This window comes from Micrasema longulum, unplaced genomic scaffold (assembly GCF_059751315.1).
Source record: "Micrasema longulum isolate JH-2025_06_02 unplaced genomic scaffold, ASM5975131v1 h1tg000322l, whole genome shotgun sequence".
NCBI classification, from domain to species: Eukaryota; Metazoa; Arthropoda; class Insecta; order Trichoptera; family Brachycentridae; genus Micrasema; species Micrasema longulum.
In genome coordinates this window covers 759,421-1,047,778 of record NW_028277526.1, presented here as the reverse complement: position 1 = coordinate 1,047,778, position 288,358 = coordinate 759,421, and the positions used below count along the sequence as shown (strand labels likewise).

The following is a 288,358-nucleotide window of genomic DNA, read 5'->3' as shown; positions in this document are numbered from 1 at the left end:
AATTAAAATCTACTAAGATTTATTAAAGTTTTAGTGGTTAGCGATATTTTATTTGGTTATACGGAAAATCGTTTGATATCTCACCTGGCACCGCATACTGGAACTCTACCAAAGTAAATAATTTTTTATCAAACAAACATTTTCTGTAATCAATGTTTATTCAGCGCCGAATCTCCCGGTAGCTTTATAAATACACTATGAGTTCTCAGTGTAAATTGTTAGTTTTTTAGTCATAAGACACAGCTTTTATATTCCTTTTCTTTATATTTATTTATATAAACAATATATCGAAAATACCGATATAAAAAATTGTTTCACTTTTACGGAATTTACTGGGATGGAGAATATCTTAAATAAGGGAATATGGAAGTCTAGGCATTTACAGGGCTTATGTCCTGTCATTGACTGGTTTAAGTGGCCACTTTACACACCACACACATAAACATCCATATTTCTTCAATTCTTCCATTTCTTGATGTTAGTGAAGTTAAAAAGTTGAAACCTGTATTGTTGTGAAGAATTGAAGAAATATGGATGTTTAAACATAGACAAAATGGTGAATGTTACACAGTGTCTTAAAATGGTCACTTACACCAGCCAATGACAGGTTATAAGCCCTGTAGATGCTCAGACTTCCATATTATCTTATTTAAGGTATTCTCCATCCCTGTTGTAATTTGTTAATCTTAATGACTTCCGAGGGGATGAAACCCAGTCTTTTGTCTACGAACATTTGGACAAACTCAAATATTGTAGAGATACATTTACAAGACAAAATTGACTGGTTGTCACATATATTGTGATGCTTTTAAAAACGGGAACGTATAAAATAAATTCAGATCCGGACTATTGAATATATTTTAAATTAAACACTATGTTATTTATAGACCACACACGAGTTTAATTTTATAGCACAACTAGTATTAGGTATTCTGATAACCCATCATCAGGCGTAACTATTATCTAAACCAAAGTACAGAATACAGAATAGTAATTAGGTACTGATAGGGTTCGTTGGAGGGGGTAAGGCAAAATGGGGTGAAGAGAGCGAGGCAGGGTGTTTTTATTTTTTTTGGAAATATTGAAAGCAGGGGCAAAGAATTTTGGAAATCAATATTATTAATCAAAGTTTTGTTGATTTTTTTTTCTTATTTGTGTCTAATTATTTATTACTCTGATATTATTTGTTTTGAAATATGATGCAAAAGTTGGATTTTATGTGAATGAATAAAATGATCGATATCTATAATATAATTTGCGAATGCAGAGAAACTATTGCTAGTAAGTCCACGGCGGTGTTCATTAACTCTAATTTTGTATTTCGCATAGTTACATAAAATAGTTGATATTAAAATCTGCATATTTAATTTTTTACACACAGCCTTTTTCTAAAATACTGATTTTTGATATTAAGTTATCAAATATTTTTCCTAAATGTTTATTTGCATAGCGTTTGCGTGTTGGATATTGGGGGTTAGAGTTTACGAAATAATGAACCGGTAAATTGTATTTTTCCAGATTTTAATTTCAGTATTTATTTTTTTGCAAGCTGAATAAAAGCATTTTTTGATGAGCTTATTTTTATTATGGAACATTTTTTTGATTAACGCGCTATTGTGTTCTATATTTTTAGCGATTTATTTAAAATATTCAACTGGTGGCTATAATTGCCTTTACTAAAGTTAATATCAATAATATGCTAAAAATCTTATAAAAACTTCTAAAAATAAATTGCGTAAAAAGTCAATCAGTTTTGTAATAAAGAATAATTAGATGGGGATGTGCAAATGACAAATTGATCAAACAAATAATATTTGCACAAAAAAAAAACATTGATAAAAATTATCTTAAGAGTCTCAATCAGAACTAGCTCCCTCGGTTTATTCGCAAATCTTAATGTAACATCTTTAAAACCACTTTTAAAAAAGATCTGTTACTATACGCAAACAAACATTATTCTCTTCCTTCCATAACTTTTTCCGTAAATACAAGGGTTACTAGATACTCCACCCTGATGCTGCAAAAACAATAAAAAATTCATACAACTTTCGGTCAAAGAGGATTGGCCTACTACTCGATTAAAGAGTACAATTTACTTCCATTATCCATAAGGACAATTAATAAGTACTCACAATATAAAATTGCTATTAAGAAATGTATAGTGGAAGTGGGTTGCGCACGGATCGATGAGTGGATCAAGCCAAATAGGTAAAGATTTGTGTTAAAATAAAAAATGAAATTAGGTCTACCGGTCTATATAAATTGGTTATGTTTTTAATGATTATTTTAGTTTATATTGCTAATTATGTTAATGATACTTAAGTTAATTATATAAATTAGGTTTTTATTTTATTATTATGTTTACTTCGTTAAATAATTAATTTAAGGCATGTTTTACTAATTGTAAAATGTTTTCTTTGGCACGGGACTTCCCAGTGAGGGAACATTATTATGTATAAAAAAAGAATACACACATTGTACAAGTATAAAAAAAATAAAAAAAAGATACTTATACATAGGCAGAATAGTGAATGTTACACAGTCTGTAAAGTGGCCACTTAAACCAAAAAATGACAGAGTATAAGCTCTGCGAATGCCTAGACTTCCATATTCCATTCGCAAAAGAGTATTCTTTCTATGTTGCAACAAATTTAAACCTAACAAACCGTTCATAAAAGTTAAAATTTGTTTTTGCAATGTTCCTGTGTTTAAAATTGTTTATCAGCTAAAACCCTAAAACCCAAAAACCTTGACCCTAAAACTAAGGATTTGTTAACTGAGGTTCTATTTACATATCTTGACGAGTCATAAATTGACACAGCATACATTGAAGGAAATATGTTTTCCAGACATCCTGTATGTATAATTTGCTGCCGCAAATAGTCTTGGATTATTACACACGGTAATACATGCATATAATATTTCCTCAATCTGCCTGCTCTTAAAGGTAAAGTAAATATTCATTTGCTGTTTAGACCAAACGCCTTGTATCTTACACCAAAAAGCCTTTGGGTTTTTTTTTTTTATCTACAATATAACCTTAATATGGCACGTATATTTGTTACTTTAATAGTATTGATCTTTAAATTAAATTTGTTGCGGCAAAGAGGAAAATCATTTTTAAAAAGGGAATGTAGAAGTCAAAGCATGTACAGGGCTTATAACGTGATGATGATCCAGCCTGTCTGCAAACATTTGGACATATTCAAAACATTGCTGTATTGTTATTTTGTGTTTTGCGGGTGACAACATAATAAACGGTCTTGAAACCATGTCTTTCACTGCCAGAAGTTTTCACAAAATTATGTGCACTCAGCGGTCTATGGAAAGGGTCGGGTTGTGGTCCCGTGGCTAGTGTCTCGGACTCACGGACCAAAGGTCCGTGGTTCGAATCCCACTCTACCCCAACTTGATTCCATTTTCTAATAGTGAGTTATTTACAACTCGTTGAAAATGGCCTTCAAAATTAAATATTTGGGTAAATCATAAGAACGCAAATATTTATTTAAAAAAAAAAAAAAAAAAATGTTGGGCGTCTCCTTAAGTTTATTTAGTTCAGTATATTTATTACATAGGATTCATTGAATCACTTATAAACTTAAATCAATTATAACTTCATAATACAATTCCAAAATTAGTAAATCAAGCCTTACAGACGAATAAATTTAAATCAACAACACAATTTAAATCAAAAAACTAAAATCAATAAAAACGAATCTAATGCAAAGCTGTTATGTCTTGCAAAAATTCTTCAACTCTATAGTACCTCTTTCCAAACAGCCAGTGCTCGACAAAATCTTTGAAAAAAAAATTTGGCAACGCCTGAATTTCAAGAAGTACTTTGTTGTAGAATCGTATGCAGCTTGAGGCAAAAGAATTATTATATTTTTGCATTCCAGTAGGGGGGCACAACTAGCATATTTTTATTTCTCGTGTTAAACCTATAGATATTTCAGTTTCTCTTAAAGTCATTAATGTTTTTATGTACATGGATAAAATTTTCACAAATATATTGATATTTGACTATCAATATATTGATATTTTTAATTGAATCGGCATTCACTTCGTAACACTAAGATTGCAAAAAAAATATAAATTTTGGGAAGGATCAGAAGATTTATTGATAAGGACTCCTGCAAAACTATTTACAAAGCAATTATTGAACCACACGTTAACTACTGTAGTAGCATTTTATTTTTATCAAACAAAGAAAACATAGATAAACTAATTGTATTACAAAATAAAGCCTTTAGAATCATTTTGAAAAAAAACAGATATACGAGGGTAAAGTCGATGGTAAATGAAATGAAATTATTAACATATAAACAAAGAATATTTTACAATACAATGATATTTGTTCATAAAATTATAAACTTTAATAAAAAAACAGAATTTTGGAAAAAAATTGATCGGAACAAGCATGAACACGATCACAATACTAGAGAAAAGAACAAAATTAGACTTCCATTTAGGAAAAAGGCAAAGTCACAAAACTCAATTTTATTTAAAGCAATTAAAAAGTATTACGAAATGGAAAAAAATATTTATGAAGAAAAAAACATATCAAAATTTAAAATAATGGTCAAGACATATGTGATAAACAATTTATAAATTAAATATATTTGCAATGTTATTATTAGAACACACATAACAATATGTATGATATGTGTGCCCTACTTTAAGATTTAAATTTAAATTTAAAATTGAACACTTCATTATAAATTATTATGAAAATAAAACTTTGTTATCAGTGTTTTATTCTTTTACAAGAACACAACTATAGTTTCGGGAGAGCACTCCTCCCATCGACGGGTGATATAAAACTAAGTTTTATATCACCCGTCGATGGGAAAATAAAATTGTGTAACACTGATAACAAAGTTTTATTTTCATAACAATCAATATATTGATTTATTTAAAATTATCTCTAAGCGGTTTTCTGGGATTCATATTGAAAATTGCTCGAACAGCTCTCTTCTGCAGGAAAATAACAAAATCAATACCTGCAGCACCTCCCCACAGCAGTATACCGCACATACATAACGTCGTGGAAGTAACTGAAACAGAATAACCAATGCTGTTTCTACATCAGTAAGATGTTGAATCTTTTTGACAGCGTAGGCTGCAGAATTAAATTTGTTCGGTAAACCAGCTATATGAGGACCCCTTGACGCTTACAATCTAACTTTTTGTCCAAAAATACAGTAGTATCCATAAGATCCTGTTCTTTGTCTTTAAGTTTTACACTGAACAAAGTTTGTTTGACGTTACGTAAGGATTACATAAGAAATGAAAAGTGGTGTAGTGGTCAAGATGCTCGACTCACAGACGGAAGGTTCCGGGTTCGATTCCCGGTGAGAACACAAAAAATTAAAATGTGATTTTTCTCAAGCCTGGGTGTTCTGTGATGTATTTTACCACTGTAATTGGGCCTCCTGGCCTGTTGTGGTGCAAAAAAAAAAATAATAATAAATAAGATGCCGTACAAAGGTGACCGATATCGCAAAAAGACTAATACCGGTATGCAGAGACAAAACTTAAGGTGAGGAAAGTACATTCTATTGTCTTCACCTTCGGGTTATTTTCCGCATTTGAGATTAGAATGTACTTTTCTCACCTTAAGTTTTGTCTCTGCATACGGGTATAAGAGAACAAAAATGGAAGTGAGCGGGTCATGTAGCTAGACAAAATGTTGATAGGTGGACTCCCAGAATACTGAATTGAAGACCTTAAGAAAATAAAAGGAAAGTAGGGAGACCACAGAGGGGATGGACTGACGACATCGTAGAACTCGTGGGACATGGGTGGAAACAGAGTGCCCAGGACAGAAAAATATGAAAACATTTGGATGACGCCCATATCCAGCAGTAAGACGAAACGAGCTGATAATATGAGGTTATTTATTACTTTGAAATAATGCAGTGTTATGTCCTGTGAGATCTACAAATTAATACACTTACACTTTAATAGCCAACATAACACGTTTGTTTTACGTTCCGGATGTTCAGTCATAAAAACAAAAGTCATAAAAACATAGGTCATAATTATAAAGACATTAAATATTCCTTATTTGCCTATGTAGAAAAAACATACAGAGACGCAATAAAAGGATTATCCAAAATATGAGTCAAATAATCGAATTAATGTAGGGTACAGACATTTTGATTAAGATTAAAACAAGAACGAAGGTAGGTATAATCAATTTCATGTTTCCAATAATTTGATACCGGTTTCAACAATATTACGCATTCAGGAGTTGATTCACGAAAATAAATATTTTGTAAAAATTAATTGTCGTTTCGTTCTAACCGATCATAAAAAATATAAGATTTTTAAAGTTGTCGGACGAGTTTTTAAATTTGAATTTAGAAATTACTTCAGTCTTTTAAAACTCCTGAAAACTAGACGTTTACCATAACATTATTATGTAGTACTTCTTCTTTGTAAACTTGCATCTTTTTTCTTATTTTTTTTCCACATCCGCTTTTAAGTGAACTATGTGGACATTACCAGATGCTTCTAGGAGACTTTATCGCTAACTATATATAACTCTGATAGGGGTACAAATGTCGAGATCCGTGAAATGTGTAAGGCTGAGATATGCATTATCGACATAATCATGAAAGGGGTGCTGCGTTGGTTTGGACATGTAAAGCGAATGGACAGGGAAAAAACAGCTAAAAAGATCTACGAGGCGAATGTCGATGGATGCAGAAAACGAGGAAGACCAAGAAAGACATGGCACGATCAAGTCCATCAAATACTTGAAGATGGACATGTCAAAAGTAGGAATAATTGGCGTGCGTGCATGAGAAGATGTATGAATGTAAAGGAAGCGAGGTTTGTATGCAAACATAGCGTGATATGGCGTTCTTTCCTCTCTGCCCACCGGTTTGTTTGTGTAAATACAAGTTATTAATTAAATATATTTGGTAGTCTAAAGTCTGAAGTAAAGTCTGAAGATGCCCATTAACGCACGAAAACGCTAATTGGTAAAACAAATAAGTGGAAGTGTACCAAGTATTTTTAATTAATAACTTATTTGTAAATACGAGTATAAGTGACATAGCAAACATGATTGATGAAAAAACCTCTTCTTAGAAAGCGAGATACATAGTCGGCTGTGGACAGCGGTGACTGTCGACATCCCTCGAAATAGTTTCAGGTTATTATTCACCCCCGAAAAGTTTTTGAGTGCTAAGAAAATAATATTCAGTTTTTCGGTTTTTTTGATTCATTCTTTTTTCAAAACAGGAGACATATTTTAATTTCCGATGTATCATTCCGTTTTATGGAACTCACGCACTACGGTGGGATCATAATGTCAAACGAAGAACTTTGAGAATGTTTTATGGACAAGAATGTACAGTCCATTCAAAACAGGCGGCCTCAGTGGTGTAGTGGTTAAGGCACTTGGCTCACACAAGGTTCTGTGTTCGATTCCCGGTGAGATCACAAAAATGAACTCTGATTTTTCTCAAGCCTGGGTGTACTGTGCTATAATTAATCACTGTAATTGGGCCAAATGCTTGTTGCAGTGCAAAAAAAGAAATGTATGTGTAACATATAGTTTTCATACAAATCATTCAAATTTGCGTGCTTACGTAAAAATTGAATCTAATTGTATCAGACGCTGTCAGCCCTTTTTGCGTTTATTCAAATCATGTTTCAAATAAAAATATTTATGAAAATTCATCCTGATTTCTTGTCGTCATCATCATCATTCCCTTCCGCACCTACTGGTGCACAGGGCACTGCATTAGTACACCAATCGCAGCGTATGTATATTGATCATTTTTTGTTACATTAAGGTAAGATAATCAGTCTTGCATATAAATAACTCAAACACGTGTCAAATTCGGCAAACATGGTTTATCAAACATTGGATTTTAAGGAGAAATACTTAACATTTGCCATGATAACTGAAAATTAAAATGAAATTACCAGATAATTAGAAAAAAATAAAAATGATGTCGTAGTAGTGAGGTTATCACTATATTAATCGAGTAATGTATTATTTATGTATTTATAAATATAAAATTTTTATAAATACATATGCAGGGTGGCTGGAGAAGTGACGTCCAAAAGGAAAATAAAAGTGCCTCATATTAAGGGGTATCTGAATCACCCCTATGTATGTTCCGCGGTTTTGCGTAGTCTTCGAGTAATGATTTTTTTACGACTTTTTGCACATTTTCGACCGGATCGGATTTTTATTATTTTTTTTATTTCTGGAAGGTTTTTTGAGAATTTTAAGAACACTTAACAGAAAGAAACATCTTCAGAGAATCGGTGTCAAAGTTGGCGAGAGCCAGCTCGCGGATAGTAGGGGTCTTTATTTGATGCGCTCACTTCCGAAGAAGAAATGGGAATGAAATCATTTTTATAAATTCATTAAATTTGTAGTTTTGAAAAGTACGAACATATTAGGGGTGTTGGAATAAAAACAAATTCCTAATTTTTTAAATATTTATTTTTGCCGTATAGGGGGGTTTAAACAATCACTTCTTATCCGACGTTAAGCTTTGTTTTGTTTATAAAAAAAACAACAGCAATACAGAAAAAATATAAACAACATTATAAAAAAAATTATAAAATAAAGCCAATTAAGTTTTCCACATAAATACAATTATTAAAATCCAGTTCAGTTAGATATGAATAAAGATGTGCATGTTTGCGAGCTTTTGAGTGTAAATATGCGTTGGTAAGGGAGTGGAGTGTGGCTTTGGTATGTACGTGAATATGTAGGTAAGGGTTTGTGAGTGTCCATCGAAAACCCTGCCAGTTCGAAGAAAAAATAAACATACATTTCTCTATAAAACACACAGTTTTCCCTGAAGATGGCTCCTGCAATGGTAGCCGAAACGTCGGATCAAATCCAACATACACGGTATCTCCCAAAAAAGATACATAGAATGATTATGTTTGTGAAAACAAATTATTCTACCAAATCCCAAAAAAAACACTCTCACATTACCAGAAGTCAAACTAAATGATGGGTCATGGGGTCTACCACAAACTCTGAATTCGGGCAAAGAAGTTTTAGTTTTCTGGGGCCCAAAATATTCAATATTTACCAAACATTTCAAAACCATGACCCGAATTCACTAAAATAATTTGCAAAAAAATGGTTACTGGATTTAAATAGAGAAAAATCGGAAAACTTATTCAAAAACATTCTAAAATAATAAATGGTATATTTGAATATTGTCTAACTCCATAATAAATTAATTAGTAGGTAGTCATGTTATTGTTTATTTTTGCTTAAAAATGTCTGCCTTAAAACAGGTTGTACCTAGTTAGGCAGACTAGACATAATCCAGAGAAATCTATTACGTTAGTATCTATGTATGTAGTAGATAAAGAAATTGTAATTTTTTGTTTACAAACAAAAAAATATATATTTGATAGATACTTATTTTCAAGTTTGACAGCTGTTTGCTGTGAGTTAAATTTCAAATTTAATATTTAAAACACAATAAAACAAAACATTAAGGTGTTAAAATTACTATTAAGGAATCGATTTATCTGGTCCTGTGTTAAACAGTTTATTTTTGAAATGTACATCTAACTATATTTATATATATAGTGAGCTACAACACTGTGGTTCGGAGCAAACAATCTCAAATAGAACTGAGGTAGTTCTGTAGTTCTCGCTAAACGCCTCACCTCGCCTCGTTAAGATATATTTTTAGCTAAAATTTTAACCAGCGTAGTTTGAATCCACATGTATACAAACTTTATTATAATGAAGCGTTATTAATCTGCAATGTTTCTCATCTCATTACACTACATCGTAAACTCATTTGATTTTACAAGATACAAGAACATTTCTCCGTTGATTTCGAAAGAGCAGATTTTATCTTTATCTATATAATTCCTCTGTACGTGTGATGTCTCCGTCCTCCTCCTAAACGACTTAACCGATTTACGTGCGGTTTCAGCGAAATATAGATCTTTGCACTGTGCGTGTTCGTAGATATTAAAATCTTCAATCGAATATGTAAAAAAGAAGTTAGGAGCATAAATGTTCAATTCATCGATCTACCAGGGTTGCATTCGAGAAGAATGAATTTGCAAAAAAATGGAAAGATGTTGTTTTTTGTGTTTAAAAAAATTTGTTTTTAAATGTTTACACACAACATGTGTTTTTATGAAGAGATAGTCCATGTTGTGATAGAGGTTGGATGAGCTTTCTCTGATATACAGGCAACGGGAGGATTATTCAAAATATTGTGAAAAAGTGATAGAATCTAAATGTTTCATCTATGCCTGATACTGAGTCAGTGTAGTTGCGTGAGGTATTCGGTTACGTGGTCAAATTTGCAAAGGTTAACGATATAACGTATACAAGCATTCTGCAAAAAGTTCAGAATTAGCATCTGGGTAACATACATCTGCATAATCAAGAAGTGGGAGAAGTAAGCTCTGGACTAATGTTCGCTTAACATTAATTGGCAATATATTCTGCAATCTTTTAGGTGACTGCAAACTGCTATAAAGTTTACGACTAAGTTCGCCAACCTGATTTTCCACCCTAAATGCTTATGTTCGATAAAACATACGTATTTCGAGTGGTTAAGTTTATGACGGAAATCATGAAAGGAATTTCTGTGCCATTTATTTCTAAAAGGGAGAGTGTAGAAACATCCACTTAAGAACACATTTTTTTACTACCAACAGGTATCATTTGGGTTTTTGTTAGATTTATGAGAACGCGCCGGTGTGCCACAAGGGGGGTACAAAGTTAGTGGAAATCCAAGCTTTATCGGAGGTACACGTAATTCTTGAAGATTTTATTTTACAGACAAAATTCTCTTTCTATTTTGTACTTATGTAATTGAGTTTTAAAAAAAAAAACCGTTTGAATTTGATAGATAATAGTATGTACTTTATTTAAATACATATTTTCCTTAATTTTCTGCTGATTAAGTATACTTACAATCTACGTTCACAAAGTTCTATTTGGATATTAAATTTGACTGATGGAACACCTTATAAAAATTAGAATAGATTGGTTCACCATAATCGTTATTCCAAATTCTAGATTGGTTTTTGTAAAGGAGAAGGAACTAAAGTCAGTCTATTTATCTTTACAACTGACCTAAAACTGAAAGTTTGGTTGATACCGATGGAGCCTTCGATAATGTACCTATACTTCTTGATAAATTAATTAAATTTAACGTTCCACAAAATTAACTAATTTGATTTAAAATATGTTTTCCAAGAGGATTATACACGCGTTTCTTCAAAATTCAATAATTAAAAGCATGATTAAATATAATAAGGTATGGTGATGATTATAGTTTAAGATTTTATGATTTGACACAATCATATAATTTATAATTCACTAAGTATCTACACTTTTTTCAATTAGTATTATTTGACAACGTATGGCCAAATGTTCGAAGACAAAGCATGGGTTCTTTTCTGTAGGAAGTCATCAAGATTAATATTACGTATTACTACGGAAAAAAATAAGTAGATTGGAATTTGGGATTCAAGGCATTTACTTAGCTTGTGACATGTCATTAGAAGGTTTAAGTGTTCACTTTACTGTGTAACATTCATAGATCATTTAACCTGTAAATGTCCAGACTTCCATGTTTTTTCTCAAAAATTAATGCTTTTCATCTCATACAAAATCTATTATGTTAATTGGTATTTAAATAACAACTTTTGTAACATTTTATTTAGATGGTTTGATTTATAAATAAATACGTTATTTAAAATTGTTAATTAATGAATTAAATTGGCATTTAGCTACAAAGGTACTTTTATTATATACATTCATTCTTTTTTAACAAATACAAAAGTCTGGCACTTATATTTCTTTTTAACAAATTAGGTGATATAAAATGAATAATAGATTAAATTCTCATTGTCGAGTGTCAGCAACAGATGTGTCACTTAAATTTTGGCCAATGTAATATTTTTAAGGATTCAATTTACTAAAATTCATAATGTTAAATCATCGTGAATATGATTTTAGACCACAGGTTCTCAACCTTGTTTTGCCCACTGCACACTTTGAGAAGATTTTTTTCTAGAGCGCTTCCTTAATTTTTTAAAAATTACCATCAGTCGCGAATCTGAAACAGCTATTACCACGATTATATTTTAACGTGTTATTTCACATATGATATGATACCTATCCTATTTCTCAGTTTTAAGAAGAATGTTTCAATGAGAACAATAAAAACGCGTATTTAATTATATTGAGATTATTAATCTTCAAAATATATTAAATGTATAACTTATCTAATGAAAAGGTTGAATTTGATGCATTTAAAGGAGATTGTCAATGTCAGGCTCGATTTTGCTTAAAAAAAACCTTAAGTCACCGCGTTAGCTATCGAGGACACACATACATTGCCTTTTTTATCAGTAGCGAGCACTGAAATCTTTCCAGACTGAATTTATCATTTTTTTTTAAATAATGTTTTTTTTGTTGTGATTTCTTAATAGCTTTTCAGTCAAAATTATTAAACAAAACTGTTCAAAGATGCTATACAAAAAAAATACGTATTTAGTGACTATTTAAAAAAAAAAAAATTACGGTTAATTTGTAGATTTTCGATTTTTCCGCACAAAAATTAAAAATGGTCATATAATTTTTAAAAAACACATATTTATTTAAAATAAAACTACATGGGTACATAACACTAATAATTATCAAAAACCAACAAAATCAGTACTTTGTTGTTCCTCCTTTTTTTATAACTGCTTCACTACGTTTTGGCATGGATTTCACAAAATTTTGTATGTAGTCTTAAGAAAGGATTTCAAACCAAACTTTTTCGATGATGTTTTTAAAGTTTTCCTTTGACAAAGCCTTCAGTATATTTATTTCGATTGCCATTTTATGCCACGGGTTCAGGTCAAGACAATCTCCGGGCCAATCTAGTGTTGGAATTCCATGAATTTTTATATATTCTTTGACCTTGAATGATTTTATTAGAGTTATATTTTTAAAATAAATATTTTTGAACATTATAAATCACAGTGTCAGAAAAAATAATATTTACAGTTTTTGCTCGGTGACACGGTGCAGAGTCATCTTGAAAAATGCACTCAGAAATATAGGAATAGTTTAATTTAATAGTTTTAATTTTTTGAAAAAAAGTCAAAAAAAATTTTTTGTAGGGAAACATTTCCGTAAGCTGATTTTTATCTGGAAATACTCGTATATATAATTTAAATATGCTGAAAAAGATCAGCTTGCATGTTCCCAATAATCATACTAGAGCGAGATCCCTCGCACTGTTTAACGTATCCAGAAGCCGTTCAAAGGCAAGTCAACAATTTAATAAATAGTAAAAAACTGCTCTCCGATGAAAGAAACGAGGTCTACAGGAGAGACAGAATCCACTGTATAAAAAAACAAAGGGAGTGCTTTGCGCTAATGATAAAAAAATTAATCTCGTAGAATGGTAACCTGTATTGGGAACTTGTGGGCTTTATGCCTGTTTTCCAGAACATGCAGGAAAAAGAAATCAGAATTTACCCATTAAAAGAACATATCTATCTATTTTTCTGTACATATTGGCAATTCGGCAGCCTTCGGCTTTCAATTCATTAATTTCTAATTTCTATTTACAGTCAGCATTTCGTGATGGGTTAACAGCCCATGAAGTAATGCAGAAAATAAAACATGTTTTAGAACTTGGGATGAGTGAAGTTAATTCATCCACATTGACAGAAATCTTGAAAAGATTTCAGGATAAAAATAATATACATTATATACCTGGGTAACAATTTCAGTATTACCTGATATTAATTTAATGTTACTAATTTTATATTTTTAGCCCGAAATAATTTTAAAATATTTTTTTATATTATATTATCTTGCTTATCTCGCTATCATTATTGTTTCCTTTAGGTGCCTCGACTCAACTCGACTTGTTTTTATCGAGTGTAAGGAGTTCGGCAAACACAGTCGTTATTTGCTTAGTAATTACAGCCCCCTTCCTAACCACCACAACCGGTCGAGATGCCCTCCAATAGAAGATATGTATTTGTATTGATGAATAGTTGTGTACATTAAAAAAAACAATACAAACAAAGTATCTGATAGTTCGATTGAAACGAATCGTCCAAAAGGAGAAACATCATCAGGTAAAAGCTATAAATATTTTTTAAATAAAAAAATCGCTTAAAAAACCTGCGATAATTGACGTTGTATTATGACAGCAGAACATTAAAATACGTATATATGCGTGTACATACACACATTTACACAGAAGTGTAGGTATACATAAATAATACGTAATACTTTTATCAAGTGAAATACTGCAGAATAAACCAAGAGGATTTAAAAAAAAAATCTGTATACTATGCTTGTTCATCATGAATATCACAAAACAATGAATTGAAAATTACCGACCGTTTTTTCGACTGAGCCATTTGTGCTGTCAAATTAATTTTGTTTGCATTACTTCAACATTCCTGGCGGAGAGTGCATTATATTTAATTTGGGAGCTATTTCGGAATTGTTGTAATTATTATTATTTATTTTGTTACTAACACAGCCATCTTAAATGGGAATTCCACATTATTTTGACCACCAAAAAACTTCGAAAATTGATACACGAGTTTTAATCATCGAAAGTTGTTTTAGATTACATAGCGATTGAATCAGTATATTTTGTACTGTTTTAATCGGTCGCATCATATGAAATAATTAAATAGGATGGTTGTTTAGAGTCAATTTTAGGGCAATTGGCAAATCTCCAAAAAACTTTTTTTTTTCTTTTAAAAAGAGATATTTGCGTTCTTATGATTTATTTTATTTTATTAATTTTTTTTATTTTATTAACATAAACGGCAAATCTGCCTTTAACAAATATTTATAATATTACCATTTTTTTTTCCAAAACATGAATATAAAAAACAAGATTTATAAAATAAAAAAATAAAAAATCACACCAAAAATTATACAAGATTTATATTTAAAAAATAACCAAAAATTATACAGCATATTCAGTAGAAAGTTTAAATAATAAAACATTCTATAGTAAAACAACCAGAAAATCATAAGTACTGTTTCACACAGCTAGGCAAAGTGAACAAAAAGTTGTATATGAAATGCATGAATAAATAAATATAATTACCATTCACCATCTTTGAAAAAGTTCAAAAAGTTTGTTCTATAGGAACAATACCCTACACTTAATATATCAGATACGTGGGAATAACTATTGCCGAGTTCATGAAGTCTATTTAATACTGCATTACAAGTATACACTGTCCGTGAATTGTTGCTACAAAACGGTGGCACCTGTCTAGTCATTCTTCCAGGCACCCTGAAGTTGATGAGAGATAACAGTTCAGAGCAATCCCATATTGAATTTACAATTTTGAATAAATTTATAAGGTCTATAATTTTTTTTCTATCGTTAAGGTTTAACAAATTCAATGTTTTTAGTAAAAAATCGTAATTTAAAAATTTATATACCGTAAGAATTTTTTTGGACTCTTTCAAGAAAATTTACCTAATTATTTAATTTTTGAGGGCCACTTTCAACGAGTTGTAAATAACTCACTATTAGAAAATGGAATCGAGTTGGGGTAGAGTGGGATTCGAACCACGGACGACACTAGCCTCAGGACCACAACCCGACTTTACTGAAAATAATGCTGAAACTGCCACTTGCTGTGATGCAGAAATTAGAAGTGAACCACCCACCTAAGGTTTTTCATCCACCGGTCAGATAAATCAGGTCAGTCACAAGAAACAAAACCAAACTTCGACCAAACATACTCTCTCACCGCATGTGAAATTGCGCATAAGACCAAATTTCAAATGAAAGGAGCTTTTTTGATTAAAATTAATTTAATAATAAAGGCAACTTTTATTAAATTGCAGATATATTTAAACCTTCTCAGAAGACATTAAAATAATTCGCAATATGTTAATTTAAATAGTAAATATAAAAAAGTATCTAATCCAAATAAATTTTAAGATACGAAGCAAATATCTTAGTAACAGATATAATGTAATATCTGATGCAAATATGGTGTTAAACATTAAGTTGAAAATTCAAATTTATAATAGATAAAAGAAAATGTTGTAAAGTAACTGTTTTTGAAATATAAAAATTAACCATAATCACTTTGCAGAGTCTAAATTAAAAAAAAAGAGTGAAGCCAATTATCATTATCAATTTAAAACGTCTGCATAAATTGACTTTATGCAGACGTTTGGTTCAAAATACGTTGTGTATTTGCTCAAGCATAATGGATTTTGAATTTAGACATCGATACAAAGTGTGAAATAAATGAAATGATTTTGTTGTAAAAATGTCCTAAATCATAATTTTGCAGCTCGCTTGAATGTAATTGAGTCCCCCGCGGGGTACATCAACTTGAGATAAAATAAGTGGATTTTGTATTTCACATAACGTTATTATTGAGATTACCCATATTTTTTAGTCAGCAAATTATTTGGTATAAACCACGATCAAATGGTGCCAGCGTCGACATATTTGAGCTATTGTGTTTTACATCTTTGCCAGGCTAAAAAGTAATGAAATTGTCATCATGTTCGACCAGGATTAAATTAATTGAAAATGGAAATTTTGCGGTGTTTTTATATCAGAAATAGCATTATTGATCGCCTCCCACGTTGTGTCAGAACATTTAATAATACATATTATTGAGGTAAAAAAATAAACTGGTTATGAACACAAATCTAATAAGCGTTATATCACAACGACGTTCAATAGTTGAGATATTAATTTAAATAAACTCACCCTTAATCGTGTCTCATAATCTATAGGTTTCGGGATAACCTCCGAGAGATTGCCTCCTTATTTATCCAGTTTCAACCACACCCAGCAACGTATCCCTTGCCTGTTCTCTTATCCAAATCAGAGACCAAAAAAGATGGTTCGTTATGACAAATAGATTTAACATCGGACCGTAGAAAAACGGCGAATGTAGTATGTTCAAATAACCGTGTGACGAAGCACGTACTTAAATTTATTCGTTACACCATCTACCCATCTCATACTAAATTTGGATAAACTAATTATCTCACTGTCAAACAGCTTTATTATAGGATTTTAACAAACTTCCGGTCTTCAATAAAAGTATTGAACCCAGCAAAATATGGAAACGAGATGTGCAACTAGCATAAACTTTAGAATACCTCAAAGCAGAACTGACCTTTTACAGTATTGGGCCCCGGGGTTTAACATGTTGGACCCCGACACAAAGACGTCCGTCAGTGGCAATGTAAATAAATAGAAAAATGGTAAGCAATTGGATAAAAACAGACCATTTTAAATCCCGTAAATTATTTGAATGAATAAAAATTGTGTTTGTTTTAATTTTTAAATAAATTCTAGTTTTTCTAATATTGTTTGTTTTGGAACTCGCTTCAATTTTAATTACTCTTAGAAATTTTTATGTTTATTTTAATAATGTTGTTATATTTCGTAATTCGTATTTATGCTTTAATTTTTATGATTATTCGTATGTTTTCTAATTTATAAATCACTTTTATTTTTTGGCGTTATTATTGTTAATATGAATTGTTTAAGCAACGTCTAGTAAAACATTTTTTTCTTGTTTTCAATTTTTATTATATTTTATCCAGGAAAACATACTGTGCAACTATTAAATACTTGTAGAGAATACAAAATTCACTTTATTCAAATGGACCAGTGAAGTTTGAGTAGTTACATATATTACATGCAAAGGTCATCGATTAACCATATCTGTTATTTTTTTATAATAATAAAACAAACTGAAAAAAAAAAACTACGCTAAAAGTGATTTTGACGAAAAAAAATATGTGCAAAAAAATTATGAAATGGTGTGCCAATGAAGTGCCCTATCGACCATTAGGTGCGGAAAGGTTATGATGATGATGACAATTCATATAATTAGAAAATTAATATCTATCATAAGAAAGTATTACGTTAGTACCTTCTAAGATACTATCTGTGTTAGGTGGATTATTTCATCAACGGTATAACTTTGCTACCGCCTGCGCCTGCTTAAATGGGATCCACTCTCTTAGACCCTCATTTACATCTCGTGGATCCACACTGCCATGGACCCCCTACAGGTTGAGGTAGACCCCTAGGGTCGATATATACCACTCTGGGAAGGGCTGGGTTAAACCTTCCCGCTTTTCGTAGATCACAAACAATGTGAGGTGAAAAAGAATTGGCATGAATTTTCGAGTAAGTAAAATACGAGTATTTATGTTGATCGTATTCTTGAATATATTGCAAACTTTTTGTTATTACTCTTTTTATTATTTTTTATTTTATTTTATTTGGGAAACCAACAGTTCTACATACATATTTATAGTAAACAAACAGAAATAGTGAATAAACTCAGAACTAATAACAGATTTCCACAAAGTGAGTAAAGAAAATAAATTACATATTGAATAAACACATATAAAATTGTGATTTTCATGTACTCGTCAATATTTTTCAATAATCTATCTTTTTATTTTTTTAAGAACAGTAAGTTATTGTAAATTGTGCGAGATTAGGACAAGGATGCTTGAAGAGAGGATAAGGAGGGGAAGGGAGATGTACATATTTATTATTATAATGTCAACCAAGTTACATAATGCATTTTTAGTGTAAATTTTAAATATGACAGAGTGACGTTTGTGTAATCTATATATTTGAATTTTGTATTGTACACTGAAAAAGTCCTTCGAAAAAAAGCATTTTTAACATACGATGTTTTACTTATTGGTACACGAAACAGGTGGTTTAAAGGAATTACCCGCTAAGCCTCTATTTTGAGGATTGTCAGCAGGTGGGATAGAGGGGATATGGAAGGAGGCAGTGAAAAATACACCACAACACCCAGACCAATAGAGAAAAAAATCTTTCTTGGATTTTTTTCTTGCAACTGGCGGAAATCGAACGTGCTACGCTAGTATCACAGTTGGCCGTCTTACCAACTGCGCCACGGCGCCTGTCATTATATTGAATATATTATATGGTTTTATTTTCTTTTTGTTCAGTTTCTTGTATATTGTTTCCGCCTACGAGTGCTGTAATTGCCTTAGGCCATATATTAGATAAATTCATAAATAAAACAACAAATCTTCATCAGCCAGTGAAACATGAGGCACTTTAGTAGCACTTCAACTGCAGCGAATCTCAAAAATTTGATATGTGAAGGTGAGACCATCAGTCTCACGCTTTCAATCCAGCCCCGTTAGTCATTACTGTAAAACACATCAAAAATCAACATTACATGTTGATTCTATCGGTATTTGAACCCGAAACCTCAAACTTGAAATGCGAATTCTCAAATCAGTAATCAATACCCTTCGACACATTATAAGAATTTTAGTCTGAAGAAAGTCAGCGAGTCGCAAATCGTGATCACTTGTGGTTCTATTTCAAAATGTATCCTTCTTTCCACCCGGACTCAGGGGGAAAAAAAAGGTACTCGAAGTTTATCCATGAACGAGTGTGAGTAAGCTGTTGTTTTGTTTTTGTTTCAGATTATGGACTTCCAAAATATTAGTACGCTCACGAACGACACGACGGCTGTGGAACATTTAACAGATTTCTACTTCAACACTCCTTTGGTCAACCGCACTCCCATCCACATTGACTGGAGCCAGGAATATAGTGAGCTATATATAGTTTATTATTAAAAATAAAATTATGATCACATTTATGGGAATGAGAAATTTCCTTTATTATATTTGGTCACGCGTGAATGTTTACTGCCATTTGTACATTTTGGTTGTCGGCTTTACTTTGAGAGGTAGGAACCTGAGCAGCCTGGAAGTACCAACCGCATTGCAACAATTTATAAATTCAATCAAACTGACAGCTATATTTTTACTTAAAAACAAAAGAATATTTCTTCTGTGATCCGCTTGATAAACTGAAAGCAAAATAACATGCCTACAGCCATAGAATTAAGAATAGTCCAGAAGGAGCGTAGAATCATATTTGAATACATCGGACTGTGTTCAAAATTTCCCCCACTATGCCCCACTTTCGCCGCGCGCATTCGTGATGTCGTGGTGTAAGGTAAAAAAAGGCAATCTGTTAGCTTCTCTTAAATTTTATTGTGCCCGCGGAAATATTGATTGACACAACAGAGTAGATAAGTAAAGGGTCATTTAATAGAAGTTATTGAATTAATGAACTTTAAACTTAAAATATAAAACAAATTTTATTTTACATAAAACTGATATTTTTATATCATGTTAAATAATATTTGAGGTTTAAAAGATAATGTCCGTCAAATGTCTACCACAGAGTCGTTTAATCCGAGGCCGAATTTTCATTTTTTCTCTTATTAGATGAGCAAAATAGGGTCGAAAAGTTTATTACCCTGGCAACAATAATGAAATTTCCATTTTGTTTCTTCAACAATCTGACAGATAGAAAAATTACACATGAAATGTGATACCATCCTGTTTCTTTTACATTTTAGCAGTATTTCTACACTTTAAAAGGACACAACACGGCATAGTTGAATTCAAATCAGGAGTTGCGTACTGTGCGACGTCTACAAATAAACTAATGGGTCAAAACGTAAACCTACTCATTTATAAGTAGTTTAGTCGGTTTCTGTTTAATGTGCATATGCGGTTTCTGGACTATTCTTAATTTTATGCCTACAGCTGTCTTCAGATAGTTACCGTTATAAAAAATCAATAGCATTTTTATCATCACCGCATCACCTGATACACAAAGCCGAATTGAGAAAGAACTTAATATCCGCATCATTCCCGCATATAATATCTAGTCTAGCGAGGGGGAACACTTCAAACAGGTGAGTTGATTTCCATTTTATATTAGGTGGCAGTAAACGTCCCTAATAACTTGTGTGTTGGCTGACCTTGTTAGACCATCTTGGATTAGTTTATGCGCTCCCTAGCTATCGAAGAAATTACTTTAGCGCCTCTCTCTCGCATCACCAATATTCCTTTATTATCTTATTGTTATAATCCCCGGCTTTATGAATTTTGTAGGTTTAATATTTTTATTTTTTGTTGGTTTTGATTTTTTTAAACGTATTTACATAATTTTTACAGAAACGAGTTGAAACTCGAATTTTGATGAATTCATTTTACAAAATTCCATATAAATTATACCCTTAAAAAATCAACCTAATCGGATTTAAGCTTTAGGCATCCATCCAGGGACTATGATACTTTGTTTTGAAAAGCAACAAACTTAATATTTTCCTTTTTCACGGTTTATACCTGGGAGTTAACCTTTCGTCTAGGGTTCTGTTTGTATTTTACACTCAGATCTGTATTTTCATTATCATAAGCTTACTATAACTTTGTCAAATAATGATATAGTGGAGTCTTTGCTTTGTATATTTTACTCCTTAATAATAATAATCCACGTCAAACACCTTTTTAAGTATATTTGACGGTGCCGATTTTTAGAGTTCTTGTCAGTTCGATCCGATGAAAATATTAATTTATGGGTAATCGCTTCGGACTCAAATTATTAGGCCATTAAAAATACATTGGCCGTATTCTGTGATTAATTCGTTTTGAAAATTCATTCGTATAGTATTAGAATGAACGAAAGCGAAATCGAGGTGGACATATGGCGAACGACCGAACTTTCGAAACGAAATTGTGACAGAGTAAGCCTGCAGTTCTGTACATGAAATGGAACCAGAACCCTGGACACGTAATTTCGACTCAATGGCTACTCTTAGATAAAATTCTTGAAAAAGAAAATCGAGTGAAGATAAGCTTGTCTCGCAGTGTAGCGGTTGGCGTATTCGCCTACCATGCTCGAGGTCATAGGTTCGATTCCCGGTAGGGAAATCTTTGTTTTAAATGTGTTTTATACTGCAATATTTCCCTGTTCTTGGACTAGCACCTGAAGAGTTAGATGTATTGCATTACCTTGCACCTTCATGTAACAGATGACCGAAATACTCTGCACCTGATGTACAAATGCACAGCCAAATGCACCATCGTTTAGGGCTAAAAGGTATGATGATGATAATTAGGCGCAAATGTGCATTTTGAGGGGAAGAAACCAATAATATACTTTTAGCAAGAGATAAAAACAATAATGCAAACACATAAGTAAAATCATAATTATACCCATTTTAACAATATTTCTTTGGAATACAGTATGGGAGTTTAGGCTAGGAATGTCACTACCGAGTTGATCATCAAAAGTAATGATTTTCAACAAAATACCATAGTCACCGTTCTAACCATGATTAATATGACTTTTTTTGGACAACTATTATACTAGCAGACCTGATAGACGCGACGTGACGCAACGATTGGAGATTTTAGAGATCTACAAACATGCGTATCGCCAAGTTGATTGATATGCAAAAAACCGCACGTAAATCGGTTAAACCATTTAGGAGGAGTTTAGTGACATCACAGGTACAATACAATTATTTATTTATTTTGGTGAGGTTCATTCGATTTATTTTATTACTGGTTTTTTTTTAAAAACTTTTTTGAACCGGGTAATTTCATTTAACGTTTTTATATCAATATTGGCTTTAATTATATATATCTTATATATATCTTGTTTATATTTTGTTTGTCTGTGCTCTATATTAATTTGTCAACTATTATAATATATTAAAATGTAATTGCCTAGCTTGGAACGGGGTGTGTACCTTTGATAGCTGGGCAAAGTAAACATGGAATTGTATTTTGATAAAGAGTGCAAATAAATAAATAAATAAATTATTATGTTAGAGACAACTTAGTAGAGATGAAGAAAATTTTGTGAGAGAAAAATGGAAGAGTAGAATTAACTGTAAAGAAACTGACTGTAAGGAATTTCGATGTATGTATTATCTTTTCGAAGACGTGTCTATAATTGACTTTTTTCGTAGTACAATTTTAAAAGAATCTTCATTAAAATTTTTCTCTACATTTACCTTAGTAACTTATAATTTGTAATAAAAACTTGTGCCATTTTAAGAATTTCTTATTTTTCATTATAACTACAACTTCAGATTTCATTGTGTATTTTTCAATGTAAATTGGTACATGTTTTCTTATACCCATATGTAAAAGCCGTATAGACGTTATAAAAAAGTAATTAAATACTAAATCTTAAAAAATCTTCATGTAACCAAATTTCGTTCAAGGAAGTTCGAAAAACAACATCTGGAAAATATTACCCATTACCAATTTAATAAACTGCCCTTTGAACTAAAAAACGAAAAGTAAAATGTCGAATTTTAGTGTATGAAAAAAATAATTTTTATCGCTTCCTATACTTTATTTATAAAAAATCAATATCATTTTCTTAATAATTACATACATTAAAAACTTTAGACAACACTTTTGTACGCAGTAATTTGGAGTTTGCATCCGTTGTGTGGAGCCCACAATACATAACAAACATAGAAAGGATTGAAAATGTTCAACGAAATTTTTATAATACCTTGATTATAAAAACAATAAAACACTTGTACTTACAGCCAATCTACCAAACAAAATGGATTTTTACCCTTGAAAATAGACGCACTGTATCTGAATTATGCTATTTACATAAATGATCAAATAATAATTTAGACTTTTTTAACCTACTCTCCAAAATTCATCCTAATGTCCCCTTTCGTGTGACAAGAAATAAGTATTTATTCCATCTGCCAGTCTGTAGCACTTACTATGCACAACACTCTTTCCTCTATCGTTCTCGCTCTATATCTAACTATAATGCTTTTTTCTCATCTATTGATATATTTCGCATGCCCCTTAATTTATTTAAAAATAAATTAAGACTCATTATTTCTGGCTGTGATACGATCCCACTAACTATTTAATGATGCTCACACTTTTATTTATTTAACTTTTTGTACATAATGTTATTTGTACATTGGCGGGCTTATTGCCAAATGGCAATTTCTTCCAACCAACCAATAAAATAAAAGTTTTATTTTTATAATTCAAGTTACAGAACATATTCAATAGAAAAAAAAAAGATTAAAAAGTTAAAAATATATAAAAATAGAAATAAACGTATTTGTTTATAAATTACCTTAAATCAAAACTATTACTCAATGGGAAAAAGGAAAAAAGAGGAAAGAGGAAAAAGGAAAGGAGGAGAGATTAAGGAAGAGAAAGGAGATGTTTCTTCAGACGTGATTTAAACAGAGATAATGTAGTAACATTTTTGATGGTGGATGGGAGATGATTCCACTTACACACACCTGAACATTTACTCCTACACTAATACACATAAACACACATCTACACTTACTCTCATATACATAAACACACCCTTTTGTTCTAACACAATTTAATAATATGTATGATTCTTATTTAGAAACTTCGCTGGTCTGTCTTTAAACTGTATTTTTTTAAATGTTACTATATCATTGTCGACTGTTTGTTTCTTAAAAATAAATAAATAATTAGTAACCCGCCACATTTCAACTAGTGTTTTCTCTACCAGGTGGTTTGTACGAAGTACCGCTCGGATTGGTGGTGCTGCTGGCGTTCTGCTATGGAACTATTTCGGTACTCGCAGTCATTGGCAACCTTCTCATCATATGGATAGTTGTGACATCTAAAAGAATGCAAAATGTCACCAACTTCTTCATTTCGAACCTGGCTCTGGCAGATATTGTCATTGGCCTATTTGCTATTCCGTTTCAGGTGAGCTTCTTTAAGTGATTATTATTTCAGGAATAATAGTGGCACAAATAAAAAAATGCAAAAATAATGACACAACTTAAAGTTTTCAATGCTTTCAGAAATGACAAAAGCAATGAGGAACTTCATCCCTACGAGGAATTTGATGCAATAAGTGTTTTCTTGCACGCGGTAAAAATTGGAGCATAAAATTGTACGGCAAAGTTTCCTGAAAATGTACGAAAAAATAATAAGAAATTTCTAATAAAAACATACTTCTTTGAATGACGTCACTGGTTCATATGAATCAACCTATCATATGAGAGCTATGGAAAATTTCCGGTTTGCTTGCCATGAATGGACCGATGGGATGAATTGTATAAGAATAAGCGGAAACGAACCGCTGACGTCACACGCGGAGTGATTTCAGAAATACAAAAAAGCGCTTATAATACGATTTATGAAATGAAAAAAAAGTTTTTGGTCTTAGTTTAATAGTCTATTAAGAAATAAAAAAACAGCAAAAAAATCCACTGAACTTCCTCATTATGCTATTCAATCATTAGATCGTTGTGCCAATATTATTTCTTGATTTTTATTTTTAAAAATGTAGTAGTGAAAAAATATCAAACCTACATTCAAGTTTGTAAGTAAAAATTCTATGTAATATGTAATCTTAGCACAATTATTGGTGTAAAGTAATTAAAAGAAGTACGAGTGTTCCCTCAAATAAAATTTTCTGAAAAATAAACTTCGATAGTCCTGATATTATTCTTGTTGGCTGGGTACCCCCCGGGCAAAAAGGATTAGGAATCACAATCGTAACAAGAGTAAGAACCGTGACTGCTGTGTGGGGTGCACGATTTGTAAACACTATCTTTACACTGACTAAATTAAATTCAATCCTCTGTTTTAGTTCTATATAAAAAAATTGCCATCTTCATAAATTATGCAAATGTTTTCTGGTTATTTTTAATGATTGTGCGTTTTGTATTGGTAAAGGCAAGAACATTTTTTGCAGCGTTTATTGCAGTTTTTTTATACGATAAACTTCTTCAACATTGCGGGAAAAACTGAAGAAACGACAAAATTAAATTTAAAAAAATAATGTAAGTCCTAATATTTTTATTACAAAATACGATAAAAATATTTTTAAAACAGCAGTAAAATTATCTTAATTTCACTGAATCGGTAAAACATTTTACTGACAAAAATAGTCAAAATAATTTTTTATTCACAACACTAGCTGGCGACATTAAAGTTACTAATCTATTATTGAAAAATACGAAAAATTATATTTTTTTAAAAACAATTAATATTTGCTCATAATATTGTGAAGTCATATTGCCTAAAGTTTATCAAATTTAACTTATTAATCTTCAAACACTCAAAAACAACATTCTCCTCATACTAGTTTATTTAATTAAACGTATTTATCATAAATAAAAAATAATAAAAGAGGAAAGGAATAAATATGTTGGGTTAAAACGCGAGAGGCTCTACCTCCTCGGTGCGACTTCTCTAAGAAATTCAGTTGATCCTCATAGACACAATCCGTAGCTCAAAATTGTTCACTCTTAGCGGCAACCAGCCGGCAGAGCAGATGAAGGACTATGTTTAATCTCGGTGGGAGGGTACGAAGCTTTGGACTCGTGACACTCGTTCCGATGGTATTTCATTTGGTAACTCAATCGAGTATATGTGTATGGGTATAACCTTGTAAACGAAAAGGGACTAGTCTACGAGTAACTTAAAGAAGGGTTATGATGTGACTAGAAAAACATACATGCACGTAAAATTAAATCAAAATTCACACCACCTACAGATGTGCAATGGACAAAGAAGGAATAACCTTTACATTAGCCTAAAACAAGAAGTCGTTAGTACAACTTTGACTCAAATAAACCAAGGCGATTACAGCGGGTTAAGTTTAAGTTAAGTTTGTAAATTCTACATGCGACGTTTTATCGCCTCACCATATCAAAGTTCTAACAGGAATAAATGGTAACAACGGTAGACAGAAAAAACAATCATCATTATCATTATTTCCTTTCCGCACTTAATGGTGCAAAGAGCACTGCATTGGTACACCAATCGCAGCGTATCTTGATCATTTCTGTTTCAAAGGTAAGAAAATCATTCTTACGTTTCAGTTACCAGTTCATGGGCTATGAAATATTCATAAAAAACACCCTTTAAAATATGTGTTTCATATCAACCATGTCAGGAATCGAATCCGAGACCTTTTGTATGGTAGGCAAACGCGCTGACCATTACACCACGAGGGCGACGAAGAAACAAACTGACGCTTGTCTGGTTAAAGATTCCTTTTGTGCGCGCTGCCGTTGACAAGGCCGGAACTCTTGAGAAAAGCACCTCTAGGACGCTTCAAGGATGACAACGGGTGTGGATTATGACACTTATTTCCTTCCCTAGGACCTCGGGCAGGCATAGTGCAGGCCAACAATATTCGCGGCAGGCAGGGTTAAAAAAAATGTCCTTTGCAACGCGACGGCGAAGGTGCGCTAGATACGGTTTTATCAGAAATTTCGAAACTGTTTCCAGAGCACTTAGAAATTAAATGCAACAGGAATGCTGTGGATTTATAGTCAATTATTTTAACTGTTTATTGAGCACGATGAGAAAAAAACTGAACTACTGTCAGTTGTTGTGTCGGGCGGCTTTTTGCAATGTATGAACATTACACTATGAGGTGCGTGTTTTAAAGATTGTTTTGCTTAAAAACTGGAGGTTCCCGATTAAGATAGTATTGGAACTTGGCGCACAATTACGATAAGATCACTTTACTGTACTTGAGTGAACTCTAGTGGGAAACGTGGGTCCAAGTTGCAACGAAAGGCATCGTTCTTCTACGCGGCTGGTGAATCCACTTACGCGATGCTGTAAATTTCGTTTAGTTGAACCAAGGTTTGACTTGTTTCAAAATGTGCCTAGGACTGCCCGGGCTTGTGAGGCAAGCTGGCGCCTGTATCGGAACGCACAGGACGTGCCCGTGCGCAGCCAGATCTTCATTGGTCAGCATTCAACGCATTATGCAGGGCTGTCACAAAGTTAATCCAACATTTCAGGGTGTCCACAGTTTACAAAGGAATGGCGAGAATTATTTCTTGACACAACACACAAAAATAGGTTCAACTACTAATTTATATTGTTAAACGTATTTTACTTCAACCGACACACAAAAACAGGTTATATTTTTACACATTGATTGATTTGGTGTTTATTTTGTAGAACTTCATATTTAAACTTAAAATATTAGAATTCAAAAGCTGATTTGAGTCTACTGAATACTTTATTTTATTTTTACAAATATAAAAACAAAAATTTCGTGACAATTGTTTCGCCTTGTTAGGGAATTTTCAAACAAATGTGAAGATTAGATGGATTGAATGTCCTTATGAAGTTATATAATTTAAGGTACTTAAGAAGAAAATAAAAATAATATTTTAAACTATAACATGTACATTAATCATAATTGAGGGAAAAACCAATAAGTTAAGGGCAAGGCTGAGTGTTCAATAGATAATGGGGAATTAAGGTATTTATATTTGAATTTCAGAAAAAAAATAAAAAAGTAAGTATTTATTGACATACAAGTATGTTTTGTGAGATAATCAATAAAGCTTTATAGTTTTAAACTTTAGATAATTGCGGTCAAAAATATATCTGTAATATTTTAATAGGTTGCTGTTTTTTTCAATTTTAAAACATGATTGAAATATTATGAAGAAATTTATATAAACATAAATGTATTATTTTACAATATTTCTATTTTTAAGAATTTCTTATCAAAATATATAAATAAAATTGTAACATGATTCATCTATTAATTACGCGTTATATAAGCGTGTACATAAAGGGACAAAGTGAAGAAAAAGAGTCTATTTAAATATGTTTAATAGTGGTGAAGATATTAGGTTGGTTTATTCATGTATTATTTTAAAATTAGGGTTATTTAGATATTTATTAATTTTCATTTGTTCGAGTATATTAAGTTTACGCCCTTTGCTTTCAACATGTAATGGAATTGGTTTATTTGAGACATGAATTTTATGATTATTTTCAATTAAGTGATTGGCAAATTGAGAATCTTTTTTTTTTATTTTTAAAGGATCTTATGTGTTCTGAATATGTAGTTAAAAATAACTAATTGAAACTTTTGGTTTTTATATATATATCTATTTTAATAATAACTATTGTTTTTTCCTTCAATTATGATTAATATACATGCTCTGGTTCATAAGATTATTTTTATTTTCTACTTAAAAACCCTTAATTATATATATGCTATATAAGGACATTCTATCCATCTAATCTTTACATTCGTTTGAAAATGCCGTAACAAGGCGAAATAATTGTGACGAAATTTGTTTTTATATTTTTTATGTTTGTGAAAATAAAATAAAGTGTTCAGTAGACTCAAATCAATGTTTGATTTCTAATATTTTAAGTTTATATTATTCAAATTCTCTCAAAAGGGCTGGGTACGATATATAGTTCTTCTCTCCAACTTTAGTTTTAAATTCAAAAGTATGTGTTCAATTGTCAAAAACATTGAGTTAATATTTACAAGTCACCAATGTGTAGATAAAAGAGTGAAAAAAAAGACAATATTCATTTAAAGCATTGTTTTAAACATGTCATTATATTGAACCACAACTTCGTGATTTTATAACTGTGCTTCTGCTAAAACTGTTTAAAATGTGTTTAATTGAGACAATGAAGTGTTACAGGAAATCGTTACAGAAAAAAGGAATATGATCTAGGAAAAATAAAATAAACCCTGTACACCTAAATCACCCTCCCTTAGGTTATCGGTCACCACTTTCCTCATATTGTTACCCATAAAAAAGTGAAAAGGAATTATGTATTTGTTCAGTTTTTTACCGTTTAGTTTTTGTACTGTTGCATGTTCACTAAACTTGCCAAACTTATTAGTTCTTAGCTCGATGTATAATTACTGTATTTTTTTGGCGAAAACTTTTTAAAATGTCATATGTGTCAAAAAGTATCAAAAAGATCTACCTACAGTTTCTGTGAACAGTTATTGTAAGTTGTTTTAACCTACTGTGTTTTCCACTGTATTTCTGTTTAACTTAAATCATTTGATGCATCACTGCGCACAGTTTCTAAGTGAGTGTTACCTTATCAAATCCTTCTCTAATACCAAAGAAAACTAAAGAAATTAAAAAACAAATACAAATTTACTTGATTTCATTTATGTAATAAAAAAGTGATTGTGTGTCAAACATTCTATGAGCAAGTAAATATACATATCTTATTGAAGAAATTATTAAGTTTAATTATCGATAAAAAGTCTGATGACATTTATATAAGCTAAAAAGATTCTCATGTGATATGTAATATAATTTTGTTGATTGCGGCCATATTTTTTAATAAGTGCTCTGTATATTGCCTACTTCAGGCGCAATTGCAATAACTCTTATAAAATAAATATAGAATCAAATGTCAGCTGATGAATTTTTTCGAATCGATAATGCCGTTGATTACATCAACAGTATATCAAAAATTCATAGTGTACTGGCCGTTCTCACTTAGCCGTCTTGTCGAGCTACAAAAGACCAACAAGTTCGAATACAGACCGATTTAATTGAAGTTCTGACTGTTACGAATCAGATGCCACTTGAAATGAGCAAACTGGAAGGCTCTATTGAAGCGCTGAAATCAAATAGGTTATCTAGACCTACATGGAGCTCTATCGTATCAACGAACTTACAATCAAATAAAAAATATGCTCTTCTGCTATATTTGTTTTTCTGGAAGATAAATCTACATATTATACATCAGAATCTACTGTAAAAAAATGAAGAGCACATTAAATCCCACTGAAATAGGTGTTAAAATAACAGGAGTGAAGCAAATTAAAAATAAAAAAAAATTATTTCATCCAAGTTCTCACGGAGAAGCTTTAACGCTTGCTAATAACCCTGAAATATCTGGTACTGGATTAAAAGCAACAGTGATTGGAACAAAACTCCTGACTCAATGACATAAATGCAGTACATCTGCAGACTCATGATGAGACAGGTATACTGCTTGAGGATCTGAAGAAACAAGTCAAAATGTCTCATAAATCTGGCCCTTGAATGGGGACGTGTACATTTATATTAAGAGTTCCTCCCTCTATGCGTCACTCCATAATTTCTTTCTTAAAGTTGGCTATAGACTGGGAATTACACAAAGTCAGAGACTGGGTCAATTACTTGAGATGTGGTCATTGCCAACTTTATGGCCACAAAGCATCTCGATGCACTGCTGACTCACGTACTTGTTTTCACTGTGCTAAACTCGGACATAATCGTGATGCCTTCCCCAGCTCTGACAAGTCTCCAATTTTCGCTACATCCAAATTATTTAAGACATACGCCACCAACGTAACGAGATCTAAACACTGCCCTGTGCGACAATCTGCCGAAACAAAAGAATTGTTATGGATTGTTTTTTTAGTCCAAAACTAAAACGTCGGAATCTCGAACGTAGTCAGCAGATTGATATTCTCTTTACTATTTTTTACCATAATTTTTTATATTTAAATTACATACGTTGGAATTAAGAGATCCATTGCTCACATTTATTAATTCTTTTCTTACTGGTGGGAAACAAAATGTTCAGATAGATAACTATTTGTCAACCAGTGTTGATGTAACATCGGGTGGTCCTCAGGGAGCCCATTTGGTACCCCTGCTTTTCAATTTGTTTATTAATAATGTTACTTAATCATCTTTAACTCTCGCTATTGGCTTTTCGCGGACGATAATATAATTTTTAAATAATTCAAACTTTACAAGACTGTTTTCTTCTTCAATCAGACATGAACTATTTTAACCAATGGTGTTAAGTCAACAGATTAGAACTAAATATAAAAAATAATGCCATTTTATAAAACAAAACAACCGATTTCCTTCGAGTACCTAATAGAAAACTCAAAAATGGATGAAGTTTCGTCCATCAAAGATTTAAGAGTTGTTTTGGACTATAAACTGACATACAATGAGCATATATATAATATCGTAAACGAGCTGAACCCGGCAATGCTTTGCTACTGCTATATGTGTGTACATACTCGTTTATATATAAAATGAATACGACCGAAAGTTTGAAATCAGTTATTGTGTTAAGTCTAAATTAAATATGTACATTTACATTATTATTTTTGTTTTTTGGTTAACATAAGTTGTGGGATAGAGAAAATGGATAAAAAGGTATTCGAGCATTGTTTTCCTGTCACTGTCTTGCAGATGCCTCCCCGATACTACGCGAAAAAGACAACTGCATGTCAGACCTTTTGTTAAAATAGACAAAATCGACGTTTCGTTGTCCCGTTTTCCGCACCACATAACTGAACCTATTTTGTTATTTTTTAGACAGATTGTCATAGTAAAATTGTCTGTATCGGTAGGTTTTGCGTTTTTCAAAATAATTATATTTGTATACCGTGCGTCCGAAGACAACAGATAAAACTGATAAGATGATCAGTCTTACGCTTAAGGTGCCAGTCTAGGCTTCTCAAATAAATATTTCATATTGAAAATGTAGGAAAACCAACCAGACACCACTTGCATGGTAGGCAAACATTTATTAGAAAACGTTCTGTCCCGTACACATAGGTGAAATTTATCAAATATTCGAATGAACTGTACCAATAGTTGAAAATACAACAATTTAAGCCTCAAATATCACTTTTAGACAAGTTAGAACAGATTTTTTTTGTTCGACTTTTGTTTACCATACTACAAAATACAATTGATTATTCAAAATACGACAAAATAGCAAAAGAACAAACAATGCCATTTCAGAATTATTTATAAAACGACGAAATGGAGCTCAGTACAGGTGAAACTAAGCCAGATTCAACAACGTAGGTTGGAAAACTTTGTAGATCTATTTTTAAGGAGTTGGGCCGTACTTGTAACTCAAAAATGACGATTTTAATCTTACGAAAAGATAGAACTGGGATGACGATAACTCATTTCTATTTCGTCTACGAAATTTGCGAGTCATATATTTTGTCTGAAACAGACATTGGACGTCGGAGTATTCCACAGCTTTGTTTTAAATAGGTATCTACATAAAAAATAATAAAAAGACTTATCTGTATCGGAGAATTTATTGAAGATAGTCATCTAAATATTATGCTATCCCATTGAATCATATATAAATTTATTGTATTTTCGCATGTGCATATATATTGTGTATGAATGTGTGTATATATATGTAAATGTATGTATATGTGTGTATATATGTATGTATGTGTATATGTATGTACGAAGTATGTGTGCTTTATATTTATGTATTTAATTGTATTTTTACATTTAATGTAAACATTATTTTTTTTTTCTTTTCTTCTCTTTTGGGCTATAACTGTTTTTTTTTTTATTTCTTCAATATTGTTTTTTATTTATGGGAAAAATATTCGTAAACCATATTTGCCGCAACAAATCGGTTTCTTAGAACAGGCATTTGCCCATATAGGAACCGATTGCAACATTAGGCGTATTAATATTTCTGGCTTGCCGACCCTTCATATACTGAGCCTACTCCTAGTACTAGCAGAATTTGCCAGAGTGTTTTTTGTGCCATTTTGTAACATTGTATGTATAAACTAATAAATGAAATGAAATGAAGTGAAAATGTATAAAGGGTCAAAAAAAATTTTAACGACTTTCAATTTTTGATTAACTGTGTTGCATAATTATCTTTTTAGCGTAACGGGATTAAATAATTATGAAGATAATCGGCAAATAAACATAAAACTGGAAGATACTGGAAGAAAACATGCAAAAAGTAGACCATTTGTTTAATTTGTGTGATGCGAAAACAGGAAACAAATTCAATCAAATCATTGAAAAACTAATAAAATAATTATGTAGTACAAATTTTATAACTTCGTATGGATATCGTAAGTACATTAAACGATACATCTGTCAAAAACCATGCACGTTTGGGATATTTTTTTCTGCAGGTGCTAACGTATGGTTTGTCCTTAAAACAGTTTTTCCCAAAACTCCTCGGGAATATGAAATAAATGATGAATTACATATTTTAAAGCTTCGTACGGATATCATAGGTACATTAAAACGATAAATCTGTCCAGAACCATGCATGTTAGGGTTATTTTTCCTGTGAGTATTCACCAAGTTCAAGTTTATAACATCAGAGGAGAGTAAATAGTCGCAAAGCGAACCACGTGTTCGTTGTAATGCTTCATTGGTAAATAAATGATGTGCGATTTTTCCTGTTATGTTGACAGTTCCAAGCAGCCCTTCTGCAGCGGTGGAACCTACCCCACTTCATGTGCGCGTTTTGCCCCTTCGTGCAAGTGTTAAGCGTGAATGTGTCCGTGTTGACACTGACCGCCATAGCTGTAGACCGACACAGGGCCGTACTCCATCCATTAAGGTGAGACATGTAGGTATTGTAAAATCAGAATTCTATGAGACGCCAACGTGAATGTTGTTCTCAAAACTGTACACTAGAAATACGTTGAAAATATTTTGGACAAAAAGAGAAAGGCATTAGTGTATCGGACATAATTTTACTCTTTAATAACATTTTTTATGATGAATAATTTTTTTACAATTTATTTATTCATTAATATACACGGCACGCAGTGCCTTTTACCTAAAAAAGATACATATTTAAAATAGTATAAACACTTCAATGTAATGTGAAAAACTCAAAAATTAAATTTAAAAGTACTATGTTACATAAATACTATATTTAAAACAGTAGTATTGTATAAAGAACATATTTAGATATTAAAAAAATATTAAACAATGTGTGCAGATAAAGTTTTAAAATGAAAAGAACTAACAAATTACAACAGGGATGGAGAATACCTTAAATAAGGGAATATGGAAGTCAAGGCATTTACAGGGCTTATGACCTGTGATTGGCTGGTTTAAGTGGCCACTTTGCACACTGCGTAACATTCACCATTTTGCCTACGTTTGAATATCCATATTTCTTCAATTCTTCTATTTGTTGATTTAAGTGAAATTAAAGAGCTGAAACCTTTATTGTTGTGAAGAGATTCATCTGACTGAAGTCATTTGTCTACGAACATTTGGACAAACTCAAATATTGTAAGAAGAAGAACTTTTATATTAAATACAATAAAAATGTTTTTAAAAAATAATCGAAAAAATAATAATAATAAAAACAATTTAAAAAATAAGTATACACGTAAATATGGTACACAGTAGTACCCATATTTTTCGATTTTTAATGTTAATATTTGACTTTTAAATTTCGGTGCATTCCAATTCTAATATATTGAAAAGAAATTCAAAAACCTCGGTGGACATGTTAATGCACTGAGCGTTACCAAAGATGAGAAATATACAATAATATACAAACACCGAATTTTACCCACCATTGGAATGTTTTCTGGCCGGCTAGTTGTCAGAGCAGGTAACCTTTTAGGACCTCAGAAGGTGAGGTTAGGAGGCCGTAGTCTTGTGAATTCTCTCCTAATTCTCTTTCTGATGATACTATATGTATTTACTCGTTAAGTATATATTTAACTGAAAACGGCGGGGACTACTACGATTTAAAGATATGAATATTGGGCTACACATTTATTGCATCACAGAGAATGCATGTAAAATTGAGCAAGAATAAACCAAACCGGGATAAGATCTACAAACCCGATTTACAATGGTCAGTGCAAAAACCAAGTTTTTTTTTTCTTTTCATTTCTTTTGGTTTTTTATTAAATGTCAAGCTCGCGTCAAAACCTCGCTGGCGGTAAAAGAATGACTTAATTCACGTTGAACAAGAGTTGAGTGTCATAACTTTAGAGGGTTCAAGGTAAAACGCAGCCTGACTTTTCTTTATTGAAACATATTTCCGCATTTTCTCCCGTGATTATGGCACGAAGTAGTGATTTTTGCACTATTTTGATTTAAGCACGACGAGGACATGAGAAGATAAAACGAAAAAACTAACCCTTTTAACAAATATGTAAATAGCTCAATTAAGGCAAAAATAAATAACGTGTGTTCTTATTTTTTCACTAATCTGGTTATACTATAATATGATATATAATTCTTCTGTTCGCGTGTATGTCATTAAGCACCTCCTAAATGGCTGAACCGATTTTCATGAAACTTTTTGTGTGTGTTTGAATGGGTTTCTGGATGGTTTAGATTGACAATTGGACTCGGTAGGTGGCGCTGCAATCTCAATGTCAAATGTCACCTAGTATATAGTTTATCGAAAATTCGAATTTTCGATTCGAGAATTTGCGATTGCTGAACCAGCTGATAGCAGTCAAGCAAACGTTCGAGCAGGACGGCATCTGTCGGGTCCGTTGGGATAATGTATATTTTTTTAATCAATATTTCTTTTTTTTTTTCGCACTTTATAAGAATTGTGCGAATACTGACTCAAAAAAACAACCCATTAAAATTGAAATGAAAGACGTTTGAATATTGTTCATTGAGGTCATTTTACTATCCAAATACGATACGATCCATATCTGCCTCTTTAAACGTATGTTAAGGCAATTTATTATTGTTATTAAACACTCAATTATCCAAATAAGTTACCATGATTTGTGAGTGAAACGAATAATACTTAATATTACATTATAAAAGTTGATGAGACCAGAATTTTAATTTATCCATCACCAAAATAGATCAATCGAATAAATTCATTGAGAAGGTTTACCATTATATGTTTAAGAACGGTTTAATAGGTCATTCATCTTCTCTTTTATTTGTTTAAAGTTTATACTGGAAACTTTCAAGGTGGGTAGTATGTTGTGGCTAGCAGTTTAATTTAAGTGATGATTTTCCCTGTCCGGAAAGAATAAATTAAATAGACTCATTTTCATTAATTGCATTTGTTAATTAATGTGAAGTTGAATGTCATGCCGATAGATGGCGGGATCGTTTTTTGAACGATTGGCAATGTCGTATAATTTGCGGCAGACGAAATTTCCAGCGACAGTTTTTTTGGCTCGCGCTCTGACTTGCGTTTTTCAGGACAGACTTTTTATTTCTCCCTTCAATCCGTACCCTATGTCTGAGGATGGCGATCACGCCTGACTCCAGGCATTGCTCATCTGCGGACTATCTTCCTCCATCTGGAACGGTCTTGTGCTCTTCTGTAGGCATCCGTCAGTGATACCTCTGATAATTCAGTGACTAAGCCGTTCCACTTTTCTCAATTTTGTTGGTTGACTTCGACACATCCCAGGAGGATAGTTTACAAATACGTGTTTCAAACACCACGCATGCAGACTCTACGCTTGGAAATCTCCGTGAGCTAAAGGAACCTAGGAACCAGATTGATTTCATGTTAGTAGATTCAAGATGGAGATCGTCAATAACTAATATCAAAACATAGCCTGGGCAGATTGCAGTTCTGACCAACGGCTTTTAATAGCCGATATAAAAATTAAACTTTGCAATGCCAAGGATAGGATAAAACCACGCAAATGTAAACGCAAAATAAACAAGCTCTATCAAAGTACAAATATTCGACTAGAGAGAAGATACATATACGAGTATACTAAAAATGTTTGTCCCAGTGCTTCTTTTCATTTATTATTTTTTATGCAGCTACTTTAGCAACCTCAGGTTTTTATGTTTTTTTTTTGCATGAATGATTATTAAACAAATTTATCAAACAATTATTGTTTTACGTTTTTATTTCATTGTGTTATCATTTATTTTCCTTGTAATTGAAATAACAAATTAAAGACTTTTTTTATTAAATTTTTCCGAATGAAGCGATGTTTTCTTATTTTCGTTTTGTTCCCGCAAATGTGTTAAATCCATCCATTTTAATTGTTGTGTCTTTTCTTGAAATCGGTGACCGTCGTCCACTTTATACTTTTGTATATTATAAAATATAATAAATTGCATAAATACCCTTTTACAAAAAGTGGTTTTTCGGGATTTTATTTCTAGTAAAAATTGAAATGTTAACACTGTAAAAATGTATAATATTGAAAAATATGCAAAATACAAAAAATGCATTGTCATTTAAACATCTCTATTTGCTTAAACAGAAATATCATGTTAAATTAGAATATCATAGTAGAAAATCATTTTTTTAATATTTCTCGAAACTGTCAATGAAGGAAAATTAAAAAATATTGTATCTTTAACTTAACCTTCACATGATTTTATTTTTTAAAATACGTATTTTTTAAAATAGTAAATGTGTACATTGAAAACAATTATTTATACATATAAAAGACAATGTTCGAATGTTTATCCTCGATGGACTGAATAACTACTGGACCGATTTGCATGCGGTTTTCAGATAAATGTACATCTTTGCCACAAAAAGGTTTAAAGCTCATAAAATCTTCAATGTACTCGTATTAAGTACAAAATAAGTTAGGAGCATAAATGTTTTTTTTATCCATCACTAGGGTTGCATTTACCGAAAATGCCTTTTCTAAAAACATGAATGGGTGTTATTTTTTTGTTTAGAAAAAAGTTTGTTTTTAAATGTGTACAAAAAATTTTCGATTTTTTATGGATCCTAATCAGATTATTTCATTGAATTTCTTATAATTTTTACGCATTTAGTGCTTTTTACTGGATTTTTAATTATACTAAAATAACTGACATTCGATACATTTTTAAAAATCGCATTCTTAACTTAAGTGCACCCCTGAGCAGAGTTTGTCATTTGCAAAAATAATTATTTATATTAAAATGAATAATTTAATGTTTTACAATTCAACCATAAACAAGTACCTAGGTACCTACTTAAATTCAGTATTTGAAAATGAATTATTTCATGTTCTGGAATTCAATCATAAACAAGTACCTGCTTACCAATGAAACTCAATCCGAACGGTTTTAACTAAAGATTTTTAACAATAGTTTTGTAAGTATACTTAATTATGTTTAATCCTAAAAAGAAACGCGGTCCGATTTTTCTTCATACAAACCTTTTCACGTATTTTCTCTCTGAATTATGGCGCTAGAGAAATGGTTTTTTCACAGTGACAACAACAACAAACGATCACGATACTTTGTTTAAAAAACAAACAAAATCTGTTCAGTTTTGAGGTGCGGAAAACGGTACAGCGAATCGTCGATTTTGTCTATTCTAACGAAAGGTTTGACATGCAGTTGTCTTTTTCGCACATTATCGGGGAGGCATCTGCAAGAAAGTGACAGGAAAACAATGCTCAAACACCCATTTATCAAAATTCTCTGTCCCCACAATTTATCCAAACCGAAACACAAAAATAATCACGTATAAGTACATATCTAATTTGAACTAAATACAATTATTGATGTCAAACTTTCGATTGTGTTCATTTAATCTATTTAGCAATAACTCAATTCAAGCAATAGCAAAGCATTGCCGGGTTCAGCTCGTAATGTATAAATTTGTAGTCGATGTAGAACGATCAAAGCAATTGAATTTAGGGGGTATAAGAAGTGTGTGAATTATTAGGATATACCAATGTCATTCCGAGTTTGAAATAATTATTTTCCCGGTAAATATATGTGCGCCCCTAAGTACGACGTGAATATGTGAGCGCTCAAAAATTGCAAATGAATGCATTAGTAGTCTGGTACCATTTTGACGGAATTTATTTTCCCGCGTCCGGACAACTTATTTACCTTTTGATGATGTTTTTTTTTACTGATTTAGAAATAACCAAAACGTCATTTTAATTTGAAAAAATATTTTGTAAATTATCATAATGTACATTTTGTAAAAACGAAATTGTGTAAGCTTAATGCGAATTTAAAAATGCTTTTAAAATAGAAAAATCACTCAACATATAATGGAGCTGCAACGACAATAATTCATTCTAGAATTCTACGGAAAGAAAAACATTGATAAATTATAAGTTTAAAAAGCATCTAATAAGAACACAAATAAACACAAATTACTCAAAAACATCAAATATCCATATATTGACCATTCAAGTATTCTTATTTTCATTCTTAGTGGTGGGGGTCAGTGCTATGCAAGAGCCTAAAGTTACTGCGACCTGTGAATATTTATTGTGACGGGTCCCCGCGGATAGTTCTCGCCCTTCATGCCCCGGTCTATAAAAAGCCTGGCTACTGAGTGGAAGGCGAGAGTTTATATTTTGCTAAATCTCCCCCTCCAAGCCCAGATCCGTATAGTATCAGGTAGGGGGCGAGCTCTTTAACATCCTCTAACATATTGTCGAGTAACTAATTGAAGAAGTTTTCAAGAGTTGTACTTTGAGATTCAGAAGTTTTTTTTGCCTTTCTAAGCAGATAATTACACGGACCGGGCAATGTTATTCGGAAATTTTCTGTTAAACTTTGTTTTAAAAAAAGTTCTATTTTTATTTTTTCTTTTTATTTTATTTTATTAATTTCGAATACAAACAGATGTACAGGTTAAGTGAATATTTAAAAAAATAAAATATATAAAATGTATACATAGTAGAGCCTGCCATCCAATTATATGTGTTCACTAAATAATACTGTAATAAAGCGACGACGGCTTGAAGTTTAAACTATATAAATAATAAATATACTATATATTAAAATAAGAGAAATATGGACAAAACAAGGAGATAGTGGAAAGGAAAAGAAGGAAATTGAATAAGGAGTGGTAAAGGATGATTGAAGGAAAGTGAGAGTGGAAAATTGCATTTGATTTAATGATTAAACGAATTATAGATGAAGAGCATGAATCAAGCCCATTAATTATCTTCTGTACATATTGTATGGAGTGTTAAATATATCAAGACTATTAAATTTTTTGTTAAATGTTTATATATATAAACGTAATGAGTGTTTTACATTGCGCATATTTATTACATTTCGTATTATTAACGTAAATACAAAATATGAATTCATTTAATGCGTGGCAAGTCATTGTTAATAGTTTTATGTGAATTTGTTGCAGCGTTCGTCCATCAAAAAGAATTGCAAAGATCGTAATTACCAGTATTTGGCTTTTGTCTTTTTCGATGGCTATCCCGATGGCTATTGCTCTAAGGGTAGAAATGGTGGAGGACAGAGATTACGGTGAGAAACTATTATTATAATTTTTATAGATGTTTTGCTTTTTTACATCATTTTCATTTGAAAATGTTTAACGCACTCTATAATTTTAATGATGTTGACGTAATACGAGTATTTAGGTGGAAATTATAAAACAATTTTATTTTATCAATATTCTTTGATGTTGGAACGAAAAAGCTTAGGCAACAAATTGAAGTTTATTAAAACTGCGAACAGAGTTTTGTATGCAGTACAATTACAACCATTTTTGTCAATAGCATATTATATGAGGGTATGAGAAGCAAATTCACATAAGTTTATTGTGCATTATTTAAGACATAAGTCCAAACGCAATGAGACTAAAAGTCCTGTGTTGAGATGGGATGAACAATTACTTGACACAGACAAATGAGTATATCACCACAAATTTAGGATCATAAACATTTTTTTTTTAAAACGTGTATATCGTGGGCATACAAGAGAAATTGACCAAGTGACCAAATCAATAATGTTCAGTGGAGCCATTTTAGTGTTTTTCTAGAATTCAATTACTTCTCAAAGATCACAACACAAAGTGTTTGTTTGGTAATTATACATTATATGTACGGTACTTTAAGTTTTAACGAAGAGTATAAAAATATTCAAAAAACATTTTCACTTTTATATAAAAAAAATAAATTGAAAAACTTGGTCATTTTTTATTTTACCTGTAAAATTTGTCATGAAATTTGGCAGATAATCATTTTTGTTTCGTTCATTGAAGGAGGTAGTATTTTATTTTATAACAATAAATTATGTTTTTGGGATTCTTTATTTCGATAATCCATTTTTTTATATTTATGAAGGTTAAATAAACACAGAAATACAAAATAAATTAAAAAGAACAAATAATTAAGAAATGTTACGTAATAATATAAAGAATCAATTTTATTAATTAACTTTTTATAAAAAAAAACCGTAACTAACTCTTCACTGGTGACATCACTTGGTCGATTCTTGGATCTTAAATTTACTAATAAAAGTGACTATGTGTGTTGGTCAGTTTAACTTCTCAAAAATCTGTGAGCTTTTATTGAATGGTCACATATTTTACAAATTAAATTCTTTTTTGAGAGTCGGATCGACTTGGCATTTTTACCAGTCAAGCATTATGCTAATACGATGTCAAAAAGTCAATAATCTCAATTTCGTCATTTTTGCAAATGGTCACTTTTACTTGTATAACCACGATATGGCACATCAATATGGTAAACAGTAAACTCAAAAATTCGGAAAATCATCAAGGAGTTTACTACTCAAATCTCTACCACTAAGGAAAATCCATTTCTTAGCTCCTTTCTTGAATATAGTTTTTGCCCTGAGACCTTAATACGCTTCTCCAAAATATTGAACACTCTCGCTGAGATAAATGAGAGATGTCTCTTAGCAAATTCGTACGGGTTTTGGGTATGACATAATTCATGCTCTGGGAAAACCTCATACGGACATTTTGCTGAAACCTCTCCTTATTGTTCGACTAGAAGTGCGTAAATGCTTCTTTTTGGTCCAGTTGTCTCATATCCAGCACCTTCGTGTATTGGAACAACTGTTCTGACGGGTATGTTGGAGGGCGCCGGAATGTTATTCTCAATAATAATTTCCGTAAAATTATAAGAGGCTTTAAAATAATTGCCGCACAACTCCCCCAGCCAGCTATTCCATAGGTTACAGTGGATTGAAACATATCAATGTACACACTTCTGAGAGTGCCAATATCCAGAATGTCTCTAAGAGAGCAGAGTAGATGGCACAGCTTTGGCACAGTGACTATACCTGAGCCTCCCATTGAAAATTTCTATCATCGCATATCAATAAAGTTACCTCCAAAGCATTGAGCATGTTAGGTTTCATAATTCGAATGAGTAAACACTTTGATAATCCAAAGGCCCTTATTTCATTATATTATACATTTGTCAGAAGCCATTTGGAACACGCTTCTCAGATATGGAATCCCCAGTATGCCATATATATAAGTAGAATAGAAAATATTCAAAACAAATTTATTAAGTACCTTAAATACAAAACCGGTATTTCTTATGTATCTACTCTCACTGCCTCCACCTTCCATGGAATCATTTGCCTACAATACCGCAGAGTGTGTGCGGACCAACTACTGCTTTACAAAATTATGACAGGAATGGTTAACTGTACTGAGCTGCTTGGTTTAATAACAATACATGTGCCAGCCAGGATTTGTAGACGGTACCACCTGTTTCATGTACCAATAAGTAAAACATCGTATGTTAAAAATGCTTTTTTTCGTAGGACTTTTTCAATGTACAATACAAAATTTAAAAATATAGATTACACAAACATTACTCTGTCAGATTTAAAATTTACACTAAAAATGAATTATGTAACTTAGTATACATTATAAAAATAAATATGTACATCTCCCCTCCCCTCCTTATCCTCTCTTCAAGCATTTTTGTCCTTATCCCGCCCAATTTACAGTAACTTAATGTTCTTAAAATTAATATTTAAAAAATCTTTGATTATTGAGTACATGAAAATAACATTTTTATATGTATAAATTGAATGTATTTATTTGATATGTAATATATTTTCTTCACTAACTTTGTATACTATGTGGAAATCTGTTATTAGTTCTGAGTTTATACACTATATCTGTTTGTTTACTAAAAATATGTATGTAGAACTGTTGATTTCCCTAATAAAATAAAATAAAATGTGTTTTATGTATTATAAAAAAAACTCGATATTTTATAGGCATTGATTACACTTGGTGTTTTAAAATTATTATTCTGAATGAGATTTACAGTCAATTCCGAAAATATGTTTTAGTCAAAAACCGACGATATAATTTGTATCAGCATTAACTTGTAAACACTTAGCTTTGTTAATTGCGTAGGTAGATACATGACGCGTCTTTATTTTGACTATTTTATTTATGAAATAGAATTAGACTAGGTTGGAATTTAACAAACATGATGTTTATTTCTGCAGCTACCCGTACTGTGTACACCAAGCCCTTTTGTATTCCTATCAACATGAGTGAGCGGTCCATGGTCATCTACAGAACTATCTTGTTTTTTTTACAAGTAAGTATGTTTTGTTTGCAACTTTTATGAAATTATACGATGGTTTTTATCAAAGTAAAGAATATAAATAGAAAAGGTTCGAAGCTTGAAAAAAACGATTCGGTTTATGCTGAAAAATTCTAAATTCTGGAAAGCGGTGAAAAATTCCCGAAACAGTAATGAAAGTGGATGTATGACAGCTATAAAAGGAAAAGATGGGAAAATGGTGACAAATGATAGTGGAATAAAAACAAGATGGAAGGAATACTTTGAGGAGGTGTATGAAACACATACAGGAAATATAAGCACTGCAGCACCTCCTCAGGTAAGTTTAAATGCATATGATGGTACGACAGAGATAAGAATGGAAGAAATAAGAATTGCTGCCAAATATATGAAGAATGGAAAAGCGCAAGGTTTTGATAATGTTGCTACAGAATTTATAAAGGCGGGCGGTGAAATAATTTTTGTATGGCTGCACAAACTTTTCAACCGATGTTTAGAGGAGGAATACACTCCTCCAGACTGGAGAAGGGCTGTTGTTATGCCTCTATACAAGGGAAAAGGTTCAAGAGTAGAATGCGGAAATTATAGAGCAATCAGCCTTTTGAGCGCTGTTGGCAAAATGTATGGAAGAATACTGATTGATAGAGTAAGAAAAGTTACAAAGGATAGAGTGTGGGATATTCAGAGCGGTTTTATGAATGGAAGAGGATGTATGGATCAAATATTTGCTTTACGAAACATGACAGAAAAATTTCTTGCTAAAAACCAAAAGCTTTTCTGCGCATTTGTCGATCTGCAAAAAGCGTTTGATAGAGTTGACAGAGAAAAATTATGGAAGGTGTTATCGGAGTACGGAGTAAGCGGAAATCTAACACGTGCTATTGCTTCTCTGTATAAAGACAGCACAGCATGTGTTAGGGTAAATGGATCATACACATCGTGGTTTGACATTCATAAAGGAGTGAAGCAGGGATGTGTTATGTCACCATGGCTGTTCAACGTGTATATCGATAACTGCATGAAAGAACTGAAAGGCTTAAGAATGGGAGCAAAAATGGGTGATTTAAAAGTCAATTGTCTTTTGTATGCTGACGATGCTGTACTCCTTGCTAATAACAAAGAGGAACTGCAATTCTTGGTAACAAAGGTCTACGATGTATGCAAGAGAAGCGATTTGCTGATGAATGTCGATAAATCGAATGTGATGGTTTTTGAAAGAAATGAAAGTATGACTAAATGTGAAATCACTGTGAATGGAGTTATACTAAAACAAGTAGAGGAATTTGTGTATCTGGGAAGTATGTTCACTAGGGATGGAATGACTGAGAAAGATATTGAAAGGAGGGTGAGTGCCGGGAACAGAGTGAACGGTGCACTTAAATCGACCTTGGCAAATAAATGGTTGTCACAAGAGGCAAAATTGGCAGTTCACAACGGAGTCCTGGTCCCATCCCTGATGTATGGGAGCGAAGTATGGACTTGGAAAAACAGGGATGAAAGTAAGCTGAATGCTGTCGAAATGCGATCTCTCAGGCGAATGTGTGGTAAAACTATGTACGATAGATGCACAAATGTTGAGATCCGTACATTATGTAAGGCTGAGACAAGCATTATCGACAAAATCAAGAAAGGAGCTCTGCGCTGGTTTGGACATGTAGAACGAATGGACAGCGAGAGAACGGCTAAGAATATTTACAATGCGAATGTTGATGGATGCAGAAATAGAGGAAGACCGAGAAAGACATGGCATGACCAAATCCAACAAATACTTAAAGATGGACATGTCAAAAGTCGGAATAATCGGCGCGCGTGCATGAGAAGATGTATGAATGTAGAGGAAGCGAGATCTGTATGCAAAGATAGAGTGTTGTGGCGTTCTATCCTCTCTGCCTACCCTTACGGGGAAACGGCGTGATGGTTTGTTTGTTTGTTTGTTTATTTTAATCCGCTTACTTCGTTGAATTATTTTTTCGCCACGATCGAGATTAAAAAAAAAGACAGAAGAGTAATTAAATTTAACATTGAAAAACTCCGCGTAAAAATAATGTTGGCTTAACTTTGTTTTTGAGGTTCTTAGAAAAAATCAAAAGAAAATCTTTTAAAATAATATTTACGTTCGAAAATTTTTCTGTGATTGTAAAAACGTTGTAGCTCACCAAGCTTCTGATTAAAATAAGTTAATTAAAAAATAGTGTAGAAATTAAAGTTCAATGAAATCATCGTAACACTTTCTAGCAACATCATTCAACGGTAGTTCTTTATTCAATTATTACTTATCCGGATAACAGTCTCAAATTTGATCAATTCATCTTTTAATCAATTTTATTTTTAACTAACTAACAAACTAAACCTACATCCTAGAAAAAAATCGTTTTAGAATAATGATGTTATCATTTTTTTAACTGTTTCATAACAAATGAAAAAAATTCAACGAAGACGAATTTTCAATTTGACTATTACTTGTTTCTGCCACCTAATCGTTGGATATTTGTTAATTGAGAGAATTTCTTTCAGTATCTGATTCCATTGGGCGTGATCAGCTTCGTATATGCAAGAATGGCATTCCGCTTGTGGGGTTCAAGAGCGCCAGGAAACGCCCAGGATTCCAGAGACGCTAACCTTATGAAGAATAAGAAAAGGGTAAAAACTTTACCAAAGTTTTCCTAATGTTGATATAAGTATGTTAACTTACTCACGTAGAGTTCCGTGATTAATTACCGATATGAAAAATGTAATATTCATTGGCAATTGCTTCAATTATTTATTGTTGAAATCAAAAATGATAATATTTTAATTCTAATTACTAAAAACATGAAAAAATTATTAGCTCATGCACTCAACGCGTGCAAAAGAACCGCCTCTGATGAAAGTTGGGTAGCTACTTACGGGCGTCTTGGAAATATACTAGAAGCTGTGCTTTTCGCGCGTGTGACGCGTGAAATTGTCTCTGTTTTTTCCAAATATACCTGTATTATGAAGAGTGAGACGTAATGAGTGTGTGAGATAATTATATGTTGTGATTACTCGTTTACTTCGTACGCAACATGCGACACATTGGTAAACATTCTATAATATTGGTAATTTATCTCCGATTTTCGATAAAATGCTTTCTCGGTTCCCAATAACTATGAATTATTAGATTACGCAAATGTATAATAAAGGAATGCCGAAAATTTCAACCCATAATTTATTATATTTATGGAGATATTGAAGTTATAAGATGCAATATGTAGTAGCTACATATCGTCGGGAAGGGATATTAAATTTGGTTTCATGCTGTATTTAATTACCATTGTGATTGCCCCCCCTGGCCTATTGTGGTGCAAAAAAAAAACATTACACAGATCATCACATTTTAGACGAATGTTTAAATCCACACTGCATGATGAAAAACATCATCATCAACATCGCCATACTCTTTCCGCATCTAATGGTGCATGGGGCACTGTATTGATATACAAATCGCAGCGTATCTTGACCATTTTTGTTACATGAAGATAAGATTAGTCTTACGTTTCAGGTGGCCAGTACAGGGATTAAGAAATATTCAAGTGTAAACAACAACTTTTAAAATAAATATTTTATGTCAATCATGTCGGAAATCGAACCCGAGATCTCTCGCAAGGTAGGCAAATGCGTTGACCACTACGCCACGAGCTTTAACATAGGGTGGATTATTTTTTGTTGTAATATAATATTTGTCATTAATTAATTGACAAATAGACGCAATAACCAGCACACCATTATAATTAGACCGACGCTTCTCTACTCGATTACCATCTTTGTGGGATTTTCACCAGAGAGTAGCTGCTGAATATACTTATACTAATACACCCTCTCATTTCTGTTCATTGTTCTTCGCAGTCAATGCTTATCAAGTCATCGTTTACCTCTTCGTTCTTATTGACAGAGCACCCTCTCAATTCCCATCCACAAGATTACATCCTTGGAACCCCACTGTGGAATCATCTCCTAGTCTCTACCAAAAAAAATTCTACATTATATCTGTTTAAACTACGTCTTTGGAAATATCTCTTCTCATTTCCTTTATCTCTCCTCTTTTCCTCTCCCTTAATTAATAAATTATTCGCATTAAAGACTATAATCGATATTAATTTACTAGCGGACCCAACAGATGTTGTCCTGCCCGAACGTTGGCTTGCCTGCAATTAGCTGGTTAAACAAACGTTTTTTCGTAAATAAAGACATGCGTTATTTATTTTAGACTTTTTGAGCTAATTATACACTCGTAAGAAGGGTTAGTTTTTCATTTTATCTCCTTATGTGATTGACTGAGAGTCATTGTCGTGCTCAAATCATAATTGTGCAAAAACCACTGCTCTACTGCCATAATCCAGGGAAAATACGTGTTAATGAAGAAAAATCAGACCGCGTTTTACCCCAAACCTTCTAAAATTATGGCACTCAACTCATGTCCTACGCGAATTTAGTCATTTTTTAACTGTCAGCCGCGTTTTGACGTGACTTGACATTTAATTCGAAACCAATATAAATGAAAAGAAAAATGCCCGATTGTGTCGTGAAAGCATACAAAAACTGTCCGGATAAAAGAAAAAGGCTATACATTGATAAGTAGGTACCTGGGTACTTGTTTATGGTTAAATTACATAACTAAAAATTATTGATATTAAAATATTGAATTTAAGTAGGTACCTAGGTACTTGTTCATGGTTAAATTTTAAAATTGTTAATAATTATTTTCAAATACAGAATTCTTTTTGCAAATGTCAAATTCTGTTCTACTTGCCAACAGTGGTGCATTTTGTGTGAGAAAACGTTTTTCAAAAATGTATAGAATGTCAGTTAAACTTATTAAAGCATTACTAAAAATCCGTCGAAAATAAGTCTATATGTAGTAATTAAGAAATAGTAAAAAAAAATCAATTTAGGATCCATTAAAAACAATTTCCGCTTATAAACGTTAAAATACAAACTTTCTTAATGTATAAAAAAGGAATATATTCCGAATTTTTCCCCTGAAAAAGAAGTTATAAAAGCATATCCGTGTTTTTCATAAAAACCCTAGATTTTGATGAAAAACACGTATTTGCTTGTAACTTCTTTTTCACTCAATATATTGAAGATGTTATTATTTATAAACCTCTAGGACGTAAATTAGAAAATTTTGCAAAAAACCGCACGTAAATCTGTCATTTTCGAGTTTTTGCGTATATTTATTATTTGCGCATTTATATATATAGATAAACACGTATCGCTAGTTCTATTTCATTTGTTTTAAAATTTTATTTTTCACATACACGTTTTAAAACTAAAATTAGATAAATAAAACCTTTGTAAATTTTTTTTTAATGGAAGATATTTCGATTTGACAGTGAGCCCGCTAATGAACGAATACGTTTTGTCAAGGTACAAAAATGTGATGTTACGTAATAAGAGTTATCTAGAATAAATAAATACTTGAAAATCATACATACTTAGGTACTTCTGTAATTTAAAATTAAAATGCGATTTAATTCTGATGTTTGAATGTTTTTAAGAACCAATTACATCAAAAAAAGAAGTGAAGTTAAGTTTGAATGAAATAATTATTACACTTTAGTCAGAATTATCGTATTTCTTTTCATGCAACCTTTTTAGTCCATTTTGACCAAAACGTAACAACGAGGAAGTTTTGCTCTGCGGAAATTTGAATATAAAAAATGTTTCCTTACGCGCGGTATAAATTAGGGCATTATATTTTATGGCAAAGTTTCTTGAAAATGTATGAAAAAAATAGTAAAAAATATTTGAATAAAAGCGAACTACTTTGAATGACGTCACTAGTTTATATGAATAAACCAATGATAAGAAAGTCTGGAAGGTCTTCCGGTTTACGATACTTCAATGGACCAAACGGCAGAACTGACCGAGTAGAGGCGGAAAAGAACTTGAGACGTCACACGCGGAGTAATTTCAGAAAGACAAAAGTTTAAAAATCATAGCGCTGGTAATACGATATATATAAATAAAAATAAACAAAATTGGCTTAGTTTAATGAATAAAAACAACCACTAAACTTTTTTAATTAGTTAATTAAATTACTCAACTCTTTTGGTGCAACTTGGTCTGAAATGATATATTAATAATAATAAAAATAACTTTGCTTACCATAATATACGGTTGGCTAAGCCATATACTGCGGATGTTTTCTGAGAGCCTTAACTACGCTTGCCTACTTTACAAGGCATCAGGTTCCCGACGTCCTGTACGTCCACTGCTGACAGTTCACCGGTAGTTTATGTCAGAACTTCGGGACGAGAACCTGACTCGGGAGGACGCAATGGAGTTGGTGGCTGACAGAGATGCATGGAGGCTCTTTGTGGATACCATATGCTCCAGCTAGGGAGCGGACGTGGAATGATGATGAACCATAATATAAGTATACAATGTGATAAATACAGAAAATGAAACAAAGGTATACACGGTTAAATAGCGGACTTATTGCCACTAGCAATTTCTTACAACCTGACTAATAATCAATAAAAAATACATGACATCTTTGGATAGACTTCAAAAATAAATATATAAAGAGTTCAGTAAACACAAATAGTCAAAACATTATTTTAGTTATGGTATTTATTGCTTACATTATTTACATTTAAGCAATTCATTTTAATTCATCAATTGCATCTTTCAAATATTCATTTATACTATAAGAGAAGAAAAATTTATTTATTAGAATTACTTTTAACACTCTCGCAATTTTTTAAATACAATTTATTTAGTTAACTTTTTTGGGAAGCTAATTATAAATGTTTGCTGCCGTGCATGATTTAAGTGTTTTTTTTTTTACAGGTTATCAAAATGTTCGTGGTAGTTGTTGCCCTGTTTGGTTTATGTTGGCTTCCATTGCAGGCCTATCAAGTTCTTCAGACACGCTTTCCCGTCATTAACGAGTAAGTCTTTATCTCTACTTCATCTGACTGTAATTAACTTTTCAATTTCACTGTATGTTGTTGCGATCTATTTTCTTTATTAAACGTTCATGTTTTTGGTACAATCACATAAAAAAACATATGCACAGATATACCACTGAACAGAGGATAAATTAACATACCATGCCTCTTTGTAAGGTTACATTGACAAAATGATAATGAAAAATTACTTAAGAGTAAGAGTGAGGGACGAATTAGAAACGTGATGTTTAGAAAACTTAAATAAATAAATAATAATTAACATATGCGCACGTTTGGGAAAAATGTAATAAAGTAATACAAAATCTGTTTTAAAAGTTTAAGTCACAACATTAATAATTTTGTGACGTGAACACTTTGCCGATCACACATCACTCAATATGTTCGAAGAATGACTTATAAAACAACGACAACTTTTAGGCAACATTCGACTTTATTCATCAACATTGTCTCCTTCAAGAGTCATACATTCATTCCAACGCTTCTCTCACATTTCGATGCCCTTTTCGTCGAACGATTTATCTTTAGTTTCAAAATAAGCTTCGTTTTCGGCAATCGCTTCTTCATTGGGGCCAAATCTCTTTCCCTGGAACATTTTTTGAGATCTTCGAAAATCCAATAGTCACTGGAGGCCAAATCTAGAGAAAACGGTGGATGCGGAAGTGATTCGAAGTTAGCTTCACACAATTTTGGCCATCGTCACCGCCAACATGTGACACGGTGCGTTGTTTTGGTGAAAAAGCACTTTGTTCTTCTTTGTTTGAGGGCGTTTTTCCGCAAAATCTTCCATCAAACGCTCTAATAACGCTATATAATATTCGCTTTTCATAGTTCTTCCTTTCTCAAGGTAATCGATTAATAAAACAGCATTAGGGTGTCACTTATTTTTCGAGCTTTTTTAAAAATGCACAGGGGCTTATTTTTTGCATTTTACCTTAAAACACTCACTCTATAGATTTCAACTCATTTTGAGCACTTTATTTTGTCTCGACTTGCACCGAAACATTTTCTATACAAGTTGCACGAGAGGAGCGGCGCACATTTGCTTTGTTTAATGCAATCTATCGCACTCATCAACACGTAGTGAATTTTTTTTCGAAAATATCAGTGGTTTAAGCAAGTTATAAAAACGAATATTCTTAGTCGGAAAGGTAAACACCAAATTACACAATCCAATCGTCAAGCTCTCAAAGTTTTCTTGGTCATTCGTAAAGATTAATTTACTGTTGGTGGATGCGCAATTCTTTTAGTATTTACCTAAATATATGATTGTGACTTAATAAAAAAAATGTTGAAGAACAAAAATAAAAATAAATTTATCGAATTCTGCAAATAAAAATATAAAATCTGATAAAAAATCTTGGAAGAAAATTCTATTTACTATTTTAATATCTTTAAATATTAATAAATTCTAACCCCCCAGTATCCAATTCGCGTTTTATACAAACAAAAATTTAGGAAAAATATTTGATGACTCCAAATCGAAAATAGAACTTTTAGAAGAAAAGCGGTGTGGTGTATATAAAATTACATGTGGGTATTGTAATAGTAAATATATCGTCCAAACTACGAGAAATTAAAAAAATGGAATTGACGAACACCGCCGTGGACTATCTGGCACAAGTTTTTCTGAATATGCAAACCATATTATGGATATAAACCATTCTTTACATTTCTATAAAATTTAACTTTTACATTCTGTCACAAATAAGGGTATTCTAATGAATAATTTAGAAAATATTGAAATACAAAAAAAAAATCAGCGAAAACTATAGAAATTTTTTATAAATTAGAATCTTCAAACGATGACAGACTGGAGAATGTACAGCAGCGTAAAAAGTGATCCCTTAGACGGCCTATGGCGGGTCATAACTTCTATATTAGTTTCTCAAAAAGGATCTCTATCCCGGTTTTTTAACTTATTCACCATATTGTGCTTATTAATATTTAGACAAAAGAAGTCATTAAAAAATAAAAGTATGTGGATATTAAACAAAATAATTTTTAATTTGTTTTGACAAACTTTATTAACTTCTCCGAAAAATGAATCATAAATCTGACTATCGTATTTCTTAATCTACAAAATCACGTTTCTTAAGCAAGATTTAAAAATATTTTCACGAATTCGTTAACTAAGTTCTGGCGTTTTTATTGTAACTTTATTTTAAATAGATAATTAACTCGCAAAGGCCATTAATATAATACGGGCCGCTTAATACCTTAAAAGTAAGAAATAGAACGGAAGGAATTAAGGTTTTGAAGCAAAAAGAAACTTTGGTTTAAGAAACTTAATATCATTTGACGTCGTAAATCTAATCACTAAGTCTCGTCCTCCAAATAAATTATTTAAGATATCCTGAAATCATCGGACTTACTAGAAAACATGTCAAATGATTTAAGTTGTTTGCAAATCAAAATTTTTACCGGTTTAATAAAAAAAATACGATAACCAAACTTCAGGATTCGCGATGGAAAGTCCAACAAGCCCTTTGGTTGCAGATATATTTTTTAACACATAACAACAGACATGAACTTTTTACAGAAAGGAAAATCGAAGTGTAGGCATCCACAGGGCCTATGATCTGTCATTGGCTGGTTTAAGTGGCTACTGTACAAACTGAGTTCCTTTTTGTAAAATGTTCTTCATGTCTGTTGTAATATGTTAATATTAACAGCTCCCTAGGGGGTTGAATTGAGTCCTCTCCAAAAATTTGGACAAACTCAGAACATTGTTGATAAATCTATCCGGTCCAAGAAGAAGTATAACTATTGAAAAATATTTCCAGGCATTGCCTAGCATGTAGGTGACATAATTCAATCAAATGAACCTCACCCGCAACAAAGGTTTCAGGACTTCACAAACGTCAACAGATAGAAGAGTCGAAGGAATGAAAATGTTTAAATATAGGCAGAACGGTGAATGTTACGCAGTGCGTAAAGTGGCCACTTAAACCAGCCAATGACAGGTCATAAGCCCTGTGGATCCCTAGACTTCTATATTACCTTCTGTAAAATGTTATTTATTTTATTGTTATGGTATTTTTATTGTGTACAAATGTTATTGTTTATATTAACAGCTCCCTAGGGTGTTGAATCCAGCCTTTGTCTAAAAAAATTTGGACGAGCTCAAAACATTGCTGATATTTTTTTATATAACATTGAGGTTAAAATATTAAAGTCTGATTATATTTTAATGAAACTCTTGTAATGTCTTCTTATGGAAACAATACATCAATGATGTTTTTTTCATTTATTTGAACTGGAACTGAAAGTCAATCAACTTGATTTCTTAATTTTATAAGTACTTTTGATGACAAAGTTACATTCACCTGAAAAGTTTAAAAATACAATTTATTTAATTGTCTATATTTGACATTTATTAACCAACATCAATAATCAAACAGAATGAAAAATTCTGAAAATCAACTCACACGGGTATTCGTCATTGATAAATCACCCAACCACCCTACTTCCCAAAAACATTCCGCCTTCCATTTAATGTTGCATCGTTTAATAAACATTTATATTGCTAAACTTAACTTTAAAAGTGAGTCAAATTTAATCTAACGAATTGCGATTAACGGGTACAAAAATAATTTTAAAAATACTCTTTTAAATAGAAAATTAAAGAAAAATCAAGAATCATCCGTTTTTTATATCCTGTTAACCGTAATCACAATAACAATATTAATGATAATAAATGAAGAAGAATCCATTACGTAAATACTACATTCATAAACGTATCAAATTTTTTACTAAATAATGACTTACCTGCCTATTGTACAAATAACAATATTGGTAAACTATTACTTTTCATCTTTATCTTGATTGTTTTCAATTTAAATGCTATTCTTGTCCTTCAATTTACGTTGGAAGAACATCAAGAAATGTTGGTATTCGTGTTAAAGAAGACATGAGGTGTCTTTACAGTTTTTACGAATTCACTAATCACCTAATCAATTTTAATCATAACTTTATAAAGATTTTTTGCTTACTTTTATATTATTTCCGCTTATGTAAATACTAACTATAAACTTTAAAATAACTTTTTAACAATTTTTTAATTTTTAGACTTCTTATATTATATGTTATTGTTAATAGTTAGTAGTTATAGTCAGTAAATTGTGAGTTAATTGATAACCTTAGATATAAGACAATATAAAATGCAAACTTCACTGGTATATTAGAGTTAGGTCTAACTGTGTATACTATAAATCTATGTAATTGTTGATACGGTATGTTTACTGAATAAAAGATAAAAAGAAAAAAATGAAAAAAAAAGATACGAAAGTTAAAATCTTATTTATAAATAATAAAGGATTGAAGTAAAGTAATATGGAAACATTTCATACTACGAAAGCTATAAAAAATAATGTCCCTTGTATCAATATTCGATCAACCTTTCAATTAAGCCCATTAAACGATGTTCCATTGTTATAATCACCCTATACATATTAAATTTACGACCCTCCCTTTACTCCCTCACTCTTTTTCCAAGTGTTACTCGCACAGTATCAAACATTTTCATGAACTATAATCAGTGCATGTAAGGAATGCTTACTAAAAGCGTGTGGTTTCAAATCGGTATGTCGGTTTTATGTTTTTGTGGTACAATAACCGAGTTGTAGTCCCGCGGTAGTATCGTGGACTCACGGGCCAAAGGTCCGAGGTTCAAATCCCGCTTTACCACAACTCGATTTCCATTTTTCAATCACAAGTTATTTTAACGACTTTTAGAAAATGGTCTGAAAATTTAAGTATGCTATATGAGTAAATGTTAATGTCCCCTTTCGCGTGACAAGAAATAAGTATTTATTCCATCTGCCAGTCGGTAGCACTAACTATGCACAACACTTTTTCCTCTATCGTTCTTGCTCTCACTATAATGCTATTTTTTTCATCTATTGATATATTTGCATGTCCCTTAATTTATAAAAAAATAAGTTAAGACTTATTATTTCTGGCTGCGATACAATCCCACTTAATATTTAATGATGCTCAGACTTACACACACCTGAATATTTACTCCCACACTTATGCACATAAACACACATCTACACTTACTCTCATTCACATAAACACACCCTTTTGTTGTAACATAATTTAATAATATGAATGATTCTTATTTGGAAACTTCGCTGGACTGTCTTTGAATCGGATTTTAAAATGTTATTATTTCATTGTCATCTGTTTGTTTCTTTAAAATAAATAAATAAATAGTAAAAACTCAAGTTTCCAGCCAAAAAATTATCGCAAATCCATAATATGAAGACTTAGGTATTCGGTTGGGTTAATTAACTAAAATTTCGTTTCAATTTCAGTAGTCGGGACAAAAAAGAATAGCTCCATATAAAATTTTTGTTTATTCTCGCTTAAATTTTGAAAAAAAATATGCAACTCACGTTACAATATTATTTGTGTTCTTTTAGCGATAGCCGTAAATAATATGAATCCATAATAAAATATGTATCTGAAACAGATGTTTTAACATTTATTTAAATAAATATTGTTAATACATTAAAAATCATAAATAAAAAATAATTGCCATACAAATTATACGTTTCACATTACTTTCACCCCCCCCCCCCACTCAACAGGGATGTAGTTTGGTACGCAATAATTTATTTAATATAAAAATGTTTTTTCGGTCACATCTTTTTATTCGAAATCGTAATTACTGTTTTTTTTTTTCCCTAGAATTTGAATCATTGTTTGTTATTCAAATGAACCTTTCAGCCGTTTAAAAATAATTGGAAATTGAAATACCTTAATGCAAAAACGAATAAATGTTTTGGTCAATTGGATATTTTTTGTCACTTAAATATCTTTGTAAATATTGGTTTTCACGTAAAAATATTATTTGACATTTCGTAAAATAAGTTCTTCAACAAAATATTGATAATTAATATGCAAAGCACTTTTGTGAATCGAGAAATTTACAAATGAAAAATGATAGAAAACGAATATTTTTTTTATTAGTCTATCAGATCATTGTATTTTTTTCAGTGAAATTTGACTATTTTATTTCAAATATATTATTTAGATTAGAAAAATCTTCTCCCTCTAGGAACGTCAATTTCTATTTACTTCAGCCGAACAGCGTATTTCGAGAATACATTTTAAGAGGTTTTCATTTTTGTCTTGGTAAAATCGTCTTTAGAAAAAATGATTTATTTGTACGTTACATTTTTATGGCTGCCATTTCCTCATCCGCCTCAAACACGACGGTCGCTTTCTTGCGCCCGTTGCCATGACTATAATATAATTTCTGCTTGTACAACTCCCGTACGCTGCCCGCTTGAATGTAATTTAATATTAAATAACGTACTTACGATATTTAAACTTGAATTATTTATTCAATTTCCAAATTGAAATCGGATGAGAATTGTTTATTCCACATGACATAATTGAAAGGTTAAAATAGCACTATACATCGTAGAAATCAATGATGTGGATTAGATATTTTTCGAAAATTGCGAGTAAACTTTGATGTAAAACTTTGTTTGTTTGTAATATTTTCGTTTGAAAATTATGAATGACTAAATTTAAAAGTATTTCAATGTTTGTACATACTCGTATAACGTACCTACATGGAAGGTATTGCTTTTAGCAAGAAATTTGTTAAATTACACATATTTTTGTACTTAAATTTTAACAAAAATAAATAAGAGTGATTAATATATACAGAATCATGCATGTGAATGAACATAGTTATTTCTTTTGAAGTATTTAATAAAAAAATACAACCCTAAAATACTAAAATAAAAAATACAGTCAGAAAGTGAATCACATATTAGTTTTGATGATTGGTTAATAAACGATATGTAATTTGTTTTGTAGTATCCAGTCCACTTACAAAATTCAATCTGAAAAGATAATCTAGTTAGAAAGTGAACAACGTATGTGTTTTGATGCTTAATAGTAAATGAACGATGTGCAATTTGTTCTGTAGTATCCTGTCTACTCGTGGTGTAATGATCAGAGTGTGATTCAACCAAGCAAGAGGTCTCGGGTTCGATTCCTACAGGGTCGATATGAAATATTCATTTGAAAGGGTTCCTTCACACCAGAATATGTCCTTGGACTGGTAGTTGAAGCGTAAGACCGATCATCTTATCTTCATGCATAAATAAAAATATCAAGATACGCTGCGATTGGTGTACCAATGCAGTGCTTTATGCACCATTTGGTGCGGAAAGGGAATGATGATGATTCTGTCCACTTACAAAGTTCAATCCTAAAATATTTGATTAGAGAATCCAGTCAAAAAGTGAACCACGTAGTTATTTTGATGCTTTATTGGTAAATATAAACGATGTGCGATTTTTCGTAACTCTGTGGCAATGTTATCATAACCTTGCGTTTTCCTATTCTTCATATACTTAGCAGCATTTTTAATTTCTTCCATACTTATCTCTTTCGCATCGTCGTTTGCATTTATGTTAACTTGAGAAGGTGGTGCGCTGGCTATATTTCCTGTGTGCGTTTCGTACACATCCTCAAAATATTCCTTCCATCTCGTTTTAATTCCACTATCATTCGTCACAATTTTTCCACCGTTTCCTATTACCGCTGTCATACATCCACTATCCTTACTTTTTTAGGAATTTTTAACTGCTTTCCAGAATATTTTTATATTTTCTTGGAAATTTTTTGTCATTTTTATTCCCTCACTTTCTTTAAGTAATTATTTTCTTTCACACACACCTTGTTTTACTCTTTTCTTACATTCAACATATACACTTTTTAATGCGGCATACTTACTGGTATCTGTTTGACTGACTGTTAACAAGTTTAACCATGCTTTCTTCTTTACGAGTGTTAATAAAGTTTGCAAATCGTCCCTTTGCTATTAACACTGAGTTAGTCATTTTTGTCCTCTTTACAGGACGACGAAAAAACGACTTATTTTATTGAATTGAAGAAGAATATTTAACGCAAGTTTTTAATAGGCTACATTTTATGAATAAACTTATCATTTTAATACAGTTGAAGGCCGTAATTTAGTTGAGATTTCGATAAAATAAGCACTTCATCGTCCTGTAAAAGGAATAAAAAATTAGTATTGTTAGCTAAACCTATACTAGGTGCTTCTCTAGCTAAGCAACTGCTACGGAACAAATCGAAAATGCCAAGGTGACTAAGAATTAAACTGAATCTCCCAATAAATCAGAGAAACAAATTATCCAACCTAAAGAGCAAATTAGAATCAAGAATTAAGAGTGGGGAAGATAAGTTAACCATTAAATATATTAACGCTGTACCCAAAAGTATATCTACAATCCCAAAAAACTTAAATCGTAATCAAAAATTAAATTCTTCTAAAAAATTTATGAGGTATGTGGTACGAAACTACGGGAGTATTGAAAAATCGCACCCACATTATTGCTCTATGTTTTAGTCTTCACGGAAACTTGGCTTCATCTTGACATCGAAACTGCAGAACTCGGACTATTTAACCACAAGGTGTATCGCTTCGATAGAAATAATGACATCTGTTTCAAAACAAAAGGAGGTGGTGCGTTGACGGCTACCAATAAGAGTTTAATATCCAAAAAACTCAAGACTGTGCATAATAAAGTGAAACGTCTTTATGTACTACTAAATTTAAACAAGTTGAAAATAGTGATTGGTTGTTCCACCGTTATCTTACCCGAATGTATACCAAAATCATAATAAAGAAGCTGAACTTCTGAAATTTTTCTATTCTGATGCTAAATGTTTAATAATTTGTGACTATAATCTTCCAAATATAATGTAGGACACAAGATATACTAAAATACATATGTAAATAATAATAACATAACAGATGTTAAAAAATAAATCATTTACATGCCTTAGTATCTAAGTTTCAAACAGTTAAATTATGTAAAAAATTAAAAACAATCGTACATTAAGACCAGTATTTTGTAGCGATGCATCTACATCTGTATGTGAATCACTAGATATTGATTTTGCACCTGATGGACATCGTCCTGCTCTAGATATAAGTATGTATAGTTTTGGTACAAAAATCTTGAGCCGGTAAAGTCTATCCGTGATTTTAACAAAGCAAACTATCTGACAATATGTGATTCCCTTTCAAATGCTAATTGGTTATTTTTAAAACACACAATTACAGAATAATTTAAATAATGTTGTTGATACGTTTTATTACACCTTATATACATCAATTGATACGCATGTTCCAATGGAACAAATTTTTATTTCCATTATGGTTTAGCAAAGAATCGATTGATCTTATTTACATGAAAAAAAAAGCACATAAAATCTTTAAAATGTCTGGAAAACGGTCTGATTAAAGTATTTTTAAGAAGTTTAGATACGAATGTACAAAGTTTTCTCTCAGTTGCCATAATAAATATATAAACAGTTTTGAAAATTCGGTAAGAAGCGATGTCAAAAAATTATTTAATTCTTCGAAAACTCTTAAAAACGACAACACTTCTTTTCCATATGTTATGCACTATTCCTTAAAAACTGTAATTTTTTTTTGAGGTTTTTTCAATAGTGTGTACAAACAAAATTATCAGCAAGCCAATAAAACAGTGATCAAAAATAATGCAAATTTACAGCTTTCCTGCCTTTACATTGAGTTGTCGAATATAGAAAGAAGCATTTAAATATTGAAATCTAAATGTAGTTATGAACCCGACAAAATACCATCCATATTTATAAAAAAATGCATCGACAGAGGGATATTTTCCTGAATTGCAGAAATCAAGCTTTTTAACCCCGATATTTAAGAGTGGAGATAGGAATGACATCACAAATTACATATCAATATGCATACAATCCGCTATTCCAAAACTTTTTGATTAAAATATTTTGAGTAAAATATGGACATCATGGATTTATGTCATTTATCTCAACTCTTACTAACCTTATTTTATTCAAAAATATTATTTCAGAAACTTTTAAGAAACAAAAACAGATTGATTCAATCTATACTGATTTTAGCAAGACTTTTGATAAAGTATGTCTAAAAATTCTTGTGCATAAACTATCTACACCCCCAGTAACATAAATAGCTGAATGACTGATTAAATACAAAAATTCCTGTTTGGTGTTTAAAATAATTGAACCTAGGTTTGAGTCATGGGTTATCACTTATAGGAACAATTAATAGCTACTTACAAACCTAGAAAGTCCTAAATTTCTTCAGTTGTACACCTAATTTGGCAGTGATTAGTCGTTTTCTTGGAGTGTCCCTATTTTTTTAAAGCTAAATAACTACGAGACTTCAACTTTCGTTGGGGAAAAAATCTGTTATTGTTGCATTATCTAAAAAATACATTTCTAATTGTGATATAGAAAATCAAATACAATACAATGAATCAACTGTGAAAAGATTTCTGTAAAAAATTCAAGAAAGTGAGACACTAAACCGAAAAGTGGGCACATGATTAAAACGCTGGGCTTCTAAACGTGATGATCGTGTTCTTAAAAAAATATCGTTGAGAAATTGGTTCGCATCAGCTTTAAACTACCGGCTCTACGACTACAGGAAACTACCGGTGTCAGTGTTAGTGTACCTGCAAAAAAAACCTCTATTGAATCAGAAAATGAAAAAAAAAACCGTTTGGAATGGGCGAAAGAAAAATAAAATTTGACAGAGAATGATTAGGAAAGAGTTTTTTTTTCTGATGAATCAAAATTTAATTTGATTGGTCCAGATGGTTTGCAGACAGTTCGTCGCCAAGCCGGAGAACGATATAGTGACGATGTCTTGCACCCACAGTTAAACATTCGCTTTATATCATGGTGTGGGGATGCATCACAAAAATGTGTTTTGGTAATTTAATAATTATAGAAGGGTCAGCGAATGCTGAAAAATATGATGAAATAATTTTTGAGGGTGTTGTGCCAACAATGATTGAAAACGTATCTGAAGGAAAATGATGACCCTGTATTTCAGGATGATTCTGCGTCTTACCATCGGACTCGTTCTGTGAGTGAATTTTTTTTAAATGCGTATTGATGGTATACCTTATTGAATTTAACATTATTGAGACTAACTTTGGTGTTTTTCTTCGTAAGGTATTGCAGCTTAAAGAATCATTGGGAATTAATTCGCTTTTATTGCCAGGAAATAGCCTAGATTTTAACGTAGAAAATTTATGGACCGTAATGGGAAAAAGATTTAGGAAGAAATCTCCGAAACCGGTGCAGGAGTTAAAAAGTGTAATTGAACAAGTATAGTATGAAGATTTTTTGAGTAAGCTGTTGAAATCCATATTTTATTGTTATAATTAAATAATAAATATTTTTTAAAGATTCTTTAGGGTGTTTTATTTACTTAATAAATTGTGAAGAATAAATCTAGACAGTCTAAACCACGGAACCACAACCGACTCAACACTACGTTACTAACAACGTAGTATTATTTGTAACCGCACATGTCCACGCAACTTGTTCATAAATGTATGCTGAAATGTGGCAGAGTCAAAAAATAAACTATGGAATAAGCTTAGTATAGTTATACTAGTTCGTAATTTTTTTATTAGTTACCTTTTTACTATACCGGGTGTAAATGGTTACATCGGGTGAAGTTTTCCGTTGGTACAAGTTTGATATAAGGAAATCTAACAAGTAAAGCCCTTTATTTATAATTATAAAAACGTTCAATCGTATTTAAGATTTTTTAAATACTTGTTTGTTTGTTTCAGGTATCGCTACATCAACATAATCTTTTTTTGTTTCGATTGGTTGGCCATGAGTAATTCTTGCTACAATCCATTTATTTACGGAATTTATAATGTAAGTTCTTTCACTGTTTACATAAAAAAATACAACTCATCAGTGAGCGGGTATGTATATTGTGGGTGAACTTACTTACCCCAAAGCCTTGTGCTTTAGCTTAGATTAATATTTGATACAGTTCAGAAAGTTCTCCGAACGGTGGGTGGGAACCAGTACCAACTTATATTTTTAATTTGTTTGTATTTATTTATATTCGAAATAAATAAAACAGCATTGTTGAAATTAGCTGTAATGAATTTTACATTCAACTTTGATTATACATTTCGATTTTGGTGTATTTCAACACTAAAACATATATTTCAATCCTTTTTTTCTCTAACAAGCTTCTGTATTTTTATATTAGAGTTTTAAATATTGTATTTGTTGCAATAGTGAAATTTTTAATTCGATTTATTTGTATTTTATTTATTTCAAGAACACTAACTTAAATACAAAGCAAAAAAATGCTATGTTTTCTAATTTCTGAAATCTTCACCCCTTTCCAGAGTAAATCATTTCATTAGAAGAACATGTATATCGAGTCGTCAAACATCAAACTACATGATAATAAAACTATTTTGAATGTTTTATTATATGATACTTGAATAAGTTAATAAAGATAGACCAATATCTCATTGGACTAATTATACCAGACTAAAAGTATAACTGCAAAAGTGCAAATTTTCGGGAAAGCAATGAACCCAATTATTTAGCTACAGAACTCATATTTTGCTAAATGGGTTATTATTTACAGATACCTCCATTTGTGTAACACCATTCAAGTAATTTTTACAAATAACAGAAATATTCCAGATATACTTCTTGAACCATTAAAAATAGGACAGCAATGTGTCTACTTATACTACTAGAACCAACTAATACTATTTGTACAACTCGATGAATTTTATTTATTTATTTATTTAATGCACAAAATACACAATTTTACATAGATACAATTATATGTTTTTTATGTCCCGACTTGTTAGAAAATTCCATGGTAAGTCGGGACTCTTCGATATATAAATCAAAAATATTTATTTACATATTAAAACAATATACAAGCATTCAAAACAATATGCAAAATAATCAAAACAATATACAAAATAATAATAGAAAAATATAAATAATAAAAATTTATACATGTCGAAAAATGGAACGTAGAAAAGTTATATAATAAAACGTATGACAGTGATGATAAACACATACATATATATATTTGGATAATAATGAAAAGAGCAGCGGTGTTATATATTTATTCCCAAAGCAATCTCATACAGTGGTCTGTACCCCTCGATACAATCCAATTATGGATCTTCATCTTAAATAAAGACGTTGTTTTGGAGAACTTAATATGTTCATCCAAGACGTTGAACACTCTCGGAGCTATCTATGAAAAGTGTCTCCGACCAAACATTGTACGCGTCCTCGGTATTAAGATGTTTCGGTTACGCGAAAACCTCATACGGGCATTCTGTTGGGACCTCCTTCCGTAGTCGCCTGACTAATGACAGAAATGAGTCTATTTTTATTACTGAGACCATCTTGTACTATTCGCGCTACTGAAAATATGACGCAAATGTGCATACTTATTTATTAAAACCAAAGTTTAATGAGTATAAAGTTAACAAATTACAAGAGGGATGGAGAATACCTTAAATAAGGGAACGTGGAAGTCAAGGCATTTACAGGGCGTATGACTTGTCATTGGCTGGTTAATAACCCCCGAGGGGGTGAAATCCAGTCTTTTGTCTATGAACATTTGGAAAAACTCAAATATTGAGTATAAAGTTGTTTATTTATGTTTTGAGTAGTCACAGCAGTGTACTGTTAATACCACTGATGCAAGAATGTACAAGGAACATTTTTGCATATAAATCACAAAATCAACACAAATGCATTTACACTTTTATGTCCGCCTACCAAAGAAATAATAGCAAAAATAACAATTAAAAATGAAACATAAACACATGTTGCAATAAACATCTGGACACAACACGGACTATCTCTTCGTTTTAGTAACGAGAGAACTCTTTTAATACGCTTTGATCGCTCTAATTTTCTTGCCTCCCCTTTCATAGTAGTAGCTGCTCGATTATGGAATAATCTACCCACCAATGTTATAGACGCCCCTTCTTCATTTATATTTAAGTCAAGATTGAAATGTCACTCTCTAAGTATTTAAGTCGTTCCTTTATCCTTTTTATTTCCTTCCCATCCCCTTTCCTCTCTTCATAGTATAGTGTTAATTTTTAGTATGCATTTTTATTTTCTTAATATTTGTTATTAATTTATATATAAAATTGTAAGATTCAATATGTCCATGTACTTGTAATTTTCTCAAACTGAACGGTTTGGGTAGGTAGAAATAAATTGCCTTAAGGCAATATGCCCGCCCTTATATGTTTATAGAGTGTAAAATAAACTAAGGAGTTAAAGTTCCATCTTGAATCTGCTGTTGCTTTTGCAATTCATTAAGATATTTGATGAACATGTTATTATAATATTTTTCGTTTGTTCGTAATTGAAATAAATTAATATAATGATGTCATTGACAGGAAAAGTTCAAGAAAGAGTTCAAGCAACGCTTCTCGTGTTTGAAGTGTGGGCGGAAGCGGCCAACTTCATCGAGTTCTGATAACACGGTAACTATTTTAATATGGTAAATGTTACACAGCGTGTCAAGTGTTCAATTTAACCGGCAAATGACAGATCCTGTAAATAGGTCCTGTATAATGCCTAAACTTCCATATTTCCCATTTAAAAATGTTTTTTTATCTCTCTTGCAATAAATTTAGATCTTAATAACTCTCAGGAAGTGAAATCCCGCCAGTCTACAAACATTTTGACATAAAACATTGTTGGTTAAACTAACTGTTCTTTACATTTAAAAATTAATACCTTAATGTACTGCGATTTTGTAAGCAATATCAGGTAGGTAACAATCGTGTTTTAGTTGATGTGTTTGTTTTAATCTTAAACAAATTAATATGTCAACAATGTTTTTAGTATGTCAAAATGCTTGCAGACTGGCTGGATTTTTTCCCTAGAGAGTTGTTCATATTTAAATTTGTTGCAACAGAGATGGAAAATATTTTTGAGAAGGGAATATGGGAGTCTAGACATTTACAGGGCATATGACGTGTCATTGGCTGGTTTAAGATACCACTTTATAACCTTCATTATTCTGCTTATGTCATCATTTATACACTGTGTAACATTCATCATTCTGCCTGGACACCCATATTCCCTTCTCAAAAATATTTTCTCTCTCTGTGGCACCAAATTTAAATATGAACAACTCCCTAGTTAGAAAATCCAGCCAGGCTACAAGCATTTGGACATACTCAAAACATCGTTGAATTAACTACCTGGTAGAAGAAGAAGTATACAAAATTGAAAAATTGTTTTCTGGCGTTGCCTAGTAGGTGAATTGGTTCAGTCGGATGAATCTCACCCACACGATAAAGGTTTCAGCTCTTTCACTTCACTAAAGCCAACAGATGGAAGAGTTGAGGAAATGTGCATGTTCAAACATAGGCAGAATAGTGAATGTTGCACAGTGTATTAAGTGGCCACTTACACCAGCCAATGACAGGTCATACTCCCTGTAAATGCCTAGACTCCCATATTATCTTATCGAAAATGTTTTCCCTCTCAGTTGCAACAAATTGAAAAATTAATATGTTATTCTGACATACTGAATAGCCAGTAGGTTGTTTATTCGGTACATTTTTGGATTTTCTTAGATTTTTGTCGAATAAATGAGCATAATTTTATTAGGATAAGAACGACTCTCTGCCGAACACGGACGTCTCGTTCGTGCGCTCGGCCAGCAGCGCACGCGTTTCTCACAGAGGGAAGAGGGGTGTCGCCACTGCCGCCTCCATGCAGCTTCGTAGCCCCCTCGTGCGCTCCCAGAACACCGACTCCCTCCGCTCCGAGCCGAGCGCGTCGCTTCGGCGCGAAGAAGAGGATTCGCCCGTCGAAAGATTGTGCCTCCACAGACGAGAGACCCAAGAAGAATCGCTTCCCATGACTGAAATCATAGTGGAGCTCAGCGACAAAACGTCGAATGAAAATTGAATAGGTATTATTTTTTTTAATGCCATTCCAAATCCGAATTTTTAAGTGATTCGCTACAAAAGCGTGTATTAGTCAATTTTCGTGCTCAATTTTTCTCTTTCTGTGCCAAATACATCCGCACGTTACTGTGATGTGTAGTCATTACACATGCGAAAAATTAGGTATTTGAAATATGGGATATTCATAGGCAATTGCTTCAATTGTTTATAGCCTAAGTCTAAAGTAACAATATTTTAAAACTCTTGCTAAAAACATGAAAAAACCATTAGCTCGTATTCGCAACACGAATGAAAGAACCACCCTTGACGAAATTCTACTAAGCTACTAATTGGCGTCTGGCAGTACTACCGGGAATTTTTCTCTTAGAACGTGTACCGCGTGAAATTGTCTCTCTCGCTCCAAAATATGTCTGTGGTATCGAGAGTGAGACGTAAAGAACGTGTGGGTTAATTGTGTAGTCGATTCTTTTTCATGTCATACGCCGCGACATGGGACACATGGGTAAACTTTTTATTATATTCGTGATTTATCCTCGAATTCTGGTAACATTTATAAAATATATATTCAAGTAATTAGATGCAATGTGTACTTGCTACAAAGCGCCGGGAAGGGAGAGTAAATAATAACGTCGAGTGTTTAATTATTCCAAGAGCTTAAATCGGTAAGTAAAGTAAAAATAATATATCATAGATGAAATCGATAGGTAATCTAAGAAAAAATAATAAAACCAAAAATTAGGTTGGTATAGGAGTTGGGTAAGTATGCATATTAACGACATGTTTTCGAAACACAGTTCTAAAAATATGCTATCCCATAAGTACGAGTAGTCAATATATTAGGTAACTTCAATAACTTCCGTTTTATTATCATAATGCGGACAAAGGGAAATTATTTTTACAACTAAAATACGATATCTTTATTTTGCAACTATTGTTGAGAGCTGTCCTCTAATATACAAAGAAAATAACAGAAAAATTCTTTGTTTCATTGAATTATATTTATCAAAAAAGGGTAGCCGACTATTCCATTATAATAAAAGACGTTTTTTTTATATTTTATAATCATTTTTGTATCATAACCGTGTTTCAGAGAGAAAACCACAATATTCATAATATTGTACTGCAGATTGCTTCGCTAGTAAATATCTATTGTTAACAAATGGATTATAATGCAAAACTTTTCTCTCCATATTCAAGTTTTCAATCGGGTCATGGTCCAGTGGCTTGTGTCCCGAACTAACGGCTCAAAGGTCTGTGGTTCGAATCCCACTCTACCCCAACTCGATTCCCATTTTCTAATAGTGAGTAATTTACAACTAGTTGGAAATGGCCCTCAAAATTAATTATTTGGGTAAATCATAAGAACGCAAATATTTATTTTCCTTTTAAAAAAAATAGTTCAAGTCCTGATGTACGCAAATATAGGTATATTTTTTTTTAAGTAATTTTTCTTTTTTACTGCCGCACATTGCTGCATATCGAACGTTATTCATTTTTAACAATTGTCAGTACAATTAATTATGTCACTGGTTGATTACATAATAAATTTCCCTCGTTGTGCTAAGATTAGATTATTTGTGTTTAATGTGTCTTACAAAATACATTAAAACAGAATAAAGGAAAACACGCTTCTTGTTAAGTACTATTAATAAGATATTTAATTGAAATTATAAATAAAAAATATTCTACCATCATATATAATGATTTGTCTTACTAAAATATATTGAACTTGAGCATTTTTTTTGTACGGCTCCAAAAAAAGTTGAGGAAATAATCAGTTCCTCAAGATGTACAATATGTTGAGAATTATTATCAGTTACTCATAATGAATATATTATATAAAGTTTATATTTGAAGCACTAACTTTGTGGTTATTCATTATAATAAAATAAGTATATAATGAATAACCAAATAAACAATACTTCTTTTAGTCCTCTCCTGTCTTACTTTGAAAATAATGATATCAAATTACTACTCGTGTAAGAAAAAACCACTTGATTTATTGGGTCCACGTGTAGTATTAAGTGAACATGGTAAAAATAAAATAAAAAGGAATCAATTCAATCATTAGTTACGTAAACCTCGACAAAGAAGCTTGTTTGCTTTGAAACCGGTAGGTGAAAAATAAAAATTAGTGGTTAAAAACAAAGTTGTTTTATTTATTTTATTATATATCTCATATAAAGTTTATATTTGAAGCACCAACTTTGTGGTTATTCATTATAATAAAATAAATAAAATAACTTTGTTTTTAACCACTAATTTAACATTAAACCGGCTTTCTTAACATAACTAATATATAGGAACATTGTTAAAAAATCACACAGTCCATAAATATATTAAATCAGGGATATACCAATTAAAGTGTAATGATTGCGATTCAATCTACATTGGAAAAACTAAAAGAAACTTTTATATTAGAGTAAAAAAAACATTTAAGATCCTTAAGTCTTAATAATTTTTCTGAATTCGTAAATCATCTGATAGAAAATAATCATAACTTCATTAAAGACACTGGATTAAAAGTACTTCATGTTGAAAATAAAACATTAAAATTAGACAACTTAGAAATTAAAAAAAGCGATTCATGATAAGAAAACAATAATTAATAACCAAATAAACAATATTTATTTTAGTCCTCTCCTGTCTTACTTCGAAAATAGTGATATCAAATTACCACCCGCGTAAGGAACAAACGACTTGATTTATTGGGTCCACGTGTAGTATTTAGTGAACACATTTAAGGTTTATATCTTTTTAATTTATGAAAACTTAATTGGTCTTTTTATGTTAAAAAATTGTCGTTTTTAATACTTATTTTGTATGACTGTGTGTTTTCTAAATAAAATAAAATAAAATAAAAAATAAATGATAAAAATAAAAAAGGAATCAATTCATTTGTTACGTAAACCTTGACGAAGAAGTTTGTTTGCTTTGAAACCGGTCGGTGGAAAATAAAAATTAGTGGTTAAAAACAAATTTATTTTATTTATTTGAATATATTATAAAGTCAGTTTCTCATAATGTATGTTGTTAATTGTAGCCCGATTTTCATTTAATAGTAATTATTTATAAATAAATCATTAAATTAGAAGTATGGATTTCATTTGAATAAAGATGGAATAATGGTAGAGTGTGAAATGCGGCCACTTAAACCAGTCAATGACAGGTCATAAACCCTGTAAATACATAGCCTTCTCTAATAATGTTCTCAATCTCTGTTTTAATATGTTAATATTTGTAATTTTTTTATGTTTTCTTTTAATGAATACTGGTTATCAAACTGATAATAAAACCACAAAGTTCACGAAACAAATGTTTTTATCTTATAATATAATATGTTTGTATCTTAAAATATAATATGTTTTTATCCAACGATATATAATGTTTTTATCCTTAAATATAATATGTTTTTTCAGAAAAATAAGCTTTATTTTATTGAAATATATTTGAATTATTTACACACATGTCCACCCTTATTTTTTTTATTTTTTTTTATTTTGTCTTTAAATAGTACAAACATAATAAATAAATGTCCTAATATTAACTTATATCTAATTATTATTAAAACCTATACTAATAATCAACATTTTTCAAACAATATACGTACACTTAAAAATAAAATTTCTATAAAGCTAACACGAATAAGATTACTTTTTAAGACTTATCTGCTAAACACCCAATATTACACCCACTCACCCACCCTCTCACACACTTACATTTACACAAACATACAAGTATGTATTGTACGTGTTTTTAATGTGTTTCTGTAAATATCTGTCATTGGTTTTATTCTCTGTATATTTATTGTTGTTGATATCCCCAATAAATAAAGTTTTTAAAAAATAAAGCGTCGTTGAAGACGCGACCATTTTGCTAGTGCGTTCGAATCCATGTAACTTTTGTAGTTGCGACTTCTGAAGGGTTAAACTAGTGTTTAAATAATATAAATGAGAATTTGCATCTTCCCAGTACTGGGACCATAAAATATGGCAGTGAAAAAACACCTATTATCTGAGCATGTCACCTCAAACTTGCCGTGAATCGAACCCAGGACCTCAGGCATGGTAGGAAAGTACACTTTCTACTAGACCACGAGGCGGAATTATCTCTACTCGGCTTCCTTCTGTATGGTTTTTACTTATGTGTAGCCACAAGGGGAACGCACTCGTCTGGTCCTGGTTATATTTTACTCTCAGAATTGCATTTCTTAGTTCACCCGGATACAGGAATAATAATGGAGTAAAGTTTTTGGGATGCTAAAATTATTTATCGAATGCAGAAATACGAGGATTGTGTAAAAAATAAGGCTCTCATTTTTTTTTCAGGTTTAAGGCATTTTTTATTTGAACTAAAAAATACATCATTGAAAAGCTTAATTCCTTAACTATTTTTCAACATAATCACCAGATTTTTCAACGCATTTTTCTTGACGACTAAACCACTTTTGGAATCCAGCTTCAAAAAAGTCCGCCGCCAGTCCGTGGAGGAATTTGGTGACCGCTTCCTGCACTCTTTCATCAGTCTCGAAACGTTGTCCACCCACGTGTTGCTTTAATTTTGGAAACAAGTGGAAGTCACTCGGTGCAAGATCAGGGCTGTAGGGAGCCTGTTCAACGAGATCCCAGCCAAAATTTTCGATTAAATCCTTGGTTTGGCGAGAGACGTGTGGGCGCGCATTGTCGTGGTGCAGTCTAACTAACGCCTTTCGTCAGTCTTCCTCTCCGGCGATTTTTTTGGCTCTTCTGAGTTTTTTCAAGGTCTCGCAATAATTTTTCGAATTTATTGTGGTCCCTCGAGTCATAAACTCAACAAGCAGGACATTCATCAAATTCCTCCACGGACTGGCGGCGGACTTCTTTGAAGCTGGATTCTAAAAGTGGATTAGTCGTCAACAAAAATGCGTTGAAAAATCTGGTGATTATATTGAAAAATAGTTAAGAAATTAAGCTTTTCTATGATGTATTTTTCAGTTTCAATAAAAAATGCCTTCAACCCTCGTATAAACTAATAAACTCTCTTTGTGATAATAATTCTGCATTCAGAATGCTGGTGATCCTCGTCATGTCATCATTTTCTGCATGTATTACGTTGCACTTGATTAATAATACATATATCGCGGCGATCTGCCATCAAAGCACCTCTGCATAATAAAAAATGGAAAAACCTAACTGAAGTTTCTGCTCTGTAACAACGGGTCCACTAAAGATCGAGAGATTTCTAAGAACTGAGGATGGGTGTGATGACCTCGGCGCCAAATTTATGCACCACAGGAGGACGAGTTACGTCCGACATTCCTGCCTGGAGAAATGATACGAAGAAGGTTCCATTTACTCAATAAATAACACAGGAGTAATTACTTCTTTAATTTTTTATCTCCGCCTTCGTGCCGAATTCACGATCCTTTACAATCTACCTTCATTTTTCAGCTGATCTCAAATGTCATATAATTTATGGACTGTCCGATTTGAAAAATTTACTGCTTCAAACCTTTTTGTAATGAAACTTATAAATGTTTAAAGAAAAAACTCAATATCTTGCGTGTGGATGGCGAACATGAGTTCGCACTCTCAATACGTGATAATAACATATTGTATTATGTCTAATATGTTATGTTAAGATTTCTTGATATAATATTATTTATTAAGTTTCTACACACAAAAAAAAGATATATTGTGCACAAAAAGTTTAATATGTTCACCGTAATAAGTCATTTGTTCGTCGTCATAACATAACTTTATTATAAATTATCGATTTTTTGTACAAATTATATTTAAGTTAGTAGTGATTGTTATTATACAACTATGTAATGTTATCATATGTTTTAATGTAAAGGATCCTTACCGACAAACCGTATTAATTTGCTTCGTGAGTCCTGTAAAAAAAAAAAAAAATATATGTTTAAAAAAAAAAAAAAATTAATATTTTATGTAAATAATAAATATAAATAATAAAAAAATATAAAAAAATTCATCATCAATCTCATTCCCTTTCCGCACCAAATGGTGTATATTGCACGGCATTGGTACACCAACCGCAGCGTTTCTTTATAATTGTTTGCTACATTAAGGTAAGATGATCAGTCTTACGCTTCAGGCACCAGTCCAGGGACTATGAAATATTCTGGTGTGAAACCACCCTTTACAACAAATATTTCATATCAACCATGTCGGGAATCGAACCCGAGACCTCTCGCATGGTAAGCAAACGCGCTGACCATTTCACTACCAGGCTGACTCGTACAAATTAATAAACAATACAATTGATTGTTCTAATCTTCTTGAAAGACTTCTATTCCGTGTGCCATCTAGACTGAAAATACAAAATCTTCGGTTTTACACAGACAACGCGTCAACGAACTATTCAAAACATTATGTACCTAGAATTTTTCTTCTTCCTCTTCGTTTAGATATGTCGATCTGTTATGGCAGAACGCTGCCACTTCTACCCCCCAGACCATCGCTTCGCTCCAGGAATACGGACCAGCACCTTCTACTGACCTATACAGTGGCATAGAACTTTAAGATTCATAGGCATTATACGGGAGTAACGATCCCGAGAGCGACGACGGCAGCGAGACACGGCCAACACCATGCACCCTTGCTTCTGTGGATTGTAGAATACAGTCTGAATTGTGGATCTACCACAATCAATATATGCTCCCGATTCAAGGCGCAACTTAATAACTTGAATTTGTTTTATAAATTTCATTTTTAAATGCAGTTTAAAGTGCATTATTAATGTCGATATGATTAAATTGATGATTACACATATTGCAGTTTCAGTTTTCTAATTAGTTTTGACACGATTTTGTGGAACAATTAATTAAAAAAAAATTAAGTTTGGTTTCTGGTCTACACTACTAAGAATCTACTGGGAAATTGATAAGTGATAGAATCTTAAGACAATCTACAGTATCTGAAAATCTTTTACTTGTCAGTTTAAAAAAAATTGAATTACATAACAAATGTAAATATCACGAACTTATATTTAATATGACCTCCTTTGGCCTCAAACAAAGATATTACTCTTTTTGGCGTCAATTCTATGAGGATTTGGAAGGTGGACGCCATTTGTCTCGAAACCATACCTGAATTATTGACAAAAAAAGTTTCTCCATCGTAGTGCAATCAATTTTGGAGAGCCGATTATTACAGATTGCCCACAGATTTTCAATCATATTTATGTCTGGCGAATTTTTCGGCCAGTCCAATATAGTTAATTGGTTTTCTGTGAAGAATTTCATCATTTTTTTCGATGTGTGGCAGAGAACTAAATCCTGCTGAAATATTCCATCACCATTTGACCATCGCTTTTGCGTCTCTGGTAGCATCTTTTCCAGTATAATTGGCTAATACTTCTCGGTATTCATCATTTCAGTTACTGAAACAAGCGGCCCTGGTCTATAATACGAGAAACACCCCCAAAACATTTTTTTAAACGGGTGTTTGGTGTTTTAAATAATGTAAAAAGAGTTAGGCTTATCGTTTCCTTTACGAAAGAAGCGGAATTTCTGGCTTTGTACGATAAAATGGCTCTCGTCAGAAAACAAGACTTTCTTCCAATCTTCAATCATCCAATGCACATACAGCATTTAAATAAATTAATTGAATTGAATGCAACTTAAAATTATCCCAGAAAAAAACGGCAAACAAGCCTCAGATCCCAAGGTGTACCGCCATCACTCTCTTGCCTGCCTTTGGGAAGGTACTAGAAAAACTATCAGAAATAGGATAGAGAAATAGCTTTCGTCCCCGGGTGGGAGACAATTTGGTTTATCCAAAGCTCGATCCACAGAAGATGTCATCTACTTGGTTTGTAACTGGGGCAAAGATGCTCTGGTGACATATGCATATGTGATATTTTAGACATTTTTAAGGCCTTTGATAACGCCTGGTAGCCAACTGCATCGCATACGCGGATGATACTCTTTTCCTTCTGTCAGTTGACGGTAAAATTACTAAAAAAGGGTGAGATGGTGGATTATTTTGACACAATTTTACAGTTCTGTGAGGAAAACTTTTGATACAATGAATCAAGATGAGGACGATAGAGGTCTGCAGAATAGAAAAAATCGGGCAATCACGGGAAGGTGGACATAACTGTCTTCCCCGGTCATCTCGATGAGATTAAGGTGGGTACGTTGCTTCAGGATTCAGATGTTATTAAGACACGGCAAGTTTCAGGCATTTTTTAAATTTATTTGGGACTAGTACATTGTGCAGTGTGTGTTTGCGGTCGAAAAACGTCCGTCAAACATCGTCCCATATTCTGTAGGACTGCCCACTTCTGGAAACAGAGAGGGACACGATGGTCTGTAGTCTGAACAATGTACCGTGACCTGTTTGGTGAACCGAGTTGGTGGCAAATGGAAGCAGCTTGAGGGCATTTTCTGCATTTTTGGAGGTGTGGGTTGAAAGATGAGACTTGTTGGGGGGCTTTCAATCTCTACCGATGTAACCATCTGATCTCCTGTTTCTGTAAATAACAGACATACGCGAGTAATGAATTCATGGTCGAGGTGCGGGATTTATGTAGGTGACATTTTTGTCCCTGTCTAAGAGATTTAGAGATTGTGGAAGTAATAATCCTTTACTAAACGGGAGTCACCAGGCGTGTCTGGGACGTAAGGTTTTTGCTCGCAGGTCCCTCTGTCAGTGGAAATCTTTTGCTGAAGACTTCCCTGAGCACGGAATATACATCTCCTTTATCGTTTTTGCTTGATGAGGAAAAATTCTTAAAAAATCACAGTTCAAGTAGATATGGGTGATGGCAAGTGTTGGTTTGCAACCAAGTCTTCAGGAAAGTTTGCTAAATTTTGGTGCGCCGCCAGTGATCAGCCTTGAGGGTCACCTGGGGGCGTTTTGGTGCTCCAGAGAGTAGATACTAACATTTTCTATCACCATCGAAATAAAAGGGTAAAGTGTGATGGATTCATTAATTGATTTTATTTATACCTCCCCTTGATAAGAAGGGTTTTAGAACAACAGTAAAAGGGACATTGAAAGTTGGAAATGTAAACATTTGTTAGCGGTTTCCCTTACGTAATTCGTATTGAAAAAAAATTTTTTTTCTTTTATGACTGAATCCGAAGAAAGACATGGATGCTTTCAATGGTTGACAATTGCAAAGTGTTTTTTGATTGAAACCCTTGATCATCTCACAACATACAACGTTTTTAAATTTTAATCTAATGCTACTTAGAAAAATGCAGTAATATTTTTTTGCTCCCCTGAAAAAATTTACAACTCGTTTATGTGCTGTTTTTAATATCAACTCTTTGATTGTATCAATTGCTCAGCTCAAATACAATTCGGTATCTTCTCTAATTATGCGTCGAATACAAGTATCATCATTTTTCATTTCCTTTCTTTTGGTATGGTTTTATAAGGTTTTTATTTGCTTTGGTTTGCCAAACCAAACTTGTTTGTGAAGAAGGTAATGACCCTCGCTGCTACGAATTTAGGCACGCGTCGTTAAGTTGTAAGTTTATGGTAATCCGAACAAAATGTAGCGTTATCATAATATTATATATTTATCACATTCAATGGAGATTTTTGTTAGTTTTATCTTTTGATGATTTGAAATTCCCTTAATTAATACCCTACCCATGTTTAGTTTGATAATATCTTTTGGTAGATCAAAAAGTATCAGAGTATTATTAAACGTTCATTAAAAAAAACAATCTTATTATACAGACGTGATTTGAAAACTCAATAAAGATTCGAGCATCTCTGGATACACGTACTCGTACGTGTATTTCTGGTTTTTTGTTTGTTTTTAATTCGCCATGATTATTGAACGACACATGTGATTTTCTTCAACTTTTTATGAGAGCGGTTTAAATTATTTTTTTGACACTTTATGCCACAACTTGACAAGTACAATACACAATTATTTAATACTTGGGCTAGTTGTATACATATATTAAATTTTTTCCAAACCGTTAAATAACCCTTTCAAGATCAAATATAAAAGAATGTCAATGTCGCATTTTTCGCACATCCGTCGTTTTTCTACGACCACGACAAATTGTAAAAACAGTTGTTTATACACTGGCAAAACTTTTAAACAATTCTTTAGTGTATTATTTTACAGCAAAGGCAGCACAGCATTACTTCGGCAGATTTTAGTGGTGATGATAAAAAATCATAGAATGTAAATGACTTAAAACACAATAAATTACTAGGCGCTTATAAGGGCCGTCGTTTGAGCAATCAAGGCGGTAAGTCGATTTTTCAAATAAAGTTATTGCTTGTTATTTTACTATTGTAAAAATATTAACCAATAATTTATTTATTTTATTATAATTGGGATTTTTACAGCCATTAGTTAAAAAAAAGTAGAAATATATCAACAATACTAGAGCTAATTAAAAAATCCACTGTAAATCTAATAATACATAATATATAAGAAAAGAGTTTACGTAATTGTATGTGTGTAGCGTTTGTATTGATGTGAGTGTATGTGAATGTGTGTATGCGTGAATGAATGAGGGAGAGGGAGCATGAGCGTGTGGGAATAAATGAGGGGAGGGTGCGTATGTGTGGGTGCGTTAGTATGAAAAAATAAATCATTTAAAACTTGTGATTATATTGAAAAGGATACAGGAAAGAACTTAGTAAGAAGTATAGTTAATTGAAAAAAAATAGTTTATACCTATTTTCGAAACCTTTTTGTTAAAATTTAATTCAAGAAATGTTATAAATTATATTTATTAAAAGTATAGTAAATTTTCAAACCTAATTCTGAAAAAAAAGCATTTTATTTTAATACTAAATTGATACACACTGAATAAATAATGTGCAACAAGTCCTATACAATAATCCCTTAAACCCAGTTTTTTTCTAAATTTATTTTACAAGGCGCAGAGCGATAATCAAAAACTACTTGTCGAGTTGTCCGGGCGTTTATTTTCCAAAACAGCGTACGTTTGATTGAATTCTTTAAAATACTGAAAACAAAAAAATTATTTTGGCCTTAATTAAGCCCAGAGGTATTTTCTTTACAAAACAGTGTTTTTTCAACGGTTGGTTTTTAAATTTTATTTATAATAAATACTTAAATATTCACATTAATTTTTTTTTCAATGATATTGAAACACTAAACAGTGAACTAAATCATTTAATGGATTATATAAATATTCTACAGATCTTGTAACAATGCGAAATCCCATAGAACACAAGAGAAGTCATAATGAGACGACAACTTTTTAACGAAGGTTTTATACTTGCACCTACATAAAAACATACCTACTTAAAGAAAATAAAAACACCTGACTTAGGGGAGGCTTTTCAAGTACTCTTGACTTCAAATAAAATCTAATAAGAACTGAATTTAAGCACAGCAAATTGTTACTCTATGTTTTGAGTATTCAGTAGGAAACGTTACCAACTGTATTAACTTGGAAATCAATTATTCATTAAAATTTACATGCAGTGAATCCACTTGCCTTGTAAATAAATACCGTAATAATGCTAATCGAATTAGGCTTTTTATGACAAGTTTGAGCGGAGCCTTTCTCAGGACGCTCAGCCCAAATACAAAAACGAGTGATTTATTATGCCTCTGTATTTGGCTTGACTTTGAGAAAATGCATTTCAATGACCCAGAGGTCCTTGGTCTTGGGAATTACCATGACGTAACAATCGTGTAACCACTAGCCCCAGTTCGTGAGATATCCCGAAACACGAGCCGAAGCTCGCCGCAAATTTAAGCGTTCTTATTGTCACCGAAAATCCTCATGTAATAAAATTAAATCTTTATTTGATAATATTTCATTACCAATAGACTGCTTAGCGAGAATCTTAAGTGGTAGTAAATATATTTAAATTGTAATACAATGATGCACTCTAAAATGAAAACGATTTTTAAATGAACAGTGTTTTGAGTATGTGCAAATATTACAATATTTTTAGTTTGTCCAAATGTTTGTAGACAGAAGACTAGATTAACAAACTACAACAGAGATGGAGATTATTTTATAGCAGGGAATATGGCTGTCTAGGCATTTGCGGGGCTTATGACCTGTCATTGGCTGGTTTAAGTGGCCACTTTACACACTGTGTAACATTCACCATTTTGCTTCCATATTTCTTCGATTCTTCAATCTATGTTTTCTAATTTACCGTAAGTTACATTGTTTATAATAAAATAATGAGGAGGTAGACAACGAGTAAGCCCTTTATATCCTGCAAATTATTTGCATGAGTAAAAATTGTATCGGTTTTAATAAAAAAAAAAAAAAAATTTTTTTTTTACGTTCTGTAATTTACATTTGTTTTAATTTTGTTATTATAATGAGTATTCACATTTAAGTTCAATTTTCATTTTTATCGGTATGTTTTCTAATTTATATTCATTTTTCATTTTTTAATTATTATTATTGTTGATTTGATTTGATTTGTTTACGTATCATTCAATGAAAAAACACATGTAAAAAAGAAGGTTCTTCCTAAATACAGGAATTTTTTAGCTAGTCGGGATCTGAAACGAAGAACCTCTGTACGTTATAAAACTGTTAAGAAAAAAAAAATTAGGATGTAACTATTTTCTAAGGAACATTAAACGTGAAAGAAAATAAAAATTGTATGTTATGTTACAGTGAAAGGTCCGAATAAAAATATCCCCTGGTGAGAGTGGTACTTCCTTTACCCATAAAGTTACCTTTTAGAGCAGTTTGCATAGAACATAAGACGTCTTCAAGGGAGGGGGGGAGCTCTTTTGCTTGACGTTCGTGTCCATGGATTTCTTCTGTATTTGTCGCTGAAAGCGTAGGGAATCAAATTTACTGACAAAACAGCCTTCGGATAGTTTACAGAAGTTGCATGTTACAACAGTTAATTCTCACAAACAGGCTGGCATAAAAATACACATATCTATAAAGTTATATGGAGGACATTCATGGCCCAGGATTACTTTATTAATATACCATTTCACCTGACCATGACAAGGTTGAATCTTGTACACATAACCTATGCCAGAACGAATTTCATACTAAAAATGGTTTTACAATACAAGGACATTATACCGTTTATTTTATTACTTACCAATATAGGATGTATAACCTGATAATCCGAGGCTGGCCTCGTACTTAAAAATGTTCCAGGATTTTACGACATTTATCGGTATGTATAAATTTACATGCCTGGACTTTACATGTGCAATAAATCAAACTCAAGGCTTATTAACTAATTCAAACCAAGCTGACGAGTGGCGATATTAACCAGCTTTCAACTATACGACATACGAAAGGGGTTGTAATGCTCTTATCTGTTAGGGGCTTCCTCGCACCGAGATGAACAGCTCCGGAGGAAGCGAGCGATGTCCAGATCCGAAGGCAGGACGACGCTTCTCCGCGGCGCTGCTCTGGGCTCAAGGAACAGATGCTCCAGGCGGACGCTGGCGGTTCAGAGGGGGAGTGTCCGAGTGGCGGGCTATCCACGATGAACATCGAGTGCGAGGAGGGCGTCCTGGAGATGTGGTTAGACTAGGAGTGGTGCCGGGTCGTAACGTAACGTAAAGCAAGGTAATGTAAAGTGATGCGACGTACGTAAAGCGACGTATGTAAAGCGCCGTACGTAAAGCCATATAAAAATGCGTTATCGGTTAGAATCTACAAGGAGCTAGAAGCTCAGGCTCAAGGCTCAGTTCACACAATGCACGTACCTGAATACGGACCCAACTTTCTAATAAAGCGGTACCTGGGAGACTGCAGGACACTCGCTCGTATTCCAAGCCGAATAATGTTTCGAAAAGACGGGGTTTTCTTGTGTCGGTCGGCTCGCGCTGGTACTTCTGCTTCTATCTGACGTTCATCCGTTTTTGTTTTCTTTTTTTTTATTATTTTCTTATTTTCTATTTTTTCTTTTTACAGTGATCCGTGTGTTGCAGAGCCCTCCGTTTTGCTAATTAAGTGTAGTGCCGTGTGTTTTTACTGCGACGCGAATTACTATTGGATAAGATAAAACAGCTGATTTCACCCGAATGTGAGAAACAGAGTTAAACAACTGCAAAGATCCAGGGCACACGCAACCTGTGTTTTTTAAAAACATAAATTCGAGGATTTATTTTTTAATAAATGGTTCTATTTCATCAGAGTTAAAAAAAAAATTGGGAAAGTAATAAATAAATCTATGAATTTAAATGGCTTATAGCTTGTCTACATAAGTAGAAAATTACTCAAAATACTTTTAAAAAAAACATATTTTTTTATAGTTTTATCATAATAAAGCTACGTGTAAAAAATGAAACTAACTAAAATAAAAAAAAAACTTCCGCACGTGGAAAAGTAGAAAAGAGAGAAGGTAAAGAAATGAAAAATTAATTTGACTTGTCCGTCTTCAAATATTTGATGGATTTGGTCATGACATGTCTTTCTCGGTCTTCCTCTATTTCTACATCCATCGACATTCGCATTATAAATATTCTTAGCCGCTCTTTTGCTGTTCATTCGCTCTACATGTCCAAAACAGCGCAGAGCTTCCTTCTTGATTTTATCGATAATGCCTATCTCAGCCTTACATAATGTACGGATCTCGACATTTGTGCATCTATCGTACATAGTTTTTCCACACATTCGCCTGAGATATCCCATTTCAACAGCATTCAGCCTACTTTCAACACTGTTTTTCCAAGTCCATACTCCGCTCCCATACAACAGGGTCTGGACCAGGACTCCATTGTGAATTGGTAATTTTGCCTCTTGCGACAAACATTTATTTGCAAAGGTTGATTTAAGTGCACCGTGCACTTTGTTCCCGGCACTCACCCTCATTTTAATATCTCTCTAAGTCATTCTATCCCTAGTAAACATACTTCCCAAATATAATAATTCCTCTCTTGTTTCAGTATAATCCCATTCACAGTGATTTCACATTTGGTCATTCTTTCATTTTTTTTTTAAAAACCATCACATTCGATTTATCGAAATTCTTCAGCAAATCGCTTCCCTTGCATACATCGTAGACTTTTGGTACGAAGAGTTGTAGTTCCTCTTTGTTGTTAGCAAGAAGCACGGTATCATCAGCATACAAAAGAGAATTTACATTTAGATCACCCACTTTTGCTCCCATTGTTAAGCCTTTCAGTTCTTTCATACAGTTATCGATATATGCGTTGAACGGCCATGGTGACATGACACATCCCTGTTATTTATGTAAAATTCTAAAAATACCACAATTACCCGAAAATATAAACAGAATTTCTGTTTTCATTTCAAAATAAAATTAAAATAATTTTTTTTTTTAATAAATGAAAATTAAAATTAAAATGATTCTTTCAAACGAAAATTCAGATAGTCAAAATGATTTAGCCTGATAATAAAATATTTATTATGTTAAAATAATGCTAATGCCTTTGCCAGAAATCCGTTGGTTCTCTGAAGGATAAGAATAAGTCTTTTGAAAGAAAAACATTAGAATTTTAAAAAGTATCATGAAAATTACTGTGAAACAATGAATGCGACAAAACATGCTGTCTTGTCTTCTAAATAAGGAGGGAAAGCCCTTTTGTACTTCCTGAAGTAATAAATGAAAGTGCTTTATTTCAGTCACAGTAAGCATCCTGCAACTTAACCTTTCTTGCGGCTAACACATAAACGGGTATGAGTTTACCTTCGTAAGAAAGCTCAGATGTAGTACGGTCTACAACTCCGTAAAAAAATATTGCAAATGTTTTGGAAGTACATATATAGTCCATTTCAGACGAATCACGCTTCAATGTCAAATGTCAAATCGGTTCTTTGATACGATTAAGAATATTGATACGGAGAAATGGAGTCAATGATAAGAATTATAAGTCTACAAAAACATAGAAGTAACATTGGCTCTATATTTACGTTTAATTTACTAAATGACTTCATTTATGTATGTACCATCGTTTCTGGAACAAGTGGCGTTCAATGTTCCGACCCGCCGGTTGAGAAATAATAATGTGCTGTTCCTTGATCAACACAGTCAAAACTACGGCTTGGATGCACCAATGTCCCGATTTTGTCGCATTGTAAACTCGAGACAAGATCTGGACTTTTTTGGTGCAAGTCTTTCTAGATTTAAACAATCAATAAGATCGACCGGATCTTGTCTTGAGGTAGTAATTATTTAATAATTATTTAATTTTTTGTCTTGTATGCATTATTAAGATTTGTGTTTTCCATTTTTTGAATAGACTAAGTCCGTTAATAAATAAATAATTATAAAAATAATAACGAATAATAATAATGTCACCCAGTATAATGAGTAATGACTGCTCCCTAATGGGTTCAATTTAGTTTTTGTCTATGAAAATTTGAACAAACTCAAAACATTGTTGATAAATTCACCTGGTTCAAAAAAAGTAAAATAATAATAATATATAAAAGTAATAACCAATGAAGGTTTAAGCGATTTAACTTCGTAAACATCAACACCGTGTTACCGTGTAAATGTATAATATATGGATAAATACTACCGCACATTCACGGAGACTGGACCGCTGGCGTTGTGCACGTGCAAACCACGGGCCCACTGCGTGATATCCCATGATTGAACCATTTCACACCACGGCAAAAATCTACTCAGCATGATAAAATACAACACGGTAGATTGAAATTTATTTTTTTACAATTTTTTAATCATTTATTTCCTGGCAAATGCTATAACCAGTACACCATAAAACCGACAAATCTCCCGTCAATTTCCTTTTGCAGGATTTTAACCTGAGAGTATTCGCTCTGGTCCCGTGGCTAGTGTTGCGGACTCACGGATCAGAGGTCCGAGGCTCGAACTCCACTCCACCCCAACTTGATTTCCATTTTCTTTTAGTCGGCCTCGTGGTGTAGTGGTCAGCGCGTTTGCCAACTATGCAAGTCTCGGGTTCGATTCCCGACATGGTTGACATGAAATATTAAGTAAAAGGGTTGTTTTTACACTACTGTTCTTACATTTTATTTTTAAACTGTTTAAAATCGAACGTCTTTACCGCACAGTTAGGAGTTTTGAAAAAATACTAATCGATTTAGCCTAATGTACACGATGAAGTTGCTGTTCCATACGTATTTTACTGTAGGTAAGTGTGTAACGAGCGTAAATAGTTTACAGTGCGGTGAAAGGTTAATAATTTGAATACTAAAAAAGGCAAAGGGTATTGCAATATATTGTTTTTAATGAATTTATAATAAACTGTAAAAAAAATATTATCTCCATACGGAAGTTGTAGAACAAACAAAACAATGAAGCTTTTAAACATGTACTCGTATATTATTTTCAAACTTTTAATGGGCCTCGTGGTGAAGTGGTCTCTGGTCCGATTCCCGACATGGTTCATATAAAATATTTATTTAAAACGGTGTTTTAACATAGGAACATTCCATAGTCCCTGGACTGGTGCCTGAAGCGTAAGACTGATAACCTTCCCTTCGTGTAACACAATTGATCAATATACGCCGCGTTGGTGTACTAATGCAGTGCCCTATGAACCATTAGGTGTGGAAAGGGAATGATGATGATGATGATTATCATTATTTTAAAAATAATAAATGATATGAGACGTCATTTTGAAAGGACGTCTCGTTTATTACTTCGAATTTATCAATAAATTTGATATATTAAAAGAAAGACTTAAATTTGCATTTAAAAGAAGATCTGATTTATTCTTTTTTTAAATTTACGATGTTATTAGATTAATGTGCCCTATGCACCATTAGGTGCAGAAAGGGACTGATGATGATGACGATTTAAAAAAAAATGATATTGGACGTCATCTTGGAAGGTCATCTCGTTTATTATTTCTATAATAAATTGCATCGAATTTATCAACAAATTTGATCGATTAAAAGAAAGACTTAAATTCGCATTTAAAAGAAGATCTGATTTATCCCGACCCTTTTAAAAAAGATTACGAAGTTATTAGATTAATGTTTGATGATCAATTTCATAATGCAGTGAAAAGATTCATTAGGATTCCCACACAAACAAAAGTCCACAAACATTTCAAGAAGGAAGGTCGCTCAACTCTCTCATCAACCTTGCCCACGCAAAAAGTGAATTATTATTGCATCCCAAAACACCCGCCCCCCTCGCGCGGTTGCCGCGCCCGCCCACGCCCGCGCCCCCTGAATACTAAATCCGCTACCCACTGCATTCTCATGTTCCACACGAATCCAATAACAGTAGTGCATAATAACACTCGCCGCATTTTCAATGTGATTAACGAATTTCGAGTCACTATCCGCATTATTTTTTACTGGTTTCGTAATACTCGGGAGGATATGCAAAATTCTGTCTTGTATAAATTCAAGTGCGCAGAAATTACGATCCTTCCTTGAATCGATTTTCGATTTAAGACTGAAGTCTTTTTTTTGTATTTATTTTTATTTAAGAAGGTACACATGAACAGAAAAATATAAAAGGAAAAATAATGAAACCCACTAAACCGCAAAACCGGCTTGTCAGCAGGTTTCTTATTTTTCCTTTACAAAGAAAAACTTTAGAGAAATTATGTAAATTCAATGCCGTAAGATCAATCCCTTTTGATATATTACGACAAAATTTCAATAACTTGGAGAACATATTGATATATTTCTTTTGACAAGAATTTTGTTGTATCTCAAATAACATATATTGTTTTCATTATTATTATAGATAACTTATATGGCAACATATTACAACAGAGATGAAGAATATTTAATACAAGGTAATATAAAAGTCTAGGCATCTACAGGGCTTATGACCTGTCAATGGCTGGTTTAAGTGGCCACTTTACACACTGTGTAACATTCACCATTCTGCCCATATTGGAACATCTATATTCCTTCAATTCTTTCATCTTTTGATGTTTGTGAAGTTAAAGATCTGAAACCTTTATTTATGCGGGTGAGATTCATATAATTGAATTATTTCACCTACATACTAGGCAACGCTTAAAAATGTTATTTTTTCAATTTCTATACTTCTTCATGGACCAGGTAATTTATCAACAATTTTCTTAAATGTTCTTCATCTCTGTTGTAATATGTTAATATAAACAGCTCCCCAGGGAGTTGAATCCAGTCCGTGTCTACAAAAATTTGGACAAACTCAAAATATTGTTAACTTATATAGCGTCAAGATTCAGAAATACTGATTTTTATTCGTATCATGGGTAACTAAGATAGTGCACCTGAAACGAAATGGTACATAAATGCATTTATTTTAAAATATTTCATATTAAAAATACGTCATATTTTACAAAAGTATTAGGTAGATTACTAGGATCTTCCGCTCAGTATTTTTTTTTTAAAACAATTTTTTTTTGTTACGTTTGCAAGACGTAAATCAACTAAAATAAGTGTTTTTTACAAGGTCAAGGGCCCGATCAGCAATTTATAAGGCCATGAGGACAGCTTTATTAGGGCCCGCGGGGCCGATTTAATACGCCCCGGAGGGCCAAATTTAATGGCATGTGACAGTTGGCGACAGTAGTTATTATTTTTAATTTTAGTTTCTCCGCTACTAAATTTCAATCGCTTATCTACCCAACCTTTTCATGAAGATATTTCATATATTTATTTTATATATATTGCATTTTAATATAACAGTGGCCAATTTAATAAGACCAAGAGGACAGATTCACATTCAAATTGGGCCTGAAGGGCCGAAAGTATCCGCATGTAACAGTCGGTCACAGCTTAATGTTACCTAAATTTTCTATCATTTTATTTTCAATTTTAATCTCTTACATATATTTTAAAGGTATAAAATTAATATTACCGCAAATTTCGTGCAGTTTTTGTAGTGTTATTTTATATAAAGAGATAATTCTTTATTACATTTAGATTACTCTGAACAACAAAAAAAGGTGAAACCCAAAGGGACGATATTTCTAGGTGATCGCGATCCTAAACAACCAAGCCGCGAAGATTACACAATAGAGGCCCGAAGGAGCCAATCTTAAAATGTATAGGTAACTCAATTCTAGTTGAGGCCATCCAATACATTAAAATAGCCGAGTATTGGTGTGTCTCCACTGGCTTCTGAAGGATACAATAATGTGTGTTAATTAAACACGTAGGCCCAATTTCCGTGAACCGTCCAAATCCACGCGGCACGGTAAAACTAGGGTGGATTGACATTTAGTATTTTATTTTGTATTTATTTAAAATGTATTGTAATGTATACAGGGACTACTTTTAGATGAAAATTCTGCAAAAGGAAATCAAGCGGAGATTAGTCACCTTATTGCGTTTGCTTGGCTTTAAATAAATAAATGTAATTATAATACTATGAATAATATCAACCCACCCTAGATTATATTATTGTGCTGTGTGAATTTTTACCGCTGCCGCTGTGTAAACTGCGCCGTATTTCCTAGTATGATTTGCGACTGGAGTAAAGGTACCCCTAACGCAGGTAAAGGAAGATATTTTAACTAATTATTTAATACTTTTTATTTTCTTATTTTTTTCGTTTATTTACTGATAGATAGAGTGACATAAAATATAATGATTAGCGAACGGTTATGTTGCGGTAGCAATACCAATGAATTCGGGTCAATCTAGTTTAATCTCGGTGCCGGTAAATAATAAACTGAGTATTTAGGTGTATGCATTTAAAACATAATATCAAAAATAAAAAACATGGTTAAAAAAGACAAAATAATAATTTAAACTAAATGTTATCGCCATTATGATGGTTATATAGGTATATATTTATTTATAAATGGGCCGTCTCGCAATCGTCACGCATTTGTCGGAAAGTTCTAGTATGTTATACGCAACTACTATGGGGAGCAGGATATCAAAATGACATAAACAGACTACAAAGACAACAAAATAAAATATTAAAGTTACCATATGACCTTCCCTATTTAACTGCAACTAGAGAAGTTTTTAAACAAACTAAGCAATTAAATATAACTGAACTCTTTCAACTAGAATCATTAAAATTTATCCATAAATTAGCCACTAATGTAATTGTAGACGAAGAACTAAAACTTGTAAAAAAATGTAGTCAACATGGACATAATACGAACATATCAGACAAATACCATTTACAACTTTCTAAAACAAGACAAGGACAATCAAGACTAATGAACCAGGGACTGAAATTATACGATAAACTACCAGACAAAACTAAACAAAAGACTCAGACAAACTTTTCAAAAGATGTAAAAAATATTATTTTGAACAACAGAGTATTAATGAAAAATGTATATATTATTTTATGTAAAATGAATATAATAATCCGTAAGGGTTTATAAATAAACTTTCAAATAAAAAAATAAATAAAAAAAAGTGCTTTCGTTCACCAATTTTTAACCTTCAATTTATAAGAAGTTTTTTATATTCAAATTTTGAATATAAATTATTCAATACTGTTTTGGAAATGTGGCTTTAAATATTTTATAAATAATTTAATATTATTCATCCACCAAATGTAAAATCTGGATAATTTGATTTCTACTTGTTTACCCGGTTTGCAACAAGAACATATTAGGCCACTGAGGTACTAAAATCAATAAGGTACCGGATGCACTAAAAAAACTTATACCGAAAATATTAGTATATTTCAATTATACAATATGTTTTTATACCGACAGCACGAAAAGAAATGAAAAACGATTAATTCAAGTTCCAATTCATATAAAAAAAGTAGGCAACGATTTTATGAAAACATTTCTTTAAACATAAAATTATTTTATTTAACAAAATATTTTACAAATCCCCTTCGCGTATTGCCTGTTTATTATTAACCTTAGTAATGCCCAGAGGATAGAAATTGCTTTGTAGAGGTGCTGACCGAATAAAAAAAAACGTTTATGTCAAATATTTTTTTTCTGTCACCGAAATAATTTGCAGATAATTATACTCGTAGTTGTAATGAGTCTTTATTGTATTTTCTTCCAATTTTAAATATAAATTCATACCGAGAAAATTTTGTCTCAAAAGTAGCACAGGTAGTGAATTTTATTTTTTTCTGTTACTTTGTTACTCCGCATTTAATTTCGTATCACGTCGAGTTATTCTTGATATTTTAACCGCTGAGTTATTCTTGATATTTTAGTAAATTTTTTTAAAAGAGTACGGACGTTTATATACATAAATATAGATGTTCAAACATAGGCAACATTGTGAATGTTACACAGTGTATAAAGTGGTCACATAAATCTGCCAGTGACAGGTCAAAAGCCCTGTGAATGCCGAGGGTTCCGTATTCCCTCCTCACAAATGTTTTCCGTCTCTGCTGCAGTAAATTTCTACGAGTGAAGTTTAGCCTTGTCTACAACCGTTTGTGACATGCTCAAAATATTGAAGAATAATGTTTGTGATGTAAATATTATATACTGTTGCCAAATGCGTATCCTGTTTGCGTGTTGTTTATAATATCAATGTAAGTAGGTGAATGTGGATGGTTTACAAACGTCGGGCCATTAGTGAGCCATCGGGTTTGGTCGAATTAGCCGCAAGAAATGCGTGCCAAGCAACGAGCCGTAAACAAAACAATACATTTAGTAATAGTCAGGTTCTTGTAATTCCTCTTCTCCTCTCCTAATGGAGCCTTAATGCTTCACTTTACTGCTTGAGAACAATACTATTGATGCAAAACAAATTTACACTTAGCGCCAGATTATTCATACCCAGCGGCAAATCTTACAAGGATTCTATCGAGTTTGTTCAAAGCGTCAAAGTCAAATCGAAATAGAATGAAAAAAACTTCACCAGCGAGTAATATGCCATCACTTTCTTTTCTCGATGCCCCAGAAAAAATATTTTTGAGTTCGTTCAAATTACCCTTGAGAGTTATTAAGACGAGTTATTATTAAAAAGTTATAAACACGATAAACCTAAGACTTCGAACTAAACCGTGCCAATCCATCTTCATCCCACAGTGTTTAAGTGGCAAAGAGATCTACGAAAAGCCGGAAGATCTATACCAAAGAATTTATAGGTTGTGTGACGAATTGACTAATCTACATATTCTGGACATTGGAACATGAAAAAAAAAGTAATTAAATTAATGTTTAAAAACATGTATATTTAATTAAATATTTAAACTATCTTTGTCGGTAACTATTGAACATTGTAGGTAATATGGTATATGGGCCTCGATCACAACGGAAATTTAACAGAATTATTTCCGACTGTATAATGAAAAACCGATATCGGTGTACAAAAATGAGTATATTTGCATGAACGTATAAAGCATTTTTGAACATTTTAAGAAGAAAAAAATGTATGCATATTCTGTTTTTCATTCAAAAAGTTGTAATCGGGGCCCTAATTACAATGTTAGTCGGCCTCGTGGTGTAATGGTCAGCGCATTTGCCTATCATGCAAGAGATCTCAGATTCGATTCCCGGAATGGTTGATATAAAATAATATTTGAAAGGATGTTTTTACACTAGAATTTTTCATATTCCCTAGACTGTTTCTTAAGTGGCTAAAGAAGCAATGAACCGTTTGGAGAAGATTTGGCGATATCGAGGTATATCAATAAACACAAAAAAGCGGTTGATGGAAGCCCTGGTATTCTCCGTTTTCCTATATTGGGCTGAAACGTGGACAATGCGTGCCTACGAGAGGAAGAGGATCGATGCATTCGAGAAGAGGTGTTGGAGAAGGCTGCTGCGAGTGCCTTGGACAGCCAGAAGGACGAATGCATCGATACTGGAAGAGCTCCATATTACAACTCGTCTATCAGTGGTGTGTTTGAGAAGGATACTGTCTTTCTTTGGACATATTGCTAGACGTGAGCCAGACAATCAAGAAAAGATAATAATGTATGGCCGAGTTGAAGTTAGGAGAAGCCGGGGTAGAATCCCATATAGATGGACTGACCAAATAAAAGTGGCTACGAGGCTAAAATTTTAAGAGTCAGTTCGTCGGGCTGAGGGCAGACTGGAGTAGAACAGACTAATCAGAAGTGTTCATGGTGATCACGGTCCTCAGCATTGAGGGACCGACTTGGAAGACGAAGAATAAGACTGGTACCTGAAGCGTAAGACTGATCACCTTACTTTCCTGTAAGAAAAATGATCAATATACGGAATGGAAAAAGTACATAAGAGATCCCCGAAAAGATAGCTAAATATAAATTTTGATGGATATGAATTTAAATGTTAAAATAATTTGAATGAATTTGAATGTCCTTGGTTCCTCTTTCTCTCTCCTTCCAAACACGCTATCTGATCCCATATTCCTCATTATTTAACATGTTTTACATAATGTACTTTTTTATTTTTTAAAGCTAATATGTGAAAGCCTTTTTCCAATTATAAAACAGCTGTTATTTTTCATTAATTATGTTTTTATTTTATTTTACGTACGTACCTATCTTTTGGTAAAAAAAAATTTTTTTTCACCAATCTGTTTTTTGGTCGATTGAAAGATATTGCTTTAAGCAATAAGTCCGCCAAAGTACTCATTTTTTGAACTTGAAGTTATAAATAAATAAATATTATTAATATTTAAAGCATTAACTTTGTGGTCAAACATTTTACCAAATGTTATTCAATATTCAATGTCTGCCGGTTTTGAGATGTACTCGTCTCTTCGTCAGGATACCAATTATTGCATTGTATGCATGCATTGGTTTTGCATGTTGGTTTGATTGGTGTCCTGACGAAGAGACAAATACGTCTCGAAACGGGTAGACATAGAAAAGTCGGTAAGTGGTTATTTACAAATATTTTATAACATTTAGTAAATAAATAAATGATCGATGGGCTCTGAAAAATAGGAATTTTAGTTTACAAGTCTAGTTCTAGTGTCAGTGATATTTTTATTTTTATACATTTACACGGCACACTGCGTCTTTTACTATGCAAAAAATACATAGTGTGTAGTTAAAAACACTTAAAATAATATACAGCAGATAAACAAAAATAAAAATAATACATGTACATATTATTACTGTTCTTTTTAACGCTTATATACAGGATGCGATTGACGACTTGAGAGAGACGATGAGTCACAGAGAAGATGTAAAGATACACGGGCAAAAGGTGGATATGATAAGGTTTGCTGACGATATTGCTATGGTTGCTGAAAGTGAAGAAGAACTGCAAGAGCCCTTACAACTATGGAAAGCATTCTTCAAAATAACTACAGTATGAAAATAAATAAAGATAAAACAAAGCTACTGACTGTAGGCCGAATGCAACACCAGATGAGAGTAGTGATGTCGGGAATACCACTAAAGAACACCAAGGAGTTTGTCTACCTCGGGAGCAAAATAACGTGGGACGGTCTAAGAGCGAGGTCGACAGCCGTATATATCAAGCTAGACTTGCATATTTAATAAAAGGTCGAAAATAATAGAATCAAATAATATAGACCTAAAACTAAGAATACTCCTAATCAAGACCTATGTATGGAGTATCTTGATGTATGGCTGCGAGGCATGGTGCCTATCCAAAAGAGATAAACGGAGACTAGAGGCTTTTGAGATGTGGTCCTATAGAAGACTACTAGGAATTTCCTGGAGAGACAACATTACAAATGAGGAGGTTCTCCAAAGAATCAAAGGTGGAAGGCACCTGCTCAGGACCTTGTCCGAAAGGCGAGCGAGATGTATCGGCCATGTAATACGTCAAGAAGGCCTCTTGCATGTCGTAATGGAGGGGATGACCGAGGGGACAAAGTTTAGGGGACGCCCACGCCAAGAGTACCTGGAGGACCTATTAGAGGACGTGCGCTGCTCATCATATGTTGACTTTAAAAGAGCCGCACAAGACAGGGAGGAATGGAGGAGAAGGATGAAAGTAATTGCTGCCAGCCAATCCCAGGATTGAGACCAGAGAAGAAGATTATACACAGTAGTTTTATACAATGAACACGCTAACGTACTGTGTAAAAAATAAATCATTAAATGGTAAATAAAAATTAAAAAGTTAAAAAAAAAATTTTTTTTTCTTTTAAATAAAAAAAGAACAGGTAAAATACAAAAGAAAAATTGAATACAAAAAAATACATAAGAAACGAATGTTCTTTGTGACTTTTTTTCACCATATAGTGTTTACACAAAATGCCAAAAAAAAAATCAGATTTCCCTGACACATCATTAAGCTATCTAGAACAAAGACGTCAAAACATGATATGTTTGATATTTGACATTTGGCCATACAGACAGACATAACATACCATTTTTTTAAAAAGAGCAATGGTTGACAAAACGAGGTATGTTTGACATATCATATTTTGCCATTCAAAACAATGACGGCGATACAGGGCAAAACATTTCTTAAAATGGTATGTCACGTCTGTTGTCATTTCATGTTTGTTGTTAAAATATAAACATTTCAATATAATGTGAAAACTTAAATTTAAATACAAAAGTATTATTTTACATAAATACTATATATATAACAAAGCAGTTTTGTATAAAGAACATATTTAGATATGAAAAAAATAATTAAACGATGTGTGAAAATAAAATTTTAAAAGGAAAAGAATTTATATTTATTTTTCTTTATAAGGTACAAAATATAAGTATATTAAATACAATAAAATTCTTTTGGCTCAAAAAAAAATTAAAATTATTTAAAAAATAATAATAATTACAATTAAAGTAATTAAAAAAAAAAGTATAAACGTAAATATGGTGGTACACAATAGTACCCATACGAAAATAAACATAGAAAGCACTATAATCTAAAAAATGTATATTACCTTTCATCATCTTTGAAATGATTAAATAGAGTTGATTTATTTGCCATCTTTGTAAATCGAATAGACACATATTAAAAAGTGACACGGCTTATATTCTCCAACCATATTAAAAGAAGACAAACCATATTTTTCCAGATTGTATATTTCATCGAGACGAATCCGGTGATACATATTACTCAATATTCCTAAAAAGTAAATGTATCATACTGTTTACTTAGCTATCTTTCCACTGAAATACACTTCTTTATTTGAATATTCTAACTTTGAGTCAGTTTCATTGTTTTGTTTTATTTGAGGAACCTTTTTCTGAGAGCTTACACGGCGTTGAAAACAGGATTGTCCAGTTGGTGATGGAATCGTTTGTTTTTATTCCTTTTCCCTGCATTGCTGTTACGGGGTTTATTTATTTATTTAACTTTTGTACATAATGTTATTTGTACATTGGCAGGCTCATGGTTAAATTGCCATTTCTTCCAACCAACCAATAAAATAATAGCTTTATTTTTATAATTCAAGTTACAAAACATATTCAATAGAAAATTAAGATTAAAAAGCTAAATACATATAAAATAATATAAATTGTCGTATTTGTTAATAAATTATTTTAAATCAATACTTTTACTCAATGGGAAAAAGGAAAAAGGAGGAAAGAAGAAAGGAGGAGAGATATAGAAGAGACAAGAGATGTTTCTTCAGACGTGATTTAAACAAAGATACTCTATTATCATCTTTGATGGTGGATGTGAGATGATTCCACAGGCGACCCGCATGGACATTATACGAGTTAGAGAAGAAAGAGGAATTGTGTATGGGTATTAAGAGAGTGCCTTGAGAATTAGAAAGAAGAGGTAAGCCATAAACTGGTAAGCGTTGATATTTTTCACGCAGGTATATCTGAGCCTTAGGACTATGAAGTACATAAACATAAGTGAGAGGGAGTGATAGTCTCTCCGCTGTCTAATTTTGAGCCATTTCAGTTGCCTACGATAATCAGAAATGTGGTCATATTTCCTTAAACCAAAATTGTACCTTATGCATGTATTCTGAAGTCGTTCAAGTTTATCGTTTATGATATAAATACTAACAGTAGTGCCACGATATTCAAATTTTCTAAACAGGTGACTGCTTTCAAGGAATTAGATACAGAGATGGATACAGATAATCTTGGGACGAAATATACTATCAAAGTTCAAAGATCTTTTTTTTCGGTTTAATGTATTCCCTTTCTCAAACTTGGCATCATGATAGACTTAGACTGCGTTATCTTTGTGTACCAGCTATGAAAATTTCGGACGTATAATCTTCAACTAAAAATATTTGTCTTACCTCTGGGCCAGCAATAGGCACCCCTATCCAAAAAATCGAGCGTTATGTTATTGTGTCAGTTTTGAAATTAAAATGTTTTCTTAACGACTGAACCTTTCGTCGCGACAAATGATTAAAATTTTTAGGTTTCTCCAGCTTCTTTAATTTTTATACAATCATATTCGATAATCTAAATTTACTTGGCAGAAATCATCTTTTTTAGGATGAAACGCCAAAAAAAATATAAAACATTGGTAGCTAGTACCTATTACTAGTTCTATGTTTGTGTATCTATTATGTTTTTTTTTCTTCTATCAAAGTATAAAACGGCGTTTGTTGGCAAAAAAAGTAAATTCTTGCATTACAAAATATAAAAAAATTGCAAGAAAATATTCCTAGCGGCTTCAGCGGATACAAAAATAACCTGTTCCAAAGTTACATACATATATCATATGGTTGTATATGATATTTACGAGTGATGCAACAGACCTCTGCTTCTGCTTCAGCAACTGCGGAAGTTCTGCTAATGTTAATGTTTTTCGACATTCGTTTCTGTTTCTGTTTCTGTTTCCGCCACTTTAATAACCAAATTTCGAACGGAACTTTAGGTGCGGGAGGGGTGTTCCAGGCGTTCCAGCCAACCACAAGCGAGCCGAGCGCGTGCTTTCGGCACTTATCGCGACGTGTTTGTTTACATACTTTTTTTACATCACTATAAGCCGTGACGTGAGCGGAAGCTCTTAAGATTTTCTGTTCTTGTTTGTTTTAGTAATTAATTTGTGTCGTGTGTGTAACTTCAGTGCAATTGTGATACTAAAAACAAGTCTTGTTTGGAACTGTTTTGTTGAAATTAACGATCTAATAGCCAGATGTAATAAACTATGTGACAAAATATACTTGCAAAAAGGCCGCACAACTACCGCTTTAAAAAGTCACAGTAAAGAGATACACGCCGAGGAGTTTGCAGAGTTTAAGAAGTTAGATGAAGCTGTTAAACTTTAATCGGAGACTAAAAAACAAAACATCAGTTCAAAAATTTAATATCTTTTTGTATATAAATAATTGTTTGATAAATTAGGCAACAGTACTGCACAGTAGCACGAGTTAATTTGATGTAATGAATCGATTTAGGTTTGGCGTGTACTGTACCTATCTTATTTCATATTATTGTAGGTTCATTCAACTTCAGCTGAAACTGCTAAAAAACAATTCACACTACAGCAAAGTATTCTCCTCTTATGAGGTGGAAATTAAATTTATACAAATATATTAATCTTTTGGCATTAGTGCGTCAACATTTATCAGCTCTTCCCAGCAGCGTCGCCAATAAGCAATTATCTAGCGGAGCTGGTCTTATATACGAAGAACACTAGGACAGATTTTTAGGTGTAATAACGACCAAACTGGTTTTCATAAAATTTGATTTACTATTAATTTCATTAAAAACTGTATTTGTAAAAAAAAAACTTCTTTTTTCATAGTATTTACTCTTCCGCGTCCGTTTTCGCTTTGTTTCCGCTAAAATTAATTTTTTACATCTGTTTTCGTCTCTGCTTGCATTATGACACTTCCTTTGCGTCACTAATATAAATATGGACAAGGTGCGCCATATTTTATGTCGGTATGAGAATATTGAATAGCTTTTTAAAAAACAATCGTATATGACTAGTTTCTACAATTTATTTGAACTAATTTTTTATGACATCAATTAAGTGGCCGTCTTTATTTGTCAAAGCAAAATGTGCCTTTTTGCTGCGCTTTCCATATTTTTTTGAGTATCTCGGGCGGTAAAGCTACGATTTTGGTACGAATGTTTGCCTTGAGCTCGTCAATAGGCTGAGGCTTGCTGACGTGAACTGTGTTTGTCAAATAATCCCACAAAAAGAAGTCCGGAGATGTCAAATCTGAAGATCTGGGCGGCCAGTCAATGTCGCCTTTTTTGACATCACACGTCCAGGTAATTTTCGCTGCAAAAACTGCATTGTTTGATTCGCAGTGTGGCATGGCGTACCATTTCATTAAAACCAGTAACCGCCCAAACCTTTTACACACATTTGTGGGCAGGCATAATGAGCCAGCATACAGCGGTATCGATTCCCATCGACTGTTTCGCCTTCTCTGGAGATAAATAGCCCAATGATGGTTTTGGCTCAGACGGCGGCGCCGGCCCAAACAGTTACTTTTCGGCTATGCAATGGTGTTTCAAGGATCTCATGTCGATTTTCATTCTCTAAATGCGGCTATTTTGCTTGTTAACGGCGCCTGAGAGTGTGAAATGGGCCTCGTCAGAGATCAAAATTAGCATTCTAAAAATCAGGTTCAGTGTCAGCCATTTGAGCGATTGTTTGGCCGTATTCCAAGCGACGTGGACGGTGTGTTGGCAATATTCTTCGAGTCAATTGTACTTAATACGGAAAAAAATGCAAATTATCCTTTAAAATGTGCCGCAAAGTGATTCCTCTGACGCCAAAATACTGAGCGCAGTGACGATACGACACATGTGCGTTTTTGGCAACACTCTCTTTTACCGTTTTAACCAGTTCATTCGAACGTCTTGAGCGATGATGAACTGCATATGGACAATCTTCCACTGTCCCGCGCTGAAGAAAATTCCACGCCAAACGACGAAAAGTGTTGTCAGACGATGCTTCTTGGTCTCGAAATTTTTAACGATATGCTGGTTGAGTTAAAACAACTGAACGACCATTTTCAAAGAACAGATTCACTATTTCGGCGCGTTGTTTCGATGTGAAGAGATTCATGGTTAAAATTGTACTGAATTGACGTTTCAAAAACATGTTTACTCAAGTTAATCGGTTGATAAATGTCAAAGTTATTTGATGTTTACACATCGACATAAAATATTGAGCCTTGTACATATACATTTATATATATCACAAATATATGTATATAACTATTATAAGAATATATTATGATGATATGGATATTGCTATATTCGATTAAAAATGAATAAATTAGAAAAATAAAATACTTAAAAGAATTATGATAAAATAACAAAAAAATTGAAAAAATAGCAAATTAAATTAATTGGATAATGCCAAATAATATATTTTTTAAATACGAAACTAGCATTCTGAATTCTAAAAAATAAAAAAGGAAAATTAGAGCTTATACAAAAAAAAAAATTAAATAACCACTTTTTAATAAATGTTATTAAATATTTGTATATAACCACTTACCGATTTTTCTATGTCTACCGGTTTCGAGACGTACCCGTTTCTTTGTCAGGACACTTTTTATTTGATTGGTTTGTTGGGGGAAATCGCCATTGGCAATAGGCTCGCCAATGTACAAATATGTGAATATAAAAAATTAAATAAACCAATAAAAAGAAGGCATTTGAATGCTGAGCCTTGAAAATGCAGTTACTCGATAAAGGTTACGTAGAATATTTAAACAAGTAATCGTTGTAATGCAATAAGAATTTCAAAAACAAATAATACGTCATTTCACAATCTCGGAATACATTTATTTAAAACGAGTTAATAAATGTAAACATTAGAGACACACAATGATATTGTTAACACACGCTTTTTATTAAAACGACATTGAAACAAAATATCAGGATTTATACCATAACAACATATTATGTTTTTTTAATGATTATGTTCGTGAAGGACCGCTGTCGTCAAATTTCTTCAGAGAGCGGTCATAAAACATTCTGGTTTATTTAATTGGCTGACTGAAAAATAACGTACATATTTGACAATCCACAGTAGGTAATTAGCATTTAACCATCATTCGCTTTAAATTATCGATTAGGCGCCTCCGCGGTGTAGTCGTCAAGACGCTTGACTCACACGCGGAAGGTTCCGGGTTTGATTCTCGGTGAGAACACAAAAATTTAATATTATTTTCTCAAGCCTGGGTGTTCTGCGACGTAATTCACCAATTGGGCTTCCTGGCCTGTTGTGGTGCAAAAAAATATATACATATTAAATTGTAACCACGATGTGAATGTTTTTAGTCTACAATTTCCGTAAGATTAGCTTATGGGTAGAACAGAAAATAAATACAAACAAATAAAAAACAAAACAAACCATCGCACCATTTTTCCGTAGGGCAGCAGAGGGGATAGAAAGCCATATCACTCTGTCTTTGCTTACAGACCTCGATTCATCTACATATATACATCTTCTCATGCACGCACACCGATTATTCCTACTCGTGACATGTCTATCTTCAAGTATTTGATGGACTTGATCGTGCCAAGTCTATCTCGTTTTCTGCATCCATCAACATTTGCATCGTAGATCCTTTTAGCCGTTCTTTCGCTGTCCATTCGCTTTACATGTCCGAACCAACGCAGCACCCCTTTCTTGATTATGTCGATAATACATGTCTAAGCCTTACACAGTTCACGGATCTCGACATTTGTACACCTATCATACATCGTTTTACCACGTATCCGCCTGAGCGATCGCATTTCGACAGCATTTAACCTACTTTCATCATCATTTTTCCAATTCCATACTTCGCTCCCATACATTAGAGCTGGCACTAGAACTCCATTGTGAACTGCTAGTTTTGCCTCCTGCGATAAACATTTGTTTGCCAAAGTATATTTTAGTGCACCGTTCACCCTGTTCCCGACACTCACCCTCATTTCAATACCTTTCTCAGTCTATCCTTTCACAAATTCTTCTACCTGATTCAGAATATCTCTGTTCACACTGATTCCACATGTAGTTATATTTTCATCCCTTTCAAAAACCAATACACAAAAAGCCTTTCAAACATCAAGTCATTCGCAGAATTCTAGAAGCAAAATTTATTTAGGTACGATAATTGAGCTTTTAATTCAATTTCTCATTATGGATTTTTGTAAAAAAAAATTAATTTCCTACCTGCTTTGCTTTTGTAAAATACGACAGAAACCCGGCAATGCTTTTTTATTGCTAGATTTAAGTATATACTATTGTATACATTTAATGAACAAAATCGGAAGTTTGATATTAATTATTTTATCTAGTTCATATTTCATTTAAACATAAGCATACATTTATATTAGGATGGGCCGAATTTTTTATTTTATTTTGTTATTCTAATAGCAAAATAAAGGTGTCAAATGGAGTCAAAACCACGTGTACAAAAAAATTTAAGTTGTCTTTTGTCTCCGGATTGCCTTTGAAATTTTAGAAAAAAAAATACTATCTACTTTTAAGTAAGTATTAATAATTCTGTTAGTAAAGATGACATCTTTACTTTTAAAGTTTTATAGAGTTGAAATAGTTTTTAACCATAAACATAACCAAAATAGGCCGTTGTTTCGACAGAATAGGAGTTGGGTTAAGGGGGCGGGAACACCAACTCTGCTCGGGTACCACAAATCATGCTCCAACCCACTCTATTCAGTGGTCCAACCATTTAACTGAGTGCTCGCATTTGGGCATATCATCGCCATGTATCAAAATCAGAAATTATCAAATAGCTTGTGCTTGATGCTATTCATAATATAAAAGACAATGTGTTGCCAACTTACGCAGAAGTAATTAAGTTTTTGGAGTAAACAAGACCTGGCCTAATGAGCAAGATTAATTCAGAATTTTCGAAAACAAGTGACATTGCTTCAAACAAAATAAATGACCAACAAAATAACATATTTTCTTTATAATTAAGAATAGTCCAGAAACCGCATACGCATATCAAACAGAAGGCGACTCAACTACTCATAAATAAGTAGGTTTACGTTTTGCCCCATTAGTTTCTTTGTAGACGTCGCTCAGTACGCAACTCCTGATTTGAATTCAACTATGCCGTGTTGTGTCCTTTTAAAGTGTAGACATACTGCTAGGATCTTAAAGAAACAGGATGGCATCACATTTCATGTGTAATTAACACACGAATGTTTAAGTAGCAAATGAATTACTTAAAAATTTAATTATTTTTCCATCTGTCAGATTGTCGAAGAAACAAAATGTAAATTTCGTTAGTGTTGCCAGGGTAGAATTTTTTTTACCCTACTTTGCTCATTTAATAAAAGAACTTATGAAAATTAGACCTATCTTTAAAACATCAAATATTATTTAGCATGATATAAAAATATCCGTTATGGGTCAAATAAAATTTGTTTTATATTTTAAGTTCAAAGTTCATAAATTCAATTACTCTTATTAAATGACCCTTTATTTATCTAATCTGTTGTGTCAATCAATTTTTCCGCGTGCATAGTAAAATTTTAGAGAAATTAACAGTTTTTTTTTATTTTACCTTACATTTGTATTATGATTTTTTTTTTCCCATCAAGCAACATTACGCGGCGACTTAACGTATGCGCGCGGCGAAAGTGTGTCCAAGTGGGGGGATTATTGGACACAGTCCGATGTATTCAAATATGATTCTACGCTCCGTCTGGACAATTCTTAATTCTATGATCTTTTCCTACTGTGTTTGTTTTATTTATTTTGCAAAACAGTTAAAATATGCCAATTCAGTTGGCCAAAACATGTAAGATAACGAAGAAATATATAGAAGAATTCCGTCGCGGTAATAAAGTGTTCGTTTTTCTAAGATCGCAACTGCCCGTGTAAGAGTAGAATATCTTCATTGATCAGCAAACGTTGGAAAAGACGATAGAAACTTGGGTTTTAACTGTAAATGCCAAATCGAAAATATCCAGTACTTTAATAAAAAAATACTGCGTTTTTTATTTACTATTCAAAGTTCAATGGGATAACCCGCTGAATCTCTATTTTGGCTTATCAGTATGTTGGAAAGAAATGATATGAGGAGAAGTTACGTGTTTGTATAATACACCACAACAACAGGACTAATTGCGGAAAATCCATTATTTTTATTTTTTCCTTGGTGGTTATCAAATTTATAACAGAAAAACGTCGAATTCTTCGATTTGCTTACCGTCTATTATGTCGGCATAGAATTAAGAATGTCGGATTCAATTACAGCTAATATCAGGATTATCTCCAAAACTGCAACACTAATTTGTAACAATGGCCTGACACTAATACAGATTTTTTCAAATACATGCAAACTTCCGATTGGTTTGAAATATTAGAAAGAAAAGCAGCCGCAGCTATTGCTTTAGCAGTTCTGCACAGTATTAAATATGACTTCTTATTTCATCACAAAATCTTATCATCAGTCTCAAGTATGAATTTAGGCAACAAGGACCTAGGCAACTTATGTTTTTTGTTTTTTTGTTTTTTTTTTTGCACCACAACAGGCCAGGAGGCCTAATTACAGTGGTGAATTACATCACAGAGCACCTAGGTTTGAGAAAAATCACATTTTATTTTTTTTGTTCTCACCGGGAATCGAATCCGGAACCTTCCGTGCGTGAGTCAAGCGTCTTGACCACTACACCACGGAGGCCGCCATGTTGTTTTGATAAGTGTCAACTTGGTTTGCAAAAATGTGTCATCCAACTTATAATGATGGTTATAAAGTTCCTAACATTTATGTTAGTTAATTTTACTGTCAATATAAACACTTATCAATGAAAAACCAAATTAACTTACCAAAACCAAATGACATTAAATCGAAAATTTACTCAGAGGAAAGATATCGGATTTTCAAAAGCATCTGGTGAAATTAGCAGCACGCCTGATTCTAAAAGCTCGCACAATGCGGAAAGAAAATCATTTTTTTTATAAATAAACTTTAAAGTCGCCGTTTACTGAATTTTTTTTGAACTTATAGATAAATTCAATTTAATCCTTTATAATTCAACAATGATTGCCTAACGAAAATATTCTGTCGTTTATAACACATGAAAGTAAAGTCAATGACTTTTTTGCGTCTGCGCTGTTATCCTATCATATTATAAATATCCAAGCAGTTTATAACACCTGTGAAGAATATCATTGAAACCTCAATAACATTGGTTTCCAAAAAAGCAATTAAAAAATATTTTTTATACTCAAATAGCAACTTTCGTGTTATCCCACAGTTCAATGAAAAATATTTTTTTTTGGTTATTAATTGAAGTTTACCTATGTAAGTAAGTTTATTTTTTTCATTAAAACTTACCTTTAACTACTATTTTAATTTATCAATTGGAAATATTAATCAAGTTACATACTTGTATAAGGAGATAGATAATGGGACTATTTCCAAAAGAACTCAAATTTTCAAAATCAATCCGGAGACAAAAGATGTTATCTAATATTTATCAAACTTTTTATGCTGTTAAAAGACCTCAATTAGCATCCTTTTTTCACTATTACAATTAGAAGAAAAAAAATATCCATGCGTTGATGACCCAGCCTAAAATATATATATTTAATATACATTGCAACAACATAAAAAAATCAATGATTTATGATTTTTGCTATTTCGAATATACCGCGTTATTTTTAAAAATTTTATTTTTTACCTAAGTATGTTAAGTACTAAAATTCTAAAGCTATTTTATAGAACATTTAAAAAACAACAGTGTAATATTCATAGATATATTGTTATTATATTATTTCATCATTTTGTAATAGAATTAACATATTACAACAGAGATGAAGAACATTTTAGAAAAGGTAATATAGAAGTCTAGGCATCTACAGGGCTTATGACCTGTCAATGGCAGGTTTAAGTGGCCACTTTACACACTGTGTACCATTCTGCCTATATTTGAACATCTATATTCCTTCAATTCTTTCATCTGTTGATGTTTGTGAAGTTATATATATTACTTTCTCTAAAATGTTCGTTATCTTTGTTGTAATATGTTAATGTTAACAGCTCCCCGGGGAGTTAAAACTGTCCTTCTTTACAAAGTCTTGGACAAACTCAAAATATTGTTAATATTAATACATTTATTTTTTATTAACATTTCTACCTGATTCCAAAATTTACTAAAAATACTAATTAAACTATTTTTTAAAAATAATTCTTAATTACTTATTTGACCGAAGTAAGGAACCATAAATAAAAAAATAAAAAATGGCAACGCGTTGAAATCGGAAATGTCACCTGGGCCGGTTACTTCAATGATCTAGAGTGTTCCATCTGAAGCCACGGGTCATCTGGTTGGATTTGTCATCAGGTCCAGGATCCCATTAAAAGCCATGACATCATCGCTCAGAAGGATTCTCAAAACAACCCAACATTTTAACGCACATGACCGTTTCTCGATGCGTTTCATTCCTATTTAGACAAAAATCCATATTGCTACCTTTTTTGAATATGGGGTGTATAAATAATTTATGAAAACCATTTAATTTTGACCCCTGATCCATTAATATTGAATCAATCAGACTTTATTGTCATATGGAGCTGCATTTAAAAAAAAAAATATATATCAGATATAAGGTTACAAATAAAAGGGAATCTATGGATTTAAATCAAAGAATAATGAGATTTCTAGAGACATTGAATCGTACATATTAAATGTGTATGTATGTATATGTATATTTGTATATTTATTTATTTATTAGTGTATATTTTAACAATATTTTGAGTTTGTCCAAATTTTTGTAAAGAAGGACTGTTTTAACTCCCCGGGGAACATTAACATTAACATATTACAACAAAGATAACGAACATTTTAGAGAAAGTAATATAAATAACTTCACAAACATCAACAGATGAAAGAATCGAAGGAATATAGATGCTCAAATATGGGCAGAATGGTGAATGTTACACAGTGTGTAGAGTGGACACTTAAACCAGCTTATAACAGATCATAAACCGAGTAGATGCCGAGTGTGTGAAATAATTCGATAAAATCTTCAGGCTTTGATCGCTTTGAAGCTCTTTACAACAATAAAGGTTTCAGATCTTTAACTTCACTAAAAAAAACAGATGGAAGAATTGAAGAAATATGGAAGTTCAAACATAGGCGAGATGGTGCATGTTACACAGTGTGTACAATGGCCACTTAAATCAACCAACGACAGGTAATAAGCCCTGTAAATGCCTATGCTTCCACATTCCCCTCTCTAAAATGTTCTCCATCTCTGTTGTAATTTGTTTATCTTAATAACTCCCTAGGTGGTGAAATCCAGTATTTTGTCTACGAACATTTTGACAAACTAAAAATATAGTACGTAATAATTATAACAGTTTAAACCACTCTCCATACACAAGAGCATGTCTCTTTTTTAGTTAGACTTTTAAGATATATGAAAAGTAGATTGTAATAGAAAAAATACATGTATCATTTCGTGTAACTATATAAATTAATGAAAAAAAGTTTGAAGAAATATTTCTATATATACTCGTATATTTCATCAGTGTGTCGTGTTTTTTAAATTATAATTTGTCAAATTTCAGATATTATTTTATTAGAACCTATTATTTTTCCATCGAGTTTTTCCTTCTTAGAGTTTTTTTTTGTATATTTTTTCAGTTTTATACACTTTGCGAGTTCCGATTTATTTTTAGTTCCATTAACATTGTAAGATTTTCATGTTTTTAAATATAATTTCATTTTTTTATAAGATTTTCATTTTTAAATCATTACTATACGTTAAGACATTAATGAGACTAATATTTTTATTTTATTTTATTTAGAAAACATACAGTCATACAAAATAAGTACTAAAAACAACAATTTTTTAACATAAAAAGACCAATTAAGTTTTCATAAATTAAAAAGATATAAACATTAAATGTGACAAAAAATAAAAAATAAATAAGAATTTTAAGTGAAAAAAGGATAATTGTTGACATTTGCGTTTTCCATGGAGGTAATAAATTAAAATAAATAAAAATACCGAATGTACACTCCGAGCCATCCACGCACACACATGAACGCACATATAAAACATACACAAACATATACATTACATGCGGCACATATACATAGCATAAACCACTCAAGATGTACATTCAGCAACTATCCCAAATAATCGACCCCATGAAGAAATTTTCTGTACAAATGCAACGTGCAGTTAAAAATGTCTGCATCAATACTGAGTCCGTTATAATTTCTACAGGTACGTCTAATGAATGAATTCGAGGTATAATTGTTTTTACAAGTTGGTACATAAAAAAGGGAATTTAATATGCTGTATTATATTTATAAAAATAAGTCATTGTCACCTACCTCATAATTAGTGTCTGGGAAAACCTCATCAATGTTTTTCTGAGATCTCTCTCCTTATTTTTCGACCAGAAGAGTGCATGTGCTTTTTTTAGGTACAGTTGTCTTGTATCCAGCACCTTTATGTTTTGGAACAACTGTTCTTACAGGTATGTTGGAGGGCGCCGAAATGTTATTCTCAATAATAATTTCTGTGAAATTATGAGAGGCTTTAAGATTCCATAAGTTGCAGTGGATTGAAACAGAGCAAAGTACAGACTTCTGAGAGTGCCAATATCCAGAATGTCTCTAAGAGCAGAATAGATGGCATAGCTTTCTCAACCTAGAATTTAATTACTGGACCTAAGCCTTCCAGAAAAATTCCCATTTCCATCAATGATAACACAAACATATTTTATGGAATCTACTCGTTGCAGAAGTTGGTACGCTTTATCAAGCATATTGCTTGGTAGTGTACCGTTATTTATAGAAACTGTCGAAATTTCGTTATATTGATATTAAGTGTAAGAAAGTTATCATCTAGCCTTTGTTTCACAATTTTCATTCCACAGTCTTCTTTCTGAAAGACAAAGTTCCAGTCACCAGCCTCAAATAACAAAACCGTGTCGTCATCAAACGAAATATTTTTTCCGGCATTCATGACGATATTCTATAAAAATTTAAGCGGTTAGAAACAAAGTTAAAAATTCACATGAATCATGACGTAACAAGGGCGTGGCCAATGCAATGACCGTTTTTGCGGGAATTCAAAATTACAAATTTAAAAGTATTTTTGTATGCTAAAACTTTTTTTTTTACTGGACAGTATTTCATAGACCCTTATTACTTAAAAAACCTAAAAAGAGTGGTATTCCTCTATTGAATTACACTTAATTGTACCTTTATCACATTGTATTGTATTATTGCCGATTTTCGGTACTGAACTGAACTGATAAAACATTTTTTTTTAATATTAGGGAGATAAAATAGATATAAGGGAGAAATCGGTAAACTTATTTGTTGAATGAAATATTTTTTCGGTTTAAAATATTACCTGGTCGAATGCCTGCCCTCCAACTTTCGCTTCGCAAAAAAACATTTTTTCACTGAAAGTTTTTGGAGGGAGTGAAACGTTTTTTTTCTGATAAAAAGTAGCCTTGTCAGCTCTTCAGCTATCCCTGTGAAAAAATCACAGCAATCGGTTGCCCCATCACGTCGTAACGTAAAAGTAACACAAACAAACATACAAAACTGTCTCATTTGTAATACATATTAGTAGGAATTTAATGACATTTAAACTGTTTTATTTTATTTACAATAATTTCACACCAGGCACAAGAGATTGCCTGTTTTTTTGTGTGGTCATATGTTAAAATTTATATTTATAAAACGTTTTTAATAAATATGCATTATGTAGGTATATATAAATATAAAGAAAGCAGTTAAAAACGAATCTTTTTTTGGATTGCAGGCAATGCTCCGGAAACATTTATGTTGAAATAAGTACGTAAAATATTATTAAATATGGTCAACTTATACTACTTTTTTTTTAAAACAACAAAACAACGATATCTCTCTTAATCAATCATACACAAAGTAAATATTAATTCATTATCTTGATTATCAGCTAATATTATGTATTTTATTCAAAACGATTTACCATTTACAAACTACTCGTGTATTCGTTCAGATTAAAATCTTTGAAATATTACTATCATTGTTTTCAGAGAGATAATAAAGATTCATTATAAAAAAACAAAAATACCACCTGAATTTATTTACCATTAGATATAAACGGGAAATAGAAAATCATCGTTATTTCCTTATCTGTACTAATGTTACATTGGGCGCTAAATAAGTTCAATAAATGCAACTTTTCTCGATATTTTTCTTTTTCTCCTTTTTCTTCTTCTTTTCTACATACGCTCCTAAGTGGAGCATGTGGATATCACCAGTTGCTTCCAGGAGACCCTATCGCCAGCCAGTATTTTCGCTTCTTTCCACGTCAATCCAGTATCAATTAGTTCCGCCGAAAATTTTTGAAAGATCGTCATCGACGGCCTTCCAGGACGGCGAGAGCCCGCAGGTTTAAAAAAAAGGTAACTTGGGTTTAGGTTCTTTTGAGGCATGCACAGCACGTGTCCAAGCCTGGTCCACCACCGCACCCCCAAGACGCTCGTTATAGGAGGCTGCTGCCTCGGACTTCAATGATAGTTATAAAATCGAACCCAATATTCTTCTCAAGCAATCACTCTCAAAACTCAGAAGTTTGGTGTTTTGAGCTTTAGATATAGGAGTACAGGAATTATACAAAAGTTGAATAATAGGTATTTTGTTTTGCCCGAGTATAGACTAGAGTTTCAGACGACATGCATCATGTTAAAAGTTGCTCCAGCAATTCCTAGGCGGGTTGCGAGCTCTTTGTGCACGCTTCCATCCTCAGTTATGGGAACTCCCAAATACTTAAAACTGCCAACTTTCTCAATCTCTGTCCATTTTTATAGAGGCGGATCAGGGTCAGGACAGGATTTGTTGCACATAATCTGACTCTTTTTTTTAGCGATAATAAAATTCTTTCGATAATGAAACTATGTATTGCAGTTTAAAAACACGTTTGAACTTTAATCCAACCCAGAATCATGTGATAGATGGTAGCCAAATGCGATAGCCACTTTACCAGGAGAAGGATTTTTTGAATGATTAGTCAGGTTTTGTATGTTGTACTCTATTGTTTAGTTAAGGTTTATACTTTAACATATTACATCAGAGATGAAGAACATTTAAGAAAAGGTAATATAGAATTCTAGGCATCTACAGGGCTTATGACCTGTCAATGGTTGGTTTAAGAGGCCACTTTACACACTGTGTAACATTCACCATTCTGCCTATATTTGAACATCTATATTCCTTCAATTCTTTCACCTGTTAACGTTTGTGAAGTTAAATGTTGTTAATATAAACAGTTAATATAAACAGCTCCCCAGGGAGTTAAATCCAGTCCTTGTCTACAAAAATTTGGACAAACTCAAAATATTGTTGATAAATTACCTGGTCCATGAAGAAGTATAGAAATTGAAAAAATAATATTTTCAGGCGTTGCCTAGTATGTAGGTGTAATAATTCAAATATATGAATCTCACCCGCATAAATAAAGGTTTCAGCTCTTTAACTTCACAAACATCAACAGATGAAAGAATTGAAGGAATATAGATGTTCAAATATAGGCAGAATGGTGAATGTTACACAGTGTGTAAAGTGGCCACTTAAACCAGCTATTGACAGGTCATAAGCCCTGTAGATTCCTAGACTTCTATTTTACCTTCTCTTAAATGTTCTTCATCTCTGTTGTAATATGTAAATCAAATACGTTAAATAGTATAAACTAGTGGTGGGAGAACCCGTTTTACTGTGTTAGTTGAAAACAAATACGCTTTATCAATTTAAGTGAAGAAAATCATATTTATAGTACATCGTATTTGACGTCCATGTATACAGCGGAACTATGGAACAATTATACGCAAGCAGCATGGAGTAAATTAAGGGTCACGTAATAATTTATACAGGCAATTATTCGGGCTGCCTAGGCACTGCAGTGCTCAGTGCTTCCGAAATGTTTACGGCTGGTCGGGTAAACACCTTCGCTGCCATACTTTGCCAAAGAGCCTGGAGCCTATGGGAACGTCTAAAAAGCTCTAATAACACGCTTCTCCAAGCTACTGCAGGGGGATCCATTCACCGTTGTTCGAGCGATGGCGGGATATGCTAAGACCACCATAAGTGCTTCACATATAAACTTTTGTTTTATGTTTATATTTATATAGTAGAATCGCACTATGTTGCCATTTTACTAGAATAAAAAATATATAAAAAACTAGTAGTAGAAGAATTCGTTTTTGGGTGTTTAAGAATAGTAATGGGTTACATTTAATAAACTTTAATTCAATATAATAATATTTGTAATGTAATTTACACAATATAACTTCACAATAAAAAGGAGTAAGTCGTGATTATTTAGTAACCATTTTTCGTATTTTCCAGTACTAGTTTATGAGTTTAGTTCAATGTTTCACCAGATAGAATTAATTTTTTTTTCACAAAAAAAAAATCTAATTTATTTTCATCAAAATTTTTTTCCGGAGCGGTGAATTTAGGTTATTTTTCTCCTTTAGAAATCATTTTTATCTAATGTTACTGTAAAAATATTAGAGTTTACAATAATTTTTTCATTAATAATATAAATTTAATTTCTTTTATTCATTAACGATATTGTTAATATATTCCGAGATGTCAAAATACTCATTTTCGCTGATGATTTCAAAATCTTCAGACTTGCTAAAACTTCTTTCGACTGTTCGATTGTTCAAAAAAATTTAGATAATCTTGAGGCCTCGTGCACCAGAAATGCTTTCTTTCTTAACGTGGATAAGTGTCACGTAATGCGGTTTTCTCGAATTAAAAATCCATTGATTTTTCAATATGGCATCAGTGATACGACGTTAATTCTTTTAGAGATAATAAATGATCTGTGTTTCATCTTTGATGATAAATTAACTTTTGTTACCCATATGAATGAGATGGTTAATAGAGCCACAAAAACCCTAGACTGTGTTATCAGAACAACAAGAGAGTTTAAGTCTGTTGATGCATTAATAATATTATACATAACCCTAGCAAGAAGTCAGTTAGAATATGGATCTTCAGTTTGGTCTCCTCATTATGTTACCCATATAAACAGTGTGGAGAAGGTCCAACACAATTGCAATTGAAGAGCTTAACTATAAATGTTTAATGAAGCAGTTTAAATTCATATGTATTGGTGATAGAGGGGAAATTTCAGATTTAGTGCTGCTTTTCAAGTTATTAAATAATGTTCGTGACAGTCCCAAACTTTTAAATTGTGTGAATTTTTATATGAGATAGCGTGGGACGAGACAAAATACTTCTTTTGCTGTTGATTTGCATAGTTCAAGCTATGCTAAATACTCACCTATTCCACGGCTCAACATGTTAGCGAACAAATATGGAAACTTTGTTTGATTTCATTTATCTTTATACAAATTAAAATCATTACTTTTTAATCACTTCTTTTCTAAATTATAAAAATGTACTAAGTGTTACACTTGTTTGACTGTTTATACTATGATACTCGTACATCGCCTCTGTTACTTGAATACATTTTATATTTAAACTATTTATTTATTATACATTTGCTGCATACCTGTGTTAATTTTTTTTAAAAAGTTTTTATTTATTATTTCCTTATTTTATGTATCTATATTTTCTTTACTTGTGTGCAGGTGTTTTGTTTCATTATAATTGTTTTTCAATATAATTTTATACTTTTTCGAGGGCTTAAACTATTTTTGCATTAAAAAACAACTCGGGATGTACAATTAAAAATAACAGGACATCTTTATAATTTATGAAGGTGGCAAATCAATATTAAACATTGAATGCGTTTATCTCAAAACAGGAGTTCCGTCAATACTGCAAGATAAGATTGAAGTCGGGTGACAATATGTTAACTGTAAATAGTATTATTTTTTTTTTGAAATTAATTAAAAAATTAAATTGACATACTTTAATCATAAAAATATCCGAAGGGATCATAATCTTTATTTTTCACTGAAAGTATACGACGTAATCCTTGAGATTTATTGTATAATAATAACATAGAGTTTGAAATATGAAAACTTTACTTGAAAAGGAAAATAAAGAAACAATCGTAATCTTATACCAAATTGTAGACGAAAAACTAAAAGTTGAAAAAATGGCAGTAAACATGGACACAATACGAGAATATCAGAACAATATCATATACTACAGTATAAAACGAGACAAGGACAGTCGAGACTAAAAAATAAACCAGAGACTAAAATAATACAATAAACTATAAGACAAAACTAAAGAAAAGACTAAGACAACCTTTACAAAAGATGTTAAAAATATTATTTTTAACAATGGAATATGAACTTAGAAAAGAAAAAAAAATATTTGTTAAATTAATGTTATCCGTAAGGGTATAAATAATTTTAATACATTAAAATAAAAATAAGCAAAAACAAATATGTCAAAATAACGTTGTTTTAAGGCTTAAGTTGGCGTGAGAGAGATAAAATATTCCTGGCGACTAGATCTTCTTACTTTTTCGTAGTGGTCCAACGCCAGAGAGAGATAAACATATTTGCTGGCTCTCGGTTGTGTTAAAAATCACCTGTTCCAGGTGTCGGCAACAATCGACGAAGAAACGAATTTTTCATATAATATATATTTTAAACAAATTAAAAGATTAAACATTGCTTTTTTTAAAGTAATAATTTCTTTTCCGTAAATTTATAATAAAACTTTATATATTTTAGAGTGATGATATATTGTTAAAAAAGTTTTTTCATAGAATGTAAAAAAATTATTTAGCTTATAGCTATAAAGATTATCTTCCAATTAGCCAAAAACGGACTGGCATAAGTTGGACGAGGTTTGTATTTACTGGTATAACAGATTTTTAACGTATAATATGTAAGACGGCCCGGAAAAATCCATGGCTTTATTATGTTCACTATTTAAACCACAATATATTTTAATCTTTTGAGACAATTCCGTTTTACATAACGTTTTATCCAGGAGAAAAAAGGGTGATTTTGTGGTTACACATATTTGTGCTTTGCATTATTCTCCTGATAATATCAATTATAAATTAAGGTTTTAGTCATACTACGTATGAAAAGTAATTATTTGTCAAACATATCAAAATTTAAGTTAAAATTATAATTTCCCTTACATTAAGTATTGAGTAATTATTTTTTTATTGTTTTTACTAATCTTTATGAATTTTAAGTTGTTTGATTAAATAAAGTAAAATTCTTGCTACTCCCTAAGTTTTGTTCTTTAAACTAAAGTGTTAACCTCTTAACTATATTTATTGGATGATTAATTTTATACAAAATTAATTCAAGAGTCCTCCTTACCAGGGAGACTTGTTCTTAAGACTTTTTGAATATGTTTTAAAAACAGATATATTTTTTTATATCTCAAATCCACAATCTTTAAATAACCAGTTACCGGTTTCATCGCTTCCGCGACATCGTCATATCATTCCTTTATTTCTATAATAAACTCGCTTCTATAAAATGGAAATCAAGTAACGGTAGAGCGGGTTTCGAACCTCGGACCTTGGACCTCTGATCCAGACACTAGCCACGGGACCACAAACTGATTCTTACGCGATATAATATATATAAGATATTATCAGGAGAATAATGCAAAGCATATTATACAGTAAAAGTAAAGTTGTCATAAAATAGGGTCGTCTCGTAGTGTTGCAGTAGTTTGTCTGCTTTTTGTTTTCTTTCTTAAGTTATCGGTCATTTTTTTTTATAAATGCGAGTATGGTTACTAAAAATAATATGTAGCTTTTTTTAGGATTAAATATTAAATATCATGACTTATCTGTATTTTTCCTGGGATTAATTCCGTCATACAATTTAATTTAATTTGATAAAACGTAAAATTACAATGAAAAAAAAATATATACAAAATATTTTTTTTCTAAATTTTTGATTATATTTATTTGGGAAAAACAACAGTTTTTACATATAATTCCTATAAAAATAAGGGTTCATTGTAATTTAAATTGTGACAACCATCAATAATCATTTTCCACGGCTATGTAAGTAATTAATCAAGTGCACACATTAAAATAACCCAGAAATAGAATAAAATTAATTGATAAGTTAAGAAATGTTACTAATTCAGAAACTTCAAATAAAATATGAAAATACAATAAAAGTAAAAAGGTTTCAAAAAATAATAATAATTATAAATAAAAATAAAATACAATATATACGATAATTAAGTACATTCCAAAAAAAATTTTAAAAAGAAAAAAAAAAATATTGAAGAAGGTACAAAATATAAACATGAATATACAATTTTAATGACATAATTATATGATTATATGATTTTACATTCTTATTATCAACGCCTATTAGTAATCTTTTATATTTAGTATGGGAAAGATGAAAAATATCAACGTGACCGGAAAAAACGGCATTGTAATAATGACACGCTCCATAGGAAAAAATCACTATTTCTTGAATTTGTCGAGTGTAGTGACATATTGAATTTTATGTGGAGTCTTATCCTGTTGAGCACAAGATATTCTAAAGAACTGGTAAGTATAAGGCAATCTATGACATTGTTAACAAGTTTAAATAGGAATAATTGATCTGCAATCACTCTTCTGCACTCCAGAGTCTGAATTGCAATTGGAGCACAATAAAATGTGAATTTTGTTAATTATTTATTCGGATAACCAACTGCTGCACTTAACATGTGTAAATGGAAAAAAACAAATTACAGGTTTTCACACGTAGTGTCGATAAAATGTTGCCGATAACTGTCGCGAAATCAACAGTCACCTCTTCAACCGCGATGTGTGATTCGGTGATATGGAAGAGGTAATATAAACGCATCTTCGAATCGGCCGATAGTCAGTGAGGCCAAAACATCGCCCGCTGTGGGCCGCGCTATGTTTCTACGACTTGTATCGCCGAACACCCCGTCGCCGCGCGCAGCTGTGTGCCGATTACGAGATCTGTCAGGGCGTAATATATGATAACTTCCCTTCCCCGAGGTGGTCGGCGGATCCCCCATTTCACCAGTGAAACCGTCCGAACGCCGAGGAAACATTTTCAGTATTGTTGTATTGTTAACCGAGTGAAACCATAGTCCGTCGAGGGGTGGCAGGGGTTATCGCACCCCATTAGAGAGATGGAGATACCATGGTTCATGGTAAGTGCATACAAATATTTTGGTAATATAAAATTGATTTACAGGTACTTTTGAACAAAAATTATGAGTTGAAATTTTTGAGAAGTAAACATTGAATTCAAAGCATTTTTAGAATTTATGACCTGTCATTCGTTGGTTAATTGATCACTTTACTCACACTGTAACAATCAGAATTATTATTATTATTTTTTTAAATAAACATTTGCGTTCTTATAATTTACCCAAATATTTAATTTTAAATGCCATTTTCAAAGAGTTGTAAATAACTTACTATAAGAACATGGAAATCAAGTTGGGGTAGAGTAGGATTCCAACCACGGACCTTTGTAACATGAAGGTAAAGTAAGATGATCAGACTTACGCTTCAGGTACCAGTCCAGAGACTATGAAATATTCTAGTGGGAAAACACCTTCTCAAATAAATGTTTCATATCAACCATGTCGGGAATCGAACCCGAGACCTCTTGTATGGCAGGCTAACGCGCTGGCCATTACACCACGAGGCCGACCACAAACCAATTAAAAATTCTGCCTATGTTTGAACATTCATATTTATTTCATTCTTCCATCTGCTAATATTTTGTAAGAACAGTGTCCATCGTACTGTAATTGTTATTACGAATTTATCAACGTTATGCAGCACAAAATTATAATTTTAATTTATGCTAGTATTTATTTAATATGCACCATTTTAATTTAGAGGAAACCGCTTTAATTTCAGGGAAAATGTAGTTTTTTTTAAAATTCAATTTAGTGTTTTTTTTTTTTTTTATAAATTGATTGTTTTTAATATTCCATAATTATATATTTTTGTGTATATATAAATTATACAATATTTTTTAAAAACCTTTAAAATTATTATTTACAACCGCATTACAAAACTCTTAATGTTTTGTATCATCATTTGTAAGTAGGCTGAATGTTTTCTAAATGCGATCTCTTAGATGCATTTAAACTATTTACGAGAGCGAAAATGTCTAATGTCTCAATCGAGAAAATTAAAAAACGGGTGCAAGAATAGACGGTTAAAAAAATGATAAAAAGATTCACAATGCGAATGAAGATGGATACAGAAAACGAGTAAGACTGTGTAAGATTTGGTAAGACCAAATCTAATAAATACTTGAATCTATCAGTAAACGGAATAATCGACGCGTGTGCATGATAAGATGCATAAAAAAACCCAAAAGAAGCATGACCGAGCAGAGTGGTGTTCTATTATTTCATCTTAAGAACACAAATGAGCTTTTAATACCACTACAGTGATAAATATTCTATAAATTTTTCAAATGAATGAAAAATAAATTTTACGTTCGAAGCACTAACTATGTGATTATTAATTATAATAAATAAAAAATAAAAGAAATTTGATTTTAACCTCTTATGTTTTATTTTTTCTACTAACTGATGTCAAATCTAGACAAATTTTATTATCAAGGGATAGTTTTATTTTGAATCTTATCCTATTTTATTTTAACAGTGTAGACTAAATATTAAATCTAAATGTCAAGGCTATACTGACAGAACGCATTAAGTCAACAATCTTTAAATATTTTAAATATTTTTTAATATAGGTGTAAAGTGTCGATTTCAAATTTTATGGTATGCCTAAAATAAGGATTACTCTTTCAAATTGCGGGAGAAATAATGCGTTAAAAGAAAAAAAAAGGTTTAAATCCGATTATCTCGGAACTTGTTTTTTAATGACTTAATGCATTTTTTCAGTAAAACCTCGATAAATTTGGTTTAAAACTCGTTTATTTTTCGTAGCAGATCCTAATTTAAATTTGTTGCAACAGAGAGGGAAAACATTGTTGAGAAGGGAATATGGAAGTCTGTGCATTTACAGGGCTTACGACCTGTCATTGGCTGGTTTAAGTGGCCACTTACTTTGTCGCCCTTTAAATTTTAATACAAAATTTTGCGACTTCAAAAAATACTTTTTGAAACACTGTAAAATGAAACATTTGTCAGTGTGTTATAAATTTATGTTCCTTTAATTATGTTCATGTTTTTATTATATTCGAACTTTGAATCGGTCAACTATATTATGAAAATCCCTTTCCTCCACTATATTTCCTCATACCTTAAACTTCTTGCGTCCTTTTTTATCTCGTCTTATATTTTTTTTCTCTTAAATGTGTAACATGTTCTCTCATTATATTTGTAAAAAACTTTATCTGTATATATGTACTATTTTTTATATTTTGTATTCTTATAAAACAACTGTTGTTTTTCCTGAATAATTAGAAATATAAATAAAATATATAGTTTGATTTAATTTATTTATTGACAATTTGTGATGGAATTCCATTTTAATGATTTTTTTAAATACCACATTTCTATTCTTAACATGAATGATTTTTTTTGTTACATATTGAGAATGTATTTTAAAATGATTTATTCTAGCGAAATACCCTCCAAAATACTTTATTTCATTCACAGAATTTATGATTAGATTATCAATATTAATATTGTATACTTGGGGTACCTATATTTTCCTCCCAATATTCACATATGAGGGTACTACTTGCAAACCCAGCAAAATTTTAAAAAAAAGTGAGATATTTGAAACTTATTTATAATCCAATTTTTAACAATAATTTTAACATTGCCATTTAAAAATACGGATTAATTGTGCGACTTGATTTTTAAATTATCGGCTTTGTTGTAAACATGGCCACCTCTACTTGAGCATTGCAAAGTTGGTAATGTATAAAATTCAATTTATTATTTCGCTACTGTTTCTTGATATAATCATCACTGCGTTTACGTTTGAAATATTTACTGATTATTAAAAAAAAATGTGTTTAAGTTAAGCATTGAATCAGTTTTTTTCTGATTTGCTCAAAATAAAGAAATATTGATTCTGCCGGGTTTGCAAGTAGTACCCTCATACTTTGTTTTTGGGATATTTAATTTAAATTTATTCACTTTTAACCATTTGAAAATATATTCTTAATCGTAATTAATCTATTTTATTTTATTTTTCATAATTATCTCCTGATATGCAAACAAGTGCACTATCGTTAAACAGTTTGATCCTACAACATTTTAGAGATTCATCTTAGCACTGAGCCCTAGGGTTCTTCTCAATTATTTTCTATTGGATTTGAAATAATATTTTCAATTTTCATTATTTGGAATCCGTTCATTAAGTTGCCCGTAGTTTCAATTTAAGGCATTTACTAATATTCTCGTTAATTTGAATTTTTCTTGTATTCCTGTTCTATCAATAATCTCTGCTAAATGAGGCGACATTTGTTTTATTTTTCAAAGTGTCATTTTTCTTAACAAATCAAAATAATTTCACCACAGACAACATCAAAAATTAGATATATCTTTTAACAATAATAAGCGTCTTTTTTTAAAAACGGACCCAAGTTGCATACCGTGGGTGTTCGTTTATATGTAGCAGAAACGTGAGCGAAGAACGATGTTGGCCTGTAGCTCAATCACAAATAATAACTATGGACGTGCTTAAAAACATGCTAAGCATTTGAGCGATCACAATGAACAAAAATAAACATGCTTAAGTTACCGCAGTCATTAGTCAACGCGTGTGTAATCTCTAAGTCAACGCTCGTGTAGGTTTGTTTTTTTTGTTTTCCTCGTAAATTAATACAGTTCATTGGTGAAGAATCGCGGTTAACCTTAAAAATTATATATTGCATTCGAAAAATAGTAAAGAGTATCCAATACAAAAAAGTGAAAATAAATTACAATTACTATGGCGACAGCTTTTCTTGACTTGTCAACCGCCGGCTAAATGCAATGAATAGCACGATAAACAATAAATAAATAAATAAAAATAATAGTATTATATATATAATATAATATATAATAATAATGACTATTTTCCATATTTACACTGGTGAAATTCAAATACGAAATTATTCGTCGCGAAACGTAAATATTTTGACATTTAATATGAGGTGTTCACGGATGTTCCATTGTGACTGTGAAAACGATAAACAACCATGGTGGAAAATTTGTATCACGTCGCTTATTAGCACGTCGATAGTTATTTGTGATTTGAGCTTCTGGGTCCATTTTCTAATGGAAAGTTAAAATTTATCTTTAATTGTATCTACAAAGTAAAATTAAGTTTATGTACAAAAAATATAATATGTTAACACTTTTTTTTCTATATATGTTCAATAACAGGTTACCGACGAAGATACTTTAAATTTTCATACAAATAAACACATTTTCGTACATAAATATCGATGACAATTTATACCGTCTCGATATGTACCGTTGACGATAGCGTTCATAATCGAGGCCCTGATTCTACAAATGAAGGTATAAATGAAAATTGTTACACCAGAATTGCGTTACTCGTCAATAAGAAATTTACCTTTTCCTCACGACAACTTTTTAATATTTAAATTAAATTTCTGATTTTTCATCATCATTTCCTTTCCCCACCTAATGGTGCAAAGGGCATTGGTACACCAATCGCAGTATATCTTGTTTTTTTATACATAAAGGTAAGATGATCAGTCGTACGCTTTAGGTACCAGTCCAGGGACTATGAAATATTCTAGTAAATGATTTTTTAAAAATAAATATGTAGGCAAACGCGCTGACCACTATACCATGAGGCCGACAAATCTGATTTATTAATTTATATACATCACTTTGTTTATCATGGCAGCATAATACCTTCTAATATTTCGTCAACCGATGGATATTACGCGGTATTGTTTTGATACAAATAAGATGATATAATATGTACCTACATATTATGTTAATGTTGTAATACGGCACGTATTTATGTGCATTTTTAGAGATTCTCAATTTGGATTCAAGGCTTAGAAAGATGTGACCAATATTAACAAGTATCACTTTATATTCATGAAAAGACCTGTGACATTTGATAGATTATTTTATTATGTTGTTATTGTGAACTTTAATATTTGATTATTTGATAGTTTCGTAACGATTTTTCCAAAAGTTTTTTTGTTCTTGAAGAAATGTATTTTACAAACGGTAGTCAATAAACATATTTCAATCTTGATAACTCCCCTGGTAGTGAAATCTAGCCTTGCCTACAAACATTTGGACATACTTTAAAAACTTGAAAATTCTTAACTGATGAGTCTTCTAAGTTTAACGATAATTTTATTACTGTTTTATTTCATTCGTACTGTTATCAACGCCTATTAAAACCTAAAGAACTGTTTTTATAAACCAATGAGAATGTCCAGTGTTTTCTTTTGTTAATATACTATTAAACTAAGTCAATTTTTTATTTTTTTTATAAATATTTTATTATAAGCGCTATGTTTTTTTGAAGTTTTGTGTTTCTGAAATAACTCTGCGTGTGACGTCCGAGGTTCTTCTCTGTCAGTTCTCCCAATGGGTTCATTTACGGTAAGTAAACCAGACATACCTCACAGCTCTCATATCATTGTTTGGTTTTGGTTCATATGAACCAGTGACGTCGTTCAAAGTAGTGCTTTCTTATCAAAATATTTAGTATTATTTATTTCGTACATTTTCAAGAAACTTTGCAGTACAATTTAATGCACTAATTTTTACCGCGCGCAAGAAAATTTTTTGTATTTAATTTCCCGTAGTTCCTGAAGTTTCTTATTACTGCATTCTTGATAGATGATCATTGGCACTCAACTTGCCCACCACATACCGCACACCACCGAGGAAATAAGTCTCCTTGGCGGTGCCCACATACACGGAAAAGTTGCTCATTGTCGAACGGAAAGAGCTGCCCAAAGCAGCTCTCTTAAATCTGGTAGAATTAGCATCTTTGTGGCGAAAGAAGGTAATCCAGAAGGTGATCATTGGCACTATGAAGTACTGCATTGTATGCTCGTCCATATCGGAAATCGAGCCACAGTCCTCGTGCATGATAGGCCAACATAAAAACCACTACACCACGAGATGAATATTAATTGAATTCGCTAGTGTTTTGGTGCACACGAGTATGTAGTTTTTCTAACAAGAAACTACCAATTTCATTCCCTAAGAATATTTTTTTTTACAGATAAAATATTTATTTATTTATTTGACGGACTTATGCAGTCCATTCTAACGATGGTAAATACAACATCTTATAATAAATACAGGCACTAATAAAATAAAATACAACTTAATAAAATTAAAGCTAGGACAAAAGAAAAAAAATACTACCTTAAGACAAGATCCGGTCTATCTTAGTGAATTTTTAAAACTATAAAAACTTACACCAAAAAAGTCCAGATCTTGTCTCGAGTCTTTAATTTTCAAAGGTAATTGGTTTTTTTACATATTTCCCACTTCATTCAAATATTTTATTGTTTTTTATTTATTTATTTATTATATACATACGGTCTAAGCCGATTACAACAGTTTCATGAAGAAACATAAATGCAAGAAACAGAACAAAAAGAACATGAAACTATTAAGCAAAGACAAACAAGGGCAAAACAATAATAGTATACAATATATTAAAAAAAACGAAAGACCAAAAACTTTGAGCTAAACTATGCCAATCCAACTTCATCCCACACTGTTTAGTTGCGAAGAGGTCTACGAAAAGCCGGAAGATCTATCCCAAAAAATTCCAAGTCGTGTGATGAATTGACTAATCTACACATTCTGGACATTGGGGCATAAAAACCAAAGTTGATTTCAGAAGAAGATTTTATAAATAGCAGATTTTGACTTCTGGTGACACGGTTGGGAACATGAAAAGAAATTGATTGCAACAGAGATGGGACATCACTTAAAGCATTAAGTATTTTGAAAATGCATATAAGGTCCATCACTGTTCTACGTCTCTTCAATGAAGACAGACTAAGAGACTTATTATTATTATTTGTTAACTTAATTTTATGTGGAAGCATATTAAATAATTTGACAGAAAAATAATCCTCGCACCTTTGTCCAAATGTGTTAAAGGGAAAAATATGGACAGTGATATTACTTCTTGGCCTTGTTATATTTTTATGTCCCTGAGTAGGGGGATGACGAGGTCCATCTTCAAATAAGCAATAACTAGCAAAATAATTTTAGCGTATATTAGGCATATTTCAGGCACATCAAAGGCTTTGAAGATTTCTTTAGATGTAGTTCTTATTGGTACCTTGAGAATAAATTTTATGATGCCTTTATAAACTGTGTATGCTTTAAATATTACAACTTAGAGCCACGATTGCCATACACCACATAGTTATAAATATGAGTATTGACATTGTTATACGATTTAGATTAATGACATACAATTTATCCATAATTACATATTACGGTTGTACTTTCGAATAGTATCACGGCGCGTTGTGAATTAATTTTCTACGCTAGTAATTTGTCAGTAGTACCTATTTTAATTTATTATAAGTATAGTAATTAATTACGACCAAATGACACACATAATAAACGTAATTTCATGACGTCAAAAAAAAAAAAAAAAGTCATAACTAGTGAAAATTCACACAATTTTACTGTTTTGTCTGAGATATTACACGTTAAGAAATCTACTGATTTCTATTTAAATTGCATATAATGTTAGAAATTAAATTGAAAAACTAATATTAAAATGTTAAGCGGCATTAAGTGGCGGCATTATACACTTTGGGACATTTACCGTTCTGTCAATGTTTTACCTCTCTATCGAAATAAATTTAAATCTTCATAACTCCCCAAGGGATGGAATTCAGCCTTATCTACAAACATTTGGGCGTACTCGACATATTGTTTAAGTGATGAAAATGCAAGACAATGAACGGTTAGAAATAATAAAATAAATCAGTTAACAACAATATTTTAAGTTTGTCCAAATTTTTGTAGACAAGGACTGGATTCAACTCCCTGGGGTTAACATTTTACAACAGAGATGAAGAACATTTAAGAGAAGATAATATGGAAGTCTAGGCATCTACAGGGCTTATGACCTGACAATGGCTGGTTTAAGTGGCCACTTTACACACTGTATAACATTCACCATTCTGCCTATATTTGAACATCTATATTCCTTCAATTTTTTCATCAGTTAACGTTTGTGAAGCTAAATGTTGATAAATTACCTGGTCCATGAAGAAGTATAGAAATTGAAAAAATAATATTTTCAGGCGTTGCCTAGTATGTAGGTGAAATAATTCAATTAGATGAATCTCACCCGCATAAATAAAGGTTTCAGCTCTTTAACTTCACAAACATCAACAGATGAAAGAGTTGAAGGAAAATAGATGTTCAAATATAGGCAGAATGGTGAATGTTACATAGTGTGTAAAGTGGCCACTTAAACCAGCCATTGACAGGTCATAAGCCCTGCAGATGCCTAGACTTCTATATTACCTTCTCTTAAATATTCTTCATCTCTGTTGTAAAATGTTAATAAATCAGTTAAGATTAGTATTTTTGTATGTATTATAAATAAATGTTTTACTAATACATACTGTCGCACCAGTCTGGTGTAAAATAATTCATGAATTATTGAGAGAGACAGCGCTTTAGGACGCATGTGTATTCCTATCGTTTCGGATCACTTCAGCCCAAGCTTTAAAGTTCGGATTGTAACAGATGAAATTTAATCTAATTTATTTAAAAAATAGAGCTCAAATTCTTATCTGCCAATTAAGTCGAACGTTCAAGAAAGCATGGCACAATAAAGAACATAGGGTTGATTTATTAAAAATTATATTTTAAATTATTACATTTATCAATATGTAGATAAACACACAAAACAGAACACCACGAGGCTGACTAATCTCCACTCGTTTCGATTTTTACTATTTTTTTATTAATCAGTAAATTTACATAAATGATACGCGTTTTTTTTATTCTAGTACAAATCTACATTTATACATTTAGTAAATGTTTCAACTATTACTCTCTTAAAAAATAAACTAGTTATTGTGCTTGAAGAGTGACTTACACTGTTATAGTTACGAGTATTTAGTTATTAGAATTTAAAATATCCGAGTACATGAGAAAAAAAATGTACGCGATTTAAAAAGAAAAACAGAAAATAATAATACAGTCATACTAATGTAAATAAAATGCAGTTTTAACACGAGTTCAAAAATTAACCAAAAAAATACTTTGAATTTATTTATTGATATATTTGTTTTAATAGTTTTAGTTTATTTTTAGCAAAATTTTCACCCGCGAGAAGAAACTAAATAAATAACACCAGAAAAGAAAACAAGAAACAAGTATCAACCCACCCTAATTTTACCGGACCTAGTGGATCGGCACGATACGTGTGAAACGGGCCCGTACATGACAAGACGCAATCAATTATTTTTATTATCATAATACATAAGATTAAAGAACACTTTTTTCTCATACAATCCACTCATATAGACAAATATAATAAATTCCTTTTTTATTTTACTTTCGAGTGGATGGTTTGAATAGGTGTGTATTGGTTTAATAGTGGTTGGAGGTTTGAAGCACGTAAATCTTATATGACGCTTTTGTCGCCGACTATTTTTTAAAGAAACATAATCTCCTCTCACCATATAATAACTTCGGTCTCACGTAGGCTATTGGCTATAGCCGTCATTACCCTACTCTACCACTAATCGCGAAAGTGTCGGATAAACCAAGTGATGTTCATTAAATAATAAAAAATTACATGTATATTTTTCAATCAATCGCTGACACTTACCTGAAGTTTGTAATATGATATATTTTTTTTGTTATTTACCTTTATTGTCCAGTATTTTATATCGTAGATATAAATGAAAGTTGCGTGTGAATTGTTATTTCGTAAATAATATGATGCGACATTAATTTCCGAATAGTGCTGACCATTTACAGTTTATGGCATATGAAAAGACTTAATGGGATCTAGAACTCCAGTATTTTGTATATTGTTATCGATTCGCATATGGGAGCTATAAGTGGTAAGGGATAAGGGAGACAACTCCATATTAGTATAATACGAAGGATATTTTAACACTCTTGGTGAGTTTACGTAAGTATATTTTTTGTGGGTATATTTTACAGCATAAGTAATAGAAAGCAAAGTAAAAAAACATTCAACCGAATTAAAAAAATATAAGGTTTCAATTTTTAAACATTTTTTCCCAGAATTTTTCTTTGTATTATTTAAAAAGTGAAGAAAAATGTAAGTACGAGTACGTTACAAGTGTTTCCTCGTGTATTTTAAATAATTATTTTCTAAACAATATTTTGATTTTGTTCGTTTACATTTCTATGCCTAGAATTCCCAATTCCCTTCTCCACAGTGTTTATTATCTCTGTTGTATGTATATGCCAGTATCAATAACTCCCTGAACCCAGTTCCTGTCTACAAAAATTTTGACAAATTTAAAATATTGTTGATAAAACCAACTGGCCTAAGAAGTACTTAATGTGTAGGTGAAATTATTCAGTCAGAATCACACCCAGATCAATAAAGGTTTCAGCTCTTTTACACAAAGATCAACAGATGGAAGAATTGAAAGAATATAGTAATAATATCTCAATTATTATTTCAATTTTATTTATATATATGTATATTCTTTTTCTATTGATTTCAATCATAGAGTTATTTGTTTTTTTTCAATACTTCTATATTTTACTATTCAACTTTTATTTAGTTGATTTCAAAGAAATAATTATTTTGTTTATTTGATTATGTATGAATCCTAATTTGTATTATTTATATTTTAATATTCATATCTGATTATCTTTTTTACATTGTATTCTTTGAAATTTGATTATTTATTACTTATAACTTGTTTTTCGGTATTGTTATTCTATTGCATCACATGTCATAATAATTTAATTAAATAAATTTACTATGTATTTTTATTGCTAATTATTAATTTTTAAACGAGTGTAATTTTGAATAAATAAATAAGAAAATAAATAAATAAATAGATGTTCGAAATTGGCAGAATGGTGAATGTTACACAGTGTGTAAAATGGGCATTTAAACCAGCCAACGACTGGTCATAAGCCCTCTAAATGTCCATACTTCTATATTCTTTTCTATAAAATTTTCTTCACCTCTATTGTAATAATTAAATTATTTCAAAGGTAAACAATTAGGTATAGGTAGATAACATGATACTAGTTTTGTCATCATCACTTCCCTATCCACACCCAGTGGTGAATAGAGAACTGCAGTCTATCTTGATCATGTGTTGCATTAAGTTAAAGTGATCAGTCTTGCGGTTCAGGTGTAAGTCTAGGTACCGTGGAATATTGTAGCATAAAACCGGATCGCGGTCCCATGGTAGTATTATGAAATAACGGATCCAAGGTTCAAATCCCACCCTACCACAACTCAATTCCCGTTTTTCTGCAGAAACTATTTCCGTCTGTAATCTGAAAATTTAAATTAGTCGGTGGATAATAAAACCTCTAATATTTCTTTAAAATATTTTTTAAAAACACATTTTAAATTAATGTTTCATATCGATCTTGCTCTGAATCGATCCTGGGATCTTAAGAATGATAGACAAACACGCCATATACAAATAGGCGGACTTATCTCCTCTCAATTTCATTTTTCATTATACTAGTTTAGAAAGCTAAATAATTATCATTACGAATGCAACATGTTGTTGCCGAAACAAGTCAATTTGATTTTTTTTAATTTGAATAATATGATGATTATACATTTTTACAATTTTTGAAAATTTCGATTGTTATGTTTTTACTAAAACTAAAATCCCACCAAGCCACTTTCTGTCGCTTGTTGGTGGAGATTATATTTATACTAACTTATATAATATTATCTACATTTATAAAAAACAATGAATAACATACATAAATTAACAGCCGGAAAGATCAGAATATAGGTGTACATATATACAAATAATAACATGTAAATTTATTTTTTAAATACAAGAAAATATATGAAAAATTAAAATATTACACACATAGGCTATTCATATATAAACTTTTGATCGACTAGACACTTCTTTATTTTGCTCTTGTTACAGTGTGAGTTAAATTTAAGTTCTTTCGGCAATAAATTAAAAATGCTAGATACTAAATATTTTAGAATCCTATTAACATACTTATTACATACTTTTGTACTACCAAACCATCATTACACATAAAACGTGTTATACATAAAAGGAAATTTGAATGTTTTACTATAAAATTGTTCTAAAATGAAAGCAAAGCCACAGTAATCCTCGAACAGGCAGAGTTTTGATTGTTTTGTATAGGAGATCATTATTACTTCTTTGTTCGTAAATCTATGCTGGTACAATTCTCTTAACTATAGAAAACTCTTTTTCTCTAATAATTCGTATACAGTTGTAAAATGCTTTCTTCGTTAAACTCTCTGTATGGTTTTAGTATATGTAATCAATTAACTGTGATTCCAATTCGAATCTCAACTCTCCGAAAGTTATTTTTTAGCGGAGGACAGTGACTCAATGTGCTATTTAATATTCTATTCAAGGATTGTTGCTGTAGCCGAATTAGGAGTATACAGTTCACATCCTTTTGAATGCGCGGCTATTAAAATAGTGACATCTTTAGTTCGGAATGCCAAAAAGTAGATTAGCATGCCAAACATCTAGACCTTATTTACATCCTCCGTGCAAATTCTCCTCGTGATATCCAGGGAATGATGATTTTTTTGGTGTTTCTTTTCTTGTTTGGTCAGATTTTATAATTTATTTTACTTATTTATTTGTTTATCAAAAAACATACAAAAAGTAAAATACAAATTATCGAGTCCTACAGAATTGCATAAAATGCAGTTCGTCAGCGGGTGCTCATAGTTAAGTTCTAATACATATACAAATTCTGACTCGTATATCTTAAATTCTATAACATTTAAAAAACATTAATTACTATGGAAAAAAAGGAGATATGATATTTATTTCAATCACTCGCAAACGGTTTTTTCTTGGCCACCCTACGTTTATAATTATTTTTTCTCAATTTTTTTTTTGTAGTTTCTGAACTCACAAGAAACCCCCCCATACTGTTACACTAAAGTAACTAGTTTCGTAACAATATTTTTCAGTTTTTTTTTATTATATCGTAACCCAACGCTAGTCGAATTTATCGAGCAGTCACGATTTTAACGTGCTCACTATTCGATTTTGCTCAAAACACCTAGATATAACTGCATTGTAGAGTGAATGTTTAATACAATAGTTTTAATAATGCGATACGTTTTTTCTTTTTTATAGAGCGAAATGACAATTTCTCTCACGTCAAAGGAGTATTTTTATACAGAACATTTACATTTACATTTTATAGAAGATCAAAAATCAAAATAATCTACCTTTGGGAGGTAATCCCTGAAGTGATAAATTATGTAATTACCATAGACAAAGGATATATCGCACATTTAAAAAGAAAACGATTTATCTAAAAAAAAAACTTAAAATGAAATAAGATCATAAAACGACTTCAAAGAACATTTTCCATCTTATTCATTGTGTATACAGTAAATTTACCAATTTTACCAAATTCCATATTAAAATTTGGTAAGGTGTACATTTTTTTATTTTTTTTTGGATTTATTTTTATTTTTAAAATATGAATAGCGTATAATTTGACACGTTGCGTCTAGTTAAGACATTATCAAACTAACTGACAAAGTTTCTTAAATAATTGATGTTTAATAATTGTTTATAATGCTGCTAATAGTATGAGGGGTATTTAATCCCATAAAAATATTTTATTTTGGATACCTTACCAAATTATCCATCTTTCGGCATAAAAAAAACACCAAATTCAGGTGGAAATAGGTCAAAACCGTTACATAGGTCTTATCCTTACTCAGAGAATTTTTATGCCGTGTCAGTGCGGAAGCGACGCTTCTAATATTGTGTTTACATTGCGCTGTGGAGGACGTAATGCAGACAAACATATCGTTGTCCCAGTTCCACGCGGAAACAAGTCCAAAACCGTCACATTTGAGTTTAACATTGATTCAAGTCAAAAAGCCGATATTCTTCCGATTCCACTCGGAAAAAACTAAATAAAAGCTAATATCTCTTTATAAAGACTATATATTTCTTTGTGGAATTTTTCTTTATTTCAAACTTATAGATTCTACACAGAAATATTTTGACATGTTTCTGTATGGAAACGAATCACTGCGATATTTTTTAAACCACAGAGAAACATTTAGAGATGACGCTCTGTGGTACTGGCAACTATACCACGTAAAAATGGAACGGAGGAATGTCTAGGGAAAATTCGCTAGATCTAGGGAGGTCTGGCTTAATTTTTTAGTGACTCGTTCGTCATTGTTTACTTTTGTTTTTATGGACTATGTGTTGGACCTTAATAATCTATAGTGCTTTTTTTAAAACATGTTTTTGTAATTACCTAATAATATAATTTACGTGGGTACATTTTAATTGGCAGTAGCGCTGTATTGTACATTTAAATAAATAAACTATGTAGGTGGTCGTCCTCGTACAGGTCGATGGCTCGAAAACATTGCGGCGGTCAGAGAAAGTGTTCACGAACTCCCATCCACCTCCATTCGTCAACGTTGTCAACAATTAAACGTCTGCAGAAGCTCTTTGCAACAAATTTTGACTAAAAACCTACACATGCACGCATACAATATTAAATTAACACATCATCTAAAGCTAACAGACCACGCGCAGCGCCGAACATTCGTCAATTGGATAATGGCGCATCAAGAAGTCGATGGTGATTTAAAAAAAAAACATCTTTAGCTATTAGGCGCACTTCTAACTTGACGGGTATGTCAATAAACAGAACTATCAAATTTAGGGGGCCAAAAACCCACGAGTGATCCATCAGCAAGCTATGCACCCTTGTGTGTCTGTGTTGTTCTTGTCCCATAGAAGGGAAGTGGTAAATTACAAATCTAAATAGTAGACTCACTCGAGAGAACCACGCGCCGACCACGCTCTAGGACCCGTTTCGTCTGCTCTAAGATCTGAGAGATTGTTAGGACAATTAGGGTCTTTGCATAAGATTGTTTCTACTGTTGGTATTAGGATAATGGTTTTTGCGAGGAATTATGACGAGAAGTAATTTCGCCTGAGTTTAATAGGGATCATGTGAGCATCTGTGTTAGGATTTAACCAGTAGTGTCTTGATAATTTGATGTTCTTCTGTGATTTGGTATAAATATGTATTGTTTTTCTTCTGTTGATTGAGTGCATGTTGTATAGGGCAAATTATTCTAATGTTTCTTATATGTATTTGAGTTTAGTGTCGTTGTTTGATTTGTTTGTATTACTACGTTCTTCTTCCTTTCTGAGGCAAGATCTGGAGCATGCGGCCGCTGTCTTAATTTGGAACTAACACTGTTATACTGGGAAATTAAAAACCCCTCAGGGTACAATGAAAGCTCTTAAAGTTTCTTTGTTTTATTATTTTCAGGGTTCGATTATAAATAAATATTAAATTTTGGCTTAGTCAGTTTTTAAAAATTGATAGTGATATGCGGAACAGAAGAAAAAGACAAGTCTTTATAAACAGTTTCGGAAAAGGGGCGGATGCTTTCATTGTATGCACTCACCGCGTGTGACCATATGGTGTGGACTTCGGACTGGCGGAATTATTGGTCCGTTTTTATTTGTGAATGCAACCGGTAATGCAGTTATCGTCAATGGTCTTCGTTATCGCGACATGTCAACTGACTTTTTGTGGCCTGTGTTGGATAAAATTGACGTAGATGACATTTGGTTTCAACAATATGGTGCAACCTGCTACACTACGGCAGAACCAATGCAGTTATTGCAGACGAAATTCCCATCTCATCGCGCTCAATTTCGTTCAGAATACCAGCCCAGGGCTGCGCCATTGCGCGCGAAGAGATCGCTCTGTTTGTGTGTATTTAGTACGTAAATACGCGTTAAAATGGGTTTTACACGCGCTTTTGCGTTCAAAATACCACCTCAGGGGTACTATTCTAAACCATTCTCACCGCTCGAGAAAACATTTTTTCTCGTGTATTTTTTATGTAAATACACTCGCGGCCGTCCGCGAGAGCGTTTGGAATATCAGCCCAGGGATGCTATCCTAAACCACTCTCGTGGCACGAAGAAACAGTTTTTCTAGTGTATTTTGTATGTAAATAAACGAGATAATATGGCCACGAGAGCGTTTGGAATACCAGCCCAGGGCAAGTTATCTCGCGGTCGGGAAAAGTTAACTGGCCATCAAGATCGTGTGATCTGACACCTTTGGACTTTTTTCTTTGGGGGTTTCTTAAGAGTAAAGTATATGCAAATAATCCACAGACAATACCGGAGCTAAAAACGGAAATTCGACTAGTTGTTGACGAAATTTATCTACAATTATGTCAAAATGTTATTGAAAATTTCGTGAAAATGGTGATCGTTTGCCACATAAATTCATATTTTATATTATAAAGAAAACACCGTCAACATTCAATTGCAGTATGTATTTTCATAAATAAAATGTATTAAGTTGGTTTTGAGACACCCTTATAACCTACTGAAAATTCTGAAAATCAAAAAATCTACTTTTGAAAGACTGGAAAAATAATTCCTGGATGAACCAATATTCTGTTAGTAAAATTCCATTTTGTTTAAATGCTTTATGTTATTTTATTACGTCTATTTTTACAAACTAAATCAATTTTGGATGTATAGATCTATAAAATCATTTTATTAATAAAATAGAAGTGGTTCGTGCAGACCTTTTTTTGTTTTACGAGAATGTAAATATAAATAAATAAAAAACAGTAATATGTAACAGCCGTGTTATTTTAATTCATCCTCCAATTAAAATAAAAATGATTCTGAGTTATAAAACCAATACTTAATTAATTTTAAATACCTTTTTCTTGTTGATTTTTTTACTAAAAATTACCGTTTCATAACACATAATGAATTACCAGCAATGGTTATCTAATTACTATATGCGAAAATCTCATTACCGTTTTTGTTGAAATATCAATTACTCAAAAAAAAAACAAATTTCAATTCGTTGGCATTCCAATACTTCAAACTACGGGAAAAACGTTTAAAAAAGTCGATTCGACAGTGTTTTTTTAGCGTTCATCAAACAGCTACACAATTATTCGGATTTTTAACATACATAACACTAACTCTGAATTAAAAAAAAAAAAGAAATGTTAGCCGGTTATGACCTAAACTAAATTCGTCGTTTTCTTGAATATCGAGAGTTTTCTTTTCATTCTTGAATTATTATCGTATTGTACGAATAACTGTTAGAATTTTATCACGAAACTCGCAAATTCCGGTTGAGTAAATCTCCGTGATATAAGGTGTACTTATTCAGGTAATGCCTTTATTAGGCAACCAAAACAAAGGTGAGTTGCGCTGTTCCTTAGTACCTAACAATTCAAACAATACAAACTCAACTTCAACAGTTTAATTCGCGAGATGTAATTTATTCGATCGGGCAGGCACCTAACTATGAGCCACGCACGGGTTCGCTCAAATGAAAGTAATAATATGGTCAACGAAAAATTAAACAAGATTACTTATGAGCTCACTTTATTTCACAATATACCTCAACAAAGCACAAATAGCCTCCAAGTCTCTGTGTTCGCCGAGAAGTCGTATGTGTCCTCCCAAGGGTCAGCATCGCGTAGTTCTGATATGAACCGCGGACAGGCTGTTGCCAGTGGACGTCTAGGACGTCGAGACCAGAGGAGGCATCCTCTGTATGTGGTTCAGTCAACCGTATTGCCCCTGTTTGATGACAATTATCATCGGAAGTTTCTATTTTTACATTCGTTCCTAACAAATTTAACCAAAAAATATTTCTAGATGCTTATTCATAAAGTTCAATATTTTGGGCCCAAATCAATTAAGAATTTGTAATGTCACTTAAACGTGCAAAATTAATTCATAAATACGAATATAAATATTATACTTACAGTTTTGCTGTTTTTATATTTAAAAGGTTGCTAACCTTACGGTCTTATCTATAAGGCACTGGAATTAAAACACTAATTGCAGCGTCATCTCAAATGTTAACTGCATTTCGTTAAGATGGTCATTCTCACTACATTATGAAAGATCTACGTCCTAACCGCTGCCTCACTAGGCGTATTAAGAACATAATCGGTGTATTTTATAACGATACAAAAAAGTATATATGGCGTGGGAATGTATGAGTATATTCTTTATTTATACTGAATTAAGTTACTTCATAAGATCTTAAAAACCAATATATACATTTACTTTACATCACATTTAATACATGCGGGTGCTGAGACGAATATTGATACTCACAATCTGTGAATTTGAATGGCCTTAAGGACGTTCTCTCCGGATTATGTATCCGTGATCCAAGGATGATAATTTATGTATTCTGGCATCCTCTTGTGTCCTGAAGCCCCGTCCTTGTGTAAATGGCACGCGGATCGTGATGAGTTCACGCCACTTGTTAACGGAAACATTCACCAATCTCCGCAAGTTCGACTCTTCTCAACAATCATGTGACGCGGCCAATACAAATTTTAAGCACCATTATGCCTTTATAAAACTGTCGTGCAAACGAAATTTATATGACATCATCGATAAATTATTAAATGTGTTGTTTGCATTACCCGTAAGTGAACTTAACGCAATACAAATTGTTTTCACACCTTAACATCTGTTGTCAAACAATGTTTCCTACTTAAACATGTTGGCTACAAATTGAATATTAAAAATCGGCTTCGGCCGGACACTACATAGAATCGGGGCTTAAATTTTCTTTCGAGCCGTTTAACCTAAGAGAGATCAAAGATTCACCAAACTCGATAACTAAAAGAAGCGACTGAAATATACAAACGTCCCGACGCGACGATAAAAGCAGATAGAATGTACATAGATACATTAAATAGATACAGTTTTCAGATTAAGCTGCATATATCAACGACTGCGACACGGTACAAATCCTAAGCACACCATAATACAAGATAATACAAGATACTCTAATAGGGATCTGATACTAAGTGGAGGGGTCAACACTGTTCTGGCATCGAGACAACACTATTACGTAGGCAAAAAGGTCCATAGCCTCTTGCCAGAATCGTGGAAAGACGGGAGTGTTGTCAAGTTATGGAAAGTGTTGACCTCGCTCTTTCATGACATTGGTCGTAGGGAGTCAGAAAAGTTGATGCATGCCATGGATTGGAGATTCTTACTGGATGTCGAAAATAAAATATAAAAAATAAGGACTTATTTAAAAAATATATATTTATAGATGACAACCATGAAGTTTCGCATAAATAAATTGTCGATGTTTTTATGAATGTATGTGTGTGTATGCGCATGGGTGTATGTACGTGTGTGTGTATGTACATGTGTATATATGTGTATATATATGTGTGTATATATATGTGTATGCCTGTATGTATATTTATCAAAATTTTTATCCGAATAAGTTTATATTTTGTTTGTCTGTGCTCTATATTAATTTGTTAACTATTATAATATATTAAAATGTAATTGCCTAGCCTGGAACGGAGTATGTACCCTTGTTAGCTGGGCAAAGTGAACATGGAATTGTATTTTGATAAAGAGTGTAAATAAATAAATAAATAACATTGAGTAACATTTACCTAACTACAGAAATATCATTTGTCCTGATGTTGGACGCTGTAATGCCATTCGTAACGTCGGAAAAGATTGCGGACGACACGCTGCATAATAACCTAAAAAAAGTAATTTGCAGGTTTGAATAAACTATTTTTAGTATGTAATAACAAAACAATTTTTTTTCAATCTTACAAGTTTCATTTTTAAATTACGTTTTACGTTTTTAACTGGGTAATCATACCTTAATAAATAAACCAATTTTAATATTTTTTAAATTAAATTCAATACTGCATAGATTGTAGGTAAAGCGCCCATAAAGTTTTCTATTGCGAAAATAGTACTTTGTTATACAATAAATAAAGTCTTACTTTAGGATTAATTTTATTTCAATTTACTTCTTTTTTTCCTTTTTGGTAATATCACTTAACTCAAAATCGTGAGTGCAAGGAAATTACAAAAGTGATTATTGATCACTTAAAATGAATGTGTGAACAGATCTCACGTCCAACCGCCAAACAGGCTGGCTGTGAAATATGTATAGTTCATCTCTCCAATTTAAGTTTTAAATTCAAAAGTACGTATTTAATTGTCTAATTTTATTTTATTGTCTGTTTGTTATATTAACTTGTAAATTATTATTATTTATTGACATATAACAGGGATATATCACATACTACGAATACCGATAAAAATATAAGAAATGGATTTAGAATAATTAATTGTATTTTCAAAATCAATATTTATACTGTGAAGAAATGTTTTTATACATAAATGTAAAAAAGATTTTTAATAAAAATACGTTGCTAGAAAAATGCGACGTGTTTGGCCTTGGTTGTTGTGACGTGAAATAAATTTCATAACCAGAAACAAATAAACATGAATCATGACGTATTCATGTTTTTTTTGTTTCTTTCCATTGGCTTGGCCAATGGAATGACCGTTTTTGAGAAATTCAAAATTTCAAATTTAATAGTATTTTTTATGCTACCAATAATTAGCATTTTTTTTTTTATTGGAACGTGTTTCATAGCCCTTTATTACTTTAAAAATGTGACAAATAATAATTGATATTTCCCTATTGCCTAGCTTGGAACAGGGCATGTACCCTTGTAAGCTGGGCAAAGTGTACAAAAAGTGAATAATGATAAAATGTATGGATAAATACTTTTTTTTTTTAAATAAAAAAATGTAAAAACATTTCGTTAATGTCCGGATATGCTATAAACGAAGAGTGGGAAGAAATATAATATTCATTTAAATCATTGTCTCAGACACGTTATTATATGGCAAGCATTGTTCTAACCAAAATATGTTTAAACACCACGCACTGTAGTGATTTTATAAGTGTGCTTCTGTTAATACTGTTCAAAAGTGTGTTTATTTCTGACGATTAATTGCCGAAATTTAATTATCTAATATAAAACAATATTCATATAGTATAGTGCTACTCATCACGTATAATTACGAAAACATTAAAAGTAATCCACAAGTTTATCTTACATGTACATAAAAGTAAAAAAATACTAATCAGTAATTTTACACGGGAAACATGCGTCTCATAATAACAAACGAAATTGACTAGACGCGAATAGATCCCTCGGTGCCTATACTATGCACACACAGAGAGGTGAAAAGATGATAATGTGAAGGCGCTAAGTCAGAGAAATACGTGGGGTGGTTCAAAACATCTGAACCAAATGAGTACAAGAAAACCTTGGTGCCTAAGGCTGTGTGAGGACGGGCGTTGTCATGCCACAAGCACACTCCTCTCGTCAGCATTACCTTTTTTTTTTTAAATGCTCCTTTTTTGAGGATTTCACAATATCGTTGTGCATTAACGGTCTCTCAGAAATTCGATCATGATGCTTTTTCGGTCTCAAAACACTGAGGCCATTATTTTTTTGCCCAAAATTGTGGTTTTGAATTTTTAGAAAACTCCCCACACCATTTAAGCACACTCGTTCTGTTCATAATACCTTCGCTGTAAACCGTTTATGTTCGCGAAAAAAATCGGTAGGTGTTATTCCTTCCGCGTAGGAAGCGGATCACAGCACGTGGCTCGCACTTGGCGGGATTTCTTACCGACATCTTTTACGCAACGTGAGTTAACGTAGTACCGTGCAGTGTTGCCTGATCTCAAAGACTAACTTCCCGTATTTTCAATTGCGAATATCCGTATGAAATCCGAATAAAATCTTTAAATCTTTAGCGTGAAAAAAAGGGAAGTATTTTCAGCAATCTTGCAGTGGTCGAGCGCTGAAATGTGCAGTAGGGTAAAAGCACTAAATATTTAATAAAAAAAATTTAAAAAAATCAATTTACTCTAAATTCCCAATACTTGAAGTAATAAAATGAGATTATTAAAATACTTTTGGGCTATGCTCGATCCATGATCCGCGCTCGATCCGCGCTGGGTCCGTATTACAATGGAAAGTGTAAATTTGTATTTTAATTTTTACCGTCTCGATATGTATCAATGAAAGAAGCGTTTCCAATCGCTCTGAATAATGTATAATGATTAAGACGCAAATTTAGAACTGGACTCTTAAAGCGTAGCATAATACAGATTCGCTACCCTAATAATAATAAAAATTCGTGAAGTCTTAGAACGTTCTGTTATTTGTTCGTAATCGTAAAAAAATATGGTCTATGATTTATTGTTGTGGTTATGCTCAGGCTACATTAAAGGTTAATGCTGTGAAGAAGAGAGTGCATTTGGACATTAAGAACGCTCTAATTAACGCAATTGTAATAGCAGCATTAGGAATATAAGCCACTAGCTGTTTGATATTCGCTATAAAATCCATATAAAAAGCTCGGCACATTAATTGTCCATTTTGATTTTTCAAAATCCGCCAAATCGGACAAATCCGTATATTTGTGAATCAAATTTGTATATCCGTATATATATAACAAGAATAGAAAATATTAAGTACAAATTTATCAAGTCCCTAAAATACAAAACCGGTATTTCTTATGTATCAGCTCTCGCTGCCTCCACCTACCATGGAATCATTTCTCTACAATACCGCAGAGTCTGTGCGGACCAACTACTGCTTCACAAAACTATGACAGGAATAGTTGACTGTGCAGAGTTACTTAGTTTAATAGCAATACATGTGGCATCCGGGATTTGTTTATCACCTGATTAATGTACTAATAAGTAAAACATCGTTTGTTAAAAATGATTTTTTTCGTGGGACTTTTTCAGTGTAAAATACAAAATTTAAAGACATAGACTACACAAACATCACTCTGTCAGATTTAAAAATTTACACTAAAAATGCATTTTGTAACTTAGTAGACATTATAATAATAAATTTGTACATCTCCCTTCCCCTCCTTATCCTCTCTTCATGCGTCCTTGTCCTAATCCCGTCTAATTTACAATAACTTACTGTTCTTTAAAAAAATGTATTTTCTTTGATTATTAAAAAATACATACATGAAAATAACATTTTTATGTGAATAAACTAATATGTATTTATATAATATGTTATATACTTTCTTTACTAATTTTGTACACTTTGTGGAAATCTGTTATTGGTTCTGAGTTAATACACTATATCTGTTTGTTTACTTTAAATATGTATGTAGAACTGTTGATTTCCCAAATAAAATTAAAAAAAATAAATTATAATAATAATCTAGCAACACTGCTACCGTGTTCCTGCGATGCTCGCTCTGTCAGGAGATCCCCTTCTACCCCTAGTGAAAATTATTTAATTAATTACTAAACTTAATATTTCACAGGGCCTATAATATAAAATCGTATCTACATAATTACTTATGTTGATAAGAAGAGAAAAAAACTATTTAAACAAATTAATCTTATTTGGTATCAAAACCGGATTGAGTTCTTACATTCAAATATATTATTTCAAATAGATTTTGGATAGATGCGTCCTTGTGTTATGGATTGAAGCGATAATCGGGAACATTTCTGCATACTTAACTCAAAAACACATTTTTTCAATACGTGTTATTGACCCATCGATTTCAATGCAGACTTCGCATGCATCTCCTTAGGCACGCACGACAATTTGTCTAATTGTTTCATGTCGCTTTAATATATTTGTCTTGTTTGGCCTTTCCTGGTAAGTCAAGTAGGTAGCATTTGCAAATAAATTTATTAAAAAAATAAAATTGTACCTATTGTGACGATATTTCAAAACGAGTATAAAATATACACATTTGCGCATATCTGTTAATCTCGCACACAATCAATATCTCTGTATGAAAAATGTTATTTAATTTATTGATATTAATTAAATTAATTCGTTGCATTGTTGAATCTCATCAATTGTACTAACGCAATTTTGGAACAAGGCGCGATTTTGGGGCCAGTTGTATGATTGATGAATATTTTTTAAAAATCCACAGTAGGTGCCCAATAACTACAATTTCGAAAAAACATGCATTTTTTCTCGCAAAAAAGATCCTTTTTGAAAAACTGTTTCTACTACCCACACTTTTTAAACTAATGAAAGATTTGATTTCAAACTATTAAAAATGATAAAATCGTCTCTTTCTTGCGATTCTTGATCCTCTTGGCACGATTATAAATTGATTTGGTATTGAGTCGATTTAAGCTCGAATCGTAATGGACCGTTCTTGAATATCGAAGGTTCGAAGTCGTTTTGAAACAGATAAAAGTTGCAATCGTGGTTTTGATTCCAATCACGTTTGCTAAAAACAAATCCCACATTCAACAACCAACTCCAATGGGTCATCACTGTGTTATTCGTAATATTTAACAAACTTTTTTTGCGTAAACTGAAAACATTAAACTATGATGACATAATTCCTATATTTCTTAAATGATTTTTTTTCATTATTGAAAGATATGCGGGGCTCTATAAGCATGCATGTTTTTACTCGTGTTTTTATAGCACATTATTATATTAAAGTTGGATATTTAGCAGCCAATGAACACTTATTAAAAAGTAAAAGTCCAACCGGCCTTCACCTTTATACTGACGCTGACGGTAGACACGAAAAGGAAGGTACCGTGACTAATGTAATACGAATAATATTATAATCAACAAAATTGAGTGAAGTGTATTAAATTGTATAATATAATTAGTCAGTAGGTGATCTTCAAAAATCATCGTCAGCGTTTTTAGGGTCAAATAGCATTGACATAACCTCTTGGCATTATTAGGAGTTATGATTTGAGATATTTTACCATTGACATACATATTGAATTGATTTATTTACACACATCCCATAAGGTGGTCGATTTTTAAGATAATTAACTCTACTAATAAATTCGCTAAGATCAAATATATAGGTTACTTTAAAAAAAACTTTTTAAGTAGTATTATATACGGTTTTTCAGGGCCAGACCGTGAAACTTCAGAGAAAGATTCCTCATGCTTTAAAAATATCTAAATATATTTTTTTTAAAAGTCATTAAAAAAAAATATATGTATGATCTTAAAATGGAGTAATTTTTCTTCTTTTTTTTGCACCACAACAGGCCAGGAGGCCCAATTACAGTGGTGAATTACGTCACAAAACAACCAGGCTTGAGAAAAATCACATTAATTTTGTTTGTGTTCTCACCGGGAATCGAACCCGGAAACTTCCATGTGTGAGTCAAGCGTCTTGACCACTACGCCATGGAGGCCGGCCGCTTGTTATTACAAATTTCTTAATTTCTCGGACAAGCAGTCCCTCCATAAACCCCTACCCCTCTCCTACCCAGCCGCTTCCCTTGTCCGCGTCTGGTGCATATCGTTTTGTTGGTCAAATACGTTTTTATCGCAGTTCTTTTTATCGGGGAGGGGTAGGAGTTTGCGCAAGGAATGCAAGTTTGACAAATCAAAGATTTGCTCCGTTTTGCGTCATATTTTTTTTTTTAAATGACTTTTTGGAAAAAAATTAATATAATTATTTTTAAAGCTTATTATGAGGAATATTCCTCTGAAGTTTCGCGGTCTGGCCCTGAAAAACCGTGAATACCATCATCATCGTCATAAGCTCGATAGCCCTGGGTAGGCCTCGGCTGAATCCAGGAGTCTTCTCAACTTTTGCCGATCTGCTGCCCTTCCTCTCCAGTTCCTCAATTCCAACCTTGTCATATCTGCACGGATGCAGTTTACCTATCGCATTTTGAATTTTCCTTGTCTTCGTCGTCCTTGTAGCACCGTAAGAATTAGGCGTTTTATGGGGTTTTCGTTGTTCGTTCTCATTATATGGCCAGCTCACCTCAAGCGCCCCACCTCAATGGAGTAGATTACATCGGGTGCTTCGTAGATTGGATATACTCTCTTTTGTAGCGACGACGCTAATGGTTGTTTTCTCTTACAGAGCCATAGACAACTCTGCGGATTCTCCTTTCGAAAGCTGCAATGGTTCCCTCAATATTATTTATCATAACCCAGGTTTCGGAGGCATATATAAGTATTATATATGCGTACTTAATAATAAGTAACATTATAATATTAGGTGCTGGCTAACCTATGAAATTTTAGATTTTACAAAATGATCAACTTTAGTTTACATTGGAATTCCAAATTATCATTATTTTTTTTTTCAAAAAGAAATTTTACTTTTTTCAAAATCAGTTATTCATTTGTTTTATCTTCGTTTATTGTTCATACGAGTCCCTTCACGGGTTTGACGTGGCGCAGATGGCTAGCACCATCAATAAGCTGCAAAGACTATCCGTCACCCACCTAATTTGCCGGACTTTACTCGGAAATGATAACCATTTTTTTCAAAATTTTGATAAATTTTTAAAAGGGAAATTTTAACTCCGAAGAGTCACTAAAAAATGCATTTATAGCATTTGTCGATTCTCACCCACTGCCCACAGGACATTAACAGCAAAAACATCAATCGACTACCATGAAAATGGCAAAACTGTATGTAATAATAAGAGACAATATGTATATTCATTTATTTATTTATATACATAAGTTTACCGTACATTATTTGAGACATAAGTCCCAACTCCATGGGGCTTGCAATTATTTTACACAGACACATGAGTATATCACCACATATATAGAATCAGAAACATAAATTTTCATTTTTAATGCATATATGTATATGGCACATCAATATGGTAAACAGTAAACTCAAACATTCGGAAAATCATCAAGGAGTTTCCTACTTAAATCCCTCCCAGTAAGGAAAATCCCGTCCTTAACTACTTTCTTGAAAATAGTTTTTGTCCTTGAGAGCTCAATACGCTCTTCCAAAATATTGAACATTCTCGGTGCGATAAATGAGAGATATCTCTGGGCAAAAGTCCTACGGGTTTTGGGTATGACATAATTCATGCTCTAGGAAAACCTATTGTATGGACATCTTGCTGAAAAAATTGGTTAGAAATGTTGATTTCTTTCATTTTATGTTGATTCTGCAGCATTATCACATTTAGTTTTTGCGATGTTACCGGGAGTCGAAGCCAGAACACTAGCGCATTAGCCATAACACCGCGAAGAGCCCAATGGAGTGTTTGTTTACTATCTAGTTTTTCTCAGCTTTCGATATAAATTAGAAAATACTATATTGTATTTAATCTTTTTGTGTAGTGTGTAAATAAAGCTATTTTATTTTTTAAAATACAATTAGAATATTTTCTTAGTGTAGAATCTTCGTGAATTTCTTTCTTCGAACACGCGACGCCAGTTTTACAGTTAGCTGTCTATTCAACTGCGCCACGGCGTCCTTTAATATCACTGGTTCATTAATATAAACTTGTGACGTCATTCAAAGTAGTTCGTTTTAATTATTTTTTTCGTACATTTTCAAGAAACTTTGGCATACAATTTTAGTACAGACAAGAGAAAACATTTTTAGTATCCAATTATTCGTAGGGCTGAAGTTCGTCATTATGGTAATTAGTTATTGACTTCACGGTAATATACACAAGGCTTCGTAGTTTGTGGGCGATGACGAACCATATATTTGAATACAATTTATAGAGAAAGTAAGTAGGCGCCATACGATACATTATTTACTCATACGTAATATTATCTCGTTGAAAAACTCTTATTTAAAAAATACATATTTATTCAAATACATATTTTTGGTTACATTGGCATTGGATTGAACATAATGTGTTGAGCTGAAATATATTGTGCAATTAAAAAAAATAGTACGAAACTTGTAATAATTATAACAAATAATATTTATTAAAATATACATAAATTAGGAAAAAATATTAAAACAAAAATAAAGAAAACACAAACAAATTTTAATGTTAAATAAAAACATAAAATTCAGCGGAAAACTGATAATCGACACATGAATAATATATATTTTTTCAAATAGCGTTAATAATTCATACAAAAATTTTATTTTACATTAATGGAATAAAAACTTTTTAAAATACCAATAGTCATTAGAAAAGAGGTTAAATAAAAAAAAAGCGAAAAGAAATGAAAACGTATTTTTTTTATCAATTTAAGAAAAAATATGAAACACATAATAATTAATAAATAAAAAAACAAACAATTATAAAAAAGGTTTTCAAGTAGCTATATATGCTAATAATTCAGGACAAAATGTTATAAAATATCATTAATAAAAACGTTATTTAATATCAACAGTATTTTAAAACAAAAAATAAGTAAACAATAACAGCCGCCTATGTAAAGTTGGTTTTTATTCATAAAGTATTCTCCTTACACCCATTCACAATTTATTCCTCTTTCTTCTCTAACCTTTAGTGTCAATGCGGCTCGACTCTGGAATCGTCTGCCATCCACTATCAAAGATGATACTACTGTACCCACGTATTTAAATTATATCTGTTGAAATAAACTCTCCTCCTTTCCTCTTTCCGCTTAATTTCTTTTTCCCATTGAATATTAGTATCAACTTAACGTAATTTATATACAGCTATAGCTAGTCCTATTTTTTTATAAATTCAGTTTTTTTTCTATTGAATACGTAGAAATTTAAATGACATAAATCGCACCTTTAATCTATTGGTTGGTTGGAATACATTGCCATGTGGCAATAAGCCCGCCTCTGCACAATTTATAGTATGTACAAAATTTTTTAAAAAAACAACTTTTCATGTGGATTATTTTTATTTTATTCTCAAAATATTTTAATTTTATTTTCAAAGTATCTCAATTGAAAATTTATACCAAATTTTAAATGCACAAAACGTTTTAAATAATTAAATTTATTGTTTTCATTCAAATCTAATCCTGTGTTTACAACCAATTTTTATTTGTATTAATAATATAAATGTTAAATATTCAGTCAATCCAAAAAATCAGAAACGATTTTATGTCAAGGTTTTCAACTGAGAATCGTGTTTGTACATATGTTATATATACATACATATACATATATAATGTATATCAACACATGTGTATGTAGAACGTCCGTGTTTTATGTACAAAAAGATCGTTAATTTAAATAATTTATTAAGACAAAAAACATAAAAAAACATTCAATGCTGGTTTGATTAGCGAGTGTCTAATTTAAGCATAAACAATAAAGTGAGCATAGCCAACAGGAGCACATATTATTATGTCCAAATGGTTGTAGTCAACTAACTGGTTTTAAAAATTATATCAACATTTTATTTACAGGCGTCGCCTAGTAGGTGAAATAATTTAGCCAAATGAATCTCACCCACACCAATAAAGGTTTCTGCTCTTTTACTTCACAAAAGTCAACTGATTGAAAAGTTAAGAGAGTGTGGATGTTTGAACATAGGCAGAATGGTGAACGTTACACATTGTGTAGTGTGGCCTCTTGAACCAGCCAATGTTCTGTAAATGCCTCTTCTTCTTATAATTTTTCTTCAGTCTTATTCTCTCCACTGCTGGATGGCGGCCTCTTCCAAACGTCTCCATTCCTTCCTATCACCCGGTCCCATCATCCATGTTTTACCGGCAATAGAGGCGATGTCGTCGACCCATCTTTTCTGTGGCCTTCCAACACTTCTTTTGTTTGCCCACGGTCTCCACTTTATTATTCTGGGTGTCCACCTGCCATCATCTTGCCTCGCCAAGTGTCCTGCCCACTGCCATTTCAATTTCGCTGCACGATCCATGAGATCCGAGTCCGGTTCGGCGCCTTATTTCTTCATTTCTTACTCTGTCTCTTAGAAATACACCGAGCATCTGTCTTTCCATGGATCGTTGCGTGCATTTTAATTTCTGGCTACTTTTTGTCTTACAGACATGATTTCCAGTCCGTCTGTAAATGCCTAGACTTCCATATTCTCTTCTTGAAAAAATTTTTCAAAAGGCACGTACTTTGATCAACTTTTTTTAACATCCAAAGCGCAAAGAAAGAGTAATTTTTATTCTTTTTTATTTTCTATTTTGAATCTGATTAAACAAATTCTTTTGTATTCTCTAATAATGATAATATAGGTATACATAATACTTTTTATTTTTTATTTTTTTCATTTTTTTTTTGTTTTTTACAAAAAACATTATGATAAAACAGAGTTTTAAAAAATAAAGCAAAATTATATATCAATGAAATACATATTAATAGAAAAATAGTAAACAAAAAAATCCCACAAAGGCATGGCCTGTTCTTGGGTATACAAGAAAATGTTAATGAATTTTTGCTCCTATAATAAATAATGGACAGTTATAATATTTTTGTACAATATAAGAAAGAAAAAATAAAATATTCTGTAAAGGATAATATGTTTTTTTTTATAGTAATAAAAAAAGGAAATATTAAAAAAAACACACAAATATTCTTTATTATTAAAGGGCAACAAAATAAATCATAAAAAAAGAGTTCATATATTTCATTTATAAGTTGCTTTACACATGTTTCTTGACCAGCTGCGACTGTTTGAATTTTGTTTTTTTTTCTTCACTAATGTTTTTTCACTAATAAATTTGAGTACATACATGTATATGTATTAAAAGAACATCAAGAAAGCTTGATTTCAATTATTGCATTTAGTTAAAATTAAATATGTACATACACATTATTATTTTTATGTTTCGGATTACATCAATTATGAGGATATGCGGTGACACTAAATTTTGATAAATACGTATTTGGACATTGTTTTTCTGTCACTGTCTTGCAGATGCCTCCCCAATGCTGTGCAAAAAAGACAACTGCATGTTGTACCTTAAAGGTGCCTAACTAAAATTGACAAAATTGACGTTTTGTTGTCCCGTTTTCCGCACCCCAAAACTGAACGATTTTGTTACTTTTTTATAAACAGCATACCAGAATGAAATTTTTGTTTTGTTTTTTTTTGTTTTAAAATACCACGCACCAGAAGACAGCAGATAAAATCTTGCGGTTTTATGGGTTTTTGTATGGTTTTAGTTCCCATAATAAAAAAATTATAAAAATAAAAAAAACAAAATATCTATGGTGCGTAAAAAAATCACCTCTCAAGTGCCATAATCCAGGGAGAAAATAGGGTGAAACCTTTGTATGAAGAAAGCTCAAACTGCGGTTTTTCTTAAGGTAAAACATTATTAAGTATACTTACAAAACTTTGCTCTATAATGCTTTTAGGTAACCATATAACGGTTTCGAACGACGGACGAAGTGACGAGTACGTCTCGAAACCGGTAGACATAGAAAAGTCCGTAAGTGATTACCTACAAATATATAATAACATTGAGTTAAATGTTTAACCACAAAGTTAATGCAATATTTGAGTTTGTCCAAATGTTCGTAGACAAAAGACTGGATTTCACCCCCTCGGGAGTCATTAAGATTAACAAAGTACAACAGGGATGGAGAATACCTTAAATAAGGGAATATGGAAGTCAAGGCATTAACAGGGCTTATGACCTGTCATTGGCTGGTTTAAGTGGCCACTTTACACACTGTGTAACATTTACCATTTTGCCTATGTTCAAACATCCATATTTCTTCAATTCTTATATTTGTTGATTTTAGTGAAGTTAAAGAGCTGAAACCTTTACTGTTGTGAAGAGATTCATCTGACTGAATTATTTCACATACTAGGCAACGCCTGAAAACAAATTTTTAATTTTTAAACTTCTTCTTGGACCAGTTGGTTTTACTACAGTATTTGAGTTTGTCCAAATGTTCGTAGACAAAAGACTGGATTTTACCCCCTCGGGAGTCATTAAGATTAACAAATTACAACAGGGATGGAGAATACCTTGAATAAGGAAATATGGAACTTCACTAAAATCAACAAATGGAATGAATTATTTTATGTTTTGGAATTCAATCATAAACAAGTACCTAGGTACCTACTTAAATTCAATACTTAACCCTTACGCTGCTACGCAGTTTTTCAAGAATCTTATCAGAAATCTTATTATTAATACATTTTAAAAATATTTTATCGAATACGTTGTTTTCCAAACACACTACTGTTTTAAACATTAATAGCAATTCCAAGAAAAATCTTCCATTTCATAAATATCTAATTCAAGCCCAGTGGAGTGAGCAAGATAGACACATCGTGCCGCCCGCAACACATTCTCGTACAGCGGTTGTAAACCCTTTCTTAAAATCGAAAATAAAAACAAACAAAAATGATCTCGCACAGCAATCTCAAGGCGCATTGTTTTAATAGTTATTATTGAAACGACAGTATTATGATGGTTTTTTTGTTGATTGCGGGGCAAAGTGCCCTTATTATCAAACCTACCACTTCCATCAATGCATGCTAAACAAAATTTGAGTAAAATATATCTTGGAATTTGTTGCAACAGAGAGGGAACACATTTTTGCCAAGGGAACATGGAAGTCTAGGCATTTACAGGACTTATGATCTGTCATTGGCTGTTTTAAATGGCCACTTTACACACTGCGAAATATTCACCATTCATGATTATTTTTACATTACCTCAACTCTTGCATCTGTTGAGTTGACTTTTGCAAACTAAAAGAGCTGAAACCTTTATTAAATTCGGCGAGTTTCATCTGGATAAATTATTTCACCTCCTAGGTTATGCTTAAAAATACTTATTATGCAAGTTATTTCGATCAACAATATTTTGAGTATGTCCAAATGTTTGTATGGAGTTATTTATATTGAAACTTTATCAAACTTTATTGAGTTATTTAGATGATAACGGGTAAATGTACTAAGAAGTGATGTTATTTCTTGGTAGATGTTATAATATAATTTTAATTTAAAAAATAAATCTTTTCGTACAACTGTCTCACAAATTGATATCACTTCCAAGAAAAATATTCCGTTTCACTAATAGCTAGTTCACGCATAATGGATTGAGCGAGATAGACAACAGTTGCTGAAATTACAAACAGCTGTGGTAAATTACATATTGTGTACATTTATATATATTTTTAATCTTACTTTGTTACTCTGACAAGTTAACTCTGCAAAGGGTCCTTTTTATTGTGAATAAATATACAAAGTATATCATTCAAAATGATAACGGATATTAAAAGTGATATAGAAATAAAAATACCTCACCTAGAAACTTGAAAACTTAGCAGCTCAACCTATTCCAAAAGTGAATTCGACAATAACGATCAACTTCTAAGTGATAGTGATGATAGTTTATATGACTCCTATGAAGAGCTCAAAATCTAAGAAGCATTTCTGAAATATTTTTGGATCAAGATCGAGCTGATATACTTTATTTACCACAATTACGTTTTGTTTGTAGAATTGTTTCTAGAATAGAGTTTGTATAGTAATAATTACGTTTTGTTTGTAGAGTAATAATTACTACCTAATAAACAGCTAAAACATTTAAATTTCACATTACTGTAGGTACCCATTATAATAAATCAACAAATGATTTTTTAATATTCAAACGTCCTAATTGACAATCATTTAGGTTCCATGGTGAATTATTTTTATATTTTATGGCTATTTACTTATTTGTTTATATTCTTAATTACGGGGTTTTCCGGTGATATAGGGACCTTACTATATTAAAGGTAAAGTATTCAATTAGTTATTCATTACGGAAATACATCAATATTTTTGTAATCACTGGATCGGGTATAATAGCAGGGAAGACACAAAATATAATTATTTTTCTCAAATATCGTTTTTGCAATGTAAAAAAATTCCCTGTTTCCGGTCCCGGCTAGCTAGAAGTTTCCTGTGTTTAGTCGTTTCTCTTTTTTTAAAAGCACTGCAAATTTGAACATCATAAGTAAATGTGTAACGAGGAAATTTAGTTGTGTAAAAAAAAAAAAATATTTGTTAATAAACTACTAAACCAAGCTTTTTTTTCAATTTTTATGTACCGTATTATCGGCGCTACGATTTTTCAAAGTTTTGTATTTCCGAAATTAATCCACGTGTTACATCGCAAGTTCTCTTCCGCTTCTTCTTGATTTATTCTGTTGATTGCTCCATTGACGATTAGCAAACCGGAAATCTTCCAAAACCCTCTTATCATTGGTTGATTCATATGAACAAGTGACGTCGTTCAAAGTAGTTCGTTTTTATTAAAATATTTTATATTATTTTTTATTAATTTTCAAGAAACTTTGCTGTACAATTTAATGCTCGAATTTTTATCGCGCGTAAGAAAACATTTTTTGTATTAAATTTTCCATAGGGATGAAATAAGTACGAAACTGAATAATAACCCGTCGAATAAGTAATTTTTATGTTTTGAAAATGTTTTATACCACTGACGGTTAAGTGCAACAAGCAGTTCCCGAATTCATTTACCCTTTTGGGGATTATGACGTCAGCATCAGTCTAGTTAGAACTTTATGATAGGGATTAACAACAACGATATATCGTTGTTTAGCAGTCTAAGAGTTAAATATGAATAATTTTCAGTTTTGGAATTAAATCATAAACAAGTACCTAGGTACCCACTAATTAATGAAAAGGACTTTTCCTTTTATCTGAACAGTTTTTGCACGCTTTCACGACACAACTACTCATTTTTCTTTTATTTTTTTTTGGTTACGAATTAAATGTCAAGCTCACGCAGAACCCGGCGTAATGACTTTAATCGCGTTGCGCATGAGCTGAGTTTTATAATTTTAGAGGGTTCGGGTTAAAACGCGGTCTTACTTTTCTTTATTAACACGTATTCCTGTATTTTTTATTTCCTTAATTATGGCATTGGAGCAGTAATTTTTGCAATATTTTGTTTTGAGCACGACGAAGACTCTTAACCAATCACATGAGGAGATAAAACGAAGAACTAACCCTTTTTAAGAATTTATACATAGCTCAAAAAAGGCAAAAATAAATGCGTCCCAATTTATTTATTGATCTAGTTTTAGGGGAAAAAAAATGTGTGTTAGATTTACAATGGACCCAGTAGGTGGAGAACTTGTATATCAAAAAAACGTTTGCGGAACCAGCTAACGTTCGGACAGGACAACGTCTGTCGGGTCCGCTAGTAGTATATTAATATATGAAGTCTATCGCCGCAGTCTCCTGCAATGGTCCCTTTCTTTAGACAAAATCCAAACTTGTACACTTCTCCTGAAAATTGCTTTAATTTTCGAGAACTTAATATGAAACGTAAAATCGAATAAAAATATGGCTCTCAAAAATCAACCAAAATATTTTTTTAGAATCGACATATTTTAAATTGTTTTTTACTCCCTAGAATAACAAACATTAAGAATTAGTCATCGGTTAGTTAAAGTTTTAATAATTCGTAGACTCTGGGACAAATAGGGAGAGGTGGCAACCCTAGCTGTACCTGTGCACCGCGCGCCGTATGCGTGCGCGCACACATCGCCGATGAATATAAATGACGGGGCGAGACGTTTATTAGGCTGTCGAAATTTTAAACTGTTGGCGCTCTACTCACGAAGGCATCCGTGTTTATGGGACGATCGTTGAATTGCAAATATCTACCCGACGAAATATTTGGTGTGCGAACTTCACACAGTCTGATTTGCATAACTAGGTACTAATAATATCACTCAGCCCGTGAACTCTCAACCTTCCTGTATTATGTCGGGGAGGCATTTTACAGCTAGTAGATACTTTTAAGGTGATTCTAAACGAAAACATTAAACTACTCGTAATTATTCATATATGGCGTTTTTATTGTTTTTTATTGAAAAATGCATTTTTTACGTTTATTTTCAATGGAAACTTTACAAAACTTGGTTTGCGAAAACTTCGCATTATTTTGGTTGTAACAAATACCACAATAATATAAATTAGGTCCTTTTTACAAAATGGTGTAAAAAACAAAAAAATACTTACCTATTTTTTTTTGTTTTGTAACGATCTATTTTAAATTTTAATCGTTTTGAGGTCTTCACTTTTTTTTAAAAGGCCTATTTAAAATACAAAAGGGAAATTAGTGATCTTAAAATGTCATTGAGGTGAGATAAATTTTTGACAGTTAGTACAGCGCAACTAGCGATGAAGTTTGAAAACTCCGTGTAATTGCAGCGCATGCGTAAGACCACGTGACTTCTGAGACGGCATAAATCACATCAAAAGACAAAATTTTAAATATTACACAGTGTCAATTATGTTCATTTTACAATACAATATGTCCCGGGCTCAGCTAACTGCCCGTTGTCATGTGAAAATATTTATAAAAATATCGGCAGTAATCATTAAAATTGAGGTCCATCTCAAATCCATTAATATTAAATCCTCTTAAACGCAAAAAAATTACCTTCACGAGAGTAAAAAATCAAATAATTCGTAATTTCTATCGAGTACAGTTTTGGACCATGTACAAGAAATAAAAGATCTTGGTGTTGTTCTGGACTCAATGAAATTTCAATTAGATATGGATAAAATTATTGAAAAAGCCTACAAAATTTTATGTTTTAATATTAGTGTCTCTAAGCCCTTTAAAAATGAGTGAAAAATGAAAAAAAAACTCCATTATAGCAATCTAAGAACTCATCTAGAATGCATCCATCATTTGAAATCCACAATACATTACTTATATCCAGTTCATTACAGGCTGGAGAAAGTGAAAAATAATTTTTAAACATTTGAATTTTTGATGCTCTCCTTAAATTTCCAAATTATGACTTATCTCTACGCTTTCACAAGCTCATTGATCTTGAATAAAGGATAGCATTAATTGAACACACTTTCCTTATAAAATTATAAACAGTCAAGCTGATTCGTTCCAGCTCCTAAATAAAATTCAAATTAACTGTCCATCACGCGCCCTACAAAATCACCCAACCTCTCGAATACCCAACGTCAATACGAACTATGGTCAGAATTCGTTTTCGCATAGATCTTGTTTAACATTTAACAGATTTTTCAATCATTTATATATATCTATGATACAGGACTACAATTATTTTTAAACTGTGTATTAAAAATCTTCGAATAAAACTCTCGTTGATCTTATGAATCGATTCTGCAAACAGATTTGCTTCAGCAGTCAATCTGAGGATGCTGAGGCATGTATTCTACCCAGTACCTTTTTTTCGCTCTAGACTTGCTTTAAATTTTTTTATGCAATCTAACACTGCAGTGTGACTGCATCCAATCTGAACAGCTTATTTTTTGCGTCACCAATGTTAAAATTGTATTTTTTGTAATTGCTTAAATTTTGCGATAATTCACAAAAATATTATTACTTGATGTCAACACGTTGAAAGTCACAATAAAACTGGTCTCATTATTTGAGTAAGACCTGAATAGGTAGAGAAAAAAAAAGGGTGGGGGTAATTAGTTCTTAGAACTAATTTATACCTGCACTATCTATTTCTAATAGATAGAAAGATTTCAGTGTTCGCTACTGCAGGTAAAAGTATCACATCAAATTATTTACACATATTATGTAAGTTAGTACAAAAAAGATCTCTCTCCCAACTAATTACGCAACGCACACAACATTGCGACATTTAACTGTAAACAATTGTTTAGTTCATTTGGTAACATATTAGACATTTTTTATTTATTTTAAGATGACAACAACCAGTACAACAAAAATACAACTGTTCAGATTAACCAAAATTATAGGCCGAGGATTTTTGTCTATAAATTACTAAATACAAAGTTTATAAAAATGTGACAAATGAAAAAGGTTTTTTGTTGTTAATTCGGTCTTACAAAAACCTTTTCGTTGACGGAACACACGAAATGACCCCAAACTAGATTTCTTTCTTTAAAACTCGAAGATTGTTTCCGCACACATCGCAACGGAGCGACCAATCGACTTGATTTTCTGCAAAGGGAAAGTCGGAGAGTTGAAAAGTAAATTGGGCACCTTTTTGTATCTCACAATTATAAAAATAACACCAAAAAACAATAGAGTATAGCAACAATAGGCAACATTATTTGAAAATGAGTTGTCGGTAAGGTGGGTTGTCAAAAATAATTCGTTCTAAATTCATTCTTCGAATTTTCAAAATTGAATTTCTTTATCTATGGTTATTTCAGTCTTTTGGTTTTGCACTAGGATTTCGGATTTGTGAACAAAATAACTCTACTACATCGCCATAGACTAACGGATTGTTGAATATTTTTTTATAGTGGTAGTAGGAGGACCGGCAATCGATCAGGATACTTTTTATCTTATCTTAAAAAATATTATTCCATTGGGAAAATTCTTATTGCTCAAAGACAAAACTAATAATTACCTGAACAATTTTCCCTAGTAAATGATTAATACATTACATAACTTAAATGAACACAGTTAAATTATTGATATTATCAAATATTGTACAGGTAACCCTCCTCCAACTCAATAGATAGGTTCCTAAAAAACGCCATGTAATGTGAAACTGTATTATATGAGCCTTAGAGCCGAAAGTACGTAAAGAATGGTTGGGTTTCAAAAACTCATAACAATTTATTTGTCAAAAAAATGAGTAGAAAAATATCATATTTATCCATAGAATTATAAAAGTCTGAAAACCGCGTACGCGCATCAAACTGAAGCCAAGTAAACTACTCATAACTGAGTAGTTTTACGTTTTGGCCATTAGTTACTCTGTAGACGTCGCTCAGTACGCAACTTGTCACTTTGATTCGTTTTTGTCCAACATACCACTTTTACCGAAAATTAAGTTGAGTGTACAGAAGTTTTGAGAAAGACTTTATGTATAATATTAAAATTTTAAATAAATATTTTTAACAATGTTTGATTATGTCCAAATGCTTGCAGACTGGCTGGATTCTCTCCCTAGGGAGTTGTCCATATTTAAATTTATTTCAACAGAGATGTAAAACATTTTTGAGAAGGGAATATGGGAATATTCCCTTCTCAAAAATGTTTTCCCTCTCTGTTGAAATAAATTTACACATTTTAAAAATTGTTTATGTGGGATTTTAACGAATTTTCTCTTAAGTCGTAGTCATTATTTAAGCAAATTTCGTAAAAAAAACTTTAAAGCTCTATTTCTGCAGATTTGTGTTTTAGTCTGTTGGATAAATTCGAACTGAATCGATGAAATGCCGATTTTAATTCAATTATGCCAAAATTTCGATAAAAAAAACGCGTGTAAATCGGTCCAGTAGTTTTTTAGTTTATCGCGGATAAACAAACAAGCATAAATTTTTATATATGTCTACAAATAACTACAAATTTTCGAATAAGATGTCCTCATTAATGGCACACACAATACAAAGTGCATACAGTGGTTACATAAACTAGCCAATGACAATTTATAAGCGCTGTATAGCTTCCATAGATCTTATAGGAAGGTCTTCACAAATATACGTATAATGTTAGCTGCATTATGCTATGTAAATAAAAGCCGTACTTTTAAATCAGGTATAAAGTTAAGCATGAGGATAGTTGTAGAATAATGATGGTTTAGCTAAAAGTATTACTCATAAATCTCGCATAGAGTTTAAATCTGGGATCGATTGTGTAATGTACCTACTTATTATGAATATAAAGTGCACTTATTTTTTGTTTTTACTTTGATTTTTTTAAATATTTTCATAGAAAAAAACATTTTTTCGCTACATATAGTTAAGTCAGTAGTAATTTATTGTTATTATACTAATATTATAATCATATGTTTTAATGTAAAGGATCTTCACCGAAAAGCCATATAAATTGGCTTGGTGTGTCCTTTAATAATAATAATTTTCAAAATGTATATACCATTTGTAAATAATAAATACAAAAAACAAAAAAAAAAATAGAAAAATTTAAATAGCTATTATACTTGATCCACCAAAACTGGACATCTATACACGTGCTAGTCACGAATCACGAACCCACTGCGTGATAGATGTCAGCTATTTGTGTAACTGCTCCGCCCATCAAGTTTTTAAGTCATAATTTTATAATACGAGTATAAACATAAACATTTTACATGTAGGACATAAAGGTCAAAAGTTAGATAGATTAGAAATTTTAGAAATAAATAGGATAAAAAATAATAGTGATAGAATTTTAATAAATCAGCAGATAGAATTTAAAAACTCACCCTTATTAGCCCTCTTAGTAAGACCCTGTACATTGTAATAAAACAATAAATATATTTCAAATAATAGAATATTTTCTTAAAGTACACCGCCGCCAACGCATGTTTCAATAATTTGTCTTACTCTGTTTCATTGCAATATTGCGTATTGTATCTTTTTCAACTTATTTTTAAATGTACCTACACATAAGATAATATTTAGTTTTATATAAATTACCCGTACACTGTATAATATTCACCAGTCTGAAGATGCCCATTAGAGGGTGAAAGCGCTAATTGGTCAAAATAAATAAGTGGAAGTGTACCAAGTATTTTTTAAATTAATAACTTTTATGGAAATATAAGTTATTACATCATTACAATGGAATTCCATCAAGAATTGTCAATAAATAATTTAAATGAAATAATTTTATTTGTTTGTTTTTATTTTTTTACAGTATACATTAGAGGTAAAACAGAGTATATAAACAAAAGTTTAAAAGAAATAAAATACATATTGACACAGTAAAAATATTAAACAAAAAATCCCACAAAGGCATGGCATGCTCGTGGGTATAAAAGAAATTTTTATGAATTTTCGCTCCCATAATAAATAGAAAGTTTTGATATTTTTGTGTAACATAAAGATAAGAGAAAATATTCTGAAAAATATCCTTTAAAAAAAAAGGCATTTTTTATAGTAATTAAATAAGGAAAAAAAAAGTATAAAAACATAAAAATATTCTTTATTATAAAAAGGGCAACAAAATATATCAAGGAAAAACAGAGTTTATATCTTTAGTTTGAATCAAGGATAATGCGTGTTTTTTCAAAGAAAAGCTTAAAGTTTTAAGTTTACATACAAGATCTTGTAAAACAAACACAGATTTTAGAATGTCATATTTATGCCGGCTTAAAAAGTAAGTGGGAAGAGTTTAAGATAACAGTATCTACAACCTACATGTTTCATTGTATTAACATCTTCCTGGTTTGAGCTAATAAACTTTGAGCATTGAATAGTAACATTATAATGCTCCAATATCTCGTTAATATTTTACATGTTTGATTTAGTTACCATATTTAAAAAAGTTATTTTTATTATTTACTGTACATTTAAGTTTCATTTTTTAATTATTCATGCTTTATTTTGTAATTCGTATTTATGCTTCAATTTGTACTATTATTGGTACGTTTTCTTATTAATATTTCTTTTTCATTTTTGAATATTATGACTTTTGATTCGAATTGTTTAAAAATCTTATGAAAAAACATTGTAACAAAGTCCTGCCTATGCACAAGAATTTCCTAGCTAGTCAGGACCTAAAACAAAGAACCTGTGCACGTTATAAAACTGTGAAATAAGTAAATATATAGCACCGTATTAAAATCCCTTATGAGCGTTTAACAAAGTAAATTTTAAATATTCATTTTATTTTGTATAATGGATAACTCATATAGCGCATCCGAGATCCTAATTAAATTTAGCCCGAAAAACCGATCAACTGAGGCCCGTGGAGCCAATTGAATAAGGCGAAGAGAACAGATTTATTAGGGCACGTAGGGCTGATTTTTATAGACCTAAAGCGCCGAATTTACTATAAGTTATGTAACAGTCGCCGACAGCTGGCTGTTATTATTTTTAGTGAAAGATTTTTTAATATTAGTAGCATAATTTAAGTGACAGTTTTTTCTTTTTTACATTAGGATTGCTCAAAAAAAAATGTAGTCTAAAGGGGTGATATTTTTACGTGTCCGAGATCCAAATCAACTAGGGCCTAGAAGGCAAATTACGAAGGCTTAAAGGACCGAATATTTTATCATGTTTCCTGTTAGTTAAAAAAATATCTTTTCTGTAGTGTGTAATAGCAAAAAACAATGATTATTAAAACAATTTCGCCACATACACTTGAAAAAGGGAATAATTTCATGAAATGTACACTTTTATAATCATTGATTAAAGTCTTACAAAATAATATTTTAAAATAAATAGATGATTTATTACAAAAATGTTTTGTTTAAGGTAAGTGAGTATATTATGCAACCTCATTAAAAAACATTTGTTGCTTTGAATATTCTGGTAATTTTCCGTTTTTAAAACCATTAAAAGAAATGTAACCTAATGCCTACGTCTTTAAAGAAACTTTGATATCATCTTTAAGCAAAAGTTCACGTTTCTAAAGAGGAAATAATCTGATAATATTTTTAAATTATTCAGTACTTGGAACAAAATAGAATATCATCTCTGAATTGTTCGGAGGAAGTAAATTGGCTTGTCAAACCTTGGTAACTCTCTTTTATACACGAAACAAGAATTTATGTCACTTTTAACATTCCGACGTACATAAATTTAAAGACCAATAATTGGTTTATACGAGAGGTACAGTATAATTGTATTGGAAATCGTAATAAATTGTTTTCCAAATCAAAATTTTAGAAACATATAAAATGTCTTAAAAAAATAATTTATATTGATTTGTCTCGTGTCCAGACATAATTAAGAAAACTTAACAGTTGTTAAATAGAATCACGATCAGTGGCTAAATCCTAAAAATAGATAACTGGATTATGGATTAGGTAATTCCGGCTCGTGGTCTAGTGTTTGCATACCTAGCCTGAGGTCTCGGATTCTGTTACATGCCGACGTAAAATATTTTTCTAATACTTTTTCTGCCGAATATATCGGCAAAAAAAATGTTATTTTATTATTTAGTTCATCCTCTGATAATTTTAATACGTTTTGGTATAAAAGAAAAAATTATTAATTTTTTAAAGTTCATTTTTGTTTTAAATTTTGTAAAAGATCATAAGATTCAGTGTAATTTCTTTAAAATATATCCATGTATCTCCTTGTATTTTCTCAAACTGAACGGTTTGGGTAGGTCGGAAGAAATTGCCTCAAGGCAATATGCCCGCCCTTATATCACTGAGGTATATAACTAGAGTAAGCACAAGTGTTCAAAATATGGCCCCTCAACCTGCGGCCAATTGACATATGTTTGATAGAATGGACTTTGGTCTGTTGCAAGCAGTCCCCGGCACTTTTCTCCTCGCAATTACTAAAATGCCTATAATTTACACTAAGATACTGCACAAATCAATCTGAAAAATATATAAAAAGCGATGTTATAACCTTTTACCGGTAAGTTATGTTCTTACCTTAATCAATACTTGTTTAATTTAATGCCAAAAACGTCTTTATTACCAGTACTTATTATTCGTAAGTTTTCTAGTCTCTGTCCTGCTTAGTAGTTAGTCGGGCGTATAGTGAAACGACAAACCAAGGTGACTCGTATGCGGAAGGGAGCGACATACTGAATAGAACTTACAGTAGACCGATGTAAACAATCCGTGTTTTTTACTGTACTACGTGTTTTGCTTGCCAAAGTCGGCGTAAAAAATATGATGCGACGACACATGCTCCCTCTGCTGGTCATGTCCTTTCTTTGGGGACGACTTTTTAGCTCGGATTTGTATGGTGTGTTATCTCTTTATATTATATATGTATATAAAATGTTAAATATTTCATAGAATATTCACCGTACACTGCCATTCGGGAGCACCTTTGGCAGCTTTATTCTCTTAATTGAATACGAACAGAAAGAGGTATCAAAAATGCTTACCGTCGTCTACTTGATATATTCCACTTGAAAGGAAAATCGTATAATGTATGGTGCTCATTTTTAAATTTTGACAAAAACAGGCACACTTTATGTTAACAGCTTACGTATTCTTAATTACTTTGTTTAAAATCACTAGAATAAATTTGATTTTATGCGAACTAATTACAGAAATAATCCATACTAATATTATTCCATTTTATTAACATAAACGGCAAATCTGCCGTTTACAAACATTTATAATACTAACATATTTGGCTTAACATATATATTTTTTTTAAAACATAAATTTTCTTTATACCCAAGATTTATTTAAAAAATTAAACCTGAAAATTATACAAGATTTATATTAAAAAAATTAACCTAAAAATTATACCGCATATTCAGTAGAAAGTTTACATTATAAAACATTCTACAGTAATACAACAAGAAAATCATAAGTACTGTTTCATACAGCTGGGCAAAGTGAACAAAAAACTGTATATATTATGAAATGCATCAATAAATAAATAAATATATTTACTATTCACCATCTTTGAAAAAGTTCAAAAGGTTTGTTCTATAGGAACAATACCCTAAACTAAATATATCAGATACGTAGGAATAACTATTGCAGAGTTCATAAGGTCTATTTAATACGGCATTACAAGTATACACTGTCCGTGAATTGTTGCTACAAAACGGTGGCACCTGTCATTCTTTCCGGCACCCTGAAGTTGATGAGAGATAACAGTTCAGGGCAATCCCATATTGAATTTACAAAATTTGAATAAATTTAAAAGGTCTATAATTTTTCTTCTATTAAAATAGGAAAGTGTGTTTGTTCGTTTGTTTGTGTTACCTTCACGATTTTTTTTGCAAAGGGATAGCCGGAGAGGTGAGATGTAAAATACAATACTTATTTTCAATACCGAATAATAAAAAATACATTGAAAAAAATATGTAATATAGCAACAATAGGCAACATTATTTGAAAATTAAAAATGAGTAGGTCGTACGGTGGGATGTCAAAAGGAATCAATTTGAAATCAATTGTTTAAATTTGAAAAAAATGACTTGATTTATCTATTGTATTGTATGCCAAGTAGGTACTTTGTACAAATGTTCAAATAAAGAATACGTTCTTTGTCACTTTTTTGTCGATTGTCTTTTGTCACATTATTATTAATACAAGATTGGTCTCCAAAACCCGTTTTGTTATTTTGAAGTCAAGCTCCTTATATTGCATTGGTTACTTCGATTTGCTTTTCGTTTTGGTTTTTTAATCAGGTTTGGGATTAGTAGTAGTAATTCACACTTTATTTTCCGAAAAATGACTCAAACGAAAATCCATTACAAATTAATGTTTAATTGGGAGTGTTGTCAAGTTACGGAAGGTGTTGACCTCGCTCTTTCATGACATTGGTCGTAGGGAGTCAGAAAAGTTGATGCATGCCACGGATTGGAGAACCTTACTGGATGTCAAAAATAAAATATAAAAAATAAGGAATAATTAAAAAAAAAAATATTTATAGATGACAACCATGAAGTTTCGCATAAATAAATTGTCTATGTTTTTATGAATGTATGTATGTGTATGCGCATGGGTGTATGTACGTGTGTGTGTATGTACATGTGTATATATGTGTATATTTATATATATGTGTGTATATATGTGTATGTCTGTATGTATATGAATCAAAATGTGTATCCGAATAAGTTTATATTTTGTTTGTCTGTGCTCTATATTAATTTGTTAACTATTATAATATATTAAAATGTAATTGCCTAGCTTGGAACGGGGTAAGTACCCTTGTTAGCTGGGCAAAGTGAACATGGAATTGTATTTTGTTAAAGAGTGTGAATAAATAAATAAATTGCTCGGAGTGAGATAATGTGACAATGAAAGCTACATAGAATTAAATTATACCAGAAGGTGCGTAGAACCAAGTTTGTTTACATCGTACTCGATATCTGTCCTGCGCGCATGCGTGAAGTGGCCCCGTAATGTTGCCAGACCGTGAACAATATACACAAATAATAGATAATTTTGTGTTATGTCATGTTATATTTTACAACAAAAAATATTGACTGACTTGACTTTAAAAAAAACAGGTACATTTATTAGGCAAACGTAAAAAAAAATGATTTAATAATAATTAAGTAAATGAATACCGTTTAATATTACGCTAACTTTTATTAATAGAAAGCCGGGTAAAAAGTTCGACTTCTCCGGCAATACTAACAAAATGTGTGCGTAATTTTATTTAACAGTCTGACAGATGGTAAAATAATCAAATTCCAAAATAATATTACTTGCGAATTCGCTTCTTACACATGAAACGTGATTCTACCGTATTCCCAGCAGTATTTTGACACTTCAAACGACACAACACGGCAAAATTGAATTGAAATCGGCAGTTGCGTACTAAGCGACGTCTACAGAATACCTTATGGCCAAAACGTAAAACTACTCATGTGTGAGTAGTTTAGTCGGATTCAGATTGACGCGCGTATTCGGTTTCCGGACTATTCTAATTATACGGTCAACTGGTAAGCTGTCGGACGAAGCTCAGTGGCACACTCAAAAGTATAATAAATATGTCATTTCACCTGGAAAATTATAATTATTAACCACGAAGCTAGCTAATTAGCTTTCTGAATACCATGCGAGTGAAGCCGCGTAAAGGGTTTTTCTACAATAAGTTTAATATGTAAGAAGATGAAAAAGAAGTGTTGTTTTTATTTATTGCCAAGGTGTCTTTATATCAACAGAGCTGATGAAATTAAATTGAACGTAGTTATGCAGAAAGCAGCCAGCCGTAGAAAAGTGAAACTGAGATAATAGCACTTTTATAAAAAAAAAACATAATCGAAGGACACAACAGTTCGAATGTTTTTGCCTTTGGCAAATGATAAACAATGAATACATGAGTTCTTTATACTACAAACGAGAATTCAATTTTGTATCTGACCAGTTTTAATGATTTTTGAAGTACCGTATGACTTTTCTAGTATTGTGAGTGTTTTTTGCGAATCGAGAAATACCGTATTTGAGATTGTCCAAATGTTTGTATACAAAAGACTGGATTTCACCCCCTCGAGAGTCATTAAGATGAAATAATTTATTAATCGGGTGAAATCCAGTCTTTTGTCTACAAACATTTGGACAAACTAAAATATTGTAATGAAACCAACTGGTCCAAGAAGAAGTTTAAAAATTGGAAAATTGTTTTCAGGCGTTGCCTAATATGTAAAATAATTCAGTCAGATGAATCTCTTTACTACAATAAAGGTTTCAGCTCTTTAACTTCACTAAAATCAACAAATGAAAGAGTTGAAAAAATATGAACGTTCAAACATAGGCAAAATAGTGAATGTAACACAGTGGGTAAAGTGGCCACTTAAACCAGCCAATGACAGATCATAAGCCCTGTAAATGCCTAGACTGCCATATTCCCTTATTTAAGGAATTCTCCATCCCTGTTGTAATTTGTTAATGAGAAATACCGTTTTTGTGATCGACACATTTTCAGTAAGTGATTATTACGGTTTTTTATATCAAAGCGGTCTAGCTGTTTTTAGCTGAATAGGCCTTATTGCACCCGATAACGCCAATATTCGAGTTAATTTCGTTTTATTTTGAGGTTTTTGACATTAAAACACCACGTTTGCCAGACGTGTTGGTGAGTTTGGATTCAGCCGCCCTTAACATAGGGACCAGACGCCGTTTGTTGCCGCCCAATCTAAGGTCAGACACTACTGCCTGTTTGGTTCACGGGAGGTATTTTATTTCCCTCCTACCCTGCACATCTGCCGAGTGTTCCCCTATCCACCAGTTGGGGACGCGTCCTCTAGCGGTTACAGGCTCCGCGAAGGAATGGAATATATAGGAAGGAATGGAGACGTCTGGTAGAGGCCTTTATCCAGCAGTGGAGAGAACAAGGCTGAAGAAGATGAAGAAAAACACGAAAATCACATTTTTTCCAAATTGTTTTTTTCAATTTCTTCATAACTGCGTTCAATTATTGGCGTGTTCAAAAAACGGCAATAAGAATTTGAAGAATCATGAAAACCCGAAAACCTTGGTCTATAAATCTGTAGAAATATATGTTTGTACTATTTAACGATGCATTACGATGATTTTGTCTTTATTTACGTGTTTAAATAGCTATGACTCAATACGAACGCTGAATTTGAAGAATTAAAGCCCATCAATTCATCATTCAAATATCAAACTTCAGTACGAGTGAAAGTTGATTATTTATAGCTTCAATAATCTCGAAGTCGTGCGTGTTTTCAAATAAGTTTCAGTGCGTCCAAGTAACAAACTAATATCTCACAGTCATAGAATTAAGAACAGTCCAGAATCCGCATACGAGCATAAAACAGAACGCGACTAAACTACTCATAAACGAGTAGTTTTACGTTTTGACCCATTAGTTTCTTTGTAGACGTCGGTCAGTACGCCACTCCTGATTTGAATTCAACTATGCCATGTTGTGTCCTTTTAAAGTGTAAGAATACTGCTAGGATCTTAAAGAAATAGGATGGGCATGTGTAATTAGCAAAAAAATGTGTAAATAGCAAATACATTACTTAAAAATTGAACTGTTTTTCCACCTGTCAGATTGTCGAAGAAATCAAAATGGACATTTCGTAAGTGTTGCCTGGGTAGTAATTTTTTTTACCCTACTTTGCTCATCTAATGAGAGAACTAATAAATATTGGACTTCGGATTAAATAACTCTGTGATGGACATTTGACGGACATTATCTTTAAAACTTCAAAAATTATTTAACATGCTATAAAAATATCCGTTTTATGTCAAATACAATTTGTTTTTTATTTTAAGTTTAAATTTCATTAATTCAATTAGGTACTCTTATTAAATGAATCTACTCTGTTGTGTCAATCAATATTTCCGCGTGCACAGTAAAATTTTATAGAAATTAACAGATTGCTTTTTTTTACCTTACATTTGTGTTATAATTATATTTTTCCCATCATGCAACATAGCGCGGCAACATCACGAATGCGCGCGGCGAAAGTGGAGCATAGTGGGGGAATTTTTGTACACAGTCCGATGTATTAAAATATGACCCTACGCTCCTTCTGGACAATTCTTAATTCTTTAATCACAGTTGAAAAAACACGAAAATGCAATGATAATAATTAATATTTGAGTCCGTCCCAAAACTTATTAGGACATTCGACTTCGGAATAATTTATTAGGAAACATTAAGTGTGCGGTATGTTCGTCACGAGGATTATCATTTGATTACATCATTGGGTTTTTTTACCTGCGGTCAAGAAATTCGGTGATTAAGATAATCTCGATAAAAAATGTGTCATCTTAAGAGTAAATATTTTATTAAAAAACATGAAAGTGTTTAAACTCGTGGGAGAAAAATGGTGAGCATCATCTGAGAGTGAGCGCATATTGATAAAATAGAGTCATATCCCAATAAAATTAAATAAATAAAATAGAAAGTACCAAAAAATTGCTCACTATTTTCCAATTGGCAATTGCGCTTTACGCATTTTGTACAATAATAAATTATTATAAAAAATATAAAAAAATTATTAAGAAATATAAAAATTAAAATGTTTCTCTGCTTCTAGTCTTTGTCAGTCAATTTATTTCAAGGGGGGAGAGGAAAAAGAAATAAATTATGGCTTCGTGGAAGAATGAAATATATTAGAATAAAAACGTATTCTAACTTAGAATTAATCTTAAAAATACTCATTCACTCAGGCTCGATTCCCGGTAAAAACTGAAACGTGATTTTTTCTCAAATTTGGGCGTTCTGTGATGTAATTCACCATTGTAGATTTATTCGGTGAACAGTTAAAAGTTTCTTCGCTTTAGTTCGTTTTTGTCCAACAAACCATTTTTAATGAAATTGACCTAAGTGCACAGAAAGTGACACACACCCTAGAAAGTTAAATAGAGTGAAAAAAATATTCAAAAGATTTTTTGAACGAATTTTGTCTAAATTATTCCAAAATTAAACAACTTTGCGAGCGTGTTTATCCAACATACATCCACAGCCATTTTATAGCCTAAGTGTGAATATAAACTCTCCTTTACGAGCGTGTTACTCCAACAGACCAAACAACACCCTTAACTTGTGATTTTGCTGGTAAATAGTTTTTTTTTTTTTTGAAAATCTCTCCACACAAATAGCCTTAAATTGTGCTGTGTAGAAAGCAGATAAAAAATATAACAGCTAACCCAAATTTCACTATATTTTTTTATTTTATTATTTTGTCTTAAAATAGTACAAACATAATAAATGAATGTCCTAATATTAACTTATATCTAATTATTATTAAAACATATACTAATTATAAGAATTTCTAAACAATATACGTACACTTAAAAAGAAAACTTCTATAAAGCTAACACGAATAAGATTACTTTTTCAAACTAACTTATCTGCTAAACACATGTTTTTTTAACTGACATTTAAATGAAATAATACTTTTTTGCTCTCTTATTTCTAATGGTATTTCCTTATAATATAACTGTACAGCTCGGTGTATCAACGAGTTCTGTGTATTTGTTTTCCTACGAAATGGTAGTCTCCCTTCATATTTATTTCTTATTTTATATACGTGTTCACATTGATTAGAAAAAACCTTTCAATTTTTTTTTATCATGAACAAACTCTATACAGGATATTCAAAATAACATTGGATATTTATTTTTTTTATTTGAAAATATTTATAAACCCTTACGGATTATTACAATCATTTTACATAAAATAATATACACATTTTTCATTTATACTCTGTTGTTCAAAATAACATTTTTTACATCTTTTGAAAAGTTTGTCTGAGTCTTTTGTTTAGTTTTGTCTGGTAGTTTATTGTATAATTTCAGTCCCTGGTTCGTTAGTCTTGATTGTCCTTGTCTTGTTTTAGAAAGTTGGATATGGTATTTGTTTGATATTCTCGTATTATGTCCATGTTGACTACAGTTTTTTACTAGTTTTAGTTCTTCGTCTACAATTACATTAGTGGCTAATTTATGGATAAATTTTAATGATTCTAGTTGAAAGAGTTCAGTTATATTTAATTGCTTAGTTTGTTTAAAAAGTTCTCTAGTTGCAGTTAAATAGGGAAGGTCATATACTAACTTTAATATTTTATTTTGTTGTCTTTGTAGTCTGTTTATGTCATTTTGATATCCTGCTCCCCATAATAGTTGCGTATAACATATTTTAGTTTTTACATAGGCTTCATACATTATAATGTTTTCCGTTTTTGGAATAAAATTTTTGATTTTTAAAAAAAGACTCGATAATGTCGCCACTTTGCTAATCAAATTGTTGATACGAGTATGAATTGTCCATGTTAATTGTCTGTCTATTGTTAGTCCTAAGTATTTAACATGTTCAATTTCAGTAAGTCGTTCATTATTCATGTAAGCATCTACTTTATGAATTTTTTTTCTATTTTCAAAATGGATAATATTGCTTTTTTTTTTCATTAAGTGTAAGTAAGTTTGTGTTTGTCCATTTAGTCAACATAGTTAGGTATTTGTTTATGTCATTGTTTGTTAGTACGTCTGTTTGATTTTTATAGAATAGTCCAATGTCGTCGGCATACATAATAATTTTTCCCTTGAAATTGTACAGTGACAAATCATTAATGTATAGAATATATAATATTGGACCCAAAATGGATCCTTGGGGTACTCCAAAATTTACCGTTCAATACACTGTTTTTCTGCGTGACGATGTCGGACACGACAAAACGCAGTCACTGGTGAAAATTATAATTGATAAAAGTGGAATTTAACTAAACACCTTTTTAAAAATATTATAATACCGTAGTAATAATTGAAACAGCTGAGGGTGGTATTCTGAACGCTTTCGCGAGCGTATGGAACGCTTTTTTAGCGCGTATTTAGTAGGTAAATGCGCGCTATAAAATGGTTCTCTGCGCTACCGAAAACGTTCCGAATACCATCCCTAGTGTCGTTGCTGTTTTAATCGCGATTACAACCTATTTTTAACGTTTAGTTTTGAAACGAGTGTCAAACAGAGATGTATGGAACGTAAAGAGAAAGGGCGAAATTATATTCAACACACTGGAAAATTTCCTTATTTAATAATATATATGAAGCTAAGTATTCTGCCTACTGTATCTAATAGCTTTAATCTTTATATAAAAGTGTACCAGTGATCTTTAAAAACAATATAATTATTATCATCAAAATCGTAATAGAATGTCAATGGAGGCGATTTTATTTTGCTGTACAGAAATTTGAGTATAATAATGTTTTTATTTTTTTGTACCTAATAACTCAAATCTTTGCTTTATTAATTTAATTTCTTAATTTCTACCTCAAAGGTAATATAAAATCAATAAAAATGTTATGCTCTTTAGTAATAAGTGATTTGAAATAAGGTATCACAAATAATCACCCCTTAAGTTTTGCCATATTAACCTGTAAAACTGCACGTTTTGAATGTCTTGAAGGTTAAAATAATCAAAACAGTTTAATATGAATCAATAAGTCAAATTATATATTTAAAAAAACATGGTGGATTTCTTTTTGAATGTATCTGAAATATTTTTTTTAAATTTAACTACTTCAAAATATGAAATAACTTCTAAAATATAAGTAATTAGTTGATATGAACTTATAGGCCAATCGCATAAGTATTAACATGCAATGATAGATTTGTTGTTGACCGTGTTCTATGATAATATTTTCTGATCTTTCTGTAATAGCTAACACATAGGACAAAAGAGCATATTTAGATTGTTTAAAAAATAGTTTATTTAATTTATTTATTCAACTGCTCATGTATTATTAAACAATATATAAAGAATACAACAATTAAAACAAAATACAAAACATTCATGTTTGTAAACATAAATAACAAAAAAAATCAGTGGCAAACATAGAGAAAAACCACATAAGCATTTAATAAATACATTCAATAAATACTATTGCACAAAATATAAAATAACGGAAAACAAAAACAACTAGTTTATTTCAAAACTAAATTATATAATAAAATATGAAGTAAACCGCCTACCGCGATAATATCATCTTTTTTATTTTCTGAGTAAAATTGTTATCATTAAATCATTTCTAAGTTCCATTAACGAGCCTTCACGTTGATTAAGGATTCTCTCACCCGAAAAATGTCTTTTTTCCTCATCTACGTAAAAATACGAGTCCCAAGATGATACAATACAAATTTTTCATTTCCACAAAATAAAAAAAGCCAGAGAATTGCTTGATTTGTTTTAAAAAATTGCTACAAAATAACATTCATGGAGATAAATATTCATTCAACCTAAAAAAATGTGTTGGGGCAAATGAATTAAATTCAGTTCGTTCGTACGTAGTAATGGATTTTAATAAAATATTATTTAAATGATTTTGCTCGCTTTTTCTAAAATAGACCAATCTGTCCAGTAAAATAAGCGATAAAAGTAACAAATTAATATTTATTATCTAACTGGTATAAAAATAACTTTTATTTTAGTACCAAGTAAAATAAAAATAAATAGGGACGGTTATTAAGATTCAATATGAATAAATGTGTCATATTATATTTATTAATTTCCTTTGAAATTTACTAAATACACTTTTATCTAATAAATATTAATTTTCAAAAATCCCCCTTTACCATCTATGAACTGCATAAACAATATTGTCACCCTAGTCTGTAAAACTCATAACTCCAGATTTTGCCGAAAATGAGATTTGAATGCCATTTGAAAGTTTAAACATTTTTACATCTTCGCTGTAAGCTTCGAAAATGCCTTAAATAGTTTTAGATAATAAATCAGCAAAATGCAAAACCTTAAACTCCATCACGTTCACAAGTCAAAATGCAATACTCGCAACTCCTTTGTTTCCAACTATTTTATCAAAACCTGTAAATTTCTTGTGTCTTGTTCATTGCTACAGTTTTAAATTGTATTTTTTATTTTTAAAAATAAAAAATATCTTGTACAAGAATTGAAGTCTTACGCTTTGTTTGGTGTTAGTGTGAATGATTAGAGCAAATCAGCTATCTTCACCAACATTCTCAAATGCACTCACAAATTATAGCTTTTTTTCGTCCCAAAAAAGACGAGTAAGATATTTGTGTTGTGTATGAAACGGGAAATGTATCTGGAGCTCAATCACAGATAACTATCGACATGCTAAAAAACGTGCTAAGTATTTGAGCGATCACCACGAACAATCATGAACACGCTGAAGTTAAAGCGGTCGCGTTGCAAAACGAAATTCAACTTCGGTCAGTTCAAGAGGATTGGTTGAATCTCGCACACGCCTTCTTTCAATTTTTCTCGAGTGCCGTATTGCATTTAGCCGGCGGTCGGCAAGCCAAATGTTAATAAAAGCAGTCGCCATAGTAATTGTTTGTAACTTGAAAACGAAATAACAAACCGGCACGAGATTACACGCGTGTTGACTTTTTTGATTTGACGTTTGACCACGGACTACGGATACGGAACTTATCTATGGCGTTTTGCAACGCGACCGCTTTAACTTCAGCGTGTTCATGATTGTTCGTGGTGATCGCTCAAATACTTAGCACGTTTTTTAGCATGTCGATAGTTATCTGTGATTGAGCTCCTGGTGTGGATATTAAGGCTGTAATCTGGTAAAACGCACGCAAAATTAGGAAAAAAAATCATACGATTTTGCCATTATAAAACGAATGTTTTTATTTAATCGCGCAATAATAAAAAAATAAAAAAACTATAATTACTTTTAGACCGGCAGATAACGCCATTTCAAATTTAGACTAAACTAAGGTATCTGGGTTCTCATATAAAAACTAATTATTAAACTAATTTTTTTTGAAATAATTTGAATATAATGAATTGAGCATGAAAGTGGCCGAAGCGAAATCTTATTTATTTGTTTATGAAAAGAAAAAGAAACATTTAAAATCACATTCATTTTTCTTTATTTCTACTTAAAATTATGCTTTCGGTCATATAAAAAAAATATATTTTTATTGAAATATTTAAGTTCAAACTATTTTTTACAGAATTGCGTTTTTTTTTTAAGTAAAAAAATCTGGTTGTAATATTTTATTTCTGAAAATATCTTATTAATGTTTTTATTACCTTCATACCTGCCTTTGCCGGTATCAATAAGTTTGTTTTATTTTGGAAAAAAGCTTCACAAACGTATGCAAATCCAAAGGCACTAACAATTTTTTGAACATAATATTTTATATTAGGACATTTTTATTACCATAAAATTATATTTTTGGAATCGTAGGGTATATATTTTTTAGTTTAATATTGCATTGTAGGTCGATTAATTCTATTTGTAAGGTTTCTGAAACAGTGGAAACATCAAATCAAATGGAGAACTGAACATCTCAAATGCTTTCTCATAATTTACTAGTTCTTTAAAACGATAATTAAAGGCTACCATAATTTTTTTTATTTCGTCAAACATAACCGCGGGCTGCGCGTAAGGGCGCCGTGGGTTAGCTAAGACTGATTTAAAAGGAGTTACTACACAATGCAATCATATGGAAATCAAATGATTGTTATGATATAACGGAATTAAATTGTTTCTGGAAATGTAATATTATGTGTCTTATAACTGTTATTATTGAAACGGATAAAAATTATTTTTATTTATAATATTATGGATAAAACAATTTTTTCACATTTTTTTTATTAATAAATAAAAATAATAAAATTAAAAAAATAATAATAATTGTGAAAAAATCTTAAACTTTCTCTGCGTAATTTGTTTCAAACTCAACTAGGTATAATTTATAAAACCAAAAAGTGTTTTACTTTGCGCGCCTAACTCCTCTGTAAATTTAAGTGGTTATTGTGATTTCCGTGTTTTGTTGAAACACCGTTTAAAAGTGGTTTAGAATGAATGACTTAAGTTTTCTTAATTTAAAAAAAAATATTACTGCTTACTAAAAAACTCGCGTCCTTTTGGATAGAAAACGATTTGTGGGCTATCTCGTAAAATACGTCTTTTATACGAGTTAAATATGTAATGAATTTATTTGGATATTTGTAAAAAATAAAAATTTATACAAGTAGTTAAACCTCGGCTATTTAATTGGTTATTAAATTCAGACTCATTGTGCATTTCTTCATTTTCTATATGTTTCCTATTCTTTATCTGATTATTTGAGCGACTTTGTATGAACCATATCTCTGTATCTGAAGTTCACACAAGGGTTACATACTGTTACTTGCTAGTAAACTCATAAATTATGTTTTTTTATAGGCATGATATAATCAATCACTTTCATCACAAATAGATCTGCTCTATCATTTACGTCACATATAGATATTTCATAAATCCAGTTTTTTTTTAATGTTCTGTACCTATTTTTCCTATACTGTCAACTTTTTCTCCCTTTTTTATTGCATGAGAGTGACCACTGGATGTGTTTTTGTTATAAATATAATCTTAACTTGTATAGCGAGCATCGTGAGTTTTGTTTCTTTCAGAACCTCATTTGAAATTATCTTAAAAGAAATATTACTGTGTATTACAATCATACGCCTCATGTATGTCGTTGAACGAATCACATATGTAGCTCAATCACAAATAACTATTTACGTGCTTAAAACCATGCTAAGCATTTAAGCGATCACAATGAACAATTATGAACATGCTTAGGCTATCGCAGTCATAAGTCAACGCGTGTGTAATCTTTAAGTCAAAGATCGTATCGGTTTGTTTTTTGTTTTCCTCGTAAATAAATACAGTTCATTGTCAAAAAATCGGCGTTTACTATAAAAAACCATACAATATATTGCATTTGCAAAATAGTAAGGAGTATCTAATACAAAAAAGTGAAAATTAAATTACAATAACTACGGCGACTGCTTTTTTCTACATTTGGCTTGCCAACCGCCGGCTTAATTCAATAATTAGCATGATAAATCGGGTTGTGGTCCCGTGGCTAGTGTCTCGGACTCACAGACCAAAGGTCCGTAGTAAGAATCCATTTTCCAATAGTGAGTTATTTACAACTCGTTGAAAGTGGCCCTCAAAATAAAATATTTTGGTAAATCATAAGAAGGCAAATATTTTTTTATCAAAAATAAAATAAAAAATGGCAGTTTTGGAATATTTTACATATTTACACCGGTGAAATTCAAATATGTGATTGCGCAGCAGGATTATACGTCGCGAAACGTAAATATGTTGACATTTAATATGAGTTATCCACCATTGTGATCGCGAATACGATAAACAACCATGGTGAGAAATTGTTAAATCGTCGCTTATTAGCACGTCGATAGTTGTTTGTGATTGAGTTACTGACAGTGACTTATTTCGGAAACACAAATTCATTATCAGTTATTTATTTAGGTACGTATGTTTCACTAAGCATCAGCACACATGGTATATACTTATTTAATAATACCTACTTCCAGTTCTTCGTAATGAGCTAGAAACACTTAAAATATTCAGACAAAAAATATTTTCAAAACCGTTTTTTAATTTTAAAAAATCTTTTCTTCTTTTCCCTTATTCGTTTCTTTTTTATAAACAGCTCATTCCTTATCCATACCGGATGGTTAAAATGTAATAATATATCGCTGTTAAGCAAAATTTTCTGATACAAAACAATATTTTTTATTTTTTTTGAAATACATGTATTTGCGTTTTTATGATTGACTCAAATATGTTTATTTTGGGGTAATTTTTTTAACGAGGTATACATAACTTAGAATAAGAAAATGGGAATCAGGTTATGGTAAAGTGGGATTAAAACCTCGGATCTCTGATCCGTGAGTCCGCAACACTAGTCACTGGACCACAATTCAATTCTACATTTTAACTTAAAATGTTAAAAATTAAACCATATACCAGGATGCTGTAAATGCCATCGTAAAATCTTATTTAATTAATGCGAACCTACGTTATCCTTATATTAGTAATCTACTGCTCTTTAATTTTTTTTATAATGAAAATTATGCACGTTGTGAAATAATTACTCGTGTCAAACAGTTTCAGATAAGTATCGCAAGATTAATAATAACTGACTAATAATACTATAGTTTTATTTTATATGAATCATAATGGAAACTTTTAACAATAATAATTGGTCATAAATTCTTAAAGTAGAAGTACATATATTACGTAGTAGATGGCGTGCGTAAGTATCAAATAGTAGAGTGAAAAAATATTTTTCGGATCAGTGCAGGTGAGGTTTGTTAACCCTATTGATCATCAAATCTATGACCTTCGACATGAAAACCAAACGTATCTATGGCCTTCTATAGAATAACCAAACTTATCTATGGCCGTCTACATGGTAAGAAACGTACATACTATCACTATTATTACTTTATTCTTGTTAATGTTGCAATGATAGTAAAAACTGATGGCAAGCATGGATTTTTAGGGTCATTATTTTAGTCATTGACTTTCTTTGAGAAAGTACGTACTGATCACGTAGAAACAGTTATTTTTACTTGACTTAAAAACCGTTCCATATAAATGGTTATCTGGTTTACAGTTAGCTTTGGATGGTTAGTGGTTAAGCGCTTAACTTATACAACCGCAGGCTGTCCCGAATCCGAGTTTCACACGTGATGGTAGTACTGATAGCAAGCTTGGACTCTTAGGGTCATTATTTTGGTCCTTGACTTTCTTTACAAAAGTACGTACTAAGCACATAGAAACAGTTATTTTTACTTGATTTAAAAAAACGCACAAAATAACGATGATAACGATACTAATATTTTTTCCGGGCGACGTCGGATAAATTTTCTAGAAAGGCTTAAAATATGCATATTTTAAATAACCCAAAAACAAGACGTTTCGCGCTCTGTAGGACAAACGGCGCGTATGACGACTTGGCGCCAAACTTGTACGCAATGTTAATTAGAAGCGCGGTCGGCAGTCATAACGCATGACGTCAAAATGGCGTGATGGCAAGGGAAGGCCGTTTCGTATTTGCTCATTGTTAAACCCGAAAATTATAAATGAAAACTTGTTTTGATTTCATTGGAGGATATAACATCCTTGTCGCTTGGGCTCAGGGGTGCGGAAAACGGGACTGAACGGGTTGATTCAGTTGATTTTGTCGATTTTAGTTTGGCAAAATTAGTCCGATATGCAGTTATCTTTTTCACACAGTATCTGAAAGGCATTTGCTAGAGAGTGACAGAAAGACAACGTCTAAATACATTGTCTGAAATAGCATCGGATAAAATGAGTAGTTTAATATAAAACGGTTATAAATTTAAAGTTGAGGCACGAACTCAGTCCCGTGAGATGACTGGTAAATTTGCATGTCAAACATGAAGCTTGCAACAACAGTTCTTGCCATCAATATATTCATATCACATTAAAACGTTCAGTACAACTTTTTTCTAAGGAAAATGGTTTTAAAAAACAAATGCGTCAACTTTCTATTTTGTCCTTCACCAAGAACAAGTCAACAGGCCATTAGATAGAATAATTGCTCATTTACAAAATGCTTTAATATCAGTTGTATGTTTTATCAGATCCTTAAAACTATTTCTTGCGTTGTTGTTTTTTTGGTAGACTTCTATTTTAATTTGTAATATTATCTAAATCAAACTCTGGATACAAATTTTACTGTTTATTTATTTCATAAAAATATAATTTTGTGACGCGTAACGTAAACCTTTTAAGTTGTATAATTTTGCGTTACTTCGGCATATTCTTTTGAAATAATTGTGTTTTTTTTTTCATTTGCATTATATTTTTCGTTTATCTATAAAATTTTAATACTCATTTTTTTAAAAATAAATAAATATAAAATAACTTTGTTTTTTATTACTTATTTTTTTTTTTTTCTACCGACCGGTTTCAAAGCTACACAAGGTTCTTAATAAAGGTATACTTAACTAATTAATGATATCCTATTTTATTTTTACAGCGACAACTAAATATTACACTATTGATAGATATTATGGACTTAATAAGTCAAGTATTTTTGTCTTGTTGTTCTTTTAATGACGGGAAGAGTTAAGTGAGATGGATACGATCTTTAAAACTAGACAGAACCATTATATTAAATTTAAATTGAACCATTTTATTAACATATTGCGATGAATTCTGAAAAGGACCAACCGATTGCTTTTATATTTATTAATAGTGTAGTGAGTCGGCCTCTATGTGTAGTGGTCAGCACGTTTGCCTACCATGTAAGAGGTCTCGGGTTTGATTCCCGACATGGTTGACATGATATATTTATTTAAAAACGTGTTTTTACACTAGAATTATTAACCTCAAATCGTGAGATTATATTACATATTATTTGGATTTGGATTATATTACATATTGATATTTATTTATTTATTTTATTAGGTAAACCAACAGTATGTACACATATATTGCCAATTTCTTTGTAAATTAGTGTAAGAAACTCATGCACACACCAAAAAAATTGTTTACACTTAATACAATAATTTAAATTATGTTCAATATAATAAATGTAAAAGAAACTAAATGAAAAAATATTTATCTAATAACACTGTTAAATGTCTGCTTCTCTCAAAATTTCTATAACTTTTGACCTAAATTTACATACATTGTCACAAAAAATATCAGCCTCGGTAAATATATTGTTATATTGGTCGCATATTCTAGGTATTGTAGGTTGTTTAAAATAGTTTGTTGACGCGTTTTCAGTGTAAAACAAAAGACTTTGTCTTGTCGGTCCAGATGGCACACACACGGAATGGAAGTCTTTCTAGTAGGTTAGGAGAATCAATTTTATTATTAATTAATTTGAATAAAAATAACTGGTCCAACATTATTATTCGATTTTTAAGAGAGTTTATTCCATGGTACTGCATACTTTTAGCATGATTAGAAAAGTGAATGTTTAACCGGTAGTCGACCTGATTATTATAAACTGTCTATCACAATGTGTTTCTCTGACCGAAAAATCTGTGATAAAATATCCGGAAATAATAATCGATCAAAATATAAAGTATAAAGAGCATATATATTTAATGTGTAAATGACTAAGAAAATTACTCCGCGTATTTTTAAAGCTTAGCTTACCGATGGATCAGTTGACGACAGTTTACTTTATATGAGTACAGTTAATTGCTCTATATGTAATAGTAAGCTTAGGTAGGGATTTTAAGGCTCATTATGTGCCCCTGAATGTATTACATAATCGATTTTTATATAAAGTACCTACAACGTAAACCATCCCCTATCTCAACACATGAACTTTCCAGGAAGTAAAATGTTTAAAGAGCAGGGGTATTGACGAAAAGTGTTTTATGCTTTCGGTGCATAAAGAGAGCCCCCCATTGGACCGTATTACGGGAAGATTAAAAACGGAATGCCTCACTCTACAGAAATATACGGAAGAAAGGCTTTGAATAATTTGCCACAAAATTTACGGAAAAAACGGGGAAAAAAAAGATGGATAAAAAAAAAGTTTCCTCTAAATCTATAATATAAAACTAAAAATACATGTGTGTTTATTTGTTTGACCGTCTAGTTCTAGCGACGCAAAATTTGGACACGTCATTTAAAATAAAAATTAGAATTCAAGTGTATTATTTGCAAGCTAGCACTGCAGTGCCCTATGTACCATTAGGTGCGGAAAGGAAACGATGAATGAATATGTACATTACAAAATGGAATATCTTAATTCATACATATAGAAATAATTAAAATTGTAAGGTTAAATTAGAGATGACCCTCAGAGACGTGAAAAATGTCAATGTCCAAAGTAATATTGTTCTACATAGAGATAGCCCTTCCAACAGCAGCTTCGGTATCCCAGGTACAACCCTCAGAAACTTGTTTTTCACCTTAAGGCTTGGAAAGGTTATTAAAGAATGTTCTAGGCAGTTTATTGTTGTAAGTTGTGTGTGGGAGATAACGGAATAAAGAAGCAAAGCGTGACATTTGGAAACATTTCTAAGCATATATGGGAGGTTGAAGGTAAACTCCGGCTTGTGAAAGGCCAAAAGAAATTATTATAGGCGATTGCAAAATATTATTATAGCATATTGTTACGTTAATAAACCAATGTATCATAGCAAGTTTATTCAAACGCCCAAGAATTGACGAATAACGTTAGATTTTAAAAAATAAAAAAAAAATTTCTTAAAGTTTTAATATTAATTCACATTTTTTCAAGTTTAACATTTCAGTTTCCTCTTTTAAAAAAAAATCAAATCCCACCATGTCACCTTCAATAGCTTGTTGGTGCAAAATATGGGAGGTAAGTTATTTGTTAAAAAATGGCTGCTGGATTTGGGTTCTGAAAACTGCCTTGATATGATCACCCCAATTAAAACAGTAGTCTTGAACTCGGAATTATTGTTGCATATCTGCTATTTATGCTTTATGTTTATTTCAATACATTTTCTATTATGTTCTATTATATTTATTATGTACTAGAACATAATATAAAAATAATGTAAATGAATGCCTCGACACGGGTTATGCCCTATACGGTGTTCATAAAGAAAAGAAAAAATGTATTTTTTTACGTGAAATAACTAAATAAATAATAAATAAAAAAATATTATTATGTATGAATAAAAATGAACAAAAATTACGAGTACAACGTACGCTTACCTACGTTTTACATTAAAAAGAACTAACGAGATAGAGAATATCTTAGAGAAGAAATATACACATTTAGGCATTTACAGGGCAAGGCTTATGACTATTAGGTCTTAGGGCGGTTTTTCTTCTTTCTTTTTTGAAAAAAGATAAATAAAAATTTCCTCAAATATTTCAATTTTTAGACCATCTCCTAAAAATCGCAAATAACTTGTGCTGAAACAATATAAATCTGGCCTGTGGTAGTGTGATTTGAATCATAGACTTTTGGTCCGTGAGTCGACAATTCATCCACAGGACCCGTTTCTCTACAAAAAATATTTTTCGATATTTATACTTCTTCTTGGACCAGTCGGTTTAAACAACATTTTGAGTTTTTCAAAATATTTGTAGACAAGGACTCAGTCCTTTGAGGTTATTACGTTTTATTATTAATACTATTACTATAACGGCTGCTTTGGTGTAGTGGTCAAGACGCTTGATTCACGCATGGAAGGTTCCAGGTTCGATTCCCGGTGAGAATTCAAAATGTGATTTTTCTCTAGCCTTGGTGTTCTGTGTAGTAATGCATTGTAATTGGGCTTCCTGGCCTGTTGTGTAAAAATAAAAAAAATACTAATAACATATTAAATCTCGTAAAAATGTAAGAAACCATACGATTTAGCCATTTCCAAAGACAGTTTTTTCAAAATTGCAATAACTGCAATTGAAAAAAATAAATGAATCAAATAAAAATAATATTTTTTAAAGTATTTTTTTTAAAAAACATACTTCATAATTTTCCATAAGAAATATATTGGTGCCTAAAATGTGCAAAAATTATAGATTTAAAATCGGAAAAAAATAATATTTATAAATTTATGTATAAAAATTTTTTTTTTTACTCAACTTCATAGGAAAAAATCATGTAGTTATTATTAAACTTAACTTAACGGCTAAAAAAATAAACATAATTTGGCGGTGGCCTCTCTATGTTCTAAATTAGAGTCTTCGTTCTGCAGAAAGTATATGACATAAAAAATAATAAATAAAACGTTTGATCTCTCGGACTTATCAAATTGCTTTTCATTTACTGTGGGCTTATACGGTATTATTACCGTACTAAGACATCTAGTAATATCTCGTAGACGTCCGCAGGTCTTTAGAATTCATGGTCACTCTAGCTTGTCTAACATAGGTGATATTTTTTTTAAGCTGCGAAAATTATGGTAAAGTGTCAATAGCAATAGATAGTATGGCACATCTTAAAAAATATGTATTTTATTTTCGATTAATGATCGATAACAAATGGCGCTAGCGGCTTATAGTTTAAGTTCAAAAGTTTTATAATTTAACACAAACATTTGATCAACAAAGAAAAACGTAATTGCAAAAAACCAAAACCCGAAGGAATCGAACCACAACCCTAGTTACTAGGAAGCAAACGATTCATCCACACGGCTATTTCATGTACTAACCCAGCCGTCGAAAATGTGATTTATATTATTCATTAGCGTACCGATATATCTTTTCTTATTTGCGACTATTGTAACTCGTCTTGAAATACAACACCTTTGCTTAGTGAATAATGATATAAAAAGAATGTTTCAGAATGAAGAATGTTAATTAAATAAAAAAATTACATTGGAATATTTCATAGCCCCTGGACTGGCACCTGAAAAGCAAGACTGATTATCTTACCTTCGAATAAAAAAAATGACCATTAAACTCTGCGGTTGGTTTACGAATTTTTATTTTATTTTATTTTTATTATTTACAAATACACATATTTTTAAACTTTATTATATTATTTATAACAGGACTCACCAAGCCAATTTGTTTGGCTTGTCAATGAAGATCCTTTATATCAAAACACATAATTACACTGTTTTTTAAATAAGATTTACTACTAACTTAACTTTAAGGAGCGAGAAAATATATATTTTTTAATAATAATATTTGGTCTGGAAAGGGAATAATGATGTTAATGTAGTTATGTGAGTAGGTAGGTGATAATATTACGATAATTGTGTTAGTAAGTTACACTGAATAGTATTATAATGGCTTCTTCACAAACAACCGGTGTAAAAAGTTGATTTAAATAACAATGTCGTTTGACGTTATGAAAGTAGTTGACCCTTTCTCATCCAAATCAAACACTTACATTTAAATATATATGGGTGTCCCTTTTGTCGATTTCTTATTTTATTTTGAAAACGCATACTTCCTGTCTATTTTAAAACTACAATGGCTTATTCAGATACAAAATTCTAATCCCCTGCACGATGATTCTAATCCGAGCCGACGAGGACCTAGAGTTTTTCAAAATAAAAGAAATTCACCAATTCTAGATATGATAGTAGATCAAATGTTTTAATAATATGAACTGATACAATAAACCAAAACATCTATAAATAATGGAGAAATATATATTAGCAAAGAAAAATAAGTAAATTATGATTATTTTTCTTTACCGTTTGTTTTGCAGTCAGGATACAGTTTGTTGTGTTCATGAACACAGAGTAAAAGGTACTACTTTTGTTCTTCTTTGGCAGTTATTTTGCCATGAACATCTTGCATTAGTTTCACAGATTTTTCATGTTCTTTCGTTGACTGCTTTAAGACAGTTAAACCATGTTGTGGTCCCTTGGTAGTATTGTGGACTCACGGGTCAAAGGTCCGAGATTCAAATCCCATTCTATTACAACTCGATTTCATTTTTCCAGCAAGTTATTTACGACTTTTAAGATTGTTTGAATATTTATATATTTGAGTAAATGATCAGAACAAAAAGAAAAAAAAAGTTACTTATCTTTTTGCACAACATTTCCATGACGAGACGCTGTCTTGAAGGAAAGTGCTTTCAATCTTTAGTCTTGAAAATATATTCTTGCTTTAAATAGACAGGAACTGATGCAAAGTTTTATCCGAAATATTAGAAATAATAAAATACCATCACAGTCAATACGTAAATGAAATAAAAGATTAAAATAACAAATGACTTTATATGTAACGAGATCTCGATATTTCATATTTAGATGGATTATATTTCTTTTGTAATGAGCAACAATTTTTCCTTTCTAAATTAGCCACAATTAGCTTCTTGATGTTATCTTCCACCGAATCATCATAGATCGATAGTATTGCTATTTCTTTTGACGAATACCATAAGATTTCACAAAACTTGTTCAATGGTATTTTAAAAATAGCTGCATTAAGTTTCTCGTAATCCTTGAAAGTTTTTTTTAAAAGTACGAATCTTAATGAGGCGCTTTAACTGCCAAACAGCACATAGGCCAGAGTTTCACATAAACAGTTGTAATAAAAAAGCTAATTTCTTTCAGTTCTTGCATTTTAAATTGAGACTGCAACAAAAATATTTTCCAAGAGTAAATAGCTCTAGCCATCCACCGCGCTTGGTGCATAGCAGCAGGAGGTCGTATTTTTAGGTTTGTAACCCAATTACTACCCAAAAACATTATAAAAGCTTGATCAGTTTATGGTAGCCAAAATTTACAATATACTTTTGTAGTTCATGCTTATAAAACACTACCAAATCTACACAAGGAACCGGTCGTTTTTTGACCTCCTGAAGTCCAAGCTAGGTAACAGTTTTCCGTCCCAGTGAACAGTTACTATATCAGGCACATGATTTTGAAAATCCGTCTTTATAGCTTCTGCCCTTTCCTTTTCTTTGAATTTTCGAATCAAATTCTTCAAATGGACGATTTATCAATTAAATATTCGTCTACGCTGAGACCTAGCGTTTTTATGACGGCCCGAAGAATATAAACAAAGTCTCTAATACTCAGCTGTCATCTATTTACCTAAAGCCGCATTTAGTTTTGCTTAAATAAAATACTTTCTCCCTCTTTTTTCTGACGTTTCAGTCACTAAAGCAGCGGTTGATGTATTCGGCGAGGTTTCTTCACCAAAACTATTTGTTAATTTCTTGTTCAAAATCATATAATGAAGTAGACGCAGTTAGTTTTCTTTTTTCTTCCTCCATTTTGCGTTGCCGTGTTCTTTCTTATTTCTCAGCTAATTAAAACAGCGCGGACATTCTGGTTCCCTTTGTTTCCACAAGAACACTTTATCTTCCTCTACCTTCATTATTTCGAGGGCATCTATGCGTGCGATATTAAATAAGTTATCCAAATCCATTTGGAATTTTTCCGCCCGCCATTTATGAATTTCTCGGGACTTTGTGCTATTTTTTTTAAGTTCCCGCCAAAGATGATTTTATTTTTATTTTATTTTATTTTATTTCATTGTAAAGCCAACAGATATTTATAAATTTATAAGATACAAGAATATTATAAATACATATCATAACGTCCAATTAGAGACTACAACATAATAATGTTATACAATAATGTTTGAGTATGTCTAAATGCTTGCAGACTGGCTGGATTTCATTCACTGTCTGGATTCACAAAAGTCAACAGATGGAAGAGTTGAGGAAATGTGGATATTCAAACATGGGCAGAATGGTGAATGTTACACAGTGTGTAAAGTGGCCACTTAAACCAGCCAATGACAGGTCATAAGCCGTGTAAATGCCTAGATTTCCATATTCCCTTCTCAAAAATGTTTTCCCTCTCTGTTGAAATAGATGTTCATATTGTTATTGTTAACGCTGTCACATAAAAATTATACATAACATAAAATAACTAATCACACACAAATTATTATATTACTAAAAATGTAAACGTAATACATATTATTCATATGAAGATTAACAAGTTTTTTAATACAATTTGGAAGTGATACACTCGCGAATATCTAGATTAGCGGTTTTACTGTCAGTCAACTATTTAACTTCACGAATATTTAAAAACAACACCCCGAGAACTTGTCGATTTTAAGGTAATTTGACACCTGTTATTGAGTGGTTTGCCTCCCCGACTAAGAATATACTTTTTTAGCACTTTGTAATTCAACCGACTTTTAAAAAAATTAAATCAATCTTGTTGATGTCGAAAATAATTAGATTTGAATGACGACAAAGAAAGTGCGTGCCGCCCGCGCGCTACTCCAGCGTAACTTATATGAACATCTTCCGATCCAAGGCGGCACGAGTAACTGTGTTCCAAGTGAACTGAAATTTGAAAAAAATTCGACCCTATGCATTAAAAAATAATCAAGTTGAAAAATAAGGAGCACTCAAGTGTCGATACTGCAATTATTTTAAAACTTTCTGAATGTTTTGTTTTTACAAATAACTTCAGAGTTATTTACTGTTGTTGTATTTTTCAATTAGTTTTATTTTTTATTTTTTTATTTTTTTTTTATTTATTAAAAAAAACAGCAGCTATTACAACGAAAAAATATTTTTTTACAAATAAACCAAAATTATAGGCCAATTATAGTTTTCTATACATTACTAAATACAGTGTCAAAAAAAGAAGAAAAAAAAGCGTACCTACATTGAAATAGCCACTCCGCATCATTCCACACGTAAAAAATAAAAAAAATATTACAATAATAATTAACTTTATTTTATTTATTTTTATTAAAGAAGATACATACATGAACAGAAAATAAAAAATAAAAAATAATGAAACCCACTAAAGCGTGAAACCGGCTTGTCAAAATGAATTATTAAGCATATTTGTAACAATATACATATATTTTGTATTTACGTAATACTTGAAAAAAAAAGAATAATAAAAAATAAATAACAATCATTATTCATCATCACCATCGAACCCTTATCTGCACCTTATGGTGCATATGACACTACATTGTATTTCATGTGCCTATTATCTATCGTTACCAAACATGTGTCTATTATCCATCGTATTTTAATTGACACATGTTTGGCAATTCTACAGTATCTGATAGCTTCTTAAAAAATATTTCAAGTTTTGTTTTTGCTCTACTGTAAACCTGGCAAAATGCAGATTCGATGCGTCGATTCGAACAGTCAAAATATGGCAAGTATATCTACTTACGTTGCCGATAATATTCAAAGTTCGTGTTGTTTAAAATGAACTATGGTTGGAAAAGGGTCAACAATATGTGACGAAATATATTCGTGTTTGGAGAAATGACGTCAGTTTAAACTTACTCAAATATATCCATTGATCCGCACCCACTACGTTGAAGATTCTACACGACTTCTCTCAGCTTGCACCTCTACCTACTACTATTCTCTCCTAGTGTCTTGCGCAACTGCAAGATACCTGCTTACATTATATTTTTTTTATTGCACATTGCCAAATATTTTACCGCGTATAAGTTAATCTGAGTAAGGCCGTAGATTCGAACCGGATCGATGATTTTTAAGAGCAAAAAAGTATTTATTATTAACTAAGCCATGCAAATGTCATATCTCATAACCATATCTCAAAAGCCTCCAGCCTGTTAATAGTGTTCACCTTCAGAGTCCAAGTCTCACAGCCAAACAACAATACAAACCACATATAATACATTACCAAACTTTGCTTAATTTTCTTGTTTAGATTGTCCTTGTAGAAGAGGGGTTTCATTCAGGAATATTAAGAGCATGTAAAGGTATACATAATATATACGTTTATATATTTATATAGATATATATATCTATTTGTTTCTTTTTTGGGTGATACCGTGTCTGTTGGATTTGTTCCGTCGTTTCGGCTACCATTGCACGAGCCATCTTTAGGGTAAACCGAGTCACCTATTTATAAATATATTTGTATACGTATTTTAATTAATTTTTCAAGTAAATTAAAAAACAGAAAAATGTTTTTAAGTTATACAGAGCAAAAGGTAAAGGTAACATGAAAGCATTATTATTATGTGATCAATGAAGCATATTAGCATAGAATAAATAAACAAAATATTTGAGTGGTATGCAAACAATGTAAATTTAATTTTTAACACTGCACAGTCCTCTTTAGAATATGTTATCCTAGTGAGGACTCTTAAATCAGTGTTGAATACATTTTTAACGTAGATACAGGCGTCCCCAGATAAGAATGCCTAAGCTAACATAGTGGCCGTAGTGTAAAATATGTGTTAGCGTAGTCATTCTTATCTGGGGACTACTATGCCTAGTATAAAAATAATGAAGAAGGAAAAAAATGTCCTTTATCGGTTGAAGTATATAGTATCTGAAAAGTCGATAATTCCAGAGAAGCAGCTCAGGTTTAGAGTTAACCACTCTACACTGTACCAATTACTTCGCGTAATGGAACAAATAATTAGAGGACTCGACCAGCACCACCACACCGCGGTTCTATCAATTGAGATCAGCAAAGCATTTGATAGACTATGGCACACCGGCCTGCTATACAAAATCTACAAGCACGGCATTCCCCTGGCCATGATCCAGCTGATAGCTAACTACCTTAACATCAAACTAAACTCTCATACTCTCATCACTCAACCGAGCGCACTATCATGGCAGGAATCCCACAGGGCTCACTACTGGGTCCGAGATTATACAACATATTTTATATATTAATTTTTATTTATATACATATTTATTGAAATATAATAATATATTAATAGATATTAAAGAGAAGAAAAACACAAAAAAAATACTGTTTATCATTCACATATACGAGTATATAGATATTTTTGACATTTGCAAATTCATAATTTATCGCCCAAGTAGACGATAATCTCTTCTTAGGCTGACAAATTGTGAATTAACTGGTTTGCAATATATTCTCGAGTCATATCCCCACTGTGTTTAGTCACAAAAAAATAGTGCAGGAACTGACGTTACGTTGAAAACCCCAGTACGAGTGCTACCACACTCTTTATTTCATTGAAAAATTCTTTTAAATACCTAGGTATCACCCTAGACTCTAAACTCAGGTGTAAAAGGAATTCTTGGTGTAGTGGTCAAGACGCTTGACTGACGCACGGGAGGTTCCGGGTTCGATTCCCGGTGAGAACACAAAAATTAAAAATGTGATTTTTCTCAAGCCTGGGTGCTCTGTGATGTAATTCACCACTGTAATTAGGCCTCCTGGCCTGTTGTGGTGCAAAAAAAATGGAAAAAAAATAAAAAAAGGATACCGATGCTACAATAAACTTAGCCTCCGAGGTACTATCTGCTCTCTACCCGATGACGGGAAGAAACAGTAAACTCTCAATAAATAACAAACTACTCATATATAAAACAGTAAATAGCCCCATCATCACATACGCAGCTCCCACATGGGGCCACGTGGCCTAAAAAAGATTCTGACATTTAAAAACAAAGCTCTACACATTTCGCTAAAGGCCCCACATTGAGTACGCATCACACAACTTCACAAGAATCTGGTGTACCCCTTTATACCTGTTTATTATCGCGTTGTCAAAACGCATATATTGCGGACTAGCCGCATACCCTAACCCCTACCATAAACATACTCTCAGATTACGACGTCAATTAACCCCGCCCGGTATAAGAGATTTCGCGAGGTTCTCCTTTAAGAATAAAATCCAGCAGCAGTCTGCAAATTTTTTTATTTTTATTTTCGTTTTTAACCCTTAGACTGCTAAACAACGATATATCGTTGTTGTTAATCCCTATCATAAAGTTCTAACTAGACTGATGCTGACGTCATAATCCCCAAAAGGGTAAATGAATTCGGGAACCGCTTGTTGCACTTAACCGTCAGTGGTATAAAACATTTTCAAAACATAAAAATTACTTATTCGACGGGTTATTATTCAGTTTCGTACCTATTTCAGCCCTACGGAAAATTTAATGCAAAAAATGTTTTCTTACGCGCTGTGAAAATTCGAACATTAAATTGTGCAGCAAAGTTTCTTGAAAATTAATAAAAAATAATATATAATATTTTAATAAAAACGAACTACTTTGAACGACGTCACTTGTTCATATGAATCATCCAAGATATATTTTACTCAAATTTTGTTTAGCATGCATTGATGGAAGTGGTAGGTTTGATAATAAGGGCACTTTGCCCCGCAATCAACAAAAAAAACATCATAATACTGTCGTTTCAATAATAACTATTACAACAATGCACCTTGAGATTGCTGTGCGAGATAATTTTCGTTTGTTTTTATTTTCAATTAAGAAAGGGTTTACAACCGCTGTACGAGAATGTGTTGCGGGCGGCACGAGTTGTCTATTTTGCTCACTCCACTGGGCTTGAATTAGATATTTATGAAATGGAAGATTTTTCTTGGAATTGCTATTAATTTTTAAAACAGTAGTGTGTTTGGAAAACAACGTATTCGATAAAATATTTTTAAAATGTATTAATAATAAGATTTCCGATTAGATTCTTGAAAAACTGCGTAGCAGCGTAAGGGTTAAACACCCACCTTCCGTAACATTACCAAACCACTAATTCAATCCGAGTCAAATCAGTCAGATGAAAAAGCAGTGATCTGAATAGACCCTGTACTCCACAAACCCTTAAATTCTAGACTATACTATACTGAAGATGTGTTTTTTCAAATAATAAATCAGTTGAGATTCGGTCTCTAAACAGTAAACACCGCATTTCCCTCTGGCTCTTGGCCTGTCTTGACCATTTGAGGGGGTGGAAAATTAATTTTCAGGGCTATTGAGGTTGATTTGCAGCCGGTGTGGTCGCGCCCCTAAATTCCGACCTTGCCTTTTGGCTCTTCTCGGGAGGGCGGCCTCCCAATTGCGCCGGAAAGCCTGACTGTGGCAGACGCAGGTGACAAACTAGCACTCACACGTGGTAACACGAACATTACAATCCTCAAAATATTTTAATAATTTTAGGATTGGAACGATATTTTTAAACACCAATTATTCATTTTAAAACTGTCTTAAATACATTGTTTCAAGCTAGTTATTGAAGTCAGCATAAAACATTACTTTTTACGCAATTATTTTCTGTTTTCGATTCACATTATAATATCTTATACTATTTTTAAAACATATATTTTTTATATAATAAATCATTATCTTATACACTTACCGTAATTTTATTTTCATTTTCATTTTAATATGCATTTGTTAATACCATTCTTTAAAAAAATACAATTTGCTTTTTATATCCTTATTTTTCACTTTTTTACTACTCGAAGTTTTACTTTTGATTTTGCGTTGCAACATGAATTTTTGGTTTATGTTGCGTTGTTTATTTTAAAATTATAACTATGTTTGTACTGACCTGTATTATTTTTGTAAAAGCCCTTTAATTTTAAAATTAAATTCAATAATAATAAAATTCGCCATATTACAGGAGAATAATTTTTAAGCCATTTTGTGGTGTTGAATAATTTGTTTGACAACGAAAATTAATTAAAAACATTACCACATATGTATTTGCATATAAAATAGTCAAATCAATATTTATTTAAATGAATATCGGCCGTCTATAAAATGCTGGTAAGAAAAAAATTGGCCCTTTTGGATCCAAGCCACAGAATTATCAAATAAAGTATTTTACAAAAGCATGAGGAATTAAAAATTTAGCAAAATAATGAAAGTAAATGGTTTTTACCGAGAATCTTCGGAATATTATTTTATTCTTTTTTTGATCTACCGCATATTTGAAATTATTATTTTGAAGTTGTTTGTGAAAGCAAAAAAAAAAGTTTTATTCGTGAATAAAAAATTTTAAACTTCAGAATAGATATGTACATAATTGTGAATTGATAAGTGCATAAAATGTTTCTGGTTGATCCACGATAAACAGTAAATCTTTTTCTAAAAAAATGAAGCTTCGTGGAGTGACACAGAAATTTTACATTCAGTTAGAAAAAGGAATCTCCAAAGCGTATACCAGGTAAAACTTTACTATGGAAACATATTTTTTTACCGCTGAATTGAAGCTGTGAATAAAACCCCATTTTTACTTTTCTTCAAATGAAATCTGTCTGGTGCGTGACAAATAACTTTATTTTACAAAGTAAATCATTTTTATAATTAATGCCCCTATCTGCACCCATTCGTGCATCGAGCATCCGATGAAGCACATTTCAAGAACCTGTTACACGAAGGTAAGGTGACCAGTCTTACGCTTCAGGTACAGTAAATATTGCAGTGAACCACCTTATTAACACCTCACGTTGACGTGGTATTTTTTTTTATAATTATTGAATGGATTTAATATTGTTACAAAAATACAAAGTATAACTCAATCCGAATCAGGTGGAGATAACAACGCTCTTTCTATTTAAAAAATTGTATTGAAAGAATTCTTCGGAGTGGGTATTTATTTTTATATAAAAGCCGATCCTTTTTGTACTAAATGCTAAAATAATTAACTTTATTTGTCGCAAGTAATAAACAAATAAAATATCAATAATGCATGTTAAATACTGAATGGCCAAATTATTCAAATATCAACGAATAACACTACAACATATTAGTTATTGGCACAGTGCCAATCTCTGATTTTGTACCTCTTCTTCTTTGTATATTTGGCACCCATTAAAAAAGATAATTTCTTAGTATGATAATCAAATTTGATACAAAACTAGCTTAATAAATATATTTCATCACTGGTAAACATAATAGAAGTAAGTTTTATACTTACCTAGCTGAAAATTAAAGTTCAACACAACTATATCCTTAAAAAAATCTTAACAAACTCTCGATTTCTCGGACGTTTTAATAGAGCACATAGACATATGGTTTTAAATAGGAATACCAACGAAATAACAACGATTAATTGTGGTCAGTATTCAAGAATATAATTCAACTTGAAAAATTTAAGTACTTCGTTTTCAATACTAAAATTACCAACCATCTTTTTTTAGTTTAAATAAGAGAGTGCCAATTACCGGGGGGGTGCCGCCAATACTATGATTTACCCTATTATTTATTATTATTTTGTAGTTCTGCCCTGTTCTATAACTTGTTTATTTTTTTCCACTTTCGTTAATAACTTTGTTCAATTATGACTTGTATCACTCAAATTTGGGTGCATTGCCGAGAAAGAAAAAAAAAGTATTTTGTAAAAATTACATAAAGTTATTCACATTATTATTTTTAAGTTTTGTTTGGATTACATTCATTGTGAGGATATGTGATGAAAGGGAGTTTTGATAGATAAAAAAAATAATTTAGTTTTTCTGTCACTGTCTTGCAGATGCCTCTCCGATACTGTGTGAAAAAGACAACTGCTCGTCGGACCTTTTATGCCCGACTAAAATAGACAAAATAAACGTTTCTTTGTCCCGTTTTCCGTACCTCGAAGCTAAACCGATTTCCATTTTTTTTTCTAGAAAGAGTATAAGAACGAAATTTTCTGTGTTGGTTCGTTATTCTAAAAAAAATATTATATTTGTTACAAAACGTTCGCACAAAATGTTCGCATTACAAAATTAGCATTTTCACGCATCGACACCGCACTGTAATTAAAAGTAGGGAAAAAAGAAAAAATCCAACTTGTTGAAAAGGTTTTCCGCTAAGCAATATTTTCATTCTGATGCAGATACTGACAGAGTTAACGAGCTTTCCGTAGGCGGGGTTTACAGTAGACAGGAGGCAGGGCGGAAGCGGCCAGAGGGCATTACACCTGCCCAATACACTTTGTTTCGATTTCATCGTGCAGAAATAAGTAGTTACCAATCATGAAACTAGTTCCTACTTCGCCAACATCTTCATCAACTTTGCTTCCTTATTGATTCGAGATATGAAATTCTCTCACCCGCATAAATAAAGGTTCCAGCTCTTTAACTTCACAAACATCAATACATTAGTTCTTTCAATCAGTCAAATCATCTTTGTCAATATATTAATAAGTAACTAATAGTTTCTCCTCACACGAATGGTAACTTCGTGTAAAAATTCAATCAAATTCTCTTTTCTTATTAGAACCAGTTTATAAATATTAACAAGTAAATAGAAGGGGGGAGGGGGGTTGAAACAGTTTAAGAGTGAGTTCGCAAAATATTTTCATAGAAAGTTTGAAAAATGCTTAAAAGTGTTTGACATAATTCTTGGACAGCCCCTATTTTTTTATAAGCGTTTATTGAAGAAGTGATTTGTAATGGATTTTTTTTTTTTTTTAAATCCATGTTTATTTTTTGAAGTTATAACAAAGTGTTGTACAGTACTTATATTAAAAGCGTTTTTTTAACCTTGTGGTAGAACCAACACCGGTTGTAAAAATTATTTCATTTAAAATATTTAAAATTTTTGTTCGTAACTAGTTGTAAAAAACATGTTTATGTTGTCATTTTGATGCATGTGTAATTATGATTTGATTATTTCACTTATTACGTATTATTATTTTGTTTCTTATAAGGTTTTTTTTGCTATTTTTTAGGTTTTATGTCAATATTATTCTAAGAATTTGTTTTATCAACGTTTTTATTTATCGTAATAAAATCTAGTGTTTTATTTTTAATAAAAATTTGATAGATTTTTTTACATTCAAATATGAGTTATTATTTGAGCAAAGCATACTTTCTAGTCTCCCGGTTGCCGGCTACTTCCTGCCTTATTCAGTCGTATGTGTAATCTGGGAATTCAGTTGACGACCAAACGCGAGCGGGGTGCACGCCGGCGAAATTTAAAAAGGAATGAACACAATTTCAACTTAATTTTGCATGAATATGCTTTATTTTTTTGTTTTATATAAACTTTTAGAATGAAGATCATTTTTAACACATACCATTGGAAATAATTTGGTATTTTAGCGTATATTTCAAAATATCTCGATTTACGCATGCGATAACATTGCGTTGCACCACCGGCTCCAATGGGAATTTTTAGCCACCTCCGACTCAATATCTTTAAATTGTTGATTCTACTTACAGTTACACTTGAAGCTCCGAGTAAACAAACAAATCGCATGATATCTGTTTTAATTAAATTTATTTCCAGTTATAAAAAAATATTTTATTTAAATATTGCTTGCCAAATCTGAGAAAACTACCCCAGCTACGGCTGAAGGACCTTGTGTCTACGAAATTATTTCATGGTTTTTTTCAAACCACAAAAATTTTGCTTCATATACTCAAATAAAAAAATATTTTCATTAAATAATTTTGTTGAATCGTTCATTGATTCCACATCAACTTCTAAAAACATCGTGACAATTCATTCTGATTATTTTTTTTTTTAAATCTTTGAACTCGATGCAGATTTATTTGATTAAACTTAATTTTTATTTTGTGTTATTATTATAAGTGTTATCTAGTCATAACAGAAAATGTATGAATGTAGAGGAAGCGAGAGTATAATTAATAAAAATACACGCTTCAAATATATAATAAATTATACATCATGCTCACTATTTCCTAGTCCGCACCCGTACGTACTCAAATTGCAACGGATCTTGATGATTTTGGTAATATAGAAGGTAAGATAATCACTCTTCCGCTTTAGGTATCAATGAAAAACAGGATAAAAATCTTGAAAAGTGAAATAAAGTAGAGATAATGGTTGGTAGTGGTCGGTAGTGGTTGACGCGTTTGATTAATACATCTGAGGTCTCAGTTTCGATTCATGGAAAAGCGGAAACGAAATATTGATTTCCAAAATCATTCTACACTGCAATATAAATTCTAAATATTTGATCATAACAATGTGTATTGGTAAGCTTTCCATACAATTTTCGTTACGAAATTAAAAATACTTATATACTAATTATTACGCGGAAATTACTAATGGGAGAGATACCTGTAAATCATTCAATGTTCTAAAATATTACAGTAATTTAAAAGAAAAAGACTCGACCAAACGAACATTAATTTGTATTCAATATCTCACATACATAATTGCATATCAAATTTCCGTTTCTTCTTCTTCTTCTTCAGTCTTCTTTCCTCCACTGCTGGATATGGGCCTCTTCCATATCCTTCTATTTCTTTCGGTTGGTTGCTGCTTGCAGCTAATTTTTACCCCCACATCAGCTATGTCGTCGGGCCTTTTTTGAGGTCTTGTCTCGCAACATGTCCGGCCCATGGCTATTCTGGTTTTGTTCCTAATTTCCTCGTTTCTTATTCTGTCTCTTAGGCTTATACCAAGCATGGATCTTTCCATGGATCGCTGTGTGCATTTGAACTTTCCTAAATCTCTTTTTGTGAGTACCACGGTCTCCAATGCACACGTAGTCACTGGCAGTAAACATGATTCACATGTTTCCTTTTCAGACAAATCGGAATCTGAATCCGAGCCGTTTCTTCAGATGTTATTATTTATTCCTAACTACTACTTATACTACCATAGTTGTTATTTTTCTTCATATGATCTTAGGATATATTGTTACAACGTCAATTTTCGTTACAGGTCCTGGCAGCACTGTTGTCGGGTAACCGGGGAACCAGAGCGATTAAGGACAGTCCGGGGAACGGGAACGAGGTTATCGTTGCGATCGAAGACAAGGACAAAACGCAATATTTGGAAGCGAATTTTGAAACAAGTAAGAGATTGCCAACAACATCATAAGTATTCTAATTTTTTGTAGACAACTACTGGATATAATCACGTAGAGAGTTAATTATGATTGATACAATATATTATTACTATATTTACCGACACTGATGCATGCAAGTGAATTATGGAATTAGAAACAAATAATAAAAATATCCTGAATGCTGCCGAAATAGGCCGTTCAGGCAAATGTGCCAAAATGAATGTGTCCAAATCCGTTTAGTTTGCGAGGCTGAGGCGAGCATTATCGACAAAACTGAATGAGTAGCTCATTGGTTTTAAAATGCAGAGAGAATGGACGGCGAAAGAAAGGCAAATAAAATAAACCGTGTGAATATCAATAGATGCAGAAAACGAGTAAGACCTGAATCGACATGGCATGACCGAATTCAACAAAGATTACACTTGAAGGTCGTCATATCTAAAATCGACATTTCGTAAATGTAGCGGAAGAGAATTATTTATAACTCTTTGATGCGAAGTAGACTCGAGAGTGGCTCGATGATTTGGGGACCGTGGGAGTTGAAGTGCTCTCTTATGGTGAAGACGGTTCAGAAGAAATTTCTTCGGTTTTCCTAAATGAGGGAGTGCGGATATTATCCATGACTTTATCCCACTGAGTTCCTCCAGGGTATGCTTGGTTATAGCAATTTGAAGACCAGAAAAAATGTGTATTTAACTACGCACTTCTTTCGATTGTTGCGCGATATTATCGACCACCCTGAAATTATGCGGAGCATTAGCTTTTATATTCCGGATAATTACCTTAGACAGCGTCAGCATAGACTGTTTCACATTCCAATATACAGGACCAACCTGCCAATAGTTAAGCCTATTGGAAGGACTATCTCTATGTTGAACAATATTATTTTGGACATTGACATTTTTCACGTCTCCGAGGGAGTTTTTCGTTACAAGATTCTCTTACTTTTTCAACATATTATTTTCTGGATTTTATCTATAATTATGTGTTACTTTTATATATACCTTATTTAACCTTATTATTTTAATTGTTTCTGTATTTATGAATTATTTTTGTTACTACAGGCGATTTAAGAAGATACTTTTGACGTTTACATGCTCATGAAGTTCTTAAAATATTGACAGCTAAGTATAAGAAACAAATGTTGTACTTTATTATTGCAGTCGCCGCAATAGTGATGTACTGCCGAAAAAACTATAGATCGACAATATCGACTTTATATTAAATATCGAATTATATTGTATGTATTCATTTGGAAGAGTTCGAAATACGATTAATTAAATTAAATCGACGAAAATTTTAACGCCGGTCTTTAAAAATATGTACACTTTTAAAAACATACTATTATGCGTAATGGTCACTTAAAATGAAGTACGTTCAGAAAATAGTAACTTAAGCTCTATTTTCTCGTATTGCCCTCAGTTGTAATAATAGATGGTCTTTTCGGTAGTGAAATTAAATTTGGGAGATAATTGCAGGGACAACAGTTCAACGGAAAGTGATACTTATTTTGATGAATGAGATTAAAAGATATGAAATAAAATATTTTTGTTTTAGAAAAATGTGTTTTAATATTTATATTTATGGGTTAGACGAATCACATTTTTAACATGGTTGACATAAAATAATATTATAGATTTTTGAGAGATGTTCCTTCACTTAGACTCAGAAATAATGAAATTCTGTTCCTCGGTCATCATAAAACTAATTGTGGTTTCCATGCGCCTCTACTGAGAATGATTAGATTTGTAAATGAAAATCAAGATCTTTATTATTTTGATTGATAATTGAGTTTTTTACAAATAGACTGAAGAAATACTCTCAATAAATTGACTGTATATTATTTTTAGAATTAACCTGGATTCCATAATACCTGTCTTATGTATTAACTTGTTTTTATTTTTCTTTGTTGTATTGCTTCTATTATTTATTGCTTTATTATTATTGTTTTTCGTTGTATGATTTGTTAAAATTGAACATTGTCCGTAAATTTGTTAAATAAATAAATCAAAATAAAAAAAAATGAAATGACGAACTGATTTCAAAAACTTGGCTTTAAAGTGAAACATATTTGAATTTGTTATTCTTTTTTTTATTTATTTATTTAGAAGTTCAACAAGGATGCATAAAATACATGTAATTTTTAAGTAAGCATTACTAACATTTTTTACACATATTCTCAATTATAGAACTCCACCATCTTTCATAAATTATATAAAATAAGTGTGTAAAATCAATTGAAGTTATAATAAAGATAAAGTTGAATGAAAGATACGAATAAAGATTGAGTTAAAGAAATAAAATTGAGTTAAACAGAAGAAACTACTTTTTTTTAAAGAAAGGAAAAGAGAAAATAAGAACATATAAGATGTAAGAAAATAAACTAAAATTCATTTACATACACAAAAATTAGGCATTTGATTTAAGACACATAGTAATATTTTCTTAATAATCATTTGCTCTATCATGATAAATGTCAATGTTAACTTTTTTTTTATTTTGTTAAAGAGTCTTAACATTCTTGCAAGAGGGTTAAAATGTGCCATATTGTTTGTAAAAATTGGAAGGTAAAATGTATCAGGTGATCTCAGACGCCTACGAGGAACGTACAATGACACATTTTCAATATAAAACACTGAATCAACATTATTGTGAAATATATTGTACTACTACTACTACTACCATCACGCCATTTCCCCGTAGGGGTAGGCAGAGAATGGACCGCCACACACGTCTATCCTGGCATACAATCCTAGCCTCTTCCACATTCATACATCTTGTCATACATGCCCTTCGGTTCTGTCTGCTTTTGACATGACCAGACTTAAGATTTTGGTTTATCTGATCATGCCACGTCTTCCTTGGTCGTCCTCGTCTAACGTTGCCGTTCATTTTTGCCATATATACTTGTTTTACCATTCTCTCGTCGTCCATTCGTTCTACGTGACCAAACCATCTCAGAGACCCTTTCTTAATCTTATCAATTATACTTGTCTCACTCTCGCCTGATTTCGTCATTCGTAACCCTGTCATACATTGATTTCCCACACATTCGTCTAAGAGATCGCATTTCAACCGCGTTCACTCGGCTTTCATCCCTCAAATATATTGTACAAGTATATCACATCTATATTTGTCTCCTAGTTTCTAACTTTTCAATTTTAAAATTTTCCAAGCGCTCTTACGCAAATGAATTCTGCCCATGATCAAATTGGGCTTGCAAAATCGGCAGTTTAAAATATTTACGTTTTAATAAAATTAACAAAACAATTATTATTATACGCGTGTATAAAGACATGCTTCCTCGACAGCGAACTGCAATTTGTTACTTTACCGAGTATTATGTAGTGTGGTTATTAATTATCGATTATTCCGGTTTCAGGTGCCTATGAGTTCGGATACGAGCTCGGCCCTAACGGCCAGTTTCACCACGAGAATCGCGGGCCCGACGGGGTGACGTACGGCTGCTACGGCTACATAGACCCGAATGGCCTGCTGCGCGCCACGCACTACGTGGCCGACAGCTCGGGGTACAGGGTCGTGGAGCCCAACCAGCCGGTGGAGGTGTTCTCACAAGGGGACCGAAACGACGGGTAATTATACTTTACTTCTACTATGCAACTTGATGTTTGCCTACTACGCCTACTGCGGAAGGGAATTTCGGCTGTGGACCTTTCTAGGAACTTCTCCACTTCGTGGCTAACAACTGGAGACGCAGGTTCGAGGAGCCTAAGTAGACAGTCGAGTTGTTCTCACAAGGGAACCGAGACGACCCGACGGGTAGATTTAACATATTTTTCTACTTAAAAAAACATACATTTTATATTTATATATATATTTTAAATTTCGTTTTATTTTTTTTTTTTTCATTTTTTTTTTTTTTTTTTATTTCATTTCATTTTATTTCATTTCATTTAATTTCATTTTACTTTACTTTATTTTATTCTATTCTATTCTATTATATTCTACTCTACTCTACTCTACTCTACTCTACTCTACTCTACTCTACTCTACTCTACTCTACTCTACTCTACTCTACTCTACTCTACTCTACTCTACTCTACTCTACTCTACTCTACTCTACTCTACTCTACTCTACTCTACTCTACTCTACTCTACTCTACTCTACTCTACTCTACTCTACTCTACTCTACTCTACTCTACTCTACTCTACTCTACTCTACTCTACTCTACTCTACTCTACTCTACTCTACTCTACTCTACTCTACTCTACTCTACTCTACTCTACTCTACTCTACTCTACTCTACTCTACTCTACTCTACTCTACTCTACTCTACTCTACTCTACTCTACTCTACTCTACTCTACTCTACTCTACTCTACTCTACTCTACTCTACTCTACTCTACTCTACTCTACTCTACTCTACTCTACTCTACTCTACTCTACTCTACTCTACTCTACTCTACTCTACTCTACTCTACTCTACTCTACTCTACTCTACTCTACTCTACTCTACTCTACTCTACTCTACTCTATTCTATTCTATTCTATTCTATTCTATTCTATTCTATTTTATTTGGGAAATCAACAGTTCTACATACATATTTATAGTAATCAAACAGATATAGTGTAATTACTCAGAGATAATATCAGATTTCCACAAAGTATACAAAGTTAGTAAAGAAAATATATTACATATTAAATAAATACATATAAAAATGTTATTTTCATGTACTCGTAAATATTTTTCAAAAATCAAAGAATTTTCATATATTTTTAAGACACAACAGTAAGTTATTGTAAATAGGGCGGGATTAGGACAAACATGCTTGAAGAGAGGATAAGGAGGGGAAAGGAGATGTACATATTTATTATTATAACGTCTACTAAGTTACATAATGCATTTTTAGTGTAAATTTTATATTATGCCTTGTAAATGCCTTAATTTTTATTGATTGATGTTTATTTTGTAAAACTCCATATTCAAACTTATAATATGAGAAATCAAACACTGATTTGAGTCTACTGAACACTCAATTTTATTTTTACAATTATAAAAACAAAAAAACTAAAAACCGACATTCGTTTGAAAATGCCCTAACAAGGCGAAACAATTGTCACGAAAATTTAGCTTTTATATTTGTAAAAATAAAATAAAGTGTTCAGTAGACTCAAATCAGTGTGATTTCTTATATTATAAGTTTGCCTTAATTTTTATACTGTCTCCTCAAAAAGATTCTCAATCTATGTTAAAATTCTGAATAAAATCAGAAGAGTGGTTTTTGTCAAGCATTCTGTTGGCGACGTTTTGTAGTAGTCGTATAATATTCAGTGCCTACGTTCTGGAATTATCTACGGGAACACCAATGAGGAAGTCCAGGAAATTGGATATAAAAAATGTTTTCTGACACGCGCTAAAATTGAAGTTTATCGAAAATGTATAAAAAAAAACACAAAGATTTTCAAATGAGCTATGTTGAACGACGTAACAAGTTATTCCAAATCATTCAGTCATAGAGTGCTGTGATAGATTTACGGTTTGCGGGATCAGCGGAACTCTCCGACCAAAACTTGTGACGGGCGGAGTAATTTCAAAATTACGAAGACTTTAAAAAATCATAGCGACGGTGGAATTTTTATGACTTTTTTTAATAGTCTATCAACAAAAAAAAACTGAAATTCCTCAATGTATTAATTCCTTTCTTTTTTATACCACTCTACCATAATGTACTACGCAATATTGCAATTGCTCGCTCGACTTATTTTCTTCCACTTCGCAAATTCTCTCATAATGCAATATTTGTTATATTGTTTATTTAAATTTGTATAAAAATATCTAGGCAACCCACGCCCGAAGATAACGCACCGAGAAAGAAGGGTCATATCACCCCATGGAAGGAATTGTACTTCCCGAAGAGCTGCGGCATGTTCCCAGGCGGGGCGAAGCCCGGGCTGCAGCCGCGCCCCCCTCCCGACGGGTCCGGACAGGCGAGTGGAACGTCTCCGGTTACAAGGCCTGGGAAGCCTTCCAGACCAGGAGGGCCTATTGGTAAATATTGTTTTAACCAATCAAATTGTGTATGTACATAAAAACAATGTATGTTCATAATGTACTAAATTGAATTTTCTATCGCACTAGATTGATTTTTTTAATTTTATTTTCACACGTAATAATATATATGTTAATAATACAATAATAATTATGTGGTAGGAGTGCGTGAGCGCTTTGATTCTTGTTTTTTTCTGAAAAGTCGAAGGAATAAAATTGGTGAGTTTGAGAGTATTATAGTGAAATGTTTTTTTTATAATACTGTAATAAATGATTTGGATTGTAGACAGAAATTCAGTGATTTGAGAGAGTATTTGAAAAATTATTGTTATTATTTGAAAAATACTAAACGCTACTATTAAAAAAGTTTGTTTTCGTTAATGACCTATGCAATTAAAATTAGACTCTCACACATAAAAATTATTTGCATGTTTATTGTGAAACCCTTGCCTTGCTCTTTATTTACTCCAGTGGTAGTATTCTGGATCTTATTTACCCCCTAAAGAGTGATTAATTTTAAGATTTTTATTTTTTAAATGCGACGACGCATTGCTTAATATAATGGCCAGATTGATGATTAAACGTCAAATGGTGTATAAAACTGCGTCAAAAACGAAAATAGAACTAATGCAGTTTGATCAATTCAACCTAATTAAGTGTTTTGGGTGGGAGTTTTTTGGATGAAAGCGGTCTGGCTGTTTTTAGCAGAACATGGAATTGAGATCTGGCTCATTGTGGACTAGCTACTTTTTACAAAACTAAGTTCGAATGCACCCCAGTAGCTCAATCACAAATAATTATCGACGTGCTTAAAAACATGCTAATCATTTGAGCAATCACAATGAACAATAATGAACATACTTAAGTTATCGCAGTCATAAGTCAACGCAGATGTGTAATCTTTAAGTCAACGCTCGTGTCAGTTTTTTTTTTTATCGTAAATAAATAAAGTTCACTGGCGAAAAAATGGCGTTTACTAAAAAAAATCATACTATATATTGCATTTGCAAAATATGAAGGAGTATCTGATACAAAAAAGTGAAAATCAAATTACAATTACAATGGGGACTGCTTAATGAAATAAATAGCATGATAAATAAAAAATACTCCCGGACAAAATAAAGAAAAGTGATGTAAATAAAAATAAAGTAAAATTTGTTTTAAAAATCTTTTTCTCAAATTCTAAGTTTAGTGAGTAAAAAAAAAGAGAAACCAAACAATTTAGAATAGTGTTAAAAAAGTGTTAATTTATAATTTTTTATATATTTTGGTATCAAAAAAGACTTGATTTAGAGAGAAGTTTAGGAATCTTTTCCATATTTACACCGGTTAAATTCAAATATGTGATTGCGCAGCAGGATTATACGTCGCAAAACGTAAATATTTTGTTATTTAATATTAGGTGTTTACGGATGTTGCATTGTGATGGCGAATACAATAAACAACCATGGTGAGAAATTGTTATCACGTCGCTTACTAGCACGTCGATAGTTATTTATGATTGAGATACAGGCCCGAAAGATCACAATTTGGGGTTCGCTGCGACTAACTAGGAAGACGAATCCCAAATGAACGCAGAGCCCGGGCGCCGCACTACTCTGCTCGCGCCAGATAAATTGGTGCCCGAATACATGTTCAGCGTTGTGACGAAATTCATCGCTGTCCTACTAGGGGAGATGAAGGTTTCAAACTCTCCAAAACAAGAATCCAGGCAACTCTCAGCGCAATCTGTAACATGAAGGACTTTAGATGTTTAATGGGTTGCCAAGAGAGATTGCGGATGCTGGGTTTATCGCATCGGTTCGTGGAATGGCGATGGTTTTTATTGACTCTTGTGTAGATGTCACACTAGTCTACATACGATAAAAGACTTGATATATCTCTCTTTTATTTTTAATGAGGAAGCTTTAATTTTCAAATGCACATTTTCACATCGGATTTTTAAAGCAAAATTTGTAAAACTATGCTGGATACAAAAAATATTTATCCTTGCCACAATAATGAGTTTGTCTCCAATTCAGCAATAAATATGTATAATATTGTGCAAGAGTGAGCATAAAAATAGGACTCATAACAAGAAAGACAGGGACGCTGTTCTGTGACCGGGTTTGCGAAAAAAGAGTTTCAGTCGGTTATTGACAGTGGGGGACGCCATTTTTGTTGACTATGGAAAAGGAATTATTTAACTGTATCTCCATTTTCTATTTTCTTTTTAAATATCTGTACTTTAGAATATTCCGTCTTCTACTTGCGGTAACACGATGTTACATCACCGCCCGCAAAAGAATTATTTACCACAATCTTTTAAAATTTAAAAACAAACATCAATTTAGATAGGTAGAGAGTTATCGGAAAGCACCCGGATTTTATAACAATGTTTGTTTTTAAAATTATTTTCGTACAATGTTTATTAGTTAAGGTATAACTAAGTGCTTATATTTTCTTTGAACAAGTACATATAAATAAAAATACAATTTTATCATGTTAGTGTCTAAATTCTGTTCATTATTACAAAATAAACTAACTAGCCGCGTAATACTTGACGGAGAATAGTTTATTTTACATATGTCATTTTAATCTAAACAGCGGCACAGTACAATTATAGTGGATTGACATTTATTAGATTCGTTAGTACAACTGTTAGTACCACTGTTAGTACCTATCAAAAAATATTCGTATTTTTCGTTTTTTAAATAAAACTCCATAGTTAATGACTTTAGTAAAAATATCAATAAAAACGCTTTGGTTAATGTATTATTTTTTAAAAAAGAAATATGAGTTTTATTATAATTTACCCTAATATTTAAATTTTGGTGACCGTTTTCAACGACTTGTAAATAACTCAAATTTAAAAAATGGAAATCAAATTAGGTTAGAGTGGGGTTCGAACCTTGAACCTCTGATCCGTGAGTCCGCAACACAACCCGATTCAAATAATACAGTAAAACTTAACGATAGAGATTTTAATGATAATTTTATTAAAATCATTATTTAAAATTAGCGAGTACTCTCAGGTAAGAATCTTGCAAAAGAAAATTGACTGGAGATTAGTCGGTCACATAGTGTACAAGTTATTGCGTTTGCAGGGCATTAAATAAATAGATAATTTTAAAACAATGAGTATCGATCCATTGTATCGTATTTTATCATGCTGTGTAGATTTTGCCGTGGTGTGAAATAGGTCAATCATGCGATGTGACGTAGTGGGCTCGTGGTTTGCACGTGCACAGCGGCCCATATAAAATACATCCATCGTAGGTAATCAGCAATTATCTATCTTCTTTTTCCAATTTTCGAGGGCAACGCAAATTAAAATGCATTTTTTTATTTAAAAAAATATTTATAAACCCTTACAGATTACATTCATTTAACAAAATAATTGATTTAAAAAAAAAAAACATATTCCATTGTTAAAGATAATATTTTGAACATCTTTTGTTAAGGTTGCCTGAGTCTTTTGTTTTGTTTTATTTTGTTAGGAAATACCGTGTATATTTATTTTACGTAAATGATTTTCATTGAATTTATAAATGTACTAGCGGACCTGACAGTCGTTGTCCTGTCCAAACGTTGGCTTGCCTGCTATGAGCTGGTTCACCAAACGTATTTTTTATATTTTAATTTTCTGTAAACTATATATACAGGATGTTCTTTGAATCCTGTCACATCCGAACCCACGATGATCAGTATGGGCAAGAAGACATATTAGCATATTTAAAAAATATTTATAACGAATATATTTTTTTTAAAAGAAAATATTACAAAAAACAAATGGTTGCGGACTTCTGAAGCGGAGAAGCGAGGAGGGCGCCGGTATACCAGACTCCCCCCTCCTCTCTCCTCGTTTCGCCCCTGCAGAAGTAAGGAACCATTGGGTTTTTAATATTTTATTTTTGTAAATTGTCTGTGCCAATATGAATTCTTGCTCATACTGATCATCGTGGTTTCGGATGTGACAGGGTTTAAAGAACATCCTGTATATTTTACATTGAGTTCGACATTTCAATCTTTTCGTTTCGACAATGGGTGATTTGCTGTTGCCCAAAGCAAAAAAAATACAATATCACCAACCGTACACATATTTTTTTCTGTACGCGTGATGAATGAATCATTAATATTCAAATATTGAATTTAAGTAGGTACCTAGGTACTTTGTTTATGGGTGAATTCCAAAACATAAAATATTTTTTTTGGAAAAATGGAATTCTTTTTGCAAATGTCAAACACTGCTTTTTTCACCAACAGGGCTGCACTTATGTAGGAATACGGTTTTTAAGAATGTATTGAATAATCATTCAATATTATTTTAATATTACCAAAAATTCAGTTAAAAGAAAATGGGTAGAAATTATAAGGAGCTTAAGGAAAGAATCTAATTGAGATCCACAAAAATCGAATGCTGTTTGTAAACATTCAAAAACAAAAAAAACAACATTCTTCCATTTTTTGTACTTGCACTCTCCTCAAATGCAACCCTGGTAAATCTATGAATAAAACATTATGCTCCTAACTTCTTTTTTACATATAGATTGAAGATTTTAATATTGTCGAACACGTGCAGCGCAAATATCTACATTTCTCTGAAAACTGCTCGTAAATCAGTTTAGCCGTTTAGGAGGAGTTCAGTGACTTCACACGTACAGAAGAATCATACAACATAGAATTAAGAATAGTCCAGAAGGAGCGTAGAATCATATTTGAATATATCGGACTGTGTCCGATAGTCCCCACTTTCGCCGCGCGTATACGTGAACTCACCGCGTAATGTTGCCAGATCGCGAAAAATATAACCATAACACGAATGTAAGATAAATAACTTTTTCAAAAAGCAATTTGTTAATTTCTTTAAAGTTTTATTGTACACGCGGAAACATTAATTGACACAACATAGTAGATAAGTAAAGGGTCATTTATTAAGAGTTATTAAATAAATGAACTTTAAAAATAAAACAAATTTTATTTTACATAAAACGATTATTTTTATGTCATTTTAAATAATATTTGATGTTTAAAAAGCAAAAAATAAGCTAAAATTCCCCTAAATCGTTTAAAACCAATGTTCTTATTAATAAAAAGTAGCATAAAAAAATTGACTACCCCAGGGTAGCAACACAACAAAATGTCCATTTTGTTTTCTATGACAATCTGACAGCTGGAAAAATAATATTTTTTTGAGTAATGCATTAGTTACTTACATATGCATTTGCTACTTACACATAAAATGTAATCCCGTCCTGTTTCTTTTTTATCCCAGCAGCATTTCTACACTTTAAAACGACACAACACGGCATAGTTAAATTCAAAGCGGGAGTTGCGTACTGAGCGACGTCTACAAAGAAACTAATGGGTTAAAACGTAAAACCACTCGTTTAAGAATAGTTTAATCACTTTCTATTTGATGCGCGTATGCGGCTTCTGGAATATTCTTAATTCTATGTATCTTTACAAAGAAGATACCAGCCTACTTGTTTTAATACAATCATTGATATTTTTCAAATTGATGATTATTTTTAGGTGTATTCTTAGTATTTTTTTTTTCATTTTCAACGAGTTGCAAAATCAGCCTCGCTCGCGGTGTAATGGTCAGCGCGTTTATCTACCATGCAACAGATCTCGGGATCGATTTCCGACATGGTGGATATGAAATATTGAAATAAAAGGGTTTTTGCACACTAGAATATTTTATAGTCCCTTGACTGGTACATAAAGCGTAAAACTGATCATCTTACTTTTACCTAACAAAAATTATCAAGATACGCTGCGATTGGTGAACCAATGCAGTGCATCATGCACCATTAGGTGAGGAAAGGGAATGTTGATAATGATGCAAATAATTTTTATTACTAAAATGGGAAGCAAGTTGTGGTAAAGAGGGGTGCGAACCTCGGATCTTTCATCAGTGAATCTGTGATACTAGCCACAGAACTACAATCCGATTTTTGCACAACTGGCCAGGAGGCCCAATCCCTTTGGTGAACAGAACACCTAGGCTCGAGAAAAGATAATATTTTATTTCAATTTTCTGGCCAGGAATCGAACCCGGTATCTTCCGTTCGTGAGTGAAGCGTCTTAACCACTACACCGCTGAGGCCGCTTGTCGACAGAAATTTATTGCTGTGCCGCAATAAACCTGCCAAGTACGTTGTACAAAAATTTAAATAAAAATAATGAAATTGAATCGGGTTGTGGCCCTGTGGCTAGTGTCTCGGACTCACGGATCGAAGGTCCGTGGTTCGAATCCCACTCTACCCCAACTTGATTCCCATATTCTATTAGGGAGTTATTTACAACTCGTTGAAAACGGCCCTCAAAATTAATCATTTGAGTAAATAATAAGAACGCGAATATATACTTTTAAAAAAATTGTTAAAAAAATAATACATCCCTAACATGATTTTTTTTTGTATAATTTTTAAATTTTATTTTTCATATCACTTTACGAAATATGATGTTAAATACATATATTTTAGGATCACCTAGTAAGCCCAGTGGTTCGGGAGGAAGTGCAGGATCTCTTGGTACACCAGGAGGACCAGGAAAGCCAGGAACGCCTGGACGACCTGGAGCTCCAGGAAGCCCAGGAAGGCCAGGTGGTCCAGGTAGCCCAGGCAGCCCTGGAGGACCAGGTGGCCTAGGTAGCCCAGGTGGCCCCAGTGGACCAGGTAAAAATCTTTAAAATGATTAAAAACACGTAATTACTCGTAATACAATATCTTGTACAATAGTTGTTAATACGTATGCGTTATAACTGGTGATGGTTCTTATTAATACTCGTTATAACATCAGGTGGACCAGATGGAGGCGCTGGTAGTGGAAATGGTGGACAGTATCAACCGGGTAACCCTGGAGGACCAGGTGGACCAGGAGGCCCAGGAAGTGGTACTGATGGACATTATCAACCTGGAAAACCTGGAGGGCAAGGATCACCAGGATCTCCAGGATCTCCAGGATCTCCAGGAGGACCAGGAGGACCAGGAGGACCAGGAGGACCTGGTGGACCAGGAGGCCCTGGGAGTGGTAGTGGTGGACAGTATCAACCTGGTAAACCTGGAGGGCAAGGATACCCTGGAGCTCCAGGAGGACCAGGAGGCCCTGGTGGATCAGGAGGCCTTGGTAGTGGTAGTGGTGGACAGTATCAACCTGGAAAACCTGGAGGGCAAGGTTTGCCAGGAGCTCCAGGATCGCCAGGATCTCCAGGATCACCAGGATCACCAGGAAGTCCAGGAGGACCTGGTGGACCAGGAGGCCCTGGAAGTGGTAGTGTTGGACAATATCAACCTGGGAAACCTGGAGGGCAAGGACACCCTGGAGCTCCAGGATCTCCAGGATCTCCGGGAGGACCAGGAGGACCTGGTGGACCGGGAGGCCCTGGTAGTGGTAATGGTGGACAGTATCAACCTGGAAAACCTGGAGGGCAAGGGTTGCCAGGAGCTCCAGGATCGCCGGGATCTCCAGGATCACCAGGATCACCAGGAAGTCCAGGAGGACCTGGTGGGCCAGGAGGCCCTGGAAGTGGTAGTGGTGGACAATATCAACCTGGGAGACCTGGAGGGCAAGGATACCCTGGATCTCCAGGATCTCCAGGATTTCCGGGAGGACCAGGAGGACCTGGTGGACCGGGAGGCCCTGGTAGTGGTAGTGGTGGACAGTATCAACCTGAAAAACCTGGAGGGCAAGGGTTGCCAGGAGCGCCAGGATCGCCGGGATCTCCAGGGAAACCAGGATCACCAGGAAGTCCAGGAGGACCTGGTGGACCAGGAGGCCCTGGAAGTGGTAGTGGTGGACAATATCAACCTGGGAAACCTGGAGGGCAAGGATACCCTGGAGCTCCAGGATCTCCAGGATCTCCGGGAGGACCAGGAGGACCTGGTGGACCAGGTGGACTAGGAGGGCCCGGAAGTGCTGGTGGAGGACAGTATCAGCCTGGAAAACCTGGAGGGCAAGGATCACCAGGATCTCCAGGAGAACCAGGAGGACCTGGTGGACCAGGAGGCCCTGGGAGTGGTAGTGGTGGACAATATCAACCTGGGAAACCTGGAGGACAAGGATACCCTGGAGCTCCAGGAGGACCAGGAGGCCCTGGTGGACTAGGAGGCCCTGGTAGTGGTGGTGGTGGACAGTATCAACCAGGAAAACCTGGAGCGCAAGGATTGCCAGGGGCACCAGGATCGCCAGGATCACCAGGATCCCCAGGAAGTTCAGGAGGACCTGGTGGACCAGGGGGCCCTGGAGGTGGTAGTGGTGGACAATATCAACCTGGGAAACCTGGAGGACAAGGGTACCCTGGAGCTCCAGGAGGACCAGGAGGCCCTGGTGGACCGGGAAGCCCTGGTAGTGGTGGTGGTGGACAGTATCAACCTGGAAAACCTGGAGGGCAAGGGTTGCCAGGATCACCAGGATCTCCAGGATCCTCAGGAAGTCCAGTAAGACCTAGTGGACCAGGAGGCCCTGCAAGTGTTAGTGGTGGACAATATCAACCTGGGAAACCTGGAGGGCAAGGATATCCTGGAGCTCCAGGATCTCCAGGGTCTCCAGGAGGACCAGGAGGACCAGGAGGACCAGGAGGACCTGGTGGACCGGGAGGCCCTGGTAGTGGTAGTGATGGACAGTATCAACCTGGAAAACCTGGAGGGCAAGGGTTGCCAGGAGCTCCAGGATCGCCGGGATCTCCAGGATCACCAGGATCACCAGGAAGTCCAGGAGGACCTGGTGGGCCAGGAGGCCCTGGAAGTGGTAGTAGTGGACAATATCAACCTGGGAAACCTGGAGGGCAAGGATACCCTGGATATCCAGGATCTCCAGGATTTCCGGGAGGACCAGGAGGACCTGGTGGACCGGGAGGCCCTGGTAGTGGTAATGGTGGACAGTATCAACCTGGAAAACCTGGAGGGCAAGGGTTGCCAGGAGTGCCAGGATCGCCAGGATCTCCAGGGAAACCAGGATCACCAGGAAGTCCAGGAGGACCTGGTGGACCAGGGGGCCCTGGAGGTGGTAGTGGTGGACAATATCAACCTGGAAAACCTGGAGGACAAGGGTACCCTGGAGCTCCAGGAGGACCAGGAGGCCCTGGTGGACCGGGAGGCCCTGGTAGTGGTGGTGGTGGACAGTATCAACCTGGAAAACCTGGAGGGCAAGGGTTGCCAGGAGCTCCAGGATCGCCGGGATCTCCAGGATCACCAGGATCACCAGGAAGTCCAGGAGGACCTGGTGGGCCAGGAGGCCCTGGAAGTGGTAGTAGTGGACAATATCAACCTGGGAAACCTGGAGGGCAAGGATACCCTGGATCTCCAGGATCTCCAGGATTTCCGGGAGGACCAGGAGGACCTGGTGGACCGGGAGGCCCTGGTAGTGGTAATGGTGGACAGTATCAACCTGGAAATCCTGGAGGGCAAGGGTTGCCAGGAGCTCCAGGATCTCCGGGATCTCCAGGATCACCAGGATCACCAGGAAGTCCAGGAGGACCTGGTGGACCAGGAGGCCCTGGAAGTGGTAGTGGTGGACAATATCAACCTGGGATACCTGGAGGGCAAGGATACCCTGGAGCTCCAGGATCTCCAGGATCTCCGGGAGGACCAGGAGGACCTGGTGGACCGGGTGGACTAGGAGGGCCCGGAAGCGCTGGTGGAGGACAGTATCAGCCTGGAAAACCTGGAGGGCAAGGATTGCCAGGATTTCCAGGAGGACCAGGAGGACTAGGAGGGCCCGGAAGTGTTGGTGGAGGACAGTATCAACCTGGAAAACCTGGAGGGCAAGGATTGCCAGGGGCACCAGGATCACCAGGATCTCCTGGGGGACCTGGTGGACCAGGAGGGCCCGGAAGTGTTGGTGGAGGACAGTATCAACCTGGTGGGCAAGGCTATCCTGGAGCGCCAGGAGCGCCAGGAGCGCCAGGAGCGCCTGGATCGCCTGGAAGTCCAGGAGGACCAGGTGGGCCAGGTGGACCAGGAGGCCCCGGAAGTGTTAGTGGAGGACAGTTTCAACCTGGCAAACCTGGAATTCAAGGATACCCTGGAACACCAGGCAGCCCTGGACAGTCACAACCTGGTCCTTCGGGAACTTTAGTGCCAGGAGGACAAGGAATACCAAGTGGATCAGGTTGGTTTTTCTGTTTTTACATAGATATATAGTGAGTTTTAATTTTTAATCCGCACTTAACCTTAAGAGTGTACGCCTAGCACCAAATATTGACACTCAAATAAATGCAATCAATCAGTTTTTTTTTGTTGCTAAATCAATTTAATTTCCTCCTAATATCAATATCATCACCTGTATTAATATTGCTTAGTTATTAAATCATGCAAATTAATGAAACCCTTAAAAAAAAAATTATATGTTCAATTGTATAGTAGATACAACAAAATGTGTGTTTTACAAAACACAACATTTTATAAACCTTACCTTAATATATTTTTAATTTTATTTAATATTATTATTAATTTAGTTTTTTTTCTTACTCGACTATGGCATTTCTCTTCAAATGAAATATTTATTGATGAAAGTATTTACATTGTCAAGTAAAGTAATAATTATATCCGAAATAAATAAAATAAATATTTCTTTGGTAAAAAGTCGGCCTCGTGGTGGTCAGCGCATTATGCCCACCATGCGAGAGGTGTCGGGTTCGATTTACGGCATGGTTGATATGAAATATTTCTTTAAAAGGGTGTTTTCACACCAAAACATTTAAAAGTCCCTGGACTGGTACCTGAAGCGTAAGACTGATCATCTTACTTTCGTGTAATTTTTTTAAATCAATTAACTGCAATCGTTCTACCAATGCAGTGCCCAATGCACCATTAGGTCCGGAAAGGGAATGATGATGATGATAATGAAATAATACACGACCGTTATACAAAATTATTATTATTATTTATCGTTGAGTTATAGATAAATAGTACCTATGCCACAGAAATTTTTTTGGATAACAATATAAATTTTGCAATTAAGTTATATAAATTAGTGAAATTTAGAGATTTAAATATATTTATTATTTAAATACGTAGAAGAATTTGTGTACCTGGGAAGTATGTTCGCCAGGATCAGGAGGACCAGGTGCCAATAACCAATGCTTATACTACCATGATATGCTATGGAAGTCAACTAGTTGGTCTTTTTTTATCGCTCTTCCACTTCGTAACATTGTCTTACTAAATCTGTACCTCAAAGCTGAAAGGCTGGAAGTCACATTTTTTGCAAAATTGATTTATGAATATTATTTTGTTCGTGTATTCAGATTCTATCAATGCTAAAAACATTGGAGTCCTCCGGTGTACCACTACTAAAGTAGCTTGTTCTAAAATACCAGTAGTGCAGTAATAATACTCATGCTTTCAACAAAATTCAACAGTTTGCTCGTATTAAAGAAATGGATACCGAATAAATTCGTCAATTTTAATAACAAACTACCCCTGACGCGCTGAGGGATTTCGCACAAAATTAAGTCTTATTGTCATAATCAACCATACTTAACCATTTTTTTATTTATTTTTAAATGGGAGTTGCTTTATTATTTACCTTGCTTATAATATACAAGGTTTATATTTTAAAAAGTGGATTTTTCTGCAATGAAATATCTTAAAATTTATCTAAGCTATTGGGATCAGGAGGGATATATTGATGTGGGCTAATCAGGAACTTCTCAGCATTTGCTCACGTGGAGAGGAAACCACTTAAAACTCTTCAAGAGAAGCCGGCCTGTTGGCAGTAGTCAACAGGCCTTCCGTTCCACTAGAGGAGTGTTCGGCATTTTGTTCCCTACTTTGGTTTATTTTACCAATTTCCTGCGCTATATTTATCATGTATGATACTACCTCTCTTGTGAGTTCTTTATTACCTATCACCGATGGGATGTCGCATAGATCTTCACCCAGGCCTCTGCATCGCGCCTCCAGCTGTTGTCTTTGAAAGCTGAAAAAGGGGCAATGCAATACTTATTACAAATGCATACTTAACCATATGTCATTTCTTTTGCCGTTTATTTCATAATTTTGCATTAAATTTATTTTTGTTTATTTATTAATTTACACGCCCTACGGGCTTTTCCATATATTAGAAATTACATTCAAGTGCAGCAGTAAAACATGAGTATGTAAATTTAGTTAAAATTAAAGATAACATAAGACAAACTAAAAGATACAATAATAAGTAAAAATAAAGAAATGTACCAACATAGGTATATGGGTACATGTAAAAATATTTAATAAATTTACATATGAAAACATACACACATACATACATATGCATATGCATACACATACATGCACATACATATACGTAAACATAAGCTTATACATTATTATCGAGATACATGAGAAAAAAAAAGTTAACCTTTTGAATATTAACCTATATTTATATTAAGACAGACGAAATATATCAACTTCACCATGCTCGTTACCTAGCCGGTGTCGTCCAGGTATTGGTAAATTGTAATAATAATTATGACTGCCAGAAGATTAAAAAAATAACGTTAGCTGCCGAGTATTTCGAACAGCCACTTTATAGCTGATAACACTAGTCAATTCCGGGACGTCCAGTGCGCCATTTGCTATTTTATATAAATTTAATAAATCATTTATAATTCTTCTTTTACAAAGAGTTGACATATTTAGTGTTGTACATAATAAATTATCGTAATCAATATTTTCAGTGGGTATTTTAAGTTTGTAATTGATGAATCTAAGAAATTTACGTTGTACTCTTTCTATCTCTAAAATATGAATTCTAAATTACTTCTAAGGCAGTAAACAGCACTTTGAGGATAGTGATAGAATTAAAATCCTTTACAGTTCGCTGCAAATATCCAAGACATTTCATCGCCTTATTAGTGATTTTACCTGTTTTATATATCAATGTTTTTTCCTTTTTTTGAATTCTTGTTGTATTTTTTTACACAAGCTCTGCTAGGTGGAGAATGTAATTACATATTTCGAACAAATATTATAATACCTGAACGTTATATGGTTTTTCTTTAACGAAGGAGGACCATCTAGCAGTGGGCAACCAGGATCACCGGGATCTCCCGGCGGTCCAGGGGGGCCAGGAGGACCGGGTGGCCCGGGAGGACCGTTTGGACCGGGAGGACTGGGTGGTCCAGGCGGACCGAGTGGCCCCGGAGGTCTCGGAGGACCGGGTGGATCGGGCGGACCGAGCGGGTCAGGAGGACCGGGTGGCCTCGGCGGACCGAGTGGACCAGGAGGTAAAAATAAATTAGCCGGTGAAATATTTATTTTATCAATGTTTGAGTATGTCCAAATGCTTGCAGACTGGCTGGATTTCCTCCCTGGAGAGTTGTTCATATTTAAATTTATTTCAACAGAGACGGAAAACAATTTTGAGAAGGGAATATGAAAATGTTTTCCGTTTCTGTTGAAGTAAATTTAAATATTTATTTTATCTTTACAATTTTCACTCACCTAAATACTAGCTAGCTTCCTGCGTTTAAATGAGGAATTTGTTAATATATCAATAAAATATGACGTTTGCCTACCATGCACGTGGTCTCGGGTTCGTTTTCTGGCAAGGGCGAAGCGAAAGATGTTTATCTTTTATAAAAGTAAGACTAATCATCTTGCCGCTGTCGCGTTGTGTTTTTTTTTTCATACAATCTCAGAACAGGCTAGCGAGGTAGTCAGCAACCATAGTAACACTTTATTATCATGTTTACATATAACAACAGAGATGAAGAACATTTTAGAGAAGGTAATACAGAAGTCTAGGCATCTACAGGGCTTAAGACCTGTCAATGGCTGGTTTAAGTGGTCACTTTACACACTGTGTAACATTCACCATTCTGCCCAAATTTAAACATATATATTCCGTTAATTATTTTATCTGTTGATGTTAAGTTACAATCTAGCTAGTTGCAAATAACTCGCTATTCGAAAATGGAAATCAAGTTGGGGTAGAGTGGGGTTCGAACCTCGGACCTCTGATTCGTGAGTCCGCAACACTAGACACGGGTAGTCCCGGCCGATTCTTAAAAAGCCATATTTATGTTCTTCTGGAAATCGGGTTAACACTAAACTGCCTAGGTGATAAAATTGTAACGTAAGGAGCCCAGGGGCTCAATCACAAATGACTATCGACGTGCTAAAAAATTTGAGCGATCACAACGAACAATTATGAACACGCTGAAGTTATCGCGGTCGCGTTGCAAAACGCCGAACGCCTTCAACAATAGTTTCGTTTAATAGCTTTCTCAATTTGATCCAAATCAAATAAATAGCATGTTAAATTGTGAACAAAATAATAAAACTAAATTATTTTACATACAGTTTATGAATATTTTTCATATTTACAAGGGTAAAATTCAAATATGCGATTGATTTTGCTTTGCAAAACGTAAATATTTTGAATTTTGACATTTAATATTAGGTGTTGCCAAGCATCAAGTTGAAGTATGACAATATTAAACGAATATAATAATCCCGATCGATAACTTTCACGGATGTTTCATTGTGACCGCGCAAACGATAAACAACCACGGTGAAAAATTGTTATCACGCCGCTAATTAGCACGTCGATAGTCATTTGTGATTGTGCTGTAGGTCTGGTTACAGTGATCGCTGAAATATGTGAGGATTGTTGACACGATCAAATGTGAAATTAAATATCTAATGACTATGTAGCCTAATAAATGAAAGATTAATAATGTACTCGGATCGAAAAGATAAGTAGGTATATTGAATTATAAGTTCCTAGATGCTAGCTGATTGACGGCCGAAGCAAGACAGAACAAGCCCGGAACCATGCACTGGCTGATTTCCCCTCTTCAAGGTATCCTTGCCATATTTCATGCATCAGCGCCATCTCTGAAAGGTTGAAAAATCTTAAGAAATGCCAAATGTGTGTATTTTTTTTTAGTTGTTATAATTGATGTCATAACTTTTCATAATAAATTGGGAGCTAGGCAACGAGACAATGCATTTTTTTCCATTTAAAAGATTTTGTTATTTTGTGTAAAAATACGAGATACTGCCGTACGAGAGTTTAAAATTTATATTTGATAAATATATTATTTATTCATTTATTTGACCACAGGCGGAATAAACACCGGCAGTGGCATCGGTGGTGGTCAGTATCCAGGACATCCAGGAGGACCAGGATTACCCGGGTCTTCGGGTAAACCGGGGGCCCCTGGAGCGCCTGGAGCTCCGGGTGGAATCGGGGGGCCCGGAGGACCGGGAGGGCCAGGAGGGCCTGGAGGTCCAAACGGATCTAGCGGACCTAGTGGATCTGGTGGCCCCAGTGGAACCGGAGGACCTAGTGGGCCAGGTGAGAAAGATCAAAGTTTTTTTATATTTGTATGAATGGAATGCCGATTCGGGAGAATTAGGAAATACATCGACACCTATAAAGAAAACCCTCCCATCTTTCTTGAAGCTTTTTAAAATACGTCGCCGATTAAAGTTAACTCTAATTGTTTTAGTTTTTAAGTACTCTCTCATTTCAATTTTAAAGTCAAGAGTTTTAATTGATTACGTCTCAGTACCTACCGTTTAATTAGAGTTTTTTGGAATTTACATAATAATAATTAGTGTCCGATTCGGCTTAGGTTTTGGGCAGTTTCGGCCGATAAAACTGGTATCGACACGATTTCGGTTTTCCGTCCGATACTTCGGCACAGCCGAAACCTGCGGTCGGGGTGTGTTGGATTACGTTCGGCTGTATTCGGGTGGAAAATTAGCACAAATAGGGATATTGGATAGTAGTCCATTCAAATAATTAGTTATTGTATTGCCATTGTCTTACATAAAAAATAAATCTAGACTGATATAGTTATATGTTAACTATAGTTAGTAGTTCTAAGAACATTCTTATTTACATACATAAAGTTATTGTACATTATTTGAGACAATAATTCCCAACTCCATGGGACTAAAAGTCCTGTGTTGAGATGGGACGAGTAATTATATGACACAGACACATGAGTATATCACCATAAATATAGGATTAGAAACATAAAAAATAATTAGTAAAAATATTTTTTAAAACATATATATGGCACACCAATAAGGTAAACAGTAAACTCAAGCATTTGGAAAATCATCAAGAAGTTTCATACTCAAATCCCTCCCACTAAGGAAAATCCAGTCCTTAACTCCTTTCTTAAAAATAATTTTCGTCCTTGTAACCTTTAAAGTTAAAGTTCCTTTAGCGTATCCTTAAATCATGAAGAACCGATAAATATAAATAACCTAGTACAACAGACATGAATAACATTTTACAGAAGTGAATATAGAAGTCAAGGCATCCACGGGGCTTATGACCTGTCATTGGCTGGTTTAAGTAAGCACTTTACAAGCTGTGTAACATTCACCATTCTGCCGATATTTGAACATCTATATTCTTTTGATTTATCCATCTGTTGACGTTTATGAAGTTAAAGAGCTGAAACCTTTATTGTTCGGGTGAGATTCATATGATTAAATTTACCCAAATTTGTCAATTTTAAGGCCTTTTTTATCGAGTTGTAAATAATTTACTGTTATAAAACGGGAATTAAGTTGGGGTTGAGTGGGATAGGAACCTTTTTAAAGAAAATAAACAAAATGAAATTTTTTTAAATGTCAAAAATTTTAAATTTTAAAAATGCTACAAAACGTATGTAATTTTAAATGCTTATATTCCTTTCGGAAACCAAATATTTTAAATTTTGCTACCACAGTTCTAATGATCAATTTGTTATCTTTAAATTGTTTTAACTCGTTTTTATTTCAAATTTTCCTAAGGCTTTATATGAGATTCAATGAACAAAAGTTTGGTCTAAATTTTAAGCGGCTTAATCCGCCGGTCAAAAAATAACTGTATATTTTATACCTTTGAAAATAAAATATTCATACCTTTCATTTCTTTTTTGTGATTTTAAAGAAACAGCGTTTTAAAATAGGTAAATCTTATGATTTCCTACGACTACAGCCTTAATTTAACACGACGCCGACGCCCGACGTTTTTACGACAATACAGCTTGTAGTTTGCAGTTGCAGGAGTTTTTAACAGTATTTTAAGAGTGATTTACTAAATATAAAAAGTTTCTGTAATAAAACCTTTTTTTACCATTTTTCTTGTTGTTTTCATGTTCTTTTTTACAAAATACTAGGTGGTCCCATTTCAGTCAACAAACCTGGGTCGCAGTTCCCAAGTCATCCGGGACAAACCGGGATAACCGGGCATCCAGGATCGCCAGGACGGCCAGGAGCACCAGGGAGCCCTGGTGGACCGGGAGGACCAGGAGGGCCAGGAGGACCGGGAGGGCCAGGTGGACCAAGTATACCGGGAACTCCGAGTGGACAACAGGTCCCAGGGCATCCTGGACAAACAGGAATTACCGGACAACCTGGATTAGCTGGCCAGCCAGGATCACCGGGACAGCCAGGAGCACCAGGAAGCCCAGGTGGACCGGGAAAACCAGGAGGACCAGGTGGACCGAGCAGACCAGGGATTCCAAGCGGTCAACAGTTCCCAGGGTACCCTGGACAAATCGGGATTACCGGGCAACCAGGATCGCCTGGACGGCCAGGAGCACCGGGTAGCCCTGGCAGACCAGGAGGACCAGGAGGGCCAGGAGGACCAGGAGGGCTAGGTGGACCAAGCATACCGGGGACTTCAAGTGGACAACAGGTCCCAGGGTATCCTGGACAACCTGGATTAGCTGGCCAGCCAGGATCACCGGGACAGCCAGGAGCACCAGGAACCCCAGGTGGACCAGGAGAACCAGGAGGACCGGGTGGACCAAACAGACCAGGGCCTCCAAGCGGACAACAGTTCCCAGGCTACCCTGGACAAACTGGTATTATTGGGCAACCTGGATTGCCAGGACGTCCAGGAGCACCAGGGAGCCCTGGTGGACCAGGAGGACCAGGAGGACCAGGAGGACTTGGTGGGCCCGGTGGACCAAGTAGACCTGGAGCTCCAAGTGGACAACAGATACCAGGGACACCAGGACGGCCAGGAGCGCCAGGAAGCCCTGGTGGACCAGGAGGACCAGGAGGACTTGGTGGGCCCGGTGGACCAAGTAGACCGGGATCTCCAAGTGGACAACAGGTACCAGGGACACCAGGACTGCCAGGAGCGCCAGGAAGCCCTGGTGGACCAGGAGGACCAGGAGGACTTGGTGGGCCCGGTGGACCAAGTAGACCGGGATCTCCAAGTGGACAACAGGTACCAGGGACACCAGGACGGCCAGGAGCGCCAGGAAGCCCTGGTGGACCAGGAGGACCAGGAGGACCAGGAGGACCAGGTGGACCAGGTGGACCAAGTGGACCAGTAAGACCAAGCAGACCAGGGGCACCAAGTCCGGTCGATAAACCTATCGGCGGACAACAGTTACCAGTTCATCCCGGACAATTCGTAGATCCCGAACAACCCGGATCACAGGGTCAGCCAGGATCAACTGCTTTACCGGGTTTACCAGGAGCTGGAATCACCACGCCAAGTAAGTTGTTTTTTATTGTAGTAACTCAGTGGTTTATGTTGTTTGAAAACACAGTTTGAGCTTAAGTTAATTCTTAAATATTTGCAATCTTTTTCTTGGAATACTATTCATTTATTTGATATTTAAACTTTAATGTATTTCACAAAGCCGGTCAAAACCTAATTGTATTTAAATTATACAAAACTTTTAAGTTTATTTTTTGTCAAACGTACCCTAAATTTTTTTGTGATTATCTAATGTTTATTTACTTCATTTTATTAAATGATTGCTTTTGGAAAAACCTGCCTTTAAAAAATACTCAATCGTATGATTTTCTTATTATTTATCAGTTTTTGTTATTTTATAGTTACATTTTTTTATTTGGTCTTAAATAGGACAAGAATTATAATATCTAGAATTATAATATTATAGAAAAGGCGGATAAATCGGGTTTATTGCCAAATTGAGTTATTGATACAAGTAAAATAAAGAAAAGTAAAAAAAAACCCTATCCTAACGATAAAAAAGCGATTTTACATTTGGGTCTAAGTCGATATTAATATATAATAGATATAAATATATATATTTATTAAAATAGACCTGATTCGAGTCTACTTTCTTACAAATATTTTGATCAAATCTGTAACATAGAATACGGGCACAAGTCGACTTGCACCCGCAGTGCACTAATTTTATCTTTGGTCGATCGGCATCCTTGCAATATCAAATGTTAACGTCAAACCTGAATCGTCCGCCTGCGTAGCGTGATCGTTGCCGCATATTTCCTGTTATAAGAAGAAAAAATCCAAGATAACGTCGTGTCGAGGATGTCTACAGCCAAAAAAATTATCGCCCTAATAACGTGATGAAGAAAATGTTCAGTGAAATTGAGTAATGAAATATCTTTCAGTATATCAGTAAGAGCAGAGGAAGGATGAAAGCTGAGTGAGCGCGGCTGAAATCTCTTAGACAAATGTGTGGGAAATCAATGTGAAACTATTTGCAATCAATTTCTTTTCATGTTCCCAACCATGTCAACAGAAGTCAAAATCTGCTATTTATAAAATCTTCTAAGAACAACTTTTGTTTTTATGCCCCAATGTCCAGAATGTGTAGATTAGTCAATTCATCACGTGACTTGGAATTTTTTGGGATAGATTTTCCGGCTTTTTATAGATCTCTTCGCAACTAAACAGTGTGGGATGAAGTTGGATTGGCGTGGTTTAGCTCGAAGTCTTTTGTCTTTTGTTTTTATGAATATATTGTATACCACTATTGTTTTTCCCTTGTTTGTCTTTGCTAGAGAGTTTTATGTTCTTTTTGTTCAGTTTCTTGCATTTATGCTTCTTCATGTAACTGTAGTGATTGGCTTAGGCCGTATATATATTAAATAAATAACAGAGTTACGAATGATGAAATCAGACGAGAGTGTAAATCTGAGTCAGATATAATTGATAAAATGAAAAAAGGACCTCTGAGATGGTTTGGTCATGTAGAACGAATGGAGGATGAAAGAATAGTAAAACAGGTACATTTGGCGAGAATGAACGGTGACGTGAGACGAAGACGACCAAGAAAAATGTATCATGATCAGATAAACCAAAGTCTTAAGTCTGGTCATGTCAAAAGCAGGCATAACCGAAGGGCGTGTATGACAAGATGTATGAATGTGGAAGTAGCTAGAAATGTATGCCAGGATAGACGTGTATGGCGGTCCATTCTCTCTGCCTACCCCTACGGGAAATGGCATGTTGGTGGTAGTAATAACAGCAAAGGGTAGAATCCTCAGGAGACCAATATCTTTTGAGCCTCCAACATGATTGAAGGTGAGCTTGAGAAAGAAACGATGCGTAGAAATGTAGAAAAAATGTTTAGTGTATACCAACTTTACTTCTAAACACTGTTCTATCTTTTGTTGCTTTATATTGGTTTTTTTAAATTTAATATTGTTTATATACTCATAGTTTATATAACTTTCATGTATGTAAAAGTTTTATGGGCGTGAAAAATTAATAAAATAAAAAAAATAAAAAATATTGAAGTTAAGAATTTTATGTTATATCTTTTGGTATTAATAAAGGCCCAAGCCGTCAATAAAAACACACCCATATTGTAAAATTGCACAGACTTGTACCCCTGTTCCGTGTCAGCACAGATATATGAATGCCCTATTTTTAACTTAAATCTAATTTTTATAGAACAATATGTTAATATTATCAATATTTCTAAACTATAAACACTTTAAACTGACATTTCATCAGTATTTAAGTTAACCTTTACTTTACATATAATAGGAGCCGTAAACGTCTAAACTTACACACCCAATCTCAAATAGTTTCTCCATGTTATAACACCAATAAATATGGAGGAATTAGGTTGCTGTGGTGTTCTTGCCCCAGTTGGTGATGTACAGAAGAGACAAGATTGATGTTTGATGCGTGTTTATAACAAGGCGAATAAATAATGATTTGAATTATGTAGCAAAAGAGTTACGGCGATAGGGTGTTGAATTAAGTGACTGCGTTGAGCTGAATTATTGGGCTGACTGTTCGGGCTAAATAGGCTGACTGGATTTTATCACGCCCTGTGGTCTTTTTAAATGCAACGTTCCTTTGTTCTTCATTTCTCCGTGGTAGGAACGATGTTGATGTCCTGCAGAACATTGCTCTCGTATCTTGCAGAATACTCATATGATGTATTGTATTTGATATATATAGATGCTTATATATAGATGCTTACATAAATAATGAACGACTAACTGAAATTGAACATGTTAAATACTTAGGACTAACAATAGACAGACAATTGACATGAAAAATTCATATTAACAATTGAATTAGCAAAGTGGCGACATTATCGAGTTCAATCAAAAATTTTATTCCAAAAAAAGAAAAAAATTTAATGTATGAAGCCTATGTCAAAACTAAAATATGTCTACAAAGACAGCAAAATAAAATATTAAAGTTAGTTTATGACCTTCTCTATCTAACACCAACTAAAGAACTTTTTGAACAAACTAAACAATTAAATGTAACTGAACTCTTTAAACTAGAATCTTTAAAATTTATTCATAAATTAGCAACTGATGTAATTGTAGACGAAGAATTAAAACTTGAAAAAAACTGTAGTAAACATGAACACAATACGAGAATACCAGAAAAATATCATATACAATATTTTAAAACGAGAAAAGGACAATCGAGACTTATAAACAATGGACTGAAATTATACAATAAACTACCAGACAAAACTAAACAAAAGACTCAGACAACCTTTACAAAAGATGTTAAAAATATTATTATTAACAGTAGAATGTGAATTTTAAAAGTGAAAATATTTTGTTAAATGTATGTAACCCGTAAGGGTTTATCAATGAAATTTAAATAAATTTAAAAAATATATAAATATATATAATGATGACTTGCTTCATCGGTCGTCGCTCATTTCAGGTGAAATGATTTAGCACGTGTGTGTGTCATTACTCATGGACTCAAGAATAATAAAAAATGTTTTTTACTGAACAATCTATTTATTTGCAGTTTCTGGGTATCCGGGATCGCCTGGATCACCAGGATCGCCTGGATCACCAGGATCACCTGGATCGCCAGGATCGCCAGGATCACCGGGATCTCCAGGATTGCCTGGATCGCCGGGATTACCGGGCTCGGCTGGAAGTCCAGGAACGCCTGGTAATTTTGTATTTCTTGAAAATCAAACAATTTTAAATTCTCACTCATTATTTCATTGAATGTGCGCAAAATTTGTTTTTGATTCATACATTGTACATAGTTATAACTAGCAAGTGAAGTTATGAATAAACCGTTTTTAATGAAATAGGTGAATAATAATTCTGAAATCTATATATTCCATCACTATTGGATAGTGTAAAATCTTTTCGGAATCATAAATTATATCGATTTTTTACAGGATTTAACCCAGATAGCACTGGACCAGTCGGACCAACTGGAACTGGGACTAATGAACTGACAGGTTAGGAATATAGTATTTTTAATTGTACCCTACAATATATTTTTTGATACAAGATGTTTTTTTTAGGTTATTTACTATTAAAATATTGATTCAATGTTTTACATAAAATTGCAAATAACATGACAAGATATGAAATGAAAATACAAAAGTTTAAATGGGGTGTACAACGATGTAGCATTTGATTGCGCAATAAATAAATAGCCTTACCAATTACAATAGATATAAAAAAAATTAAAACTTTGATTTTGTCAAATTGATATAACATTAGGGTTTGGTGCTAAATCTTGTGTAAAAAAATATGTACCCGGTTAATTGTTTTCATAAGTACAAAATAGTCATCATAAGCACACGCATATGTTGATAATAATAATAAATTTTGGTTACATCTTAATAATTATTATAAATAGCAACAAGTCTGTTTTACAGGAACACCAGAACCGGCAACACAAAGACCCGTCAACAAACCTGAAATCGATAATCAAGTCAAACCTGACGAAGGATACCCAGGACAATTGGTGACTGGGGTATATCCAGGACAGCCTGGATCACCAGGTTTACCTGGCCAACCAGGTATTCCAGGAAAACCAGGTACCTCAGGAACACCTGGTCAACCTGGACAGATTGGATACCCAGGTCAACTGGTAACTGGGGTATATCCGGGACAACCTGGAGCAGGAGGATATCCAGGCAGCCCAGGATCACCAGGTTTACCTGGACAGCCAGGAATTCCAGGAAAACCAGGAACCTCAGGAACACCTGGTCAACCTGGACAGATGGTAACTGGGGTATATCCAGGACAACCTAGTGGAGGAGGATATCCAGGACTCCCTGGCCAACCAGGAATCCCAGGTTCTCCAGGAATACCTGGTCAACCTGGACAGCCCGGCACTGGTGGATATCCTGTAATAACACAATATCCTGGATTACCTGGAATTCCCGGTAATGTTGGATATCCTGGACAACCCGGACAACCTGGACAACCATTGTTAGTACCTGGATATCCAGGTGTAGGTGGTTATCCCGGACAAACAGGAAACGAAATTTACCCATATCCTGGAATCGACGCATCCGGTGTTCATCCTCCTCATAGACCTCCAACATCCGGGTCAAATATACAAAATCCGAATGCTCCTCTGTTTGTCATTCCGTATCCCTTGCCCATCGTACCGAGTCCCGGATCGTGTCCCTGTTATTTAGTCCAAAACCAAAACCAAACGTCTCAACAGACTCAGACTACAACCACGCCCGGTCCAATCCAACAATATCCATCCAACTTTTTACCTGCCTACGGTATAATAGGATACATCCCCGTAATATTTTTCCCATACTGTCCTGGCAACAGCACAACAGGCGAAACGGTGCAGCCGATGTTTCCTTCAGCAGTGACAGTCCCCTACCCGTGTAGCCAGTGTAATGGGGGTGGCGACTCTGCTTCGTACTTCAAATCTCTCTTTCAACCCAACTCGCTTGACCCGAGTAGTTTCCAACAAGTTTTATCACAAGCTATTATCAATCCTGCTCAGGGACTAGTAACGTCTCCAGTTAGAAGAAGTATGAAAAATAGAAAACATAAATTAGTAGATGCCGTAATATAACGTATTGTTTGTGTCTTATTTAAATTTATCGCATTTCGATTGTTATTTGGATATTCATAAGAATGAATAAGTGCGTTTTAACCCAAACAACTTTCGAAATCCGATCTTTTTGGATTTGTCTGATTCGATAAATTACAAAATTTCTATCTTCTCGGATATTTCCAAACATTGTTTATTTTTGACTTGTGAATCTCTTACTTTATTTATTACCTAGCTAGTTATTTGGAACACTGCCATTTTCGTTTCATTTTACAATATTTATTTTTAATGCCGCGGAGTTTGCTTTCTAAAGTCCATGCTTGAACGTTATTTGTGATTTATTTTAAAATTTTAGTGTTGATTTTATGATGCTTTTATTTTTATAACATGAAATATTATTTGTGAAGCATAAAGCAAATTAAACGATCATTTTGTAACGCATCCGTTTAATTTATTTTTCCTCCACCAACGCCGACACTGACGATGCTAAATAGTGTGCCATCTATTGATGGGTTTTGAAAGTACATGTTTCATCAAGTATTATGCACTATTCGTATACAGGTAGATGTCTCATAGCTTTACCGTGAAAATATACTTGCCTTATGGCCGATATATCAATAATCGACGATAAAATGTTAGTAATATTCCATTTCACGGAATTATTCTAATGAAATACTTAGGTATAACCTGCGTATTTTAGATCGAAGTGAAGTCATTGTATAATACAGATAAAGGCTTATGCCTTGTTCCCTATTTGTGTACAAAAATACTCATCTAATAATTTATTATCTTAGTTAAGCTGTGCGTATACTGGACATCTTATGGTTTTCATTCCCCTATGTTCATAATTCTTAGGTCGGCCAACAAACAACCAGTCTTGATTTCTTTGATAACAAGTTGTCTTTATTCATACGATCACTGAATCAACTCTCGCCAAGTCTACTATATACCATTGTGTCTTTCTACTTTCCTTTATAATAATATTATATGTTTAAATATGTCCTTAAAAATGCCCAGTGAGCGTATAAATAAATCAATCTAATTGCTGGTTATTTTATTACTAAAAAATAGACTTTATAAATTCATATAGCACTATAAAATTACTTAGAATGTGGATGGATTTTTATTGTACTATTTTTTAAATTTATTTGATTGACAGGAAAATGCACTAACCAGAGTACCATGAGGCCGACAAACTTCCACTTGATTTTCTCATGCATGATTTTTACCTGAGAGTAGTCACTAAACATAATAATAATATGAAAATAGTATAATAAAAATCAATCTATTTTAATTTTACCGTGTGACATGTATTTTTATAAACGCGACCGATGTATTTACTGACTCAAATCCTCACCGGCAACGGTGATTTATGAGCTACCTTCATCGTTTTAAGCTCTTAGAAGTCAAAAGCTATCATGTGACGAGACACGTAAAGATGTTCCTCATTTCTTGATGCATAGTCTCCTTCCCAGCTTAGAGCGAATGCAGATAAAGACGGAATGAGGATCTGTGTGATATCGGAACCGAGACAAATCACGAGGACTTATAACAAGAGATTATATCATACTTGGTCAGAGTTGTAAGTTGTAAGTAATTATTTAAATACCCAAAATGGCACAAAAGGCATCCACTATTTAAGTGAAATAGAATGTCTGTTGATGTCTGTCATGATCTGACTTCTATCTATTGAGTTTTCTGTGGTTTCCTCTTCATCAGCTGAGAAGCAGAGAAGATTTTTGATAAAGTCAGACGAATATCTCAACACATCCTCACACAATATTTTGAGCAGTTTGAAAGAACATACCTATTGCAGTACCTAAATATAACTTAATAAGCTAGGAAAAAAATAGGGAACTCTCGTTTTTTTAAAACTGAAAAGGCTGTGCTAAGTACCTTTACACGGCGTTACCACATGCATAAGTCGAGATATTTTAAAATGTTAGCTAAAAACCCAAATTATTTACAATTATCCGTTAACAAGGAGCTAGCGCTCGGATAAAAAGAGGGAAAAAAATTGCGGCTCTCTATTAATCAGTGATATTGGAAAAAAAACTTTTTATGCTACAACTGGCCTGGATGGGCCCACCAGTTGATAAAGGTCCACCTATACTACCCACCCTGTGATTTCCCAACTTGCAATATTTATTTATTCTCCTCGTCTCTATGGCCACCCATAGCTACGGTTGCTATGAGAACAATTTTCTATATCCATAGCGGCCAACATCAACAGTCTTGTGTTTTTTCTCTCTGCATTATTGGTTCTGGAGACAACCGCAGGTTTCATAATTTATCTACCGGCATCCGCTCGCTTTTTAATCATCTGCTCGCATCTACACACCTTGACATTTTCCGACCACCGCCGCCACATTCATTGATATATTCCCCACAAAACGTGGTGAAAGTGCTGTGTTTGCCGAAAAAATGAAACAATACCCAGAAGCCAGGACTTTGAGATTTAGCATCCGGATTCCTGTCCCTGATCCCATTTCCTGACTTCCCATAGGGAGGATTTTTGTCTGCTGTAGTTTGTTTCGCCACATATTGTTTAGTCCGCATCTGCCATCTTCGCTCACCGCATCCTTTCTCACCCCGCAAAATTTAACACAGATCAACAATTCATTCAAGTAATACCCGCGCAAATTGTGTATTGCCACTCCATGGCCCTTACAATAATGACTTAAGAGATTATACTGTTTTATAAGTGGTTAAAAGAAGTTGAGTCCTTTTTATTTCCAAATTTAAAAATGAACACTAAAAGTAAATAAAAAATGGTGAAGATTATACGTCATTCGAAAGAAAAAAATATGTTTTACAAGATATTGTATTTGCTTTTCAATAACATTTTATTTGATTTATTTTGGTTCACAAACAATTGACAATTCGTATGACATGGTATAATAATCACAAATTTTTATTTTAGATAGTGTTCATCAACTATATGTGAACACAGCATGCATAAATAAAGAAAAAAAAAACTTTATAATAGATATTTTCTTCAATTGGCTAGCTTAATTGAATTCTATGATTGTTACAAAAGTTATGACAGTATTTTTTTACTCACAGGTTAATACAAATTTTATTTTACCTAACTAAAATAAGTGACTATTTGATTTTATAAATTGCGTTAGTATAAATATTTAATGTATCATTAAAGATATCAATATCAGCATTACTTTCTACATTATTATACGATCTTAACATACGTGATAATGCATTGAAGTACGTCATATTTTTTTTTTTTTTTTTTGTAAAAAAAGAAATATTTGCGTTCTTATGATTTACCCAAATATTTAATTTTGAGGGCCATTTTCAACGAGTTGTAAATAACTCACTATTAGAAAATGGGAATCAAGTTGGGGTAAAGTGGGATTCGAACCACAGACCTTTGGTCCGTGAGTCCGAGACACTAGCCACAGGACCACAACCCGATATTATATTATTATGAATAACTTTATTTGATCATAAGGTCGACATTAATTATTGCACCTTATCAATCAATATTTTATGTTGACCTTCCCGAATCGAATCTTTCGCCGAATCGAAGATTTTTAGTCAAAGCCGGGACCTCAGCATGGTAGGCTCGGAGTTAATCACTATACGACGAGGCGGAATTATTTCAGTGACCCTTTTTATATTTGACTGTATTTATACATGAAATATTAATTGTAATGCACATTTAAATTTATATTCATCCAATCGTCTGATTATTTCTATCAATTCATTTATTTATTTACATACGTAAGTTTACTGTGCATTATTTGAGACGTGAGTTCCAACTCCATGGGACTAACAGTCCTGTGTTGAGATGGCACGAGCAATTAGTTGACACAGATACATAAGTACATGATCACAAATATAGGATCAGAAAAATGAATTTAAAAAAAATAAAACATATATATAACACATAAAAAAATAAAACATATATATAACACTTTAAATCAATTTCTTACCAGTCTACGAATGGAAATCAAATAACACTAAAAACTCATTTCCTCAAATTATTTCTCGATAACCCTTAACCCATGTGATTTTATGTTAAATAATATATTATAATTTGTTTTTAAAAAGGTCTCCGAGATATGTCCATTTTTGTTTTAATTATGTTCAACAAAATGTATTTTTATTTTCTATCTGATAATCTTTAATTGTATCAATCCCAAAATGAGTTTGCTAACTCATGGGAATACAATTGTGTTTTTGTACATTTTTGTATTTTGAAATAAAAAAAAATAAAAAATATGGTAAACAGTTAACTCAAACATTCGAAAAATCATCAAGGAGTTTCCTACTCAAATCCCTCCCACTAAGGAAAATCCAGCCCTGAACTCCTTTCTTGTCGATAGTTTTTGTCCTTGAGACCTTAATACGCTCTTCCAAAATATGGAATACTCTCGCAGCAAATGCAAATGTCGTACGGGTTTTGGGTATGACATAATTCGTGCTCTGGGAAAACCTCGTAAGGATATATTTTTTTTTTAACTAACAGTCATAGTAATAAACAATACATAAAGCATAACAACAAATAACAAGTCCAATTATGGGTTTCATATAGGAACAAAAATATAAAAAAACAAAACGTACAGTTCGCAAGGGGTGAAAGGAAGTGGGATGGGAAAAAAGGGAAGGAAGAGAAGAAGAAGAAATAGTAAGTAAATATAAAACAATGAAAAAAGAAATAAAAATGCAAATTAATTTACACATTTAACATGCATACGTATACAAACACACACACATCCATATATATACATACATACATACATACATACATACATACATATATACATACATACATACACACACATGAACATGCATATATATACACATATATACACACATGAACATATACGCATACACTAATGCACATACTTTCGAGTACATATATATAAATAATAATAAAATAATGAACACTAATAGGTAAAATAGTAACTAAAAATTTTGCTCTTATGACGTCTCTATCGCAATTTTGATATATTTTTTAAAACATTTTTTTTTCTAATATTTTTTGGTTCGTTATAAATGTTATAAAAAATCTGGTAAAAATATAAGTAAAAATAAATTGCAGAGTCATCTGCAGGCGTTTACTAGTACTTAATTTAACTCGGCTGATGAGTCTTAACTACATAAAATAAAGTAATCTGCTAATTAAATACTTAACTTCAATATCAATACATAGATGGCGCTTCCAACTCGCTTGTGGATGGGTTCTTGATTCGTAGCATATATACAAAAACCAAAAATGTTACCTGGTGTGGATATTCGCTAAATAAGCGTAATGGGGAATGTTGTAGTACCTACATAAAGTGGCCACTTAACCCAGCCAATGACAGGTCATAAGCCCTGTTCTCGCTCGAATATCTATAATCCTGAACCTTGAATTTGAAAAAATTCTACCTCATCTCTGTAGGGATATAAATAAAAATATAATTTTTTTTTTCGTTTAAAACGTTTCGTTTTTCTGAGACCTCTCCTTATTGTTGGACCAGAAGCGTGCAGAAGTGCTTCTTTCAAGTACAGTTGTCTCATATCCAGCACCTTCACGTATTGTGACAACTGTTCTGACGGGTATGTTATGGTATGGAATATTTTACTCAATAACAATTTCTGTGAAATTATGAGAGACTTTAAAATGGATGCCGCACAACCCCCCCAGCCAGCTATTTCATAGGTTGCAGTGGATTGAAACAGAGCAAAGTACTTACTTCTAAGAGTGCCTTAAAGGTAGGTACATAGCTGATTAAACAGACAATATTCAAATTTAATTCAGAAATAAATAAAACACAAATAGAAAAAAAGACCCGTTTACCCCATAAAATATTTATATGGCTACATATTCGCGAGTGCAGACTTGACAGCTATGTAATGTAAAAAAAGACACGAATTATAATTTTTATATGGGGTAATTCAGTAAATTAAAAAAACACTACTTAATGTTATTGAATTGAAAGGTTGAAAATTTTCAATCTTACATTTAAACGGTGTTTTATTACAATGAGAGCAAATCAAATGTTTAAAGAACACAAATATAGTTAAAGTTATTTGACATGTTTTGAGTTTTGACAATATTTAATTTCTGTGCTGTGTTTGAAGTTATAAGCGACGTTTCATTTTACTTTCTTTTCTTTTGTTTTCTTGTTCCTTTCAAAGCTTTAAACGACGAAATTTTAACCGGCGAAAATTACTGGAGAAGCCGTGTAAATAGAATTTTCCTTTTGCGATTTAAATTTTTAAAAAATTATAGCTGACAATCAAATTATTTTCTCCAAAACTGCCAATGTGAGCTAGTGGATTATGCAGCCAACAATCTATTAAAATTTTCTCAAACCAGAGAAAATCAATATGTAAAAACACTGACTAACTTAGTGTTGAGTCTTCTTCCTTGTCGGCGATCAGCTCACGCGCTAACGGGGAAACTGGTGATCAGGAAAACTGCATGCACACAATTGTCTGGAGTCTGGAGGCGGCGCGGCGGATAATGATTAATGGCGATGGATGATAAAATGTTCGCGGCGTTATATTAACTTTTACGGAGAAAAAAGCGAAAAATACTTTTCAACAATTAGAAAAGCGTGCGAACATAACTCGTTGAAAAAGCGAAGAGAGGCACGGAGGACGAGCAGTGTTGCCAACCAACAAAATGTCCGGTCAGGCGTGGCAACCTCACAAATCAAAATTAGCCAGTATCTACTTACATGCGATTCTTCTGGCTAAAATACATTGAAACAAACTATCGGCTCAACCAATGACCCTACAATAATAAGGGTCAAGTTCATATTTGCTAATATGCTTGTTCACCACGACACAGCCAAAACCCGACTTGCCCGATACAAAAATTATCTACCCACCCTTATTTTACCGAACCAGATTGGCACGGTACGTGTAAAACGGTCCAGTACAGAACAGAAGCAATCACTCAATTCAATATTAGAGATTCGTTTTTTATCTCTGATTGAAATTATTTATGTGATATTCTCGTATTATTTTCCTTCGATAAGGGGTTGGGAAATTCACGCCTCGAGAAACACCCTTCTTTCGATATTAGACACAATGGGGAATGAAAATGTCAACGGATTACTGCTACATATGGATGATATCAATCTGTTTATTATCTGTTTCTCTCCCTTATTATTTCTCCATCACTAATTAAATAAACTTTGTGGGGCGAAAAAGCCTCACAGATAAATCTTGTTTTGGTAAGTGGGTATAACATTAGAAGTGCGCGGATATAATATTATTAACCCTCCCTCCCCGGTGATGTGTAGCTAGTTCACATTGCGTCTAATAAACTATTATATCTTTATAAATATCAAAAATATTGGGTTTAGATTTTCAGTATTTCTTCATTACACATTTGCGTATTGATTGAAATAATTTGTTTATAAGTAATAAGTACTTGTTAGGCACAAACAAAGCATTTTATCGGAAATCGGGGATAAATTACAAATATCATCAAAAGTTTACTCACAGTATACCAATAACACTTGGCGTTACACGTCCACTATAAAATATGTCCAGTCACGTAGTCCAGTACTAGCTACTTAGTAGCTCTAGGGAATTCAGCCCGGGTGCACGTTTCGCCCGAGTCGTTAGCGATACCCAATGGTTTTTTAATGTTTTCAGAAGCTAGATTTTAAGTATTATCATCTTTGAATTAAATTATGGTTAATAAAAGCCATTCCCTATAAATATTCCATTTTTCCCTTTTTAAATCTCTAATTTTTTTTAATGTGTAGTGACTACACAGCACCGTAACGCGCAGGTGTTTTTAGGACAGTAGAGGAAAGGTTGAAAAAGTTTAAAAAACACAAAAATAAATCAGTATGTAATTCATAAGCAAACAGGTATCTATAATATTAGGTATTATTTTAATCAGCGGCGTATCTGACCCATCTGCCGCACATAAATAATGCAAAAGGTCCATATTTTTTCTCGATTTCTTCCAGAATCTATCTGTATTAGCTTTCACCCGCCTTTTCAGGGCCCATTTCTATCTTCATAATTTAATCCCTTATGCAAGAGAGACATTAATGCGTCACAATTAGTAAAAAAAATATTTGGTCAATAATTTTTTCTCGCGGTATGTGTTGACCCTTTTTACAACTGCCCCCGCACGTGTCAATTTCAACCCGATCTCTTAGCGATGTAAGATATATAACAGTCACCCAATATTATTATAAATTACAGATTCACTTAGAAACAGTTTTTTTTTGCCTAGATATTTAGTATATTATCTAAAACTTTTGTAAAGTTTTGGTAGAATTATACAGGTGTTCTTTAAATCCTGTCACATCTGAAACCACGATGATCAATATGGACAAAAAGACATATTAGCATATTTATAAAAATATTTAGAACAAAGAAAATTTAAAAAAATAAAATATAAAAAAAACAAATGTTTGCTTACTTTTGCAGGGGAGAAATGATGGTAGCGAGACGCAGTGTCAGACTCCCCCCTTCCCCCTCCTCGTTTCACCCCTGCAGAAGTAAGCAACCATTTCCTTTTTTTGAAATTTTATTTTTTGACATTTTATTCGTTCTAAAAAATATTTTTATGTGCCAATATGTCTTCTTGCTCATACTGATCATTGTGGTTTCGGATGTGGCAGGTTTTAAAGAACACCCTGTATTGTCTGACGAATTCTTCTTTATTACATAAAGATTGCTCCGAACTTAAAAAAATGAATTGTGAGGAACAAAGTGGTGATATTACATGATGCCTAAGATCCTAAATAACCGAAGCCCAAAGGAGTAATTAGTTGAGGCTCATTGGGCCAGTAAAATGGGGCTCGGAGGGCCGAATTCCCTTGCATGTAGCAGCCGGCAACTAAATTTTTATTGTTTCAGTATTTGCTTTGTGGAATAACATTCAAAAAGTATAATAAATAAATAAACTTTTTCCATTATTTTTACGCCACACACGAGTTGCATGTAAGTTAGAACACAACAAGTTTTGGGTATTCAGAATTCCCCATCATCAGGGCCCAGATTACAATGGGAAGTTAACATTTATCTTTAATCTTATCTATAATGTAAAATTAAATTTTCTGTATGAAAAGCAGAATATGCATACATTTTTTTACTGGAAGCAAGTTCAATTATATGTTACTGACGAAGATACTTTAAATGTTCAAGCAAATATACTCATCCACAAATATCGGTTTTTCTTTATAGACAGTCAAAGACAACTCTGTTAACTTCCCATTGTAATCGGGACCCTGGGCTGGTATTCCAAATGCTCTTGCGGCCGTATTATCTCTATTTACATACAATATAAACGAGAAAAACTGTTTTCTCGTGCCACGAGAATGGTTCAGAATAGCACCACAGGTGTAAATATAAATTAAATCAAAATAATTATACTGATTGGATAAATTCAGGTAAAACTTTAATAAATAACATTGTGTTCCAAAATTCTTCACACCCGGCTTTAATACTACAAATGTATAAAAACAAAACCCACTCTGATTCATTTCAGGCCTCCATCTAACCATATCAGTGCTTAGAAACTATCCTGTATAATATATTGGTTTCGTTTATATTTTATTTCGTTAATACCCGAAGCTAATTGCGTTCTAAATTATATTATTATACCCGCGTTTGGCGTAAATATACAAAGTGTTTTAAATATTACAACAGAGATGTAGAACACCTAAGAAAAGGTACTCGTAATATTAAAATCTAGGTATTCACAGGGCTTACGACCTGCCATTGGGCGGATGAAGTGACCGCTTTACGCACCGTGTAACACTAAACATTCTGCCAGTGTTAGAACATCTTTATTTTAAACACCAGCCCTGTAAATGCCTAGACTTCCATATTTCCTTTTCTGGGATAGATGTTATCTATCTCTGTTGTAAAATATTAATATTAATGGCTCTTTAGGGGTTGAATCCAGTTTTGTGTACATACATTTTGGCAAACTCGTTATTGACAAAATGTTTTATTTAAAATACATATGAAAGGAACGAAAAATAAATGTTATGAACATATTGAGAAACAACATTCAGGTACTTTTTCACTGTAGAAAAGCGTTATTTATTTTATTTTTATTCATGGTTAATACAAATATCATACACACATGCAAGTATTAAAGACTGCGAAAATATTTTTTTTTTTCAAATAAATGAAAAATTTATCATTATACAAAGCTGTTTATACACTAAACTATTCAATAGTCAGAGGATTGGCTTCTGAAACGTAAGACCGATTATCTTACCTTCCTATATGTCTGTAAATTGTTTTTACGTCTATTCATGTGTGTAAAATGTGTTTTAAAGCTTAACTCCTCTTCAATCGGATACAAAAAAATACAACAAATATGATCAAGATACGGTGCGGTTGGTGAACTAATGAGGTGTCTTATGCACCATTAGGTACGGAAAGGGAATGATAAGTAAATTATACAGAATAAAACTTTACTAAATAAAATCTAATTGGTTGAATATCAAATATGCATGTGCAGCTCTTTGATAAAAATAAAGTTTATGAATTAGTTTTATCGAATATACGTACGAGTATCTAGGTTACGCAAAATGTCTATGGATTTTGCACGAAGACAGACAAAATCAAATTGCTAAATTTGTTTTAAAAGTATTCAGTCAAAATGAATCGAAAGCAAAATGGAAAAACCGTTTGTCCATATTTTCATCATTTTGGCAGTTTTATAAAATAATGTCACCATCTTAAAAAACATGCATTTATTATCAATGCTAAAATTCACAGAGGTCACCTAAATGCATTTATGGTGTAAATTTTATAGGTTGTTGAGTAAAAAAAACGAACGAGATATGGCATTATCAATTAAGGAAATGGGTGTTGGTCCCGTGGCTAGTGTCGCGGACTCAAGAATCATAGGTCCGAGGTTCGAACTCCACTCTACCACAACTCAATTGCCATTTTCTAATTATAATACGAAGGTAATTCGATTAGTCTCACGCTTTAGGTTCCAATCCAGGAACATTAAAATACTGCGGTATAGGACTACCTTTAAAACCAATATTTCGTTCCACCAATTTCCGTTCTTGGGATTTTTACCTGAGAGTAGCCATTCAGTCAAAAACGCTCGTCTGGAGTTCTGGTTCTTTACCACAGTAGGAACTGTATTCTTTATCTGCCTGGGCACAAAACAAATTTTGGAATCATTTAACTATGTATACGTATGTAATATCGCGATACAAAAGTGTGTCCATTACTTACTCGTATTACATATTACAGAACTAACGTTGCCTGATGGTTTATAACACTTTGAGAGCTTGTTGTGAATATATAACTAATTTTTTAGCGAAAAAATATCAAATGTGTTTCAACGTTAGTAAAGCTTAACGTTGCTTCGTCATAAATTACGTACCTTATGACTATAAAATGAATAATTTAGGTATTTTATTATATAAATAAAACACGAGTGATACTTTAATATGAATTATTTTTACATTATTTTTTAATTCGAAGGAATGTTTGTTTTCTATTAAATGATTGGCAAAATTTCATCATGGTCTAATAATAAAGATAATTCAAATTTTGCCAATCATTTAATAGAAAACAAACATTCCTTCGAATTTAAAAATAATGTAAAAATAATTCATATTGCACCCAAAGGCCATAAACTTGACAAATTAGAAATTCTCGAAATTAATAGATTAAAAAATAAACCCGACGTAGAATTACTTAATGAACAGATAACACATGTGCATTCTCCATTACTTTACCCATTGTAATATAATTTTACTAATGACTTTTTACCCTTTGTTTTTCAGAAATCATTATTTACAAAACCACACTCACGAAGGATGAGACACCAAAAATAAAATAAAAAACTTAAACTCATTAAAATATCATTATATCCATTCATTAGTTAACCCATAGAAAATTTGTTGATAATGATCCTTAAGATAAAAATAACTTTATTTAATTTACTTACATATAACTTTGAATTATGTATCCTTACCTCTGTTCTGTATTTAACTTTTTAATAAAGATACCAGTCTCGAAGATGTCGCGAAAGCGATGAAACCGGTCACTGGATATTCCAAATTTGTGGATTAAAGTATCACTCGTGTTTTATTTATATAATAAATTACAATGAAATTCCATCAAGAATTTTCACTTACAAACTTAAATCTAGGTATTAGTAATGCGCTTACCCCATAACGCAAACACTGTTAAATAAATATTCATCTTTAAATATTGTTTGACGTTTTACTCGATTTGGAAATCGTGAACCGGTTTGCGTTGCAATTACAATAGAAATAATGTTTTTTTTGTTTCTCTGCACGCCATTACTAAACAATGTTTTCTCACTACATAATATAAACGACGGCCGCAGCGGCCATTGTTTCCTCGCCAGCGTAACTTGCATAACACTCCACGGATCGGCGTATAGCAGATGTTCGGGAAAATTGCAATGGGAACTATCTGGCCTTGGCCGCTTTCCTCAACTTCCAATATGCGTATATTACCGCACCGAGGTAGGCGGCTGCGTCATAAGGTTACCTACGCCAAACAAGCCGGAAATTAATGTAAACTTTGTAACGGAATAGATGTGAACTCGACAACAAAAAATAAATGCACCTTAATGAGCATTTCATGGAATGATGCTTAAAAAGATAAACAACGAGAGAAAACTAGATAAAGTCTATAGTGCAGTGTGGTATGTGGAATAAAATGCGGTGTGTGTTATGGGAGAAGATTGAGTTCAGATAATAAAGAAAATAAAACATGCTATTCATTTATTTAGAATACAAACGGATGTACAAGTCAAATGATTATAAACAGAAACAGTAAAATATATATTTATAAAAATAGTAGCGCTTGCCGTCCAATAACATGGATTCACTGAATTGTAATAAAATAAAGCGAAGATGGTTTACACTATATAAAAAAATTGAATGATAATTGAAAGAATGTTATTCAGATAAATAAAAATAAAAGAACAAAGGACAAAACAAGGAGATGGTGGGAAGAAAAAAAGAAACTTGATGAGGAGTAGTGGAGGATGAATGAAGAAAAGTAAAAATGGAAAATCGTATTTGATTTGATGACGAGAAATAAAGAACAAAAAAAGACAAAACGTCTATTCTCTCTTATTTTGAATCAAGCTTGTTAGTTCTCTTCTGTACTTATTATATGGAGTGTTTAATATATCTAGACTATTAAAATTCTTATTAAATGTTTCACATATACTTTTATTATTATTATTGTTGTTTTTTTTTTTTTGCACCACAACAGGCCAGGAGGCCCAATTATTGCAGTGGTGAATTACATCACAGAACACCCAGGCTTGAGAAAAATCACATTTAATATACTTGTTTGTTTTAAATATTTATTATTAATATCGATTAGATTCAACTTCATAGTATAGTGTTAATTTTTTTATTTTGTTAATCTTCTCTGTTTTTAATCTTTGTATAAAATTGTAAGATTCAATATGTCCATGTATTTATAATTTTCTCAAACTGAACGGCTTGGGTAGGTAGGAAGAAATTGCCTTAAGGCAATATGCCCTCCGTTATATGTTATATATTGTATATATGTATATAAAGTGTCAAATAAATAAATAAATAACTTTCGTTTGTAACGGAGAGCAAGTCAATGTACAAAAAATGAAGTGAACATAGAAGTGTGATAATATGTGTTGAATAAAATTTAGTTAATATGTTATGAGAGTAGATTTAGTTTAGATGAAAAAAAAACAAATAAAACTACACATTTATTTAGGACTAGCAGGAAACTGTTCCATGCTAGGGAGTTTGACCCTTCGAGCCTCAAGCAATTGGCCCTCCGGGCCTCAGACGATCGGCCTCGGGCTTCGGCTGGTTAGGATCTCAAACACCTTAAAATATCGCCCCTTTGAGCCTCGCAATTTTTTTTTTGTTCAGTGCAATCTAAAATGTTACCAAACCTGCTCAACATTTACAGATATAATACATTCAATATCTTCACAAAAAATTATGTTTGTAAGCGATTTACATTGAACGGGAAGAATCTGTAATTTAAATAATAACAGTCAGCTACCGCTGACTATTACATGCTAGTTTATTCGGCCTGTTATGCCTCATATATTAAGCCCTCAGGGTCTATTTTTTTTTATTTGTTCCAAAGGCCTTGCTAATAAATATCTCTAATGCCCTTTATAAGTTATCTATAATACAAAAAAACATACATATTAATCATTTTGTAAGGCACTCTTGAATACCATTACGAAAATAACAAACTAAACTAACAAAAACGAAAATCGTGAGGCCCAAAGGGGCATTCAACTGAAGCCCGTAAGGCCGATAAAAGGATGCCCGGAAGCCCGATTACGTAAGCCCCGAAGAGTCGATTTTTTAATTATAAATATCATAATAATAATATCTTTTATTTTTATTATTTTATTTTTTTCATAATAATTATTACTATTATTATAACTGAGGTAAGTAAGGCCGATTAAATCAGGCCATTTATAAGGACAGATTCATTAAGGCCCGCAGTGCTGATTACTAGCAGTAACAGTGAGCGATAGCTGACTTAAAAGGACAAAATTTTACAGAGCCCGAAATCCTAATCAATCGACTGAGGCCTGAAGGGCCGATCAACATAGGCCCGCAGGGCCAACAAAACAAGATCTGAAGGGCTGAAAGGCCGAATTATCAAGCGATAGCCGACTGTTGCCTGCTTGTATATTTTTAATTCTCTCCTTGATGCTCAGCATAATGTTGCCTCATTCTGTCCCATTAATACAAACCAGTAAATAATTCACAACCTGACCACTTTAGAACAAGCTATTGTCTAGTTGGGCGACAAATAGTCGATTGAAAATGTAAAAAAAGTTACTCACGAATCGTTGACTGATATTTTTTTTCTTCTTGTTTTTCTTGTATTCAATAAATAGGTACGCAGATATGCAAATGTAAATCTTAATCAATTAATGAATGTACATTTTAAATCATTCCCACAGTCACGAATCGATTTAAATTTGAGCAAAACCTTACGTTATATTATGACGGTTATAACATAAGTGGTGGGTAAGAATTACACACTACAACCCTTTACAACTCACCCCAGAACAAAGCTGATTAACGGAACTTAAATTACCTGATTAGTAATTATTTATTTGAAACCCTTAAACATTTCACAGTTACCATATGCATTATCCTTGTCTCGTTTAGCAGTATTTGACCGCAGATTACACATATTTAAAACACCAAGGTATTTTTTTTTCTCTTCCCTTGGACAAAACCCACGCAAGTGCACTTTCCCTGAAAATAGCATTCCTTTTGGGTAACTAAATATGTTCATCTAGGACATTGAACACTCTTGGGGTCACAAAAGAGAAATTTCTCCGAGCGAAAGTCGTCTGTGTTTTCGGTAATAATTAATTTAAATTACAGGATAACCTCATACGAGCATTTTTCTAGGATCTGCTCTTGTAGCCTCATGACCAAAAATGTGTCAATGACTCTTTTCAAAAAATGTTTTTAATATCAAGTACCTTCATGAATGAGACAGTTAGGGGACATCGAAGCATCACTATGAATAAGGTTAGTTATAAAAACCAACGAAGCAAATTTATATAGCAGGTGGGTTTGAAGTTTTTGGTACATATCAGCACTCTCTTTTACTTTCGTACTTTGATGTGGCGAACTCGGATAGAGAAAACTAAAAAAATAAATCAGTTATAATGATAAAATTTTTGAAGTGCATTTTTGTTTTGCACGAGAGTCTTACGAAGACGCCTTTTTAGCACTATCCGAGCTAACACGGATAAATAGGACGCGGTCCGATTTTATTATCAGCTTGTTCAAGAAAAAATGGGGTTCAAACTTTAATCCATGGGACCACAACCCGGTTTTATCAAAAGCTCCTTGTCTCGGGCCCGACTCGGAGAAGCTATGGCAAATAATGATCATTAAGAAATAGGAAACATCTCCAATCTTCACAGCTAGTGCCTAATTTAATAAATGTTTAACTTCGAAGACCCTCACCTTCGTCTATCTACCAAAACAAACATGAATAAGTACTACAATAAACAATAACAACGGCATTATTATTCAAATAACGATCTCCTTAAAGAGCGAATTCAACAAACTTCGGATGATGCACAACCTCATAACGATATAATATATATTGTTTAATATCTTCCTTATTGCTTTTGAATGAACTAGACGAATCTATATATGTATACATATATAAAAGGCAATGTTTGTATGTGTGTCCTCGATGGACTGAATAACGACTGGACAGATTTACGTGCAGTTTTTAGCGAAATGTAGATCTTTGCCACGAGCGTATTTATAGTTCCCATTCAAGTCTTCAATTTAATAAGTAGAAAAAAAGTTAAGAGCATAATTTTTTTTTTATCCATCACCAAGGTTGAAATTCGACGAGAATGCATGTGATAAAAATTTGGGAAAATGTTGTTTTTTAATGTTTAAAAAAGTTTGTTTTTGAATGTTTACAAACATTGGCTTTTTATGGATCCTAATCAGATTATTTCCTTAAATTCCTTATAACTTCCATACATTTTTTTAAACTGGATTTTTGGTAGTAATAAAATAATATCAGCTGACATTCATTTGGAAAAAGAATTTAATATTTGAAAATGAATTATTTAAAATTTTGGAATTCAACCATAAACAAGTACCTGGGAACCTACTTAACTTCAATATTTGAAAACGAATTATTTTAAATTTTGGAATTGAATCATAAACAAGAACCTTGGTACCTACTTACCAATAAAAAGTTACACGATCTTTTTAACGTTTAACCGAACGGTTTTTACTAAAGATTCTTTAGTAAAGTTTTGTTATTAATAATGTTTAATCTTAAAAGGAAACGCGGTCCGACTTTTCTTCATACAAATGTTTTCCCGTATTTTCTCTATGGATTATGGCACTAGAGTAGTGATTTTTTTATATTATATTTACCATTGGCGTGTTCTTTTGTTTCGTTTTTATAAAAATAGTTTATTATAGGAACTAGAACCATCCAAACCCATAAAATAGCACAGTTTATCTGCTGTCTTCGGGCGCACGGTATACAAATATAACTTTTTAAACGCAAACGCAAACAAACCGATATAAAAAAAAATATTTTGATACTTTATCTAAAAAATAACAAAATCAGTTCAGTTTGAGATGCGGATAACAGGACGAAACATCGAATTTATCTATTCTAACAAAAGGTCTGACATGAATTTGTTTTTTTCGTACAGTATCAGGGAGGCATCTGTAAGACAGTGACAGTAAAACAATGTTCGAATACCTATTTCTCAAAATTCTCTGTTCTCACAATTTTTGTAAACCAAAACACAAAAATAACAATGTGGACGTACATATCTAATTTGAAGTAAATACAATAATTTATATCAAACTTTCGATTGTGTTCATTTAATTGTATGTACTAAAATCTAGCAATAGTTCAGCTCGTATTATATAAAAACAATAGAGCAATGTTTCATTTGTAAGCCGTGTACATATAAACTGGATCCTCGCTTTACACGGATTTAAAAAAACATGGTTCTAAAATTGAATCAACATTTTTTTTAAAACATGAATTTAACAATGCGTAACAGTTGTACAACTATGCATTTCGTTATTGGAATGCCCTACATTGACCCGTTATTTACTTGGCGTACAATATAATACTATGACAGTGATAGTAAATAATATTTGTTACTTTAATGTGTTATGAAAATTCTAATTGATAAATGACACACGTGATTAATTACTTTTCTATTTTTTCCCTAATGCCACTTGAGCTAAGCCGCGGCTAAAACCTAGTAAATCTAAAAATATAAAATCCATATTTTTTTAAAAATAAATTATATTCTTATTAGATTAGATTAATGCTAAAAATAAGCTTAAAATAATACCCTATACACTCTCAGTTTATAAAATTTTAATAAAAGGGGACTTCAAAGTTTATTTATAAATATGGAACATTGAAAAGCATATTTCCTTTATTCATTGTGCGAGCTTTCGGAATCTGGCGTGCAGCTAATTTTACTAGATGCTTTTGAAAATTAGTTAACGTCCCATCAGTAGGTTTTAGCTTACTGTTTTGAGGTCATTTGGTTTTAATGAGTTAATATTTTTTCTCCATGACAAGTGTTAATCTTGACTATAAAAATAGTCGCCATAGATAAAAAAACTTTAAAACTAATTTTACTGAACACACATAAAAAGAAACGTTTTAATCCCTCTTCTTTGAAGTTGTCAAATTGGAATTATTTTTTTTTTTTTAAATCAACGCAGTCATAGTTCTAAACAACACATAACGAATAAAAAAATATCAAGACCAATTATGGGTTTTATATAGGAACAAAAATACAAAAAACAAAACGTACAGTTCGCTAGGGGTGGAAGGAAGTGGGATGGGAAAATAGGGAAGGTAGAGAAGAAGAGGAAATAGTAAGTGAATATAAAACAATGGAAAAAGAAATAAACATGGATATAAATGTACACATATAACATACATACATATTCATACACACACACATCCATATATATATATATATATACATATATATATATATATATATATATATATATATATATATATATATACATACATACATAAACGTACATACATACATACATACATACATATACACACATGAATTATTTATTTCTCCATCTCTGTTGTAATTTGTTAATCTTAATGACTCCCGAGGGGGTGAAATCCAGTCTTTTGTCTATTTGGACAAACTCAAAAACTGTAATAAAAACCAACCGGTCCAAGAAGAAGTTTAAAAATTGGAAAATTGTTTTCAGGCGTTGCCTTGTATGTGAAATTATTCAGTCAGATGAATCTCTTTCCCAACAATAAAGGTTTCAGCTTTTTAACTTCACTAAAATCAACAAATGGAAGAAATGGAGAAATATGGATGTTTAAACATTGGCAAAATGGTAAATGGTACACAGTGTGTAAAGTGGCCACTTAAACCAGCCAATGACAGGTCATAAGCCCTGCAGATGCTTAGACTTCCATATTCCCTTTTCTAAGGTATTCTCCATCCCTGTAGTAATTTGTTAGTATTTTCTTTCGTTAAAAGAATCTATCGAGACAAAAATTTATCGTATGACAAGCATACTTGATAGATGTATTTATTTTTACTTTCTGATTAATCTGGGCTTAGAGGGGGACTTTTAGCAAAATGTAAACTATCACCTTTCGCACAGTAGCCAGGCTCTTTATGGACCTGGGCTTGGAGGGCGAGAACTATTCACGGGGACCCGTCACTATAAATCTTCACGGGTCGCAGTGACGTCAGAAACTTGTAAAGCACTGCCTTCCACCACTAAGAATAAGAATGTAAACGTGGACTTAAAAACTTAAACTTTTGTAAATAAAAATACATATTTAAAACTGAATTTTGGTATTTATAAGTATGTAAATTATAAAAGGGTGGAATATCAAATATGCAAACAGTTAAATATTAAAGTTAATGCACTGACATATAATTAAGGCAATTTTGGCTGCTGAACATATACTCGTATGTCGTCAGACTTGACATGCCATAGGCTCTAATTGCCTTTGACATAAGCACACACGGATATAATAGTACATTGTCTGTACCTGTAATTAAGTGTGTTCTCGGACTGAATGGGCGCTGGAAGTATAGCCTTGTTGGAAGGAACCGTCGAGGACTTTATCGCAATTGCCAGTAAATAGGAACGATTGTTTTGGCTAGGAACCTCCCACTACATTCTGTGCCGCTGGACTACCTGGAGAGGTATTGTCAACCATTTCATATTTGTTCAAATTAGTTACTACTTAAAGTGCCAGATCTTTGAGCGTCGTTTTGCCTAACTGTATACTGACACAGACTGGTCTCTGGTCTGGGTCTTAAAATAAATGGATCTAAGACTGAATATATGTTAACAATAAAGTCACAAATAAACTATGTACAGCAGGCAATTGATCTTAGGTCACACCACATAAACAATGTCAACTCCTTAAAATATTTAGGTACCGAAATGACTAACATAACAATTATACTACTAATGATAACAATTATAGAACCGAGATTAGATCACGGCTATCGGCAGCAAACCGATGTTATTATGGCTTGTTTAAACATCTAAGATCCAATTTGCTCACTAGACAAACTGAGACCATTATTTCTCAGCCTTTCATTATTTCAACTTTCCTCAGACCGGTCGTTGTATACGGTGCCGAATGCTGGGTTATGACCAAAAGAGATGAAAGTATGGTATTAGTATTTTTAAAAAATATATTAAGGGAGCTATTTGGTGCAGTCAACCGAAACGGAGTGTGGAAGAGTCGGTTTAATCATGAATTAGAGGCACTGTATGGCGAACCCAACATTGCACAATTCATCAAAATAAGAAGACTACGCCACTGATGATGATGATACTGACACAAACACTCCAAGTCTGAAATGATTACTTGGTGATCTGTAAAATGTATCATGCGTTGAAGCGAACAACATAAGGGTGCATTTAATTTATATTGGTACCTGTACTGTTTGCTTACACGTATGCAAAGCATTGTATTGATGATAAAATTAATTAAAAAATGTTTTGAGAATGTTCAAATGTTTGCAGAAAGGCTGTATGGGAGAGTTGAGGAAATGTTGATGTTTCAACTTTGGTAGAATGGTGAATGTTAACAGTGTGTAAATTGGCCTCTTAAACTAGCCAATGTCATACGCCCTGTAAATGCCTAGACTTCCATATTCCCTTCTCACAATGTTTAACTAAATAATAATTAAATTAACTTTTAAATTATGACAGGCGCCGTGCCGCAGTTGGTTTGACGGCTAACTCTGTGAAACTGGTGTCGCGGGTTCGATTCCCGTTAGTTGAAGGAAAAAATTCAAGAATTTTTTTTTCTCAATTGGTCTGGGAGCTGTGGTGTATTTTTCATAACTTCCTTCCATATCTCCTCTTTCTCACCTGCTGGCAAGCCTCTAAATAGAGACTTAACGGGTTTATCCTTTAAAAAAATAAAAATATTGATTGTTAATTTTTTTTTTAAAATACATAAAGCAAACTAAGTTATTGTTACCAAAATTATATTGTGAAAGTGATTTATTTGCAATAAGCAAATTTAAACATTCTTTTAAATAAATTACCAATAGCATATTTTTTTTATTTCAATACCAACTTAATAAATTTTACGCACTTCCAGGTACCAATACAGTATAATTATACTGTGGTTAAAGTATTATGAATTTAGCATACTGAAAAAGTTCAGTGCTACGAGAAATTGGATTTTAAAAAATGATTTCTTACACGCGGTAAAAATTTGTGTATTCAATAAATTGTAGAGAGCGACGTTTCTCAAAAACATACTCGTATGAAAAACAAATGATTTTAATAAAAACTAACTACTTTATAGAATAACGTCGCGAGTTCTTATGAACCAAGCAATGATCCCCTTTACGGAAAGCCAATTCATCAATCAGCAGAACTCACCGTAAAGAACTTGTAACGTCACAAGGGGAGGCATTCAAATATTTAAAAACTATAAAAAATCATGGCGATGATAATGCGATGTATAATTTTTATTTTTTTTAATTTACTTTGTTTATTTACAAATAACAAATTAAGGAAAAACCCTCTAGATTGCCTTATTAAATGGCAAACAAATATAATAAAATTAACCGCTTTTATAAAATCATCTAACATAGTCATTAGGACGAGAAGAGAGAAACTCAATTTCGTATAAGAAGTCTTACAAGATGGACAAACTTGATGACGTAAGCAACTAGCGTCTCTCTTCAAGGCTGGTATTCCAAACGCTCTCACGGCCGTATTTTCTCGTGTGATTACATAAAAAATACACGAGAAAAACGGTTTTATCGTGCCGCGAGATTGGTTCAGAATAGCTTTAGAGGGCTTCAGAAGGACGGAGGCGGATTTTAACGAAGGGCGTTTCCCTCCTGCCAATGTGACCACGACTGTTCCGCCAAGGGCAAACGGCTAGGAAGAAGTACTTGTATACAATCACATATACAATCTCACACATATTCACATACCTACCAAAACCACACTCCACTTTTTTACACACGCATCCTCACACAAAAAAAAAACTCGCACACATGCACTTCTATGAATTATATCTAACTGAACTGGATTTTTATAATTGTATTTATGTGGAAAACTGATTTGGCTTTATTTTATGTTTTTTTTTATAATGTTGTGTATATTTTTTTGTATTGCTGTTGTTTTTCTGAATAAACAAAAAAATAATTTTAAAATTTAAATTTAAAAAAATATATTAAATTAAATTAAATTAAATACCTTTTATTAAGGTTTTGCAAAGAAAAATTTAACACACATTCTCTGTATTGATATAATTGATGGCAATGTGCGATCAATTGCTGAATAACTGTTGTAACAGGTTACAGTTTGGGAATACGCGCCCGGGCGGATAAAGTATAATGTTATGTGTAAGATTTAGATGATCTCTACACTTTGTCTAGATTTGTATGATAATAATACTTGGCTGATTTACAAAGCGCCATTTTTGTCAAGAATCTTATACTTATACCTACATTCTAACTAAGCTAAAGTGACAAATTATATTTTCTGATTTCAAATAGGGGATATGATAAACTAAAGAAGTGAGATTTTATTTGGGATCTGAACTGAATAGGATTGTAAATGATTCGTAAGTTTGAAGGGAATTGGTTCCAGGCAGAGAGGCCGGCAACGGCAAAAGCACGATATCCGAATTTAGTGTTTCGGGAGCGCCGGATTTCTACAAGTTTTCCTCTGCTTGAATCAATTGCTGACCTAAGAGTAGATTTAAGTCAAAGGTCATTGAAATGTTGAGAGAAGCAGATATTTCATTAATTTTATTGTTACATACATCTTATACATTTGTTATATTTTACATAATTCAAATTATTGTGTTTAGTGTAAACAATTTTTTCAGTGTGCACATAAGTGTTATATACTCAAATAGAAAGAAATTGTTGCCATCAAAGTAAATAAATATTGATTCAGGCTTAAATCGAAAAGGTTATCTTCTTACATGTATTCAATGTTATGTACAAGTCAGGGAAAAATGATTTAAAAAATAAAAAAATAAAAAAATCATGAATGAACAATGTTTTGAGTATCTCATGAACATTTTAACACACTTAAAGCATTTTCGAATAGACATACTAATAAATATTTAAGAAGCATAAAAATAGTTACATTTTCAGGCGTTGCCCAGTAGGTGAAATAATTTATCCAGATGAATCTGATCCACACCAATGAAGGTTTCAGGTCTTTTACTTCATAAGTATCAAGGGTCAAAAAGTTGAGGTTTCACTTGGATATAATGTTCAAACATCACTTCAGTACTTTTTCTTTAACAAATTTCAGTTTACAATAATTTTTTTAGATGTTTTTCCTTTAAATGCGTTTAAAATAAAATTCTCAAGTTTTAATTTGGTTAATAATAAAAAATAAAAAAAATTAAGCCATACACTGCAATGGTCAAATAAACAAATACATTTCGACTAAAATTAATTTTATATTAAACTCAACCTCAACCATGGCAGGAGAAAAATACCTAAGACTATTTTCTTATCCGCACCAATTTATTCAGACTAGCAGGCAACATTATATGCTAGAAAATTTGGGCCTACGGCCTCAAGTAATCGACCCTCCGGGCCTCATTTCACCTGCCCTACGGGCCTCATTTGATTGGCCCTTCGGGCCTCGATCCATTAGGATCTCAAGCACCTTGAAATATTGCCTATTTGGGCCTCAAAACTTATTTTTTGTTGTTCGGAGCAATCTTTGCTATTAAAAAGAATCTGTCGCTTAGAATAATCCTACAACCACACAAAAATTGGAAATAAAATACATTAAACCTTATTATCAAACCTTATTTTATTGTTGACATTATATCGTATTTACTGCATTTTGTGGTTACCTACCGTACTCGTATTGTATTGGACTCGTCGCACATTATTTATTCGATGTGTATCAGTTAAATTTTAAAATAAAATGCTTTTATTTCAGAATATGGTTTTGAAATTGAACATACTTTTAAAAAAATACAATTGATAACATTTCTTGATTTGAATTTTGAAAAAAAGGTTTCAAACTTTTTACTAAGCTCTTTCTTGTACCATTTTTAATACAATTACAAGTTTAAAAAAAATCTTTTTTATTACTTACGCACCCACACACACGCACCCTCTCCCTCATTCATTCCCACATGCACATGTATCCTCTCCCTCATTCATTCACGCATACACACATTCACATACACATGAATATAAACGTCACACAAATACAATTACGTAAACTCTTTTCTTACATATTATGTGTCATTATATTTACAGTGGATTTTTTTAATTGGCTTTAGCATTGTTAATATTTTTCTACTTATTTTGTTTAGCTTAGCTGTAAAAATCCCAAATAAAATAAAATAAATAAATCAATTAAATATCTACCCAAAAATTTATATTAGTTAGCGAAAAATCTGTTATTTAGAATAAAATAAGTCAGTTATCTCCAACTGTTCTTATTTCTTAGCCATCTTTCCACTGCTGAACATAAGCCTCTTCTAATATTTTCCATAATTTCTTCAGGCGGCTGAGATCACGTCATCTGCTCATCTGTTCTGGGGTCTCCACTTCAGAGCTCTGTGAGTCCATCTCTCGTTTACCTGTCTCAACACATGACCCGCCCATTTGAAAACAACGCTGATTTTTTGAAGTTTTGTGATTTTGAAACTACTCCGCCTGTGACGTCTTAAAATCTCTACAGTGAGTTGTCGTGATTGGTGGGTTGGCATCCCGGTAACCGTAAATGTATAACAACACTCTATCATTGAACTTCAGCGAACTAGTGACGTTGTTTGAAGTAATTCATTTTTGTCAATGTATTTTTTTTATTTTTTCATACATTTTTGAGAAACTTTGCAGTACAATTAAAAATGGTTTAATTTCTACTGCGCGTAAGAACACATTTTTTACTATTTAACTTTAAATAATATTTTTTACAAATATTATTTAACATGATATAAAAATATCCGTTTTATGTAAAACAAAATTTGTTTTATATTTTAAGTTAAAATTTTATTAATTCAATTACACTTATTAAATGACCCTTTACTGTTCTACTCTGTTGTGCCAATCAATATTTCCACGTGCACAATAAAATTTTAGAGAAATTAACAGATTGCTTTTTTTACCTTACGTTTGTGTTATAATTATATTTTTTCCCATCGTGCAACATTACACGGCGACATCACGAATGCGCGCGGCAAAAGTAGGGCATAGTGGTGGATTATTGGACACAGTCCGATGTATTAAAATATGATTCTACGCTCCTTCTGGACTATTCTTAATTCTATGATATTTGTTTAATTTCTGTGATTTTAGTAGCAAATTTTTGAGTAACACAATATTCTTTACTACACACATTTAGATTACTTGGAACAACAAAAAAATAATTGTGAAGCCTACAAAGGCAATATTTCTAGATGCTCGAGATGATAAACAACTGAGATCCAAAGGGCCGATAACATGAGACTCGAAGGGCAGAATTTTCCAGTATGTCGCAGTCGACAATAGCCGACTGTAGCGTTCAGGTAAATAATACTTTTTATTTTAAATTGCATGATAAAGCGAAAATGCTCGTTGTGCGAAAATAATCCGAACAAAAATATAAGAAAAAGGAATAAAATTAAATAAAACAATACTCTTCATGTAACACCATCATCGTCATTTCCCTATCCATAAATAATGGTGCATAAGGAAATGCATTAATTCACCAACTGCAGCCTATCTCGATACCTTTTTTTAAAATATGATTGTTAAGTGATCAATTTTACGCTCCAGGTTGTAGTCCAGGGACATTGTTCAAATTGCTATGCACTATGAGGTACGGAGAAAAACGGCAATTTAACATGCTCGAATTTCAGATAGGTTAAATATACTTACCTTCTCTTCTTCTTCACGTGTCATGTCGGGTCCCCCCGACGTTGACGATCACTTGGGAGAAAGCTTCCCTATTCTGAGCAGTGCGAAACAGCTCCTCTACAGTTCTATGTCGATCCGGGAGATAGCTGTACGCATGTTAGACTTGATATTTTACTTTTATCGATTTTGTGCGTATGAGTTTGTTTTTTAGAAAGGTAAAATATATTAACATAATATTAATATCGCTTAGTAAATTTTATTACATTTACTATCTTCCGCTTTCTTTGCTGATCGCATGAACTGAAATTTCAGTATCATTTCAGGATAGGTAAAATAAATATACTGATTGCGATTGTTGGCCCAGTGGTGTAATGGTCAGCCCGTTCCATGCGAGAGGTCTCGGGTTCGATTCCCGTCATGGTTGATTTGAAATATTTATTTAAAAGGGTGTTTTCACACCAGAATATTTCAAAGTCCCTGGACTGGTACCTGAAGCGTAAGACTGATAATCTTACATTCATGTAACAAAAATGATCAAGATACGCCATGATCGGCATACAAATGCAGTGCCCTATGCACCATTGAGTGTGGAAAGGGAATGATAATGATGAAAATTAATAAACTATAATATAATTATAATATCGCTCTCCCAAACCAATGTTAAACCACTCGCTCCACAAGCTTACAATTGATGTTAAAGTTTTTTTTTTGGGCATTTTATAATATAAATAATATAGGTATACAGAAATTAAACATATAAATACGCAGTGTTTAAAACTGTCTGACATTTTGTAATTTCTCTCTGTCTTAATATTCTAAAGACTTAATAGTCTTATCATATTACAACAGAGATGAAGAACATTTTAGAAAAGGTATTATAGAAGTCTAGGCATCTGCAAGGCTTATGACCTGTTTTTGGCTGATTTAAGTGGCCACTTTACACACTGTGTAACATTCACTATTCTGCCCATATTTGAACATCTGTATTTCTTCAGTTCTTTCATCTGTTGATGTTTGTGAAGTTAAAGAGCTAAAACCTTTATTTATGCGGGTGAGATTCATCTCATTGAATTATTTCACCTACATACTAGGCATCGTATTCTTGAAATCGAGAAATTGAAAGAATTCGCCTAAAAATCGTATTCTTTCAATTTCTATACTTCTTCATGGACCAAGTGGATTTATCAACAATATTTTGAGTTTGTCCAAATCTTTGTAGACAGGAACTGGATTCAACTCTCCGGGTAGCTATTAAAATTAACATATTACAACAGAGATGAAGATTATTTTAGAGAAGGAAGAGAAGTAGATGCCTATACTTCTATATTACCTTCTCTAAAATCTGTTTCATTTCTGTTGTAATATGTTAATGTTAACAGCTCCCCAGGGAGTTGAATCCAATTATTGTCTAAAAAGATTTAAACAAACTCAAAATATTGTTGACTTTTTGTCTTCTTTGTATATTCTCAGATGCATAAAAAGGTATATTGTTAAGTGTTCTCGGCACGGGTAACCCCAGTGAAGACACAAATTTTTATTTATTTATTATTGTTTATGATGTGAAAAAAATGAATAAATAATGAAATTAACATTTCGCGGTCATTTAGGGACCAATTTTTTAGCTAGGACTATTACGTACTCACTCGTCTAAAGTGAGACATACCTACCGTTGAACCTAAATATGCCATTTTTACATTGATCATAATATTTTTGGTATGTTCTGGATTTCACCCTAGAAGTATTTTAACAGGACAAAACTATATAGTTTACCTTGAACGAACAGGACAAAAATATAGGACAGTGAAGGGATATAAAGCATGTAAATAAAACACTCCCAAATGCAAGATCGGCGGATATTATATATAATCGCATACCAATAAAATTACCTCCAAAGCATTGAGCATGTAAGGTTTCATAATTCGAATGAGTTAACATTTTGATCATCCAAAAGCCCTAATTTAATTATATTATACGATTGTCAGAAGCCATTTGGAATACGCATCTCAGATATGAAATCCCCAGTATGCCATATATTTAACAAGAATAGAAAATATTCAAAACAAATTTATAAAGTACCTTAAATACAAAACCAGTATTTCATATGTATCAACTCTCACTGCCTCCACCTACTATGGAATCACTTCCGCAGAGTGTGTGCGGACCGACTACTGCTTTACAAAATTATGACAGGAATAGTTGACTGTACAGAACTACTTAGTTTAATAACAATACATGTGCCAGCCAGGATTTGTAGAAGGCTCCACCTGTTTCATGTACCAATAAGTAAAACATCGTATGTTAAAAATGTTTTTTTTCATAGTACTTTTTCAGTGTATAATACAAAATTTAAAGATATAGATTACACAAACATCACTCAGTCAGATTTAAAATTTACACTAAAAATGCATTTTGTAACTTAGTAGAAATTATAATAATAAATATGTACATCTCCCTTTCCCTCCTTATCCTCTCTTCAAGCATTCTTTTCCTAATCCCGCCCAATTTACATTAACTTACTGTTCTTAAAAAAATATTTAAAAATTCTTTGATTATTGAAAAATATTTACGAGTACATGAAAATAACATTTTTATATGTATTTATTTAATATGTACTATATTTTCTTTACTAACTTTGTATACTTTGTGGAAATCTATTATTAATTCTGAGATTATACACCATATCTGTTTGTTTACTATAAATATATATGTAGAACTGTTGATTTCCCAAATAAAATGAAAAAAAATATTTTTATTTTCTCACGGCCATATTCCGTATCAAATATTCATTTCCGTCCGAAATTTCAGACTATTTTGTTACCTGTATTTGAACCGAAACATGAAAACCACGCTCAAACACCAATGCTTTGCGATTTCATTGTCCGAATAACAATACCAGCAATGTCTTCCCTCCAAGGAACTAATGGTTTAACGTCAGCCATTAGCATTTAACAAAAAAGTGCCGTATAAATAGTTATCACCGTCATCCGTCAGTCACATTACTTCACAGTGTTCTTGGATAGTCACCGGTGAAAAGCCCATTGTTCTCAGTGCAAATATAATACAAGTTGCTTCAGGTTACAGAAAATTTTCCTTAAGTGTGACCGGGACCCTGTTGGACTTAATAATGGGATTTAAACAAGCAAAGGTAACCGAATGCATAAACGAAGGATGTAGAGGTGTACACTGTACTAATTTACTAATCAAAAACAATATTTATGGTTCATTAAATTCACCAATAATCCACATAAAGTGGCTTGCAAATCAGTACGGTGATAATCTAGAACAGTTCTAATCCTCCCTGTTGATAATAATCAAATCTGCAAAGAATCAATTGGTGACTTAGTGAATAATTAAATATTTCTGTGTTTCATTTTTAAAATCATGTTTTGTACTTATTTTTTCGTATATTTATATTAAATGATTTATTTATTAATTAGTCAATAAACTTTACTATACATTTCCAAGGTTAAACTAACTATTAAAAAGTTATAAAATTGTTTGCGTATAGGGACAAATAATATTAAATATAATTGAATTTTAATTTTTTAGGCATCTAGTTAGCAAACATAGTTCAATTAAATTCGTATTATATAAGTTTAAATAGATTAGAGAATAAAAAATAAATGTGCCTTATGAACGCCTAATACATTTTTTTTCTTTTCATTAATACGTAGTTTGCCGTATTTCATCATCATTCCCTTTCCGCACCTAATGGTGCATAGGGCACTGCATTGGTACACCAATCGCAGCGTATCTTGATCATTTTTGTTACATGAAGGTAAGATGATCAGTCTTACGCTTCAGATGCCAGTCCAGGGACTTTGAAATATTCTAGTGTAAAAACACCCTTTAAAATAATATTTCATATCAACCATGTCGGGAATCGAACCCGAGACCTCTTGCATGGTAGACAAATACACTGACCATTACACCACAAGGCCGACTTTACTGACGCGGCCGATTGCCGTATTTACACATGTATTTTAAATAAAATGATTACCTATTCGCTGTGTGCGCCCTTGAAATAATTTCTAAGAATAACATTCTGCATAAATCATCCATTATAATAAAAATCACCTAGTCTGGCATGAAAACAACTACAGAAAATATTAGCAAAACTAAAACTCGAACGATTCTCCGTTCATTCGTTCCGGAGCTATTGTGATACATTTTCGTACGACACGACGATGGCATCAGACCAGTGATTTTTTAACCTTCTTTATCAAATAAAAATTTTAAAAATCGGAAGACCTTTAAATTAAAAAGTACGGGCTTAAAAATACTTCCGTGATACTATATAGTTTACTTATTATATGATGTAAAAGGAACTTCTTAAATTACTACACACATAAATATGTATAAATACTTATTTATTTGGGAAACCTGGAGTTCTTCGGATACGTATAAAAAGGGTGTCTGAAAACATACTTGCATGTTATTAAAACACATAATACTGCAATTGAAATTTGGGGGTGTTTTCTTTTCAATGTACCAATTTTTATAAAATCTGGACACGTAGGTTACGAGTAGAACACAATATTCGACAAATGCCCGCCTTGGCTTTGTTGGCAAACGTTCACTCTTTTCACGAAATTTTCGATCGCATTTTACCTTGATTTGTGGATGAATTTCATCAATGACTCGTCGAATTTCTGTTTTGAGCTCCGGAATTGTCGGTGGATTATTTGCATACACTTTTCTTTCAAAAAATATCTAAGAAAAAAGTCCAGAGGTGTCAGATCACAGGATCTCGGCGGCCATTTAACTTCTTCCCGCCGCGAGAATACTCGTCTTGGAAATTGTGTCCGCAATAACTGCATTGTTTCTACCGCAGTGTGGCAGATCGCACCATCTTGTTGAAACCAAATGTCATAAAACATTAATTTTATCCAAAGCAGGCTAAAAAAGTTAGATAACATGCCGCGATAACGAAGGCCATTGACGGTAACTGCATTGCCGGTTGATTCCACCAGTTGAAAATCCACATCACACGGTCAGACGCGGTGGGTGCATAGGCCGCTGATCACTCGTGGGTTTTCGGACCCCCAAATTCGCTACTTTTGTTTATTGACGTACCCATCAAATTGCAAGTACGCATCTTCGCTTAAGATTTTTTTTTTAATCACTATCGACGGGTTGATGATCCATTATCCAATATTAACGAATGCTCGGCGCTGCGCATGGTCTGTTGGATTTAGATGTTGTGTAAGTTAAATCTTTTTGGCGTGCATGTGCAGGTCCTTAGTCAAAATTCGTTGCAAAGAGCTTTTTGAAACGTTTAATTGTTGACAACGATGGCGAATGGACGTGGATGGTAATTCGTGTATACTTCTCTAATTGTCGCTACGTTTTCAAGCGATCGACCCGTACGATGACGGCCACCTGCTTCAACATCCTGAACGGAGCCGAGAGTTTCAAATTTATTAATTAATCTCTCCACAGCAGCTTGTGAGGGTGCATCATTATTATGACCGAAAAATGTTCGACATTTTCGAACCGTCTCTGTAAAGTTCTCACCATTTCTCACCATTTCTCACCTTTTACACTCGGGTCCCACCGAAGTCTTTAGACTTAGTGGGTACCTACAATGATAATCATAATGTATTATTATATATCTATCGTTTTAAATATATAAGTCAATGTTTGTATGTGTGTCCTTGATAGACTGAATAACTACTGAACTGATTTACATATGGTTTTCAGCGAAATGTAAATCATTGCCATGAGTGTATTTATAGCTCTTACAATCTTCAATTTATTTGGCAGAAAAAAGTTACAAGCGTAAATATTTTTTCATCTTCACCTGGGTTGCAATCGCCGAGAAAGCATGTATAAAAAAATGGAAAGTTTTAAAAAAAATTTTAAGGAAAAAATTTTTGTTCTTGAATATTTACAAACAACATTCGTTTTTATGGATCCCATTCAGATTATTTCCTTAATTTCCTTATAATGTTTTCACATTTTTTGCATTTTAATGGAGTTTTGGCAACACTAAATAAATATTAACTCACATTCAATACTTTTTTGAATACCAAATTCCTAACTAAAATGCACCCCTTTTGGTAAGAAGAGCAGAGTGTGACATTTCCGAAATTGATCTTTATTTGAAAATTAAGTTTACAAAGTTTTGAAATTTAATTATAAACAAGTGCCTTTATAGGGACCTATTTAAATAAAATATGTTTAAATGAATTATTTTTAGATTCGGACTTAAATGTTTTATCTTGAGATGAAACGCGGTATGACTTTAATTCATACAAACATATTACCGTGCACTATAATATTTACTATTGATTGGTGAATAGATTATTACAGGAACTAGAACCATCCAAAATACAAATATGATAACTAATTTTGAAAAACACAAAACATAACGAACATAAAGTTTTATTTTGATACTCTGTTTTCAAATAAAATAATCAATAAATAAAACTAAAATAAAAATAATAAAATCGGTTCAGTTTTAAGGTGCGGAAAATGGGACGACCAAACGTCGATTTTGTCTATTTTAGTTAACCATAAAAAGTCCGAAATGCTGTTCTCTTTTTAGCATCGGGGAGGCATCTTCAAGACAGTGACAGAAAAACAATGTTCAAATACCTATTTATCAAAATTCCCTGTAACCACATATCCTCACAATTTATGTAATCCGAAACACAAAAATAATCATGTATATGTACATTTCTAATTTGAACTAAATACAATAATTCATATCACACTTTCGATTGTGTTCGTTTAATATATATATACAAGTATGTACTCAAATCTAGCAATAGCAAAGCATTGTCGGGTTCAGCTTGTATTTAATAAACGATGTTTTGCAGCACTGACTCTAAAACCACTAAATCGAAACGCGAGTCTAAAATGAATTGTGCAATAATTACAAATCGAAATCTCATGAAGACGAATTACACTAATATACAGCCATGCAAATTTAAATGATGGTAAAAGGCGAGTGAATTATAGAAATTAAGAGATTGGTTTTTTAACCAAAATTTAACCAGCCAGATTTAGCTGTGTGGGATTTAGGAAAAAAAAAACATCATCGCCCATAACACGTTATTTAGGTTACATGGGTATCGCTTTTGTCGAAATTAGGATGTTTAATTTGAAATCTTAATTATTCATATCCTAGTGAAAAAACGAAAATGATTTTGAATTAAGGCACCTTTATTCATTATGATAAAATTATTGGAATGAATCATTAAAATCCTTTTAAAAGTATGCTTTGTTTTTAAACGTAGATTTTACTTTGTATGTTTCCAAAATCAAATGTAAACATTTTTCCAATATAATATGGGAATTTAAATGATTTTCGTTTTGTTTTGACTTTCTTTGTTTATGCAAGATTAATGTTTATCGAGTAAACATGATCGTATTACCCATAGAACAGGTAATGTGAACATTTGTTAATTTAAAGTTTAATAAATTAATTACCTGAAGCATTATAACAAATTTATACAAATAATGACTTTTACTCGGGAATCAAATAAAAATACATTGCCAGTCATGGCGTGGTTTTTACGCAATTATTTATAAAAGCATTATTTTGGGTTTATTTCAATGTTTGCAGACAAGGCTGGATTCCATTCCCAAGGGAAATATCAAGATTTTTACTAGAAGGAATGTGTATTTAACTACACGTTTTTATAGATTGTTGCGTGGTATGGTAGATAATTCTAAGGTTATAATACGCATTGGTTTGTATGTTCCTGATAATTGCCTAAGGCAGCGTCAGCGTAGATTGTTTCATATTCCAATAAATAGGACCAACCTGCCGATGGTTATGCCTGCTAGAGGGGCTAACGATATCCTGAACAATATCGCTCCGGATGTTGATCTGTTCCATGTTTTCCAAGGAGATTTCCGGAGCAGGATTCTCCTACTACTTTGACGAGAGTCTGTTATTTTTATAATATATATGCCTTAATTTTAAGTTTGTAATGTCCGCGAAACTAAAATTGAAGTTTATATTAGCTTAAAATAATTATTTTCGAAGATATTTCTGGTAGAAAATATACTTGACGGTTTTATAAAATTAAAATATAAATGATTTTTGGTCGGCAGATCACGCCTCTTGAAATTTAGATTAAACTTAAGAACATTGGTACTCAAATGACATAGTATTAAGTTAAAATCCATTATTATCATTTGAAGATAATGAATTGAAAAGAAAAGTTATTAGCGTTAGAAGTTACTTGTGCCTCGTGCCATAAACTTTTATTGAAAATCTTCAGATACAGATCTGTATTTAAAAACCTAATGTAAAATTCTTTGAGGTCTCTAATTTATCTTAACATTAAAAAAAAATACCGGGAATCATAACCGCTAAAATAGAGATTTTAACTCGATTGACAGTTTGATTGGTTAGAAAATTTAATTTGTAATAACAGGGTACCTAGTATTTTTGCCTGAAAACATTCATTGAGTCAGAAGAAACCGATTCAATTACATACATAAAAAACATGACTTTATTCTTGTACTTAAATATTAAGTTTAATAATACAATAATATAATATTTTATTTTAATAATTTATTTATACATTTTATCATAATTACAACTTTTTGTCCACTTTTCCCAGCTAACAAGGGTACATACTCCGTTCCAAGCTAGGCAAATACATTTGAATACATGAAATGGTTTACAAGTTACACAGACAAATAAAATATAAACTTACACCCATACACATTTTGATACATATACATACACACATACACTCATATACATATAAACACACATATATATATATATATACATATACACACATATATACATACATACATACATACATACACACACATGTACATACACCCATGCGCATACACATACATACATTCATAAAACATAGACAATTTATTTCATATATAATGCGAAACTTCATGATTGCCATTCGTACATATATTTTTTTAAATTATTCATTTTTTTATATTTTATTTTTAACATTCAGTAAGCATCTCCAATCCACGGCATGCATCAGCCTTTCTGACTCCCTACGACCAATGTCACGAAAGAGCGAGGTATAACTAATAAGTGAGTAATAACTCTGACATGGTACACGAGCAATGACAGCCCGCGCATTGGAACCAGATCGGAACGTTAAATCCACCATTGGTTTTATTTGCATAGGTACCATTGTATCCGCGTTAACATTATACGCACATCATGCGTAACCTAATCACCAAAAATTCATACTAATATTCTTCCATCACGCATGTTCAAAGTGGCGATAGTCATTTGATTTTTTTATTTTTCTATTCTATTTATTCTATTTATTTATTAAAAACATTACAGACGCATTGTTTTGGACTCGCAAATAGATTACTAACTAAATATATAGTGATAAATGAATGACTAAATGTTGGTAGGTACCCCGGTATTTGTTGGCTGAGTGCTGGCTCCCAATAAAGACGAATGGTTCAGTTTCGAGCCTGGCCTCGGCGATACCGGAGGCAATATAGCCAGAAAGTGACTTTGTAAATGTGTTTCACATGTTTATAACGTTGTAACGTCCTAAAAAGGACTGTTGTATTGTATTGTATATTGCGCGCGTTGCAGCTATCGGTGAAATGACCCGCATGATATATATACAATCTTTAAGTGACGTAATGGAGTTCCGAGGGTTGCCCTTTCACATCCATGGTCTATGATTAGTCGTGGCTTTGGGATGGGTTGTATTGTCCCCGATATACGGATTGCCTCATAGGTCTTTTGATGGTGGGCTGGAATATATATTATTTTATAAACCCACTATTTGATAATCGTAAAAAATATTACAAAAGAAAGAAGCCTTTTTTTTCACAATTTGTTTTATGTACATTTTGAAAATAAATAAAAAATGTATTTCTGAAACTTTTTTCCCTTTTTTTGCCTATTTTCTCTAGTATATCAGGGGAAGAGACGATTTATTGTGGTTGCAATAGGCCATATAGGTACAAGCTTTTTTATTTCTTTGTGTGATTTACTCATTCCTGATCACTTATTTCGTTCACCTAGATGTCGTCACATTGGTCCAACTTCTCCATATTGCTGATTGCACTGATGCTCCTCGGATCCACCTCTGCGGAAGAAGCTGCTAAACCTGCTGCAGTCAAGTTATCATCAACATCTTCCGTCGGTGGTGACCTCAAAACGGCCTCCAGTGAAAGGCGTAAGGAAACATAGACATTATTTTCTTAAATTTAACTCCATAATCATTCCCTTGTCTACGCTTAGTAGTGCACAGGGTAAATTGATTGCAGATCTACTTTATCGTCACATTTGTTTGAAAACGCCCGTCGAAATCTGCTATTTATAAAATCTTCTAAAAGCAACTTTGGTTTTTATGCCCCAATGTCCAAAATGTGTAGATTAGTCAATTCATCACATGACTTGGAATTTTTTATTTGGATAGATCTTCCGGCGTTTCGTAGATCTCTTCGCGACTAAACAGTGTGGGATGAAGTTGGATTGGCATGGTTTAGCTCAAAGTTTTTGGTCTTTCGTTTTTTTTTAATATATTGTATACTATTATTGTTTTGCCCTTGTTTGTCTTTGCTAAATAGTTTTATGTTCTTTTTGTTCAGTTTTTTGCATTTACGTTTCTAAATAAAACTGTTGTAATTGGCTTAGGCCGTATATATAGGCTTAGGCCGTATATATAAATAAGAGGAGATGATTTTGCTTTTTAAAAACTTTTTTAAAGTAGGACTCAAACCAGTGATTGATTTTTTTTTAATAAACGATTTATTAATTACAATTATACTTAGCTTTTTTTTTCTCGTAAAAACAAAACACATTAAGGAATTTATACAATGGTTTCATTATGTCGGTAAAAATATTTTTACTTAAATTGTGTCTCAATTACATTATGAGGATAACTTTTATTATAACATAATACTATTTATGCTAAGTGCTTGTGTACTTGTTTTAGTGTATCAGTTTTGTTTATTCAGTGTTGTTATTGTTCAAGTTAGTGAGGGTGAGTATGTATATATTATGTGAGGGTGTGAGTATTGTTTGAATGTGGCAATGTGTAGTGAATATGAGTGGACTTATTGAACAATGATTATCAAAAATTACCAGTTTTTTTTCCTAACCTTAATGAGGAAACCTATTAACCCCTACATCGATCTAAGTAAAATGATTAAGAAAATTGTAAAGAATTGTTAAGATTATATATTAGTTTAATTAAGACAAGGTGATCAGTCTCAGGGGTCAGGTGCCAGTAAAGGGGCTATGAAATATTTCAGATGTAAAAAGATCCCTTCTAAATCAATATTTCATATCAATCTTGTCAGACCTCAGCCTGGGATACTAACCGAATCACCCCAAGGCGGGGATACAAGAATTTTCCTGGAAAATTCTATAACCTTCTTGTAATTTGTATTAATAACATCTTCGGCCTCTTGTCCATTTGCCGTATTGATTAGCGCTTCAACTAACATGCGCCATTATCCCCGGGGTCAATTTATGTCGATATTAGATACTATTAACTATTAATGACTTCTGTAATCCAATGTTCACACGCCTTGATATGTGATCTTGATCATCTTTATATATATAATTCTTCCGTACGTGTGATGTCACTGAACTTCTCCTAAACGGCTTAACCAATTTACGTGCGGTGTTCAGAGAAATATAGATCTCTGCGCTGTGCGTGTTTGTAAATAATAAAATCTTTAATCTAATATGTAAAAAATAAGTAAGGAGCATAAATGTTTTATTCATCAATCTACCAAGGTTTCATTCGAGAAGAATGCATTTTAAAAAAATAGAAAGATGCTGTTTTATTGCGTATAAAAAAGTTTGTTAATCTTTACAAACAGCATCTTTTTTTGTGATTTCTCAATCAGATTATTTCCTTAAATTCTTTATAATTTCTACCCGTTCATTTCTTTTTACTGGAATTTTGGTAATACTAAAATAATATTAAATTCAATACATTTTAAAAAATCGTATTCCCACCTAAGTACACCCCTCTGTTGGTGAGAAGACCGGAGTTTGGCGTTTGCAAAAAGAATGCCATATTTGAAAAAATATTTATTTTATGTTTTGGAATCCAACCATAAACAAGTACCTAGGTACCTAGGTACTCTAATTCATTATTTGAATATTAACCATTTTTCATATATTAATTAAGATATGTTTGTAATATATATGTAATGATATGTTTGTAAAAAGTGGTATGTTTGTAATTCATCATCATTCCATGTCCGCTCCCTAACTGGAGCAAATGGTATCTACAAAAAGCCTCTATGCATTTCACTGGGCTGCCAGCTCCCGTGTGTCCTCATAAGTCAGGTTTTCGTCCCGAAATTCTGACAGAAACTGCCGACGAACAGTCCAGGACATCGAGAACCCGATGCCTTATAAAGTAGGCAAGCATGGTAAACACTTTCAGGAGGCATCCGCAGTGTATGTCCCAGCCAACCGTATCACCTAAGCTTGATGACTGTTGTCACTGGAGTTTGCTGCGTCCGTTCTCTTATTACTTCATTCCCCACAAAGTCAAACCACCGCTCACCTAAGAGTCTTCTGAGACACCTATTCTCAAAACTCAGTATTTTGCTGTTTTTGGGTCCTAGTGAGGTGCCACGATTCGCATCCGTAGAGGAGAATAGGTGTTATGCAGGCGTTATATAGGTGGTATTTGGTTTTCACTGAGTAAATACGCGATCTTCAGTCAGCGTTAAATATGGCACCTGTTACTCCTAGACGCACCTCCAGTTATTTTTGAAAACTGCCCTTTTCTGTAACATACACTCCCAGGTATTTGAATTTCTAGATCCTTTCGATGATTTGGTTTGACAGTCAAGGGATTTTGAGCATCAAAGCACGAAGTGTTTCACAGTACATGGGTTTTTGCAGTATTGATTTTTAAATCCATGCATGCGGAATACCTATCTAGCTTATCTACAGTGACCTAAAGACCCCTGACTGAATCGTCAATTATAACCGCATCATCGGCATACTTCTGGGTCGCAGAGTTTTTGGAAGGGGGAGATGGATATTCCTCGATCTAGTAGAATTGACTTCTAAGGATGAAGTCACAAGTAAATTTTACTTATATTACACGCTCTATTTATGTTTTATTTTATATACACCTTGAATGAGTATACCCAATACCTACCAGCTTGTTTTTGCTATATTCTTATTGAAAAAAAGGCCGAAAAAGTATGTTTGTTTGTCGTTTGCGTCTGATATCTTATTATTATCTGAAAGTCTAATTAAACCAACCTTGCCCTCGATTATATCAATAAAAAGGTTGAAATTTACCGATGTTCGTCGATTGTCCCAAAATTAAAATATTTGTTCAAAGTAATTATTGCCTTCATCGGTTACACAGTAGGTACCTACTAATAATGTTATATATCGTATGTAATACAATTCCCGAAGTCTTTTATTGATAATTTCAGTTTACTTTATAGAAATATATTATAGTGTAACCACAGATATATTAAATACCAATACATTCATACTAATTAAAATTTAATGTAGTTTTTACACGTATGCAAAAATTTCTTTGTATGCACTTTAAATTTATTTATTGATATATTATTTTTAATAGTTTTTAGTTCATTGGGAAGATTATTTTAAATTTTTACACATTTGAAGACAAAGCTATTTTAACCATGACTTGTGTGGAATTTAGGAATTTCAATATTACTTTGGTATCTGAGTGACTTATTCATCTCAAATTCTTTTCTTTTTTAAATATTTGTATAATATAATTTATTTTATAAAATGTGTCTACTGTATGAACCTTAAATATTTTAAACAGACTTTTCGTATTAAATGTTGATTAAAACATTTTGAAGTCAATATAAACTATTATTTAAGTTGCACAATAAGTTTTTCTGGGTTATTATGCCGTGTGTCGTTCGTACTCTCTACCGACGTTTCGGATCGCGTTACAGCGTCCATCATCAGGGTTGATCGAAGAATCGGCCTTGGCCGAGCACCACATAGAAACGGGGCATAAGTTTTCCTTTGAGCCGATAATCTTAGGGAGGCCAAAGAACCACCAAACACGACTAGTAAAAGAAGCAATTGAGATTTACAAACATCCCGACAACATAAACAGAGATGATGGGATGCGATTAAAAACATCCTGGTACCCAGTCATAAAGAAATCGCATAAAGATTGCAATGTAACACAGATTTGTGATACAGTATAGATCCTAAGTACATAATGGTACACATTAATATAAACGACTACGACACGGTACAAGTCCCAAATACATAACATCACACAAAAACGACTACGACACGGTAAAAATTCTAAGTACCTAACGTAACACATATTCATACACAAATAACATCAACCCTGATGATGGACGCTGTAACGCGATCCGAAACGTCGGTAGAGAGTACGAACGACACACGGCATAATAACCCAGAAAAACTTATTGTGCATCTTAACGGCCGTGAAAATCTAAGAAGTTTAATTTATTATTTAAGTATTATCTATTCAGTGAGTGTAACGGCTATATGGGTTTTGGTCTTTAAAGTCTAATATCGTTACATTTCTATAAATATTATAAAAGGTTCACTGGATATTATTGTGAGTTTATACTTAATGTTTATATTGACCTCAATACGGAAAGTCTATTCAAAATATTTAAGGTTCATACAGTAGACACACTTTATAAAATAAATTATTTTATTCAATTAAAAAATAATAAAAAAATACATGAATTTGAGATAAATAAGTCACTCAAATACCAATATAATATTAAAATTCCTAAATTCCACAGAAGTCATGGTCAAAATAACATTGTCTTCAAAGGTGTAAAAAAATATAATAATCTTCTCAATGAACTAAAAACTATTAAAAATAATATATCAATAAATAAATTTAAAGTAATTATAAAGAAATTTTTTGAACACGTGTAAAAACTGTATGAAATATAAAAAAGTATGAATGTATTATTGTTTTATGTTTTTTCTTTATAAATCCTATGTTTTTATTTTTTTCTCAAGTTTTTTTTAAGTCCGAATCTTTGTTAAAAAATATTGGATTCAACATGTAAGCCCTGTAAATCCATAGCCTATTTACCTTTACATTTTTCAAGGGATTATGTCTTTATTTGTTGAGATCTATTTATTAAAATTGGTTAGTAATTGTTTTTTATGAATATTTTGCAGTATTTGGCACCCCAGCTTCAGTTTATGGAGCGCCCGGGGGCGGGTTCTACCCCAGTTCCGGCGTTCAGTACAACGGCTACAGCAATTACCCGAGCTTTTCCGGCGTGGGGTACTCTGGACTCACCGGATACCAGGGGATAAATGGAGTCATCGGATCAGGATACAACGGAGGTTTAAGTGGGTTTGGAAACGGAATTGGAGGATATAGCGGCATCGGGACGGGGTACCGCGGACACGGAGCTGGTTATGGTGGGGTAGGGGGAGGGTATGGTGGAATCGGCGGTCACGGTGGGATTGGATCCGGGTACGGAGGAGTCGGATCCGGATATAGTGGGATTGGATCGGGATACAGCGGAATCGGATCTGGGCACGGCGGAATCGGATCTGGGTACAGCGGAATCGGATCTGGGTACAGCGGAATTGCAGGAGGTTACAGTGGAATCGGAGGTGGTTATTCGGGACTGGGCACGGGATACCACAAAGGATATAGTGGGAACGGCGGCTACGGGGGATATGCTGGGAACGGCGGACTGACCTCGTACAGTGGATACAACAGCCCCCACTACTCGGGCCAGGGGAACCTTGGCCATGGCTACTATAAAAGTAGCGATGGGTCCAGTTATTATAACCGAGGCGGGTTCGGCATCTCGGGCATTGGTGGAGTGACGCCGGGATACATATCTGGTTACAGAGGGTATTCGTAACTTTCGATTACTTACCATTATTTTTATCATTCATCAACACCCGTTTTACTTCTTTGATTACATTTTGATTAGGACTAATTGTATTAATTCCTATGTAAGAATAAAATTTTAACAGTATTTTAGGCAAGTACTTTACTTACAAATGAGTTCAAGATTTGGACAGTATTATTTTATTTAAAAGTTCCATATACCGTTCTTCATCTCAACTAAAATACCTTTCAATCGAATAGATTTTCAAAATCAGTTCTGCTATGACAACCATCAAACCACAATAAACTGCTCAGATCAATATAATACAAGTAAATGGTTCAGGTTATGTAAGTCAAGGAATAAAGTTTTACAATTAATAAAATAGGTATGTTTATTAAGCTAAAATAAAAAAAATATTCTTAAAATAAAAAAATATTCTTAAATACATTGTCTTGATATACCAAGATGATATCTTATTAAAAAAACCCAAAAAAATTACTGATCTTCCTTATAAATTTCCTAGTGAAAATGTCTTTCACTATATTACTATGAGGCATTTTTATAAATATTTATTAAACTTGAAATGTCAACTCTTCCGTGTGTTGACTTTTGTGAAGTTAAAGAGCTGAAACCTTTATCATGTGGGTGAGATTCATCCGGCAGAACCAATTCACCTACTAGGCAACGCTTGAAAACAATTTTCGTATTTTCATACTTATTTTTATACCAGTTAGTTTTATAAACAGTGTTAGTGAATGTTACACAGTGTGTAAAGTGGCCACTTAAACCAGTCACAAGCCATGTGAATGCTAAGACTTCCATTTTCTCTTCTCAAAAATGTTTTGCCTCTCTGTTGTAACAAAATTAGTGTAAAAACATTTGGACATACTCAAGACATTTTCGATTAAATATTTGTTTTTAATATTGTCGATCATCCTTCATGCTGCTGTGGATATTCTAATAAATCTTCTGAACACATCCCGCAGTATTTCCTCTCCCGAATGAAGCTTCTCGATACTCTCCGTGGCCCTGTTATAGGTTCTGTCTACAGATACAGATACATATCTGGTGACTTTTAAAAGGAATTTCAGGGGTTTTAAAACGTTTTGTAATTATTTCGGCGTATCAATCACTTCCAATCAATTTAATCCGAGTCACTGAAGAATTCGCTTCCCTCTTTTCCATAATCCAAAAAAGTGCATATAATTAACTTCTGGATTATACTAAAATAGATGGATAAAATGATTTATTTTAAAAATAGCCCTACATACGCGTATATTATGTTCATACATTATATGTATTAGAAAAATAAAATAAAATATTCTCAAGGCTAACTTTAAAGTACAAATGTGAATATGTATATACATATGTAAACAATGGTATTGAAAGAAAAATCATTTTCCTGAAAGATAGGCGGTATCTAAGTAAACTCTTACAATTTTATTCTTCCGTATAATTTTATTCTTTTTCAAGGATATCGCTATTAAATTTATCATACTTACGCCAGCATTTTTTCCAATCACCATTAATTTGTCGAACGATTTTTTGGTATGGCCTTCTTCCTGTTCCGCAAGCAAATCTGTCATTATCACGGAATGTTTCACTTTTTTTTTAAATGTCTTTTATGTTTTTTATTACTTCTTGCGTTTTGGTGATTACTTTTTCAGTGTGACGTAAAGAATACCCATTGTTTTAATTGTTTTACAAATTTAAATATTGTTATTGTTTCAATGGTGAACTAAACAAAACGAAACCGGTCTGCAGCACTGACGTTGTTGCACATCTTAATCAAACATTTTTGTCTTCATCTATTGATATATTTAACGTGCTCCTCAATTTCTTTTTAAATTACGAGTCATAGTATCTGGGTGCGATACACTCCCACTTCCTTTTCACTTACTCTCATATGAATTCACACAAACACACTATCTTAAATATATTTGCACCCGCACACATTTAATAATGCACCATAATTTAAAATGTATGATTATTATTTAGAAACATGGCTGGTTGGTAGATCAACCTTATCTTTTTTTTGTTATTTAATCATTGTTGACTGTACATTTCTATAAAATAAATTAAATAAGAAAAATATATAACTGATTTTAATATTGAATGCTGTTTTAATTGAGAATTTTTCTTATTGGAAAAAACATGCGAGCGAAGCCTATTTTGATTTCCAACACCAAAAATTTATTTCCTACGAGTACATTGACATTTCAGTGGTTATACAAAATACTTTTATGCTATTGATAAATTACATTAATTGTTTGTCGACAATATTTAGAGTTTGCTCAAATATTTGTTGTCATATACTGAATTGAAACCCCGAGGCATAAATAGGGCATCGATTTATCTATACATGCGAGAATATTTTTTTATGCTTTATTAGTAAATAAAATTTAAGTTTTTTTGTCTAAATTTCTCAAGAACATATTTCTTTAAATAAATTTGAAATATTTCAATGCTTTATATTTCTTTCACTTCTTTAGGTAACGCATTGTACAGCTTCAATTCCTTGAAAAACGAGTTATGTGACTCTATTTTCCTCCTCATTGGTAATCTCTTTTTTCATCCCTAGTTTCACATGTATGACATTGTTGGTTTAATTTTATTATATTTTTCACTTTATTTATCCCCTTTATTATTTTATGAATAAAAATATATTTGGTATGGTAGTTATCCGAGGCCCTATCGCACCGCTTTCCTCTTGGGACGTGTTAACACTGCCTCATTTTTGCAGACTGTTAAGAGGTTATATAAAAAACTCAGTCAATTTGAAATGTATTTATATCCTGTTTTACTTCCCGGCTTCCAGAGTCAACCTGCCTCTGGTTATGCCTATCAGATTAGAAGTTAGGCAGCTCAACATGATCACTCTGGAAACACACCCCTCCCACACTACACCTTTCCCATCGGCAAATATTATTTCTATTGGAGAATATTATGCCGTCGTAATATTGAGCCTTTCTAAAAAAATCCTGGATGTATTTATGTGATTCAAACTTAACGCCTTAAATATTTTGTTTTATTTGTAATGTTTATTTTTTGCAATGTAAACAATTTCTAATAATTGTAATTTGAATTCGGATTAATATTTTTTTTTCTTGTATGGCCTCCTACCAAAACTTGAAAACATCGGCCAAAAACAAGTTACATTAATAAACATAAGAAAAACATAAACAGAAAGGAATAACAATATAGATACAAACAATAGACAACAAAAATATAAGTACTAGAATAACATCAAAATATAAATTGGAATAATAAACACATATCCAAATCAACAAAAATTTCAACATAAATTGAAATAGGCACTAACAGAAAAACCCACCAAAACTGATATTGCCTATTTAACAGAAAAGAGAAACTAACAGTAAAATTAGAAGGAAGATAGAACTTAATAACTAGAAAAATAACAACAAAATATACAAAATATTAACAAACATAATCTTATATTAGCGATAAATTATGACCATTAAAATTAAAATTAAAAATTAAACGCCGGAAGTAATAATGACGTTAAAATATTTCAAATAAACCTAAAAATGTAAGATAAATTTATTGTAAAAAAATAAAATATTAATTTAAACATGGTTATTTCAATGACACGATTATTACAAATCATAATAGGGAACAGTTTGAACTTAAAAAAATATAAACAGAATTGATCAATAAACAATTTGTACAAGAAAAATAAATAGATTTATATCTTGAACGATTAATTTTTTAAATAATTTGTTCTTAATTTTTTAAAACTTAAGAGTATTTGGTATGGAAATTTTGTCATAGCTCGGTAATTTCACGTTTGTATATCGGAACCTTAGAGTAAATATGTACATCTATACTCTAAGATCGGTACCAATGAAATTTGGGGTGGTGTTGGTTTATTCTCCCTTCCTCAAGTTTATCCTTGTCGATAGAACAATATAAAGCATTTAATGAAAACACATTTAAAATAGAAAGTCAAAAATATTTTAAAAAAATATTTTGATTCTAGCAATGCAATGAATACCCAAAACATTATCACTCATTTACTTCAAGTTACCTGGACGGATAACTCGTCAAGTACCTCCATTTAGTTGCAACCATTCGCGAACGCAAACTCTCATAATGCTTTTCTGAATCGACTCCATGTACTCGGCAATAACTTTTATGACATTGCTGTTATTTTCAACAATTCTTTATTTATAGTTTGTACAAATCAACTCTATTTAATTATTTCAAAGATTGCGAACGATAACTAACATTAAATTTGTAACGCTATAATTATGTCCCTGTAATATATTGTTTTCTTTTTTTTTTCTATTTTTTGTGAATATAATTATTAATCAATTGCTTTCTTTACTTAATTTATTAAAACTGAGCGATTGGAGAAAACTGTTTGATCTAATCAATATATACAAAATCCTAAATAATATTTTAGATTGTCTCTCGTTGTTACAAATGATATTTTTTTTTGCCCCAACCAGAAACACAAGAAACCATAAAATGTTTTTTTGTACTACCAGTCGGACAGTGCCCAGATTCAACACTCCTCTAAATCGAATGGAAAATCTCGGTAATGAATTCGCAGAACATCTCGAATTCTGGAACATGTTGCTTCCCAAGTATAAGGAGACGATGGTTGCAATATTTCTGGATAATATTTAATATCTTGTACACCCTTACTTTGATATGTTAGGTATATATGCGTGTATGTATGTTTGCATGTGTGTGTGTATATATGTGAATGTATGCGTATATATGTATGTATATATATGAATGTATATATATATATATATATGTATGTGTACATTTATATAAATATAATATTTCTATTTGTTTTTAGTTTCTATGTGCAACATTTTTATTTGATTGTTTGTATGTATTTTCTTTAATTTTAAGATAGAATAAATAAAATAATTCATTTGAGACCCCTGAAACATTACATATACAAGTAGTCATACGTGCTACCTAGATGGGTTCATGCTCATTCGGTTGTACATAGGAAGTAGTACTACTGACTTTGCAACAATAACCGATGAAGCTGAGATTCAGTCTGTTTGTATAATAAACTCATAAATGTCTATTTTTATTTTTGCTGAATTTTTGTGCCTTACAATGTGTGCCTATGTAAGATTTACAAACCTAAAATGCATATCTTTTTTACTACTTTTCTTCTATACTTCACTCTTTTACTGAACATCTTTAATTCTTTTTTTTACTATACATTACTTTTACTGAGTTTGACCATAACAATTAACTATTTTCTTTATATTATATATCTTTGTATTTAGTTTTACTTTTGTACAAATTGGCTGCAGCCGTTAATTATAATAATAAATAAATTACTATCATCCGTTTTTTGGATTTTTATTTTTAACAAAAAAAAAGTACACTTTTTTTTCTTTAACTTGGTATAATTATATATTGGGAAGTATTGTTTTTTTTAATTCAATGCACCTACCTGTTTTTTTTTTACTTTTACATTTTTAGATGCGTTTTAATGATTTATTTTAAACACAATATTTTAGCGTGTTCATTGTATGAAACCACTGTATGTGCATTGTATGAAGGTACATTATATCAAATATTATTTTTTCTTCTGTAGCATTTCTATAAGCTGATTTCTGGAAGTACGAGTATATGATATAATCCAAATATACTGATTGAAATTAGTTTGTATGATCACAATAATTATACTAAAGTAAGATCTGATGCACAGTTTTACACACCCAGAAGTCGTTCAAATGGAAGTCAGAATCCACCTATTCATAGGGCAATTTACGTTCAGAATACGGCTTCTATGATAATTATATTGATTTATTTTTCAGTACGTATCGGCACTTAAGTAGCTATCTGCTTTCTATTAATTAACTTCTAACTTTTACCTATTTACAGTATGCATTACGTAATGGGTTCAACAGCTCGTTAGGTAATGCAGACTACAATTTGTGAAATAAATAAATTATTATTAATATTTAAAGCATTAACTTTGTGGTCAAACATTTTAATAAATGTTATTAAATATTTGTATATAAAATTTATATATAGTTGTCGTAATCAGCGCATGTGCTTATTAAAATGCACGTCGTGTTGGTTTTATATTTTTGTGCTACAACTATGGTGAAGGTGTATAGTAGGTTTTGCATGTTGGTTCAATCGGTGTCCTGACGAAGAGACGGGTACGTCTCGAAACCGGTAGACATAGATAAATCGTTAAGTAATTATACAAATATTTAATAACATTTATTAAATAAATAAACTTTTATGTTATTTGAAGTGTTTATTTCTACACACTATGTATTTTTTGTATGGTAAAAGGCACTGCGTGCCGTGTATATTATTACTTATTTAAAAATATAAAAATAAAAAAAATAAAGAAATAATTGTAAATATGAGTGCATTAATTTTCTTCAGTTCCAAAATTTTAATATATTTTTTGCGATACAATCAGACAATTTATTTTTTTAAAAACATACTCGAACAATATGTTTATTGAGGGATGAAGCGAACACCTGCTAGTATTTACACATATTTATTATAAAACAAACAAACCATCACGCCGTTTACCCGTAAGGGTAAGCAGAGAAAATAGAACGCCTCATCACTCTATCTTCGCATACAGATCTCGCTTTCTTTACATTCATACATCTTCTCATGCACGCGCGCCGATTATTATGAATTTAAACATATTAAGCATTTGTTGGATTTGGTCATGCCATGTCTTTCTCGGTCTTCCTCTATTTCTGAATCCATCAACATGCACATGGAAATATTTTTGACCGATCTTTCATTGTCCATTTGCTCTACATGTCTAAACCAACGCAGAACTCCTTTCTTGATTTTGTCGATAGGGCTTATCTCAGCCTTACATAATGTACGGATCTCAACATTTATAACAATATTTATATTACGTTATTACAATATAATTGGGACACGTTGTGGTCCCGTGGGTAGTGTTATGGACTCCGGATCAGGATGTCTGAGGTACGAACCCCGCTCTTCCGCAACTTGTTTATTTTTTAAGTATGGTGCTTGTATATCGACAGGCGCAGTGGCGCAGATGGTTAGACGGCCAACTGTAAAACTGACGTCGCGGGTTCGATTCCCGCCAGTTGCAAGAAAAAAGTCCAATAAATATTTGTTTCTCAATTGGTCTGGGTGTTGTGGTGTATTTTTTATAACTCCTTCCGTATCCCCTCTATCCCACCTGCAAACAAGCCTCAAAATAGAGGCTTAGCGGGTTATTCCTTTTTAAAAAAATATACTCATTGGTATGTATATCTGCAAATAGTCTACTGAAGTTTTCTCGCTTTGAGTGATACATAATCGTACACGTATTTTTACAAAGATATTGGTTAAGCCAGTTATATGACAATTCCAACTTTACAATTCATTTTTTTGTGCTGATGATACCCCATTTTATCAAAATCAAAAGTTTATCTCAACAAAAGGGAAGATTTCGTATTTCTTCTTCAAAAAAAGTTATTCCTCTCTGTTTAGATATACTGCCGTCATATTAAAGAAGGACGCATCTAACATTTTTTCCGAAAATTAGTTAAATGCATATTCGGACTCAGGAAAAAATACGCTTCTTCTGGTACTTGAATTATCTTCCTAAAATAACCACAACCCTATTATTTTTACAAATAAATAAGACTTAACCGCAAAAAGTCTTGAAGATTACTAAATATAAAAGGCTGTTCGGACTTGTACAATTATAAAAGACTGATTAAAATACTTTTTTTTCTTCCATTCCGTTTTTAAAAACGTCTGAAATGAATGTACCTACTCGTATTCAATTAAATTTAAGATGGGCGCATTTGCTGGTGATTTCGAAGTTTGATTATTAGGTCAACGTTACTAGTTTGAAAAGCAGTAAAAAGTCAGTAACGTCTCTTTTATTTAGTTGAGTAGAATCTATTGGCATATTAACACTAAGAAAGACAGACATTTACTTAATTACAAAATAAAAACGGCGTTTCTAGACAGAAACGTCTTTTCATTGCAGTAATAACATCTTTTCTTGTTTCTTTTTTACTAAAAACAAAATGTTACTTTTTAAATACAACCAGAAAAATATTAAAATTAATATATATATTCCGTTAGGGCAAACCATAATACATACTGTCGCATAATAATATACTTAATTTTTGTATTATTTTTCACACAGCGAATTTTTCAATTTCCGAGTTACAAAATATTTGTTTAAATTTATTACAACAGAGAGGGAAAAAACATTTTTGTGAAGGGAATATGGAAGTCTAGGTATTTACAGGGCTTATGACCTGTCATTGGCTGGTTTAAATGGCCACTTTACACACGGTGTAACATTCACCATTCTGCCTGTGTTTAAACATCCACATTTCCTCAACTCTGTTGACTTTTGTGAAGTAAAGGAGCTAAAACCTTTATTATGCGGTGAGATTCATTCGGCTGAACCAAATCACCTACTAGGCAACGCCTGAAAACAATTTTCCAATTTTTATACTTCTTTTTTTACCAGGTAGTTAATTCAACAATGTTTGAGTATATCCAAAACTTTCTAGGGAGGAAATCCGGCCAGTCTGCAAGCATTTGGACATTCTCTAACATTGTTGAAAATATTTCATTTTCTCCGTTTTTTGTTTAATGTGGAAACGTCCTTCTTTCTTATGACGTCAGTTTACCAACATTCCTTTGCGTTTCATTACGAAATATGAAAGTAGGAGATTTTTTTACAGTGGTCAGTATTTGGTATTGTGGTGTTAGATGTATTAAGTATGCGGAGAGGTGGTGGATATTAAAATAGACTGCAAGGGCCACGATAGCGTTCATTACTAAAAATACAGAGTCCTGGTATCCAACTAAATGTTACCATTGAAGAGTCTTCATAAACAACTCTGTACATGCAATGTGATGAGATAGGTATGACTATATAATTGGACATCAAAAGGCAATGAGCGTCTAATTTAACTTTATAATCTTGAATATTAATTTGATTTAAATAATTTCTACTCTTAAAAGTGATTAAAAACTCTTATAAAAAAAGAACTAAGGACGCAACTTGTGTTTTTTTATCAAATCGTATAATTTTAAAATATGAATTTTATCAAGTTTAACGTAGTAACTTTTGTAAGTGGGTAAGGTAACAATAGAGAGCGTGTTTTTGTGTAATAAGCGTAACTAATAATTTGTTTAAACGCATAAAAGAATAAAGATAATTTAAAAACGTTATTAACCATGTAAAAGGACAATAATTACTAATTTAATGATTAATATAAAATCACACTGAGGAAAAATTTCTGTTTTGTTTGATTTTTCAGCTGTTTTTATATGTTTTCAAATTTTTATTTTATTCATTTCGAATACAAACAGATGTATAGATTAAATGATTATAAATAGAAACTTTTAAAAAATGTATAAATACAAATAGTTAGGCCTACCATCCAATAATATGTATTCACTTAAATATACTAAAATAAAGCGACGACGGCTTAAACTTTATAAAGAATAAATATGATTTATTTTAAAATAAAAGAAAATGGACGAAACATGAAGATAGTGGGAAGGAAAAGAAGGACATTGATGAGGAGCGGTGAAGGATGAATAAAGGGAAATAGGAGTGGAAAAATTAATTTGATTTCGTGATAAAGAGCAAAAAAGGAGATAAAACGTATATTCTCTGTTATTCTGAATCAAGCCTATTAGTTTACTTATGTATCTATATGGAGATTTAAATATATCAAGACTACAAAAAAATTATTAAATGGTACAAGGGATGGCAGAATATTTCCGATGATTAGTTTAAATGTTACGAATATAGAAAATATCAGACAGTCTAGTTGGTCTGAAGGTACGGTGCCAATCAACATGTGCATGTTTGTCCTAATCAGTGCATGTCGTGTTGGTTTATTTTTTTGCAATATCTATGGTAAAAGCATGTTTTGCATGTTGGTTTAATTAGTATTCTGACGAAGAGATGGGTACATCTCGAAACCGGTAGACAAAGAAAAGTCAGTAAGTGGTTTTATACAAATATGTAATAACAATTAGTTATCTGGATAGAGTTTGTATATTCCTTAGGAAGTTTAGTTAACTTTCCTCGCTGCGCAGCTAATGCAGTCCCACATGATCTTAAAAAAACTTCGAGAATTTAGATTCTTCTAATGCAATATTATTTTAATGTGCCTGTACTGAAGTGTAAGACTGATCACTTTCTCTTTATTTAACAGATGATATATGTACTCTGCATTATTTATGAAGGAAAAAATGTAGTTAAAATTAATATTAGCTACAATAAGTCTAAGATTTTCCCTATTTAAACAATTAACAATATTGATTAACTGCCTTCGTGGTGTAGTGCTAAAGGTTCACGTTTGGAAGGTTCCGGGTTCGATTCCCGGTGAGAACACAAAAAAAATAATGTGATTTTTCTCAACCCTGGGTGCTTTGAGCTGTAATTTACTACTGTAATTGAACGTTGTTATGCAAAAAGCCGCCAGTCCACAATGTTGAAAAAATGAGACATTGGTGTTATTGGGTGCAGTAATGTAAGTTCTATGTTCTGCTAAAAACAGCTAGAAAACAGTGTCGATCACAAAAATCCATTTCTCAATTTGCAAAAAACACCCACAACACTAGAAAAATCTTACGGTACTTTACAAATCATTAGAACTTGTCGAATACATAATTTGAGTTTCGTTTGTTGTATTTAAAAAAATGAAAGAGTTAATTGTTTTTCATTTGTCAAAAGTAATAAAATTCCAACTGTTGTGTAAATTTGATTAATATTATCTCAGTTTCACTTTTATATGGCTGGCTGCTTTCTGCATAACTACGTTCAATTCGGTCTTATAGCCTATTGTGCAGCAAAAAAAAAAATAACAACAAGTTTTACTAAAGCAACCCTCGTATCCGAAACTGATTTACGTACTATTTTAAATCAGTTGTTTAAAACAAGTATATTGTACGTATTACTTTTTTTCAATGAAATTTATTATACAGTTCGCAAATAAAAGGTATGATTAAGATTTAAATTTACTTCTACGTAATATTAATTTAAAAATTCACCGTTTAATGTAATTTATCATAGTTCTCGGTACAGTGAGTGAGGTCATATTTTGTGTTTGAACAATGGTAAATAGGTACGGAGTTGTCAGGTTGTCACCAGCAGCATTCGACTATGCCAGTTTATTGCCCAAGCATCCAAATAATAGGTCTGCATGACATTTAGTAACACACCGTCAACCCTGAATTGTTTGACTCGTAATTTGCTGTCTGTTGACAAAATGGGTTTACTAATCACCGTTTGTCTTCTGGCGGATTCTTCCTCAATTATGTTCCGCCATGGGGAGTTAGGAGAAATCGCGGTGATAAATATTTACATAAACGATTTGCCTACTATTAAGTGCTAACCTACAATAAATAGTGTTCGTACGGTTGTACCTACGAGTATGTACATACCAGGGGCGAACCGTGTATAGAAGCGATTATGCGCAGCTTACCATTATATTTGACTAACCATAATAATGTTTTACTGTAACTTTATTTACTGAAAAACTTATAAATAATTACTATTTATTTAAAATCTTTTCCACCGTTTGTATTTCAATTCTTTATTATTAATATTAATAAAGCGCGCACAGCGCCTGCGGCGAGCCAAGAAGCCAACAAATTATTCCAGCTTATTTTTTCATACAAATAAGTATACTCTATTTTGAATGTCTTAACCCCAGTTCTGGTTTTTTCCCCTAAATTGAACTTGCAGATTAAACAAATTATTTGAAGATTCTTGATTTGGAAAACCGTATTTCAAACATTATTTCTTAGGGGCTATTTTTCTTTGAGAATATTACTTTTGACATAACACCATAATTACTTTCACGCGTCATATTGCTGGACATATGGCGCTCGATGCGGCCGTTTTTAGCACTATTAATTTCTAGAACAATTCGGCCAGTTGACATTTCAATTGAATACCTAATATCGACTGAACTCATAGTGCTATTTTTTATTTATTTTTTAATGAGTTATATATAAAGTAATGGATAATATATCTATATAGTATAATATATCACAAATATATGTCGTTTGAGTTGGTTTCATGGATAAGTGTTGTTGTATCACACATAACCGCAGAAAAATATAAATTAATAGTTTATATTACTTACATTATATTATGTACCTATGTAGGTACAAATAAAAGATATTTTTTTATAGCTTACCTGTAAATAAAATCACCATTCGCCACTGGTACATACGCGTATTATAAATACATATATGATCGTCTGATGTAACATCTACGCCAGGTTAATTAATTTAGCTTGGGGTTACAGTAATGATGGCCCACGACCATTGATAATAATAATATAGGGAGAAATCACATACCTACTACGAATACCGATAAAAATATGGAAGGAACAGATAGACATTCTTAAAAAAAAAAAATGCAAACTGCAAATTAATCATGTTTTCGAAATATCAGCATATGTTAATTTGGTTTTTCTTTTATTTTCTTTTCATGGTCATGTCATATCATATTTATATTATATAAACTTTTTAATAATTAAAAAAGTTATGGCCCTCGCTCAGACGCTGAAGTCTTGGTGGGCATTTTTTCCAATTTATATTATAGCTTAATTTTAAGATGTATTTTTCTAAAGTGTAATTTTGTAATTATATTTCTATGTAAATAATATATGTATGAAAAAATAAAGAAATAAAAAAAATAAAAAAATAAAATTGGTTTTGAAAAATTTATTGTATTTTCAAAATCAATATGGGTATTGTGGAGAAATATTATTTTATATAAATTTAAAAAATAATTACAATATTTGAGTTTGTCCAATGTATACAAAAGATTTTAAAAGTTGGATTTTTTTTTCAGGCGTTGCCTAGTATGTGAAATAATTCAGTCATATTTTAAACAAACTCAGAATATTGTTGATAAATCCACCTGGTTCATGAAGAAGTATAAAAATTGAAAAAAAATATTTTCAGGCGTTGCCTAGTACGACCAATATACGTAGAATGAATTAGAAACTAGCTTAAATATAACCTCTCTTCAAGACCGTCGAAATAAATCCAACCTTCTAGTCCTATTTAAAATTCTTAAATCACTCTTTGATGCACCTGAACTACTCAACTCAATAAAATTAAATATCTCAACTAGAAACCTTAGACAAAACATTCATTCCCCTATGCCCAGAATCCTTATAAGGTCTGCCAACAAACATACCAGTCTTGATTTTTTTGATAACAAGTTGTCTTCTTTCATGTGATCGTTGAATCAAATTCAATTAAAAACTCATCTCTCCCGCTTCAACTCCCATCAAGTCTACTATATACCATTGTGGATTTCTACTTTCCTTTATAATAGTTTTCTATGTATACATATGTCCTTAAAAATGACCAATATATGCATAAATTAAAGACAAAAAGTCTAAAATATACGTATATTATAAAGGATACGTAGCGACAGGGCGGTTTGATGAATAGGTGTTTGAATGTGCTTAGTTTTTCTATCACTTTCTCGAAAACAGCACTGATAAGTGTGTGAAATAAATTCTGAACCGGTTTGTTTTGCTTTTTTAAAAAATATTTTTATTATTATATCGTGCGTCCGAAAACAGCAAATAAATCAAGGCAATTTTAATGGTTTTGAATTTATCAAAAAAAACATGAAATTAATAACAGGAATACAAAAAATTATAGCACTTCGGAAGGCAGACGAAGCGGAGTTAGGCCAAAATAAAAATGGCTGGATAATGTGGAAAGCGACTAGAAAGCAGTTGGCCTGATGAACTAGAGAAGAACCGCAGGGTGCAGCGAGGAATGGAGATATATTCTGGAAGAGGCCAGGGCTCGCGACGGGCTGTAGCGCCACTGATGATGATGAAACGATAAGGACACGCCAATGTAACATGTGCCATAATTCAGTGAGAAAACACGGGAATACGTTTGTGTGAAGAAAAGTCAGGTCACGCATCCTCTTATGAGGTTCTAAAGTGTTCATTATCACAAGAATTCCCAAGTAAACAGACCAGCTTCGTGATTCGTGATATCCGATGGAGAATAGCCTATTTCACATGTATCACATTAATGTAAACAGCACGGTAAAATTATAAAGGATTGACATTTATTAGATTCGTTAGTACTTATTTAAATTTGATTATATTTTTCGTTTATTTTACACAGCGTGCACAGCGGTCCACTCTCCGTGAATGTACGGTTGTTAATTATTCGGTAATTACCGAATAATTAACTACTGTTGTGTGCACCGTGTGTGTACTGTTGTGGGCATCTATAACTAGTTTTCCGTTTTTGGTGGAGATTTCTGAGTTTGCTTCTAATACCCTCAAATATCTAACAAAAACTATATTTGCTCCTCAGAGTAATAATTCACAAAAAACCCTTTAGCTATATCGCATAGAACAAAAGCGTTCCAAATTTTTGGTTTAGTTTTTAGTTAAGTTTCTAGTTTAACAACAAACGTGTGACGGACGTTTTCGGTTTTTACTTGCATATCTCTACCCGAGTACCTACGGCCCGTTGTATTGCTGTAATCTGTAGCTAACTTCGCAGTTATAATCATAGAATGGTGTTCCTGCGTATGGGCGACTCTAGCCCAGTGGCTTATTACTATTATTATTATATTAATTCTAAGCGAGCAGCTTAAAGATGATATGCTTAAATCAATTTTAACGAAAATTAGCTGTTGGCGCACTTAAACTTTTCCGAAACAAATCTAGTCCATTTTTTAACCCATTGATACTACACATTGAGATCAGCTCTTGTTGCAGCTCTTTCCAATCATCAACAGCCCAATTGGTTAGTAAATGCTTCCGTGGATTTAGAGTGAATCTCGTTTTCTCCAGCCTGAGACTGTGGCCTCGAAGACGAGCATCTTGTTTCAGCTTGAACATGGGATAAAATTTGATTACTCTAAGATGTTGAAAGATGGTGAAACATGAAGTGGCTTTTTTTATAAATTTTGAAGGAGGACATAGAAGAGGAAAAATCTGATTTTTGTTTACGAGCATAATTCTGATTTCAATAGATGCGTTGAACATTTGTTTATCTAGATGTTTTTCACCATATATATTTACACAAAACGTTGTAAAATATAGTCAAACTAAATATGCTTAAAAAACAGGACATATTTAACCATCCAAAAAAAACGAAAATACGGAATAAAACAATTATTTGAACTCAGTGCTATTTAATTGAGAGTAAGTTGTCGGTGGCATTAGGCAGAGGCATGTGTTCAGGCCACGACGGACTTGGGCAGATGCTCTCCCTCGGCGCGGAAGCCGTTCTCGTCAGCCACGTACTGGGTGCGGTACAGCTTCCCGTCGGCCAGGAAGGAGTACTCCCCGCGCTTGACGAGCACGTAGTCCTTGCCGTCCGCGGTGAGCTTCAGCGCGCCCGACTCCGTCAGCTCCGTGCCGTCCCCGCTGCGGTAGCGCAGCGCGAACTGGCCGGCCGCGTCCCGCACCTCGCTCCTCTCCAGCACGGGCACCACCCCGGGGGCCGCCGCCGCAGCCGCCACCAGCGCCAAGGACACGATTACGACCTGGGAAGCGTAGTGAGTTACTAAAATTACATGTAAAATCGCATATATTTTTTTTGAAGCTACATAAATACATATTTTATAAAAACACCGAGTGTATGCAGTCTCGTAATAGTGACATATTAACTTGTCAAGTTCCGAGGTTCGAACGTCATTCTACCACAGCATCTTTTGCATTTTCTAACACGGTTATTCACGACTTAAAAATGCCGATAAAATTTTAATATTTCGGTAAATCACGGGGAAACAGTAATAAGAAATTGCGCACGCTGTTTTTTTTATATTAAAATTATTTTAGTACGTACTATTTTGATTCAAAAAATATTTTCATGAGTATACTATTTCAACGAAAAATTACCATAAAAGATCACGGAACTCAATTTTATATAAGGTAGTAAATAAATATTAGGAAATGGAAAAAAAAAACATTCGTGAAATCAAAATTTTAACCTATCACTAAGACGCACATATGTGTTAAAAAAATACTTAAATACTTTATAGGTCTTGGAGTAATACAACACCACTGGTTAATGGAGTCGCCCATGCGGAGAAAAACCATTATATGAATATATATTTGTTGTTTAATTAAAAACCAAACCTAAAATTCGGAACCATTTTTTTCTATGCAATAGAGGTAAAGGGCACCTCTAGTGAATTATTGCTCTGAGGTAACTGTATACTATAACGTCATTATTAGAGTACACGTGATATTTTTATGCGTGCACTATTTTTTAATTTAAAATAAATAGTCCACGTTGAATAAAAAAAGAAGATTACACCTAATGTATTTATAAATTCAATGAATACAGGTAATTAATATTATAATATTACTAATAAACTTAAATGACTAACGTATATATTCAAAACAATTCGAAATATAATGAATGTACGGGAACTTTTAAAGATTTATTTTGCATTGTGCCAATCAATTTTGGAGTACGGTATAATCGGTTAGGGTGGTGCAAGTGACACAGTTTTAAATAGTGCATTTGTTGCACAAAAATCCATAATTAAAATAATACTCAGAGTCCCGATACAGATCTCTACTGAAGAAATATTCCACAAATCACAACTCATGACACCAAAACAATTATACGCTAAAACAATACTCACTAACAGATTCAAAAACTACTCCTACTCAAATGAAAGACATAACCCTTACAATACATCACAAACATATAATATAATCACTCGATCCTCAACACAAAGACAACTTAAACAAACACAAACTAATACCACTTTTGGAGTAAGGGATTTTGAGTATTATTTAATTAAAATCTATAACCTACTTCCACTATCTATTAAAACAATTAGTAATGAGAAAATATTTAAAAAGGCTATAAAAAATGGAAAGTGGAGCTAGGTAGAAGTAAAATAGATTGTCTCATTTGCCCAAATCAATATTGAATCAACTGCTCCACAAGTGTATAGCTTGTTTTAGGTTTTTGTTATTTTCATTGTGCGTTTTTGTAATATAAATAATAAAGATGTATATTTATACCTAGTTTTTAAAAGAGTCTGCATATATTGTTAATTATCTATATTTATTAAGTAAGTCTACTTTTTTTATTCTCAAATGTATAAACATTTCAAAAAAGTATATTGTTAAGTTTATATTTATATTATTATTATTTTTATTATTGTTTGAGGTTTGTAAGAGTGAAATATGAATAAACAAATATAAATACAACTTACAAATTTCATTTTGCTGTTGACAGTTTTCCAAAACAATATCGACTAATGTAAATATTTCGGTAAATTGTTAATTTATACCTTCAAAGTGAGTTGATGTAATTAGGAACCTACTGTTAAACCGATTGAACAAATTAATATAATGACTAATTTAGTACAGGTTTTATATTTCGCAACCGATTGTATAATTCACAATGGAAAAATTCACAAGGGCGGACAGGTGTAATTAATTACCAGGTATTAATTTACGTAATGTGCACTAAATAAAATAAAACAAATTACGTGGTTTGAGGTTTAGTGCAAACGTGCAAGTCTGTAAATCTTAGGGAAAATAGATAAAGCGCCCAAGAAGGTTTTATGGCTTTGATCTTAGACGATTGCTCACGCTCGGGGTTTATTAGATAAAAGTCGACTCTGGCTTGAAAATTCCAGTTGGGAGGTGAAAAAGCTAACAAAAAAATAGGAATAAGGGTTTATTTGATTTCCGGTGGGGTCTCAATTATTAAGAAATGTTTATTTTTTGATAAAGCGTTTTAAGCAGGGATGAAAGTAGGCCGAGTGCTGTCGAAATGCGATCTCACAGGCGAATGTGTGGCAAAACTATGTACGATAGATGAACTAATGTTGAGATCCGTACAGTATGCGAGGCTGAGATAAGCATTATCGACAAAATCAAGAAAGGAGCTCTGCGTAGGTTTGGACATGTAGAGCGAATGGACAGCGAAAGAACGGCTAAAAATATTTACGATGCAAATGTTGGTGGATGCGGAAATAGAGGAAGACCGAGAAAGACATGGCATGACCAAATCCAACAAATACTTGAAGATGGACATGTTAAAAGTCGGAATAATCGGCGCGCGTGCATGAGATGTATGAATGTAGAGAAAGCGAGATCTGTACGCAAATATAGAGTGATGTGGCGTTCTATTTTCTCTGCCTACCCTTACGGGAAAACGGCGTGATGGTTTGCTGTTTTATTTGCATAAGGCGTTTTTATAAGTCATTTTATCAAAATTAAATAATATTAGTGAAAATTAGTTTTTTAGTGTGATATTTTAAACACGAATAAACAAATAACATGTATAACTCCATAAATTCAAATATCATAAAAATACATAATTTACCATACTAAATTTTTTTGGAGATTCGCAATAAATTAAAATAAACTATTTAAAAGTAGCATTTTCAATATGTTTGATTATTTGTAGATTTAGAATACAGAAAATGAATCCTTAGGGTATTTTATATAAATACATGAGAAAATGAAACAACAAATATATCATTGATGGATATCTCAAACTTTGTGAAATAATAAACAAATGTCACCCATGAGAAACACCTTGATAATGTAAAATCACTCATTTTTGAACAACGCAAATGCAATTAAAAACAACATTTAATACGCGTGTACAACTTTGTGAAAATCACCAACATTAGGCAAAATAGTTAATTTTTCACAGTGTGTAAAGTAATCGCTTGAATCAGGCAATGACAGGTCACAGGCCCTGCAAATTTCTGTAAGAATTTTAGGACTTACAAAGTTATGTTATCATTTCGGCGAATTTATCTTGTCCAATCAATTTAACACCTGTCAGAGAAGAATTTGCTTTATTCTTTTCTCAGCTCAATAAAGTGCATATTATGTACTTCTTTATGTAATTACCTAATTCCTACCAAATAACAGAGAACTCCTTCTTCATGCAATTTTTACATTTATTATTGTGAGGACAGAAAATTTTGATAAACAGGTGTTTGAACATTGATTTCCTATCACTGTCTTGCAGATACCTCCCAGATACTGTGCGAAAAAGACTACGTGTCAGACCTTTTGTTAGAATAGACAAAATCGACGTTTTTCTCTACCGTTTTCCGCACCTCAAAACTGAACCGATGTTGTTAGTTTTTTGGACAGACTATCAGAATAAAATTTTCTATATCGGTATGTTTTGCGTTTTTCAAAAATAGTTATACTTGTGTACCGTGCGCCGTGACAGCAGATAAAACTGTGCTTTTTTACGGGTTTGGATGTTTCTAGTTCCCATTAAGACTATTACTGCAGAAGAATGATTTCATGCCATTGAATGCTGATCGTGCTATCTTTATTCTGTATCTACTGTCTAACTAACTGTCAAACTACTGTCCTCAATAAAACAGAGAAAACTCGCATATCTGGGCCATATCATGCGCGGAAGCAAATATACGCTTCTACAGCTGATTATGATGGGAAATATCGAGGGAAAGCGTGGAATGGAAGGCGACAGATGTCCTGGCTGAGAAACATCCGCGACTGGACGGGAGTGCGCGGGGTCGAGGCGCTGTTCCAGTTGGCGCAGGACCGGAATGCCAACTCTAAAGTGATCGCCAACGTCGGGGAGACCTGATATGGCACAGAAAAAAGAAGAAGTTCCCATAATAAACTTTTTTTTTTCAAAACGAAACAATAGTAAAAATCCAGTAAAACGAAATAAATGGGTAGAAAATATAAGAAATTCAATTAAATACTCTGATTGAGATCCATAAAAAACTAATTTTGTTTGTAAACATGCAAAAACAAACTTTTTTTACACTAAAAAAACCATTCATCCTTTTTTTTGTAAACTTATTCTCGGCGAATACAACCCTGGTGTTGGATAAAAAAACATTTGCGCTCCTAACTTTTTTGTACTCAATAAATTGAAGATTTTATGAGCTTTAAACCTTTTCGTGGCAAAGATGTACATTTATCTGAAAACCACGCGTAAATCGTTCCAGTAGTTATTCAGTCCACCGACGACAACCATTCGAACGTTACTTTTTATATATATAGACTTAAATTTTCTGTGATACACGTAATACATCCATTACTACAATACAATATTGTATTCAAGCTTTCTTGAAGGCAATATAAATGTTTTGGTATGGTAAGGTTCTTTCTTTTGAGTGACCACTTAAACCAGCCAATGACAGGTCATTAGCCCTGTAAATGCCAAGACTTATATATTACCATATCGAAAATGTTCTTTATCTTTGTTGCAATATGTAAATATTAATAAAAAATATTTTGTGTACATCCCCTTAACAAAAAAGTGTATTTGTATATGAGTTATTGGGGCATATTTTTTGACACCATAATTTTTTAGGTAAATCAAATCAGTTTTTGACAAGTCCGACAGGGCCCTTTTTCTGGAACATCTTCGTTTCGTAAATTCATTTACGACAAATAACGAACTTACGAAACTAAAATGTCACCAAAAAAGTCCTTCTAAAATACAGAAATGTGTTCTTCTGTTTCCCTTTCTTGTAAATATTTGATTTAAAAAATTTATTATTTTTGTTGAAAGCATTAATTTTGCTCTCAAACATTTCAACTAATGTTAGTAAATATTAGTCACCACATACCATTTTGTATGTCTACTGGTTTCGAGACGTACACGTCTCTTCGACCTCTGCATGTGATGTATTTTTTTGAAAATACTATGTAGGTATACTACTGTGATAGTAAAAGTGAAAGTGTATTTTAGTACTTGCATGTTGATCTAGTGAACATCCTGACAAATAGTTGGCATAAAAAATCAGTAACAATTTACATACAAATATATATTATATAATTTTGAATTTTTTTTACATTTTTTTTTTTGCACCACAACAGGCCAGGAGGCCTAATTACAGTGGTGAATTACATCAGAGCACCCAGGCTTGAGAAAAATCACATTTTAATTTTTGTGTTCTCACCGGGAATCGAACTCGGAACCTTCCGTGCGTGAATCAAGCGTCTTGACCACTACACCACGGAGGCCGCCAGATTTTCTATCCTTACCTCTGTTTCGTATAAATACATTGAATTTCTTAATAAGGATACCAGTCTCGAAGATGTCGCGAAAGCGATGAAACCGGTCACTGGGTATTACAAATTTGTGGATTAAAGTATCACTCGTCTTTTATTTTCTATAATAAATTACAATGAACTTCCATCAAGAATTTTCACTTACAAACTTAAATATTTTACGCGTTTTACGGCTACTCTCTGTCGGGTATCACGTGGCTGGTTTGTTTATTTGGAAATTCTTGTAATAATGAACAGACTTTACGTACATCTTTTTACTGTAGATTATATTGCATCAAGAATTTTCACTTACAAATTTAAATGATTTAAATATTATCTAATATTAGTTAGGCTCAATTTAACTGTAACATTTTTCTGTTATGTCGCTCATCTAATTAAGATACAGTTAATTATTTACTTGTACAATAACTATTGCTAAATTCGAGTCTTACCGAAAAGGTTTGTTTTCATTCTGGTTGATAAACTATGTTTTGTTCTGGCTTTAAATTAATAATAATTATTCGGTTATTATCACGGCGTTCTTTTTTAAATCACCTGAAAAGCGCTGTACAAAAAATGAATACAGTAGTTATTTGCAATAATTCCAAAATTTGGAAATATCATGATTTTAAGCGGAAAGGGATTATAAATAACGCAGAAATTGTAATGAATACCATAGACGAGTACCTGTTTTCATTAAAATGGTCATTTTATACCAGTTTTGATTAATATTGTAATGAATTACTGTGACGGCATTTTGCTATAAATATTGGGAAAAATAATTTAGATTTACATTCCAACCGAGTGACAAGAACTATCACTATCAACATGAATTTTGTGAGTATTAAAAGTCCCTATGTTACGGTTGAATAATATTTGTATGTAAAACGTAAAATATAAATTACAGTGGAATCCGCTTATTCTAATCACTATGAGGCCTGTAATTTTTGATATTAATACCGGCTGATGATATTAAGCAAACGGTAAAAAAAATATTCACTACCATGGCTGAGCCAAAATTTGAATCCCGACTCAACTCGTTTATCTTTCCCAACCCTATTTTTCTTTCAATATACTTATTTGACTGGAAATTTAAGAAATTTCTATCTTTGCTATATTTTTTCAGATTTACAAAATGTTTAAGTACACATCTGCATCTTGTTGACGCCTTTTATGCATCTTTAAAAAGCTCTCTAAAAATTTACTCTTCTGTTGAAGATAATAAAAGTACATGTTTTTACCTTTTGACTGCCATGATATTGGTTATGCCTTATAAATTTTATATTATCTGCTTTTTCCTAGCTTTTACCCGCGGCTTCAATCCCACGGTATAGGGGAAAAATGAGAAAAATAATTAGTTTTGTTGTTTAATATTAAGAATTTTTCTTATGAGATGATACATTTTTTCGGGACAAAAAGTAGTCTGTATTAATGACCGGCCCTCCAACTATCGCGGTATAAAAAACCGACTATCCAAAGTCTATGGAAACGTAGCATCGTTATTCTGTTTTGATATTTAGTATCCGAGTGATTTTTCCCGGATAAAAATTAGAAAAATGGATTCATTACGACAGCTAGAAGCGCAACAAATCGTATTTGAAGCCCGGCCAAACAGCCAAATCGACATCGTAGAAAAATATTCACGCTGGCAAGATTAATGCTCTGTATTTGGTGGGACCCAAAGAGAGTTGTGTATTATGAGCTTCTAAAACCGGGTAAACCATTACTAGAGAGCTGTAGCGACAACAACTGATTCGTTGAAAGAGAGCATTGAAGGAAAAACGGCCAGAATGGGAGTCCTGACGCGAGACATTGATTTTCCAATATGATAATGCTCGACCCCATGTTGCTCAACCCGTTAAAAACTATTGGGAAAATAGCGGATGAGAAGTTCTGCCCCACCCGCCATATAGTTCAGACTTGGCGCCTTCTGACCTCAGTTTGTTTCGGTCGGTGCAAAATGCACTTTCCAGAGTTCGCTTCACTTCAGTCCAAGGCATCAAAAATTGAGTCGATTCGTTCTTTGATTCAAAAGATGACCGGTTTTTTGGATGGCATCCACAAATTGCCAGAAAGATGGGAAAATTTTGTAACTTAGTTAAGCTAGGGTTTCCTAGAACAGCGGTGCCCGTATCTTAACGGCCGTAGTGAACGGTGATGCGGTGGACAGCCGTCGTAACAGTGACTAGAAAATGATTTTCTAGGAAAACGGTGTTCAATGGTGTTGATAACACCGTTTTCCTAGGAAACCACTCTCTAGTCCCCGTTACAACTGCTGTATACCGCATCACCGTTCACTACGGCCGTCAAGATACGGGCACCGCTGTCCTACTAAACCCTAGCTTTACTTATACTTTGAATATCAGGTGCTACCGTTTTGTAGCAACAATTCACGGACAGTGTATACTTGTAGTGCCGTATTAAACAGACTTCATGAACTCGGCGATAGTTATTCCCACGTATCTGATATATTTAGTGTAGGGTATTGTTCCTATAGAACGTACCTTTTGAACGTTTTCAAAGATGGTGAATGGCAATTATATTTATTTATTTATGCATTTAATAATACACAGGGTGTTTTTTAAACCCTGTCACATCCAAAATCACAATGATCAGTATGACCAAGAATACATATTGACACATTAAAATTTTTATTTACAAAATAAAATTTACAAAAATAAAACATTAAAAAAAACAAATGGATGCTTAATTCTGCAAGGGGGAAGCGAGGAGAGGGAAGGGGAGAGTCTGATACACCGTCAACCACATAACCAAGCCCCCCTCGCTTCTTCTCTGCAGAAGTAATCAACCATTTGTTTTTTTTAATATTTTATTTGAAAAAAAATCTGCGTCCTAAATATTCTTTTAAATAAGCTAATTGTCTTCTCGCCCATACTGATCATCGTGGTTTCGGATTTGACAGGGTTTAAAGAACACCTGTATACAAGTTTTTGTTTCACTTTGCACAGCTGTATGAAACAGTACTTATGAGTTTCTTGTTATATTACTTTAAAATATTTTATTTTTTAATTTATTTTTTACAATTATTCGTGAATTGTTTAAACTTTCTATTAAATATGTTGTATGATTTTAGGTTGATTTTTTTTTATAAATCTTGGGTAAAAGGGAATTCATGTTTAAAAAAAATATTAAGCAAAATATGTTAGTATTGTAAATTTTTTCAAAAGGCAGATTTTCCGTTTATTTTTTTTTTAAAAAGTATCAGAATTGTACAAGATTTTCTTTAATAAACGCTCAAATTACCTTAAAAAATACGGTTTTTAAGTTTTAGACCAATACGAAACCTTCTCTCTTTTTACAGCTTATCTATATATTTTATTCATTTTTACTGTATTTTAAAAAATACTTCTTCTTTATAAACTCGTGTTTTATATAATTTGTTTGTATTGAAAAGCTTTATGGGGGTGAAAAATTCATTTAAAAAGTAAATATATAAAAATATGTAAAATGTTAGTGACTTAATAGGTAACATTATCAGCGAACTTCTCAGGTCGTAATCGTGTGCTTGGCGCTGGTGGCGGCTGCGGCGGCGGCGGCGGCCCCCGGGGTGGTGCCCGTGCTGGAGAGGAGCGAGGTGCGGGACGCGGCCGGCCAGTTCGCGCTGCGCTACCGCAGCGGGGACGGCACGGAGCTGACGGAGTCGGGCGCGCTGAAGCTCACCGCGGACGGCAAGGACTACGTGCTCGTCAAGCGCGGGGAGTACTCCTTCCTGGCCGACGGGAAGCTGTACCGCACCCAGTACGTGGCTGACGAGAACGGCTTCCGCGCCGAGGGAGAGCATCTGCCCAAGTCCGTCGTTGCCTAACTGAACCCCCTATATACATCTACCAATTCAATTCTGAATGTTAATATTAACATTGAATAAATGCACAGAAATAAAATATTTTTTTCATTAAATGTGTTGTCTGAAAAATAATTCAACCACTACCAGTACTCTTTTAAAAAAAAATATATGTAATCGAAGTGTACTTTTTATGTACAATTTTTCTAACATTTTACTAAAACCGAAAAATTTAATTTAAAAAGTAATTACGCACTTAATTTTTTTTTCAACAGAGATGGAAAATCTTTTTGAGAGGGGAATATTTTTTAATTTATTCATTTATTCACACGAAAACATACATATTACAAAAAATACAATAATAACGTATCCCAAACTCTATGAGGCCAAGGACCTGTGTACCACGCTTAATAGTATATAAATCTATGCAACATCTCTAAACAGTCTCCCGCAATGGTCTCTTCTCTTAGACAAAATCCAGACTTGCACACTCTTCCTGTAAATGGCTTTCGTTTTGGAGAA

At 32.6% G+C, this 288,358-nt stretch overlaps 5 protein-coding genes across 9 annotated transcripts in view; 4 read left to right on the top strand and 1 right to left on the bottom strand.

The window, feature by feature from the left end:
* The window catches only part of LOC148282512 (RYamide receptor-like), an 86,197-nt gene extending 19,540 nt beyond the window's left edge, over positions 1-66,657 (top strand). The window contains exons 2-11 of the mRNA XM_088224993.1: positions 19,490-19,619; positions 24,417-24,619; positions 33,888-34,036; positions 40,514-40,635; positions 43,618-43,712; positions 46,212-46,337; positions 50,514-50,614; positions 62,302-62,392; positions 64,930-65,016; positions 66,155-66,657. Of these exons, the coding sequence (XP_088081119.1) occupies positions 19,493-19,619; positions 24,417-24,619; positions 33,888-34,036; positions 40,514-40,635; positions 43,618-43,712; positions 46,212-46,337; positions 50,514-50,614; positions 62,302-62,392; positions 64,930-65,016; positions 66,155-66,457 (1,404 nt within the window). The 5' untranslated portion in view covers positions 19,490-19,492 and the 3' untranslated portion in view covers positions 66,458-66,657. The remainder of the gene's footprint in view (positions 1-19,489; positions 19,620-24,416; positions 24,620-33,887; positions 34,037-40,513; positions 40,636-43,617; positions 43,713-46,211; positions 46,338-50,513; positions 50,615-62,301; positions 62,393-64,929; positions 65,017-66,154) is intronic.
* A 47,232-nt stretch (positions 66,658-113,889) lies between these two features.
* Positions 113,890-221,763, top strand: LOC148282511 (uncharacterized). Of its 5 annotated transcripts, XM_088224978.1 has the most exons (13): positions 113,890-114,176; positions 191,208-191,340; positions 194,717-194,927; positions 197,138-197,346; positions 203,817-204,008; positions 204,133-205,224; positions 205,336-207,441; positions 210,323-210,541; positions 212,386-212,619; positions 214,445-215,779; positions 219,298-219,447; positions 219,686-219,748; positions 220,175-221,763. In XM_088224978.1, exons 1-13 carry the CDS (start codon positions 114,156-114,158, stop codon positions 221,341-221,343), a joined length of 7,134 nt encoding a protein of 2,377 aa, XP_088081104.1. In that variant the 5' UTR covers positions 113,890-114,155; the 3' UTR covers positions 221,344-221,763. The 5 variants fall into 5 exon arrangements, 4 of the variants coding, with proteins under 4 accessions (XP_088081104.1, XP_088081103.1, XP_088081102.1 ...); XM_088224977.1 differs by having other exon boundaries at positions 204,133-207,441; positions 214,460-215,779; XM_088224976.1 differs by having other exon boundaries at positions 204,133-207,441.
* Positions 221,764-250,200: 28,437 nt separating this feature from the next.
* Positions 250,201-263,435, top strand: LOC148282510 (uncharacterized). Its single transcript, XM_088224992.1, has 3 exons — positions 250,201-250,346; positions 257,196-257,349; positions 262,329-263,435. The coding sequence occupies exons 1-3, from the start codon at positions 250,326-250,328 to the stop codon at positions 263,030-263,032; spliced, it is 879 nt and encodes a 292-aa protein (XP_088081118.1). The 5' UTR covers positions 250,201-250,325; the 3' UTR covers positions 263,033-263,435.
* Positions 263,436-278,183: 14,748 nt separating this feature from the next.
* LOC148282509 (larval cuticle protein 16/17-like) lies at positions 278,184-280,266 on the bottom strand. Its single transcript, XM_088224991.1, has 2 exons — positions 280,236-280,266; positions 278,184-278,543 (listed from the first exon to the last, which is right to left on the bottom strand). The coding sequence occupies exons 1-2, from the start codon at positions 280,242-280,244 to the stop codon at positions 278,235-278,237; spliced, it is 318 nt and encodes a 105-aa protein (XP_088081117.1). The 5' UTR covers positions 280,245-280,266; the 3' UTR covers positions 278,184-278,234.
* Positions 280,267-285,859: 5,593 nt separating this feature from the next.
* On the top strand, positions 285,860-287,860 carry LOC148282508 (endocuticle structural protein SgAbd-6-like). Its single transcript, XM_088224983.1, has 2 exons — positions 285,860-285,973; positions 287,546-287,860. The coding sequence occupies exons 1-2, from the start codon at positions 285,860-285,862 to the stop codon at positions 287,858-287,860; spliced, it is 429 nt and encodes a 142-aa protein (XP_088081109.1).
* The last annotated feature ends 498 nt before the right edge of the window (positions 287,861-288,358 follow it).

What these genes read in the sequence shown, in the direction of transcription:
- LOC148282511 (XM_088224976.1), top strand. Translation starts at nt 114,156, where the DNA reads ATGGAGATACCATGGTTCATG. An exon ending in TGGAGATACCATGGTTCATG is followed by an intron (nt 114,177 to 191,207) that starts GTAAGTGCATAC and finishes TTTTCGTTACAG; the next exon opens with GTCCTGGCAGCACTGTTGTC. An exon ending in AGGTGGCCCCAGTGGACCAG is followed by an intron (nt 204,009 to 204,132) that starts GTAAAAATCTTT and finishes TTATAACATCAG; the next exon opens with GTGGACCAGATGGAGGCGCT.
- LOC148282510 (XM_088224992.1), top strand. Translation starts at nt 250,326, where the DNA reads ATGGGATTTAAACAAGCAAAG. An exon ending in TGGGATTTAAACAAGCAAAG is followed by an intron (nt 250,347 to 257,195) that starts GTAACCGAATGC and finishes TCGTTCACCTAG; the next exon opens with ATGTCGTCACATTGGTCCAA. An exon ending in AACGGCCTCCAGTGAAAGGC is followed by an intron (nt 257,350 to 262,328) that starts GTAAGGAAACAT and finishes AATATTTTGCAG; the next exon opens with TATTTGGCACCCCAGCTTCA.
- LOC148282508 (XM_088224983.1), top strand. Translation starts at nt 285,860, where the DNA reads ATGATAATGCTCGACCCCATGTTGCTCAACCCGTTAAAAACTATTGGG. An exon ending in CTTGGCGCCTTCTGACCTCA is followed by an intron (nt 285,974 to 287,545) that starts GTTTGTTTCGGT and finishes CGAACTTCTCAG; the next exon opens with GTCGTAATCGTGTGCTTGGC.